This window comes from Taudactylus pleione, unplaced genomic scaffold (assembly GCF_031769625.1).
Source record: "Taudactylus pleione unplaced genomic scaffold, aTauple2 ptg000085l, whole genome shotgun sequence".
NCBI lineage: Eukaryota > Metazoa > Chordata > Amphibia > Anura > Myobatrachidae > Taudactylus > Taudactylus pleione.
The window spans coordinates 12225878-12514235 of NW_028284487.1; the positions used below are offsets into that span (position 1 = coordinate 12225878).

At 39.2% G+C, this 288358-nt stretch overlaps 57 non-coding genes across 57 annotated transcripts; all 57 read left to right on the top strand.

Moving 5' to 3' along the window:
• The first annotated feature begins 4108 nt into the window (after positions 1-4108).
• TRNAI-AAU (transfer RNA isoleucine (anticodon AAU)) lies at positions 4109-4182 on the top strand. Its single transcript has one exon. It is a non-coding gene; the product is annotated as a tRNA-Ile (tRNA).
• A 6056-nt stretch (positions 4183-10238) lies between these two features.
• Positions 10239-10312, top strand: TRNAN-AUU (transfer RNA asparagine (anticodon AUU)). Its single transcript has one exon. It is a non-coding gene; the product is annotated as a tRNA-Asn (tRNA).
• A 6057-nt stretch (positions 10313-16369) lies between these two features.
• TRNAN-AUU (transfer RNA asparagine (anticodon AUU)) lies at positions 16370-16443 on the top strand. Its single transcript has one exon. It is a non-coding gene; the product is annotated as a tRNA-Asn (tRNA).
• An 11378-nt stretch (positions 16444-27821) lies between these two features.
• TRNAI-AAU (transfer RNA isoleucine (anticodon AAU)) lies at positions 27822-27895 on the top strand. The gene has a single exon. It is a non-coding gene; the product is annotated as a tRNA-Ile (tRNA).
• Positions 27896-29571: 1676 nt separating this feature from the next.
• On the top strand, positions 29572-29645 carry TRNAI-AAU (transfer RNA isoleucine (anticodon AAU)). The gene has a single exon. It is a non-coding gene; the product is annotated as a tRNA-Ile (tRNA).
• Positions 29646-31319: 1674 nt separating this feature from the next.
• TRNAI-AAU (transfer RNA isoleucine (anticodon AAU)) lies at positions 31320-31393 on the top strand. Its single transcript has one exon. It is a non-coding gene; the product is annotated as a tRNA-Ile (tRNA).
• An 808-nt stretch (positions 31394-32201) lies between these two features.
• On the top strand, positions 32202-32275 carry TRNAI-AAU (transfer RNA isoleucine (anticodon AAU)). Its single transcript has one exon. It is a non-coding gene; the product is annotated as a tRNA-Ile (tRNA).
• Positions 32276-34818: 2543 nt separating this feature from the next.
• On the top strand, positions 34819-34892 carry TRNAI-AAU (transfer RNA isoleucine (anticodon AAU)). The gene has a single exon. It is a non-coding gene; the product is annotated as a tRNA-Ile (tRNA).
• Positions 34893-36568: 1676 nt separating this feature from the next.
• On the top strand, positions 36569-36642 carry TRNAI-AAU (transfer RNA isoleucine (anticodon AAU)). Its single transcript has one exon. It is a non-coding gene; the product is annotated as a tRNA-Ile (tRNA).
• A 1676-nt stretch (positions 36643-38318) lies between these two features.
• On the top strand, positions 38319-38392 carry TRNAI-AAU (transfer RNA isoleucine (anticodon AAU)). The gene has a single exon. It is a non-coding gene; the product is annotated as a tRNA-Ile (tRNA).
• Positions 38393-41832: 3440 nt separating this feature from the next.
• TRNAI-AAU (transfer RNA isoleucine (anticodon AAU)) lies at positions 41833-41906 on the top strand. The gene has a single exon. It is a non-coding gene; the product is annotated as a tRNA-Ile (tRNA).
• Positions 41907-46195: 4289 nt separating this feature from the next.
• Positions 46196-46269, top strand: TRNAI-AAU (transfer RNA isoleucine (anticodon AAU)). Its single transcript has one exon. It is a non-coding gene; the product is annotated as a tRNA-Ile (tRNA).
• An 801-nt stretch (positions 46270-47070) lies between these two features.
• TRNAI-AAU (transfer RNA isoleucine (anticodon AAU)) lies at positions 47071-47144 on the top strand. The gene has a single exon. It is a non-coding gene; the product is annotated as a tRNA-Ile (tRNA).
• A 1676-nt stretch (positions 47145-48820) lies between these two features.
• On the top strand, positions 48821-48894 carry TRNAI-AAU (transfer RNA isoleucine (anticodon AAU)). Its single transcript has one exon. It is a non-coding gene; the product is annotated as a tRNA-Ile (tRNA).
• Positions 48895-53215: 4321 nt separating this feature from the next.
• On the top strand, positions 53216-53289 carry TRNAI-AAU (transfer RNA isoleucine (anticodon AAU)). Its single transcript has one exon. It is a non-coding gene; the product is annotated as a tRNA-Ile (tRNA).
• Positions 53290-55847: 2558 nt separating this feature from the next.
• On the top strand, positions 55848-55921 carry TRNAI-AAU (transfer RNA isoleucine (anticodon AAU)). The gene has a single exon. It is a non-coding gene; the product is annotated as a tRNA-Ile (tRNA).
• Positions 55922-58473: 2552 nt separating this feature from the next.
• TRNAI-AAU (transfer RNA isoleucine (anticodon AAU)) lies at positions 58474-58547 on the top strand. Its single transcript has one exon. It is a non-coding gene; the product is annotated as a tRNA-Ile (tRNA).
• A 1670-nt stretch (positions 58548-60217) lies between these two features.
• Positions 60218-60291, top strand: TRNAI-AAU (transfer RNA isoleucine (anticodon AAU)). The gene has a single exon. It is a non-coding gene; the product is annotated as a tRNA-Ile (tRNA).
• An 801-nt stretch (positions 60292-61092) lies between these two features.
• Positions 61093-61166, top strand: TRNAI-AAU (transfer RNA isoleucine (anticodon AAU)). The gene has a single exon. It is a non-coding gene; the product is annotated as a tRNA-Ile (tRNA).
• A 1676-nt stretch (positions 61167-62842) lies between these two features.
• Positions 62843-62916, top strand: TRNAI-AAU (transfer RNA isoleucine (anticodon AAU)). Its single transcript has one exon. It is a non-coding gene; the product is annotated as a tRNA-Ile (tRNA).
• Positions 62917-65267: 2351 nt separating this feature from the next.
• Positions 65268-65341, top strand: TRNAI-AAU (transfer RNA isoleucine (anticodon AAU)). Its single transcript has one exon. It is a non-coding gene; the product is annotated as a tRNA-Ile (tRNA).
• A 2351-nt stretch (positions 65342-67692) lies between these two features.
• On the top strand, positions 67693-67766 carry TRNAI-AAU (transfer RNA isoleucine (anticodon AAU)). The gene has a single exon. It is a non-coding gene; the product is annotated as a tRNA-Ile (tRNA).
• Positions 67767-70323: 2557 nt separating this feature from the next.
• On the top strand, positions 70324-70397 carry TRNAI-AAU (transfer RNA isoleucine (anticodon AAU)). The gene has a single exon. It is a non-coding gene; the product is annotated as a tRNA-Ile (tRNA).
• Positions 70398-71205: 808 nt separating this feature from the next.
• TRNAI-AAU (transfer RNA isoleucine (anticodon AAU)) lies at positions 71206-71279 on the top strand. The gene has a single exon. It is a non-coding gene; the product is annotated as a tRNA-Ile (tRNA).
• Positions 71280-72969: 1690 nt separating this feature from the next.
• TRNAI-AAU (transfer RNA isoleucine (anticodon AAU)) lies at positions 72970-73043 on the top strand. Its single transcript has one exon. It is a non-coding gene; the product is annotated as a tRNA-Ile (tRNA).
• A 10483-nt stretch (positions 73044-83526) lies between these two features.
• Positions 83527-83600, top strand: TRNAI-AAU (transfer RNA isoleucine (anticodon AAU)). Its single transcript has one exon. It is a non-coding gene; the product is annotated as a tRNA-Ile (tRNA).
• Positions 83601-84408: 808 nt separating this feature from the next.
• Positions 84409-84482, top strand: TRNAI-AAU (transfer RNA isoleucine (anticodon AAU)). Its single transcript has one exon. It is a non-coding gene; the product is annotated as a tRNA-Ile (tRNA).
• A 10507-nt stretch (positions 84483-94989) lies between these two features.
• Positions 94990-95063, top strand: TRNAT-AGU (transfer RNA threonine (anticodon AGU)). Its single transcript has one exon. It is a non-coding gene; the product is annotated as a tRNA-Thr (tRNA).
• Positions 95064-95871: 808 nt separating this feature from the next.
• On the top strand, positions 95872-95945 carry TRNAI-AAU (transfer RNA isoleucine (anticodon AAU)). Its single transcript has one exon. It is a non-coding gene; the product is annotated as a tRNA-Ile (tRNA).
• A 1677-nt stretch (positions 95946-97622) lies between these two features.
• Positions 97623-97696, top strand: TRNAI-AAU (transfer RNA isoleucine (anticodon AAU)). Its single transcript has one exon. It is a non-coding gene; the product is annotated as a tRNA-Ile (tRNA).
• Positions 97697-99386: 1690 nt separating this feature from the next.
• Positions 99387-99460, top strand: TRNAT-AGU (transfer RNA threonine (anticodon AGU)). The gene has a single exon. It is a non-coding gene; the product is annotated as a tRNA-Thr (tRNA).
• An 808-nt stretch (positions 99461-100268) lies between these two features.
• On the top strand, positions 100269-100342 carry TRNAI-AAU (transfer RNA isoleucine (anticodon AAU)). Its single transcript has one exon. It is a non-coding gene; the product is annotated as a tRNA-Ile (tRNA).
• Positions 100343-102888: 2546 nt separating this feature from the next.
• TRNAI-AAU (transfer RNA isoleucine (anticodon AAU)) lies at positions 102889-102962 on the top strand. The gene has a single exon. It is a non-coding gene; the product is annotated as a tRNA-Ile (tRNA).
• Positions 102963-103770: 808 nt separating this feature from the next.
• Positions 103771-103844, top strand: TRNAI-AAU (transfer RNA isoleucine (anticodon AAU)). The gene has a single exon. It is a non-coding gene; the product is annotated as a tRNA-Ile (tRNA).
• Positions 103845-106390: 2546 nt separating this feature from the next.
• TRNAI-AAU (transfer RNA isoleucine (anticodon AAU)) lies at positions 106391-106464 on the top strand. The gene has a single exon. It is a non-coding gene; the product is annotated as a tRNA-Ile (tRNA).
• Positions 106465-107272: 808 nt separating this feature from the next.
• TRNAI-AAU (transfer RNA isoleucine (anticodon AAU)) lies at positions 107273-107346 on the top strand. Its single transcript has one exon. It is a non-coding gene; the product is annotated as a tRNA-Ile (tRNA).
• Positions 107347-109036: 1690 nt separating this feature from the next.
• TRNAI-AAU (transfer RNA isoleucine (anticodon AAU)) lies at positions 109037-109110 on the top strand. The gene has a single exon. It is a non-coding gene; the product is annotated as a tRNA-Ile (tRNA).
• Positions 109111-109918: 808 nt separating this feature from the next.
• Positions 109919-109992, top strand: TRNAI-AAU (transfer RNA isoleucine (anticodon AAU)). Its single transcript has one exon. It is a non-coding gene; the product is annotated as a tRNA-Ile (tRNA).
• An 807-nt stretch (positions 109993-110799) lies between these two features.
• Positions 110800-110873, top strand: TRNAI-AAU (transfer RNA isoleucine (anticodon AAU)). The gene has a single exon. It is a non-coding gene; the product is annotated as a tRNA-Ile (tRNA).
• An 808-nt stretch (positions 110874-111681) lies between these two features.
• On the top strand, positions 111682-111755 carry TRNAI-AAU (transfer RNA isoleucine (anticodon AAU)). Its single transcript has one exon. It is a non-coding gene; the product is annotated as a tRNA-Ile (tRNA).
• An 808-nt stretch (positions 111756-112563) lies between these two features.
• Positions 112564-112637, top strand: TRNAI-GAU (transfer RNA isoleucine (anticodon GAU)). The gene has a single exon. It is a non-coding gene; the product is annotated as a tRNA-Ile (tRNA).
• Positions 112638-113445: 808 nt separating this feature from the next.
• TRNAI-AAU (transfer RNA isoleucine (anticodon AAU)) lies at positions 113446-113519 on the top strand. The gene has a single exon. It is a non-coding gene; the product is annotated as a tRNA-Ile (tRNA).
• An 808-nt stretch (positions 113520-114327) lies between these two features.
• On the top strand, positions 114328-114401 carry TRNAI-GAU (transfer RNA isoleucine (anticodon GAU)). The gene has a single exon. It is a non-coding gene; the product is annotated as a tRNA-Ile (tRNA).
• A 1690-nt stretch (positions 114402-116091) lies between these two features.
• Positions 116092-116165, top strand: TRNAF-AAA (transfer RNA phenylalanine (anticodon AAA)). Its single transcript has one exon. It is a non-coding gene; the product is annotated as a tRNA-Phe (tRNA).
• An 807-nt stretch (positions 116166-116972) lies between these two features.
• Positions 116973-117046, top strand: TRNAI-AAU (transfer RNA isoleucine (anticodon AAU)). Its single transcript has one exon. It is a non-coding gene; the product is annotated as a tRNA-Ile (tRNA).
• Positions 117047-117854: 808 nt separating this feature from the next.
• TRNAI-GAU (transfer RNA isoleucine (anticodon GAU)) lies at positions 117855-117928 on the top strand. Its single transcript has one exon. It is a non-coding gene; the product is annotated as a tRNA-Ile (tRNA).
• Positions 117929-120491: 2563 nt separating this feature from the next.
• TRNAT-AGU (transfer RNA threonine (anticodon AGU)) lies at positions 120492-120565 on the top strand. Its single transcript has one exon. It is a non-coding gene; the product is annotated as a tRNA-Thr (tRNA).
• Positions 120566-121373: 808 nt separating this feature from the next.
• Positions 121374-121447, top strand: TRNAI-GAU (transfer RNA isoleucine (anticodon GAU)). Its single transcript has one exon. It is a non-coding gene; the product is annotated as a tRNA-Ile (tRNA).
• Positions 121448-124010: 2563 nt separating this feature from the next.
• On the top strand, positions 124011-124084 carry TRNAI-AAU (transfer RNA isoleucine (anticodon AAU)). The gene has a single exon. It is a non-coding gene; the product is annotated as a tRNA-Ile (tRNA).
• Positions 124085-124892: 808 nt separating this feature from the next.
• Positions 124893-124966, top strand: TRNAT-AGU (transfer RNA threonine (anticodon AGU)). The gene has a single exon. It is a non-coding gene; the product is annotated as a tRNA-Thr (tRNA).
• A 3441-nt stretch (positions 124967-128407) lies between these two features.
• Positions 128408-128481, top strand: TRNAI-AAU (transfer RNA isoleucine (anticodon AAU)). The gene has a single exon. It is a non-coding gene; the product is annotated as a tRNA-Ile (tRNA).
• Positions 128482-129289: 808 nt separating this feature from the next.
• On the top strand, positions 129290-129363 carry TRNAT-AGU (transfer RNA threonine (anticodon AGU)). Its single transcript has one exon. It is a non-coding gene; the product is annotated as a tRNA-Thr (tRNA).
• Positions 129364-131935: 2572 nt separating this feature from the next.
• On the top strand, positions 131936-132009 carry TRNAI-GAU (transfer RNA isoleucine (anticodon GAU)). The gene has a single exon. It is a non-coding gene; the product is annotated as a tRNA-Ile (tRNA).
• A 1690-nt stretch (positions 132010-133699) lies between these two features.
• Positions 133700-133773, top strand: TRNAI-AAU (transfer RNA isoleucine (anticodon AAU)). The gene has a single exon. It is a non-coding gene; the product is annotated as a tRNA-Ile (tRNA).
• Positions 133774-134581: 808 nt separating this feature from the next.
• TRNAT-AGU (transfer RNA threonine (anticodon AGU)) lies at positions 134582-134655 on the top strand. The gene has a single exon. It is a non-coding gene; the product is annotated as a tRNA-Thr (tRNA).
• A 3441-nt stretch (positions 134656-138096) lies between these two features.
• On the top strand, positions 138097-138170 carry TRNAT-AGU (transfer RNA threonine (anticodon AGU)). The gene has a single exon. It is a non-coding gene; the product is annotated as a tRNA-Thr (tRNA).
• Positions 138171-151123: 12953 nt separating this feature from the next.
• Positions 151124-151197, top strand: TRNAI-AAU (transfer RNA isoleucine (anticodon AAU)). Its single transcript has one exon. It is a non-coding gene; the product is annotated as a tRNA-Ile (tRNA).
• Positions 151198-288358: the final 137161 nt, after the last annotated feature.

Sequence of the window (288358 nt, forward strand, 5' to 3'; positions counted from 1 at the left end):
TGGCATACATAGAAAACTTTTTCTCAAATATAGCAATATGGCAAATCTAAGAAATGCTAAGGCAAATTAATCAATCAGGAAATTTATTTGGTGATTGAATCTACTATGGGGGACTAAGTTTTAAGAAGAGAAGAAGAACAGACCTTTACTCTCATTAGTGCACACTGAAGAAGAAAATTCTTAAAACCAGAATATCTTAAAACCATAGCACAAGTGATGGATCACTGCATTCTTATTGCAACTTTTCCTATTTCCAAATGTTTGACAAACATCTCTCCAGTTGAAAACTGATTTGAAACAGCTTCAAAATTAGTTTGGAGTAAAAAAACCACTGAAGATGATGGGATTTATACAAAGTTTAAATATAGATAAGCTATCCTAAAATTCAACTTTAAGGAAATTGAACAAAGTTTGGTCCCACCAAGATTTGAAATCAGATTACTGGATTCAAAGTTCAAAGGGCTCACCATTACACCATGGAACCCATTATTAGAGAGTCTTCCTCTACTCAATATTGCTGATCTTTGAAATACTGAATGTTCTCCTGTTTTAGGTACATTTGGCATTTTTGAGTTTGATGATGCTTTTATGTTTGGCCGGTTAGCTCAGTTGGTTAGAGTGTAGTGCTAATGGGTTCGATCCCCATACGGGCCATGTGCTTTTTGTTGTTGTCCTACAAGAAATGCCAAGAAGGGATTTTATCCAGCGGCAAAGTGCATGAAGTCTGGGATGAATGCATTGGCTACAGTTAGCAGCCCTTGAAACTTGCTAGAGAACATCATAGACACATACAAAACAGAGAATTTTTAAATCCATGTTAGGAATAAACAAAAATGTCATCCTTTGGCTGATGCAGCATTTCTCTATATGGCATACATAGAAAACTTTTTCTCAAATATAGCAATATGGCAAATCTAAGAAATGCTAAGGCAAATTAATCAATCAGGACATTTATTTGGTGATTGAATCTACTATGGGGGACTAAGTTTTAAGACGAGAAGAAGAACAGACCTTTACTCTCATTAGTGCACACTGAAGAAGAAAAGTCTTAAAACCAGAATATCTTAAAACCATAGCACAAGTGATGGATCACTGCATTCTTATTGCAACTTTTCCTATTTCCAAATGTTTGACAAACATCTCTCCAGTTGAAAACTGATTTGAAACAGCTTCAAAATTAGTTTGGAGTAAAAAAACCACTGAAGATGATGGGATTTATACAAAGTTTAAATATAGATAAGCTATCCTAAAATTCAACTTTAAGGAAATTGAACAAAGTTAGGTCCCACCAAGATTTGAAATCAGATTACTGGATTCAAAGTTCAAAGGGCTCACCATTACACCATGGAACCCATTATTAGAGAGTCTTCCTCTACTCAATATTGCTGATCTTTGAAATACTGAATGTTCTCCTGTTTTAGGTACATTTGGCATTTTTGTGTTTGCTGATGCTTTTATGTTTGGCCGGTTAGCTCAGTTGGTTAGAGCGTGGTGCTAATAATGCCAAGGTCATGTGTTCGATCCCCATATGGGCCAAGTGCTTTTTCTTGTTGTCCTACAAGAAATGCCAAGAAGGGATTTTATCCAGCGGCAAAGTGCATGAAGTGTGGGATGAATGCATTGGCTACAGTTAGCAGCCCTTGAAACTTGCTAGAGAACATCATAGACAAATACAAAACAGAGAATTTTTAAATCCATGTTAGGAAAAAACAAAAATGTCATCCTTTGGCTGATGCAGCATTTCTCTATATGGCATACATAGAAAACTTTTTCTCAAATATAGCAATATGGCAAATCTAAGAAATGCTAAGGCAAATTAATCAATCAGGACATTTATTTGGTGAATGAATCTACTATGGGGGACTAAATTTTAAGACGAGAAGAAGAACAGACCTTTACTCTCATTAGTGCACACTGAAGAAGAAAATTCTTAAAACCAGAATATCTTAAAACCATAGCACAAGTGATGGATCACTGCATTCTTATTGCAACTTTTCCTATTTCCAAATGTTTGACAAACATCAATCCAGTTGAAAACTGATTTGAAACAGCTTCAAAATTAGTTTGGAGTAAAAAAACCACTGAAGATGATGGGATTTATACAAAGTTTAAATATAGATAAGCTATCCTAAAATTCAACTTTAAGGAAATTGAACAAAGTTAGGTCCCACCAAGATTTGAAATCAGATTACTGGATTCAAAGTCCAAAGTGCTCACCATTACACCATGGAACCCATTGTTTGAGAGTCTTCCTCTACTCAATATTGCTGATCTTTGAAATACTGAATGTTCTCCTGTTTTAGGTACATTTGGCATTTATGAGTTTGCTGATGCTTTTATGTTTGGCCGGTTATCTCAGTTGGTTAGAGCGTGGTGCTAATAACGCCAAGGTCATGTGTTCGATCCCCATATGGGCCATGTGCTTTTTCTTGTTGTCCTACAAGAAATGCCAAGAAGGGATTTTATCCAGCGGCAAAGTGCATGAAGTGTGGGATGAATGCATTGGCTACAGTTAGCAGCCCTTGAAACTTGCAAGAGAATATCATAGACACATACAAAACTGAGAATTTTTAAATCCATGTTAGGAAAAAACAAAAATGTCATCCTTTGGCTGATACAGCATTTCTCTATATGGCATACATAGAAAACTTTTTCTCAAATATAGCAATATGGCAAATCTAAGAAATGCTAAGACAAATTAATTAATCAGGACATTTATTTGGTGAATGAATCTACTATGGGGGACTAAATTTTAAGACGAGAAGAAGAACAGACCTTTACTCTCATTAGTGCACACTGAAGAAGAAAATTCTTAAAACCAGAATATCTTAAAACCATAGCACAAGTGATGGATCACTGCATTCTTATTGCAACTTTTCCTATTTCCAAATGTTTGACAAACATCTCTCCAGTTGAAAACTGATTTGAAACAGCTTCAAAATTAGTTTGGAGTAAAAAAACCACTGAAGATGATGGGATTTATACAAAGTTTAAATATAGATAAGCTATCCTAAAATTCAACTTTAAGGAAATTGAACAAAGTTAGGTCCCACCAAGATTTGAAATCAGATTACTGGATTCAAAGTCCAAAGTGCTCACCATTACACCATGGAACCCATTATTAGAGAGTCTTCCTCTACTCAATATTGCTGATCTTTGAAATACTGAATGTTCTCCTGTTTTAGGTACATTTGGCATTTTTGAGTTTGATGATGCTTTTATGTTTGGCCGGTTAGCTCAGTTGGTTAGAGCGTGGTGCTAATAATGCCAAGGTCATGTGTTCGATCCCCATATGGGCCAAGTGCTTTTTCTTGTTGTCCTACAAGAAATGCCAAGAAGGGATTTTATCCAGCGGCAAAGTGCATGAAGTGTGGGATGAATGCATTGGCTACAGTTAGCAGCCCTTGAAACTTGCTAGAGAACATCATAGACAAATACAAAACAGAGAATTTTTAAATCCATGTTAGGAAAAAACAAAAATGTCATCCTTTGGCTGATGCAGCATTTCTCTATATGGCATACATAGAAAACTTTTTCTCAAATATAGCAATATGGCAAATCTAAGAAATGCTAAGGCAAATTAATCAATCAGGACATTTATTTGGTGAATGAATCTACTATGGGGGACTAAATTTTAAGACGAGAAGAAGAACAGACCTTTACTCTCATTAGTGCACACTGAAGAAGAAAATTCTTAAAACCAGAATATCTTAAAACCATAGCACAAGTGATGGATCACTGCATTCTTATTGCAACTTTTCCTATTTCCAAATGTTTGACAAACATCTCTCCAGTTGAAAACTGATTTGAAACAGCTTCAAAATTAGTTTGGAGTAAAAAAACCACTGAAGATGATGGGATTTATACAAAGTTTAAATATAGATAAGCTATCCTAAAATTCAACTTTAAGGAAATTGAACAAAGTTAGGTCCCACCAAGATTTGAAATCAGATTACTGGATTCAAAGTCCAAAGTGCTCACCATTACACCATGGAACCCATTGTTTGAGAGTCTTCCTCTACTCAATATTGCTGATCTTTGAAATACTGAATGTTCTCCTGTTTTAGGTACATTTGGCATTTATGAGTTTGCTGATGCTTTTATGTTTGGCCGGTTAGCTCAGTTGGTTAGAGCGTGGTGCTAATAACGCCAAGGTCATGTGTTCGATCCCCATATGGGCCATGTGCTTTTTCTTGTTGTCCTACAAGAAATGCCAAGAAGGGATTTTATCCAGCGGCAAAGTGCATGAAGTGTGGGATGAATGCATTGGCTACAGTTAGCAGCCCTTGAAACTTGCAAGAGAATATCATAGACACATACAAAACAGAGAATTTTTAAATCCATGTTAGGAAAAAACAAAAATGTCATCCTTTGGCTGATACAGCATTTCTCTATATGGCATACATAGAAAACTTTTTCTCAAATATAGCAATATGGCAAATCTAAGAAATGCTAAGACAAATTAATTAATCAGGACATTTATTTGGTGAATGAATCTACTATGGGGGACTAAATTTTAAGACGAGAAGAAGAACAGACCTTTACTCTCATTAGTGCACACTGAAGAAGAAAATTCTTAAAACCAGAATATCTTAAAACCATAGCACAAGTGATGGATCACTGCATTCTTATTGCAACTTTTCCTATTTCCAAATGTTTGACAAACATCTCTCCAGTTGAAAACTGATTTGAAACAGCTTCAAAATTAGTTTGGAGTAAAAAAACCACTGAAGATGATGGGATTTATACAAAGTTTAAATATAGATAAGCTATCCTAAAATTCAACTTTAAGGAAATTGAACAAAGTTAGGTCCCACCAAGATTTGAAATCAGATTACTGGATTCAAAGTCCAAAGTGCTCACCATTACACCATGGAACCCATTATTAGAGAGTCTTCCTCTACTCAATATTGCTGATCTTTGAAATACTGAATGTTCTCCTGTTTTAGGTACATTTGGCATTTTTGTGTTTGCTGATGTGTTTATGTTCGGCCGGTAAGCTCAGTTGGTTAGAGCGTGGTGCTAATAACGCCAAGGTCACGTGTTCGATCCCCATATGGGCCATGTGCTTTTTCTTGTTGTCCTACAAGAAATGCCAAGAAGGGATATTATCCAGCGGCAAAGTGCATGAAGTGTGGGATGAATGCATTGGCTACAGTTAGCAGCCCTTGAAACTTGCTAGAGAACATCATAGACACATACAAAACAGAGAATTTTTAAATCCATGTTAGGAATAAACAAAAATGTCATCCTTTGGCTGATGCAGCATTTCTCTATATGGCATACATAGAAAACTTTTTCTCAAATATAGCAATATGGCAAATCTAAGAAATGCTAAGGCAAATTAATCAATCAGGAAATTTATTTGGTGATTGAATCTACTATGGGGGACTAAGTTTTAAGAAGAGAAGAAGAACAGACCTTTACTCTCATTAGTGCACACTGAAGAAGAAAATTCTTAAAACCAGAATATCTTAAAACCATAGCACAAGTGATGGATCACTGCATTCTTATTGCAACTTTTCCTATTTCCAAATGTTTGACAAACATCTCTCCAGTTGAAAACTGATTTGAAACAGCTTCAAAATTAGTTTGGAGTAAAAAAACCACTGAAGATGATGGGATTTATACAAAGTTTAAATATAGATAAGCTATCCTAAAATTCAACTTTAAGGAAATTGAACAAAGTTAGGTCCCACCAAGATTTGAAATCAGATTACTGGATTCAAAGTTCAAAGGGCTCACCATTACACCATGGAACCCATTATTAGAGAGTCTTCCTCTACTCAATATTGCTGATCTTTGAAATACTGAATGTTCTCCTGTTTTAGGTACATTTGGCATTTTTGAGTTTGATGATGCTTTTATGTTTGGCCGGTTAGCTCAGTTGGTTAGAGTGTAGTGCTAATGGGTTCGATCCCCATACGGGCCATGTGCTTTTTGTTGTTGTCCTACAAGAAATGCCAAGAAGGGATTTTATCCAGCGGCAAAGTGCATGAAGTCTGGGATGAATGCATTGGCTACAGTTAGCAGCCCTTGAAACTTGCTGGAGAACATCATAGACACATACAAAACAGAGAATTTTTAAATCCATGTTAGGAATAAACAAAAATGTCATCCTTTGGCTGATGCAGCATTTCTCTATATGGCATACATAGAAAACTTTTTCTCAAATATAGCAATATGGCAAATCTAAGACATGCTAAGGCAAATTAATCAATCAAGACATTTATTTGGTGATTGAATCTACTATGGGGGACTAAGTTTTAAGAAGAGAAGAAGAACAGACCTTTACTCTCATTAGTGCACACTGAAGAAGAAAATTCTTAAAACCAGAATATCTTAAAACCATAGCACAAGTGATGGATCACTGCATTCTTATTGCAACTTTTCCTATTTCCAAATGTTTGACAAACATCTCTCCAGTTGAAAACTGATTTGAAACAGCTTCAAAATTAGTTTGGAGTAAAAAAACCACTGAAGATGATGGGATTTATACAAAGTTTAAATATAGATAAGCTATCCTAAAATTCAACTTTAAGGAAATTGAACAAAGTTAGGTCCCACCAAGATTTGAAATCAGATTACTGGATTCAAAGTTCAAAGGGCTCACCATTACACCATGGAACCCATTATTAGAGAGTCTTCCTCTACTCAATATTGCTGATCTTTGAAATACTGAATGTTCTCCTGTTTTCGGTACATTTGGCATTTTTGTGTTTGCTGATGCTTTTATGTTTGGCTGGTTATCTCAGTTGGTTAGAGTGTAGTGCTAATAACGCAAAGGTCTTGGGTTCGATCCCCATACGGGCCATGTGCTTTTTGTAGTTGTCCTACAAGAAATGCCAAGAAGGGATTTTATCCAGCGGCAAAGTGCATGAAGTCTGGGATGAATGCATTGGCTACAGTTAGCAGCCCTTGAAACTTGCTAGAGAACATCATAGACACATACAAAACAGAGAATTTTTAAATCCATGTTAGGAATAAACAAAAATGTCATCCTTTGGCTGATGCAGCATTTCTCTATATGGCATACATAGAAAACTTTTTCTCAAATATAGCAATATGGCAAATCTAAGAAATGCTAAGGCAAATTAATCAATCAGGACATTTATTTGGTGATTGAATCTACTATGGGGGACTAAGTTTTAAGACGAGAAGAAGAACAGACCTTTACTCTCATTAGTGCACACTGAAGAAGAAAATTCTTAAAACCAGAATATCTTAAAACCATAGCACAAGTGATGGATCACTGCATTCTTATTGCAACTTTTCCTATTTCCAAATGTTTGACAAACATCTCTCCAGTTGAAAACTGATTTGAAACAGCTTCAAAATTAGTTTGGAGTAAAAAAACCACTGAAGATGATGGGATTTATACAAAGTTTAAATATAGATAAGCTATCCTAAAATTCAACTTTAAGGAAATTGAACAAAGTTAGGTCCCACCAAGATTTGAAATCAGATTACTGGATTCAAAGTTCAAAGGGCTCACCATTACACCATGGAACCCATTATTAGAGAGTCTTCCTCTACTCAATATTGCTGATCTTTGAAATACTGAATGTTCTCCTGTTTTAGGTACATTTGGCATTTTTCAGTTTGATGATGCTTTTATGTTTGGCCGGTTAGCTCAGTTGGTTAGAGTGTAGTGCTAATGGGTTCGATCCCCATACGGGCCATGTGCTTTTTGTTGTTGTCCTACAAGAAATGCCAAGAAGGGATTTTATCCAGCGGCAAAGTGCATGAAGTCTGGGATGAATGCATTGGCTACAGTTAGCAGCCCTTGAAACTTGCTAGAGAACATCATAGACACATACAAAACAGAGAATTTTTAAATCCATGTTAGGAATAAACAAAAATGTCATCCTTTGGCTGATGCAGCATTTCTCTATATGGCATACATAGAAAACTTTTTCTCAAATATAGCAATATGGCAAATCTAAGAAATGCTAAGGCAAATTAATCAATCAGGACATTTATTTGGTGATTGAATCTACTATGGGGGACTAAGTTTTAAGACGAGAAGAAGAACAGACCTTTACTCTCATTAGTGCACACTGAAGAAGAAAATTCTTAAAACCAGAATATCTTAAAACCATAGCACAAGTGATGGATCACTGCATTCTTATTGCAACTTTTCCTATTTCCAAATGTTTGACAAACATCTCTCCAGTTGAAAACTGATTTGAAACAGCTTCAAAATTAGTTTGGAGTAAAAAAACCACTGAAGATGATGGGATATATACAAAGTTTAAATATAGATAAGCTATCCTAAAATTCAACTTTAAGGAAATTGAACAAAGTTAGGTCCCACTAAGATTTGAAATCAGATTACTGAATTCAAAGTCCAAAGTGCTCACCATTACACCATGGAACCCATTATTAGAGAGTCTTCCTCTACTCAATATTGCTGATCTTTGAAATACTGAATGTTCTCCTGTTTTAGGTACATTTGGCATTTTTGTGTTTGCTGATGCTTTTATGTTTGGCCGGTTAGCTCAGTTGGTTAGAGCGTGGTGCTAATAATGCCAAGGTCATGTGTTCGATCCCCATATGGGCCATGTGCTTTTTCTTGTTGTCCTACAAGAAATGCCAAGAAGGGATTTTATCCAGCGGCAAAGTGCATGAAGTCTGGGATGAATGCATTGGCTACAGTTAGCAGCCCTTGAAACTTGCTAGAGAACATCATAGACACATACAAAACAGAGAATTTTTAAATCCATGTTAGGAAAAAACAAAAATGTCATCCTTTGGCTGATGCAGCATTTCTCTATATGGCATACATAGAAAACTTTTTCTCAAATATAGCAATATGGCAAATCTAAGAAATGCTAAGGCAAATTAATCAATCAGGACATTTATTTGGTGATTGAATCTACTATGGGGGACTAAGTTTTAAGACGAGAAGAAGAACAGACCTTTACTCTCATTAGTGCACACTGAAGAAGAAAATTCTTAAAACCAGAATATCTTAAAACCATAGCACAAGTGATGGATCACTGCATTCTTATTGCAACTTTTCCTATTTCCAAATGTTTGACAAACATCTCTCCAGTTGAAAACTGATTTGAAACAGCTTCAAAATTAGTTTGGAGTAAAAAAACCACTGAAGATGATGGGATTTATACAAAGTTTAAATATAGATAAGCTATCCTAAAATTCAACTTTAAGGAAATTGAACAAAGTTAGGTCCCACCAAGATTTGAAATCAGATTACTGGATTCAAAGTTCAAAGGGCTCACCATTACACCATGGAACCCATTATTAGAGAGTCTTCCTCTACTCAATATTGCTGATCTTTGAAATACTGAATGTTCTCCTGTTTTAGGTACATTTGGCATTTTTGAGTTTGATGATGCTTTTATGTTTGGCCGGTTAGCTCAGTTGGTTAGAGTGTATTGCTAATGGGTTCGATCCCCATACGGGCCATGTGCTTTTTGTTGTTGTCCTACAAGAAATGCCAAGAAGGGATTTTATCCAGCGGCAAAGTGCATGAAGTCTGGGATGAATGCATTGGCTACAGTTAGCAGCCCTTGAAACTTGCTGGAGAACATCATAGACACATACAAAACAGAGAATTTTTAAATCCATGTTAGGAATAAACAAAAATGTCATCCTTTGGCTGATGCAGCATTTCTCTATATGGCATACATAGAAAACTTTTTCTCAAATATAGCAATATGGCAAATCTAAGACATGCTAAGGCAAATTAATCAATCAGGACATTTATTTGGTGATTGAATCTACTATGGGGAACTAAGTTTTAAGAAGAGAAGAACAGACCTTTACTCTCATTAGTGCACACTGAAGAAGAAAATTCTTAAAACCAGAATATCTTAAAACCATAGCACAAGTGATGGATCACTGCATTCTTATTGCAACTTTTCCTATTTCCAAATGTTTGACAAACATCTCTCCAGTTGAAAACTGATTTGAAACAGCTTCAAAATTAGTTTGGAGTAAAAAAACCACTGAAGATGATGGGATTTATACAAAGTTTAAATATAGATAAGCTATCCTAAAATTCAACTTTAAGGAAATTGAACAAAGTTAGGTCCCACCAAGATTTGAAATCAGATTACTGGATTCAAAGTTCAAAGGGCTCACCATTACACCATGGAACCCATTATTAGAGAGTCTTCCTCTACTCAATATTGCTGATCTTTGAAATACTGAAATGTTCTCCTGTTTTAGGTATATTTGGCATTTTTGTGTTTGCTGATGCTTTTATGTTTGGCCGGTTAGCTCAGTTGGTTAGAGCGTGGTGCTATTAACGCCAAGGTCATGTGTTCGATCCCCATATGGGCCATGTGCTTTTTATTGTTGTCCTACAAGAAATGCCAAGAAGGGATATTATCCAGCGGCAAAGTGCATGAAGTTTGGGATGAATGCATTGGCTACAGTTAGCAGCCCTTGAAACTTGCTAGAGAACATCATAGACACATACAAAACAGAGAATTTTTAAATCCATGTTAGGAATAAACAAAAATGTCATCCTTTGGCTGATGCAGCATTTCTCTATATGGCATACATAGAAAACTTTTTCTCAAATATAGCAATATGGCAAATCTAAGAAATGCTAAGGCAAATTAATCAATCAGGAAATTTATTTGGTGATTGAATCTACTATGGGGGACTAAGTTTTAAGAAGAGAAGAAGAACAGACCTTTACTCTCATTAGTGCACACTGAAGAATGAAAATTCTTAAAACCAGAATATCTTAAAACCATAGCACAAGTGATGGATCACTGCATTCTTATTGCAACTTTTCCTATTTCCAAATGTTTGACAAACATCTCTCCAGTTGAAAACTGATTTGAAACAGCTTCAAAATTAGTTTGGAGTAAAAAAACCACTGAAGATGATGGGATTTATACAAAGTTTAAATATAGATAAGCTATCCTAAAATTCAACTTTAAGGAAATTGAACAAAGTTAGGTCCCACCAAGATTTGAAATCAGATTACTGGATTCAAAGTTCAAAGGGCTCACCATTACACCATGGAACCCATTATTAGAGAGTCTTCCTCTACTCAATATTGCTGATCTTTGAAATACTGAATGTTCTCCTGTTTTAGGTACATTTGGCATTTTTGAGTTTGATGATGCTTTTATGTTTGGCCGGTTAGCTCAGTTGGTTAGAGTGTAGTGCTAATGGGTTCGATCCCCATACGGGCCATGTGCTTTTTGTTGTTGTCCTACAAGAAATGCCAAGAAGGGATTTTATCCAGCGGCAAAGTGCATGAAGTCTGGGATGAATGCATTGGCTACAGTTAGCAGCCCTTGAAACTTGCTGGAGAACATCATAGACACATACAAAACAGAGAATTTTTAAATCCATGTTAGGAATAAACAAAAATGTCATCCTTTGGCTGATGCAGCATTTCTCTATATGGCATACATAGAAAACTTTTTCTCAAATATAGCAATATGGCAAATCTAAGACATGCTAAGGCAAATTAATCAATCAGGAAATTTATTTGGTGATTGAATCTACTATGGGGGACTAAGTTTTAAGAAGAGAAGAAGAACAGACCTTTACTCTCATTAGTGCACACTGAAGAAGAAAATTCTTAAAACCAGAATATCTTAAAACCATAGCACAAGTGATGGATCACTGCATTCTTATTGCAACTTTTCCTATTTCCAAATGTTTGACAAACATCTCTCCAGTTGAAAACTGATTTGAAACAGCTTCAAAATTAGTTTGGAGTAAAAAAACCACTGAAGATGATGGGATTTATACAAAGTTTAAATATAGATAAGCTATCCTAAAATTCAACTTTAAGGAAATTGAACAAAGTTAGGTCCCACCAAGATTTGAAATCAGATTACTGGATTCAAAGTTCAAAGGGCTCACCATTACACCATGGAACCCATTATTAGAGAGTCTTCCTCTACTCAATATTGCTGATCTTTGAAATACTGAATGTTCTCCTGTTTTCGATACATTTGGCATTTTTGTGTTTGCTGATGCTTTTATGTTTGGCTGGTTAGCTCAGTTGGTTAGAGTGTAGTGCTAATAACGCAAAGGTCTTGGGTTCGATCCCCATACGGGCCATGTGCTTTTTGTAGTTGTCCTACAAGAAATGCCAAGAAGGGATTTTATCCAGCGGCAAAGTGCATGAAGTCTGGGATGAATGCATTGGCTACAGTTAGCAGCCCTTGAAACTTGCTAGAGAACATCATAGACACATACAAAACAGAGAATTTTTAAATCCATGTTAGGAATAAACAAAAATGTCATCCTTTGGCTGATGCAGCATTTCTCTATATGGCATACATAGAAAACTTTTTCTCAAATATAGCAATATGGCAAATCTAAGAAATGCTAAGGCAAATTAATCAATCAGGACATTTATTTGGTGATTGAATCTACTATGGGGGACTAAGTTTTAAGACGAGAAGAAGAACAGACCTTTACTCTCATTAGTGCACACTGAAGAAGAAAATTCTTAAAACCAGAATATCTTAAAACCATAGCACAAGTGATGGATCACTGCATTCTTATTGCAACTTTTCCTATTTCCAAATGTTTGACAAACATCTCTCCAGTTGAAAACTGATTTGAAACAGCTTCAAAATTAGTTTGGAGTAAAAAAACCACTGAAGATGATGGGATATATACAAAGTTTAAATATAGATAAGCTATCCTAAAATTCAACTTTAAGGAAATTGAACAAAGTTAGGTCCCACTAAGATTTGAAATCAGATTACTGGATTCAAAGTTCAAAGGGCTCACCATTACACCATGGAACCCATTATTAGAGAGTCTTCCTCTACTCAATATTGCTGATCTTTGAAATACTGAATGTTCTCCTGTTTTCGGTACATTTGGCATTTTTGTGTTTGCTGATGCTTTTATGTTTGGCTGGTTAGCTCAGTTGGTTAGAGTGTAGTGCTAATAACGCAAAGGTCTTGGGTTCGATCCCCATACGGGCCATGTGCTTTTTGTAGTTGTCCTACAAGAAATGCCAAGAAGGGATTTTATCCAGCGGCAAAGTGCATGAAGTCTGGGATGAATGCATTGGCTACAGTTAGCAGCCCTTGAAACTTGCTAGAGAACATCATAGACACATACAAAACAGAGAATTTTTAAATCCATGTTAGGAATAAACAAAAATGTCATCCTTTGGCTGATGCAGCATTTCTCTATATGGCATACATAGAAAACTTTTTCTCAAATATAGCAATATGGCAAATCTAAGAAATGCTAAGGCAAATTAATCAATCAGGACATTTATTTGGTGATTGAATCTACTATGGGGGACTAAGTTTTAAGACGAGAAGAAGAACAGACCTTTACTCTCATTAGTGCACACTGAAGAAGAAAATTCTTAAAACCAGAATATCTTAAAACCATAGCACAAGTGATGGATCACTGCATTCTTATTGCAACTTTTCCTATTTCCAAATGTTTGACAAACATCTCTCCAGTTGAAAACTGATTTGAAACAGCTTCAAAATTAGTTTGGAGTAAAAAAACCACTGAAGATGATGGGATTTATACAAAGTTTAAATATAGATAAGCTATCCTAAAATTCAACTTTAAGGAAATTGAACAAAGTTAGGTCCCACCAAGATTTGAAATCAGATTACTGGATTCAAAGTTCAAAGGGCTCACCATTACACCATGGAACCCATTATTAGAGAGTCTTCCTCTACTCAATATTGCTGATCTTTGAAATACTGAATGTTCTCCTGTTTTAGGTACATTTGGCATTTTTCAGTTTGATGATGCTTTTATGTTTGGCCGGTTAGCTCAGTTGGTTAGAGTGTAGTGCTAATGGGTTCGATCCCCATACGGGCCATGTGCTTTTTGTTGTTGTCCTACAAGAAATGCCAAGAAGGGATTTTATCCAGCGGCAAAGTGCATGAAGTCTGGGATGAATGCATTGGCTACAGTTAGCAGCCCTTGAAACTTGCTAGAGAACATCATAGACACATACAAAACAGAGAATTTTTAAATCCATGTTAGGAATAAACAAAAATGTCATCCTTTGGCTGATGCAGCATTTCTCTATATGGCATACATAGAAAACTTTTTCTCAAATATAGCAATATGGCAAATCTAAGAAATGCTAAGGCAAATTAATCAATCAGGACATTTATTTGGTGATTGAATCTACTATGGGGGACTAAGTTTTAAGACGAGAAGAAGAACAGACCTTTACTCTCATTAGTGCACACTGAAGAAGAAAATTCTTAAAACCAGAATATCTTAAAACCATAGCACAAGTGATGGATCACTGCATTCTTATTGCAACTTTTCCTATTTCCAAATGTTTGACAAACATCTCTCCAGTTGAAAACTGATTTGAAACAGCTTCAAAATTAGTTTGGAGTAAAAAAACCACTGAAGATGATGGGATATATACAAAGTTTAAATATAGATAAGCTATCCTAAAATTCAACTTTAAGGAAATTGAACAAAGTTAGGTCCCACTAAGATTTGAAATCAGATTACTGAATTCAAAGTCCAAAGTGCTCACCATTACACCATGGAACCCATTATTAGAGAGTCTTCCTCTACTCAATATTGCTGATCTTTGAAATACTGAATGTTCTCCTGTTTTAGGTACATTTGGCATTTTTGTGTTTGCTGATGCTTTTATGTTTGGCCGGTTAGCTCAGTTGGTTAGAGCGTGGTGCTAATAACGCCAAGGTCATGTGTTTGATCCCCATATGGGCCATGTGCTTTTTCTTGTTGTCCTACAAGAAATGCCAAGAAGGGATTTTATCCAGCGGCAAAGTGCATGAAGTCTGGGATGAATGCATTGGCTACAGTTAGCAGCCCTTGAAACTTGCTAGAGAACATCATAGACACATACAAAACAGAGAATTTTTAAATCCATGTTAGGAAAAAACAAAAATGTCATCCTTTGGCTGATGCAGCATTTCTCTATATGGCATACATAGAAAACTTTTTCTCAAATATAGCAATATGGCAAATCTAAGAAATGCTAAGGCAAATTACTCAATCAGGACATTTATTTGGTGATTGAATCTACTATGGGGGACTAAGTTTTAAGACGAGAAGAAGAACAGACCTTTACTCTCATTAGTGCACACTGAAGAAGAAAATTCTTAAAACCAGAATATCTTAAAACCATAGCACAAGTGATGGATCACTGCATTCTTATTGCAACTTTTCCTATTTCCAAATGTTTGACAAACATCTCTCCAGTTGAAAACTGATTTGAAACAGCTTCAAAATTAGTTTGGAGTAAAAAAACCACTGAAGATGATGGGATTTATACAAAGTTTAAATATAGATAAGCTATCCTAAAATTCAACTTTAAGGAAATTGAACAAAGTTAGGTCCCACCAAGATTTGAAATCAGATTACTGGATTCAAAGTTCAAAGGGCTCACCATTACACCATGGAACCCATTATTAGAGAGTCTTCCTCTACTCAATATTGCTGATCTTTGAAATACTGAATGTTCTCCTGTTTTAGGTACATTTGGCATTTTTGAGTTTGATGATGCTTTTATGTTTGGCCGGTTAGCTCAGTTGGTTAGAGTGTATTGCTAATGGGTTCGATCCCCATACGGGCCATGTGCTTTTTGTTGTTGTCCTACAAGAAATGCCAAGAAGGGATTTTATCCAGCGGCAAAGTGCATGAAGTCTGGGATGAATGCATTGGCTACAGTTAGCAGCCCTTGAAACTTGCTGGAGAACATCATAGACACATACAAAACAGAGAATTTTTAAATCCATGTTAGGAATAAACAAAAATGTCATCCTTTGGCTGATGCAGCATTTCTCTATATGGCATACATAGAAAACTTTTTCTCAAATATAGCAATATGGCAAATCTAAGACATGCTAAGGCAAATTAATCAATCAGGACATTTATTTGGTGATTGAATCTACTATGGGGGACTAAGTTTTAAGAAGAGAAGAACAGACCTTTACTCTCATTAGTGCACACTGAAGAAGAAAATTCTTAAAACCAGAATATCTTAAAACCATAGCACAAGTGATGGATCACTGCATTCTTATTGCAACTTTTCCTATTTCCAAATGTTTGACAAACATCTCTCCAGTTGAAAACTGATTTGAAACAGCTTCAAAATTAGTTTGGAGTAAAAAAACCACTGAAGATGATGGGATTTATACAAAGTTTAAATATAGATAAGCTATCCTAAAATTCAACTTTAAGGAAATTGAACAAAGTTAGGTCCCACCAAGATTTGAAATCAGATTACTGGATTCAAAGTTCAAAGGGCTCACCATTACACCATGGAACCCATTATTAGAGAGTCTTCCTCTACTCAATATTGCTGATCTTTGAAATACTGAAATGTTCTCCTGTTTTAGGTATATTTGGCATTTTTGTGTTTGCTGATGCTTTTATGTTTGGCCGGTTAGCTCAGTTGGTTAGAGCGTGGTGCTATTAACGCCAAGGTCATGTGTTCGATCCCCATATGGGCCATGTGCTTTTTATTGTTGTCCTACAAGAAATGCCAAGAAGGGATATTATCCAGCGGCAAAGTGCATGAAGTTTGGGATGAATGCATTGGCTACAGTTAGCAGCCCTTGAAACTTGCTAGAGAACATCATAGACACATACAAAACAGAGAATTTTTAAATCCATGTTAGGAATAAACAAAAATGTCATCCTTTGGCTGATGCAGCATTTCTCTATATGGCATACATAGAAAACTTTTTCTCAAATATAGCAATATGGCAAATCTAAGAAATGCTAAGGCAAATTAATCATTCAGGACATTTATTTGGTGAATGAATCTACTATGGGGGACTAAATTTTAAGACGAGAAGAAGAACAGACCTTTACTCTCATTAGTGCACACTGAAGAAGAAAATTCTTAAAACCAGAATATCTTAAAACCATAGCACAAGTGATGGATCACTGCATTCTTATTGCAACTTTTCCTATTTCCAAATGTTTGACAAACATCTCTCCAGTTGAAAACTGATTTGAAACAGTTTCAAAATTAGTTTGGAGTAAAGAAACCACTGAAGATGATGGGATTTATACAAAGTTTAAATATAGATAAGCTATCCTAAAATTCAACTTTAGGGAAATTGAACAAAGTTAGGTCCCACCAAGATTTGAAATCAGATTACTGGATTCAAAGTCCAAAGTGCTCACCATTACACCATGGAACCCATAATTAGAGAGTCTTCCTCTACTCAATATTGCTGATCATTGAAATACTGAATGTTCTCATGTTTTAGGTACATTTGGCATTTATGAGTTTGCTGATGCTTTTATGTTTGGCCGGTTAGCTCAGTTGGTTAGAGCGTGGTGCTAATAATGCCAAGGTCATGTGTTCGATCCCCATGTGGGCCATGTGCTTTTTCATGTTGTCCTACAAGAAATGCCAAGAAGGGATTTTATCCAGCGGCAAAGTGCATGAAGTGTGGGATGAATGCATTGGCTACAGTTAGCAGCCCTTGAAACTTGCTAGAGAACATCATAGACACATACAAAACAGAGAATTTTTAAATCCATGTTAGGAATAAACAAAAATGTCATCCTTTGGCTGATGCAGCATTTCTCTATATGGCATACATAGAAAACTTTTTCTCAAATATAGCAATATGGCAAATCTAAGAAATGCTAAGGCAAATTAATCAATCAGGACATTTATTTGGTGATTGAATCTACTATGGGGACTAAGTTTTAAGAAGAGAAGAAGAACAGACCTTTACTCTCATTAGTGCTCACTGAAGAAGAAAATTCTTAAAACCAGAATATCTTAAAACCATAGCACAAGTGATGGATCACTGCATTCTTATTGCAACTTTTCCTATTTCCAAATGTTTGACAAACATCTCTCCAGTTGAAAACTGAATTGAAACAGTTTCAAAATTAGTTTGGAGTAAAGAAACCACTGAAGATGATGCAATTTATACAAAGTTTAAATATAGATAAGCTATCCTAAAATTCAACTTTAAGGAAATTGAACAAAGTTAGGTCCCACCAAGATTTGAAATCAGATTACTGGATTTAAAGTCCAAAGTGCTCACCATTACACCATGGAACCCATTGTTTGAGAGTCTTCCTCTACTCAATATTGCTGATCTTTGAAATACTGAATGTTCTCCTGTTTTAGGTACATTTGGCATTTATCAGTTTGCTGATGCTTTTATGTTTGGCCGGTTAGCTCAGTTGGTTAGAGCGTGGTGCTAATAATGCCAAGGTCATGTGTTCGATCCCCATACGGGCCATGTGCTTTTTCTTGTTGTCATACAAGAAATGCCAAGAAGGGATTTTATCCAGTGGCAAAGTGCATGAAGTGTGGGATGAATGCATTGGCTACAGTTAGCAGCCCTTGAAACTTGCTAGAGAACATCATAGACACATACAAAACAGAGAATTTTTAAATCCATGTTAGGAATAAACAAAAATCTCATCCTTTGGCTGATGCAGCATTTCTCTATATGGCATACATAGAAAACTTTTTCTCAAATATAGCAATATGGCAAATCTAAGAAATGCTAAGGCAAATTAATCAATCAGGACATTTATTTGGTGATTGAATCTACTATGGGGGACTAAGTTTTAAGAAGAGAAGAAGAACAGACCTTTACTCTCATTAGTGCTCACTGAAGAAGAAAATTCTTAAAACCAGAATATCTTAAAACCATAGCACAAGTGATGGATCACTGCATTCTTATTGCAACTTTTCCTATTTCCAAATGTTTGACAAACATCTCTCCAGTTGAAAACTGAATTGAAACAGTTTCAAAATTAGTTTGGAGTAAAGAAACCACTGAAGATGATGGAATTTATACAAAGTTTAAATATAGATAAGCTATCCTAAAATTCAACTTTAAGGAAATTGAACAAAGTTAGGTCCCACCAACCTTTGAATTCAGATTACTGGATTCAAAGTCCAAAGTGCTCACCATTACACCATGGAACCCATTGTTTGAGAGTCTTCCTCTACTCAATATTGCTGATCTTTGAAATACTGAATGTTCTCCTGTTTTAGGTACATTTGGCATTTATCAGTTTGCTGATGCTTTTATGTTTGGCCGGTTACCTCAGTTGGTTAGAGCATGGTGCTAATAATGCCAAGGTCATGTGTTCGATCCCCATACGGGCCATGTGCTTTTTCTTGTTGTCCTACAAGAAATGCCAAGAAGGGATTTTATCCAGCTGCAAAGTGCATGAAGTGTGGGATGAATGCATTGGCTACAGTTAGCAGCCCTTGAAACTTGCTAGAGAACATCATAGACACATACAAAACAGAGAATTTTTAAATCCATGTTAGGAATAAACAAAAATGTCATCCTTTGGCTGATGCAGCATTTCTCTATATGGCATACATAGAAAACTTTTTCTCAAATATACCAATATGGCAAATCTAAGAAATGCTAAGGCAAATTAATCAATCAGGACATTTATTTGGTGATTGAATCTACTATGGGGGACTAAGTTTTAAGAAGAGAAGAAGAACAGACCTTTACTCTCATTAGTGCTCACTGAAGAAGAAAATTCTTAAAACCAGAATATCTTAAAACCATAGCACAAGTGATGGATCACTGCATTCTTATTGCAACTTTTCCTATTTCCAAATGTTTGACAAACATCTCTCCAGTTGAAAACTGAATTGAAACAGTTTCAAAATTAGTTTGGAGTAAAGAAACCACTGAAGATGATGGAATTTATACAAAGTTTAAATATAGATAAGCTATCCTAAAATTCAACTTTAAGGAAATTGAACAAAGTTAGGTCCCACCAACCTTTGAATTCAGATTACTGGATTCAAAGTCCAAAGTGCTCACCATTACACCATGGAACCCATTGTTTGAGAGTCTTCCTCTACTCAATATTGCTGATCTTTGAAATACTGAATGTTCTCCTGTTTTAGGTACATTTGGCATTTATCAGTTTGCTGATGCTTTTATGTTTGGCCGGTTACCTCAGTTGGTTAGAGCGTGGTGCTAATAATGCCAAGGTCATGTGTTCGATCCCCATACGGGCCATGTGCTTTTTCTTGTTGTCCTACAAGAAATGCCAAGAAGGGATTTTATCCAGCTGCAAAGTGCATGAAGTGTGGGATGAATGCATTGGCTACAGTTAGCAGCCCTTGAAACTTGCTAGAGAACATCATAGACACATACAAAACAGAGAATTTTTAAATCCATGTTAGGAATAAACAAAAATGTCATCCTTTGGCTGATGCAGCATTTCTCTATATGGCATACATAGAAAACTTTTTCTCAAATATACCAATATGGCAAATCTAAGAAATGCTAAGGCAAATTAATCAATCAGGACATTTATTTGGTGATTGAATCTACTATGGGGGACTAAGTTTTAAGAAGAGAAGAAGAACAGACCTTTACTCTCATTAGTGCTCACTGAAGAAGAAAATTCTTAAAACCAGAATATCTTAAAACCATAGCACAAGTGATGGATCACTGCATTCTTATTGCAACTTTTCCTATTTCCAAATGTTTGACAAACATCTCTCCAGTTGAAAACTGAATTGAAACAGTTTCAAAATTAGTTTGGAGTAAAGAAACCACTGAAGATGATGGAATTTATACAAAGTTTAAATATAGATAAGCTATCCTAAAATTCAACTTTAAGGAAATTGAACAAAGTTAGGTCCCACCAAGATTTGAAATCAGATTACTGGATTCAAAGTCCAAAGTGCTCACCATTACACCATGGAACCCATTGTTTGAGAGTCTTCCTCTACTCAATATTGCTGATCTTTGAAATACTGAATGTTCTCCTGTTTTAGGTACATTTGGCATTTATCAGTTTGCTGATGCTTTTATGTTTGGCCGGTTAGCTCAGTTGGTTAGAGCGTGGTGCTAATAATGCCAAGGTCATGTGTTCGATCCCCATACGGGCCATGTGCTTTTTCTTGTTGTCATACAAGAAATGCCAAGAAGGGATTTTATCCAGTGGCAAAGTGCATGAAGTGTGGGATGAATGCATTGGCTACAGTTAGCAGCCCTTGAAACTTGCTAGAGAACATCATAGACACATACAAAACAGAGAATTTTTAAATCCATGTTAGGAATAAACAAAAATGTCATCCTTTGGCTGATGCAGCATTTCTCTATATGGCATACATAGAAAACTTTTTCTCAAATATAGCAATATGGCAAATCTAAGAAATGCTAAGGCAAATTAATCAATCAGGACATTTATTTGGTGATTGAATCTACTATGGGGGACTAAGTTTTAAGAAGAGAAGAAGAACAGACCTTTACTCTCATTAGTGCTCACTGAAGAAGAAAATTCTTAAAACCAGAATATCTTAAAACCATAGCACAAGTGATGGATCACTGCATTCTTATTGCAACTTTTCCTATTTCCAAATGTTTGACAAACATCTCTCCAGTTGAAAACTGAATTGAAACAGTTTCAAAATTAGTTTGGAGTAAAGAAACCACTGAAGATGATGGAATTTATACAAAGTTTAAATATAGATAAGCTATCCTAAAATTCAACTTTAAGGAAATTGAACAAAGTTAGGTCCCACCAACCTTTGAATTCAGATTACTGGATTCAAAGTCCAAAGTGCTCACCATTACACCATGGAACCCATTGTTTGAGAGTCTTCCTCTACTCAATATTGCTGATCTTTGAAATACTGAATGTTCTCCTGTTTTAGGTACATTTGGCATTTATCAGTTTGCTGATGCTTTTATGTTTGGCCGGTTACCTCAGTTGGTTAGAGCGTGGTGCTAATAATGCCAAGGTCATGTGTTCGATCCCCATACGGGCCATGTGCTTTTTCTTGTTGTCCTACAAGAAATGCCAAGAAGGGATTTTATCCAGCTGCAAAGTGCATGAAGTGTGGGATGAATGCATTGGCTACAGTTAGCAGCCCTTGAAACTTGCTAGAGAACATCATAGACACATACAAAACAGAGAATTTTTAAATCCATGTTAGGAATAAACAAAAATGTCATCCTTTGGCTGATGCAGCATTTCTCTATATGGCATACATAGAAAACTTTTTCTCAAATATACCAATATGGCAAATCTAAGAAATGCTAAGGCAAATTAATCAATCAGGACATTTATTTGGTGATTGAATCTACTATGGGGGACTAAGTTTTAAGAAGAGAAGAAGAACAGACCTTTACTCTCATTAGTGCTCACTGAAGAAGAAAATTCTTAAAACCAGAATATCTTAAAACCATAGCACAAGTGATGGATCACTGCATTCTTATTGCAACTTTTCCTATTTCCAAATGTTTGACAAACATCTCTCCAGTTGAAAACTGAATTGAAACAGTTTCAAAATTAGTTTGGAGTAAAGAAACCACTGAAGATGATGGAATTTATACAAAGTTTAAATATAGATAAGCTATCCTAAAATTCAACTTTAAGGAAATTGAACAAAGTTAGGTCCCACCAACCTTTGAATTCAGATTACTGGATTCAAAGTCCAAAGTGCTCACCATTACACCATGGAACCCATTGTTTGAGAGTCTTCCTCTACTCAATATTGCTGATCTTTGAAATACTGAATGTTCTCCTGTTTTAGGTACATTTGGCATTTATCAGTTTGCTGATGCTTTTATGTTTGGCCGGTTACCTCAGTTGGTTAGAGCGTGGTGCTAATAATGCCAAGGTCATGTGTTCGATCCCCATACGGGCAATGTGCTTTTTCTTGTTGTCCTACAAGAAATGCCAAGAAGGGATTTTATCCAGCTGCAAAGTGCATGAAGTGTGGGATGAATGCATTGGCTACAGTTAGCAGCCCTTGAAACTTGCTAGAGAACATCATAGACACATACAAAACAGAGAATTTTTAAATCCATGTTAGGAATAAACAAAAATGTCATCCTTTGGCTGATGCAGCATTTCTCTATATGGCATACATAGAAAACTTTTTCTCAAATATACCAATATGGCAAATCTAAGAAATGCTAAGGCAAATTAATCAATCAGGACATTTATTTGGTGATTGAATCTACTATGGGGGACTAAGTTTTAAGAAGAGAAGAAGAACAGACCTTTACTCTCATTAGTGCTCACTGAAGAAGAAAATTCTTAAAACCAGAATATCTTAAAACCATAGCACAAGTGATGGATCACTGCATTCTTATTGCAACTTTTCCTATTTCCAAATGTTTGACAAACATCTCTCCAGTTGAAAACTGAATTGAAACAGTTTCAAAATTAGTTTGGAGTAAAGAAACCACTGAAGATGATGGAATTTATACAAAGTTTAAATATAGATAAGCTATCCTAAAATTCAACTTTAAGGAAATTGAACAAAGTTAGGTCCCACCAAGATTTGAAATCAGATTACTGGATTCAAAGTCCAAAGTGCTCACCATTACACCATGGAACCCATTGTTTGAGAGTCTTCCTCTACTCAATATTGCTGATCTTTGAAATACTGAATGTTCTCCTGTTTTAGGTACATTTGGCATTTATCAGTTTGCTGATGCTTTTATGTTTGGCCGGTTAGCTCAGTTGGTTAGAGCGTGGTGCTAATAATGCCAAGGTCATGTGTTCGATCCCCATACGGGCCATGTGCTTTTTCTTGTTGTCCTACAAGAAATGCCAAGAAGGGATTTTATCCAGCTGCAAAGTGCATGAAGTGTGGGATGAATGCATTGGCTACAGTTAGCAGCCCTTGAAACTTGCTAGAGAACATCATAGACACATACAAAACAGAGAATTTTTAAATCCATGTTAGGAATAAACAAAAATGTCATCCTTTGGCTGATGCAGCATTTCTCTATATGGCATACATAGAAAACTTTTTCTCAAATATACCAATATGGCAAATCTAAGAAATGCTAAGGCAAATTAATCAATCAGGACATTTATTTGGTGATTGAATCTACTATGGGGGACTAAGTTTTAAGAAGAGAAGAAGAACAGACCTTTACTCTCATTAGTGCTCACTGAAGAAGAAAATTCTTAAAACCAGAATATCTTAAAACCATAGCACAAGTGATGGATCACTGCATTCTTATTGCAACTTTTCCTATTTCCAAATGTTTGACAAACATCTCTCCAGTTGAAAACTGAATTGAAACAGTTTCAAAATTAGTTTGGAGTAAAGAAACCACTGAAGATGATGCAATTTATACAAAGTTTAAATATAGATAAGCTATCCTAAAATTCAACTTTAAGGAAATTGAACAAAGTTAGGTCCCACCAAGATTTGAAATCAGATTACTGGATTCAAAGTCCAAAGTGCTCACCATTACACCATGGAACCCATTGTTTGAGAGTCTTCCTCTACTCAATATTGCTGATCTTTGAAATACTGAATGTTCTCCTGTTTTAGGTACATTTGGCATTTATCAGTTTGCTGATGCTTTTATGTTTGGCCGGTTAGCTCAGTTGGTTAGAGCGCGGTGCTAATAATGCCAAGGTCATGTGTTCGATCCCCATACGGGCCTTGTGCTTTTTCTTGTTGTCCTACAAGAAATGCCAAGAAGGGATTTTATCCAGCGGCAAAGTGCATGAAGTTTGGGATGAATGCATTGGCTACAGTTAGCAGCCCTTGAAACTTGCTAGAGAACATCATAGACACATACAAAACAGAGAATTTTTAAATCCATGTTAGGAATAAACAAAAATGTCATCCTTTGGCTGATGCAGCATTTCTCTATATGGCATACATAGAAAACTTTTTCTCAAATATAGCAATATGGCAAATCTAAGAAATGCTAAGGCAAATTAATCAATCAGGACATTTATTTGGTGATTGAATCTACTATGGGGGACTAAGTTTTAAGAAGAGAAGAAGAACAGACCTTTACTCTCATTAGTGCTCACTGAAGAAGAAAATTCTTAAAACCAGAATATCTTAAAACCATAGCACAAGTGATGGATCACTGCATTCTTATTGCAACTTTTCCTATTTCCAAATGTTTGACAAACATCTCTCCAGTTGAAAACTGAATTGAAACAGTTTCAAAATTAGTTTGGAGTAAAGAAACCACTGAAGATGATGCAATTTATACAAAGTTTAAATATAGATAAGCTATCCTAAAATTCAACTTTAAGGAAATTGAACAAAGTTAGGTCCCACCAAGATTTGAAATCAGATTACTGGATTCAAAGTCCAAAGTGCTCACCATTACACCATGGAACCCATTGTTTGAGAGTCTTCCTCTACTCAATATTGCTGATCTTTGAAATACTGAATGTTCTCCTGTTTTAGGTACATTTGGCATTTATCAGTTTGCTGATGCTTTTATGTTTGGCCGGTTAGCTCAGTTGGTTAGAGCGTGGTGCTAATAATGCCAAGGTCATGTGTTCGATCCCCATACGGGCCATGTGCTTTTTCTTGTTGTCCTACAAGAAATGCCAAGAAGGGATTTTATCCAGCGGCAAAGTGCATGAAGTTTGGGATGAATACATTGGCTACAGTTAGCAGCCCTTGAAACTTGCTAGAGAACATCATAGACACATACAAAACAGAGAATTTTTAAATCCATGTTAGGAATAAACAAAAATGTCATCCTTTGGCTGATGCAGCATTTCTCTATATGGCATACATAGAAAACTTTTTCTCAAATATAGCAATATGGCAAATCTAAGAAATGCTAAGGCAAATTAATCAATCAGGACATTTATTTGGTGATTGAATCTACTATGGGGGACTAAGTTTTAAGAAGAGAAGAAGAACAGACCTTTACTCTCATTAGTGCTCACTGAAGAAGAAAATTCTTAAAACCAGAATATCTTAAAACCATAGCACAAGTGATGGATCACTGCATTCTTATTGCAACTTTTCCTATTTCCAAATGTTTGACAAACATCTCTCCAGTTGAAAACTGAATTGAAACAGTTTCAAAATTAGTTTGGAGTAAAGAAACCACTGAAGATGATGGAATTTATACGAAGTTTAAATATAGATAAGCTATCCTAAAATTCAACTTTAAGGAAATTGAACAAAGTTAGGTCCCACCAAGATTTGAAATCAGATTACTGGATTCAAAGTCCAAAGTGCTCACCATTACACCATGGAACCCATTGTTTGAGAGTCTTCCTCTACTCAATATTGCTGATCTTTGAAATACTGAATGTTCTCCTGTTTTAGGTACATTTGGCATTTATCAGTTTGCTGATGCTTTTATGTTTGGCCGGTTAGCTGAGTTGGTTAGAGCGTGGTGCTAATAACGCCAAGGTCATGTGTTCGATCCCCATACGGGCCTTGTGCTTTTTCTTGTTGTCCTACAAGAAATGCCAAGAAGGGATTTTATCCAGCGGCAAAGTGCATGAAGTTTGGGATGAATGCATTGGCTACAGTTAGCAGCCCTTGAAACTTGCTAGAGAACATCATAGACACATACAAAACAGAGAATTTTTAAATCCATGTTAGGAATAAACAAAAATGTCATCCTTTGGCTGATGCAGCATTTCTCTATATGGCATACATAGAAAACTTTTTCTCAAATATAGCAATATGGCAAATCTAAGAAATGCTAAGGCAAATTAATCAATCAGGACATTTATTTGGTGATTGAATCTACTATGGGGGACTAAGTTTTAAGAAGAGAAGAAGAACAGACCTTTACTCTCATTAGTGCTCACTGAAGAAGAAAATTCTTAAAACCAGAATATCTTAAAACCATAGCACAAGTGATGGATCACTGCATTCTTATTGCAACTTTTCCTATTTCCAAATGTTTGACAAACATCTCTCCAGTTGAAAACTGATTTGAAACAGCTTCAAAATTAGTTTGGAGTAAAAAAACCACTGAAGATGATGGGATTTATACAAAGTTTAAATATAGATAAGCTATCCTAAAATTCAACTTTAAGGAAATTGAACAAAGTTAGGTCCCACCAAGATTTGAAATCAGATTACTGGATTTAAAGTCCAAAGTGCTCACCATTACACCATGGAACCCATTATTAGAGAGTCTTCCTCTACTCAATATTGCTGATCTTTGAAATACTGAATGTTCTCCTGTTTTAGGTAAATTTGGCATTTATGAGTTTGCTGATGCTTTTATGTTTGGCCGGTTAGCTCAGTTGGTTAATAACGCCAAGGTCATGGGTTCGATCCCCATACGGGCCTTGTGCTTTTTCTTGTTGTCCTACAAGAAATGCCAAGAAGGGATTTTATCCAGCAGCAAAGTGCATGAAGTGTGGGATGAATGCATTGGCTACAGTTAGCAGCCCTTGAAACTTGCTCGAGAACATCATAGACACATACATAATAGAGAATTTTTAAATCCATGTTAGGAATAAACAAAAATGTCATCCATTGGCTGATGCAGCATTTCTCTATATGGCATACATAGAAAACTTTTTCTCAAATATAGCAATATGGCAAATCTAAGAAATGCTATGGCAAATTAATCAATCAGGACATTTATTTGGTGATTGAATCTACTATGGGGGACTAAGTTTTAAGACGAGAAGAAGAACAGACCTTTACTCTCATTAGTGCACACTGAAGAAGAAAATTCTTAAAACCAGAATATCTTAAAACCATAGCACAAGTGATGGATCACTGCATTCTTATTGCAACTATTCCTATTTCCAAATGTTTGACAAACATCTCTCCAGTTGAAAACTGATTTGAAACAGTTTCAAAATTAGTTTGGAGTAAAGAAACCACTGAAGATGATGGGATTTATACAAAGTTTAAATATAGATAAGCTATCCTAAAATTCAACTTTAAGGAAATTGAACAAAGTTAGGTCCCACCAAGAATTGAAATCAGATTACTGGATTCAAAGTCCAAAGCGCTCACCATTACACCATGGAACCCATTATTAGAGAGTCTTCCTCTACTCAATATTGCTGATCTTTGAAATACTGAATGTTCTCCTGTTTTAGGTACATTTGGCATTTATGAGTTTGCTGATGCTTTTATGTTTGGCCGGTTAGCTCAGTTGGTTAGAGCGTGGTGCTAATAACGCCAAGGTCATGTGTTCGATCCACATACGGGCCATGTGCTTTTTCTTGTTGTCCTACAAGAAATGCCAAGAAGGGATTTTATCCAGCGGCAAAGTGCATGAAGTGTGGGATGAATGCATTGGCTACAGTTAGCAGCCCTTGAAACTTGCTAGAGAACATCATAGACACATACAAAACAGAGAATTATTAAATCCATGTTAGGAATAAACAAAAATGTCATCCTTTGGCTGATGCAGCATTTCTCTATATGGCATACATAGAAAACTTTTTCTCAAATATAGCAATATGGCAAATCTAAGAAATGCTAAGGCAAATTAATCAATCAGGACATTTATTTGGTGATTGAATCTACTATGGGGGACTAAGTTTTAAGAAGAGAAGAAGAACAGACCTTTACTCTCATTAGTGCACACTGAAGAAGAAAATTCTTAAAACCAGAATATCTTAAAACCATAGCACAAGTGATGGATCACTGCATTCTTATTGCAACTTTTCCTATTTCCAAATGTTTGACAAACATCTCTCCAGTTGAAAACTGATTTGAAACAGCTTCAAAATTAGTTTGGAGTAAAGAAACCACTGAAGATGATGGGATTTATACAAAGTTTAAATATAGATAAGCTATCCTAAAATTCAACTTTAAGGAAATTGAACAAAGTTAGGTCCCACCAAGATTTGAAATCAGATTACTGGATTTAAAGTCCAAAGTGCTCACCATTACACCATGGAACCCATTATTAGAGAGTCTTCCTCTACTCAATATTGCTGATCTTTGAAATACTGAATGTTCTCCTGTTTTAGGTAAATTTGGCATTCATGAGTTTGCTGATGCTTTTATGTTTGGCCGGTTAGCTCAGTTGGTTAATAACGCCAAGGTCATGGGTTCGATCCCCATATGGGCCTTGTGCTTTTTCTTGTTGTCCTACAAGAAATGCCAAGAAGGGATTTTATCCAGCAGCAACGTGCATGAAGTGTGGGATGAATGCATTGGCTACAGTTAGCAGCCCTTGAAACTTGCTCGAGAACATCATAGACACATACATAATAGAGAATTTTTAAATCCATGTTAGGAATAAACAAAAATGTCATCCATTGGCTGATGCAGCATTTCTCTATATGGCATACATAGAAAACTTTTTCTCAAATATAGCAATATGGAAATCTAAGAAATGCTAAGGCAAATTATTCAATCAGGACATTTATTTGGTGATTGAATCTACTATGGGGGACTAAGTTTTAAGACGAGAAGAAGAACAGACCTTTACTCTCATTAGTGCACACTGAAGAAGAAAATTCTTAAAACCAGAATATCTTAAAACCATAGCACAAGTGATGGATCACTGCATTCTTATTGCAACTATTCCTATTTCCAAATGTTTGACAAACATCTCTCCAGTTGAAAACTGATTTGAAACAGCTTCAAAATTAGTTTGGAGTAAAAAAACCACTGAAGATGATGGGATTTATACAAAGTTTAAATATAGATAAGCTATCCTAAAATTCAACTTTAAGGAAATTGAACAAAGTTAGGTCCCACCAAGATTTGAAATCAGATTACTGGATTCAAAGTCCAAAGTGCTCACCATTACACCATGGAACCCATTATTAGAGAGTCTTCCTCTACTCAATATTGCTGATCTTTGAAATACTGAATGTTCTCATGTTTTAGGTAAATTTGGCATTTATGAGTTTGCTGATGCTTTTATGTTTGGCCGGTTAGCTCAGTTGGTTAGAGCATGGTGCTAATAACGCCAAGGTCATGTGTTCGATCCCCATATGGGCCATGTGCTTTTTCTTGTTGTCCTACAAGAAATGCCAAGAAGGGATTTTATCCAGCGGCAAAGTGCATGAAGTGTGGGATGAATGCATTGGCTACAGTTAGCAGCCCTTGAAACTTGCTAGAGAACATCATAGACACATACAAAACAGAGAATTTTTAAATCCATGTTAGGAATAAACAAAAATGTCATCCTTTGGCTGATGCAGCATTTCTCTATATGGCATACATAGAAAACTTTTTCTCAAATATAGCAATATGGAAATCTAAGAAATGCTAAGGCAAATTATTCAATCAGGACATTTATTTGGTGAATGAATCTACTATGGGGGACTAAGTTTTAAGAAGAGAAGAAGAACAGACCTTTACTCTCATTAGTGCACACTGAAGAAGAAAATTCTTAAAACCAGAATATCTTAAAACCATAGCACAAGTGATGGATCACTGCATTCTTATTGCAACTTTTCCTATTTCCAAATGTTTGACAAACATCTCTCCAGTTGAAAACTGATTTGAAACAGCTTCAAAATTAGTTTGGAGTAAAAAAACCACTGAAGATGATGGGATTTATACAAAGTTTAAATATAGATAAGCTATCCTAAAATTCAACTTTAAGGAAATTGAACAAAGTTAGGTCCCACCAAGATTTGAAATCAGATTACTGGATTTAAAGTCCAAAGTGCTCACCATTACACCATGGAACCCATTATTAGAGAGTCTTCCTCTACTCAATATTGCTGATCTTTGAAATACTGAATGTTCTCCTGTTTTAGGTAAATTTGGCATTTATGAGTTTGCTGATGCTTTTATGTTTGGCCGGTTAGCTCAGTTGGTTAATAACGCCAAGGTCATGGGTTCGATCCCCATACGGGCCTTGTGCTTTTTCTTGTTGTCCTACAAGAAATGCCAAGAAGGGATTTTATCCAGCAGCAAAGTGCATGAAGTGTGGGATGAATGCATTGGCTACAGTTAGCAGCCCTTGAAACTTGCTCGAGAACATCATAGACACATACATAATAGAGAATTTTTAAATCCATGTTAGGAATAAACAAAAATGTCATCCATTGGCTGATGCAGCATTTCTCTATATGGCATACATAGAAAACTTTTTCTCAAATATAGCAATATGGCAAATCTAAGAAATGCTATGGCAAATTAATCAATCAGGACATTTATTTGGTGATTGAATCTACTATGGGGGACTAAGTTTTAAGACGAGAAGAAGAACAGACCTTTACTCTCATTAGTGCACACTGAAGAAGAAAATTCTTAAAACCAGAATATCTTAAAACCATAGCACAAGTGATGGATCACTGCATTCTTATTGCAACTATTCCTATTTCCAAATGTTTGACAAACATCTCTCCAGTTGAAAACTGATTTGAAACAGTTTCAAATTAGTTTGGAGTAAAGAAACCACTGAAGATGATGGGATTTATACAAAGTTTAAATAGAGATAAGCTATCCTAAAATTCAACTTTAAGGAAATTGAACAAAGTTAGGTCCCACCAAGAATTGAAATCAGATTACTGGATTCAAAGTCCAAAGCGCTCACCATTACACCATGGAACCCATTATTAGAGAGTCTTCCTCTACTCAATATTGCTGATCTTTGAAATACTGAATGTTCTCCTGTTTTAGGTACATTTGGCATTTATGAGTTTGCTGATGCTTTATGTTTGGCCGGTTAGCTCAGTTGGTTAGAGCGTGGTGCTAATAACGCCAAGGTCATGTGTTCGATCCACATACGGGCCATGTGCTTTTTCTTGTTGTCCTACAAGAAATGCCAAGAAGGGATTTTATCCAGCGGCAAAGTGCATGAAGTGTGGGATGAATGCATTGGCTACAGTTAGCAGCCCTTGAAACTTGCTAGAGAACATCATAGACACATACAAAACAGAGAATTATTAAATCCATGTTAGGAATAAACAAAAATGTCATCCTTTGGCTGATGCAGCATTTCTCTATATGGCATACATAGAAAACTTTTTCTCAAATATAGCAATATGGCAAATCTAAGAAATGCTAAGGCAAATTAATCAATCAGGACATTTATTTGGTGATTGAATCTACTATGGGGGACTAAGTTTTAAGACGAGAAGAAGAACAGACCTTTACTCTCATTAGTGCACACTGAAGAAGAAAATTCTTAAAACCAGAATATCTTAAAACCATAGCACAAGTGATGGATCACTGCATTCTTATTGCAACTTTTCCTATTTCCAAATGTTTGACAAACATCTCTCCAGTTGAAAACTGATTTGAAACAGCTTCAAAATTAGTTTGGAGTAAAAAAACCACTGAAGATGATGGGATTTATACAAAGTTTAAATATAGATAAGCTATCCTAAAATTCAACTTTAAGGAAATTGAACAAAGTTAGGTCCCACCAAGATTTGAAATCAGATTACTGAATTCAAAGTCCAAAGTGCTCACCATTACACCATGGAACCCATTATTAGAGAGTCTTCCTCTACTCAATATTGCTGATCTTTGAAATACTGAATGTTCTCATGTTTTAGGTAAATTTGGCATTGATGAGTTTGCTGATGCTTTTATGTTTGGCCGGTTAGCTCAGTTGGTTAGAGCGTGGTGCTAATAACGCCAAGGTCATGTGTTCGATCCCCATATGGGCCATGTGCTTTTTCTTGTTGTCCTACAAGAAATGCCAAGAAGGGATTTTATCCAGCGGCAAAGTGCATGAAGTGTGGGATGAATGCATTGGCTACAGTTAGCAGCCCTTGAAACTTGCTAGAGAACATCATAGACACATACAAAACAGAGAATTTTTAAATCCATGTTAGGAATAAACAAAAATGTCATCCTTTGGCTGATGCAGCATTTCTCTATATGGCATACATAGAAAACTTTTTCTCAAATATAGCAATATGGAAATCTAAGAAATGCTAAGGCAAATTATTCAATCAAGACATTTATTTGGTGATTGAATCTACTATGGGGGACTAAGTTTTAAGAAGAGAAGAAGAACAGACCTTTACTCTCATTAGTGCACACTGAAGAAGAAAATTCTTAAAACCAGAATATCTTAAAACCATAGCACAAGTGATGGATCACTGCATTCTTATTGCAACTTTTCCTATTTCCAAATGTTTGACAAACATCTCTCCAGTTGAAAACTGATTTGAAACAGCTTCAAAATTAGTTTGGAGTAAAAAAACCACTGAAGATGATGGGATTTATACAAAGTTTAAATATAGATAAGCTATCCTAAAATTCAACTTTAAGGAAATTGAACAAAGTTAGGTCCCACCAAGATTTGAAATCAGATTACTGGATTTAAAGTCCAAAGTGCTCACCATTACACCATGGAACCCATTATTAGAGAGTCTTCCTCTACTCAATATTGCTGATCTTTGAAATACTGAATGTTCTCCTGTTTTAGGTAAATTTGGCATTTATGAGTTTGCTGATGCTTTTATGTTTGGCCGGTTAGCTCAGTTGGTTAATAACGCCAAGGTCATGGGTTCGATCCCCATACGGGCCTTGTGCTTTTTCTTGTTGTCCTACAAGAAATGCCAAGAAGGGATTTTATCCAGCGGCAAAGTGCATGAAGTGTGGGATGAATGCATTGGCTACAGTTAGCAGCCCTTGAAACTTGCTAGAGAACATCATAGACACATACAAAACAGAGAATTTTTAAATCCATGTTAGGAATAAACAAAAATGTCATCCTTTGGCTGATGCAGCATTTCTCTATATGGCATACATAGAAAACTTTTTCTCAAATATAGCAATATGGAAATCTAAGAAATGCTAAGGCAAATTATTCAATCAGGACATTTATTTGGTGATTGAATCTACTATGGGGGACTAAGTTTTAAGAAGAGAAGAAGAACAGACCTTTACTCTCATTAGTGCACACTGAAGAAGAAAATTCTTAAAACCAGAATATCTTAAAACCATAGCACAAGTGATGGATCACTGCATTCTTATTGCAACTTTTCCTATTTCCAAATGTTTGACAAACATCTCTCCAGTTGAAAACTGATTTGAAACAGCTTCAAAATTAGTTTGGAGTAAAAAAACCACTGAAGATGATGGGATTTATACAAAGTTTAAATATAGATAAGCTATCCTAAAATTCAACTTTAAGGAAATTGAACAAAGTTAGGTCCCACCAAGATTTGAAATCAGATTACTGGATTTAAAGTCCAAAGTGCTCACCATTACACCATGGAACCCATTATTAGAGAGTCTTCCTCTACTCAATATTGCTGATCTTTGAAATACTGAATGTTCTCCTGTTTTAGGTAAATTTGGCATTTATGAGTTTGCTGATGCTTTTATGTTTGGCCGGTTAGCTCAGTTGGTTAATAACGCCAAGGTCATGGGTTCGATCCCCATATGGGCCTTGTGCTTTTTCTTGTTGTCCTACAAGAAATGCCAAGAAGGGATTTTATCCAGCAGCAAAGTGCATGAAGTGTGGGATGAATGCATTGGCTACAGTTAGCAGCCCTTGAAACTTGCTCGAGAACATCATAGACACATACATAATAGAGAATTTTTAAATCCATGTTAGGAATAAACAAAAATGTCATCCATTGGCTGATGCAGCATTTCTCTATATGGCATACATAGAAAACTTTTTCTCAAATATAGCAATATGGCAAATCTAAGAAATGCTATGGCAAATTAATCAATCAGGACATTTATTTGGTGATTGAATCTACTATGGGGGACTAAGTTTTAAGACGAGAAGAAGAACAGACCTTTACTCTCATTAGTGCACACTGAAGAAGAAAATTCTTAAAACCAGAATATCTTAAAACCATAGCACAAGTGATGGATCACTGCATTCTTATTGCAACTATTCCTATTTCCAAATGTTTGACAAACATCTCTCCAGTTGAAAACTGATTTGAAACAGTTTCAAAATTAGTTTGGAGTAAAGAAACCACTGAAGATGATGGGATTTATACAAAGTTTAAATAGAGATAAGCTATCCTAAAATTCAACTTTAAGGAAATTGAACAAAGTTAGGTCCCACCAAGAATTGAAATCAGATTACTGGATTCAAAGTCCAAAGCGCTCACCATTACACCATGGAACCCATTATTAGAGAGTCTTCCTCTACTCAATATTGCTGATCTTTGAAATACTGAATGTTCTCCTGTTTTAGGTACATTTGGCATTTATGAGTTTGCTGATGCTTTATGTTTGGCCGGTTAGCTCAGTTGGTTAGAGCGTGGTGCTAATAACGCCAAGGTCATGTGTTCGATCCCCATACGGGCCATGTGCTTTTTCTTGTTGTCCTACAAGAAATGCCAAGAAGGGATTTTATCCAGCGGCAAAGTGCATGAAGTGTGGGATGAATGCATTGGCTACAGTTAGCAGCCCTTGAAACTTGCTAGAGAACATCATAGACACATACAAAACAGAGAATTTTTAAATCCATGTTAGGAATAAACAAAAATGTCATCCTTTGGCTGATGCAGCATTTCTCTATATGGCATACATAGAAAACTTTTTCTCAAATATAGCAATATGGAAATCTAAGAAATGCTAAGGCAAATTATTCAATCAAGACATTTATTTGGTGATTGAATCTACTATGGGGGACTAAGTTTTAAGAAGAGAAGAAGAACAGACCTTTACTCTCATTAGTGCACACTGAAGAAGAAAATTCTTAAAACCAGAATATCTTAAAACCATAGCACAAGTGATGGATCACTGCATTCTTATTGCAACTTTTCCTATTTCCAAATGTTTGACAAACATCTCTCCAGTTGAAAACTGATTTGAAACAGCTTCAAAATTAGTTTGGAGTAAAAAAACCACTGAAGATGATGGGATTTATACAAAGTTTAAATATAGATAAGCTATCCTAAAATTCAACTTTAAGGAAATTGAACAAAGTTAGGTCCCACCAAGATTTGAAATCAGATTACTGGATTTAAAGTCCAAAGTGCTCACCATTACACCATGGAACCCATTATTAGAGAGTCTTCCTCTACTCAATATTGCTGATCTTTGAAATACTGAATGTTCTCCTGTTTTAGGTAAATTTGGCATTTATGAGTTTGCTGATGCTTTTATGTTTGGCCGGTTAGCTCAGTTGGTTAATAACGCCAAGGTCATGGGTTCGATCCCCATACGGGCCTTGTGCTTTTTCTTGTTGTCCTACAAGAAATGCCAAGAAGGGATTTTATCCAGCAGCAAAGTGCATGAAGTGTGGGATGAATGCATTGGCTACAGTTAGCAGCCCTTGAAACTTGCTCGAGAACATCATAGACACATACAAAACAGAGAATTTTTAAATCCATGTTAGGAATAAACAAAAATGTCATCCTTTGGCTGATGCAGCATTTCTCTATATGGCATACATAGAAAACTTTTTCTCAAATATAGCAATATGGCAAATCTAAGAAATGCTATGGCAATTTAATCAATCAGGACATTTATTTGGTGATTGAATCTACTATGGGGGACTAAGTTTTAAGACGAGAAGAAGAACAGACCTTTACTCTCATTAGTGCACACTGAAGAAGAAAATTCTTAAAACCAGAATATCTTAAAACAATAGCACAAGTGATGGATCACTGCATTCTTATTGCAACTTTTCCTATTTCCAAATGTTTGACAAACATCTCTCCAGTTGAAAACTGATTTGAAACAGTTTCAAAATTAGTTTGGAGTAAAGAAACCACTGAAGATGATGGGATTTATACAAAGTTTAAATATAGATAAGCTATCCTAAAATTCAACTTTAAGGAAATTGAACAAAGTTAGGTCCCACCAAGATTTGAAATCAGATTACTGGATTCAAAGTCCAAAGTGCTCACCATTACACCATGGAACCCATTATTAGAGAGTCTTCCTCTACTCAATATTGCTGATCTTTGAAATACTGAATGTTCTCATGTTTTAGGTAAATTTGGCATTTATGAGTTTGCTGATGCTTTCATGTTTGGCCGGTTAGCTCAGTTGGTTAGAGCGTGGTGCTAATAACGCCAAGGTCATGTGTTCGATCCCCATATGGGCCATGTGCTTTTTCTTGTTGTCCTACAAGAAATGCCAAGAAGGGATTTTATCCAGCGGCAAAGTGCATGAAGTGTGGGATGAATGCATTGGCTACAGTTAGCAGCCCTTGAAACTTGCTAGAGAACATCATAGACACATACAAAACAGAGAATTTTTAAATCCATGTTAGGAATAAACAAAAATGTCATCCTTTGGCTGATGCAGCATTTCTCTATATGGCATACATAGAAAACTTTTTCTCAAATATAGCAATATGGAAATCTAAGAAATGCTAAGGCAAATTATTCAATCAGGACATTTATTTGGTGATTGAATCTACTATGGGGGACTAAGTTTTAAGAAGAGAAGAAGAACAGACCTTTACTCTCATTAGTGCACACTGAAGAAGAAAATTCTTAAAACCAGAATATCTTAAAACCATAGCACAAGTGATGGATCACTGCATTCTTATTGCAACTTTTCCTATTTCCAAATGTTTGACAAACATCTCTCCAGTTGAAAACTGATTTGAAACAGCTTCAAAATTAGTTTGGAGTAAAAAAACCACTGAAGATGATGGGATTTATACAAAGTTTAAATATAGATAAGCTATCCTAAAATTCAACTTTAAGGAAATTGAACAAAGTTAGGTCCCACCAAGATTTGAAATCAGATTACTGGATTTAAAGTCCAAAGTGCTCACCATTACACCATGGAACCCATTATTAGAGAGTCTTCCTCTACTCAATATTGCTGATCTTTGAAATACTGAATGTTCTCCTGTTTTAGGTAAATTTGGCATTTATGAGTTTGCTGATGCTTTTATGTTTGGCCGATTAGCTCAGTTGGTTAATAACGCCAAGGTCATGGGTTCGATCCCCATACGGGCCTTGTGCTTTTTCTTGTTGTCCTACAAGAAATGCCAAGAAGGGATTTTATCCAGCAGCAAAGTGCATGAAGTGTGGGATGAATGCATTGGCTACAGTTAGCAGCCCTTGAAACTTGCTCGAGAACATCATAGACACATACATAATAGAGAATTTTTAAATCCATGTTAGGAATAAACAAAAATGTCATCCATTGGCTGATGCAGCATTTCTCTATATGGCATACATAGAAAACTTTTTCTCAAATATAGCAATATGGCAAATCTAAGAAATGCTATGGCAAATTAATCAATCAGGACATTTATTTGGTGATTGAATCTACTATGGGGGACTAAGTTTTAAGACGAGAAGAAGAACAGACCTTTACTCTCATTAGTGCACACTGAAGAAGAAAATTCTTAAAACCAGAATATCTTAAAACCATAGCACAAGTGATGGATCACTGCATTCTTATTGCAACTATTTCTATTTCCAAATGTTTGACAAACATCTCTCCAGTTGAAAACTGATTTGAAACAGTTTCAAAATTAGTTTGGAGTAAAGAAACCACTGAAGATGATGGGATTTATACAAAGTTTAAATATAGATAAGCTATCCTAAAATTCAACTTTAAGGAAATTGAACAAAGTTAGGTCCCACCAAGAATTGAAATCAGATTACTGGATTCAAAGTCCAAAGCGCTCACCATTACACCATGGAACCCATTATTGGAGAGTCTTCCTCTACTCAATATTGCTGATCTTTGAAATACTGAATGTTCTCCTGTTTTAGGTACATTTGGCATTTATGAGTTTGCTGATGCTTTTATGTTTGGCCGGTTAGCTCAGTTGGTTAGAGCGTGGTGCTAATAACGCCAAGGTCATGTGTTCGATCCACATACGGGCCATGTGCTTTTTCTTGTTGTCCTACAAGAAATGCCAAGAAGGGATTTTATCCAGCGGCAAAGTGCATGAAGTGTGGGATGAATGCTTTGGCTACAGTTAGCAGCCCTTGAAACTTGCTAGAGAACATCATAGACACATACAAAACAGAGAATTATTAAATCCATGTTAGGAATAAACAAAAATGTCATCCTTTGGCTGATGCAGCATTTCTCTATATGGCATACATAGAAAACTTTTTCTCAAATATAGCAATATGGCAAATCTAAGAAATGCTAAGGCAAATTAATCAATCAGGACATTTATTTGGTGATTGAATCTACTATGGGGGACTAAGTTTTAAGACGAGAAGAAGAACAGACCTTTACTCTCATTAGTGCACACTGAAGAAGAAAATTCTTAAAACCAGAATATCTTAAAACCATAGCACAAGTGATGGATCACTGCATTCTTATTGCAACTTTTCCTATTTCCAAATGTTTGACAAACATCTCTCCAGTTGAAAACTGATTTGAAACAGCTTCAAAATTAGTTTGGAGTAAAAAAACCACTGAAGATGATGGGATTTATACAAAGTTTAAATATAGATAAGCTATCCTAAAATTCAACTTTAAGGAAATTGAACAAAGTTAGGTCCCACCAAGATTTGAAATCAGATTACTGAATTCAAAGTCCAAAGTGCTCACCATTACACCATGGAACCCATTATTTGAGAGTCTTCCTCTACTCACTATTGCTGATCTTTGAAATACTGAATGTTCTCCTGTTTTAGGTACATTTGGCATTCATCAGTTTGCTGATGCTTTTATGTTTGGCCGGTTAGCTCAGTTGGTTAGAGCGTGGTGCTAATAACGCAAAGGTCATGTGTTCGATCCCCATACGGGCCATGTGCTTTTTCTTGTTGTCCTACAAGAAATGCCAAGAAGGGATTTTATCCAGCGGCAAAGTGCATGAAGTGTGGGATGAATGCATTGGCTACAGTTAGCAGCCCTTGAAACTTGCTAGAGAACATCATAGACACATACAAAACAGAGAATTTTTAAATCCATGTTAGGAATAAACAAAAATGTCATCCTTTGGCTGATGCAGCATTTCTCTATATGGCATACATAGAAAACTTTTTCTCAAATATAGCAATATGGCAAATCTAAGAAATGCTATGGCAAATTAATCAATCAGGACATTTATTTGGTGATTGAATCTACTATGGGGGACTAAGTTTTAAGACGAGAAGAAGAACAGACCTTTACTCTCATTAGTGCACACTGAAGAAGAAAATTCTTAAAACCAGAATATCTTAAAACAATAGCACAAGTGATGGATCACTGCATTCTTATTGCAACTTTTCCTATTTCCAAATGTTTGACAAACATCTCTCCAGTTGAAAACTGATTTGAAACAGTTTCAAAATTAGTTTGGAGTAAAGAAACCACTGAAGATGATGGGATTTATACAAAGTTTAAATATAGATAAGCTATCCTAAAATTCAACTTTAAGGAAATTGAACAAAGTTAGGTCCCACCAAGATTTGAAATCAGATTACTGGATTCAAAGTCCAAAGTGCTCACCATTACACCATGGAACCCATTATTAGAGAGTCTTCCTCTACTCAATATTGCTGATCTTTGAAATACTGAATGTTCTCATGTTTTAGTTAAATTTGGCATTTATGAGTTTGCTGATGCTTTTATGTTTGGCCGGTTAGCTCAGTTGGTTAGAGCGTGGTGCTAATAACACCAAGGTCATGTGTTCGATCCCCATATGGGCCATGTGCTTTTTCTTGTTGTCCTACAAGAAATGCCAAGAAGGGATTTTATCCAGCGGCAAAGTGCATGAAGTGTGGGATGAATGCATTGGCTACAGTTAGCAGCCCTTGAAACTTGCTAGAGAACATCATAGACACATACAAAACAGAGAATTTTTAAATCCATGTTAGGAATAAACAAAAATGTCATCCTTTGGCTGATGCAGCATTTCTCTATATGGCATACATAGAAAACTTTTTCTCAAATATAGCAATATGGAAATCTAAGAAATGCTAAGGCAAATTATTCAATCAGGACATTTATTTGGTGATTGAATCTACTATGGGGGACTAAGTTTTAAGAAGAGAAGAAGAACAGACCTTTACTCTCATTAGTGCACACTGAAGAAGAAAATTCTTAAAACCAGAATATCTTAAAACCATAGCACAAGTGATGGATCACTGCATTCTTATTGCAACTTTTCCTATTTCCAAATGTTTGACAAACATCTCTCCAGTTGAAAACTGATTTGAAACAGCTTCAAAATTAGTTTGGAGTAAAAAAACCACTGAAGATGATGGGATTTATACAAAGTTTAAATATAGATAAGCTATCCTAAAATTCAACTTTAAGGAAATTGAACAAAGTTAGGTCCCACCAAGATTTGAAATCAGATTACTGGATTTAAAGTCCAAAGTGCTCACCATTACACCATGGAACCCATTATTAGAGAGTCTTCCTCTACTCAATATTGCTGATCTTTGAAATACTGAATGTTCTCCTGTTTTAGGTAAATTTGGCATTTATGAGTTTGCTGATGCTTTTATGTTTGGCCGGTTAGCTCAGTTGGTTAATAACGCCAAGGTCATGGGTTCGATCCCCATACGGGCCTTGTGCTTTTTCTTGTTGTCCTACAAGAAATGCCAAGAAGGGATTTTATCCAGCAGCAAAGTGCATGAAGTGTGGGATGAATGCATTGGCTACAGTTAGCAGCCCTTGAAACTTGCTCGAGAACATCATAGACACATACAAAACAGAGAATTTTTAAATCCATGTTAGGAATAAACAAAAATGTCATCCTTTGGCTGATGCAGCATTTCTCTATATGGCATACATAGAAAACTTTTTCTCAAATATAGCAATATGGCAAATCTAAGAAATGCTATGGCAAATTAATCAATCAGGACATTTATTTGGTGATTGAATCTACTATGGGGGACTAAGTTTTAAGACGAGAAGAAGAACAGACCTTTACTCTCATTAGTGCACACTGAAGAAGAAAATTCTTAAAACCAGAATATCTTAAAACAATAGCACAAGTGATGGATCACTGCATTCTTATTGCAACTTTTCCTATTTCCAAATGTTTGACAAACATCTCTCCAGTTGAAAACTGATTTGAAACAGTTTCAAAATTAGTTTGGAGTAAAGAAACCACTGAAGATGATGGGATTTATACAAAGTTTAAATATAGATAAGCTATCCTAAAATTCAACTTTAAGGAAATTGAACAAAGTTAGGTCCCACCAAGATTTGAAATCAGATTACTGGATTCAAAGTCCAAAGTGCTCACCATTACACCATGGAACCCATTATTAGAGAGTCTTCCTCTACTCAATATTGCTGATCTTTGAAATACTGAATGTTCTCATGTTTTAGGTAAATTTGGCATTTATGAGTTTGCTGATGCTTTTATGTTTGGCCGGTTAGCTCAGTTGGTTAGAGCGTGGTGCTAATAACGCCAAGGTCATGTGTTCGATCCCCATATGGGCCATGTGCTTTTTCTTGTTGTCCTACAAGAAATGCCAAGAAGGGATTTTATCCAGCGGCAAAGTGCATGAAGTGTGGGATGAATGCATTGGCTACAGTTAGCATCCCTTGAAACTTGCTAGAGAACATCATAGACACATACAAAACAGAGAATTTTTAAATCCATGTTAGGAATAAACAAAAATGTCATCCTTTGGCTGATGCAGCATTTCTCTATATGGCATACATAGAAAACTTTTTCTCAAATATAGCAATATGGAAATCTAAGAAATGCTAAGGCAAATTATTCAATCAGGACATTTATTTGGTGATTGAATCTACTATGGGGGACTAAGTTTTAAGAAGAGAAGAAGAACAGACCTTTACTCTCATTAGTGCACACTGAAGAAGAAAATTCTTAAAACCAGAATATCTTAAAACCATAGCACAAGTGATGGATCACTGCATTCTTATTGCAACTTTTCCTATTTCCAAATGTTTGACAAACATCTCTCCAGTTGAAAACTGATTTGAAACAGCTTCAAAATTAGTTTGGAGTAAAGAAACCACTGAAGATGATGGGATTTATACAAAGTTTAAATATAGATAAGCTATCCTAAAATTCAACTTTAAGGAAATTGAACAAAGTTAGGTCCCACCAAGATTTGAAATCAGATTACTGGATTTAAAGTCCAAAGTGCTCACCATTACACCATGGAACCCATTATTAGAGAGTCTTCCTCTACTCAATATTGCTGATCTTTGAAATACTGTATGTTCTCCTGTTTTAGGTAAATTTGGCATTTATGAGTTTGCTGATGCTTTTATGTTTGGCCGGTTAGCTCAGTTGGTTAATAACGCCAAGGTCATGGGTTCGATCCCCATACGGGCCTTGTGCTTTTTCTTGTTGTCCTACAAGAAATGCCAAGAAGGGATTTTATCCAGCAGCAAAGTGCATGAAGTGTGGGATGAATGCATTGGCTACAGTTAGCAGCCCTTGAAACTTGCTCGAGAACATCATAGACACATACATAATAGAGAATTTTTAAATCCAAGTTAGGAATAAACAAAAATGTCATCCATTGGCTGATGCAGCATTTCTCTATATGGCATACATAGAAAACTTTTTCTCAAATATAGCAATATGGCAAATCTAAGAAATGCTATGGCAAATTAATCAATCAGGACATTTATTTGGTGATTGAATCTACTATGGGGGACTAAGTTTTAAGACGAGAAGAAGAACAGACCTTTACTCTCATTAGTGCACACTGAAGAAGAAAATTCTTAAAACCAGAATATCTTAAAACCATAGAACAAGTGATGGATCACTGCATTCTTATTGCAACTATTCCTATTTCCAAATGTTTGACAAACATCTCTCCAGTTGAAAACTGATTTGAAACAGTTTCAAAATTAATTTGGAGTAAAGAAACCACTGAAGATGATGGGATTTATACAAAGTTTAAATATAGATAAGCTATCCTAAAATTCAACTTTAAGGAAATTGAACAAAGTTAGGTCCCACCAAGAATTGAAATCAGATTACTGGATTCAAAGTCCAAAGCGCTCACCATTACACCATGGAACCCATTATTAGAGAGTCTTCCTCTACTCAATATTGCTGATCTTTGAAATACTGAATGTTCTCCTGTTTTAGGTAAATTTGGCATTTATGAGTTTGCTGATGCTTTTATGTTTGGCCGGTTAGCTCAGTTGGTTAATAACGCCAAGGTCTTGGGTTCGATCCCCATACGGGCCTTGTGCTTTTTCTTGTTGTCCTACAAGAAATGCCAAGAAGGGATTTTATCCAGCAGCAAAGTGCATGAAGTGTGGGATGAATGCATTGGCTACAGTTAGCAGCCCTTGAAACTTGCTCGAGAACATCATAGACACATACATAATAGAGAATTTTTAAATCCATGTTAGGAATAAACAAAAATGTCATCCATTGGCTGATGCAGCATTTCTCTATATGGCATACATAGAAAACTTTTTCTCAAATATAGCAATATGGCAAATCTAAGAAATGCTATGGCAAATTAATCAATCAGGACATTTATTTGGTGATTGAATCTACTATGGGGGACTAAGTTTTAAGACGAGAAGAAGAACAGACCTTTACTCTCATTAGTGCACACTGAAGAAGAAAATTCTTAAAACCAGAATATCTTAAAACCATAGCACAAGTGATGGATCACTGCATTCTTATTGCAACTTTTCCTATTTCCAAATGTTTGACAAACATCTCTCCAGTTGAAAACTGATTTGAAACAGCTTCAAAATTAGTTTGGAGTAAAAAAACCACTGAAGATGATGGGATTTATACAAAGTTTAAATATAGATAAGCTATCCTAAAATTCAACTTTAAGGAAATTGAACAAAGTTAGGTCCCACCAAGATTTGAAATCAGATTACTGGATTCAAAGTCCAAAGTGCTCACCATTACACCATGGAACCCATTGTTTGAGAGTCTTCCTCTACTCAATATTGCTGATCTTTGAAATACTGAATGTTCTCCTGTTTTAGGTGCATTTGGCATTTATGAGTTTGCTGATGCTTTTATGTTTGGCCGGTTAGCTCAGTTGGTTAATAACGCCAAGGTCATGGGTTCGATCTCCATACGGGCCATGTGCTTTTTCTTGTTGTCCTACAAGAAATGCCAAGAAGGGATTTTATCCACTGGCAAAGTGCATGAAGTGTGGGATGAATGCATTGGCTACAGTTAGCAGCCCTTGAAACTTGCTCGAGAACATCATAGACACATACATAATAGAGAATTTTTAAATCCATGTTAGGAATAAACAAAAATGTCATCCTTTGGCTGATGCAGCATTTCTCTATATGGCATACATAGAAAACTTTTTCTCAAATATAGCAATATGGCAAATCTAAGAAATGCTATGGCAAATTAATCAATCAGGACATTTATTTGGTGATTGAATCTACTATGGGGGACTAAGTTTTTAGACGAGAAGAAGAACAGACCTTTACTCTCATTAGTGCACACTGAAGAAGAAAATTCTTAAAACCAGAATATCTTAAAACCATAGCACAAGTGATGGATCGCTGCATTCTTATTGCAACTATTCCTATTTCCAAATGTTTGACAAACATCTCTCCAGTTGAAAACTGATTTGAAACAGTTTCAAAATTAGTTTGGAGTAAAGAAACCACTGAAGATGATGGGATTTATACAAAGTTTAAATATAGATAAGCTATCCTAAAATTCAACTTTAAGAAAATTGAACAAAGTTAGGTCCCACCAAGAATTGAAATCAGATTACTGGATTCAAAGTCCAAAGCGCTCACCATTACACCATGGAACCCATTATTAGAGAGTCTTCCTCTACTCAATATTGCTGATCTTTGAAATACTTTATGTTCTCCTGTTTTAGGTACATTTGGCATTTATGAGTTTGCTGATGCTTTTATGTTTGGCCGGTTAGCTCAGTTGGTTAGAGCGTGGTGCTAATAACGTCAAGGTCATGTGTTCGATCCCCATACGGGCCATGTGCTTTTTCTTGTTGTCCTACAAGAAATGCCAAGAAGGGATTTTATCCAGCTGCAAAGTGCATGAAGTGTGGGATTGGCTACAGTTAGCAGCCCTTGAAACTTGCTAGAGAACATCATAGACACATACAAAACAGAGAATTTTTAAATCCATGTTAGGAATAAACAAAAATGTCATCCTTTGGCTGATGCAGCATTTCTCTATATGGCATACATAGAAAACTTTTTCTCAAATATAGCAATATGGCAAATCTAAGAAATGCTAAGGCAAATTAATCAATCAGGACATTTATTTGGTGATTGAATCTACTATGGGGGACTAAGTTTTAAGAAGAGAAGAAGAACAGACCTTTACTCTCATTAGTGCACACTGAAGAAGAAAATTCTTAAAACCAGAATATCTTAAAACCATAGCACAAGTGATGGATCACTGCATTCTTATTGCAACTTTTCCTATTTCCAAATGTTTGACAAACATCTCTCCAGTTGAAAACTGATTTGAAACAGCTTCAAAATTAGTTTGGAGTAAAAAAAACCACTGAAGATGATGGGATTTATACAAAGTTTAAATATAGATAAGCTATCCTAAAATTCAACTTTAAGGAAATTGAACAAAGTTAGGTCCCACCAAGATTTGAAATCAGATTACTGGATTCAAAGTCCAAAGTGCTCACTATTACACCATGGAACCCATTATTAGAGAGTCTTCCTCTACTCAATATTGCTGATCTTTGAAATACTGAATGTTCTCCTGTTTTAGGTACATTTGGCATTTTTGTGTTTGCTGATGCTTTTATGTTTGGCTGGTTAGCTCAGTTGGTTAGAGCGTGGTGCTAATAACGCCAAGGTCATGTGTTCGATCCCCATACGGGCCATGTGCTTTTTCTTGTTGTCCTACAAGAAATGCCAAGAAGGGATTTTATCCAGCTGCAAAGTGCATGAAGTGTGGGATTGGCTACAGTTAGCAGCCCTTGAAACTTGCTAGAGAACATCATAGACACATACAAAACAGAGAATTTTTAAATCCATGTTAGGAATAAACAAAAATGTCATCCTTTGGCTGATGCAGCATTTCTCTATATGGCATACATAGAAAACTTTTTCTCAAATATAGCAATATGGCAAATCTAAGAAATGCTAAGGCAAATTAATCAATCAGGACATTTATTTGGTGATTGAATCTACTATGGGGGACTAAGTTTTAAGAAGAGAAGAAGAACAGACCTTTACTCTCATTAGTGCACACTGAAGAAGAAAATTCTTAAAACCAGAATATCTTAAAACCATAGCACAAGTGATGGATCACTGCATTCTTATTGCAACTTTTCCTATTTCCAAATGTTTGACAAACATCTCTCCAGTTGAAAACTGATTTGAAACAGCTTCAAAATTAGTTTGGAGTAAAAAAAACCACTGAAGATGATGGGATTTATACAAAGTTTAAATATAGATAGGCTATCCTAAAATTCAACTTTAAGGAAATTGAACAAAGTTAGGTCCCACCAAGATTTGAAATCAGATTACTGGATTCAAAGTCCAAAGTGCTCACTATTACACCATGGAACCCATTATTAGAGAGTCTTCCTCTACTCAATATTGCTGATCTTTGAAATACTGAATGTTCTCCTGTTTTAGGTACATTTGGCATTTTTGTGTTTGCTGATGCTTTTATGTTTGGCTGGTTAGCTCAGTTGGTTAGAGCGTGGTGCTAATAACGCCAAGGTCATGTGTTCGATCCCCATATGGGCCATGTGCTTTTTCTTGTTGTCCTACAAGAAATGCCAAGAAGGGATTTTATCCAGCGGCAAAGTGCATGAAGTGTGGGATGAATGCATTGGCTACAGTTAGCAGCCCTTGAAACTTGCTAGAGAACATCATAGACACATACAAAACAGAGAATTTTTAAATCCATGTTAGGAATAAACAAAAATGTCATCCTTTGGCTGATGCAGCATTTCTCTATATGGCATACATAGAAAACTTTTTCTCAAATATAGCAATATGGCAAATCTAAGAAATGCTAAGGCAAATTAATCAATCAGGACATTTATTTGGTGATTGAATCTACTATGGGGGACTAAGTTTTAAGAAGAGAAGAAGAACAGACCTTTACTCTCATTAGTGCACACTGAAGAAGAAAATTCTTAAAACCAGAATATCTTAAAACCATAGCACAAGTGATGGATCACTGCATTCTTATTGCAACTTTTCCTATTTCCAAATGTTTGACAAACATCTCTCCAGTTGAAAACTGAATTGAAACAGTTTCAAAATTAGTTTGGAGTAAAGAAACCACTGAAGATGATGGAATTTATACAAAGTTTAAATATAGATAAGCTATCCTAAAATTCAACTTTAAGGAAATTGAACAAAGTTAGGTCCCACCAAGATTTGAAATCAGATTACTGGATTCAAAGTCCAAAGTGCTCACCATTACACCATGGAACCCATTGTTTGAGAGTCTTCCTCTACTCAATATTGCTGATCTTTGAAATACTGAATGTTCTCCTGTTTTAGGTACATTTGGCATTTATGAGTTTGCTGATGCTTTTGTGTTTGGCCGGTTAGCTCAGTTGGTTAATAACGCCAAGGTCATGGGTTCAATCCCCATACGGGCCATGTGCTTTTTCTTGTTGTCCTACAAGAAATGCCAAGAAGGGATTTTATCCAGCGGCAAAGTGCATGAAGTGTGGGATGAATGCATTGGCTACAGTTAGCAGCCCTTGAAACTTGCTCGAGAACATCATAGACACATACATAATAGAGAATTTTTAAATCCATGTTAGGAATAAACAAAAATGTCATCCTTTGGCTGATGCAGCATTTCTCTATATGGCATACATAGAAAACTTTTTCTCAAATATAGCAATATGGCAAATCTAAGAAATGCTATGGCAAATTAATCAATCAGGACATTTATTTGGTGATTGAATCTACTATGGGGGACTAAGTTTTAAGACGAGAAGAAGAACAGACCTTTACTCTCATTAGTGCACACTGAAGAAGAAAATTCTTAAAACCAGAATATCTTAAAACCATAGCACAAGTGATGGATCGCTGCATTCTTATTGCAACTATTCCTATTTCCAAATGTTTGACAAACATCTCTCCAGTTGAAAACTGATTTGAAACAGTTTCAAAATTAGTTTGGAGTAAAGAAACCACTGAAGATGATGGGATTTATACAAGTTTAAATATAGATAAGCTATCCTAAAATTCAACTTTAAGGAAATTGAACAAAGTTAGGTCCCACCAAGAATTGAAATCAGATTACTGGATTCAAAGTCCAAAGCGCTCACCATTACACCATGGAACCCATTATTAGAGAGTCTTCCTCTACTCAATATTGCTGATCTTTGAAATACTGAATGTTCTCCTGTTTTAGGTACATTTGGCATTTATGAGTTTGCTGATGCTTTTATGTTTGGCCGGTTAGCTCAGTTGGTTAGAGCGTGGTACTAATAATGCCAAGGTCATGTGTTCGATCCCCATACGGGCCATGTGCTTTTTCTTGTTGTCCTACAAGAAATGCCAAGAAGGGATTTTATCCAGCGGCAAAGTGCATGAAGTGTGGGATGAATGCATTGGCTACAGTTAGCAGCCCTTGAAACTTGCTAGAGAACATCATAGACACATACAAAACAGAGAATTTTTAAATCCATGTTAGGAATAAACAAAAATGTCATCCTTTGGCTGATGCAGCATTTCTCTATATGGCATACATAGAAAACTTTTTCTCAAATATAGCAATATGGCAAATCTAAGAAATGCTAAGGCAAATTAATCAATCAGGACATTTATTTGGTGATTGAATCTACTATGGGGGACTAAGTTTTAAGACGAGAAGAAGAACAGACCTTTACTCTCATTAGTGCACACTGAAGAAGAAAATTCTTAAAACCAGAATATCTTAAAACCATAGCACAAGTGATGGATCACTGCATTCTTATTGCAACTTTTCCTATTTCCAAATGTTTGACAAACATCTCTCCAGTTGAAAACTGATTTGAAACAGCTTCAAAATTAGTTTGGAGTAAAAAAACCACTGAAGATGATGGGATTTATACAAAGTTTAAATATAGATAAGCTATCCTAAAATTCAACTTTAAGATAAGTGAACAAAGTTAGGTCCCACCAAGATTTGAAATCAGATTACTGGATTCAAAGTCCAAAGTGCTCACTATTACACCATGGAACCCATTATTAGAGAGTCTTCCTCTACTCAATATTGCTGATCTTTGAAATACTGAATGTTCTCCTGTTTTAGGTACATTTGGCATTTTTGTGTTTGCTGATGCTTTTATGTTTGGCCGGTTAGCTCAGTTGGTTAGAGCATGGTGCTAATAATGCCAAGGTCATGTGTTCGATCCCCATACGGGCCATGTGGTTTTTCTTGTTGTCCTACAAGAAATGCCAAGAAGGGATTTTATCCAGCTGCAAAGTGCATGAAGTGTGGGATGAATGCATTGGCTACAGTTAGCAGCCCTTGAAACTTGCTAGAGAACATCATAGACACATACAAAACAGAGAATTTTTAAAACCATGTTAGGAATAAACAAAAATGTCATCCTTTGGCTGATGCAGCATTTCTCTATATGGCATACATAGAAAACTTTTTCTCAAATATAGCAATATGGCAAATCTAAGAAATGCTAAGGCAAATTAATCAATCAGGACATTTATTTGGTGATTGAATCTACTATGGGGGACTAAGTTTTAAGACGAGAAGAAGAACAGACCTTTACTCTCATTAGTGCACACTGAAGAAGAAAATTCTTAAAACCAGAATATCTTAAAACCATAGCACAAGTGATGGATCACTGCATTCTTATTGCAACTTTTCCTATTTCCAAATGTTTGACAAACATCTCTCCAGTTGAAAACTGATTTGAAACAGCTTCAAAATTAGTTTGGAGTAAAAAAACCACTGAAGATGATGGGATTTATACAAAGTTTAAATATAGATAAGCTATCCTAAAATTCAACTTTAAGATAAGTGAACAAAGTTAGGTCCCACCAAGATTTGAAATCAGATTACTGGATTCAAAGTCCAAAGTGCTCACTATTACACCATGGAACCCATTATTAGAGAGTCTTCCTCTACTCAATATTGCTGATCTTTGAAATACTGAATGTTCTCCTGTTTTAGGTACATTTGGCATTTTTGTGTTTGCTGATACTTTTATGTTTGGCCGGTTAGCTCAGTTGGTTAGAGCGTGGTGCTAATAATGCCAAGGTCATGTGTTCGATCCCCATACGGGCCATGTGGTTTTTCTTGTTGTCCTACAAGAAATGCCAAGAAGGGATTTTATCCAGCTGCAAAGTGCATGAAGTGTGGGATGAATGCATTGGCTACAGTTAGCAGCCCTTGAAACTTGCTAGAGAACATCATAGACACATACAAAACAGAGAATTTTTAAAACCATGTTAGGAATAAACAAAAATGTCATCCTTTGGCTGATGCAGCATTTCTCTATATGGCATACATAGAAAACTTTTTCTCAAATATAGCAATATGGCAAATCTAAGAAATGCTATGGCAAATTAATCAATCAGGACATTTATTTGGTGATTGAATCTACTATGGGAGACTAAGTTTTAAGAAGAGAAGAAGAACAGACCTTTACTCTCATTAGTGCACACTGAAGAAGAAAATTCTTAAAACCAGAATATCTTAAAACCATAGCACAAGTGATGGATCACTGCATTCTTATTGCAACTTTCCTATTTCCAAATGTTTGACAAACATCTCTCCAGTTGAAAACTGATTTGAAACAGTTTCAAAATTAGTTTGGAGTAAAGAAACCACTGAAGATGATGGGATTTATACAAAGTTTAAATATAGATAAGCTATCCTAAAATTCAACTTTAAGGAAATTGAACAAAGTTAGGTCCCACCAAGATTTGAAATCAGATTACTGGATTCAAAGTCCAAAGTGCTCACTATTACACCATGGAACCCATTATTAGAGAGTCTTCCTTTACTCAATATTGCTGATCTTTGAAATACTGAATGTTCTCCTGTTTTAGGTACATTTGGCATTTTTGTGTTTGCTGATGCTTTTATGTTTGGCCGGTTAGCTCAGTTGGTTAGAGTGTGGTGCTAATAACGCCAAGGTCATGTGTTCGATCCCCATATGGGCCATGTGCTTTTTCTTGTTGTCCTACAAGAAATGCCAAGAAGGGATTTTATCCAGCGGCAAAGTGCATGAAGTGTGGGATGAATGCATTGGCTAAAGTTAGCAGCCCTTGAAACTTGCTAGAGAACATCATAGACACATACAAAACAGAGAATTTTTAAATCCATGTTAGGAATAAACAAAAATGTCATCCTTTGGCTGATGCAGCATTTCTCTATATGGCATACATAGAAAACTTTTTCTCAAATATAGCAATATGGCAAATCTAAGAAATGCTAAGGCAAATTAATCAATCAGGACATTTATTTGGTGATTGAATCTACTATGGGGGACTAAGTTTTAAGAAGAGAAGAAGAACAGACCTTTACTCTCATTAGTGCACACTGAAGAAGAAAATTCTTAAAACCAGAATATCTTAAAACCATAGCACAAGTGATGGATCACTGCATTCTTATTGCAACTTTTCCTATTTCCAAATGTTTGACAAACATCTCTCCAGTTGAAAACTGAATTGAAACAGTTTCAAAATTAGTTTGGAGTAAAGAAACCACTGAAGATGATGGAATTTATACAAAGTTTAAATATAGATAAGCTATCCTAAAATTCAACTTTAAGGAAATTGAACAAAGTTAGGTCCCACCAAGATTTGAAATCAGATTACTGGATTCAAAGTCCAAAGTGCTCACCATTACACCATGGAACCCATTGTTTGAGAGTCTTCCTCTACTCAATATTGCTGATCTTTGAAATACTGAATGTTCTCCTGTTTTAGGTACATTTGGCATTTATCAGTTTGCTGATGCTTTTATGTTTGGCCGGTTAGCTCAGTTGGTTAATAACGCCAAGGTCATGGGTTCAATCCCCATACAGGCCATGTGCTTTTTCTTGTTGTCCTACAAGAAATGCCAAGAAGGGATTTTATCCAGCGGCAAAGTGCATGAAGTGTGGGATGAATGCATTGGCTACAGTTAGCAGCCCTTGAAACTTGCTCGAGAACATCATAGACACATACATAATAGAGAATTTTTAAATCCATGTTAGGAATAAACAAAAATGTCATCCTTTGGCTGATGCAGCATTTCTCTATATGGCATACATAGAAAACTTTTTCTCAAATATAGCAATATGGCAAATCTAAGAAATGCTATGGCAAATTAATCAATCAGGACATTTATTTGGTGATTGAATCTACTATGGGGGACTAAGTTTTAAGACGAGAAGAAGAACAGACCTTTACTCTCATTAGTGCACACTGAAGAAGAAAATTCTTAAAACCAGAATATCTTAAAACCATAGCACAAGTGATGGATCGCTGCATTCTTATTGCAACTATTCCTATTTCCAAATGTTTGACAAACATCTCTCCAGTTGAAAACTGATTTGAAACAGTTTCAAAATTAGTTTGGAGTAAAGAAACCACTGAAGATGATGGGATTTATACAAAGTTTAAATATAGATAAGCTATCCTAAAATTCAACTTTAAGGAAATTGAACAAAGTTAGGTCCCACCAAGAATTGAAATCAGATTACTGGATTCAAAGTCCAAAGCGCTCACCATTACACCATGGAACCCATTATTAGAGAGTCTTCCTCTACTCAATATTGCTGATCTTTGAAATACTGAATGTTCTCCTGTTTTAGGTACATTTGGCATTTATGAGTTTGCTGATGCTTTATGTTTGGCCGGTTAGCTCAGTTGGTTAGAGCGTGGTGCTAATAACGCCAAGGTCATGTGTTCGATCCCCATACGGGCCATGTGCTTTTTCTTGTTGTCCTACAAGAAATGCCAAGAAGGGATTTTATCCAGCGGCAAAGTGCATGAAGTGTGGGATGAATGCATTGGCTACAGTTAGCAGCCCTTGAAACTTGCTAGAGAACATCATAGACACATACAAAACAGAGAATTTTTAAATCCATGTTAGGAATAAACAAAAATGTCATCCTTTGGCTGATGCAGCATTTCTCTATATGGCATACATAGAAAACTTTTTCTCAAATATAGCAATATGGCAAATCTAAGAAATGCTAAGGCAAATTAATCAATCAGGACATTTATTTGGTGATTGAATCTACTATGGGGGACTAAGTTTTAAGACGAGAAGAAGAACAGACCTTTACTCTCATTAGTGCACACTGAAGAAGAAAATTCTTAAAACCAGAATATCTTAAAACCATAGCACAAGTGATGGATCACTGCATTCTTATTGCAACTTTTCCTATTTCCAAATGTTTGACAAACATCTCTCCAGTTGAAAACTGATTTGAAACAGCTTCAAAATTAGTTTGGAGTAAAAAAACCACTGAAGATGATGGGATTTATACAAAGTTTAAATATAGATAAGCTATCCTAAAATTCAACTTTAAGGAAATTGAACAAAGTTAGGTCCCACCAAGATTTGAAATCAGATTACTGAATTCAAAGTCCAAAGTGCTCACCATTACACCATGGAACCCATTATTTGAGAGTCTTCCTCTACTCACTATTGCTGATCTTTGAAATACTGAATGTTCTCCTGTTTTAGGTACATTTGGCATTTATCAGTTTGCTGATGCTTTTATCTTTGGCCGGTTAGCTCAGTTGGTTAGAGCGTGGTGCTAATAACGCAAAGGTCATGTGTTCGATCCCCATACGGGTCATGTGCTTTTTCTTGTTGTCCTACAAGAAATGCCAAGAAGGGATTTTATCCAGCGGCAAAGTGCATGAAGTGTGGGATGAATGCATTGGCTACAGTTAGCAGCCCTTGAAACTTGCTAGAGAACATCATAGACACATACAAAACAGAGAATTTTTAAATCCATGTTAGGAATAAACAAAAATGTCATCCTTTGGCTGATGCAGCATTTCTCTATATGGCATACATAGAAAACTTTTTCTCAAATATAGCAATATGGCAAATCTAAGAAATGCTATGGCAAATTAATCAATCAGGACATTTATTTGGTGATTGAATCTACTATGGGGGACTAAGTTTTAAGACGAGAAGAAGAACAGACCTTTACTCTCATTAGTGCACACTGAAGAAGAAAATTCTTAAAACCAGAATATCTTAAAACAATAGCACAAGTGATGGATCACTGCATTCTTATTGCAACTTTTCCTATTTCCAAATGTTTGACAAACATCTCTCCAGTTGAAAACTGATTTGAAACAGTTTTAAAATTAGTTTAGAGTAAAGAAACCACTGAAGATGATGGAATTTATACAAAGTTTAAATATAGATAAGCTATCCTAAAATTCAACTTTAAGGAAATTGAACAAAGTTAGGTCCCACCAAGATTTGAAATCAGATTACTGGATTCAAAGTCCAAAGTGCTCACCATTACACCATGGAACCCATTGTTTGAGAGTCTTCCTCTACTCAATATTGCTGATCTTTGAAATACTGAATGTTCTCCTGTTTTAGGTGCATTTGGCATTTATGAGTTTGCTGATGCTTTTATGTTTGGCCGGTTAGCTCAGTTGGTTAATAACGCCAAGGTCATGTGTTCGATCCCCATACGGGCCATGTGCTTTTTCTTGTTGTCCTACAAGAAATGCCAAGAAGGGATTTTATCCAGCGGCAAAGTGCATGAAGTGTGGGATGAATGCATTGGCTACAGTTAGCAGCCCTTGAAACTTGCTCGAGAACATCATAGACACATACATAATAGAGAATTTTTAAATCCATGTTAGGAATAAACAAAAATGTCATCCTTTGGCTGATGCAGCATTTCTCTATATGGCATACATAGAAAACTTTTTCTCAAATATAGCAATATGGCAAATCTAAGAAATGCTATGGCAAATTAATCAATCAGGACATTTATTTGGTGATTGAATCTACTATGGGGGACTAAGTTTTTAGACGAGAAGAAGAACAGACCTTTACTCTCATTAGTGCACACTGAAGAAGAAAATTCTTAAAACCAGAATATCTTAAAACCATAGCACAAGTGATGGATCGCTGAATTCTTATTGCAACTATTCCTATTTCCAAATGTTTGACAAACATCTCCCAGTTGAAAACTGATTTGAAACAGTTTCAAAATTAGTTTGGAGTAAAGAAACCACTGAAGATGATGGGATTTATACAAAGTTTAAATATAGATAAGCTATCCTAAAATTCAACTTTAAGGAAATTGAACAAAGTTAGGTCCCACCAAGATTTGAAATCAGATTACTGGATTCAAAGTCCAAAGTGCTCACTATTACACCATGGAACCCATTATTAGAGAGTCTTCCTCTACTCAATATTGCTGATCTTTGAAATACTGAATGTTCTCCTGTTTTAGGTACATTTGGCATTTTTGTGTTTGCTGATGCTTTTATGTTTGGCCGGTTAGCTCAGTTGGTTAGAGCGTGGTGCTAATAACGCCAAGGTCATGTGTTCGATCCCCATATGGGCCACGTGCTTTTTCTTGTTGTCCTACAAGAAATGCCAAGAAGGGATTTTATCCAGCTGCAAAGTGCATGAAGTGTGGGATTGGCTACAGTTAGCAGCCCTTGAAACTTGCTAGAGAACATCATAGACACATACAAAACAGAGAATTTTTAAATCCATGTTAGGAATAAACAAAAATGTCATCCTTTGGCTGATGCAGCATTTCTCTATATGGCATACATAGAAAACTTTTTCTCAAATATAGCAATATGGCAAATCTAAGAAATGCTAAGGCAAATTAATCAATCAGGACATTTATTTGGTGATTGAATCTACTATGGGGGACTAAGTTTTAAGACGAGAAGAAGAACAGACCTTTACTCTCATTAGTGCACACTGAAGAAGAAAATTCTTAAAACCAGAATATCTTAAAACCATAGCACAAGTGATGGATCACTGCATTCTTATTGCAACTTTTCCTATTTCCAAATGTTTGACAAACATCTCTCCAGTTGAAAACTGATTTGAAACAGCTTCAAAATTAGTTTGGAGTAAAAAAAACCACTGAAGATGATGGGATTTATACAAAGTTTAAATATAGATAAGCTATCCTAAAATTCAACTTTAAGGAAATTGAACAAAGTTAGGTCCCACCAAGATTTGAAATCAGATTACTGGATTCAAAGTCCAAAGTGCTCACTATTACACCATGGAACCCATTATTAGAGAGTCTTCCTCTACTCAATATTGCTGATCTTTGAAATACTGAATGTTCTCCTGTTTTAGGTACATTTGGCATTTTTGTGTTTGCTGATTCTTTTATGTTTGGCTGGTTAGCTCAGTTGGTTAGAGCGTGGTGCTAATAACGCCAAGGTCATGTGTTCGATCCCCATATGGGTCATGTGCTTTTTCTTGTTGTCCTACAAGAAATGCCAAGAAGGGATTTTATCCAGCGGCAAAGTGCATGAAGTGTGGGATGAATGCATTGGCTACAGTTAGTAGCCCTTGAAACTTGCTAGAGAACATCATAGACACATACAAAACAGAGAATTTTTAAATCCATGTTAGGAATAAACAAAAATGTCATCCTTTGGCTGATGCAGCATTTCTCTATATGGCATACATAGAAAACTTTTTCTCAAATATAGCAATATGGCAAATCTAAGAAATGCTATGGCAAATTAATCAATCAGGACATTTATTTGGTGATTGAATCTACTATGGGGGACTAAGTTTTAAGACGAGAAGAAGAACAGACCTTTACTCTCATTAGTGCACACTGAAGAAGAAAATTCTTAAAACCAGAATATCTTAAAAAAATAGCACAAGTGATGGATCACTGCATTCTTATTGCAACTTTTCCTATTTCCAAATGTTTGACAAACATCTCTCCAGTTGAAAACTGATTTGAAACAGTTTTAAAATTAGTTTAGAGTAAAGAAACCACTGAAGATGATGGAATTTATACAAAGTTTAAATATAGATAAGCTATCCTAAAATTCAACTTTAAGGAAATTGAACAAAGTTAGGTCCCACCAAGATTTGAAATCAGATTACTGGATTCAAAGTCCAAAGTGCTCACCATTACACCATGGAACCCATTGTTTGAGAGTCTTCCTCTACTCAATATTGCTGATCTTTGAAATACTGAATGTTCTCCTGTTTTAGGTGCATTTGGCATTCATGAGTTTGCTGATGCTTTTATGTTTGGCTGGTTAGCTCAGTTGGTTAATAACGCCAAGGTCATGGGTTCGATCCCCATACGGGCCATGTGCTTTTTCTTGTTGTCCTACAAGAAATGCCAAGAAGGGATTTTATCCAGCGGCAAAGTGCATGAAGTGTGGGATGAATGCATTGGCTACAGTTAGCAGCCCTTGAAACTTGCTCGAGAACATCATAGACACATACATAATAGAGAATTTTTAAATCCATGTTAGGAATAAACAAAAATGTCATCCTTTGGCTGATGCAGCATTTCTCTATATGGCATACATAGAAAACTTTTTCTCAAATATAGCAATATGGCAAATCTAAGAAATGCTATGGCAAATTAATTAATCAGGACATTTATTTGGTGATTGAATCTACTATGGGGGACTAAGTTTTTAGACGAGAAGAAGAACAGACCTTTACTCTCATTAGTGCACACTGAAGAAGAAAATTCTTAAAACCAGAATATCTTAAAACCATAGCACAAGTGATGGATCGCTGAATTCTTATTGCAACTATTCCTATTTCCAAATGTTTGACAAACATCTCTCCAGTTGAAAACTGATTTGAAACAGTTTCAAAATTAGTTTGGAGTAAAGAAACCACTGAAGATGATGGGATTTATACAAAGTTTAAATATAGATAAGCTATCCTAAAATTCAACTTTAAGGAAATTGAACAAAGTTAGGTCCCACCAAGATTTGAAATCAGATTACTGGATTCAAAGTCCAAAGTGCTCACTATTACACCATGGAACCCATTATTAGAGAGTCTTCCTCTACTCAATATTGCTGATCTTTGAAATACTGAATGTTCTCCTGTTTTAGGTACATTTGGCATTTTTGTGTTTGCTGATGCTTTTATGTTTGGCCGGTTAGCTCAGTTGGTTAGAGCGTGGTGCTAATAACGCCAAGGTCATGTGTTCGATCCCCATATGGGCCACGTGCTTTTTCTTGTTGTCCTACAAGAAATGCCAAGAAGGGATTTTATCCAGCTGCAAAGTGCATGAAGTGTGGGATTGGCTACAGTTAGCAGCCCTTGAAACTTGCTAGAGAACATCATAGACACATACAAAACAGAGAATTTTTAAATCCATGTTAGGAATAAACAAAAATGTCATCCTTTGGCTGATGCAGCATTTCTCTATATGGCATACATAGAAAACTTTTTCTCAAATATAGCAATATGGCAAATCTAAGAAATGCTAAGGCAAATTAATCAATCAGGACATTTATTTGGTGATTGAATCTACTATGGGGGACTAAGTTTTAAGACGAGAAGAAGAACAGACCTTTACTCTCATTAGTGCACACTGAAGAAGAAAATTCTTAAAACCAGAATATCTTAAAACCATAGCACAAGTGATGGATCACTGCATTCTTATTGCAACTTTTCCTATTTCCAAATGTTTGACAAACATCTCTCCAGTTGAAAACTGATTTGAAACAGCTTCAAAATTAGTTTGGAGTAAAAAAAACCACTGAAGATGATGGGATTTATACAAAGTTTAAATATAGATAAGCTATCCTAAAATTCAACTTTAAGGAAATTGAACAAAGTTAGGTCCCACCAAGATTTGAAATCAGATTACTGGATTCAAAGTCCAAAGTGCTCACTATTACACCATGGAACCCATTATTAGAGAGTCTTCCTCTACTCAATATTGCTGATCTTTGAAATACTGAATGTTCTCCTGTTTTAGGTACATTTGGCATTTTTGTGTTTGCTGATTCTTTTATGTTTGGCCGGTTAGCTCAGTTGGTTAATAACGCCAAGGTCATGGGTTCGATCCCCATACGGGCCATGTGCTTTTTCTTGTTGTCCTACAAGAAATGCCAAGAAGGGATTTTATCCAGCGGCAAAGTGCATGAAGTGTGGGATGAATGCATTGGCTACAGTTAGCAGCCCTTGAAACTTGCTCGAGAACATCATAGACACATACATAATAGAGAATTTTTAAATCCATGTTAGGAATAAACAAAAATGTCATCCTTTGGCTGATGCAGCATTTCTCTATATGGCATACATAGAAAACTTTTTCTCAAATATAGCAATATGGCAAATCTAAGAAATGCTATGGCAAATTAATTAATCAGGACATTTATTTGGTGATTGAATCTACTATGGGGGACTAAGTTTTTAGACGAGAAGAAGAACAGACCTTTACTCTCATTAGTGCACACTGAAGAAGAAAATTCTTAAAACCAGAATATCTTAAAACCATAGCACAAGTGATGGATCGCTGAATTCTTATTGCAACTATTCCTATTTCCAAATGTTTGACAAACATCTCTCCAGTTGAAAACTGATTTGAAACAGTTTCAAAATTAGTTTGGAGTAAAGAAACCACTGAAGATGATGGGATTTATACAAAGTTTAAATATAGATAAGCTATCCTAAAATTCAACTTTAAGGAAATTGAACAAAGTTAGGTCCCACCAAAATTTGAAATCAGATTACTGGATTCAAAGTCCAAAGTGCTCACTATTACACCATGGAACCCATTATTAGAGAGTCTTCCTCTACTCAATATTGCTGATCTTTGAAATACTGAATGTTCTCCTGTTTTAGGTACATTTGGCATTTTTGTGTTTGCTGATGCTTTTATGTTTGGCCGGTTAGCTCAGTTGGTTAGAGCGTGGTGCTAATAACGCCAAGGTCATGTGTTCGATCCCCATATGGGCCACGTGCTTTTTCTTGTTGTCCTACAAGAAATGCCAAGAAGGGATTTTATCCAGCTGCAAAGTGCATGAAGTGTGGGATTGGCTACAGTTAGCAGCCCTTGAAACTTGCTAGAGAACATCATAGACACATACAAAACAGAGAATTTTTAAATCCATGTTAGGAATAAACAAAAATGTCATCCTTTGGCTGATGCAGCATTTCTCTATATGGCATACATAGAAAACTTTTTCTCAAATATAGCAATATGGCAAATCTAAGAAATGCTAAGGCAAATTAATCAATCAGGACATTTATTTGGTGATTGAATCTACTATGGGGGACTAAGTTTTAAGACGAGAAGAAGAACAGACCTTTACTCTCATTAGTGCACACTGAAGAAGAAAATTCTTAAAACCAGAATATCTTAAAACCATAGCACAAGTGATGGATCACTGCATTCTTATTGCAACTTTTCCTATTTCCAAATGTTTGACAAACATCTCTCCAGTTGAAAACTGATTTGAAACAGCTTCAAAATTAGTTTGGAGTAAAAAAAAACACTGAAGATGATGGGATTTATACAAAGTTTAAATATAGATAAGCTATCCTAAAATTCAACTTTAAGGAAATTGAACAAAGTTAGGTCCCACCAAGATTTGAAATCAGATTACTGGATTCAAAGTCCAAAGTGCTCACTATTACACCATGGAACCCATTATTAGAGAGTCTTCCTCTACTCAATATTGCTGATCTTTGAAATACTGAATGTTCTCCTGTTTTAGGTACATTTGGCATTTTTGTGTTTGCTGATTCTTTTATGTTTGGCCGGTTAGCTCAGTTGGTTAGAGCGTGGTGCTAATAACGCCAAGGTCATGTGTTCGATCCCCATATGGGCCATGTGCTTTTTCTTGTTGTCCTACAAGAAATGCCAAGAAGGGATTTTATCCAGCAACAAAGTGCATGAAGTGTGGGATGAATGCATTGGCTACAGTTAGCAGCCCTTGAAACTTGCTAGAGAACATCATAGACACATACAAAACAGAGAATTTTTAAATCCATGTTAGGAATAAACAAAAATGTCATCCTTTGGCTGATGCAGCATTTCTCTATATGGCATACATAGAAAACTTTTTCTCAAATATAGCAATATGGCAAATCTAAGAAATGCTAAGGCAAATTAATCAATCAGGACATTTATTTGGTGATTGAATCTACTATGGGGGACTAAGTTTTAAGAAGAGAAGAAGAACAGACCTTTACTCTCATTAGTGCACACTGAAGAAGAAAATTCTTAAAACCAGAATATCTTAAAACCATAGCACAAGTGATGGATCACTGCATTCTTATTGCAACTTTTCCTATTTCCAAATGTTTGACAAACATCTCTCCAGTTGAAAACTGAATTGAAACAGTTTCAAAATTAGTTTGGAGTAAAGAAACCACTGAAGATGATGGAATTTATACAAAGTTTAAATATAGATAAGCTATCCTAAAATTCAACTTTAAGGAAATTGAACAAAGTTAGGTCCCACCAAGATTTGAAATCAGATTACTGGATTCAAAGTCCAAAGTGCTCACCATTACACCATGGAACCCATTGTTTGAGAGTCTTCCTCTACTCAATATTGCTGATCTTTGAAATACTGAATGTTCTCCTGTTTTAGGTACATTTGGCATTTATGAGTTTGCTGATGCTTTTATGTTTGGCCGGTTAGCTCAGTTGGTTAATAACAGCAAGGTCATGGGTTCAATCCCCATACGGGCCATGTGCTTTTTCTTGTTGTCCTACAAGAAATGCCAAGAAGGGATTTTATCCAGCGGCAAAGTGCATGAAGTGTGGGATGAATGCATTGGCTACAGTTAGCAGCCCTTGAAACTTGCTCGAGAACATCATAGACACATACATAATAGAGAATTTTTAAATCCATGTTAGGAATAAACAAAAATGTCATCCTTTGGCTGATGCAGCATTTCTCTATATGGCATACATAGAAAACTTTTTCTCAAATATAGCAATATGGCAAATCTAAGAAATGCTATGGCAAATTAATCAATCAGGACATTTATTTGGTGATTGAATCTACTATGGGGGACTAAGTTTTAAGACGAGAAGAAGAACAGACCTTTACTCTCATTAGTGCACACTGAAGAAGAAAATTCTTAAAACCAGAATATCTTAAAACCATAGCACAAGTGATGGATCGCTGCATTCTTATTGCAACTATTCCTATTTCCAAATGTTTGACAAACATCTCTCCAGTTGAAAACTGATTTGAAACAGTTTCAAAATTAGTTTGGAGTAAAGAAACCACTGAAGATGATGGGATTTATACAAGTTTAAATATAGATAAGCTATCCTAAAATTCAACTTTAAGGAAATTGAACAAAGTTAGGTCCCACCAAGAATTGAAATCAGATTACTGGATTCAAAGTCCAAAGCGCTCACCATTACACCATGGAACCCATTATTAGAGAGTCTTCCTCTACTCAATATTGCTGATCTTTGAAATACTGAATGTTCTCCTGTTTTAGGTACATTTGGCATTTATGAGTTTGTGAATACTTTTATGTTTGGCCGGTTAGCTCAGTTGGTTAGAGCGTGGTGCTAATAACGCCAAGGTCATGTGTTCGATCCCCATACGGGCCATGTGCTTTTTCTTGTTGTCCTACAAGAAATGCCAAGAAGGGATTTTATCCAGCGGCAAAGTGCATGAAGTGTGGGATGAATGCATTGGCTACAGTTAGCAGCCCTTGAAACTTGCTAGAGAACATCATAGACACATACAAAACAGAGAATTTTTAAATCCATGTTAGGAATAAACAAAAATGTCATCCTTTGGCTGATGCAGCATTTCTCTATATGGCATACATAGAAAACTTTTTCTCAAATATAGCAATATGGCAAATCTAAGAAATGCTAAGGCAAATTAATCAATCAGGACATTTATTTGGTGATTGAATCTACTATGGGGGACTAAGTTTTAAGACGAGAAGAAGAACAGACCTTTACTCTCATTAGTGCACACTGAAGAAGAAAATTCTTAAAACCAGAATATCTTAAAACCATAGCACAAGTGATGGATCACTGCATTCTTATTGCAACTTTTCCTATTTCCAAATGTTTGACAAACATCTCTCCAGTTGAAAACTGATTTGAAACAGCTTCAAAATTAGTTTGGAGTAAAAAAACCACTGAAGATGATGGGATTTATACAAAGTTTAAATATAGATAAGCTATCCTAAAATTCAACTTTAAGATAAGTGAACAAAGTTAGGTCCCACCAAGATTTGAAATCAGATTACTGGATTCAAAGTCCAAAGTGCTCACTATTACACCATGGAACCCATTATTAGAGAGTCTTCCTCTACTCAATATTGCTGATCTTTGAAATACTGAATGTTCTCCTGTTTTAGGTACATTTGGCATTTTTGTGTTTGCTGATGCTTTTATGTTTGGCCGGTTAGCTCAGTTGGTTAATAACGCCAAGGTCATGGGTTCAATCCCCATACGGGCCATGTGCTTTTTCTTGTTGTCCTACAAGAAATGCCAAGAAGGGATTTTATCCAGCGGCAAAGTGCATGAAGTGTGGGATGAATGCATTGGCTACAGTTAGCAGCCCTTGAAACTTGCTCGAGAACATCATAGACACATACATAATAGAGAATTTTTAAATCCATGTTAGGAATAAACAAAAATGTCATCCTTTGGCTGATGCAGCATTTCTCTATATGGCATACATAGAAAACTTTTTCTCAAATATAGCAATATGGCAAATCTAAGAAATGCTATGGCAAATTAATCAATCAGGACATTTATTTGGTGATTGAATCTACTATGGGGGACTAAGTTTTAAGACGAGAAGAAGAACAGACCTTTACTCTCATTAGTGCACACTGAAGAAGAAAATTCTTAAAACCAGAATATCTTAAAACCATAGCACAAGTGATGGATCGCTGCATTCTTATTGCAACTATTCCTATTTCCAAATGTTTGACAAACATCTCTCCAGTTGAAAACTGATTTGAAACAGTTTCAAAATTAGTTTGGAGTAAAGAAACCACTGAAGATGATGGGATTTATACAAAGTTTAAATATAGATAAGCTATCCTAAAATTCAACTTTAAGGAAATTGAACAAAGTTAGGTCCCACCAAGAATTGAAATCAGATTACTGGATTCAAAGTCCAAAGCGCTCACCATTACACCATGGAACCCATTATTAGAGAGTCTTCCTCTACTCAATATTGCTGATCTTTGAAATACTGAATGTTCTCCTGTTTTAGGTACATTTGGCATTTATGAGTTTGCTGATGCTTTATAGACACATACATAATAGAGAATTTTTAAATCCATGTTAGGAATAAACAAAAATGTCATCCTTTGGCTGATGCAGCATTTCTCTATATGGCATACATAGAAAACTTTTTCTCAAATATAGCAATATGGCAAATCTAAGAAATGCTATGGCAAATTAATCAATCAGGACATTTATTTGGTGATTGAATCTACTATGGGGGACTAAGTTTTAAGACGAGAAGAAGAACAGACCTTTACTCTCATTAGTGCACACTGAAGAAGAAAATTCTTAAAACCAGAATATCTTAAAACCATAGCACAAGTGATGGATCGCTGCATTCTTATTGCAACTATTCCTATTTCCAAATGTTTGACAAACATCTCTCCAGTTGAAAACTGATTTGAAACAGTTTCAAAATTAGTTTGGAGTAAAGAAACCACTGAAGATGATGGGATTTATACAAGTTTAAATATAGATAAGCTATCCTAAAATTCAACTTTAAGGAAATTGAACAAAGTTAGGTCCCACCAAGAATTGAAATCAGATTACTGGATTCAAAGTCCAAAGCGCTCACCATTACACCATGGAACCCATTATTAGAGAGTCTTCCTCTACTCAATATTGCTGATCTTTGAAATACTGAATGTTCTCCTGTTTTAGGTACATTTGGCATTTATGAGTTTGTGAATACTTTTATGTTTGGCCGGTTAGCTCAGTTGGTTAGAGCGTGGTGCTAATAACGCCAAGGTCATGTGTTCGATCCCCATACGGGCCATGTGCTTTTTCTTGTTGTCCTACAAGAAATGCCAAGAAGGGATTTTATCCAGCGGCAAAGTGCATGAAGTGTGGGATGAATGCATTGGCTACAGTTAGCAGCCCTTGAAACTTGCTAGAGAACATCATAGACACATACAAAACAGAGAATTTTTAAATCCATGTTAGGAATAAACAAAAATGTCATCCTTTGGCTGATGCAGCATTTCTCTATATGGCATACATAGAAAACTTTTTCTCAAATATAGCAATATGGCAAATCTAAGAAATGCTAAGGCAAATTAATCAATCAGGACATTTATTTGGTGATTGAATCTACTATGGGGGACTAAGTTTTAAGACGAGAAGAAGAACAGACCTTTACTCTCATTAGTGCACACTGAAGAAGAAAATTCTTAAAACCAGAATATCTTAAAACCATAGCACAAGTGATGGATCACTGCATTCTTATTGCAACTTTTCCTATTTCCAAATGTTTGACAAACATCTCTCCAGTTGAAAACTGATTTGAAACAGCTTCAAAATTAGTTTGGAGTAAAAAAACCACTGAAGATGATGGGATTTATACAAAGTTTAAATATAGATAAGCTATCCTAAAATTCAACTTTAAGATAAGTGAACAAAGTTAGGTCCCACCAAGATTTGAAATCAGATTACTGGATTCAAAGTCCAAAGTGCTCACTATTACACCATGGAACCCATTATTAGAGAGTCTTCCTCTACTCAATATTGCTGATCTTTGAAATACTGAATGTTCTCCTGTTTTAGGTACATTTGGCATTTTTGTGTTTGCTGATGCTTTTATGTTTGGCCGGTTAGCTCAGTTGGTTAATAACGCCAAGGTCATGGGTTCAATCCCCATACGGGCCATGTGCTTTTTCTTGTTGTCCTACAAGAAATGCCAAGAAGGGATTTTATCCAGCGGCAAAGTGCATGAAGTGTGGGATGAATGCATTGGCTACAGTTAGCAGCCCTTGAAACTTGCTCGAGAACATCATAGACACATACATAATAGAGAATTTTTAAATCCATGTTAGGAATAAACAAAAATGTCATCCTTTGGCTGATGCAGCATTTCTCTATATGGCATACATAGAAAACTTTTTCTCAAATATAGCAATATGGCAAATCTAAGAAATGCTATGGCAAATTAATCAATCAGGACATTTATTTGGTGATTGAATCTACTATGGGGGACTAAGTTTTAAGACGAGAAGAAGAACAGACCTTTACTCTCATTAGTGCACACTGAAGAAGAAAATTCTTAAAACCAGAATATCTTAAAACCATAGCACAAGTGATGGATCGCTGCATTCTTATTGCAACTATTCCTATTTCCAAATGTTTGACAAACATCTCTCCAGTTGAAAACTGATTTGAAACAGTTTCAAAATTAGTTTGGAGTAAAGAAACCACTGAAGATGATGGGATTTATACAAAGTTTAAATATAGATAAGCTATCCTAAAATTCAACTTTAAGGAAATTGAACAAAGTTAGGTCCCACCAAGAATTGAAATCAGATTACTGGATTCAAAGTCCAAAGCGCTCACCATTACACCATGGAACCCATTATTAGAGAGTCTTCCTCTACTCAATATTGCTGATCTTTGAAATACTGAATGTTCTCCTGTTTTAGGTACATTTGGCATTTATGAGTTTGCTGATGCTTTATAGACACATACATAATAGAGAATTTTTAAATCCATGTTAGGAATAAACAAAAATGTCATCCTTTGGCTGATGCAGCATTTCTCTATATGGCATACATAGAAAACTTTTTCTCAAATATAGCAATATGGCAAATCTAAGAAATGCTATGGCAAATTAATCAATCAGGACATTTATTTGGTGATTGAATCTACTATGGGGGACTAAGTTTTAAGACGAGAAGAAGAACAGACCTTTACTCTCATTAGTGCACACTGAAGAAGAAAATTCTTAAAACCAGAATATCTTAAAACCATAGCACAAGTGATGGATCGCTGCATTCTTATTGCAACTATTCCTATTTCCAAATGTTTGACAAACATCTCTCCAGTTGAAAACTGATTTGAAACAGTTTCAAAATTAGTTTGGAGTAAAGAAACCACTGAAGATGATGGGATTTATACAAGTTTAAATATAGATAAGCTATCCTAAAATTCAACTTTAAGGAAATTGAACAAAGTTAGGTCCCACCAAGAATTGAAATCAGTTTACTGGATTCAAAGTCCAAAGCGCTCACCATTACACCATGGAACCCATTATTAGAGAGTCTTCCTCTACTCAATATTGCTGATCTTTGAAATACTGAATGTTCTCCTGTTTTAGGTACATTTGGCATTTATGAGTTTGTGAATACTTTTATGTTTGGCCGGTTAGCTCAGTTGGTTAGAGCGTGGTGCTAATAACGCCAAGGTCATGTGTTCGATCCCCATACGGGCCATGTGCTTTTTCTTGTTGTCCTACAAGAAATGCCAAGAAGGGATTTTATCCAGCGGCAAAGTGCATGAAGTGTGGGATGAATGCATTGGCTACAGTTAGCAGCCCTTGAAACTTGCTAGAGAACATCATAGACACATACAAAACAGAGAATTTTTAAATCCATGTTAGGAATAAACAAAAATGTCATCCTTTGGCTGATGCAGCATTTCTCTATATGGCATACATAGAAAACTTTTTCTCAAATATAGCAATATGGCAAATCTAAGAAATGCTAAGGCAAATTAATCAATCAGGACATTTATTTGGTGATTGAATCTACTATGGGGGACTAAGTTTTAAGACGAGAAGAAGAACAGACCTTTACTCTCATTAGTGCACACTGAAGAAGAAAATTCTTAAAACCAGAATATCTTAAAACCATAGCACAAGTGATGGATCACTGCATTCTTATTGCAACTTTTCCTATTTCCAAATGTTTGACAAACATCTCTCCAGTTGAAAACTGATTTGAAACAGCTTCAAAATTAGTTTGGAGTAAAAAAACCACTGAAGATGATGGGATTTATACAAAGTTTAAATATAGATAAGCTATCCTAAAATTCAACTTTAAGATAAGTGAACAAAGTTAGGTCCCACCAAGATTTGAAATCAGATTACTGGATTCAAAGTCCAAAGTGCTCACTATTACACCATGGAACCCATTATTAGAGAGTCTTCCTCTACTCAATATTGCTGATCTTTGAAATACTGAATGTTCTCCTGTTTTAGGTACATTTGGCATTTTTGTGTTTGCTGATGCTTTTATGTTTGGCCGGTTAGCTCAGTTGGTTAGAGCGTGGTGCTAATAATGCCAAGGTCATGTGTTCAATCCCCATACGGGCCATGTGCTTTTTCTTGTTGTCCTACAAGAAATGCCAAGAAGGGATTTTATCCAGCTGCAAAGTGCATGAAGTGTGGGATGAATGCATTGGCTACAGTTAGCAGCCCTTGAAACTTGCTAGAGAACATCATAGACACATACAAAACAGAGAATTTTTAAATCCATGTTAGGAATAAACAAAAATGTCATCCTTTGGCTGATGCAGCATTTCTCTATATGGCATACATAGAAAACTTTTTCTCAAATATAGCAATATGGCAAATCTAAGAAATGCTATGGCAAATTAATCAATCAGGACATTTATTTGGTGATTGAATCTACTATGGGGGACTAAGTTTTAAGAAGAGAAGAAGAACAGACCTTTACTCTCATTAGTGCACACTGAAGAAGAAAATTCTTAAAACCAGAATATCTTAAAACCATAGCACAAGTGATGGATCACTGCATTCTTATTGCAACTTTCCTATTTCCAAATGTTTGACAAACATCTCTCCAGTTGAAAACTGATTTGAAACAGTTTCAAAATTAGTTTGGAGTAAAGAAACCACTGAAGATGATGGGATTTATACAAAGTTTAAATATAGATAAGCTATCCTAAAATTCAACTTTAAGGAAATTGAACAAAGTTAGGTCCCACCAAGATTTGAAATCAGATTACTGGATTCAAAGTCCAAAGTGCTCACTATTACACCATGGAACCCATTATTAGAGAGTCTTCCTTTACTCAATATTGCTGATCTTTGAAATACTGAATGTTCTCCTGTTTTAGGTACATTTGGCATTTTTGTGTTTGCTGATGCTTTTATGTTTGGCCGGTTAGCTCAGTTGGTTAATAACGCCAAGGTCATGGGTTCAATCCCCATACGGGCCATGTGCTTTTTCTTGTTGTCCTACAAGAAATGCCAAGAAGGGATTTTATCCAGCGGCAAAGTGCATGAAGTGTGGGATGAATGCATTGGCTACAGTTAGCAGCCCTTGAAACTTGCTCGAGAACATCATAGACACATACATAATAGAGAATTTTTAAATCCATGTTAGGAATAAACAAAAATGTCATCCTTTGGCTGATGCAGCATTTCTCTATATGGCATACATAGAAAACTTTTTCTCAAATATAGCAATATGGCAAATCTAAGAAATGCTATGGCAAATTAATCAATCAGGACATTTATTTGGTGATTGAATCTACTATGGGGGACTAAGTTTTAAGACGAGAAGAAGAACAGACCTTTACTCTCATTAGTGCACACTGAAGAAGAAAATTCTTAAAACCAGAATATCTTAAAACCATAGCACAAGTGATGGATCGCTGCATTCTTATTGCAACTATTCCTATTTCCAAATGTTTGACAAACATCTCTCCAGTTGAAAACTGATTTGAAACAGTTTCAAAATTAGTTTGGAGTAAAGAAACCACTGAAGATGATGGGATTTATACAAAGTTTAAATATAGATAAGCTATCCTAAAATTCAACTTTAAGGAAATTGAACAAAGTTAGGTCCCACCAAGAATTGAAATCAGATTACTGGATTCAAAGTCCAAAGCGCTCACCATTACACCATGGAACCCATTATTAGAGAGTTTTCCTCTACTCAATATTGCTGATCTTTGAAATACTGAATGTTCTCCTGTTTTAGGTACATTTGGCATTTATGAGTTTGCTGATGCTTTATGTTTGGCCGGTTAGCTCAGTTGGTTAGAGTGTGGTGCTAATAACGCCAAGGTCATGTGTTCGATCCCCATACGGGCCATGTGCTTTTTCTTGTTGTCCTACAAGAAATGCCAAGAAGGGATTTTATCCAGCGGCAAAGTGCATGAAGTGTGGGATGAATGCATTGGCTACAGTTAGCAGCCCTTGAAACTTGCTAGAGAACATCATAGACACATACAAAACAGAGAATTTTTAAATCCATGTTAGGAATAAACAAAAATGTCATCCTTTGGCTGATGCAGCATTTCTCTATATGGCATACATAGAAAACTTTTTCTCAAATATAGCAATATGGCAAATCTAAGAAATGCTAAGGCAAATTAATCAATCAGGACATTTATTTGGTGATTGAATCTACTATGGGGGACTAAGTTTTAAGACGAGAAGAAGAACAGACCTTTACTCTCATTAGTGCACACTGAAGAAGAAAATTCTTAAAACCAGAATATCTTAAAACCATAGCACAAGTGATGGATCACTGCATTCTTATTGCAACTTTTCCTATTTCCAAATGTTTGACAAACATCTCTCCAGTTGAAAACTGATTTGAAACAGCTTCAAAATTAGTTTGGAGTAAAAAAACCACTGAAGATGATGGGATTTATACAAAGTTTAAATATAGATAAGCTATCCTAAAATTCAACTTTAAGGAAATTGAACAAAGTTAGGTCCCACCAAGATTTGAAATCAGATTACTGGATTCAAAGTCCAAAGTGCTCACTATTACACCATGGAACCCATTATTAGTGAGTCTTCCTCTACTCAATATTGCTGATCTTTGAAATACTGAATGTTCTCCTGTTTAAGGTACATTTGGCATTTTTGTGTTTGGTGATGCTTTTATGTTTGGCCGGTTAGCTCAGTTGGTTAGAGCGTGGTGCTAATAACGCCAAGGTCATGTGTTCGATCCCCATACGGGCCATGTGCTTTTTCTTGTTGTCCTACAAGAAATGCCAAGAAGGGATTTTATCCAGCGGCAAAGTGCATGAAGTGTGGGATGAATGCATTGGCTACAGTTAGCAGCCCTTGAAACTTGCTAGAGAACATCATAGACACATAAAAAAAAGAGAATTTTTAAATCCATGTTAGGAATAAACAAAAATGTCATCCTTTGGCTGATTTAGCATTTCTCTATATGGCATACATAGAAAACTTTTTCTCAAATATAGCAATATGGCAAATCTAAGAAATGCTAAGGCAAATTAATCAATCAGGACATTTATTTGGTGATTGAATCTACTATGGGGGACTAAGTTTTAAGACGAGAAGAAGAACAGACCTTTACTCTCATTAGTGCACACTGAAGAAGAAAATTCTTAAAACCAGAATATCTTAAAACCATAGCACAAGTGATGGATCACTGCATTCTTATTGCAACTTTTCCTATTTCCAAATGTTTGACAAACATCTCTCCAGTTGAAAACTGATTTGAAACAGCTTCAAAATTAGTTTGGAGTAAAAAAACCACTGAAGATGATGGGATTTATACAAAGTTTAAATATAGATAAGCTATCCTAAAATTCAACTTTAAGGAAATTGAACAAAGTTAGGTCCCACCAAGAATTGAAATCAGATTACTGGATTCAAAGTCCAAAGCGCTCACCATTACACCATGGAACCCATTATTAGAGAGTCTTCCTCTACTCAATATTGCTGATCTTTGAAATACTGAATGTTCTCCTGTTTTAGGTACATTTGGCATTCATGAGTTTGCTAATGCTTTTATGTTTAGCCGGTTAGCTCAGTTGGTTAGAGCATGGTGCTAATAACGCCAATGTCATGTGTTCGATCCCCATACGGGCCATGTGCTTTTTCTTGTTGTCCTACAAGAAATGCCAAGAAGGGATTTTATCCAGCGGCAAAGTGCATGAAGTGTGGGATGAATGCATTGGCTACAGTTAGCAGCCCTTGAAACTTGCTAGAGAACATCATAGACACATACAAAACAGAGAATTTTTAAATCCATGTTAGGAATAAACAAAAATGTCATCCTTTGGCTGATGCAGCATTTCTCTATATGGCATACATAGAAAACTTTTTCTCAAATATAGCAATATGGCAAATCTAAGAAATGCTAAGGCAAATTAATCAATCAGGACATTTATTTGGTGATTGAATCTACTATGGGGGACTAAGTTTTAAGACGAGAAGAAGAACAGACCTTTACTCTCATTAGTGCACACTGAAGAAGAAAATTCTTAAAACCAGAATATCTTAAAACCATAGAACAAGTGATGGATCACTGCATTCTTATTGCAACTATTCCTATTTCCAAATGTTTGACAAACATCTCTCCAGTTGAAAACTGATTTGAAACAGTTTCAAAATTAGTTTGGAGTAAAGAAACCACTGAAGATGATGGGATTTATACAAAGTTTAAATATAGATAAGCTATCCTAAAATTCAACTTTAAGGAAATTGAACAAAGTTAGGTCCCACCAAGAATTGAAATCAGATTACTGGATTCAAAGTCCAAAGCGCTCCCCATTACACCATGGAACCCATTATTAGAGAGTCTTCCTCTACTCAATATTGCTGATATTTGAAATACTGAATGTTCTCCTGTTTTAGGTACATTTGGCATTTATGAGTTTGCTGATGCTTTTATGTTTGGCCGGTTAGCTCAGTTGGTTAGAGCGTGGTGCTAATAACGCCAAGGTCATGTGTTCGATCCCCATACGGGCCATGTGCTTTTTCTTGTTGTCCTACAAGAAATGCCAAGAAGGGATTTTATCCAGCGGCAAAGTGCATGAAGTGTGGGATGAATGCATTGGCTACAGTTAGCAGCCCTTGAAACTTGCTAGAGAACATCATAGACACATACAAAACAGAGAATTTTTAAATCCATGTTAGGAATAAACAAAAATGTCATCCTTTGGCTGATGCAGCATTTCTCTATATGGCATACATAGAAAACTTTTTCTCAAATATAGCAATATGGCAAATCTAAGAAATGCTAAGGCAAATTAATCAATCAGGACATTTATTTGGTGATTGAATCTACTATGGGGGACTAAGTTTTAAGAAGAGAAGAAGAACAGACCTTTACTCTCATTAGTGCACACTGAAGAAGAAAATTCTTAAAACCAGAATATCTTAAAACCATAGCACAAGTGATGGATCACTGCATTCTTATTGCAACTTTTCCTATTTCCAAATGTTTGACAAACATCTCTCCAGTTGAAAACTGAATTGAAACAGTTTCAAAATTAGTTTGGAGTAAAGAAACCACTGAAGATGATGGAATTTATACAAAGTTTAAATATAGATAAGCTATCCTAAAATTCAACTTTAAGGAAATTGAACAAAGTTAGGTCCCACCAAGATTTGAAATCAGATTACTGGATTCAAAGTCCAAAGTGCTCACCATTACACCATGGAACCCATTGTTTGAGAGTCTTCCTCTACTCAATATTGCTGATCTTTGAAATACTGAATGTTCTCCTGTTTTAGGTACATTTGGCATTCATGAGTTTGCTAATGCTTTTATGTTTGGCCGGTTAGCTCAGTTGGTTAGAGCATGGTGCTAATAACGCCAATGTCATGTGTTCGATCCCCATACGGGCCATGTGCTTTTTCTTGTTGTCCTACAAGAAATGCCAAGAAGGGATTTTATCCAGCGGCAAAGTGCATGAAGTGTGGGATGAATGCATTGGCTACAGTTAGCAGCCCTTGAAACTTGCTAGAGAACATCATAGACACATACAAAACAGAGAATTTTTAAATCCATGTTAGGAATAAACAAAAATGTCATCCTTTGGCTGATGCAGCATTTCTCTATATGGCATACATAGAAAACTTTTTCTCAAATATAGCAATATGGCAAATCTAAGAAATGCTAAGGCAAATTAATCAAACAGGACATTTATTTGGTGATTGAATCTACTATGGGGGACTAAGTTTTAAGACGAGAAGAAGAACAGACCTTTACTCTCATTAGTGCACACTGAAGAAGAAAATTCTTAAAACCAGAATATCTTAAAACCATAGCACAAGTGATGGATCACTGCATTCTTATTGCAACTTTTCCTATTTCCAAATGTTTGACAAACATCTCTCCAGTTGGAAACTGATTTGAAACAGCTTCAAAATTAGTTTGGAGTAAAAAAACCACTGAAGATGATGGGATTTATACAAAGTTTAAATATAGATAAGCTATCCTAAAATTCAACTTTAAGGAAATTGAACAAAGTTAGGTCCCACCAAGATTTGAAATCAGATTACTGGATTCAAAGTCCAAAGTGCTCACTATTACACCATGGAACCCATTATTAGAGAGTCTTCCTCTACTCAATATTGCTGATCTTTGAAATACTGAATGTTCTCCTGTTTTAGGTACATTTGGCATTTTTGTGTTTGCTGATGCTTTTATGTTTGGCCGGTTAGCTCAGTTGGTTAGAGTGTGGTGTTAATAACGCCAAGGTCATGTGTTCGATCCCCATATGGGCCACGTGCTTTTTCTTGTTGTCCTACAAGAAATGCCAAGAAGGGATTTTATCCAGCGGCAAAGTGCATGAAGTGTGGGATGAATGCATTGGCTACAGTTAGCAGCCCTTGAAACTTGCTAGAGAACATCATAGACACATACAAAACAGAGAATTTTTAAATCCATGTTAGGAATAAACAAAAATGTCATCCTTTGGCTGATGCAGCATTTCTCTATATGGCATACATAGAAAACTTTTTCTCAAATATAGCAATATGGCAAATCTAAGAAATGCTAAGGCAAATTAATCAATCAGGACATGTATTTGGTGATTGAATCTACTATGGGGGACTAAGTTTTAAGAAGAGAAGAAGAACAGACCTTTACTCTCATTAGTGCACACTGAAGAAGAAAATTCTTAAAACCAGAATATCTTAAAACCATAGCACAAGTGATGGATCACTGCATTCTTATTGCAACTTTTCCTATTTCCAAATGTTTGACAAACATCTCTCCAGTTGAAAACTGAATTGAAACAGTTTCAAAATTAGTTTGGAGTAAAGAAACCACTGAAGATGATGGAATTTATACAAAGTTTAAATATAGATAAGCTATCCTAAAATTCAACTTTAAGGAAATTGAACAAAGTTAGGTCCCACCAAGATTTGAAATCAGATTACTGGATTCAAAGTCGAAAGTGCTCACCATTACACCATGGAACCCATTGTTTGAGAGTCTTCCTCTACTCAATATTGCTGATCTTTGAAATACTGAATGTTCTCCTGTTTTAGGTACATTTGGCATTTATCAGTTTGCTGATGCTTTTATGTTTGGCTGGTTAGCTCAGTTGGTTAGAGCATGGTGCTAATAATGCCAAGGTCATGTGTTCGATCCCCATGTTCTTTTTCTTGTTGTCCTACAAGAAATGCCAAGAAGGGATTTTATCCAGCGGCAAAGTGCATGAAGTGTGGGATGAATGCATTGGCTACAGTTAGCAGCCCTTGAAACTTGCTAGAGAACATCATAGACACATACAAAACAGAGAATTTTTAAATCCATGTTAGGAATAAACAAAAATGTCATCCTTTGGCTGATGCAGCATTTCTCTATATGGCATACATAGAAAACTTTTTCTCAAATATAGCAATATGGCAAATCTAAGAAATGCTAAGGCAAATTAATCAATCAGGACATTTATTTGGTGATTGAATCTACTATGGGGGACTAAGTTTTAAGAAGAGAAGAAGAACAGACCTTTACTCTCATTAGTGCACACTGAAGAAGAAAATTCTTAAAACCAGAATATCTTAAAACCATAGCACAAGTGATGGATCACTGCATTCTTATTGCAACTTTTCCTATTTCCAAATGTTTGACAAACATCTCTCCAGTTGAAAACTGAATTGAAACAGTTTCAAAATTAGTTTGGAGTAAAGAAACCACTGAAGATGATGGAATTTATACAAAGTTTAAATATAGATAAGCTATCCTAAAATTCAACTTTAAGGAAATTGAACAAAGTTAGGTCCCACCAAGATTTGAAATCAGATTACTGGATTCAAAGTCCAAAGTGCTCACCATTACACCATGGAACCCATTGTTTGAGAGTCTTCCTCTACTCAATATTGCTGATCTTTGAAATACTGAATGTTCTCCTGTTTTAGGTACATTTGGCATTCATGAGTTTGCTAATGCTTTTATGTTTGGCCGGTTAGCTCAGTTGGTTAGAGCATGGTGCTAATAACACCAATGTCATGTGTTCGATCCCCATACGGGCCATGTGCTTTTTCTTGTTGTCCTACAAGAAATGCCAAGAAGGGATTTTATCCAGCGGCAAAGTGCATGAAGTGTGGGATGAATGCATTGGCTACAGTTAGCAGCCCTTGAAACTTGCTAGAGAACATCATAGACACATACAAAACAGAGAATTTTTAAATCCATGTTAGGAATAAACAAAAATGTCATCCTTTGGCTGATGCAGCATTTCTCTATATGGCATACATAGAAAACTTTTTCTCAAATATAGCAATATGGCAAATCTAAGAAATGCTAAGGCAAATTAATCAATCAGGACATTTATTTGGTGATTGAATCTACTATGGGGGACTAAGTTTTAAGAAGAGAAGAAGAACAGACCTTTACTCTCATTAGTGCACACTGAAGAAGAAAATTCTTAAAACCAGAATATCTTAAAACCATAGCACAAGTGATGGATCACTGCATTCTTATTGCAACTTTTCCTATTTCCAAATGTTTGACAAACATCTCTCCAGTTGGAAACTGATTTGAAACAGCTTCAAAATTAGTTTGGAGTAAAAAAACCACTGAAGATGATGGGATTTATACAAAGTTTAAATATAGATAAGCTATCCTAAAATTCAACTTTAAGGAAATTGAACAAAGTTAGGTCCCACCAAGATTTGAAATCAGATTACTGGATTCAAAGTCCAAAGTGCTCACTATTACACCATGGAACCCATTATTAGAGAGTCTTCCTCTACTCAATATTGCTGATCTTTGAAATACTGAATGTTCTCCTGTTTTAGGTACATTTGGCATTTTTGTGTTTGCTGATGCTTTTATGTTTGGCCGGTTAGCTCAGTTGGTTAGAGTGTGGTGTTAATAACGCCAAGGTCATGTGTTCGATCCCCATATGGGCCATGTGCTTTTTCTTGTTGTCCTACAAGAAATGCCAAGAAGGGATTTTATCCAGCGGCAAAGTGCATGAAGTGTGGGATGAATGCATTGGCTACAGTTAGCAGCCCTTGAAACTTGCTAGAGAACATCATAGACACATACAAAACAGAGAATTTTTAAATCCATGTTAGGAATAAACAAAAATGTCATCCTTTGGCTGATGCAGCATTTCTCTATATGGCATACATAGAAAACTTTTTCTCAAATATAGCAATATGGCAAATCTAAGAAATGCTAAGGCAAATTAATCAATCAGGACATTTATTTGGTGATTGAATCTACTATGGGGGACTAAGTTTTAAGAAGAGAAGAAGAACAGACCTTTACTCTCATTAGTGCACACTGAAGAAGAAAATTCTTAAAACCAGAATATCTTAAAACCATAGCACAAGTGATGGATCACTGCATTCTTATTGCAACTTTTCCTATTTCCAAATGTTTGACAAACATCTCTCCAGTTGAAAACTGAATTGAAACAGTTTCAAAATTAGTTTGGAGTAAAGAAACCACTGAAGATGATGGAATTTATACAAAGTTTAAATATAGATAAGCTATCCTAAAATTCAACTTTAAGGAAATTGAACAAAGTTAGGTCCCACCAAGATTTGAAATCAGATTACTGGATTCAAAGTCGAAAGTGCTCACCATTACACCATGGAACCCATTGTTTGAGAGTCTTCCTCTACTCAATATTGCTGATCTTTGAAATACTGAATGTTCTCCTGTTTTAGGTACATTTGGCATTTATCAGTTTGCTGATGCTTTTATGTTTGGCTGGTTAGCTCAGTTGGTTAGAGCATGGTGCTAATAATGCCAAGGTCATGTGTTCGATCCCCATGTTCTTTTTCTTGTTGTCCTACAAGAAATGCCAAGAAGGGATTTTATCCAGCGGCAAAGTGCATGAAGTGTGGGATGAATGCATTGGCTACAGTTAGCAGCCCTTGAAACTTGCTAGAGAACATCATAGACACATACAAAACAGAGAATTTTTAAATCCATGTTAGGAATAAACAAAAATGTCATCCTTTGGCTGATGCAGCATTTCTCTATATGGCATACATAGAAAACTTTTTCTCAAATATAGCAATATGGCAAATCTAAGAAATGCTAAGGCAAATTAATCAATCAGGACATTTATTTGGTGATTGAATCTACTATGGGGGACTAAGTTTTAAGAAGAGAAGAAGAACAGACCTTTACTCTCATTAGTGCACACTGAAGAAGAAAATTCTTAAAACCAGAATATCTTAAAACCATAGCACAAGTGATGGATCACTGCATTCTTATTGCAACTTTTCCTATTTCCAAATGTTTGACAAACATCTCTCCAGTTGAAAACTGAATTGAAACAGTTTCAAAATTAGTTTGGAGTAAAGAAACCACTGAAGATGATGGAATTTATACAAAGTTTAAATATAGATAAGCTATCCTAAAATTCAACTTTAAGGAAATTGAACAAAGTTAGGTCCCACCAAGATTTGAAATCAGATTACTGGATTCAAAGTCCAAAGTGCTCACCATTACACCATGGAACCCATTGTTTGAGAGTCTTCCTCTACTCAATATTGCTGATCTTTGAAATACTGAATGTTCTCCTGTTTTAGGTACATTTGGCATTCATGAGTTTGCTAATGCTTTTATGTTTGGCCGGTTAGCTCAGTTGGTTAGAGCATGGTGCTAATAACACCAATGTCATGTGTTCGATCCCCATATGGGCCATGTGCTTTTTCTTGTTGTCCTACAAGAAATGCCAAGAAGGGATTTTATCCAGCGGCAAAGTGCATGAAGTGTGGGATGAATGCATTGGCTACAGTTAGCAGCCCTTGAAACTTGCTAGAGAACATCATAGACACATACAAAACAGAGAATTTTTAAATCCATGTTAGGAATAAACAAAAATGTCATCCTTTGGCTGATGCAGCATTTCTCTATATGGCATACATAGAAAACTTTTTCTCAAATATAGCAATATGGCAAATCTAAGAAATGCTAAGGCAAATTAATCAATCAGGACATTTATTTGGTGATTGAATCTACTATGGGGGACTAAGTTTTAAGAAGAGAAGAAGAACAGACCTTTACTCTCATTAGTGCACACTGAAGAAGAAAATTCTTAAAACCAGAATATCTTAAAACCATAGCACAAGTGATGGATCACTGCATTCTTATTGCAACTTTTCCTATTTCCAAATGTTTGACAAACATCTCTCCAGTTGGAAACTGATTTGAAACAGCTTCAAAATTAGTTTGGAGTAAAAAAACCACTGAAGATGATGGGATTTATACAAAGTTTAAATATAGATAAGCTATCCTAAAATTCAACTTTAAGGAAATTGAACAAAGTTAGGTCCCACCAAGATTTGAAATCAGATTACTGGATTCAAAGTCCAAAGTGCTCACTATTACACCATGGAACCCATTATTAGAGAGTCTTCCTCTACTCAATATTGCTGATCTTTGAAATACTGAATGTTCTCCTGTTTTAGGTACATTTGGCATTTTTGTGTTTGCTGATGCTTTTATGTTTGGCCGGTTAGCTCAGTTGGTTAGAGTGTGGTGTTAATAACGCCAAGGTCATGTGTTCGATCCCCATATGGGCCATGTGCTTTTTCTTGTTGTCCTACAAGAAATGCCAAGAAGGGATTTTATCCAGCGGCAAAGTGCATGAAGTGTGGGATGAATGCATTGGCTACAGTTAGCAGCCCTTGAAACTTGCTAGAGAACATCATAGACACATACAAAACAGAGAATTTTTAAATCCATGTTAGGAATAAACAAAAATGTCATCCTTTGGCTGATGCAGCATTTCTCTATATGGCATACATAGAAAACTTTTTCTCAAATATAGCAATATGGCAAATCTAAGAAATGCTAAGGCAAATTAATCAATCAGGACATTTATTTGGTGATTGAATCTACTATGGGGGACTAAGTTTTAAGAAGAGAAGAAGAACAGACCTTTACTCTCATTAGTGCACACTGAAGAAGAAAATTCTTAAAACCAGAATATCTTAAAACCATAGCACAAGTGATGGATCACTGCATTCTTATTGCAACTTTTCCTATTTCCAAATGTTTGACAAACATCTCTCCAGTTGAAAACTGAATTGAAACAGTTTCAAAATTAGTTTGGAGTAAAGAAACCACTGAAGATGATGGAATTTATACAAAGTTTAAATATAGATAAGCTATCCTAAAATTCAACTTTAAGGAAATTGAACAAAGTTAGGTCCCACCAAGATTTGAAATCAGATTACTGGATTCAAAGTCGAAAGTGCTCACCATTACACCATGGAACCCATTGTTTGAGAGTCTTCCTCTACTCAATATTGCTGATCTTTGAAATACTGAATGTTCTCCTGTTTTAGGTACATTTGGCATTTATCAGTTTGCTGATGCTTTTATGTTTGGCTGGTTAGCTCAGTTGGTTAGAGCATGGTGCTAATAATGCCAAGGTCATGTGTTCGATCCCCATGTTCTTTTTCTTGTTGTCCTACAAGAAATGCCAAGAAGGGATTTTATCCAGCGGCAAAGTGCATGAAGTGTGGGATGAATGCATTGGCTACAGTTAGCAGCCCTTGAAACTTGCTAGAGAACATCATAGACACATACAAAACAGAGAATTTTTAAATCCATGTTAGGAATAAACAAAAATGTCATCCTTTGGCTGATGCAGCATTTCTCTATATGGCATACATAGAAAACTTTTTCTCAAATATAGCAATATGGCAAATCTAAGAAATGCTAAGGCAAATTAATCAATCAGGACATTTATTTGGTGATTGAATCTACTATGGGGGACTAAGTTTTAAGAAGAGAAGAAGAACAGACCTTTACTCTCATTAGTGCACACTGAAGAAGAAAATTCTTAAAACCAGAATATCTTAAAACCATAGCACAAGTGATGGATCACTGCATTCTTATTGCAACTTTTCCTATTTCCAAATGTTTGACAAACATCTCTCCAGTTGAAAACTGAATTGAAACAGTTTCAAAATTAGTTTGGAGTAAAGAAACCACTGAAGATGATGGAATTTATACAAAGTTTAAATATAGATAAGCTATCCTAAAATTCAACTTTAAGGAAATTGAACAAAGTTAGGTCCCACCAAGATTTGAAATCAGATTACTGGATTCAAAGTCCAAAGTGCTCACCATTACACCATGGAACCCATTGTTTGAGAGTCTTCCTCTACTCAATATTGCTGATCTTTGAAATACTGAATGTTCTCCTGTTTTAGGTACATTTGGCATTTATCAGTTTGCTGATGCTTTTATGTTTGGCCGGTTAGCTCAGTTGGTTAGAGCGTGGTGCTAATAATGCCAAGGTCATGTGTTCGATCCCCATATGGGCTATGTGCTTTTTCTTGTTGTCCTACAAGAAATGCCAAGAAGGGATTTTATCCAGCTGCAAAGTGCATGAAGTGTGGGATGAATGCATTGGCTACAGTTAGCAGCCCTTGAAACTTGCTAGAGAACATCATAGACACATACAAAACAGAGAATTTTTAAATCCATGTTAGGAATAAACAAAAATGTCATCCTTTGGCTGATGCAGCATTTCTCTATATGGCATACATAGAAAACTTTTTCTCAAATATAGCAATATGGCAAATCTAAGAAATGCTATGGCAAATTAATCAATCAGGACATTTATTTGGTGATTGAATCTACTATGGGGGACTAAGTTTTAAGAAGAGAAGAAGAACAGACCTTTACTCTCATTAGTGCACACTGAAGAAGAAAATTGTTAAAACCAGAATATCTTAAAACCATAGCACAAGTGATGGATCACTGCATTCTTATTGCAACTTTTCCTATTTCCAAATGTTTGACAAACATCTCTCCAGTTGAAAACTGATTTGAAACAGCTTCAAAATTAGTTTGGAGTAAAAAAACCACTGAAGATGATGGGATTTATACAAAGTTTAAATATAGATAAGCTATCCTAAAATTCAACTTTAAGGAAATTGAACAAAGTTAGGTCCCACCAAGAATTGAAATCAGATTACTGGATTCAAAGTCCAAAGCGCTCACCATTACACCATGGAACCCATTATTAGAGAGTCTTCCTCTACTCAATATTGCTGATCTTTGAAATACTGAATGTTCTCCTGTTTTAGGTACATTTGGCATTCATGAGTTTGCTAATGCTTTTATGTTTGGCCGGTTAGCTCAGTTGGTTAGAGCATGGTGCTAATAACGCCAATGTCATGTGTTCGATCCCCATACAGGCCATGTGCTTTTTCTTGTTGTCCTACAAGAAATGCCAAGAAGGGATTTTATCCAGCGGCAAAGTGCATGAAGTGTGGGATGAATGCATTGGCTACAGTTAGCAGCCCTTGAAACTTGCTAGAGAACATCATAGACACATACAAAACAGAGAATTTTTAAATCCATGTTAGGAATAAACAAAAATGTCATCCTTTGGCTGATGCAGCATTTCTCTATATGGCATACATAGAAAACTTTTTCTCAAATATAGCAATATGGCAAATCTAAGAAATGCTATGGCAAATTAATCAATCAGGACATTTATTTGGTGATTGAATCTACTATGGGGGACTAAGTTTTAAGAAGAGAAGAAGAACAGACCTTTACTCTCATTAGTGCACACTGAAGAAGAAAATTCTTAAAACCAGAATATCTTAAAACCATAGCACAAGTGATTTATCACTGCATTCTTATTGCAACTTTTCCTATTTCCAAATGTTTGACAAACATCTCTCCAGTTGAAAACTGATTTGAAACAGTTTCAAAATTAGTTTGGAGTAAAGAAACCACTGAAGATGATGGGATTTATACAAAGTTTAAATATAGATAAGCTATCCTAAAATTCAACTTTAAGGAAATTGAACAAAGTTAGGTCCCACCAAGATTTGAAATCAGATTACTGGATTCAAAGTCCAAAGTGCTCACTATTACACCATGGAACCCATTATTAGAGAGTCTTCCTCTACTCAATATTGCTGATCTTTGAAATACTGAATGTTCTCCTGCTTTAGGTACATTTGGCATTTTTGTGTTTGCTGATGCTTTTATGTTTGGCCGGTTAGCTCAGTTGGTTAGAGCGTGGTGCTAATAACGCCAAGGTCATGTGTTCGATCCCCATATGGGCCACGTGCTTTTTCTTGTTGTCCTACAAGAAATGCCAAGAAGGGATTTTATCCAGCGGCAAAGTGCATGAAGTGTGGGATGAATGCATTGGCTACAGTTAGCAGCCCTTGAAACTTGCTAGAGAACATCATAGACACATACAAAACAGAGAATTTTTAAATCCATGTTAGGAATAAACAAAAATGTCATCCTTTGGCTGATGCAGCATTTCTCTATATGGCATACATAGAAAACTTTTTCTCAAATATAGCAATATGGCAAATCTAAGAAATGCTAAGGCAAATTAATCAATCAGGACATTTATTTGGTGATTGAATCTACTATGGGGGACTAAGTTTTAAGAAGAGAAGAAGAACAGACCTTTACTCTCATTAGTGCACACTGAAGAAGAAAATTCTTAAAACCAGAATATCTTAAAACCATAGCACAAGTGATGGATCACTGCATTCTTATTGCAACTTTTCCTATTTCCAAATGTTTGACAAACATCTCTCCAGTTGAAAACTGAATTGAAACAGTTTCAAAATTAGTTTGGAGTAAAGAAACCACTGAAGATGATGGAATTTATACAAAGTTTAAATATAGATAAGCTATCCTAAAATTCAACTTTAAGGAAATTGAACAAAGTTAGGTCCCACCAAGATTTGAAATCAGATTACTGGATTCAAAGTCGAAAGTGCTCACCATTACACCATGGAACCCATTGTTTGAGAGTCTTCCTCTACTCAATATTGCTGATCTTTGAAATACTGAATGTTCTCCTGCTTTAGGTACATTTGGCATTTATCAGTTTGCTGATGCTTTTATGTTTGGCCGGTTAGCTCAGTTGGTTAGAGCGTGGTGCTAATAACGCCAAGGTCATGTGTTCGATCCCCATATGGGCCACGTGCTTTTTCTTGTTGTCCTACAAGAAATGCCAAGAAGGGATTTTATCCAGCGGCAAAGTGCATGAAGTGTGGGATGAATGCATTGGCTACAGTTAGCAGCCCTTGAAACTTGCTAGAGAACATCATAGACACATACAAAACAGAGAATTTTTAAATCCATGTTAGGAATAAACAAAAATGTCATCCTTTGGCTGATGCAGCATTTCTCTATATGGCATACATAGAAAACTTTTTCTCAAATATAGCAATATGGCAAATCTAAGAAATGCTAAGGCAAATTAATCAATCAGGACATTTATTTGGTGATTGAATCTACTATGGGGGACTAAGTTTTAAGAAGAGAAGAAGAACAGACCTTTACTCTCATTAGTGCACACTGAAGAAGAAAATTCTTAAAACCAGAATATCTTAAAACCATAGCACAAGTGATGGATCACTGCATTCTTATTGCAACTTTTCCTATTTCCAAATGTTTGACAAACATCTCTCCAGTTGAAAACTGAATTGAAACAGTTTCAAAATTAGTTTGGAGTAAAGAAACCACTGAAGATGATGGAATTTATACAAAGTTTAAATATAGATAAGCTATCCTAAAATTCAACTTTAAGGAAATTGAACAAAGTTAGGTCCCACCAAGATTTGAAATCAGATTACTGGATTCAAAGTCGAAAGTGCTCACCATTACACCATGGAACCCATTGTTTGAGAGTCTTCCTCTACTCAATATTGCTGATCTTTGAAATACTGAATGTTCTCCTGTTTTAGGTACATTTGGCATTTATGAGTTTGCTGATGCTTTTATGTTTGGCCGGTTAGCTCAGTTGGTTAATAACGCCAAGGTCATGGGTTCGATCCCCATACGGGCCTTGTGCTTTTTCTTGTTGTCCTACAAGAAATGCCAAGAAGGGATTTTATCCAGCAGCAAAGTGCATGAAGTGTGGGATGAATGCATTGGCTACAGTTAGCAGCCCTTGAAACTTGCTCGAGAACATCATAGACACATACATAATAGAGAATTTTTAAATCCATGTTAGGAATAAACAAAAATGTCATTCATTGGCTGATGCAGCATTTCTCTATATGGCATACATAGAAAACTTTTTCTCAAATATAGCAATATGGCAAATCTAAGAAATGCTATGGCAAATTAATCAATCAGGACATTTATTTGGTGATTGAATCTACTATGGGGGACTAAGTTTTAAGACGAGAAGAAGAACAGACCTTTACTCTCATTAGTGCACACTGAAGAAGAAAATTCTTAAAACCAGAATATCTTAAAACCATAGCACAAGTGATGGATCACTGCATTCTTATTGCAACTATTCCTATTTCCAAATGTTTGACAAACATCTCTCCAGTTGAAAACAGATTTGAAACAGTTTCAAAATTAGTTTGGAGTAAAGAAACCACTGAAGATGATGGGATTTATACAAAGTTTAAATATAGATAAGCTATCCTAAAATTCAACTTTAAGGAAATTGAACAAAGTTAGGTCCCACCAAGAATTGAAATCAGATTACTGGATTCAAAGTCCAAAGCGCTCACCATTACACCATGGAACCCATTATTAGAGAGTCTTCCTCTACTCAATATTGCTGATCTTTGAAATACTGAATGTTCTCCTGTTTTAGGTACATTTGACATTTTTGTGTTTGCTGATGCTTTTATGTTTGGCCGGTTAGCTCAGTTGGTTAGAGCGTGGTGCTAATAACACCAAGGTCATGTGTTCGATCCCCATATGGGCCACGTGCTTTTTCTTGTTGTCCTACAAGAAATGCCAAGATGGGATTTTATCCAGCGGCAAAGTGCATGAAGTGTGGGATGAATGCATTGGCTACAGTTAGCAGCCCTTGAAACTTGCTAGAGAACATCATAGACACATACAAAACAGAGAATTTTTAAATCCATGTTAGGAATAAACAAAAATGTCATCCTTTGGCTGATGCAGCATTTCTCTATATGGCATACATAGAAAACTTTTTCTCAAATATAGCAATATGGCAAATCTAAGAAATGCTAAGGCAAATTAATCAATCAGGACATTTATTTGGTGATTGAATCTACTATGGGGGACTAAGTTTTAAGAAGAGAAGAAGAACAGACCTTTACTCTCATTAGTGCACACTGAAGAAGAAAATTCTTAAAACCAGAATATCTTAAAACCATAGCACAAGTGATGGATCACTGCATTCTTATTGCAACTTTTCCTATTTCCAAATGTTTGACAAACATCTCTCCAGTTGAAAACTGAATTGAAACAGTTTCAAAATTAGTTTGGAGTAAAGAAACCACTGAAGATGATGGAATTTATAAAAAGTTTAAATATAGATAAGCTATCCTAAAATTCAACTTTAAGGAAATTGAACAAAGTTAGGTCCCACCACGATTTGAAATCAGATTACTGGATTCAAAGTCGAAAGTGCTCACCATTACACCATGGAACCCATTATTAGAGAGTCTTCCTCTACTCAATATTGCTGATCTTTGAAATACTGAATGTTCTCCTGTTTTAGGTACATTTGGCATTTATCAGTTTGCTGATGCTTTTATGTTTGGCCGGTTAGCTCAGTTGGTTAGAGCGTGGTGCTAATAATGCCAAGGTCATGTGTTCTGCCAAGGTCATGTGTTCGATCCCCATACGGGCCATGTGCTTTTTCTTGTTGTCCTACAAGAAATGCCAAGAAGGGATTTTATCCAGCGGCAAAGTGCATGAAGTGTGGGATGAATGCATTGGCTACAGTTAGCAGCCCTTGAAACTTGCTAGAGAACATCATAGACACATACAAAACAGAGAATTTTTAAATCCATGTTAGGAATAAACAAAAATGTCATCCTTTGGCTGATGCAGCATTTCTCTATATGGCATACATAGAAAACTTTTTCTCAAATATAGCAATATGGCAAATCTAAGAAATGCTATGGCAAATTAATCAATCAGGACATTTATTTGGTGATTGAATCTACTATGGGGGACTAAGTTTTAAGAAGAGAAGAAGAACAGACCTTTACTCTCATTAGTGCACACTGAAGAAGAAAATTCTTAAAACCAGAATATCTTAAAACCATAGCACAAGTGATGGATCACTGCATTCTTATTGCAACTTTTCCTATTTCCAAATGTTTGACAAACATCTCTCCAGTTGAAAACTGATTTGAAACAGTTTCAAAATTAGTTTGGAGTAAAGAAACCACTGAAGATGATGGGATTTATACAAAGTTTAAATATAGATAAGCTATCCTAAAATTCAACTTTAAGGAAATTGAACAAAGTTAGGTCCCACCAAGATTTGAAATCAGATTACTGGATTCAAAGTCGAAAGTGCTCACCATTACACCATGGAACCCATTGTTTGAGAGTCTTCCTCTACTCAATATTGCTGATCTTTGAAATACTGAATGTTCTCCTGTTTTAGGTACATTTGGCATTTATCAGTTTGCTGATGCTTTTATGTTTGGCCGGTTAGCTCAGTTGGTTAGAGCGTGGTGCTAATAATGCCAAGGTCATGTGTTCTGCCAAGGTCATGTGTTCGATCCCCATACGGGCCATGTGCTTTTTCTTGTTGTCCTACAAGAAATGCCAAGAAGGGATTTTATCCAGCGGCAAAGTGCATGAAGTGTGGGATGAATGCATTGGCTACAGTTAGCAGCCCTTGAAACTTGCTAGAGAACATCATAGACACATACAAAACAGAGAATTTTTAAATCCATGTTAGGAATAAACAAAAATGTCATCCTTTGGCTGATGCAGCATTTCTCTATATGGCATACATAGAAAACTTTTTCTCAAATATAGCAATATGGCAAATCTAAGAAATGCTATGGCAAATTAATCAATCAGGACATTTATTTGGTGATTGAATCTACTATGGGGGACTAAGTTTTAAGAAGAGAAGAAGAACAGACCTTTACTCTCATTAGTGCACACTGAAGAAGAAAATTCTTAAAACCAGAATATCTTAAAACCATAGCACAAGTGATGGATCACTGCATTCTTATTGCAACTTTTCCTATTTCCAAATGTTTGACAAACATCTCTCCAGTTGAAAACTGATTTGAAACAGTTTCAAAATTAGTTTGGAGTAAAGAAACCACTGAAGATGATGGGATTTATACAAAGTTTAAATATAGATAAGCTATCCTAAAATTCAACTTTAAGGAAATTGAACAAAGTTAGGTCCCACCAAGATTTGAAATCAGATTACTGGATTCAAAGTCCAAAGTGCTCACCATTACACCATGGAACCCATTATTAGAGAGTCTTCCTCTACTCAATATTGCTGATCTTTGAAATACTGAATGTTCTCCTGTTTTAGGTAAATTTGGCATTTATGAGTTTGCTGATGCTTTTATGTTTGGCCGGTTAGCTCAGTTGGTTAATAACGCCAAGGTCATGGGTTCGATCCCCATACGGGCCTTGTGCTTTTTCTTGTTGTCCTACAAGAAATGCCAAGAAGGGATTTTATCCAGCAGCAAAGTGCATGAAGTGTGGGATGAATGCATTGGCTACAGTTAGCAGCCCTTGAAACTTGCTCGAGAACATCATAGACACATACATAATAGAGAATTTTTAAATCCATGTTAGGAATAAACAAAAATGTCATTCATTGGCTGATGCAGCATTTCTCTATATGGCATACATAGAAAACTTTTTCTCAAATATAGCAATATGGCAAATCTAAGAAATGCTATGGCAAATTAATCAATCAGGACATTTATTTGGTGATTGAATCTACTATGGGGGACTAAGTTTTAAGACGAGAAGAAGAACAGACCTTTACTCTCATTAGTGCACACTGAAGAAGAAAATTCTTAAAACCAGAATATCTTAAAACCATAGCACAAGTGATGGATCACTGCATTCTTATTGCAACTATTCCTATTTCCAAATGTTTGACAAACATCTCTCCAGTTGAAAACAGATTTGAAACAGTTTCAAAATTAGTTTGGAGTAAAGAAACCACTGAAGATGATGGGATTTATACAAAGTTTAAATATAGATAAGCTATCCTAAAATTCAACCTTAAGGAAATTGAACAAAGTTAGGTCCCACCAAGAATTGAAATCAGATTACTGGATTCAAAGTCCAAAGCGCTCACCATTACACCATGGAACCCATTATTAGAGAGTCTTCCTCTACTCAATATTGCTGATCTTTGAAATACTGAATGTTCTCCTGTTTTAGGTACATTTGGCATTTATGAGTTTGCTGATGCTTTTATGTTTGGCCGGTTAGCTCAGTTGGTTAGAGCGTGGTGCTAATAATGCCAAGGTCATGTGTTCGATCCCCATACGGGCCATGTGCTTTTTCTTGTTGTCCTACAAGAAATGCCAAGAAGGGATTTTATCCAGCGGCAAAGTGCATGAAGTGTGGGATGAATGCATTGGCTACAGTTAGCAGCCCTTGAAACTTGCTCGAGAACATCATAGACACATACAAAATAGAGAATTTTTAAATCCATGTTAGGAATAAACAAAAATGTCATCCTTTGGCTGATGCAGCATTTCTCTATATGGCATACATAGAAAACTTTTTCTCAAATATAGCAATATGGCAAATCTAAGAAATGCTATGGCAAATTAATCAATCAGGACATTTATTTGGTGATTGAATCTACTATGGGGGACTAAGTTTTAAGAAGAGAAGAAGAACAGACCTTTACTCTCATTAGTGCACACTGAAGAAGAAAATTCTTAAAACCAGAATATCTTAAAACCATAGCACAAGTGATGGATCACTGCATTCTTATTGCAACTATTCCTATTTCCAAATGTTTGACAAACATCTCTCCAGTTGAAAACTGATTTGAAACAGTTTCAAAATTAGTTTGGAGTAAAGAAACCACTGAAGATGATGGGATTTATACAAAGTTTAAATATAGATAAGCTATCCTAAAATTCAACTTTAAGGAAATTGAACAAAGTTAGGTCCCACCAAGAATTGAAATCAGATTACTGGATTCAAAGTCCAAAGTGCTCACCATTACACCATGGAACCCATTATTAGAGAGTCTTCCTCTACTCAATATTGCTGATCTTTGAAATACTGAATGTTCTCCTGTTTTAGGTAAATTTGGCATTTATGAGTTTGCTGATGCTTTTATGTTTGGCCGGTTAGCTCAGTTGGTTAATAACGCCAAGGTCATGGGTTCGATCCCCATACGGGCCTTGTGCTTTTTCTTGTTGTCCTACAAGAAATGCCAAGAAGGGATTTTATCCAGCAGCAAAGTGCATGAAGTGTGGGATGAATGCATTGGCTACAGTTAGCAGCCCTTGAAACTTGCTCGAGAACATCATAGACACATACATAATAGAGAATTTTTAAATCCATGTTAGGAATAAACAAAAATGTCATTCATTGGCTGATGCAGCATTTCTCTATATGGCATACATAGAAAACTTTTTCTCAAATATAGCAATATGGCAAATCTAAGAAATGCTATGGCAAATTAATCAATCAGGACATTTATTTGGTGATTGAATCTACTATGGGGGACTAAGTTTTAAGACGAGAAGAAGAACAGACCTTTACTCTCATTAGTGCACACTGAAGAAGAAAATTCTTAAAACCAGAATATCTTAAAACCATAGCACAAGTGATGGATCACTGCATTCTTATTGCAACTATTCCTATTTCCAAATGTTTGACAAACATCTCTCCAGTTGAAAACTGATTTGAAACAGTTTCAAAATTAGTTTGGAGTAAAGAAACCACTGAAGATGATGGGATTTATACAAAGTTTAAATATAGATAAGCTATCCTAAAATTCAACTTTAAGGAAATTGAACAAAGTTAGGTCCCACCAAGAATTGAAATCAGATTACTGGATTCAAAGTCCAAAGCGCTCACCATTACACCATGGAACCCATTATTAGAGAGTCTTCCTCTACTCAATATTGCTGATCTTTGAAATACTGAATGTTCTCCTGTTTTAGGTACATTTGACATTTTTGTGTTTGCTGTTGCTTTTATGTTTGGCCGGTTAGCTCAGTTGGTTAGAGCGTGGTGCTAATAACACCAAGGTCATGTGTTCGATCCCCATATGGGCCACGTGCTTTTTCTTGTTGTCCTACAAGAAATGCCAAGATGGGATTTTATCCAGCGGCAAAGTGCATGAAGTGTGGGATGAATGCATTGGCTACAGTTAGCAGCCCTTGAAACTTGCTAGAGAACATCATAGACACATACAAAACAGAGAATTTTTAAATCCATGTTAGGAATAAACAAAAATGTCATCCTTTGGCTGATGCAGCATTTCTCTATATGGCATACATAGAAAACTTTTTCTCAAATATAGCAATATGGCAAATCTAAGAAATGCTAAGGCAAATTAATCAATCAGGACATTTATTTGGTGATTGAATCTACTATGGGGGACTAAGTTTGAAGAAGAGAAGAAGAACAGACCTTTACTCTCATTAGTGCACACTGAAGAAGAAAATTCTTAAAACCAGAATATCTTAAAACAATAGCACAAGTGATGGATCACTGCATTCTTATTGCAACTTTTCCTATTTCCAAATGTTTGACAAACATCTCTCCAGTTGAAAACTGATTTGAAACAGCTTCAAAATTAGTTTGGAGTAAAGAAACCACTGAAGATGATGGGATTTATACAAAGTTTAAATATAGATAAGCTATCCTAAAATTCAACTTTAAGGAAATTGAACAAAGTTAGGTCCCACCAAGATTTGAAATCAGATTACTGGATTCAAAGTCCAAAGTGCTCACCATTACACCATGGAACCCATTATTAGAGAGTCTTCCTCTACTCAATATTGCTGATCTTTGAAATACTGAATGTTCTCCTGTTTTAGGTAAATTTGGCATTTATGAGTTTGCTGATGCTTTTATGTTTGGCCGGTTAGCTCAGTTGGTTAGAGCGTGGTGCTAATAATGCCAAGGTCATGTGTTCGATCCCCATACGGGCCATGTGCTTTTTCTTGTTGTCCTACAAGAAATGCCAAGAAGGGATTTTATCCAGCTGCAAAGTGCATGAAGTGTGGGATGAATGCATTGGCTACAGTTAGCAGCCCTTGAAACTTGCTAGAGAACATCATAGACACATACAAAACAGAGAATTTTTAAATCCATGTTAGGAATAAACAAAAATGTCATCCTTTGGCTGATGCAGCATTTCTCTATATGGCATACATAGAAAACTTTTTCTCAAATATAGCAATATGGCAAATCTAAGAAATGCTAAGGCAAATTAATCAATCAGGACATTTATTTGGTGATTGAATCTACTATGGGGGACTAAGTTTTAAGAAGAGAAGAAGAACAGACCTTTACTCTCATTAGTGCACACTGAAGAAGAAAATTCTTAAAACCAGAATATCTTAAAACCATAGCACAAGTGATGGATCACTGCATTCTTATTGCAACTTTTCCTATTTCCAAATGTTTGACAAACATCTCTCCAGTTGAAAACTGAATTGAAACAGTTTCAAAATTAGTTTGGAGTAAAGAAACCACTGAAGATGATGGAATTTATACAATGTTTAAATATAGATAAGCTATCCTAAAATTCAACTTTAAGGAAATTGAACAAAGTTAGGTCCCACCAAGATTTGAAAACAGATTACTGGATTCAAAGTCCAAAGTGCTCACCATTACACCATGGAACCCATTGTTTGAGAGTCTTCCTCTACTCAATATTGCTGATCTTTGAAATACTGAATGTTCTCCTGTTTTAGGTACATTTGGCATTTATCAGTTTGCTGATGCTTTTATGTTTGGCCGGTTTGCTCAGTTGGTTAGAGCGTGGTGCTAATAACACCAAGGTCATGGGTTTGATCCCCATACGGGCCATGTGCTTTTTCTTGTTGTCCTACAAGAAATGCCAAGAAGGGATTTTATCCAGCGGCAAAGTGCATGAAGTGTGGGATGAATGCATTGGCTACAGTTAGCAGCCCTTGAAACTTGCTAGAGAACATCATAGACACATACAAAACAGAGAATTTTTAAATCCATGTTAGGAATAAACAAAAATGTCATCCTTTGGCTGATGCAGCATTTCTCTATATGGCATACATAGAAAACTTTTTCTCAAATATAGCAATATGGCAAATCTAAGAAATGCTATGGCAAATTAATCAATCAGGACATTTATTTGGTGATTGAATCTACTATGGGGGACTAAGTTTTAAGACGAGAAGAAGAACAGACCTTTACTCTCATTAGTGCACACTGAAGAAGAAAATTCTTAAAACCAGAATATCTTAAAACCATAGCACAAGTGATGGATCACTGCATTCTTATTGCAACTATTCCTATTTCCAAATGTTTGACAAACATCTCTCCAGTTGAAAACTGATTTGAAACAGTTTCAAAATTAGTTTGGAGTAAAGAAACCACTGAAGATGATGGGATTTATACAAAGTTTAAATATAGATAAGCTATCCTAAAATTCAACTTTAAGGAAATTGAACAAAGTTAGGTCCCACCAAGATTTCAAATCAGATTACTGGATTCAAAGTCCAAAGTGCTCACCATTACACCATGGAACCCATTATTAGAGAGTCTTCCTCTACTCAATATTGCTGATCTTTGAAATACTGAATGTTCTCCTGTTTTAGGTACATTTGGCATTTATCAGTTTGCTGATGCTTTTATGTTTGGCCGGTTAGCTCAGTTGGTTAGAGCGTGGTGCTAATAATGCCAAGGTCATGTGTTCGATCCCCATATGGGCCATGTGCTTTTTCTTGTTGTCCTACAAGAAATGCCAAGAAGGGATTTTATCCAGCTGCAAAGTGCATGAAGTGTGGGATGAATGCATTGGCTACAGTTAGCAGCCCTTGAAACTTGCTAGAGAACATCATAGACACATACAAAACAGAGAATTTTTAAATCCATGTTAGGAATAAACAAAAATGTCATCCTTTGGCTGATGCAGCATTTCTCTATATGGCATACATAGAAAACTTTTTCTCAAATATAGCAATATGGCAAATCTAAGAAATGCTAAGGCAAATTAATCAATCAGGACATTTATTTGGTGATTGAATCTACTATGGGGGACTAAGTTTTAAGAAGAGAAGAAGAACAGACCTTTACTCTCATTAGTGCACACTGAAGAAGAAAATTCTTAAAACCAGAATATCTTAAAACCATAGCACAAGTGATGGATCACTGCATTCTTATTGCAACTTTTCCTATTTCCAAATGTTTGACAAACATCTCTCCAGTTGAAAACTGATTTGAAACAGCTTCAAAATTAGTTTGGAGTAAAAAAACCACTGAAGATGATGGGATTTATACAAAGTTTAAATATAGATAAGCTATCCTAAAATTCAACTTTAAGGAAATTGAACAAAGTTAGGTCCCACCAAGATTTGAAATCAGATTACTGGATTCAAAGTTCAAAGGGCTCACCATTACACCATGGAACCCATTATTAGAGAGTCTTCCTCTACTCAATATTGCTGATCTTTGAATTACTGAATGTTCTCCTGTTTTAGGTACATTTGGCATTTTTGAGTTTGATTATGCTTTTATGTTTGGCCGGTTAGCTCAGTTGGTTAGAGTGTGGTGCTAGTATCGCCAAGGTCATGGGTTTGATCCCCATATGGGCAATGTGATTTTTCTTGTTGTCCTACAAGAAATGCCAAGAAGGGATTTTATCCAGCTGCAAAGTGCATGAAGTGTGGGATGAATGCATTGGCTACAGTTAGCAGCCCTTGAAACTTGCTCGAGAACATCATAGACACATACAAAATAGAGAATTTTTAAATCCATGTTAGGAATAAACAAAAATGTCATCCATTGGCTGATGCAGCATTTCTCTATATGGCATACATAGAAAACTTTTTCTCAAATATAGCAATATGGCAAATCTAAGAAATGCTATGGCAAATTAATCAATCAGGACATTTATTTGGTGATTGAATCTACTATGGGGGACTAAGTTTTAAGAAGAGAAGAAGAACAGACCTTTACTCTCATTAGTGCACACTGAAGAAGAAAATTCTTAAAACCAGAATATCTTAAAACCATAGCACAAGTGATGGATCACTGCATTCTTATTGCAACTATTCCTATTTCCAAATGTTTGACAAACATCTCTCCAGTTGAAAACTGATTTGAAACAGTTTCAAAATTAGTTTGGAGTAAAGAAACCACTGAAGATGATGGGATTTATACAAAGTTTAAATATAGATAAGCTATCCTAAAATTCAACTTTAAGGAAATTGAACAAAGTTAGGTCCCACCAAGAATTGAAATCAGATTACTGGATTCAAAGTCCAAAGCGCTCACCATTACACCATGGAACCCATTATTAGAGAGTCTTCCTCTACTCAATATTGCTGATCTTTGAAATACTGAATGTTCTCCTGTTTTAGGTACATTTGGCATTTATGAGTTTGCTGATGCTTTTATGTTTGGCCGGTTAGCTCAGTTGGTTAGAGCGTGGTGCTAATAACGCCAAGGTCATGTGTTCGATCCCCATACGGGCCATGTGCTTTTTCTTGTTGTCCTACAAGAAAGGCCAAGAAGGGATTTTATCCAGCGGCAAATTGCATGAAGTGTGGGATGAATGCATTGGCTACAGTTAGCAGCCCTTGAAACGTGCTAGAGAACATCATAGACACATACAAAACAGATAATTTTTAAATCCATGTTAGGAATAAACAAAAATGTCATCCTTTGGCTGATGCAGCATTTCTCTATATGGCATACATAGAAAACTTTTTCTCAAATATAGCAATATGGCAAATCTAAGAAATGCTAAGGCAAATTAATCAATCAGGACATTTATTTGGTGATTGAATCTACTATGGGGGACTAAGTTTTAAGAAGAGAAGAAGAACAGACCTTTACTCTCATTAGTGCACACTGAAGAAGAAAATTCTTAAAACCAGAATATCTTAAAACCATAGCACAAGTGATGGATCACTGCATTCTTATTGCAACTTTTCCTATTTCCAAATGTTTGACAAACATCTCTCCAGTTGAAAACTGAATTGAAACAGTTTCAAAATTAGTTTGGAGTAAAAAAAACACTGAAGATGATGGGATTTATACAAAGTTTAAATATAGATAAGCTATCCTAAAATTCAACTTTAAGGAAATTGAACAAAGTTAGGTCCCACCAAGATTTGAAATCAGATTACTGGATTCAAAGTCCAAAGTGCTCACCATTACACCATGGAACCCAATATTAGAGAGTCTTCCTCTACTCAATATTGCTGATCTTTGAAATACTGAATGTTCTCCTGTTTTAGGTAAATTTGGCATTTATGAGTTTGCTGATGCTTTTATGTTTGGCCGGTTAGCTCAGTTGGTTAATAACGCCAAGGTCATGGGTTCGATCCCCATACGGGCCATGTGCTTTTTCTTGTTGTCCTACAAGAAATGCCAAGAAGGGATTTTATCCAGCGGCAAAGTGCATGAAGTGTGGGATGAATGCATTGGCTACAGTTAGCAGCCCTTGAAACTTGCTCGAGAACATCATAGACACATACAAAATAGAGAATTTTTAAATCCATGTTAGGAATAAACAAAAATGTCATCCATTGGCTGATGCAGCATTTCTCTATATGGCATACATAGAAAACTTTTTCTCAAATATAGCAATATGGCAAATCTAAGAAATGCTATGGCAAATTAATCAATCAGGACATTTATTTGGTGATTGAATCTACTATGGGGGACTAAGTTTTAAGAAGAGAAGAAGAACAGACCTTTACTCTCATTAGTGCACACTGAAGAAGAAAATTCTTAAAACCAGAATATCTTAAAACCATAGCACAAGTGATGGATCACTGCATTCTTATTGCAACTATTCCTATTTCCAAATGTTTGACAAACATCTCTCCAGTTGAAAACTGATTTGAAACAGTTTCAAAATTAGTTTGGAGTAAAGAAACCACTGAAGATGATGGGATTTATACAAAGTTTAAATATAGATAAGCTATCCTAAAATTCAACTTTAAGGAAATTGAACAAAGTTAGGTCCCACCAAGAATTGAAATCAGATTACTGGATTCAAAGTCCAAAGCGCTCACCATTACACCATGGAACCCATTATTAGAGAGTCTTCCTCTACTCAATATTGCTGATCTTTGAAATACTGAATGTTCTCCTGTTTTAGGTACATTTGGCATTTATGAGTTTGCTGATGCTTTTATGTTTGGCCGGTTAGCTCAGTTGGTTAGAGCGTGGTGCTAATAACGCCAAGGTCATGTGTTCGATCCCCATACGGGCCATGTGCTTTTTCTTGTTGTGCTACAAGAAAGGCCAAGAAGGGATTTTATCCAGCGGCAAAGTGCATGAAGTGTGGGATGAATGCATTGGCTACAGTTAGCAGCCCTTGAAACTTGCTCGAGAACATCATAGACACATACATAATAGAGAATTTTTAAATCCATGTTAGGAATAAACAAAAATGTCATCCATTGGCTGATGCAGCATTTCTCTATATGGCATACATAGAAAACTTTTTCTCAAATATAGCAATATGGCAAATCTAAGAAATGCTATGGCAAATTAATCAATCAGGACATTTATTTGGTGATTGAATCTACTATGGGGGACTAAGTTTTAAGAAGAGAAGAAGAACAGACCTTTACTCTCATTAGTGCACACTGAAGAAGAAAATTCTTAAAACCAGAATATCTTAAAACCATAGCACAAGTGATGGATCACTGCATTCTTATTGCAACTATTCCTATTTCCAAATGTTTGACAAACATCTCTCCAGTTGAAAACTGATTTGAAACAGTTTCAAAATTAGTTTGGAGTAAAGAAACCACTGAAGATGATGGGATTTATACAAAGTTTAAATATAGATAAGCTATCCTAAAATTCAACTTTAAGGAAATTGAACAAAGTTAGGTCCCACCAAGAATTGAAATCAGATTACTGGATTCAAAGTCCAAAGTGCTCACCATTACACCATGGAACCCATTATTAGAGAGTCTTCCTCTACTCAATATTGCTGATCTTTGAAATACTGAATGTTCTCCTGTTTTAGGTACATTTGGCATTTATCAGTTTGCTGATGCTTTTATGTTTGGCCGGTTAGCTCAGTTGGTTAGAGCGTGGTGCTAATAATGCCAAGGTCATGTGTTCGATCCCCATATGGGCCATGTGCTTTTTCTTGTTGTCCTACAAGAAATGCCAAGAAGGGATTTTATCCAGCTGCAAAGTGCATGAAGTGTGGGATGAATGCATTGGCTACAGTTAGCAGCCCTTGAAACTTGCTAGAGAACATCATAGACACATACAAAACAGAGAATTTTTAAATCCATGTTAGGAATAAACAAAAATGTCATCCTTTGGCTGATGCAGCATTTCTCTATATGGCATACATAGAAAACTTTTTCTCAAATATAGCAATATGGCAAATCTAAGAAATGCTAAGGCAAATTAATCAATCAGGACATTTATTTGGTGATTGAATCTACTATGGGGGACTAAGTTTTAAGAAGAGAAGAAGAACAGACCTTTACTCTCATTAGTGCACACTGAAGAAGAAAATTCTTAAAACCAGAATATCTTAAAACCATAGCACAAGTGATGGATCACTGCATTCTTATTGCAACTTTTCCTATTTCCAAATGTTTGACAAACATCTCTCCAGTTGAAAACTGATTTGAAACAGCTTCAAAATTAGTTTGGAGTAAAAAAACCACTGAAGATGATGGGATTTATACAAAGTTTAAATATAGATAAGCTATCCTAAAATTCAACTTTAAGGAAATTGAACAAAGTTAGGTCCCACCAAGATTTGAAATCAGATTACTGGATTCAAAGTTCAAAGGGCTCACCATTACACCATGGAACCCATTATTAGAGAGTCTTCCTCTACTCAATATTGCTGATCTTTGAATTACTGAATGTTCTCCTGTTTTAGGTACATTTGGCATTTTTGAGTTTGATTATGCTTTTATGTTTGGCCGGTTAGCTCAGTTGGTTAGAGTGTGGTGCTAGTATCGCCAAGGTCATGGGTTTGATCCCCATATGGGCAATGTGATTTTTCTTGTTGTCCTACAAGAAATGCCAAGAAGGGATTTTATCCAGCTGCAAAGTGCATGAAGTGTGGGATGAATGCATTGGCTACAGTTAGCAGCCCTTGAAACTTGCTCGAGAACATCATAGACACATACAAAATAGAGAATTTTTAAATCCATGTTAGGAATAAACAAAAATGTCATCCATTGGCTGATGCAGCATTTCTCTATATGGCATACATAGAAAACTTTTTCTCAAATATAGCAATATGGCAAATCTAAGAAATGCTATGGCAAATTAATCAATCAGGACATTTATTTGGTGATTGAATCTACTATGGGGGACTAAGTTTTAAGAAGAGAAGAAGAACAGACCTTTACTCTCATTAGTGCACACTGAAGAAGAAAATTCTTAAAACCAGAATATCTTAAAACCATAGCACAAGTGATGGATCACTGCATTCTTATTGCAACTATTCCTATTTCCAAATGTTTGACAAACATCTCTCCAGTTGAAAACTGATTTGAAACAGTTTCAAAATTAGTTTGGAGTAAAGAAACCACTGAAGATGATGGGATTTATACAAAGTTTAAATATAGATAAGCTATCCTAAAATTCAACTTTAAGGAAATTGAACAAAGTTAGGTCCCACCAAGAATTGAAATCAGATTACTGGATTCAAAGTCCAAAGCGCTCACCATTACACCATGGAACCCATTATTAGAGAGTCTTCCTCTACTCAATATTGCTGATCTTTGAAATACTGAATGTTCTCCTGTTTTAGGTACATTTGGCATTTATGAGTTTGCTGATGCTTTTATGTTTGGCCGGTTAGCTCAGTTGGTTAGAGCGTGGTGCTAATAACGCCAAGGTCATGTGTTCGATCCCCATACGGGCCATGTGCTTTTTCTTGTTGTCCTACAAGAAAGGCCAAGAAGGGATTTTATCCAGCGGCAAATTGCATGAAGTGTGGGATGAATGCATTGGCTACAGTTAGCAGCCCTTGAAACGTGCTAGAGAACATCATAGACACATACAAAACAGATAATTTTTAAATCCATGTTAGGAATAAACAAAAATGTCATCCTTTGGCTGATGCAGCATTTCTCTATATGGCATACATAGAAAACTTTTTCTCAAATATAGCAATATGGCAAATCTAAGAAATGCTAAGGCAAATTAATCAATCAGGACATTTATTTGGTGATTGAATCTACTATGGGGGACTAAGTTTTAAGAAGAGAAGAAGAACAGACCTTTACTCTCATTAGTGCACACTGAAGAAGAAAATTCTTAAAACCAGAATATCTTAAAACCATAGCACAAGTGATGGATCACTGCATTCTTATTGCAACTTTTCCTATTTCCAAATGTTTGACAAACATCTCTCCAGTTGAAAACTGAATTGAAACAGTTTCAAAATTAGTTTGGAGTAAAAAAAACACTGAAGATGATGGGATTTATACAAAGTTTAAATATAGATAAGCTATCCTAAAATTCAACTTTAAGGAAATTGAACAAAGTTAGGTCCCACCAAGATTTGAAATCAGATTACTGGATTCAAAGTCCAAAGTGCTCACCATTACACCATGGAACCCAATATTAGAGAGTCTTCCTCTACTCAATATTGCTGATCTTTGAAATACTGAATGTTCTCCTGTTTTAGGTAAATTTGGCATTTATGAGTTTGCTGATGCTTTTATGTTTGGCCGGTTAGCTCAGTTGGTTAATAACGCCAAGGTCATGGGTTCGATCCCCATACGGGCCATGTGCTTTTTCTTGTTGTCCTACAAGAAATGCCAAGAAGGGATTTTATCCAGCGGCAAAGTGCATGAAGTGTGGGATGAATGCATTGGCTACAGTTAGCAGCCCTTGAAACTTGCTCGAGAACATCATAGACACATACAAAATAGAGAATTTTTAAATCCATGTTAGGAATAAACAAAAATGTCATCCATTGGCTGATGCAGCATTTCTCTATATGGCATACATAGAAAACTTTTTCTCAAATATAGCAATATGGCAAATCTAAGAAATGCTATGGCAAATTAATCAATCAGGACATTTATTTGGTGATTGAATCTACTATGGGGGACTAAGTTTTAAGAAGAGAAGAAGAACAGACCTTTACTCTCATTAGTGCACACTGAAGAAGAAAATTCTTAAAACCAGAATATCTTAAAACCATAGCACAAGTGATGGATCACTGCATTCTTATTGCAACTATTCCTATTTCCAAATGTTTGACAAACATCTCTCCAGTTGAAAACTGATTTGAAACAGTTTCAAAATTAGTTTGGAGTAAAAAAACCACTGAAGATGATGGGATTTATACAAAGTTTAAATATAGATAAGCTATCCTAAAATTCAACTTTAAGGAAATTGAACAAAGTTAGGTCCCACCAAGATTTGAAATCAGATTACTGGATTCAAAGTCCAAAGTGCTCACCATTACACCATGGAACCCAATATTAGAGAGTCTTCCTCTACTCAATATTGCTGATCTTTGAAATACTGAATGTTCTCCTGTTTTAGGTAAATTTGGCATTTATGAGTTTGCTGATGCTTTTATGTTTGGCCGGTTAGCTCAGTTGGTTAATAACGCCAAGGTCATGGGTTCGATCCCCATACGGGCCATGTGCTTTTTCTTGTTGTCCTACAAGAAATGCCAAGAAGGGATTTTATCCAGCGGCAAAGTGCATGAAGTGTGGGATGAATGCATTGGCTACAGTTAGCAGCCCTTGAAACTTGCTCGAGAACATCATAGACACATACAAAATAGAGAATTTTTAAATCCATGTTAGGAATAAACAAAAATGTCATCCATTGGCTGATGCAGCATTTCTCTATATGGCATACATAGAAAACTTTTTCTCAAATATAGCAATATGGCAAATCTAAGAAATGCTATGGCAAATTAATCAATCAGGACATTTATTTGGTGATTGAATCTACTATGGGGGACTAAGTTTTAAGAAGAGAAGAAGAACAGACCTTTACTCTCATTAGTGCACACTGAAGAAGAAAATTCTTAAAACCAGAATATCTTAAAACCATAGCACAAGTGATGGATCACTGCATTCTTATTGCAACTATTCCTATTTCCAAATGTTTGACAAACATCTCTCCAGTTGAAAACTGATTTGAAACAGTTTCAAAATTAGTTTGGAGTAAAGAAACCACTGAAGATGATGGGATTTATACAAAGTTTAAATATAGATAAGCTATCCTAAAATTCAACTTTAAGGAAATTGAACAAAGTTAGGTCCCACCAAGAATTGAAATCAGATTACTGGATTCAAAGTCCAAAGCGCTCACCATTACACCATGGAACCCATTATTAGAGAGTCTTCCTCTACTCAATATTGCTGATCTTTGAAATACTGAATGTTCTCCTGTTTTAGGTACATTTGGCATTTATGAGTTTGCTGATGCTTTTATGTTTGGCCGGTTAGCTCAGTTGGTTAGAGCGTGGTGCTAATAACGCCAAGGTCATGTGTTCGATCCCCATACGGGCCATGTGCTTTTTCTTGTTGTCCTACAAGAAAGGCCAAGAAGGGATTTTATCCAGCGGCAAAGTGCATGAAGTGTGGGATGAATGCATTGGCTACAGTTAGCAGCCCTTGAAACTTGCTCGAGAACATCATAGACACATACAAAATAGAGAATTTTTAAATCCATGTTAGGAATAAACAAAAATGTCATCCATTGGCTGATGCAGCATTTCTCTATATGGCATACATAGAAAACTTTTTCTCAAATATAGCAATATGGCAAATCTAAGAAATGCTATGGCAAATTAATCAATCAGGACATTTATTTGGTGATTGAATCTACTATGGGGGACTAAGTTTTAAGAAGAGAAGAAGAACAGACCTTTACTCTCATTAGTGCACACTGAAGAAGAAAATTCTTAAAACCAGAATATCTTAAAACCATAGCACAAGTGATGGATCACTGCATTCTTATTGCAACTATTCCTATTTCCAAATGTTTGACAAACATCTCTCCAGTTGAAAACTGATTTGAAACAGTTTCAAAATTAGTTTGGAGTAAAGAAACCACTGAAGATGATGGGATTTATACAAAGTTTAAATATAGATAAGCTATCCTAAAATTCAACTTTAAGGAAATTGAACAAAGTTAGGTCCCACCAAGAATTGAAATCAGATTACTGGATTCAAAGTCCAAAGCGCTCACCATTACACCATGGAACCCATTATTAGAGAGTCTTCCTCTACTCAATATTGCTGATCTTTGAAATACTGAATGTTCTCCTGTTTTAGGTACATTTGGCATTTATGAGTTTGCTGATGCTTTTATGTTTGGCCGGTTAGCTCAGTTGGTTAGAGCGTGGTGCTAATAACGCCAAGGTCATGTGTTCGATCCCCATACGGGCCATGTGCTTTTTCTTGTTGTCCTACAAGAAAGGCCAAGAAGGGATTTTATCCAGCGGCAAAGTGCATGAAGTGTGGGATGAATGCATTGGCTACAGTTAGCAGCCCTTGAAACGTGCTAGAGAACATCATAGACACATACAAAACAGATAATTTTTAAATCCATGTTAGGAATAAACAAAAATGTCATCCTTTGGCTGATGCAGCATTTCTCTATATGGCATACATAGAAAACTTTTTCTCAAATATAGCAATATGGCAAATCTAAGAAATGCTAAGGCAAATTAATCAATCAGGACATTTATTTGGTGATTGAATCTACTATGGGGGACTAAGTTTTAAGAAGAGAAGAAGAACAGACCTTTACTCTCTTTAGTGCACACTGAAGAAGAAAATTCTTAAAACCAGAATATCTTAAAACCATAGCACAAGTGATGGATCACTGCATTCTTATTGCAACTTTTCCTATTTCCAAATGTTTGACAAACATCTCTCCAGTTGAAAACTGAATTGAAACAGTTTCAAAATTAGTTTGGAGTAAAAAAACCACTGAAGATGATGGGATTTATACAAAGTTTAAATATAGATAAGCTATCCTAAAATTCAACTTTAAGGAAATTGAACAAAGTTAGGTCCCACCAAGATTTGAAATCAGATTACTGGATTCAAAGTCCAAAGTGCTCACCATTACACCATGGAACCCAATATTAGAGAGTCTTCCTCTACTCAATATTGCTGATCTTTGAAATACTGAATGTTCTCCTGTTTTAGGTAAATTTGGCATTTATGAGTTTGCTGATGCTTTTATGTTTGGCCGGTTAGCTCAGTTGGTTAATAACGCCAAGGTCATGGGTTCGATCCCCATACGGGCCATGTGCTTTTTCTTGTTGTCCTACAAGAAATGCCAAGAAGGGATTTTATCCAGCGGCAAAGTGCATGAAGTGTGGGATGAATGCATTGGCTACAGTTAGCAGCCCTTGAAACTTGCTCGAGAACATCATAGACACATACAAAATAGAGAATTTTTAAATCCATGTTAGGAATAAACAAAAATGTCATCCATTGGCTGATGCAGCATTTCTCTATATGGCATACATAGAAAACTTTTTCTCAAATATAGCAATATGGCAAATCTAAGAAATGCTATGGCAAATTAATCAATCAGGACATTTATTTGGTGATTGAATCTACTATGGGGGACTAAGTTTTAAGAAGAGAAGAAGAACAGACCTTTACTCTCATTAGTGCACACTGAAGAAGAAAATTCTTAAAACCAGAATATCTTAAAACCATAGCACAAGTGATGGATCACTGCATTCTTATTGCAACTATTCCTATTTCCAAATGTTTGACAAACATCTCTCCAGTTGAAAACTGATTTGAAACAGTTTCAAAATTAGTTTGGAGTAAAAAAACCACTGAAGATGATGGGATTTATACAAAGTTTAAATATAGATAAGCTATCCTAAAATTCAACTTTAAGGAAATTGAACAAAGTTAGGTCCCACCAAGATTTGAAATCAGATTACTGGATTCAAAGTCCAAAGTGCTCACCATTACACCATGGAACCCAATATTAGAGAGTCTTCCTCTACTCAATATTGCTGATCTTTGAAATACTGAATGTTCTCCTGTTTTAGGTAAATTTGGCATTTATGAGTTTGCTGATGCTTTTATGTTTGGCCGGTTAGCTCAGTTGGTTAATAACGCCAAGGTCATGGGTTCGATCCCCATACGGGCCATGTGCTTTTTCTTGTTGTCCTACAAGAAATGCCAAGAAGGGATTTTATCCAGCGGCAAAGTGCATGAAGTGTGGGATGAATGCATTGGCTACAGTTAGCAGCCCTTGAAACTTGCTCGAGAACATCATAGACACATACAAAATAGAGAATTTTTAAATCCATGTTAGGAATAAACAAAAATGTCATCCATTGGCTGATGCAGCATTTCTCTATATGGCATACATAGAAAACTTTTTCTCAAATATAGCAATATGGCAAATCTAAGAAATGCTATGGCAAATTAATCAATCAGGACATTTATTTGGTGATTGAATCTACTATGGGGGACTAAGTTTTAAGAAGAGAAGAAGAACAGACCTTTACTCTCATTAGTGCACACTGAAGAAGAAAATTCTTAAAACCAGAATATCTTAAAACCATAGCACAAGTGATGGATCACTGCATTCTTATTGCAACTATTCCTATTTCCAAATGTTTGACAAACATCTCTCCAGTTGAAAACTGATTTGAAACAGTTTCAAAATTAGTTTGGAGTAAAGAAACCACTGAAGATGATGGGATTTATACAAAGTTTAAATATAGATAAGCTATCCTAAAATTCAACTTTAAGGAAATTGAACAAAGTTAGGTCCCACCAAGAATTGAAATCAGATTACTGGATTCAAAGTCCAAAGCGCTCACCATTACACCATGGAACCCATTATTAGAGAGTCTTCCTCTACTCAATATTGCTGATCTTTGAAATACTGAATGTTCTCCTGTTTTAGGTACATTTGGCATTTATGAGTTTGCTGATGCTTTTATGTTTGGCCGGTTAGCTCAGTTGGTTAGAGCGTGGTGCTAATAACGCCAAGGTCATGTGTTCGATCCCCATACGGGCCATGTGCTTTTTCTTGTTGTCCTACAAGAAAGGCCAAGAAGGGATTTTATCCAGCGGCAAAGTGCATGAAGTGTGGGATGAATGCATTGGCTACAGTTAGCAGCCCTTGAAACTTGCTCGAGAACATCATAGACACATACATAATAGAGAATTTTTAAATCCATGTTAGGAATAAACAAAAATGTCATCCATTGGCTGATGCAGCATTTCTCTATATGGCATACATAGAAAACTTTTTCTCAAATATAGCAATATGGCAAATCTAAGAAATGCTATGGCAAATTAATCAATCAGGACATTTATTTGGTGATTGAATCTACTATGGGGGACTAAGTTTTAAGAAGAGAAGAAGAACAGACCTTTACTCTCATTAGTGCACACTGAAGAAGAAAATTCTTAAAACCAGAATATCTTAAAACCATAGCACAAGTGATGGATCACTGCATTCTTATTGCAACTTTTCCTATTTCCAAATGTTTGACAAACATCTCTCCAGTTGAAAACTGATTTGAAACAGTTTCAAAATTAGTTTGGAGTAAAGAAACCACTGAAGATGATGGGATTTATACAAAGTTTAAATATAGATAAGCTATCCTAAAATTCAACTTTAAGGAAATTGAACAAAGTTAGGTCCCACCAAGATTTGAAATCAGATTACTGGATTCAAAGTCCAAAGCGCTCACCATTACACCATGGAACCCATTATTAGAGAGTCTTCCTCTACTCAATATTGCTGATCTTTGAAATACTGAATGTTCTCCTGTTTTAGGTACATTTGGCATTTATGAGTTTGCTGATGCTTTTATGTTTGGCCGGTTAGCTCAGTTGGTTAGAGTGTGGTGCTAATAACGCCAAGGTCATGTGTTCGATCCCCATACGGGCCATGTGCTTTTTCTTGTTGTCCTACAAGAAATGCCAAGAAGGGATTTTATCCAGCGGCAAAGTGCATGAAGTGTGGGATGAATGCATTGGCTACAGTTAGCAGCCCTTGAAACTTGCTAGAGAACATCATAGACACATACAAAACAGAGAATTTTTAAATCCATGTTAGGAATAAACAAAAATGTCATCCTTTGGCTGATGCAGCATTTCTCTATATGGCATACATAGAAAACTTTTTCTCAAATATAGCAATATGGCAAATCTAAGAAATGCTAAGGCAAATTAATCAATCAGGACATTTATTTGGTGATTGAATCTACTATGGGGGACTAAGTTTTAAGACGAGAAGAAGAACAGACCTTTACTCTCATTAGTGCACACTGAAGAAGAAAATTCTTAAAACCAGAATATCTTAAAACCATAGCACAAGTGATGGATCACTGCATTCTTATTGCAACTTTTCCTATTTCCAAATGTTTGACAAACATCTCTCCAGTTGAAAACTGATTTGAAACAGCTTCAAAATTAGTTTGGAGTAAAAAAACCACTGAAGATGATGGGATTTATACAAAGTTTAAATATAGATAAGCTATCCTAAAATTCAACTTTAAGGAAATTGAACAAAGTTAGGTCCCACCAAGATTTGAAATCAGATTACTGGATTCAAAGTCCAAAGTGCTCACCATTACACCATGGAACCCATTATTAGAGAGTCTTCCTCTACTCAATATTGCTGATCTTTGAAATACTGAATGTTCTCCTGTTTTAGGTACATTTGGCATTTATGAGTTTGCTGATGCTTTTATGTTTGGCCGGTTAGCTCAGTTGGTTAGAGTGTGGTGCTAATAACACCAAGGTCATGTGTTCGATCCCCATACGGGCCATGTGCTTTTTCTTGTTGTCCTACAAGAAATGCCAAGAAGGGATTTTATCCAGCGGCAAAGTGCATGAAGTGTGGGATGAATGCATTGGCTACAGTTAGCAGCCCTTGAAACTTGCTAGAGAACATCATAGACACATACAAAACAGAGAATTTTTAAATCCATGTTAGGAATAAACAAAAATGTCATCCTTTGGCTGATGCAGCATTTCTCTATATGGCATACATAGAAAACTTTTTCTCAAATATAGCAATATGGCAAATCTAAGAAATGCTAAGGCAAATTAATCAATCAGGACATTTATTTGGTGATTGAATCTACTATGGGGGACTAAGTTTTAAGACGAGAAGAAGAACAGACCTTTACTCTCATTAGTGCACACTGAAGAAGAAAATTCTTAAAACCAGAATATCTTAAAACCATAGCACAAGTGATGGATCACTGCATTCTTATTGCAACTTTTCCTATTTCCAAATGTTTGACAAACATCTCTCCAGTTGAAAACTGATTTGAAACAGCTTCAAAATTAGTTTGGAGTAAAAAAACCACTGAAGATGATGGAATTTATACAAAGTTTAAATATAGATAAGCTATCCTAAAATTCAACTTTAAGGAAATTGAACAAAGTTAGGTCCCACCAAGATTTGAAATCAGATTACTGGATTCAAAGTCCAAAGTGCTCACCATTACACCATGGAACCCATTATTAGAGAGTCTTCCTCTACTCAATATTGCTGATCTTTGAAATACTGAATGTTCTCCTGTTTTAGGTACATTTGGCATTTTTGTGTTTGCTGATGCTTTTATGTTTGGCCGGTTAGCTCAGTTGGTTAGAGCGTGGTGCTAATAACGCCAAGGTCATGTGTTCGATCCCCATATGGGCCATGTGCTTTTTCTTGTTGTCCTACAAGAAATGCCAAGAAGGGATTTTATCCAGCGGCAAAGTGCATGAAGTGTGGGATGAATGCATTGGCTACAGTTAGCAGCCCTTGAAACTTGCAAGAGAACATCATAGACACATACAAAACAGAGAATTTTTAAATCCATGTTAGGAATAAACAAAAATGTCATCCTTTGGCTGATGCAGCATTTCTCTATAAGGCATACATAGAAAACTTTTTCTCAAATATAGCAATATGGCAAATCTAAGAAATGCTAAGGCAAATTAATCAATCAGGACATTTATTTGGTGAATGAATCTACTATGGGGGACTAAGTTTTAAGAAGAGAAGAAGAACAGACCTTTACTCTCATTAGTGCACACTGAAGAAGAAAATTCTTAAAACCAGAATATCTTAAAACCATAGCACAAGTGATGGATCACTGCATTCTTATTGCAACTTTTCCTATTTCCAAATGTTTGACAAACATCTCTCCAGTTGAAAACTGATTTGAAACAGCTTCAAAATTAGTTTGGAGTAAAAAAACCACTGAAGATGATGGGATTTATACAAAGTTTAAATATAGATAAGCTATCCTAAAACTCAACTTTAAGGAAATTGAACAAAGTTAGGTCCCACCAAGATTTGAAATCAGATTACTGGATTCAAAGTCCAAAGTGCTCACCATTACACCATGGAACCCATTATTAGAGAGCCTTCCTCTACTCAATATTGCTGATCTTTGAAATACTGAATGTTCTCCTGTTTTAGGTACATTTGGCATTTATCAGTTTGCTGATGTTTTTATGTTTGGCCGGTTAGCTCAGTTGGTTAGAGCGTGGTGCTAATAACGCCAAGGTCATGTGTTCGATCCCCATACAGGCCATGAGCTTTTTCTTGTTGTCCTACAAGAAATGCCAAGAAGGGATTTTATCCAGCGGCAAAGTGCATGAAGTGTGGGATGAATGCATTGGCTACAGTTAGCAGCCCTTGAAACTTGCTAGAGAACATCATAGACACATACAAAACAGAGAATTTTTAATCCATGTTAGGAATAAACAAAAATGTCATCCATTGGCTGATGCAGCATTTCTCTATATGGCATACATAGAAAACTTTTTCTCAAATATAGCAATATGGCAAATCTAAGAAATGCTAAGGCAAATTAATCAATCAGGACATTTATTTGGTGATTGAATCTACTATGGGGGACTAAGTTTTAAGACGAGAAGAAGAACAGACCTTTACTCTCATTAGTGCACACTGAAGAAGAAAATTCTTAAAACCAGAATATCTTAAAACCATAGCACAAGTGATGGATCACTGCATTCTTATTGCAACTTTTCCTATTTCCAAATGTTTGACAAACATCTCTCCAGTTGAAAACTGATTTGAAACAGCTTCAAAATTAGTTTGGAGTAAAAAAACCACTGAAGATGATGGAATTTATACAAAGTTTAAATATAGATAAGCTATCCTAAAATTAAACTTTAAGGAAATTGAACAAAGTTAGGTCCCACCAATATTTGAAGTCAGATTACTGGATTCAAAGTCCAAAGTGCTCACCATTACACCATGGAACCCATTATTAGAGAATCTTCCTCTACTCAATATTGCTGATCTTTGAAATACTGAATGTTCTCCTGTTTTAGGTACATTTGGCATTTTTGTGTTTGCTGATGCTTTTATGTTTGGCCGGTTAGCTCAGTTGGTTAGAGCGTGGTGCTAATAACGCCAAGGTCATGTGTTCGATCCCCATATGGGCCATGTGCTTTTTCTTGTTGTCCTACAAGAAATGCCAAGAAGGGATTTTATCCAGCGGCAAAGTGCATGAAGTGTGGGATGAATGCATTGGCTACAGTTAGCAGCCCTTGAAACTTGCTAGAGAACATCATAGACACATACAAAACAGAGAATTTTTAAATCCATGTTAGGAATAAACAAAAATGTCATCCTTTGGCTGATGCAGCATTTCTCTATATGGCATACATAGAAAACTTTTTCTCAAATATAGCAATATGGCAAATCTAAGAAATACTAAGGCAAATTAATCAATCAGGACATTTATTTGGTGAATGAATCTACTATGGGGGACTAAGTTTTAAGAAGAGAAAAAGAACAGAACTTTACTCTCATTAGTGCACACTGAAGAAGAAAATTCTTAAAACCAGAATATCTTAAAACCATAGCACAAGTGATGGATCACTGCATTCTTATTGCAACTTTTCCTATTTCCAAATGTTTGACTAACATCTCTCCAGTTGAAAACTGATTTGAAACAGCTTCAAAATTAGTTTGGAGTAAAAAAACCACTGAAGATGATGGGATTTATACAAAGTTTAAATATAGATAAGCTATCCTAAAATTCAACTTTAAGGAAATTGAACAAAGTTAGGTCCCACCAAGATTTGAAATCAGATTACTGGATTCAAAGTCCAAAGCGCTCACCATTACACCATGGAACCCATTGTTTGAGAGTCTTCCTCTACTCAATATTGCTGATCTTTGAAATACTGAATGTTCTCCTGTTTTAGGTACATTTGGCATTTTTGTGTTTGCTGATGCTTTTATGTTTGGCCGGTTAGCTCAGTTGGTTAGAGCGTGGTGCTAATAACGCCAAGGTCATGTGTTCGATCCCCATATGGGCCATGTGCTTTTTCTTGTTGTCCTACAAGAAATGCCAAGAAGGGATTTTATCCAGCGGCAAAGTGCATGAAGTGTGGGATGAATGCATTGGCTACAGTTAGCAGCCCTTGAAACTTGCTAGAGAACATCATAGACACATACAAAACAGAGAATTTTTAAATCCATGTTAGGAATAAACAAAAATGTCATCCTTTGGCTGATGCAGCATTTCTCTATATGGCATACATAGAAAACTTTTTCTCAAATATAGCAATATGGCAAATCTAAGAAATACTAAGGCAAATTAATCAATCAGGACATTTATTTGGTGAATGAATCTACTATGGGGGACTAAGTTTTAAGAAGAGAAAAAGAACAGAACTTTACTCTCATTAGTGCACACTGAAGAAGAAAATTCTTAAAACCAGAATATCTTAAAACCATAGCACAAGTGATGGATCACTGCATTCTTATTGCAACTTTTCCTATTTCCAAATGTTTGACTAACATCTCTCCAGTTGAAAACTGATTTGAAACAGCTTCAAAATTAGTTTGGAGTAAAAAAACCACTGAAGATGATGGGATTTATACAAAGTTTAAATATAGATAAGCTATCCTAAAATTCAACTTTAAGGAAATTGAACAAAGTTAGGTCCCACCAAGATTTGAAATCAGATTACTGGATTCAAAGTCCAAAGCGCTCACCATTACACCATGGAACCCATTGTTTGAGAGTCTTCCTCTACTCAATATTGCTGATCTTTGAAATACTGAATGTTCTCCTGTTTTAGGTACATTTGGCATTTATCAGTTTGCTGATGCTTTTATGTTTGGCCGGTTAGCTCAGTTGGTTAGAGTGTGGTGCTGATAATGCCAAGGTCATGTGTTCGATCCCCATACGGGCCATGTGCTTTTTCTTGTTGTCCTACAAGAAATGCCAAGAAGGGATTTTATCCAGCTGCAAAGTGCATGAAGTGTGGGATGAATGCATTGGCTACAGTTAGCAGCCCTTGAAACTTGCTAGAGAACATCATAGACACATACAAAACAGAGAATTTTTAAATCCATGTTAGGAATAAACAAAAATGTCATCCTTTGGCGGATGCAGCATTTCTCTATGTGGCATACGTAGAAAACTTTTTCTCAAATATAGCAATATGGCAAATCTAAGAAATGCTTAGGCAAATTAATCAATCAGGACATTTATTTGGTGATTGAATCTACTATGGGGGACTAAGTTTTAAGAAGAGAAGAAGAACAGACCTTTACTCTCATTAGTGCACACTGAAGAAGAAAATTCTTAAAACCAGAATATCTTAAAACCATAGCACAAGTGATGGATCACTGCATTCTTATTGCAACTTTTCCTATTTCCAAATGTTTGACTAACATCTCTCCAGTTGAAAACTGATTTGAAACAGCTTCAAAATTAGTTTGGAGTAAAAAAACCACTGAAGATGATGGGATTTATACAAAGTTTAAATATAGATAAGCTATCCTAAAATTCAACTTTAAGGAAATTGAACAAAGTTAGGTCCCACCAAGATTTGAAATCAGATTACTGGATTCAAAGTCCAAAGCGCTCACCATTACACCATGGAACCCATTGTTTGAGAGTCTTCCTCTACTCAATATTGCTGATCTTTGAAATACTGAATGTTCTCCTGTTTTAGGTACATTTGGCATTTTTGTGTTTGCTGATGCTTTTATGTTTGGCCGGTTAGCTCAGTTGGTTAGAGCGTGGTGCTAATAACGCCAAGGTCATGTGTTCGATCCCCATATGGGCCATGTGCTTTTTCTTGTTGTCCTACAAGAAATGCCAAGAAGGGATTTTATCCAGCGGCAAAGTGCATGAAGTGTGGGATGAATGCATTGGCTACAGTTAGCAGCCCTTGAAACTTGCTAGAGAACATCATAGACACATACAAAACAGAGAATTTTTAAATCCATGTTAGGAATAAACAAAAATGTCATCCTTTGGCTGATGCAGCATTTCTCTATATGGCATACATAGAAAACTTTTTCTCAAATATAGCAATATGGCAAATCTAAGAAATACTAAGGCAAATTAATCAATCAGGACATTTATTTGGTGAATGAATCTACTATGGGGGACTAAGTTTTAAGAAGAGAAAAAGAACAGAACTTTACTCTCATTAGTGCACACTGAAGAAGAAAATTCTTAAAACCAGAATATCTTAAAACCATAGCACAAGTGATGGATCACTGCATTCTTATTGCAACTTTTCCTATTTCCAAATGTTTGACTAACATCTCTCCAGTTGAAAACTGATTTGAAACAGCTTCAAAATTAGTTTGGAGTAAAAAAACCACTGAAGATGATGGGATTTATACAAAGTTTAAATATAGATAAGCTATCCTAAAATTCAACTTTAAGGAAATTGAACAAAGTTAGGTCCCACCAAGATTTGAAATCAGATTACTGGATTCAAAGTCCAAAGCGCTCACCATTACACCATGGAACCCATTGTTTGAGAGTCTTCCTCTACTCAATATTGCTGATCTTTGAAATACTGAATGTTCTCCTGTTTTAGGTACATTTGGCATTTATCAGTTTGCTGATGCTTTTATGTTTGGCCGGTTAGCTCAGTTGGTTAGAGTGTGGTGCTGATAATGCCAAGGTCATGTGTTCGATCCCCATACGGGCCATGTGCTTTTTCTTGTTGTCCTACAAGAAATGCCAAGAAGGGATTTTATCCAGCTGCAAAGTGCATGAAGTGTGGGATGAATGCATTGGCTACAGTTAGCAGCCCTTGAAACTTGCTAGAGAACATCATAGACACATACAAAACAGAGAATTTTTAAATCCATGTTAGGAATAAACAAAAATGTCATCCTTTGGCGGATGCAGCATTTCTCTATGTGGCATACGTAGAAAACTTTTTCTCAAATATAGCAATATGGCAAATCTAAGAAATGCTTAGGCAAATTAATCAATCAGGACATTTATTTGGTGATTGAATCTACTATGGGGGACTAAGTTTTAAGAAGAGAAGAAGAACAGACCTTTACTCTCATTAGTGCACACTGAAGAAGAAAATTCTTAAAACCAGAATATCTTAAAACCATAGCACAAGTGATGGATCACTGCATTCTTATTGCAACTTTTCCTATTTCCAAATGTTTGACAAACATCTCTCCAGTTGAAAACTGATTTGAAACAGCTTCAAAATTAGTTTGGAGTAAAAAAACCACTGAAGATGATGGAATTTATACAAAGTTTAAATATAGATAAGCTATCCTAAAATTCAACTTTAAGGAAATTGAACAAAGTTAGGTCCCACCAAGATTTGAAATCAGATTACTGGATTCAAAGTCCAAAGTGCTCACCATTACACCATGGAACCCATTATTAGAGAGTCTTCCTCTACTCAATATTGCTGATCTTTGAAATACTGAATGTTCTCCTGTTTTAGGTACATTTGGCATTTTTGTGTTTGCTGATGCTTTTATGTTTGGCCGGTTAGCTCAGTTGGTTAGAGCGTGGTGCTAATAACGCCAAGGTCATGTGTTCTATCCCCATATGGGCCATGTGCTTTTTCTTGTTGTCCTACAAGAAATGCCAAGAAGGGATTTTATCCAGCGGCAAAGTGCATGAAGTGTGGGATGAATGCATTGGCTACAGTTAGCAGCCCTTGAAACTTGCAAGAGAACATCATAGACACATACAAAACAGAGAATTTTTAAATCCATGTTAGGAATAAACAAAAATGTCATCCTTTGGCTGATGCAGCATTTCTCTATAAGGCATACATAGAAAACTTTTTCTCAAATATAGCAATATGGCAAATCTAAGAAATGCTAAGGCAAATTAATCAATCAGGACATTTATTTGGTGAATGAATCTACTATGGGGGACTAAGTTTTAAGAAGAGAAGAAGAACAGACCTTTACTCTCATTAGTGCACACTGAAGAAGAAAATTCTTAAAACCAGAATATCTTAAAACCATAGCACAAGTGATGGATCACTGCATTCTTATTGCAACTTTTCCTATTTCCAAATGTTTGACAAACATCTCTCCAGTTGAAAACTGATTTGAAACAGCTTCAAAATTAGTTTGGAGTAAAAAAACCACTGAAGATGATGGGATTTATACAAAGTTTAAATATAGATAAGCTATCCTAAAATTCAACTTTAAGGAAATTGAACAAAGTTAGGTCCCACCAAGATTTGAAATCAGATTACTGGATTCAAAGTCCAAAGTGCTCACCATTACACCATGGAACCCATTATTAGAGAGCCTTCCTCTACTCAATATTGCTGATCTTTGAAATACTGAATGTTCTCCTGTTTTAGGTACATTTGGCATTTATCAGTTTGCTGATGCTTTTATGTTTGGCCGGTTAGCTCAGTTGGTTAGAGCGTGGTGCTAAAAACGCCAAGGTCATGTGTTCGATCCCCATACAGGCCATGAGCTTTTTCTTGTTGTCCTACAAGAAATGCCAAGAAGGGATTTTATCCAGCGGCAAAGTGCATGAAGTGTGGGATGAATGCATTGGCTACAGTTAGCAGCCCTTGAAACTTGCTAGAGAACATCATAGACACATACAAAACAGAGAATTTTTAATCCATGTTAGGAATAAACAAAAATGTCATCCATTGGCTGATGCAGCATTTCTCTATATGGCATACATAGAAAACTTTTTCTCAAATATAGCAATATGGCAAATCTAAGAAATGCTAAGGCAAATTAATCAATCAGGACATTTATTTGGTGATTGAATCTACTATGGGGGACTAAGTTTTAAGACGAGAAGAAGAACAGACCTTTACTCTCATTAGTGCACACTGAAGAAGAAAATTCTTAAAACCAGAATATCTTAAAACCATAGCACAAGTGATGGATCACTGCATTCTTATTGCAACTTTTCCTATTTCCAAATGTTTGACAAACATCTCTCCAGTTGAAAACTGATTTGAAACAGCTTCAAAATTAGTTTGGAGTAAAAAAACCACTGAAGATGATGGAATTTATACAAAGTTTAAATATAGATAAGCTATCCTAAAATTAAACTTTAAGGAAATTGAACAAAGTTAGGTCCCACCAAGATTTGAAGTCAGATTACTGGATTCAAAGTCCAAAGTGCTCACCATTACACCATGGAACCCATTATTAGAGAATCTTCCTCTACTCAATATTGCTGATCTTTGAAATACTGAATGTTCTCCTGTTTTAGGTACATTTGGCATTTTTGTGTTTGCTGATGCTTTTATGTTTGGCCGGTTAGCTCAGTTGGTTAGAGCGTGGTGCTAATAACGCCAAGGTCATGTGTTCGATCCCCATATGGGCCATGTGCTTTTTCTTGTTGTCCTACAAGAAATGCCAAGAAGGGATTTTATCCAGCGGCAAAGTGCATGAAGTGTGGGATGAATGCATTGGCTACAGTTAGCAGCCCTTGAAACTTGCTAGAGAACATCATAGACACATACAAAACAGAGAATTTTTAAATCCATGTTAGGAATAAACAAAAATGTCATCCTTTGGCTGATGCAGCATTTCTCTATATGGCATACATAGAAAACTTTTTCTCAAATATAGCAATATGGCAAATCTAAGAAATACTAAGGCAAATTAATCAATCAGGACATTTATTTGGTGAATGAATCTACTATGGGGGACTAAGTTTTAAGAAGAGAAAAAGAACAGAACTTTACTCTCATTAGTGCACACTGAAGAAGAAAATTCTTAAAACCAGAATATCTTAAAACCATAGCACAAGTGATGGATCACTGCATTCTTATTGCAACTTTTCCTATTTCCAAATGTTTGACTAACATCTCTCCAGTTGAAAACTGATTTGAAACAGCTTCAAAATTAGTTTGGAGTAAAAAAACCACTGAAGATGATGGGATTTATACAAAGTTTAAATATAGATAAGCTATCCTAAAATTCAACTTTAAGGAAATTGAACAAAGTTAGGTCCCACCAAGATTTGAAATCAGATTACTGGATTCAAAGTCCAAAGCGCTCACCATTACACCATGGAACCCATTGTTTGAGAGTCTTCCTCTACTCAATATTGCTGATCTTTGAAATACTGAATGTTCTCCTGTTTTAGGTACATTTGGCATTTATCAGTTTGCTGATGCTTTTATGTTTGGCCGGTTAGCTCAGTTGGTTAGAGTGTGGTGCTGATAATGCCAAGGTCATGTGTTCGATCCCCATACGGGCCATGTGCTTTTTCTTGTTGTCCTACAAGAAATGCCAAGAAGGGATTTTATCCAGCGGCAAAGTGCATGAAGTGTGGGATGAATGCATTGGCTACAGTTAGCAGCCCTTGAAACTTGCTAGAGAACATCATAGACACATACAAAACAGAGAATTTTTAAATCCATGTTAGGAATAAACAAAAATGTCATCCTTTGGCGGATGCAGCATTTCTCTATGTGGCATACGTAGAAAACTTTTTCTCAAATATAGCAATATGGCAAATCTAAGAAATGCTTAGGCAAATTAATCAATCAGGACATTTATTTGGTGATTGAATCTACTATGGGGGACTAAGTTTTAAGAAGAGAAGAAGAACAGACCTTTACTCTCATTAGTGCACACTGAAGAAGAAAATTCTTAAAACCAGAATATCTTAAAACCATAGCACAAGTGATGGATCACTGCATTCTTATTGCAACTTTTCCTATTTCCAAATGTTTGACAAACATCTCTCCAGTTGAAAACTGATTTGAAACAGCTTCAAAATTAGTTTGGAGTAAAAAAACCACTGAAGATGATGGGATTTATACAAAGTTTAAATATAGATAAGCTATCCTAAAATTCAACTTTAAGGAAATTGAACAAAGTTAGGTCCCACCAAGATTTGAAATCAGATTACTGGATTCAAAGTCCAAAGTGCTCACCATTACACCATGGAACCCAATATTAGAGAGTCTTCCTCTACTCAATATTGCTGATCTTTGAAATACTGAATGTTCTCCTGTTTTAGGTAAATTTGGCATTTATGAGTTTGCTGATGCTTTTATGTTTGGCCGGTTAGCTCAGTTGGTTAATAACGCCAAGGTCATGGGTTCGATCCCCATACGGGCCATGTGCTTTTTCTTGTTGTCCTACAAGAAATGCCAAGAAGGGATTTTATCCAGCGGCAAAGTGCATGAAGTGTGGGATGAATGCATTGGCTACAGTTAGCAGCCCTTGAAACTTGCTCGAGAACATCATAGACACATACATAATAGAGAATTTTTAAATCCATGTTAGGAATAAACAAAAATGTCATCCATTGGCTGATGCAGCATTTCTCTATATGGCATACATAGAAAACTTTTTCTCAAATATAGCAATATGGCAAATCTATCTAAGAAATGCTATGGCAAATTAATCAATCAGGACATTTATTTGGTGATTGAATCTACTATGGGGGACTAAGTTTTAAGAAGAGAAGAAGAACAGACCTTTACTCTCATTAGTGCACACTGAAGAAGAAAATTCTTAAAACCAGAATATCTTAAAACCATAGCACAAGTGATGGATCACTGCATTCTTATTGCAACTATTCCTATTTCCAAATGTTTGACAAACATCTCTCCAGTTGAAAACTGATTTGAAACAGTTTCAAAATTAGTTTGGAGTAAAGAAACCACTGAAGATGATGGGATTTATACAAAGTTTAAATATAGATAAGCTATCCTAAAATTCAACTTTAAGGAAATTGAACAAAGTTAGGTCCCACCAAGATTTGAAATCAGATTACTGGATTCAAAGTCCAAAGCGCTCACCATTACACCATGGAACCCATTATTAGAGAGTCTTCCTCTACTCAATATTGCTGATCTTTGAAATACTGAATGTTCTCCTGTTTTAGGTACATTTGGCATTTATGAGTTTGCTGATGCTTTTATGTTTGGCCGGTTAGCTCAGTTGGTTAGAGCGTGGTGCTAATAATGCCAAGGTCATGTGTTTTATCCCCATACGGGCCATGTGCTTTTTCTTGTTGTCCTACAAGAAATGCCAAGAAGGGATTTTATCCAGCGGCAAAGTGCATGAAGTGTGGGATGAATGCATTGGCTACAGTTAGCAGCCCTTGAAACTTGCTAGAGAACATCATAGACACATACAAAACAGAGAATTTTTAAATCCATGTTAGGAATAAACAAAAATGTCATCCTTTGGCTGATGCAGCATTTCTCTATATGGCATACATAGAAAACTTTTTCTCAAATATAGCAATATGGCAAATCTAAGAAATGCTAAGGCAAATTAATCAATCAGGACATTTATTTGGTGAATGAATCTACTATGGGGGACTAAGTTTTAAGAAGAGAAGAAGAACAGACCTTTACTCTCATTAGTGCACACTGAAGAAGAAAATTCTTAAAACCAGAATATCTTAAAACCATAGCACAAGTGATGGATCACTGCATTCTTATTGCAACTTTTCCTATTTCCAAATGTTTGACAAACATCTCTCCAGTTGAAAACTGATTTGAAACAGCTTCAAAATTAGTTTGGAGTAAAAAAACCACTGAAGATGATGGGATTTATACAAAGTTTAAATATAGATAAGCTATCCTAAAATTCAACTTTAAGGAAATTGAACAAAGTTAGGTCCCACCAAGATTTGAAATCAGATTACTGGATTCAAAGTCCAAAGTGCTCACCATTACACCATGGAACCCATTGTTTGAGAGTCTTCCTCTACTCAATATTGCTGATCTTTGAAATACTGAATGTTCTCCTGTTTTACGTACATTTGGCATTTATCAGTTTGCTGATACTTTTATGTTTGGCTGGTTAGCTCAGTTGGTTAGAGTGTGGTGCTAGTATCGCCAAGGTCATGGGTTTGATCCCCATATGGGCCATGTGCTTTTTCTTGTTGTCCTACAAGAAATGCCAAGAAGGGATTTTATCCAGCTGCAAAGTGCATGAAGTGTGGGATGAATGCATTGGCTACAGTTAGCAGCCCTTGAAACTTGCTAGAGAACATCATAGACACATACAAAACAGAGAATTTTTAAATCCATGTTAGGAATAAACAAAAATGTCATCCTTTGGCGGATGCAGCATTTCTCTATGTGGCATACGTAGAAAACTTTTTCTCAAATATAGCAATATGGCAAATCTAAGAAATGCTTAGGCAAATTAATCAATCAGGACATTTATTTGGTGATTGAATCTACTATGGGGGACTAAGTTTTAAGAAGAGAAGAAGAACAGACCTTTACTCTCATTAGTGCACACTGAAGAAGAAAATTCTTAAAACCAGAATATCTTAAAACCATAGCACAAGTGATGGATCACTGCATTCTTATTGCAACTTTTCCTATTTCCAAATGTTTGACAAACATCTCTCCAGTTGAAAACTGATTTGAAACAGCTTCAAAATTAGTTTGGAGTAAAAAAACCACTGAAGATGATGGGATTTATACAAAGTTTAAATATAGATAAGCTATCCTAAAATTCAACTTTAAGGAAATTGAACAAAGTTAGGTCCCACCAAGATTTGAAATCAGATTACTGGATTCAAAGTCCAAAGCGCTCACCATTACACCATGGAACCCATTGTTTGAGAGTCTTCCTCTACTCAATATTGCTGATCTTTGAAATACTGAATGTTCTCCTGTTTTAGGTACATTTGGCATTTATCAGTTTGCTGATGCTTTTATGTTTGGCCGGTTAGCTCAGTTGGTTAGAGTGTGGTGCTGATAATGCCAAGGTCATGTGTTCGATCCCCATACGGGCCATGTGCTTTTTCTTGTTGTCCTACAAGAAATGCCAAGAAGGGATTTTATCCAGCTGCAAAGTGCATGAAGTGTGGGATGAATGCATTGGCTACAGTTAGCAGCCCTTGAAACTTGCTAGAGAACATCATAGACACATACAAAACAGAGAATTTTTAAATCCATGTTAGGAATAAACAAAAATGTCATCCTTTGGTGGATGCAGCATTTCTCTATGTGGCATACGTAGAAAACTTTTTCTCAAATATAGCAATATGGCAAATCTAAGAAATGCTTAGGCAAATTAATCAATCAGGACATTTATTTGGTGATTGAATCTACTATGGGGGACTAAGTTTTAAGAAGAGAAGAAGAACAGACCTTTACTCTCATTAGTGCACACTGAAGAAGAAAATTCTTAAAACCAGAATATCTTAAAACCATAGCACAAGTGATGGATCACTGCATTCTTATTGCAACTTTTCCTATTTCCAAATGTTTGACAAACATCTCTCCAGTTGAAAACTGATTTGAAACAGCTTCAAAATTAGTTTGGAGTAAAAAAACCACTGAAGATGATGGGATTTATACAAAGTTTAAATATAGATAAGCTATCCTAAAATTCAACTTTAAGGAAATTGAACAAAGTTAGGTCCCACCAAGATTTGAAATCAGATTACTGGATTCAAAGTCCAAAGTGCTCACCATTACACCATGGAACCCAATATTAGAGAGTCTTCCTCTACTCAATATTGCTGATCTTTGAAATACTGAATGTTCTCCTGTTTTAGGTAAATTTGGCATTTATGAGTTTGCTGATGCTTTTATGTTTGGCCGGTTAGCTCAGTTGGTTAATAACGCCAAGGTCATGGGTTCGATCCCCATACGGGCCATGTGCTTTTTCTTGTTGTCCTACAAGAAATGCCAAGAAGGGATTTTATCCAGCGGCAAAGTGCATGAAGTGTGGGATGAATGCATTGGCTACAGTTAGCAGCCCTTGAAACTTGCTCGAGAACATCATAGACACATACATAATAGAGAATTTTTAAATCCATGTTAGGAATAAACAAAAATGTCATCCATTGGCTGATGCAGCATTTCTCTATATGGCATACATAGAAAACTTTTTCTCAAATATAGCAATATGGCAAATCTATCTAAGAAATGCTATGGCAAATTAATCAATCAGGACATTTATTTGGTGATTGAATCTACTATGGGGGACTAAGTTTTAAGAAGAGAAGAAGAACAGACCTTTACTCTCATTAGTGCACACTGAAGAAGAAAATTCTTAAAACCAGAATATCTTAAAACCATAGCACAAGTGATGGATCACTGCATTCTTATTGCAACTATTCCTATTTCCAAATGTTTGACAAACATCTCTCCAGTTGAAAACTGATTTGAAACAGTTTCAAAATTAGTTTGGAGTAAAGAAACCACTGAAGATGATGGGATTTATACAAAGTTTAAATATAGATAAGCTATCCTAAAATTCAACTTTAAGGAAATTGAACAAAGTTAGGTCCCACCAAGATTTGAAATCAGATTACTGGATTCAAAGTCCAAAGCGCTCACCATTACACCATGGAACCCATTATTAGAGAGTCTTCCTCTACTCAATATTGCTGATCTTTGAAATACTGAATGTTCTCCTGTTTTAGGTACATTTGGCATTTATGAGTTTGCTGATGCTTTTATGTTTGGCCGGTTAGCTCAGTTGGTTAGAGCGTGGTGCTAATAATGCCAAGGTCATGTGTTTTATCCCCATACGGGCCATGTGCTTTTTCTTGTTGTCCTACAAGAAATGCCAAGAAGGGATTTTATCCAGCGGCAAAGTGCATGAAGTGTGGGATGAATGCATTGGCTACAGTTAGCAGCCCTTGAAACTTGCTAGAGAACATCATAGACACATACAAAACAGAGAATTTTTAAATCCATGTTAGGAATAAACAAAAATGTCATCCTTTGGCTGATGCAGCATTTCTCTATATGGCATACATAGAAAACATTTTCTCAAATATAGCAATATGGCAAATCTAAGAAATGCTAAGGCAAATTAATCAATCAGGACATTTATTTGGTGATTGAATCTACTATGGGGGACTAAGTTTTAAGACGAGAAGAAGAACAGACCTTTACTCTCATTAGTGCACACTGAAGAAGAAAATTCTTAAAACCAGAATATCTTAAAACCATAGCACAAGTGATGGATCACTGCATTCTTATTGCAACTTTTCCTATTTCCAAATGTTTGACAAACATCTCTCCAGTTGAAAACTGATTTGAAACAGCTTCAAAATTAGTTTGGAGTAAAAAAACCACTGAAGATGATGGAATTTATACAAAGTTTAAATATAGATAAGCTATCCTAAAATTCAACTTTAAGGAAATTGAACAAAGTTAGGTCCCACCAAGATTTGAAATTAGATTACTGGATTCAAAGTCCAAAGTGCTCACCATTACACCATGGAACCCATTATTAGAGAATCTTCCTCTACTCAATATTGCTGATCTTTGAAATACTGAATGTTCTCCTGTTTTAGGTACATTTGGCATTTTTGTGTTTGCTGATGCTTTTATGTTTGGCCGGTTAGCTCAGTTGGTTAGAGCGTGGTGCTAATAACGCCAAGGTCATGTGTTCGATCCCCATATGGGCCATGTGCTTTTTCTTGTTGTCCTACAAGAAATGCCAAGAAGGGATTTTATCCAGCGGCAAAGTGCATGAAGTGTGGGATGAATGCATTGGCTACAGTTAGCAGCCCTTGAAACTTGCTAGAGAACATCATAGACACATACAAAACAGAGAATTTTTAAATCCATGTTAGGAATAAACAAAAATGTCATCCTTTGGCTGATGCAGCATTTCTCTATATGGCATACATAGAAAACTTTTTCTCAAATATAGCAATATGGCAAATCTAAGAAATGCTAAGGCAAATTAATCAATCAGGACATTTATTTGGTGAATGAATCTACTATGGGGGACTAAGTTTTAAGAAGAGAAGAAGAACAGACCTTTACTCTCATTAGTGCACACTGAAGAAGAAAATTCTTAAAACCAGAATATCTTAAAACCATAGCACAAGTGATGGATCACTGCATTCTTATTGCAACTTTTCCTATTTCCAAATGTTTGACAAACATCTCTCCAGTTGAAAACTGATTTGAAACAGCTTCAAAATTAGTTTGGAGTAAAAAAACCACTGAAGATGATGGGATTTATACAAAGTTTAAATATAGATAAGCTATCCTAAAATTCAACTTTAAGGAAATTGAACAAAGTTAGGTCCCACCAAGATTTGAAATCAGATTACTGGATTCAAAGTCCAAAGTGCTCACCATTACACCATGGAACCCATTGTTTGAGAGTCTTCCTCTACTCAATATTGCTGATCTTTGAAATACTGAATGTTCTCCTGTTTTACGTACATTTGGCATTTATCAGTTTGCTGATGCTTTTATGTTTGGCTGGTTAGCTCAGTTGGTTAGAGTGTGGTGCTAGTATCGCCAAGGTCATGGGTTTGATCCCCATATGGGCCATGTGCTTTTTCTTGTTGTCCTACAAGAAATGCCAAGAAGGGATTTTATCCAGCGGCAAAGTGCATGAAGTGTGGGATGAATGCATTGGCTACAGTTAGCAGCCCTTGAAACTTGCTAGAGAACATCATAGACACATACAAAACAGAGAATTTTTAAATCCATGTTAGGAATAAACAAAAATGTCATCCTTTGGCGGATGCAGCATTTCTCTATGTGGCATACGTAGAAAACTTTTTCTCAAATATAGCAATATGGCAAATCTAAGAAATGCTTAGGCAAATTAATCAATCAGGACATTTATTTGGTGATTGAATCTACTATGGGGGACTAAGTTTTAAGAAGAGAAGAAGAACAGACCTTTACTCTCATTAGTGCACACTGAAGAAGAAAATTCTTAAAACCAGAATATCTTAAAACCATAGCACAAGTGATGGATCACTGCATTCTTATTGCAACTTTTCCTATTTCCAAATGTTTGACAAACATCTCTCCAGTTGAAAACTGATTTGAAACAGCTTCAAAATTAGTTTGGAGTAAAAAAACCACTGAAGATGATGGGATTTATACAAAGTTTAAATATAGATAAGCTATCCTAAAATTCAACTTTAAGGAAATTGAACAAAGTTAGGTCCCACCAAGATTTGAAATCAGATTACTGGATTCAAAGTCCAAAGTGCTCACCATTACACCATGGAACCCAATATTAGAGAGTCTTCCTCTACTCAATATTGCTGATCTTTGAAATACTGAATGTTCTCCTGTTTTAGGTAAATTTGGCATTTATGAGTTTGCTGATGCTTTTATGTTTGGCCGGTTAGCTCAGTTGGTTAATAACGCCAAGGTCATGGGTTCGATCCCCATACGGGCCATGTGCTTTTTCTTGTTGTCCTACAAGAAATGCCAAGAAGGGATTTTATCCAGCGGCAAAGTGCATGAAGTGTGGGATGAATGCATTGGCTACAGTTAGCAGCCCTTGAAACTTGCTCGAGAACATCATAGACACATACATAATAGAGAATTTTTAAATCCATGTTAGGAATAAACAAAAATGTCATCCATTGGCTGATGCAGCATTTCTCTATATGGCATACATAGAAAACTTTTTCTCAAATATAGCAATATGGCAAATCTAAGAAATGCTATGGCAAATTAATCAATCAGGACATTTATTTGGTGATTGAATCTACTATGGGGGACTAAGTTTTAAGAAGAGAAGAAGAACAGACCTTTACTCTCATTAGTGCACACTGAAGAAGAAAATTCTTAAAACCAGAATATCTTAAAACCATAGCACAAGTGATGGATCACTGCATTCTTATTGCAACTATTCCTATTTCCAAATGTTTGACAAACATCTCTCCAGTTGAAAACTGATTTGAAACAGTTTCAAAATTAGTTTTGAGTAAAGAAACCACTGAAGATGATGGGATTTATACAAAGTTTAAATATAGATAAGCTATCCTAAAATTCAACTTTAAGGAAATTGAACAAAGTTAGGTCCCACCAAGATTTGAAATCAGATTACTGGATTCAAAGTCCAAAGCGCTCACCATTACACCATGGAACCCATTATTAGAGAGTCTTCCTCTACTCAATATTGCTGATCTTTGAAATACTGAATGTTCTCCTGTTTTAGGTACATTTGGCATTTATGAGTTTGCTGATGCTTTTATGTTTGGCCGGTTAGCTCAGTTGGTTAGAGCATGGTGCTAATAATGCCAAGGTCATGTGTTTTATCCTCATACGGGCCATGTGCTTTTTCTTGTTGTCCTACAAGAAATGCCAAGAAGGGATTTTATCCAGCGGCAAAGTGCATGAAGTGTGGGATGAATGCATTGGCTACAGTTAGCAGCCCTTGAAACTTGCTAGAGAACATCATAGACACATACAAAACAGAGAATTTTTAAATCCATGTTAGGAATAAACAAAAATGTCATCCTTTGGCTGATGCAGCATTTCTCTATATGGCATACATAGAAAACTTTTTCTCAAATATAGCAATATGGCAAATCTAAGAAATGCTAAGGCAAATTAATCAATCAGGACATTTATTTGGTGATTGAATCTACTATGGGGGACTAAGTTTTAAGACGAGAAGAAGAACAGACCTTTACTCTCATTAGTGCACACTGAAGAAGAAAATTCTTAAAACCAGAATATCTTAAAACCATAGCACAAGTGATGGATCACTGCATTCTTATTGCAACTTTTCCTATTTCCAAATGTTTGACAAACATCTCTCCAGTTGAAAACTGATTTGAAACAGCTTCAAAATTAGTTTGGAGTAAAAAAACCACTGAAGATGATGGGATTTATACAAAGTTTAAATATAGATAAGCTATCCTAAAATTAAACTTTAAGGAAATTGAACAAAGTTAGGTCCCACCAAGATTTGAAGTCAGATTACTGGATTCAAAGTCCAAAGTGCTCACCATTACACCATGGAACCCATTATTAGAGAATCTTCCTCTACTCAATATTGCTGATCTTTGAAATACTGAATGTTCTCCTGTTTTAGGTACATTTGGCATTTTTGTGTTTGCTGATGCTTTTATGTTTGGCCGGTTAGCTCAGTTGGTTAGAGCGTGGTGCTAATAACGCCAAGGTCATGTGTTTGATCCCCATATGGGCCATGTGCTTTTTCTTGTTGTCCTACAAGAAATGCCAAGAAGGGATTTTATCCAGCGGCAAAGTGCATGAAGTGTGGGATGAATGCATTGGCTACAGTTAGCAGCCCTTGAAACTTGCTAGAGAACATCATAGACACATACAAAACAGAGAATTTTTAAATCCATGTTAGGAATAAACAAAAATGTCATCCTTTGGCTGATGCAGCATTTCTCTATATGGCATACATAGAAAACTTTTTCTCAAATATAGCAATATGGCAAATCTAAGAAATGCTAAGGCAAATTAATCAATCAGGACATTTATTTGGTGATTGAATCTACTATGGGGGACTAAGTTTTAAGACGAGAAGAAGAACAGACCTTTACTCTCATTAGTGCACACTGAAGAAGAAAATTCTTAAAACCAGAATATCTTAAAACCATAGCACAAGTGATGGATCACTGCATTCTTATTGCAACTTTTCCTATTTCCAAATGTTTGACAAACATCTCTCCAGTTGAAAACTGATTTGAAACAGCTTCAAAATTAGTTTGGAGTAAAAAAACCACTGAAGATGATGGAATTTATACAAAGTTTAAATATAGATAAGCTATCCTAAAATTCAACTTTAAGGAAATTGAACAAAGTTAGGTCCCACCAAGATTTGAAATTAGATTACTGGATTCAAAGTCCAAAGTGCTCACCATTACACCATGGAACCCATTATTAGAGAATCTTCCTCTACTCAATATTGCTGATCTTTGAAATACTGAATGTTCTCCTGTTTTAGGTACATTTGGCATTTTTGTGTTTGCTGATGCTTTTATGTTTGGCCGGTTAGCTCAGTTGGTTAGAGCGTGGTGCTAATAACGCCAAGGTCATGTGTTCGATCCCCATATGGGCCATGTGCTTTTTCTTGTTGTCCTACAAGAAATGCCAAGAAGGGATTTTATCCAGCGGCAAAGTGCATGAAGTCTGGGATGAATGCATTGGCTACAGTTAGCAGCCCTTGAAACTTGCTAGAGAACATCATAGACACATACAAAACAGAGAATTTTTAAATCCATGTTAGGAATAAACAAAAATGTCATCCTTTGGCTGATGCAGCATTTCTCTATATGGCATACATAGAAAACTTTTTCTCAAATATAGCAATATGGCAAATCTAAGAAATGCTAAGGCAAATTAATCAATCAGGACATTTATTTGGTGAATGAATCTACTATGGGGGACTAAGTTTTAAGAAGAGAAGAAGAACAGACCTTTACTCTCATTAGTGCACACTGAAGAAGAAAATTCTTAAAACCAGAATATCTTAAAACCATAGCACAAGTGATGGATCACTGCATTCTTATTGCAACTTTTCCTATTTCCAAATGTTTGACAAACATCTCTCCAGTTGAAAACTGATTTGAAACAGCTTCAAAATTAGTTTGGAGTAAAAAAACCACTGAAGATGATGGGATTTATACAAAGTTTAAATATAGATAAGCTATCCTAAAATTCAACTTTAAGGAAATTGAACAAAGTTAGGTCCCACCAAGATTTGAAATCAGATTACTGGATTCAAAGTCCAAAGTGCTCACCATTACACCATGGAACCCATTGTTTGAGAGTCTTCCTCTACTCAATATTGCTGATCTTTGAAATACTGAATGTTCTCCTGTTTTACGTACATTTGGCATTTATCAGTTTGCTGATGCTTTTATGTTTGGCTGGTTAGCTCAGTTGGTTAGAGTGTGGTGCTAGTATCGCCAAGGTTATGGGTTTGATCCCCATATGGGCCATGTGCTTTTTCTTGTTGTCCTACAAGAAATGCCAAGAAGGGATTTTATCCAGCGGCAAAGTGCATGAAGTGTGGGATGAATGCATTGGCTACAGTTAGCAGCCCTTGAAACTTGCTCGAGAACATCATAGACACATACATAATAGAGAATTTTTAAATCCATGTTAGGAATAAACAAAAATGTCATCCATTGGCTGATGCAGCATTTCTCTATATGGCATACATAGAAAACTTTTTCTCAAATATAGCAATATGGCAAATCTAAGAAATGCTATGGCAAATTAATCAATCAGGACATTTATTTGGTGATTGAATCTACTATGGGGGACTAAGTTTTAAGAAGAGAAGAAGAACAGACCTTTACTCTCATTAGTGCACACTGAAGAAGAAAATTCTTAAAACCAGAATATCTTAAAACCATAGCACAAGTGATGGATCACTGCATTCTTATTGCAACTATTCCTATTTCCAAATGTTTGACAAACATCTCTTCAGTTGAAAACTGATTTGAAACAGTTTCAAAATTAGTTTGGAGTAAAGAAACCACTGAAGATGATGGGATTTATACAAAGTTTAAATATAGATAAGCTATCCTAAAATTCAACTTTAAGGAAATTGAACAAAGTTAGGTCCCACCAAGATTTGAAATCAGATTACTGGATTCAAAGTCCAAAGCGCTCACCATTACACCATGGAACCCATTATTAGAGAGTCTTCCTCTACTCAATATTGCTGATCTTTGAAATACTGAATGTTCTCCTGTTTTAGGTACATTTGGCATTTATGAGTTTGCTGATGCTTTTATGTTTGGCCGGTTAGCTCAGTTGGTTAGAGCATGGTGCTAATAATGCCAAGGTCATGTGTTTTATCCTCATACGGGCCATGTGCTTTTTCTTGTTGTCCTACAAGAAATGCCAAGAAGGGATTTTATCCAGCGGCAAAGTGCATGAAGTGTGGGATGAATGCATTGGCTACAGTTAGCAGCCCTTGAAACTTGCTAGAGAACATCATAGACACATACAAAACAGAGAATTTTTAAATCCATGTTAGGAATAAACAAAAATGTCATCCTTTGGCTGATGCAGCATTTCTCTATATGGCATACATATAAAACTTTTTCTCAAATATAGCAATATGGCAAATCTAAGAAATGCTAAGGCAAATTAATCAATCAGGACATTTATTTGGTGATTGAATCTACTATGGGGGACTAAGTTTTAAGACGAGAAGAAGAACAGACCTTTACTCTCATTAGTGCACACTGAAGAAGAAAATTCTTAAAACCAGAATATCTTAAAACCATAGCACAAGTGATGGATCACTGCATTCTTATTGCAACTTTTCCTATTTCCAAATGTTTGACAAACATTTCTCCAGTTGAAAACTGATTTGAAACAGCTTCAAAATTAGTTTGGAGTAAAAAAACCACTGAAGATGATGGAATTTATACAAAGTTTAAATATAGATAAGCTATCCTAAAATTAAACTTTAAGGAAATTGAACAAAGTTAGGTCCCACCAAGATTTGAAGTCAGATTACTGGATTCAAAGTCCAAAGTGCTCACCATTACACCATGGAACCCATTATTAGAGAATCTTCCTCTACTCAATATTGCTGATCTTTGAAATACTGAATGTTCTCCTGTTTTAGGTACATTTGGCATTTTTGTGTTTGCTGATGCTTTTATGTTTGGCCGGTTAGCTCAGTTGGTTAGAGCGTGGTGCTAATAATGCCAAGGTCATGTGTTCGATCCCCATATGGGCCATGTGCTTTTTCTTGTTGTCCTACAAGAAATGCCAAGAAGGGATTTTATCCAGCGGCAAAGTGCATGAAGTGTGGGATGAATGCATTGGCTACAGTTAGCAGCCCTTGAAACTTGCTAGAGAACATCATAGACACATACAAAACAGAGAATTTTTAAATCCATGTTAGGAATAAACAAAAATGTCATCCTTTGGCTGATGCAGCATTTCTCTATATGGCATACATATAAAACTTTTTCTCAAATATAGCAATATGGCAAATCTAAGAAATGCTAAGGCAAATTAATCAATCAGGACATTTATTTGGTGAATGAATCTACTATGGGGGACTAAGTTTTAGGAAGAGAAGAAGAACAGACCTTTACTCTCATTAGTGCACACTGAAGAAGAAAATTCTTAAAACCAGAATATCTTAAAACCATAGCACAAGTGATGGATCACTGCATTCTTATTGCAACTTTTCCTATTTCCAAATGTTTGACAAACATCTCTCCAGTTGAAAACTGATTTGAAACAGCTTCAAAATTAGTTTGGAGTAAAAAAACCACTGAAGATGATGGGATTTATACAAAGTTTAAATATAGATAAGCTATCCTAAAATTCAACTTTAAGGAAATTGAACAAAGTTAGGTCCCACCAAGATTTGAAATCAGATTACTGGATTCAAAGTCCAAAGTGCTCACCATTACACCATGGAACCCATTGTTTGAGAGTCTTCCTCTACTCAATATTGCTGATCTTTGAAATACTGAATGTTCTCCTGTTTTATGTACATTTGGCATTTATCAGTTTGCTGATGCTTTTATGTTTGGCCGGTTAGCTCAGTTGGTTAGAGCGTGGTGCTGATAATGCCAAGGTCATGTGTTCGATCCCCATACGGGCCATGTGCTTTTTCTTGTTGTCCTACAAGAAATGCCAAGAAGGGATTTTATCCAGCTGCAAAGTGCATGAAGTGTGGGATGAATGCATTGGCTACAGTTAGCAGCCCTTGAAACTTGCTCGAGAACATCATAGACACATACATAATAGAGAATTTTTAAATCCATGTTAGGAATAAACAAAAATGTCATCCATTGGCTAATGCAGCATTTCTCTATATGGCATACATAGAAAACTTTTTCTCAAATATAGCAATATGGCAAATCTAAGAAATGCTATGGCAAATTAATCAATCAGGACATTTATTTGGTGATTGAATCTACTATGGGGGACTAAGTTTTAAGAAGAGAAGAAGAACAGACCTTTACTCTCATTAGTGCACACTGAAGAAGAAAATTCTTAAAACCAGAATATCCTAAAACCATAGCACAAGTGATGGATCACTGCATTCTTATTGCAACTATTCCTATTTCCAAATGTTTGACAAACATCTCTCCAGTTGAAAACTGATTTGAAACAGTTTCAAAATTAGTTTGGAGTAAAGAAACCACTGAAGATGATGGGATTTATACAAAGTTTAAATATAGATAAGCTATCCTAAAATTCAACTTTAAGGAAATTGAACAAAGTTAGGTCCCACCAAGATTTGAAATCAGATTACTGGATTCAAAGGCCAAAGCGCTCACCATTACACCATGGAACCCATTATTAGAGAGTCTTCCTCTACTCAATATTGCTGATCTTTGAAATACTGAATGTTCTCCTGTTTTAGGTACATTTGGCATTTATGAGTTTGCTGATGCTTTTATGTTTGGCTGGTTAGCTCAGTTGGTTAGAGCGTGGTGCTAATAATGCCAAGGTCATGTGTTTTATCCCCATACGGGCCATGTGCTTTTTCTTGTTGTCCTACAAGAAATGCCAAGAAGGGATTTTATCCAGCGGCAAAGTGCATGAAGTGTGGGATGAATGCATTGGCTACAGTTAGCAGCCCTTGAAACTTGCTAGAGAACATCATAGACACATACAAAACAGAGAATTTTTAGATCCATGTTAGGAATAAACAAAAATGTCATCCTTTGGCTGATGCAGCATTTCTCTATATGGCATACATAGAAAACATTTTCTCAAATATAGCAATATGGCAAATCTAAGAAATGCTAAGGCAAATTAATCAATCAGGACATTTATTTGGTGATTGAATCTACTATGGGGGACTAAGTTTTAAGACGAGAAGAAGAACAGACCTTTACTCTCATTAGTGCACACTGAAGAAGAAAATTCTTAAAACCAGAATATCTTAAAACCATAGCACAAGTGATGGATCACTGCATTCTTATTGCAACTTTTCCTATTTCCAAATGTTTGACAAACATCTCTCCAGTTGAAAACTGATTTGAAACAGCTTCAAAATTAGTTTGGAGTAAAAAAACCACTGAAGATGATGGAATTTATACAAAGTTTAAATATAGATAAGCTATCCTAAAATTCAACTTTAAGGAAATTGAACAAAGTTAGGTCCCACCAAGATTTGAAATTAGATTACTGGATTCAAAGTCCAAAGTGCTCACCATTACACCATGGAACCCATTATTAGAGAATCTTCCTCTACTCAATATTGCTGATCTTTGAAATACTGAATGTTCTCCTGTTTTAGGTACATTTGGCATTTTTGTGTTTGCTGATGCTTTTATGTTTGGCCGGTTAGCTCAGTTGGTTAGAGCGTGGTGCTAATAACGCCAAGGTCATGTGTTCGATCCCCATATGGGCCATGTGCTTTTTCTTGTTGTCCTACAAGAAATGCCAAGAAGGGATTTTATCCAGCGGCAAAGTGCATGAAGTGTGGGATGAATGCATTGGCTACAGTTAGCAGCCCTTGAAACTTGCTAGAGAACATCATAGACACATACAAAACAGAGAATTTTTAAATCCATGTTAGGAATAAACAAAAATGTCATCCTTTGGCTGATGCAGCATTTCTCTATATGGCATACATAGAAAACTTTTTCTCAAATATAGCAATATGGCAAATCTAAGAAATGCTAAGGCAAATTAATCAATCAGGACATTTATTTGGTGAATGAATCTACTATGGGGGACTAAGTTTTAAGAAGAGAAGAAGAACAGACCTTTACTCTCATTAGTGCACACTGAAGAAGAAAATTCTTAAAACCAGAATATCTTAAAACCATAGCACAAGTGATGGATCACTGCATTCTTATTGCAACTTTTCCTATTTCCAAATGTTTGACAAACATCTCTCCAGTTGAAAACTGATTTGAAACAGCTTCAAAATTAGTTTGGAGTAAAAAAACCACTGAAGATGATGGGATTTATACAAAGTTTAAATATAGATAAGCTATCCTAAAATTCAACTTTAAGGAAATTGAACAAAGTTAGGTCCCACCAAGATTTGAAATCAGATTACTGGATTCAAAGTCCAAAGTGCTCACCATTACACCATGGAACCCATTGTTTGAGAGTCTTCCTCTACTCAATATTGCTGATCTTTGAAATACTGAATGTTCTCCTGTTTTACGTACATTTGGCATTTATCAGTTTGCTGATGCTTTTATGTTTGGCCGGTTAGCTCAGTTGGTTAGAGTGTGGTGCTAGTATCGCCAAGGTCATGGGTTTGATCCCCATATGGGCCATGTGCTTTTTCTTGTTGTCCTACAAGAAATGCCAAGAAGGGATTTTATCCAGCGGCAAAGTGCATGAAGTGTGGGATGAATGCATTGGCTACAGTTAGCAGCCCTTGAAACTTGCTAGAGAACATCATGGACACATACAAAACAGAGAATTTTTAAATCCATGTTAGGAATAAACAAAAATGTCATCCTTTGGCGGATGCAGCATTTCTCTATGTGGCATACGTAGAAAACTTTTTCTCAAATATAGCAATATGGCAAATCTAAGAAATGCTTAGGCAAATTAATCAATCAGGACATTTATTTGGTGATTGAATCTACTATGGGGGACTAAGTTTTAAGAAGAGAAGAAGAACAGACCTTTACTCTCATTAGTGCACACTGAAGAAGAAAATTCTTAAAACCAGAATATCTTAAAACCATAGCACAAGTGATGGATCACTGCATTCTTATTGCAACTTTTCCTATTTCCAAATGTTTGACAAACATCTCTCCAGTTGAAAACTGATTTGAAACAGCTTCAAAATTAGTTTGGAGTAAAAAAACCACTGAAGATGATGGGATTTATACAAAGTTTAAATATAGATAAGCTATCCTAAAATTCAACTTTAAGGAAATTGAACAAAGTTAGGTCCCACCAAGATTTGAAATCAGATTACTGGATTCAAAGTCCAAAGTGCTCACCATTACACCATGGAACCCAATATTAGAGAGTCTTCCTCTACTCAATATTGCTGATCTTTGAAATACTGAATGTTCTCCTGTTTTAGGTAAATTTGGCATTTATGAGTTTGCTGATGCTTTTATGTTTGGCCGGTTAGCTCAGTTGGTTAATAACGCCAAGGTCATGGGTTCGATCCCCATACGGGCCATGTGCTTTTTCTTGTTGTCCTACAAGAAATGCCAAGAAGGGATTTTATCCAGCGGCAAAGTGCATGAAGTGTGGGATGAATGCATTGGCTACAGTTAGCAGCCCTTGAAACTTGCTCGAGAACATCATAGACACATACATAATAGAGAATTTTTAAATCCATGTTAGGAATAAACAAAAATGTCATCCATTGGCTGATGCAGCATTTCTCTATATGGCATACATAGAAAACTTTTTCTCAAATATAGCAATATGGCAAATCTAAGAAATGCTATGGCAAATTAATCAATCAGGACATTTATTTGGTGATTGAATCTACTATGGGGGACTAAGTTTTAAGAAGAGAAGAAGAACAGACCTTTACTCTCATTAGTGCACACTGAAGAAGAAAATTCTTAAAACCAGAATATCTTAAAACCATAGCACAAGTGATGGATCACTGCATTCTTATTGCAACTATTCCTATTTCCAAATGTTTGACAAACATCTCTCCAGTTGAAAACTGATTTGAAACAGTTTCAAAATTAGTTTGGAGTAAAGAAACCACTGAAGATGATGGGATTTATACAAAGTTTAAATATAGATAAGCTATCCTAAAATTCAACTTTAAGGAAATTGAACAAAGTTAGGTCCCACCAAGATTTGAAATCAGATTACTGGATTCAAAGTCCAAAGCGCTCACCATTACACCATGGAACCCATTATTAGAGAGTCTTCCTCTACTCAATATTGCTGATCTTTGAAATACTGAATGTTCTCCTGTTTTAGGTACATTTGGCATTTATGAGTTTGCTGATGCTTTTATGTTTGGCCGGTTAGCTCAGTTGGTTAGAGCGTGGTGCTAATAATGCCAAGGTCATGTGTTTTATCCTCATACGGGCCATGTGCTTTTTCTTGTTGTCCTACAAGAAATGCCAAGAAGGGATTTTATCCAGCGGCAAAGTGCATGAAGTGTGGGATGAATGCATTGGCTACAGTTAGCAGCCCTTGAAACTTGCTAGAGAACATCATAGACACATACAAAACAGAGAATTTTTAAATCCATGTTAGGAATAAACAAAAATGTCATCCTTTGGCTGATGCAGCATTTCTCTATATGGCATACATAGAAAACATTTTCTCAAATATAGCAATATGGCAAATCTAAGAAATGCTAAGGCAAATTAATCAATCAGGACATTTATTTGGTGATTGAATCTACTATGGGGGACTAAGTTTTAAGACGAGAAGAAGAACAGACCTTTACTCTCATTAGTGCACACTGAAGAAGAAAATTCTTAAAACCAGAATATCTTAAAACCATAGCACAAGTGATGGATCACTGCATTCTTATTGCAACTTTTCCTATTTCCAAATGTTTGACAAACATCTCTCCAGTTGAAAACTGATTTGAAACAGCTTCAAAATTAGTTTGGAGTAAAAAAACCACTGAAGATGATGGAATTTATACAAAGTTTAAATATAGATAAGCTATCCTAAAATTCAACTTTAAGGAAATTGAACAAAGTTAGGTCCCACCAAGATTTGAAATCAGATTACTGGATTCAAAGTCCAAAGTGCTCACCATTACACCATGGAACCCATTATTAGAGAGTCTTCCTCTACTCAATATTGCTGATCTTTGAAATACTGAATGTTCTCCTGTTTTAGGTACATTTGGCATTTTTGTGTTTGCTGATGCTTTTATGTTTGGCTGGTTAGCTCAGTTGGTTAGAGCGTGGTGCTAATAATGCCAAGGTCATGTGTTCAATCCCCATATGGGCCATGTGCTTTTTCTTGTTGTCCTACAAGAAATGCCAAGCAGGGATTTTATCCAGCGGCAAAGTGCATGAAGTGTGGGATGAATGCATTGGCTACAGTTAGCAGCCCTTGAAACTTGCTAGAGAACATCATAGACACATACAAAACAGAGAATTTTTAAATCCATGTTAGGAATAAACAAAAATGTCATCCTTTGGCTGATGCAGCATTTCTCTATATGGCATACATAGAAAACTTTTTCTCAAATATAGCAATATGGCAAATCTAAGAAATGCTAAGGCAAATTAATCAATCAGGACATTTATTTGGTGATTGAATCTACTATGGGGGACTAAGTTTTAAGAAGAGAAGAAGAACAGACCTTTACTCTCATTAGTGCACACTGAAGAAGAAAATTCTTAAAACCAGAATATCTTAAAACCATAGCACAAGTGATGGATCACTGCATTCTTATTGCAACTTTTCCTATTTCCAAATGTTTGACAAACATCTCTCCAGTTGAAAACTGATTTGAAACAGCTTCAAAATTAGTTTGGAGTAAAAAAACCACTGAAGATGATGGGATTTATACAAAGTTTAAATATAGATAAGCTATCCTAAAATTCAACTTTAAGGAAATTGAACAAAGTTAGGTCCCACCAAGATTTGAAATCAGATTACTGGATTCAAAGTTCAAAGGGCTCACCATTACACCATGGAACCCATTATTAGAGAGTCTTCCTCTACTCAATATTGCTGATCTTTGAAATACTGAATGTTCTCCTGTTTTAGGTACATTTGGCATTTTTGAGTTTGATTATGCTTTTATGTTTGGCCGGTTAGCTCAGTTGGTTAGAGTGTGGTGCTAGTATCGCCAAGGTCATGGGTTTGATCCCCATATGGGCCATGTGATTTTTCTTGTTGTCCTACAAGAAATGCCAAGAAGGGATTTTATCCAGCTGCAAAGTGCATGAAGTGTGGGATGAATGCATTGGCTACAGTTAGCAGCCCTTGAAACTTGCTAGAGAACATCATAGACACATACAAAACAGAGAATTTTTAAATCCATGTTAGGAATAAACAAAAATGTCATCCTTTGGCTGATGCAGCATTTCTCTATATGGCATACATAGAAAACTTTTTCTCAAATATAGCAATATGGCAAATCTAAGAAATGCTAAGGCAAATTAATCAATCAGGACATTTATTTGGTGATTGAATCTACTATGGGGGACTAAGTTTTAAGAAGAGAAGAAGAACAGACCTTTACTCTCATTAGTGCACACTGAAGAAGAAAATTCTTAAAACCAGAATATCTTAAAACCATAGCACAAGTGACGGATCACTGCATTCTTATTGCAACTTTTCCTATTTCCAAATGTTTGACAAACATCTCTCCAGTTGAAAACTGATTTGAAACAGCTTCAAAATTAGTTTGGAGTAAAAAAACCACTGAAGATGATGGGATTTATACAAAGTTTAAATATAGATAAGCTATCCTAAAATTCAACTTTAAGGAAATTGAACAAAGTTAGGTCCCACCAAGATTTGAAATCAGATTACTGGATTCAAATTTCAAAGTGCTCACCATTACACCATGGAACCCATTATTAGAGAGTCTTCCTCTACTCAATATTGCTGATCTTTGAAATACTGAATCTTCTCTTGTTTTAGGTACATTTGGCATTTTTGTATTTGCTGATGCTTTTTTGTTTGGCCGGTTAGCTCAGTTGGTTAGAGCATGGTGCTAATAACGCCAAGGTCGTGGGATCGATCCCCATAAGGGCCTTGTGCTATTTCTTGTTGTCCTACAAGAAATGCCAAGAAGGGATTTTATCCAGCGGCAAAGTGCATGAATTCAGGGATGAATGCATTGGCTACAGTTAGCAGCCCTTGAAACTTGCTAGAGAACATCATAGACACATACAAAACAGAGAATTCCATGTTAGGAATAAACAAAATGTCATCCTTTGGCTGATGCAGCATTTCTCTATATGGCATACATAGAAAACTTTTACTCAAATATAGCAATATGGCAAATCTAAGAAATGCAAAGGCAAATTAATCAATCCGGACATTTATTTGGTGATTGAATCTACTGGGGACTAAGTTTTAAGAAGAGAAGAAGACCAGATCTTTACTCTCATTAGTGCACACTGAAGAAGCAAATTCTAAATACCAGAATATCTAAAAACCATAGCACAAGTGATGGATCACTGCATTCTTATTGCAACTTTTCTTATTTCCAAATGTTTGACAAACATCTCTCCAGTTGAAAAGTGATTTGAAACAATTTCAAAATTAGTTTGGAGTAAAGAAACCACTGAAGTTGATGGGATTTATACAAAGTTTAAATATAGATAAGCTATCAAAAAACCTTGAAAATTAAACTTTAACGAAATTGAACAAAGTTAGGTCCCACCAAGATTTGAAATCAGATTACTGGATTCAAAGTCCAAAGTGCTCACCATTACACCATGGAACCCATTATTAGAGAGTCTTCCTCTACTCAATATTGCTGATCTTTGAAATACTGAATCTTCTCTTGTTTTAGGTACATTTTGCATTTTTGTGTTTGCAGATGCTTTTATGTTTGGCTGGTTAGCTCAGTTAGTTAGAGCGTGGTGCTAATAATGCCAAGGTTGTGGGTTCGATACCCATACGGGCCTTGTGCTATTTTTTGTTGTCCTACAAGAAATGCCAAGAAGGGATTTTATCCAGCGGCAAAGTGCATGAAGTCTGGGATGAATACAAGGCATTGGCTACAGTTAGCAGCCCTTGAAACTTGCGAGAGAACATCATAGACACATACAAAACAGAGAAATCCATGTTAGGAATAAACAAAAATGTCATCCTTTGGCTGATGCAGCATTTCTCTATATGGCATACATAGAAAACTTTTTCTCAAATATAGCAATATGGCAAATCTAAGAAATGCAAACGCAAATTAATCAATCAGGACATTTATTTGGTGATTGAATCTACTGGGGACTAAGTTTTAAGAAGAGAAGAAGACCAGACCTTTACTCTCATTAGTGCACACTGAAGAAGCAAATTCTAAATACCAGAATATCTAAAAACCATAGCACAAGTGATGGATCACTACATTCTTATTGCAACTTTTCTTATTTCCAAATGTTTGACAAACATCTCTCCAGTTGAAAACTGATTTGAAACAGTTTCAAAATTAGTTTGGAGTAAAGAAACCACTGAAGTTGATGGGATTTATACAAAGTTTAAATATAGATAAGCTATCCTAAAACTTTGAAAATTAAACTTTAAGGAAATTGAACAAAGTTAGGTCCCACCAAGATTTGAAATCAGATTACTGGATTCAAATTTCAAAGTGCTCACCATTACACCATGGAACCCATTATTAGAGAGTCTTCCTCTACTCAATATTGCTGATCTTTGAAATACTGAATCTTCTCTTGTTTTAGGTACATTTTGCATTTTTGTGTTTACAGATGCTTTTATGTTTGGCTGGTTAGCTCAGTTAGTTAGAGCGTGGTGCTAATAATGCCAAGGTTGTGGGTTCGATACCCATATGGGCCTTGTGCTATTTCTTGTTGTCCTACAAGAAATGCCAAGAAGGGATTTTATCCAGCGGCAAAGTGCATGAAGTCTGGGAAGAATACAAGGCTACAGTTAGCAGCCCTTGAAACTTGCTAGAGAACGTCATAGACACATACAAAACAGAGAAATCTATGTTAGGAATAAACAAAAATGTCATCCTTTGGCTGATGCAGCATTTCTCTATATGGCATACATAGAAAACTTTTTCTCAATTATAGCAATATGGCAAATCTAAGAAATGCAAAGGCAAATTAATTAATCAGGACATTTATTTGGTGATTGAATCTACTGGGGACTAAGTTTTAAGAAGAGAAGAAGACCAGACCTTTACTCTCATTAGTGCACACTGAAGTAGCAAATTCTAAATACCAGAATATCTAAAAACCATAGCACAAGTGATGGATCACTGCATTCTTATTGCAACTTTTCTTATTTCCAAATGTTTGACAAACATCTCTCCAGTTGAAAACAGATTTGAAACAGTTTCAAAATTAGTTTGGAGTAAATAAACCACTGAAGTTGATGGGATTTATACAAAGTTTAAATATAGATAAGCTATCCTAAAACTTTGAAAATTAAACTTTAAGGAAATTGAACAAAGTTAGGTCCCACCAAGATTTGAAATCAGATTACTGGATTCAAAGTCCAAAGTGCTCACCATTACACCATGGAACCCATTATTAGAGAGTCTTCCTCTACTCAATATTGCTGATCTTTGAAATACTGAATCTTCTCCTGTTTTAGGTACATTTGGCATTTTTGTGTTTGCTGATGCTTTTGTGTTTGGCCGGTTAGCTCAGTTGGTTAGAGCGTGGTGCTAATAACGCCAAGGTCATAGCTTCAATCTCCATAAGGGCCATGTGCTATTTCTTGTTGTCCTACAAGAAATGCCAAGAAGGGATTTTATCCAGCGGCAAAGTGCATGAATTCAGGGATGAATGCATTGGCTACAGTTAGCAGCCCTTGAAACTTGCTAGAGAACATCATAGACACATACAAAACAGAGAATTTTTAAAATGCATGTTAGGAATAAACAAAAATGTCATCCTTTGGCTGATGCAGCATTTCTCTATATGGCATACATAGGAAAACTTTTTCTCAAATATAGCAATATGGCAAATCTAAGAAATGCAAAGGCAAATTAATCAATCAGGACATTTATTTGGTGATTGAATCTACTGGGGACTAAGGCCCTCATTCAGAGCCGCACGTTAACAACAGTACGCTCGTTGCGTTCCGATGTTGACTAACCGCGCATGCGTCGGTGTTACACTGCGCATGTGCGTACGGCAGATTGCGTTTTTTTTTTCTCTCGTTCCTAAAATAGCGTACAGGAAGTGACATGTCAAATGTGATTGACAGAACAGGGCGTTTTTGGGTGTTGACGGGGGTGGAGATGAAAAAACGCAGGCGTGGCGAGGCGTTTTTGGGGCGTACATACATTAGCAGATGCAAACGTCAAATGTGTTCGGACCGTCTCATACGTCACTGGAACATCCGCTTTCCCTTCAAAATGCTCGCACAGCTTAGGGTCAGGATTACTCGACCACATTGGCGATGGCCTTCTCCTCCGTCCCGGGACTCAACGATGGTGCTGCGATTAATCGCGGCTGGTCAGTAAAGTAATTAGTGTTGGATTGAAAACCGGCTTGGTATGTGTTTGGAAAGCAGTTTATTGGGATAGCACAAAAGCGTACGCAGGTGGAAATCAGAGCTGCTAATGTCATGATTACACAATCAATTAGCGTACATTTTGGGTGTTTTATTTTGGCCACAATTTGTTGGTTATGGCCTATTGTAACAATAATGTCATCATGTTTTAATTAGCTCCCCTTTTTTTTGGTTTACTGTGGAATTTGCATCGCTATGTGATTTTTTAAACGTTCCTTAAAGAGGCCTTTTTTTTTTTTTAAGAGGGTCAGTTTTTGCCTTTAGGGCCAGGATTAAATGTAACCCATTTGTACAATAATGTCACAATACAATATCAGTTTTTTGTTTTAAATTTATTGTTTAAACACAAACAAATTGGCCTAATATTTTTTGTCCTTTTTATTGTGGCAAAGATATTTGTTAAAAAAAAAAAAAAGCCATAACTGGTAACATAAACGTAAATACTAAATTTTAAAAAATTTCACAAGAAAGGAGAGGGAAGTTTTGACCAGAAAGGAATATGAGCCAAGCACAGAAGGAGTGTGGGAAAAGTCGCCATTGCTGTCACCGTTTTCTCGCCCGTTTGGCTGGGTGAGGGTGGGTGCCAGACCGGGTCCGGGATGCCATCGGGCTGGCCTGTCCAGAGGCAGATGTTGTGGCCTCTGGACTAGGCACAGGGCTAGGCACATTTGGAGGATTGGCTGATGTTGTGCCAGAGGTGGAGGATCCGGATGTTCCGGCAGGAAGGGAGGTCGGCTCCACCATGTGCTGGCGAACGAGCTGCTCCAGGGCATCGGCGATGCGGATGTTGGCCCTGGTATTTTCCGCCAGGGCCTGAGCAATGGTCACGTTGGCCGCAGCATTTTGCTCCAGGGCCTCAGCCACCCGTATCAGACTGGCGTCCATCCTCTGCAGAATCTCCGTATGGAAATCCGATTTAAAATTGAGTTCTGTGAGGAGGCCCACTGCCTGCGAGGGGGCACGCCCTGGACTGGCTTCTGCAGGGTCCTCAGCCGGATGTACTGGTTCCTCCCCTGCAGAGCCAGCAGAAATTCTGTGGCCAAGGCTCCCCTCTGGAGCAGACCCATCCGCCTCTGTCTCTGTTTGGAAAAATGCGCAAAGGCTCACATTAGAATCTACATATTGGCACAATAGCATTTCAGAGTTGGTGACATCACAAGACTTACCTTGGCCAACATGAGGAGCCGCAAAGTCTGGCATGTCCGTATCCATGTTGGACACGCCAAACACCTCCACAGCCTGCACACACCCCTGTGCCAGCTCTTCTAAGTCTGTCAACTCCAATGACACAGGGGTGGGACCCCCACCTGTCCCCCTTGCATGCCTAGCCCTGTCGGCAAGTTTTTGCTTGAGACGATATTTGAAGTCTGCCCATCTGTGGAATGAAATTGGAACCATTATCCTTTGTTTTACAATGGGGTTTGTTTATAGGATGGGAAAGTGTTTACTTACCGCCGTTTGACATCCCGGGCTAGACGGACATAATCACCCACCCTATTGACAGCAACGGCGACCTCCTCCCACATTCTCCACTTCTGGCTTTGGCTCATATTCCTGGCTGCCTGGGGCAGGATGTCAACGCACTTCTGGATCAAAACCTCCATCTCCTTGCTTGTGAAATGTGGCTGCCTTTTTTTTTTGGCAGCTTTGGCGGGTTGACTGGGGCCAGCAGTCTCTTCCATGTCATCCTCCTCACCTATTTGGGTAAATATGCAGATTTAGCCACTTCACAACTTGCACAATATTATGTTTTAAAAGAATCATTGAGACAAAATGCATGAAGGCCTTACCGCCGGATTTTTGGCCATTGTTTCCCTGGTCTGAAGCCATGTCTCAGCTTCCAGAATGAAATCAACCAGAAATTAAATGTGATTTCGTGACTTATTTATACATGCGTCCTTAGTTTGCGGCTGCATCATTGATTGTGCGTCCCTATGATTCATCCTTAATTTGTGCGGGAAAATAAACACTATTTATGGCTTGGTGTGTGTGGAGTCGAGGTTGCGTTGTTGGATTGTTGGCGGTTAAGTTGGTTGGATTTGGTTGTTTGCGGTTGGAGGATTTGGCGGAGTTTTTTTTTTTTTTGTTTTGCTACAGTTGTTTTGGTTTTCTTGCATTTGCGAACTAATTAACGCATTTTTGACTGTTGGTGTAGTGACTTGCATTTGCGAACTAATTAACGCATTTTTGACTGTTGGTGTAGTGACTTGCATTTGCGAACTAATTAACGCATTTTTGACTGTTGGTGTAGTGACTTGCATTTGCGAACTAATTAACGCATTTTTGACTGTTGGTGTAGTGACTTGCATTTGCGAACTAATTAACGCATTTTTGACTGTTGGTGTAGTGACTTGCATTTGCGAACTAATTAACGCATTTTTGACTGTTGGTGTAGTGACTTGCATTTGCGAACTAATTAACGCATTTTTGACTGTTGGTGTAGTGACTTGCATTTGCGAACTAATTAACGCATTTTTGACTGTTGGTGTAGTGACTTGCATTTGCGAACTAATTAACGCATTTTTGACTGTTGGTGTAGTGACTTGCATTTGCGAACTAATTAATGCATTTTTGACTGTTGGTGTAGTGACTTGCATTTGCGAACTAATTAACGCATTTTTGACTGTTGGTGTAGTGACTTGCATTTGCGAACTAATTAACGCATTTTTGACTGTTGGTGTAGTGACTTGCATTTGCGAACTAATTAACGCATTTTTGACTGTTGGTGTAGTGACTTGCATTTGCGAACTAATTAACGCATTTTTGACTGTTGGTGTAGTGACTTGCATTTGCGAACTAATTAATGCATTTTTGACTGTTGGTGTAGTGACTTGCATTTGCGAACTAATTAACGCATTTTTGACTGTTGGTGTAGTGACTTGCATTTGCGAACTAATTAACGCATTTTTGACTGTTGGTGTAGTGACTTGCATTTGCGAACTAATTAACGCATTTTTGACTGTTGGTGTAGTGACTTGCATTTGCGAACTAATTAATGCATTTTTGACTGTTGGTGTAGTGACTTGCATTTGCGAACTAATTAACGCATTTTTGACTGTTGGTGTAGTGACTTGCATTTGCGAACTAATTAACGCATTTTTGACTGTTGGTGTAGTGACTTGCATTTGCGAACTAATTAACGCATTTTTGACTGTTGGTGTAGTGACTTGCATTTGCGAACTAATTAACGCATTTTTGACTGTTGGTGTAGTGACTTGCATTTGCGAACTAATTAACGCATTTTTGACTGTTGGTGTAGTGACTTGCATTTGCGAACTAATTAACGCATTTTTGACTGTTGGTGTAGTGACTTGCATTTGCGAACTAATTAACGCATTTTTGACTGTTGGTGTAGTGACTTGCATTTGCGAACTAATTAACGCATTTTTGACTGTTGGTGTAGTGACTTGCATTTGCGAACTAATTAATGCATTTTTGACTGTTGGTGTAGTGACTTGCATTTGCGAACTAATTAACGCATTTTTGACTGTTGGTGTAGTGACTTGCATTTGCGAACTAATTAACGCATTTTTGACTGTTGGTGTAGTGACTTGCATTTGCGAACTAATTAACGCATTTTTCGAGGCTTATTCATCATGTAAACCAGTTTTGCTTTTCCCTTTTCCATTTTTGGGGTCCATTTGACCCCTATTTGACGTACGGTGTGCAATGTCGTTTTCATCGATGGCCAAATGTGTGTTTCGCCTATTTTATGTGTTGGCTTGCATCAATTTGACAAACATAAAATCACCCTCTAAATTTTTGATGTCTCATTTTTGGCTTTTTTACAGTTTATACGTATCATGACAATACCCCGGCATGTAAGCAGCTATGGATGGTATCAGAAAGCTAAGTTGTTTTATGTTACTTTTGGGGTGGCTCAAAAGCCTTACATTGTAAACTTTGAATTTCAGGTAGATCTGGGGCGAATTATTCTGGCCCTGCTCCCGGAAGACGACCAACCTCAAACTCGTCCCAGGCGTAGGCATCGTAGGCATGCAAGGCCCCAGATATTTCGAACACGTGTCACCCTTTTTGGAATGCCCGATGATGAGGTTTTAAGACGCTACCGTCTACCTCCCAAAATCATCATAGACACTCTCTCATTAATAGAAAGTGATCTGGAGCGGCAAATTGACAGTCCAACAGCAATACCACCACTGACGCAATTTATGGCGGTGTTACATTTCTGTGCCTCAGGATCGTTTCAAACAACGGTGGGAATAGTGGCGGGCATCTCCCAATCCTCCTTTTCCCGGATCCTGAGGGCAGTGATGGAGGCACTTTTCAAGCACCTCCATCATTTTATTAAAATGCCTTTGGATATGGGTGCCCTTAGTGTGGCCAAGGCCAATTTTTACCAAATAGCTGGCTTCCCACACATCATAGGGGTTGTGGATGGTACTCACATACCACTTCAGCCTCCAGCACGGCTGGAGGCAATATTTAGAAACAGGAAACACTATCACTCCCTGAATGTAATGGTGGTATGTGATGCCTCGCTCCAGATCCTGTCCCTGAATGCTAAATTACCAGGAAGTGCTCATGACTCCTTCGTCATCCAGCAATCAGGGATATGGCAGAAATTAACCAACCTACAAGCTGGTGATGCGTGGCTTCTGGGTAAGTGGAGACCTTTAGTACATAACAATGTTAAGCTTGATACACAGTGTTCCTGATGTTGTCTATTTTTTTTCACAGGAGACAGTGGATACCCTTGCATGTCCTGGCTGCTCACTCCTTATTTGGCTCCCACACCAGGGCCACAAAGTGCGTATAATTCCGCACTTACAGCCACCAGGCAAATGGTGGAGCGCTGTATTGGCCTTTTAAAAGGCCGATTCAGATGCCTCCACCGCTCTGGTGGCGAGCTCATGTATGTGCCGGATATGGTGTCTAAAATTGTGGTCCTGTGTGGGATATTTCACAACATTGCCATAAGGAGTGGTGTCCCAATGCAGCCAGAGGATGCCTTACCTGAGGATGGCCCCCCCGAGGTTGGTCGGAGGTCAGTATGTGGGGGGGCCATACGCGATGATGTGGTGGCCAGATTTTTTAGGTAAGTTGTAACAAAACTACAGTGTTTATACCTAATGTGTTTGTGTTTGTTTGCGAACATCTAATTTTGTGTTTTTTTTCTCACCATCTTCTGTTTGTTCACATAATCTTTGGCACTCCAACGCTCACTACTTCCTGCTACCCTTACCAAACCTGGATCTGGTCCTTTTGGGCATATATTCTGGAACCCATATCGCAACGCCATGTTTGTGGAATCATGTTGCCATGGTCCTTCGTCAACCAGTTCTTGATTTTTAGTTTTTATTTAATTATTTCTTGGTATGTGTTGTATTTGAATTTATCACTGTGTTCTTTTTTTGGGAGTGACCACTTTGTTTTCTCTGTTATGTTGTGAATAAATGTTTGGAGAGTGAAATGGTCTTCCTTTTTTGGGACGTTAACAGCAAGTGTAACCAGGTTAACACAAGTTACATTTGACTAAGGGGTAATCCAGTACTGACGCCAGTTGAGCTAAACTGAAATATGTTTTCAGCTTCCCAAACTACACCAAAAGGAAGCCTGGCCCAACCTTGGGATTTGTAAGATTGGCCTAAGCAGCTTGCGCACCAACTAGGAACCTGTAAAATGTAGAAATATGTAATTGACACTACACCCAAAAAGGGAAATGACATTGTTACTGTTATGTGTTTCTTGTGTCTGTTTGACATACAAAGACAAAACACAATCTAACTTTTAAAAAAGGGAAATCCTTGCAGGAACAGTCTACTTATGTCATGCTAAACTATCTTGGTTTTGGATGTAAAAAATGAGCCAGAACGTATATTTGTCTGAAAAAATTTATTTGGAAACGTTAACAAAAATAAAAAAACTACTGGCGAAGGAGGCCAGACAGCCGGTCGAGGCCCACCAGAATGCCAATTACATGTTGGCGCATCTGGCCCACACAATCCGCCACCTCTTGCCGACGCCTCTGTTCCTCTGTGGGTGAGAAAAGTGTGTGGGTTAATACAACAATAGGGAATCCACATTAAAAAAAAAAAAAAAACAAAGAAATCACTCCTAAACCTAAAAAAAAAAAAAAAAAAAAGGGGGGGGCTGCCAAAAATACAAGGCCTATGTACAAATTCCCACAGGTGTGATATGTGTATGTTGAAATCACCAGGAAGAGGTAAAGGCAAACTGCAAAATCACCAAAAGTCAAGCCACAAAAACACGAAGAAAGGCACGACACATGATTACATACAAACAGTTTGTGCTTTAAAAAAAAACAAAATAAAAACATACCGGGAGCCAAAACGGGAGCTCCGGAAATGCCTCCATGATCCTCCTCGGAGGATCCGTCATTCCCCAAAGAATAGGGAGGAGTTATGATGGACTCCGGGAAGGGGTTAATTGGAAGAGGGGTGGGTGGAGGAGAGGGGGAAGTGGGACGGAGGGGAAGGAGGCCCGACATTTCCGGGAGAGGGTCTGGGAAGGATGGGGAGGAGTGGGGAATAGGGGAAAGATTTGGGGTGGAGTGTTGGCTGGGGGTTGGGGATAGTGTCCGGGAACGCCATCTGGACGGACGGTGATGGCGGAGTCTTGGCTGTCCCCCTAAAATATGTCAACGAAATTGCGGTTAGTTTATGGACAAATCCGGGGACCAAAGCTAAAAAAAAAAAAAAAAAAATAAGCCAAATAGGAGTAGAATGAATAAATCAGAAAGAGAGGGAAAACATGCACATGCAGATATGAGTACAAATAATAAATAGGACAGACAGGAAAACATGCACACGCAGATATGAGTACAAATAAGAAATAGGACAGACAGGAAAACATGCACACGCAGATATGAGTGCAAATAAGAAATAGGACAGACAGGAAAACATGCACACGCAGATATGAGTACAAATAATAAATAGGACAGACAGGAAAACATGCACACGCAGATATGAGTACAAATAAGAAATAGGACAGACAGGAAAACATGCACACGCAGATATGAGTACAAATAAGAAATAGGACAGACAGGAAAACATGCACACGCAGATATGAGTACAAATAATAAATAGGACAGACAGGAAAACATGCACACGCAGATATGAGTACAAATAAGAAATAGGACAGACAGGAAAACATGCACACGCAGATATGAGTACAAATAAGAAATAGGACAGAGAGGAAAACATGCACACGCAGTTTGACCCACAAACACAAACATTAAAACCACAATACATAACACTTACTTTCCAGGATCTGCATGCGAAAGCATGCCAGCAAGCGGGGCGTTCGCCATTGCAGGTCGGACCACCTGCGCTCCAGCTGCCCGATGTTGCGGCGTGAGCCGAAGGACCGCAGGCGGGACCGTGCCTCCGCATACGCGGAGCGCTTCTGCCGGTTGGTCATGGGTTGAGGTTGGCTGGTGATCCGGCAATCCATGACCTCCGTAAGCACCAGCAGCTCGCGCCTGGTGAATGCGGAGGCTCTCATGATGGCAATGGTGTTTTTCTTAAAAAACATTTTTTGATAAAGTGTGTAAAAATTTTCTGATTGGCTAATGTATTTTGGAAATTGTTCGGCAGGGCCAGAAATCTCTGGAGAGTTATGATATGCTTGATGCAGTGACATGCGTAAGCAAATTTAAATAAAGAAATGAACCCAGAGAAATATGCGGGGATCCACAGCAATAGAACAATTGTTTAATTGTGGTTCACATGTTTTTTGAACAATAAAAGCGAATGTTTCATCCGTACGTATTCTGCGGGTAAACACAAACACGGACAAGAGTAAAGTTTCTTGCATTGTGTTGAAAAAAAACAAACAATTAAGCTAATTGATACATTGATTGGCATGATACGATTGATGGAGGTAGGCAGAATAAAGGAGCAGGTAATCGACATCTGACAAGGCCACTTCCTGTTTATACTTGTGCGTGCGTTCCTTTCAAGCCATTTCGGGGATGTACGCTCGCTATTTCGTACGCTCGTTAGTTAGAAGAGGGGTCGTCAGAGTTTAGGGAGGAATTTTAGATGCGAACGAAAATACGAGCGAGCCATTGAATTTAAATATTTTTGTACGTACGCCTAACGTACGTGCGCCCGCTTGCGAGTGGGTCTGAATGAGGGCCTAAGTTTTAGGAAGAGAAGAAGACCAGACCTTTACTCTCATTAGTGCACACTGAAGAAGCAAATTCTAAAAACCAGAATATCTAAAAACCATAGCACAAGTGATGGATCACTACATTCTTATTGCAACTTTTCTTATTTCCAAATGTTTGACAAACATCTCTCCAGTTGAAAACTGATTTGAAACAGTTTCAAAATTAGTTTGGAGTAAAGAAACCACTGAAGTTGATGGGATTTATACAAAGTTTAAATATAGATAAGCTATCCTAAAACTTTGAAAATTAAACTTTAAGGAAATTGAACAAAGTTAGGTCCCACCAAGATTTGAAATCAGATTACTGGATTCAAAGTCCAAAGTGCTCACCATTACACCATGGAACACATTATTAGAGAGTCTTCCTCTACTCAATATTGCTGATCTTTGAAATACTGAATCTTCTCTTGTTTTAGGTACATTTGGCATTTTTGTGTTTGTTGATGCTTTTTTTTGGGCCAGTTAGCTCAGTTGGTTAGAGCGTGGTGCTAATAACGCCAAGGTCGTGGGTTCGATCCCCATACGGGCTATGTGCTATTTCATGTTGTCCTACAAGAAATGCCAAGAAGGGATTTTATCCAGCGGCAAAGTGCATGAAGTCTGGGATGAATACAATGCATTGGCTACATTTAGCAGCCCCTGAAACTTGCTAGAGAACATCATAGACACATACAAAACAGAGAAATCCATGTTAGGAATAAACAAAAATGTCATCCTTTGGCTGATGCAGCATTTCTCTGTATGGCATACATAGAAAACTTTTTCTCAAATATAGCAATATGGCAAATCTAAGAAATGCAAAGGCAAATTAATCAATCAGGACATTTATTTGGTGATTGAATCTACTATGGGGGACTAAGTTTTAAGAAGAGAAGAATACCAGACCTTTACTCTCATTAATGCACACTGAAGAAGCAAATTCTAAATACCAGAATATCTAAAAACCATAGCACAAGTGATGGATCACTGCATTCTTATTGCAACTTTTCTTATTTCCAAATGTTTGACAAACATCTCTCCAGTTGAAAACAGATTTGAAACAGTTTCAAAATTAGTTTGGAGTAAATAAACCACTGAAGTTGATGGGATTTATACAAAGTTTAAATATACATAAGCTATCCTAAAACTTTGAAAATTAAACTTTAAGGAAATTGAACAAAGTTAGGTCCCACCAAGATTTGAAATCAAATTACTGGATTCAAAGTCCAAAGTGCTCACCATTACACCATGGAACCCATTATTAGAGAGTCTTCCTCTACTCAATATTGCTGATCTTTGAAATACTGAATCTTCTCCTGTTTTAAGTACATTTGGCATTTTTGTGTTTGCTGATGCTTTTATGTTTGGCCGGTTAGCTCAGTTGGTTAGAGCGTGGTGCTAATAACGCCAAGGTCATAGCTTCAATCCCCATAAGGGCCATGTGCTATTTCTTGTTGTCCTACAAGAAATGCCAAGAAGGGATTTTATCCAGCGGCAAAGTGCATGAAGTCTGGGATGAATGCATTGGCTACAGTTAGCAGCCCTTGAAACTTGCTAGAGAACATCATAGACACATACAAAACAGAGAATTTTTAAATCCATGTTAGGAATAAACAAAAATGTCATCCTTTGGCTGATGCAGCATTTCTCTATATGGCATCAATAGAAAACTTTTTCTCAAATATAGCAATATGGCAAATCTAAGAAATGCAAACGCAAATTAATCAATCAGGACATTTATTTGGTGATTGAATCTACTGGGGACTAAGTTTTAAGAAGAGAAGAAGACCAGACCTTTACTCTCATTAGTGCACACTGAAGAAGCAAATTCTAAATACCAGAATATCTAAAAACCATAGCACAAGTGATGGATCACTGCATTCTTATTGCAACTTTTCTTATTTCCAAATGTTTGACAAACATCTCTCCAGTTGAAAACAGATTTGAAACAGTTTCAAAATTAGTTTGGAGTAAATAAACCACTGAAGTTGATGGGATTTATTCAAAGGTTAAATATAGATAAGCTATCCTAAAACTTTGAAAATTAAACTTTAAGGAAATTGAACAAAGTTAGGTCCCACCAAGATTTGAAATCGGATTACTGGATACAAAGAACAAAGTGCTCACCATTACACCATGGAACCCATTATTAGAGAGTCTTCCTCTACTCAATGTTGCTGATCTTTGAAATACTGAATCTTCTCCTGTTTTAGGTACATTTGGCATTTTTGTGTTTGCTGATGCTTTTATGTTTGGCCGGTTAGCTCAGTTGGTTAGAGCGTGGTGCTAATAATGCCAAGGTCATAGCTTCAATCCCCATAAGGGCCATGTGCTATTTCTTGTTGTCCTACAAGAAATGCCAAGAAGGGATTTTATCCAGCGGCAAACTTCATGAAGTCGGGGATGAATGCATTGGCTACAGTTAGCAGCCCTTGAAACTTGCTAGAGAACATCATAGACACATACAAAACAGAGAAATCCATGTTAGGAATAAACAAAAATGTCATCCTTTGGCTGATGCAGCATTTCTCTATATGGCATACAGAGAAAACTTTTTCTCAAATATAGCAATATGGCAAATCTAAGAAATTCAAAGGCAAATTAATAAATCAGGACATTTTTTTGGTTATTGAATCTACTGGGGACTAAGTTTTAAGAAGAGAAGAAGACCAGACCTTTACTCTCATTAGTGCACACTGAAGAGGCAAATTCTAAAAACCAGAATATCTAAAAACCATAGCTCAAGTGTTGGATCACTGCATTCTTATTTCAACTTTTCTTATTTCCAAATGATTGACAAACATCTCTCCAGTTGAAAACTGATTTGAAACAGTTTCAAAATTAGTTTGGAGTAAAGAAACCACTGAAGTTGATGGGATTTATACAAAGTTTAAATATAGATAGGCTATCCTAACACTTTGAAAATTAAACATTAAGGAAATTGAACAAAGTAAGGTCCCACCAATATTTGAAATCAGATTACTGGATTCAAAGTCCAAAGTGCTCACCATTACACCATGGAACCCATTATTAGAGAGTCTTCCTCTACTCGATATTGCTGATCTTTGAAATACTGAATGTTCTCCAGTTTTAGGTACATTTGGCATTTTTGTGTTTGCTGATGCTTTTATGTTTGGCCGGTTAGCTCAGTTGGTTAGAGCGTGGTGCTAATAACGCCAAAGTCATGGGTTCCCCATACTGGCCATGTGCTTTTTCTTGTTGTCCTACAAGAAATACCAAGAAGGGAAGACAGGGATGAATGGCTACAGTTAGCAGCCCTTGAAACTTGCTAGAGAACATCATAGACACATACAAAACATAGAATTTTTAAATCCATGTTAGGAATAAACAAAAATGTCATCCTTTGGCTGATGCAGCATTTCTCTATATGGCACACAGAGAAAACTTTTCTCAAATATAGCAATATGGCAAATCTAAGAAATGCAAAGGCAAATTAATCAATCAGGACATTTATTTGGTCATTGAATCTACTGGGGACTAAGTTTTAAGAAGAGTAGAAGAACAGACCTCTACTCTCATTAGTGCACACAGAAGATGCAAATTCTAAAAACCAGAATATCTAAAAACCGTAGCACAAGTGATGGATCACTGCATTCTTATTGCAACTTTTCTTATTTCCAAATGTTTTACAAACATCTCTCCAGTTGAAAACTGATTTGAAACAGTTTCAAAATTAGTTTGGAGTAAAGAAACCACTGAAGTTGATGGGATTTATACAAAGTTTAAATATAGATAGGCTATCCTAACACTTTGAAAATTAAACATTAAGGAAATTGAACAAAGTTAGGTCCCACCAATATTTGAAATCAGATTACTGGATTCAAAGTCCAAAGTGCTCACCATTACACCATGGAACCCATTTTTAGAGAGTCTTCCTCTACTCAATATAGCTTATCTTTGAAATACTGAATGTTCTCCTGTTTTAGGTACACTTTGCATTTTTGTGTTTGCTGACACTTTAATATTTGGGCGGTTAGCTCAGTTGGTTAGAGCATGATGCTAATAATGCCAAGGTCATGGTTTGATCCCCATACAAGCCATGTGCTTTTTTTTGTTGTCCTACAAGAAATGCCAAGAAGGGATTTTATCCAGCAGCAAAGTTCCTGAAGACTGGGATGAATACATGGCATTGGCTAGAGTTAGCAGCCCTTAAAACTTGCTAGAGAACATCATAGACACATACAAAATAGATAATTTTCAAATCCATTTTAGGAATAAACAAAAATGTTATCCTTTGGCTGATGCAGCATTTCTCCATATGGCATACATAGAAAACTTTTTCTCAAATATAGCAATATGGCAAATCTAAGAAATGCAAAGGCAAATTAATCAATCAGGACATTTATTTGATGATTGAATCTACTGGGGACTAAGGGCCTGATTCAGAGCCGCTCGTTAACAGCAGTACGCTCATTGCGTTCCGATGTTGAGAAAGCGCGCATGCATCGGTGTAACACTGCGCATGTGCGTACGGCATATTGCAAGCTTTTTTGTCTCGTTCGTCAAATAGCGTACAGGAAGTGACATGTCAAATGTGATTGACAGAACAGGGCATTTTTTGGCATTGACGGGGGTGGAGATGGAAAATCGCAGGCGTTTTTGGGGCGTACATACATTATCAGATGCGTCAAATGAACGTCAAATGTGTTCGTACCAACTCATACGTCACTGGATGATCCTCTTTCCATTCAAAATGCTCGCACAGCTTAGGGTCTGGATTACTCGACCACATTGGCGATGGCCTTCTCCTCCGTCCCGGCCCTCCACGATGTTGCATCGATTAATCACGGCTTGTCAGAAAAACAATTAGTGTTTTATTGAAAACCGGCTTGGAATGTGTTTTGAAATCAGTTTTTTGGGTTATCACAAAACCGTACGCAGGTGGAAATCATAGCTGCTAATGTCAGGATTACACAATCAATTAGCGTACAATTGTTGGTGGGGTTTTTTGGGTTGATATTTGGTTTTTGGGCTATTGTAACAATAATGTCATCATGTTTGAGTTATTTTTTCCATTTTGCTTTTGCCTGGAGAATTTGCATCCTTATGTAAATTTTAAAACGTTCCTTAAAGAGCCCTTTTTTTTTTTTTCTCGGTTAAATTTTGGGGGAGCTCGTTTTTGCCTTGTGGGCCAGGATTAAATGTAAACCATTTCTACAATAATGTCAGAATACAATGTCGAACATTTTTAAAAAATTTATTGGAAAATAAAAACATTTTCATGCACATTTTTGGCCCAAACATTTTTTGCAGTGTTATTTCCAAAAAAATTTGTAATTGTGCAAACATAAAAGGTATGGAAACTTAAAGCTAGAAATTAAAAACAATTCACAAGAAAGGAGAGGGAAGTTTTGGCCAGAAAGGAATATGGGGCAAGCACAGAAGGATTGTGGGAAAAGTAGCCAGTGCTGTCAACGTTTTTTCCCCCATTTGGCTGGGGGAGGGAGGGCGCCAGACCGGGTCCGGGATGTCATTGGGCTGGCCCGTCCAGAGGCAGATGTTGTGGCCTCTGGACTAGGCACAGGGCTAGGCACATTTGGAGGATTGGCTGATGTTGTGCCAGAGGTGGAGGATCCTGATGTTCCAGCAGGAAGGGAGGTCGGCTCCACCATGTGCTGGCGAATGAGCTGCTCCAGGGCATTGGCGATGCGGATGTTGGCCCTGGTATTTTCTGCCAGGGCCTGACCAATGGTCACGTTGGCCGCAGCATTTTGCTTCAGGGCCTCAGCCACCCATACCAGACTGGCGTCCATCCTCTGCAGAATCTCCGTATGGAAATCCGATTTAAAATTGAGTTCTGTGAGGAGGGACACTGCCTGCGAGGGGGATTGCCCTGGACTGGCTTCTGCAGGGTCCTCAGCCAGATGTACTGGTTCCTCCCCTGCAGAGCCAGCAGAAATTCTGCGGCCAAGGCTCCCCTCTGGAGCAGACTCATCCGCCTGTGTCTCTGTTGGAAAAATGAGAAAAGAGTCACATTAGAATCTACATATTGGCACAATAACATTTCAGAGTTGGTGACATCACAATATTTACCTTGGACAACATGAGGAGCCGCAAAGTCTGGCATGTCCGTATCCATGTTGGACACGCCAAACACCTCCACAGCCTGCACACACCCCTGTGCCAGCTCTTCTAAATCATTCAACTCCAATGACACAGGGGTGGGTCCCCCACCTGTACCCCTTGCATGCCTAGCCCTGTCCGCCAGTTTTTGCTTCAGGTGATATTTGAAGTCGGCCCATCTGTGGGTGAAATTGGAACCATTACCTTTTGTTTTAAATGGGTTTTGGTTTTAGGGGGGTCAAGTTTTTACTTACCGCCGTATGACATCCCGGGCTAGATGGACATAATCACCCACCCTATTGACAGCAACGGCTACCTCCTCCCACATTCTCCACTTCTGGCTTGCACTCATATTCCTGTCTGCCTGTGGCAGGATGTCCACACACTTCTGAACCAAAACCTCCATCTCCTTTCTTGTGAATTGTGGCTGCCTTTTCTTTTTGCCAGCTTTGGCCGGAATACTGGGCCCAGCAGCCTCTTCCATGTCATCCTCCTCACCTATTTGTTTAAATGTTGAGAATTTTAAGTTTCACAACTTGCACTATATCATGTTTCAAATTAATCATTGTTTTGAAATGCCTGAAATACTTACCGGCAGACTGTTGGCCATTTTTTTCCCTGGTCTGTAGCCATGTCTTATCTCCAAACAAGAAATACACCAGAACGTTTTTTTTTGGCTCGTGACGTATTTATACATGCGTCCTTATTTTTCGGCAGCATCATTGATTGTGCGTTCCTATGATCCCTCCTTAATTTGTGCGGGAAACTAAACACTATTTATGGCTTGGGGCGTCTCGAGTCGAGGTGGCGGTTGTTGGTTGTTGGAGGTTACATTGGTCGGAGTGGATTGTTGGCGGGTTTTGGATTTGGCGTTGTTGGGAGTTGTTTTTGGTTTGTCTTTTTCTTAAATTTTTTTCCGTTCGCTTTTTTTCTGGTGTTTTTTTTTTTTGGCGTGTATTTAAGTTTTTCGGCTGTCTAACTTTTGTTCAATTTGTGTCTCCCTCTTTTTGTGAATTTTGGCTCGTTAATGTTTCCAATTTTCGCCTTTGTTAGGTTTCTTTTGGCTCTGCCCCAACGACCTTTTGATCCGGAGACTTATATATTCTCTATTGGTAAGTTTTTTTTTTCACTTGTTTATTAAATGTTCATGTTTGTATTTACGCAACTTTGTTTAACCTTACACTTTTAACCTTTGGTTTTGTTAGTCAGAAATGTATGAAATAGTTTGTGTTTTTATATCTGCGTATTTTTGGACTTGTATTTGCGAACTAATTAGCGCATTTTTATCTGTTTCTATTGTGACTTGTATTTGCGAACTAATTAGCGCATTTTTATCTGTTTCTATTGTGACTTGTATTTGCGAACTAATTAGCGCATTTTTATCTGTTTCTATTGTGACTTGTATTTGTGAACTAATTAGCGCATTTTTAAATGCTTATTTAGACCCATGAAATTGGTTGTGTTTTCCCTTTAGCATTTGTTTAATACATTTGGTCCCAAATTGAGGTAGTCTGCGCACTGTCGTTTTGCTCTCTGCCCAAATGTGTGTTTCTCCCCTTTTATGTTTTGTCTTGCACCCAATTTTGATTCCTAAATGCCCACCCTAAATTGTTGCATTTTTAAATTGTGATTATTTATAGGTTTGGCCAATCATGACAATACCCTGGCATGTAAGCATGATTGGATTGTATCATCAAGCTAAGTAAAATTTCATTTTTTGGGAGGGGAAAAAAGCCTTACATTCAAATCTTGCCATTTCAGGTTGATCTTGGTCGGATTGTTCTGGCCATGCTCCCGGAAGCCGACCAACCTCAATCTCGTCCCAGGCGTAGGCATCATAGGCGTGCAAGGCCCCAGATATATCGAACACGTGTCACCCTTTTTGGAATGCCCGATGATGAGGTGTTAAGACGCTACCGTCTTCCGCCCAAAATCATCATAGACACTCTCTCATTAATAGAGAGTGATCTTGAGCGGCAAATTGACAGTCCTACAGCAATACCACCACTTACGCAATTTATGGCGGTGTTACATTTCTGTGCCTCAGGATCATTTCAAACATCGGTGGGAATAGTGGCGGGCATCTCCCAATCCTCCTTTTCCTGGGTCCTGAGGGCAGTGATGGAGGCACTTTTCAAGCACCTCCATCATTTTATTAAAATGCCTTTGGATATGGGTGCCCTTAGTGTGGCCAAGGCCAATTTTTACCAAATAGCTGGCTTCCCACACATCATAGGGGTTGTGGATGGTACTCACATACCACTTCAGCCTCCAGCACGGCTGGAGGCCATATTTCGCACCTGTAAACACTATCACTCCCTGAATGTAATGGTGGTATGTGATTCCTCTCTCCAGATCCTGTCCCTGAATGCAAAATTATCTGGAAGTGCACATGACTCATTCGTCATCCGGCAATCAGGGATATGGCACAAAATAAACAACCTACAAGCTGGTGATGCGTGGCTTCTGGGTAAGTGGAGACCTTTAGTACATAACAATGTTAAGCTTGATACACAGTGATCCTGATGTTGTCACTTCTTTTTCACAGTGGCTACCCTTGCACGCCCTGGCTGCTCACTCCTTATTTGGCTCCCACACCAGGGCCACAAAGTAATTTTAATGCCACACTTACAGCCACCAGGCAAGTGGTGGAGCACTGTATCGGCCTTTTAAAAGGCCGATTCAGATGCCTCCACTGCTCTGGTGGCGAGCTCATGTATTTGCCGGATATGGTTTTGAAAATTGTGGTCCAGTGTGGGATATTTCACAACATCGCCATAAGGAGTGGTGTCCCAATGCAGCCAGAGGATGCCTTACCTGAGGATGGCCCCCCGAGGTTGGTCGGAGGTCAGTATGTGGGGGGGCCATACGCAATGATGTGGTGGCCAGATATTTTAGGTAATTATTGGCAACACAACAGTGTTTAGACACAATGTGGTAAGGATTTTTGGAGAACATCTAATTATTTTAATTTTTTTTCCACATCTTCTGATTGATTTCATAATCTTTGGGACTCCAACGATGACTACTTCCTGCTACCCTAAAAAATCCTTCATGGGGCCACATTGGATATATATTCTGGAACCCATATTGCAACGCAACATTTGTGGAATCATGTTGGCATGGTCCTTCGTCAACCAGTTCTTGATTTTTCATTTTTTTTATCAAATGTTGTTTTATGGGTTGTATTTTTTGTTTATCACTGTGTGTATTGTTTGTGAGTGAACACTTTGTTATTTTAGTTATGTTGTGAATAAATGTTTTGAGAGTGTAATTTTGGTCATTTTATTGCCCATTACAAGCAAGTGTAACCAGGTTCACCCACATTAAAATTTAATAAGGGGTAATCCTGTAATGACGCAAGTTGAGCTAAATTTAAAGATGTTTTCTGGGTCAAAACCAACACCAAAAGGAATCCTATACAATCAGTTGGCTTTCTAATCTCGGCCTAAGCAGGTTGACCCCCAAATTGGAACCTGTAAAATGTAGTAATATATAAATTGTCAAACACAAAAAAAGGCCAAACAGATTGTTACTGTTAGGTGTTTCTTGTGCCTGTTTTCCTACAAAATACAACACACAATCTTAGTGACAATAATTGCAAATACTTGCTGGAAGAGTCTACTTATGTCAGTGTAAACAATCTCAGATTTGGAGACAAGGAATGAGACAGAACGTTAAGATTAAATTTTTATTGTAGAAAACAATTTTTAAAGGATAAAAAAAAATTAGGGACACAGGATGACAGACATATGGTCAAGGACCACCAGCAGCCCAATGACGTAGGCACGCATCCATTCTACACATCCGGCTAAGTCCGCCATATGCCTCTGTTCCTCTGTGGGTTAGAAAAGTGTGGGGCTTAATACATAAATAATGAAACCACATTAAAAAACAAGCCAAACAAAGCTAACCAAAAATGCAATATTGTGACCAAAAGCAGAATTACCCCAAAAATACCAAGGCCCCAAAAATTGGACCCCCCAAAAATTGCAAGAAAAAAAATCAGATTCTGACAGGTGTGATATGTGTATGGGGAAATCAGCAGTAAAAGGTAAAGACAAACAGAAATCTACACCAAATTCTCACAAACCACACAAAAAAAGGTACAGACACAGGATTACATACAAACAGTTTTTTCTAAAAACTTAAAAAAAAAAAAACATACCGTTCAAAATAACGCCCGCTACAGAAGCCACTCCCTCGTCCTCCTCATAGGTGCCAACATTCCCCAACGAGGTTGGCGGGGTGATTTGGGATTCAGGGGAGGGGGTAGTTACGAGAGGTGTGGTTGGAGGAGAGGGGGAATTGGGATGGAGGGGAAGGAGCCCCGAAACATCCTCAACAGGGTCTGTGCAGGCTGGGGAGGAGGGGGAAATACGGGAATTTTGGGGTGTGGATGTTTGGCTTGGGGAGAGGGGCCAAGAGCGCCGTCTTTGACGCCGATGACGCCGTAGTCGTCGCTCTGCCCCTAAAAGATGGGTAACAAATTGTGGTTATTTTCAACCCAGACCTAGTTAAACACTAATTTTTGACAACACAAATATGTAAACATGGCCATGCAGATATGAGTACAATGAATAAATAGGACATACATGAAAACATGGCCATGCAGATATGAATACAAAGAATAAAGAGGACATACATGAAAACATGGCCATGCAGATATGAATACAAAGAATAAAGAGGACATACATGAAAACATGGCCATGCAGATATGAATACAAAGAATAAAGAGGACATACATGAAAACATGGAGATGCAGATATGAATACAAAGAATAAAGAGGACATACATGAAAACATGGTCATGCAGATATGAATACAAAGAATAAAGAGGACATACATGAAAACATGGCCATGCAGATATGAATACAAAGAATAAAGAGGACATAAATGAAAACATGGCCAAGCACATATGAGTACAATGAATAAATAGGACATACATGAAAACATGGCCATGCACATATGAGTACAAAGATAAACATGAAAACCACAGTCACAAAAACTTACTTTCCGCGATCTGCATGTGAAAGCATGCAAGCAAGTGGGGCGTCCGCCGTTGCAGGTCGGACCACCTGCGCTCCAGCTGGCCGATCTGGCGACGTGAGCCGAAGGAATGCAGGCGGCCACGTACCTCCGCATATGCGGAACACTTTTCTCTATTGGTGATGGGGGGAGGCTGGCTGGTGATCCGCCTGTCCATCACCTCGGTTAACACCAGCAGCTCGCGCCTGGTGAACGCCGAGGCTCTCATGATGGCAATGGTGTATTTTCTAAAAATCATTTTTAATAAAGACCCGAAAATAAATTTGATTGGCTAATGTATTTGGGTAATTAACAGGACCAATTCTATTGGTTAGTGTATGAGTCATGTGTTCGACAGGGCCACAAATCTCTTGAGAGTTATGATAGGCTTGATGCAGTGACATGCATAAGCAAATTTAAATAAAGAAATGAACCCAGGAAAATATGCGTGGTTAAAAACAAAAAAAACAAATGTTTAATTGGCTCAAACATGTATTTTGACAAAGAAAAGCGAATTTTTAAGCCGTACATATTCTGCGGGTAAATACAAACACGGACTAGAGTAAAGTTTATTACATTGTCCAAAAAAAAATAAAAACAGTTAAGATAATTGATATATTGATTGGCATGATACGATTGAGGGAGGTAGGCAGAATAAAGGAGCAGGTAATCGGAATCTGACAGACCCACTTCCGGTTTGTACTTGTGCGTGCGTTCCCTTCAAGCCACTTTGGGGATGTACGCTCGCTATTTGGCACGCTCGATAGTTAGAGGAGGGGTCGGTAGAGTTTGGGGAGGATGTTTAGATGCGTTCGAAAATACGAGCGAGTGCTTGAATTAACATATTTGTATACGCACGCCAAACGTACTAACGGCCACATTTGCCCCGGGTCTGAATGAGGGCCTAATTTTTAAGAAGAGAAGAAGACCAGACCTTTACTTTCATTAGTGCACACTGAAGAAGCAAATTCTAAAAACCAGAATATCTAAAAACCATAGCACAAGTGATGGATCACTGCATTCTTATTGCAACTTCTCTTATTTCAAAATGTTTGATAAACATCTCTCCAGTTGAAAACTGATTTGGAACAGTTTCAAAATTAGTTAGGAGTAAAGAAACCACTGAAGTTGATGGGATTTATACAAAGTTTTAATATAGATAAGCTATCCTAAAACTTTGAAAATTAAACTTTAAGGAAAATGAACAAAGTTAGGTCCCACCAAGAATTGAAATCGGATCACTGGATTCAAAGTCCACAGTGCTCACCATTACACCATGGAACCCATTGTTAGAGTGTCTTCCTCTACTCAATATAGCTGATCTTTGAAATACTGAATGTTCTCCTGTTTTAGGTACATTTGGCATTTTTGTGTTTGCTGATGCTTTTATGTATGGACGGTTAGATCAGTTGGTTAGAGCGGGATGTTAATACGGCTAAGGTCACAGGTTCGATCCCCATACAAGCCATGTGTTTTTTTTGTTGTCCTGCAAGAAATGCCAAGAAGGGATTTTATCCAGCAGCTAAGTGCATGAAGACTGGGATGAATACATGGCATTGGCTACAGTTAGCAGCCCTTGAAACTTGCTAGAGAACATCATAGACACATACAAAACAGAGAATTTTTAAATCCATGTTAGGAATAAACAAAAATGTCATCCTTTGGCTGATGCAGCATTTCTCTATATGGCATACATAGAAAACTTTTTTCAAATATAGCAATATGGCAAATCTAAGAAAAGCAAAGGCAAATTAATCAATCAGGACATTTATTTGGTGATTGAATCTACTGGGGACTAAGTTTTAAGAAGAGAAGAAGACCAAACCTTTACTCTCATTAGTGCACACTGAAGAAGCAAATTCTAAAAACCAGAATATCTAAAAACCATAGCACAAGTGATGGATCACTGCATTCTTATTGCAACTTTTCTTATTTCTAAATGTTTGACAAACATCTCTCGAGTTGAAAACTGATTTGAAACAGTTTCAAAATTAGTTTGTAGTAAAGAAACCACTGAAGTTGTTGGGATTTATACAAAGTTTAAATATAGATAAGCTATCCTAAAACAATGAACAAAGTTAGGTCCCACTAAGATTTGAAATCAGATTACTGGATTCAAAGTCCAAAGTGCTCACCATTACACCATGGAACGCATTATTAGAGTATTTTCCTCTACTCAATATAGTTGATCTTTGAAATAATGAATGTTCTCCCATTTTAGCTACATCTGGCATTTTTGTGTTGGCTGATGCTTTCATGTATGTCCGGTGAGCTCAGTTGGTTAGAGAGTGGTGCTAACAATGCCAAGGTCATGGGTTTGATCCCAATGTGCTTTTTCTTATTGACCTACAAGAACTGCCAAAAAGGGATTTTATCCAGCGGCAAAGTGCATGAAGACTGGGATCAATACATGGCATTGGCTAGAGTTAGCATGCCTTGAAACTTGCTAGAGAACATCATAGACACATAGAAAACAGAGAATTTTTAAATCCATGTCAGGTATAAGCAACAATGTCATCCTTTGGCTGATGCAGCATTTCTCTATATGGCATATAGAGAAAACTTTTTCTCAAATATAGCAATATGGCAAATCTAAGAAATGCAAAGGCAAATTAATCAATCAGGACATATTTTTGGTGATTGAATCTACTGGGTACTAAGTTTTAAGAAGAGAAGAAGACCAGACCTTTACTCTCATTAGTGCACACTGAAGAAGCAAATTCTAAAAACCAGAATATCTTAAAACCATAGCACAAGTGATGGATCACTGCATTCTTATTGCAACTTTTCTTATTTCCAAATGTTTGACAAACATCTCTCCAGTTGTAAACTGATTTGAAGCAGTTTCAAAATTAGTTTGGAGTAAAGAAACCTCTGAAGTTGATGGGATTTATACAAAGTTTAAATATGGATAAGCTATCCTAAAACTTTGAAAATTAAACTTTAAGGAAAATTAATAAAGTTAGGTCCCACTAAGTTTTGAAATCAGATTACTAGATTCAAAGTCCAAAGTGCTCACCATTACACCATGGAACCCATTATTAGAGAGTATTCCTCTACTCAATAAAGCTGATCTTTTAAATACTGAATCTTCTAATGTTTTAGGTACATTTGGCATTTTTGTGTTTGCTGATGCTTTTATGTATGGCTGGATAGCTCAGTTGGTTAGAGCGTGGTGCTAATAACGCGAAGGTCACGGTTTTGATCCCCGTAAGGGCCATGTGCTTTTTCTTGTTGTCATACAAGAAATGCCAAGAAGGGATTTTATCCAGCGGCAAAGTGCATGAAGACTGGGATCAATACATTGCATTGGCTAGAGTTAGCAGCCCTTAAAACTTGCTAGAGAACATCATAGACACATAGAAAACATAGAATTTTTAAATCCATGTAAGGTATAAGCAAAAATGTCATCCTTTGGCTGATGCAGCATTTCTCTATATGGCATACAGAGAAAACTTTTTCTCAAATATAGCAATATGGCAAATCTAAGAAATGCAAAGGCAAATTAATCAATCAGGAATTTTTTTGGGTGATTGAATCTTCTGGGGACTAAGTTTTAAGAAGAGAAAAAGACCAGACCTTTACTCTCATTAGTGCACACTGATGAAGCAAATTCTAAAAACCAGAATATCAAAAAACCATAGCATAAGTGATGGATCACAGCAATCTAATTGCATCTTTTCTTATCTCCAAATGTTTGACATACATCTCTCTAGTTGAAAACTGATTTGAATAATTTTCAAAATTAGTTTGGAGTACAGAAACCACTGAAGTTGATGGGACTTATACAAAGTTTAAATATAGATAAACTATCCTAAAACTTTGAAAATTCAACTTTAATGAAAATGAACAAAGATAGGTCCCACCTAGATTTGATCTCGGATCACTGGATTCAAAGTCCATAGTGCTCACCATTACACCATAGAACCCATTATTAGAGTATTTTCCTCTACTCAATATAGTTGATCTTTGAAATAATGAATGTTCTCCCATTTTAGCTACATTTGGCATTTTTGTGTTGGCTGATGCTTTCATGTATGTCCGGTGAGCTCAGTTGGTTAGAGAGTGGTGCTAACAATGCCAAGGTCATGGGTTTGATCCCTATGTGCTTTTTCTTGTTGACCTACAAGAACTGCCAAAAATGGATTTTATCCAGCGGCAAAGTGCATGAAGACTGGGATCAATACATGGCATTGGCTAGAGTTAGCAGCCCTTGAAACTTGCTAGAGAACATCATAGACACATACAAAACAGAGAATATTTAAATCCATGTTAGGAATAAACAAAATGTCATCCTTTGGCTGATGCAGCATTTCTCTATATGGCATACATAGAAAACTTTTTCTCAAATATAGCAATATGGCAAATCTAAGAAATGCAAAGGCAAATTAATCAATCAGGACATTTATTTGGTGATTGAATCTACTGGGGACTAAGTTTTAAGAAGAGAAGAAGACCAGACCTTTACTCTCATTAGTGCACACTGAAGAAGCAAATTCTAAAAACCAGAATATCTAAAAACCATAGCACAAGTGATGGATCACTGCATTCTTATTGCAAATTTTCTTATTTCCAAATGTTTGACAAACATCTCTCCAGTTGAAAACTGATTTGTAACAGTTTCAAAATTAGTTTGGAGTAAAGAAACCACTGAAGTTGATGGGATTTATACAAAGTTTAAATATAGATAAGCTATCCTAAAACTTTGATAATTAAACTTTAATGAAAATGAACAAAGTTAGGTCCCTCCTAGATTTAAACTCGGATCACTAGATTCAAAGTCTACAGTGCTCACCATTACACCATGGAACCCATTAATAGAGTGTCTTCCTCTACTCAATATAGCTGATTTTTGAAATACTGAATGTTCTCCTGTTTTAGGTACATTTGGCATTTTTGTGTTTGCTGATGCTTTTATGTATGGCCGGTTAGCTCAGTTGGTTAGAGCGTGGTGCTAATAATACCAAGTTCACAGTTTTGTCCCCATATGGGCCATGTGCTTTTTCTTGTTGTCCTACAAGAAATGCCAAGAAGGTATTTTCTCCAGCGGCAAAGTGCATGAAGTCTGGGATCAATACATGGCATTGGCTAGAGTTAGCAGCCCTCGCAACATTGTATCATTGATGTAACCACAAGATTAACCTCAATTAATCTTGCGGCTATGATGTAACGGTTCCCACCATAGACTTCTATTGGGAATTCTCCCCATAGAAGTTTATGGGAGACACAGGCTGGCCGCATTCAGCTAATCAGGGAGCTGGTCCGACGGAGATGCTTCCTGATTTGCTGGTGGCCCCTTCACTGACGAGGCACACATGTGCCCCGGTCATTTACGTGGAGCAATGGTATGTGTACATACATATCTTTGCTCAGTCCTACATGGATCGGGTTTTTTGCATTTTTTTATTTTAACCGCTGGATTGCCTACTTGGACAAGTGGACGTGATCTGCACATAGGAGAGGTGAGTATGTTTTTTTTTTCCAGGTACACCCCTATGGATTACTTCGGATACTAGTTGAGTATGTGTGAGTGTGAGTGTGCTTGTATGTTTTATTAAAATTTTACTTTCACGGTGTATGTTTGTTTATGTATTTCTTTAGTTGTGGAACTACAAGTGCCAGCGGGCCCGTAATGCCCCGCATGCTGGTATTTGTGGTTCTCCAAATACCAGCATGCAGGGAAGGCTTGCAGGTACTTGTGGTTCTACAACTAAAGACAATATGCAAACTTTATTTTTACACTTTACACTATCAACCCGGCACCCACCAACCTAGGGTGCCGGGGATAGCCCCGGGCTATCAGTCTAGGCCTGGGGTGCCCTTGAGTTGGGTACCCCTTTATTGGGGGGGTACCCAACTCCCCAGGGATCCCCGGCCTGGACTGACTAGCGGTCAGGGCTAATGCTTTGGCCGGGGAAACTGGTGAAAGGTTTTCCCTGGCTGTGGCATTATCCCCCCGCTAGAAAGAGTTTGGTGCTGGTTCTGGAATTATCAGGGGACCCCTACTCATTTTGTCCCCTGATTTTCCAGAACCAGGACCAGCTCAACAAAGCCTTGTGCTGGTTCTTAATATACAGGGGCCCCCTATGCATTTTGGCCCTTGTATTTTTAGAACCAGAACAGGCTTTATAAAGCCCGGGGCTGGTTATGCTTTTGGGGAGGGGGTGCACTTTTTTTTTTTTTACACACACAGAAGCCATCACGGCTCTCACTGATCTGTGATGGCTACTCGCATTAATGCTACTCGCATTAAAAGGTGTCAGTTTTCATAGTCCTAAACTCACCTAAACTCACAAATGCAGTAGCCTCGAGCTGAAAAGTTTGCAGGCTTTTGAACTTGCGAGTTTCAGTACAAGCTCGCACTTTTTAAAAGTGCAAGAAAGTGCAAGTTTGTACTGTTACTAAAACAGACTACCTATTACATTTGGCCCTAAATGTTCTCCTGTTTTAGGTACATTTGGCATTTTTGTGTTTGCTAACATTTTTATGTAGGGCTGGTTAGCTCAGTTGGTTAGATCGTGGTGCTAATAACGCCAAGGTCACGGGTCTGATCCCTGTACAGGCCATGTGCACTTTCTTATTGCCCTAGAAGAAATGCCAAGAAGGGATTTTATCCAGTGGCAAAGTGCTTGAAGACTGAGATCAATTCATGGCATTGGCTAGAGTTAGCAGCCCTTGAAACTTGATGTGCCCCTGCCTCATCTATGGCCCCCTGTCTTCTGTACCCCTGCACCCCCTATCCTCTGTGCCACTGCTCCCATTACCCCCTCTACGCTGCCACAACCCCCTCTCCTCTGTGCCCTGCTTCATCTATTGCCCCCTCTTCTCTATGCCCCTGACCCACTACCTCCTCTTTATTCCAGCACCTGTCTTCTATGCCCCTGACCCCACTACTCCATCTAAACCCCTACACCTGTCTCCTCTGTGCCCCTGCTCCCATTAGCTCCTCTATAACCATACACACACCCTCCTCTGTGACCCTGGCCCCCCCACTACCCCCTCTATATCCCTACACCTTTCTTCTTTGCCCGTGCACCTCTCCTCTGTGCACCTGCTCCCATTACCTTTTAGATACCACCACACCTCCCTCTCCTCTGTGTCCTTGCCCTCACTACCCCCTCTATACCCCTGCCAGCATGTGGGGGAGGCTTGTTGGAACCTATAGTTCACCTGAAAAAGAAAATAGTTTTTAAAATGCACCACATTACACAATGAATCCGGCACCTCCCACACAGGAGTGCTGAGGATAGCTTTGGGCTATCAGCCTTTGCCTGGGGTGCCCTGGAGATTGGGACCCCTAGTTGGTGGGGTCCCCAGCTCCCCAGAAATCCCTGGCATGGGCTGACTAGTGGTCAGGTTTAATGCTTAGGCTGGGGGGGCCCAGTGAAAGGGCTCCCCTGGCTGTGGCATAAGCCCCCTGCTATAAGAAGTACAGTGCTGGTTCTGGAAATACAGGGGGCTCCCTACTCATTTTTCCCCCTGTATTTATGGAACCAGGACTGGATCGGAGCCTAGTGCTGGTTGTGTTTAAGCACAGGCAACCTCTACATCATTTGTTGACTGTATTTATGCACAACCAAGACTGGCTGTTAAAAGTCCGGGTCTGGTTGTGTGGAGGGTGTCACTTCACAAAATCAACCCAGCACCCACAGCTCAGGGGTGCTGGGAATAGCCCTGGGCTATCAGCCTAGCCCTGGGGTGCCCTGGAGAGGGGGACTTCTTTATTGGGGGGTCCCCAGCCATTAAAAGCCCAGTGTTAGTTTTGTTTTGGGGGGAACCTTTTTTTATATTTTACACATTCACTTTTTAACATAGATGCATAGATGGATCTCACTGCTGCTTTTGTGCATCTGTAACCTATTGATTTTATTTTCTCAGGTGCATGTGCAGTACCAGTGAGCCCTCTGTCACCCGCAGATGCCCCTTTGTACTGCACCACTGCTACTGCTCTGCACCACCAATGCTGCCGCTACCCTGCATGCCTATAGCCTGCCCCCACAGCTGTCTCTCACTCTGCACCTGCCAAACCACCTCCTATGTGTGCTGACCTCTCTTCCACCTACGCTAGTGTACCATTATGTTGGCCCCTGCAGATGGCCCGGTTTGCTCATTCAAACCCTGATAGTTAATACATTTTAAAAAAGCTATGAAATGTCATAGACATAGACAGTAGGTTTTGTGAAATTTCAGATCTTGTGTAAGAAACCTTAATGGGACATGTGAAACCGTGAGTTTTTTTTTTATAATTTCTATGGAATATATATATATATATATAATATATATATATAAAATATCATAGACACTCAGCACTCACTTACTTTTCAAACTGTAATTTCTTTGAATACAGGTAATGTGTGCAAGCTTGAGCCAAATATGGCAGATCAAACATCATATATCTGAGTCAGTGTAGTGACTAGCCAGATTGGAAGACCGTGAAGTGGTTGGTCAGCTTGACAAATTATTGCAATATTTTGGAACTAACATTCCCTGTATGCAAAGAAATAACAGTTTGAAAAGTAATTGAGTGCCGAGTTTGCATTATACTTTTTATGTAGATGGTGTGGTCACATAGCAAAGGGCACCCCAGATGGTTGAGTGCCATGGACTAAGCCTGTCATTTATAATATATATATATATATATATATATATATATTGTAATAGAAGCACTGGAGAAGTGTGGAATGTCTTCTATATCTGTCCCAGATTCCTGTCCTACGTGTTTTAAAACCCCCAGGAGAAGTCTGTTGGACAAAGCAGACTAGAAATGTCAGCTTTTGAGAAAAGCTGGAACAGGTCCTAGTCGTGTGGATGTGAGGAGAGGGAGGGCTCCATCCACAGGCCTCTCCGGGTGTTGGGCCTTTCAGCCTGGTAGCAGATCATTAGGGCTTGCACCTAGAAATGGCTGTGATAAGCTAGGTTTACTTGTGGCTAAGTGTCTCATACCTCAGAGAGCAGGCCCACAGGTTAGCTTGCTGTGAGACACTGTTTGCTACAAACCAGAAGGTACTGTGGATGTGAACTTAGTTTAGTGTTCAGTTAGTGAGGGAACTTACTGTCTAGTTAGAGCCCAGACGGGTTAGGATATATTTTATGTTTGTTTATTTGATTATGTATGTTGTACGAAAATCCATGTCTGGAGTGCTATTTCCTGGCTGCCGTGTGTAAGGAGGTGTCCATCTACCCCTGGAGAGGGACCCCCTACCACAATCATATCACAAATGGTGGAGAATGCAGGCAAGCACACACTAAAGTTGCAGCAATGAAAAATTTGTCCTTTAAAATTTAAAAGGACAGGCATGAATTGTGGAATCCATGAAGGTGGCATTAGCAGATGCTCCGAGAGGCCAGGTTCTGCTTCCAGCCTAACCCTAAGGACAACATGGAGGACATTGTAAAGTCCTTGCTTCAGGCTATATCCACCCAGCAAGAAGCTACCAGAGCTCTGCAGGAATCCACCCAGGTGCATAGCCATGGAGGCAGCACAGAGGCAACAGCAAGTAACCATTGAGGAAACCTGCCAGGCCTTAGCGGAGAATGGCCAGGCCATAAAAGAGGTGGTACAACACCTAGTAGCCCAGACTGGAGATGCTTCCACTGACCCTCCAACCTACACTCACTCCATACATGCCAGTCATTTTTTGCAGAAGATAACTCTGAGTGATGACATGGAGGCATATCTTACGGCCTTTGAGAGAACCAAAGAAAGGGAGAGTTGGCCCAAGGAACAGTGGGCAAGTTTTGTGGCACCCTACCTGTCTGGAGAACCACAAAAGGCCTACAATGATTTGTGCCTGGCAGATGCCAAGGACTATGCAAAACTAAAACGGGAGATCCTATCTCGCTTGGGAGTCACCTCATTTGTTCGGGCCCAAGGAGTCCACCGCTGGGAGTTCCAAATGGAAAAGCCTCCACACTCACAGATGCATGACCTCGTCCATCTAACCACAAAATGGCTACAGCCTGAGATGCTAATGGGACCGCAGATCATGAAAAGAGTCATGATGGACTGGCATCTGTGATCACTACCTGCATCTCTGCGCAAATGGGTGAGCCATGCAGACCCTAAGTCCACAGACCAGTTAGTTGTACTAGTGGAGAGGTACGTGGCGGCTGAGGAGCTGTTGAGTCACAATGGTGAACTCCCATCGACACTGGTAAGACTGTTCCAGGGGAAAAGGGTACTGGGCATTGGAATGTACCTAAGACTGAGGGTGTGGAACCTGGAGACAGGCCAGCCAGGCCAGGAAGGTTCCTACCCCATAAAAGACTAGATAATAATATGATTCAGTGTTTCCAATGTGGTGGCTTTGGCCATATTGCAGCTCATTGTTCACTTACCTCTGAACCTATGCAATGTGATGCTGCTCATGTCCACCACAGGGGGTCTTTCTTTGCACAGCCAGCCTGACCGGCAGGCTGAGACTGATAAGCACATGTGTGTACTCACTGTAGAAGGCAACCAAGTAGATTCTCTATTAGATTCTGGTAGCCTCGTGACACTTATGAAAGCTGAGCTGGTGAATCCCTTGAAGCATAAGGGGAAAACTGTTGGTTTGACCTGCATACATGGGGATACTCAGTATTATATTACTGCAGAAGTGAACATCGAGACACCATGTGGTTCCACGATAGTCTCTGTGGGTTTGGTACATGGCTTAATGTATGATGCAATATTTGGAAGAGACTTTGCTTACTTTTGGAAGTTGTGGGAAAGCCGATTTTGCACAGAGGTAAATCACCCTGACCCATTTGAGAAGGTTACTTGTGTAGTAGCAGAGGAAATTTCTTCAAAGTCAGAGATGTTCCCTGTTTCTAGTATGATTGGTGAACTAGAGAATGCGGAGCGTGATGGTGGCTCGCCAAGTGATGTGCCTCCCACTGAGGTGGGAAGTGTTATTGAGCCAGTTGATCATATGCCTGATTAGAGGTCAGAAGAGAGGTCTTTGCTGTGGAGCAGTTAAATGACCCTACTCTGGTAAAAGCCAGGGAGAATGTCAAAGTGATCGATGGTAAACCCATAGACCCCGATAGTCCTTTGTCATATCCTCACATGGCAGTATGTTGGGATTTTTGTATCAGGTGACTAAGAAAGGGGAAGATATTGTGTAACAAGTAATAGTTCCCAAAGCATACAGAAGAACAGTGTTAGATCTGGCTCATTTTCATATAATGGCAGGCCACCTGGGGGTAGAGAAAACCACTGAGCATATTTTTCAGAGGTTTTTATGGCCTGGGGTCCATATAGAGGTATCTGACTTTGTGCGTCCTGCCCTTAATGTCAGTATTATGCTCCCAGACCACATTTGAAAGTCCTCTAGTCCCATTACCTATTATAGAGGTGCCATTTGAAAGAATCTATGGATTTGGTTGGGCCATTAATTAAGTCTGTCATCAATATATTCTGGTGATAATGGATTACGCTATCAGGTACCCTGAAGTGATACCATTGCATCAACCGTCCTTTGCTAGAGAGTTAGTCCATGTCTTTAGCAGGTTGGGAATACCTAAGGAAATACTGACTGACCAGGGTACCCCATTTACGTAAAAAGTCATGAAAGAGTTGTGCCGCCTGTTCAAAATTGAACAGTTAAGGACTTTGGTCTATCACCACCAAACTGATGGGTTGGTGGAGAGGTTTAACAAGACATTAAAACATATGCTAAGAAAAGTAGTCAAAAAGTATGGTAGAGATTGGGATTACTTGTTGCCTTATCTGTTGTTGGCCATAAGAGAGTTTCCCCAGTCCTCCACCTGGTTTTCACCTTTCGATTTGTTATATGGGAGACACCCAAGGGGGTTACTAGACATTGCCAAAGAGACATGGGAGGGGCAGTCCAGTCTGTATAAAACAGTTATTGAGCATGTTTTCCAAATGCAAAAAAGAATTGCTGCAGTGGTGCCGATAGTAAGAGAGCACTTGGAACAGGGCCAACAGGCGCATCAGAGGGTATACAACCGCAATGTTCGGTTACGCAACTTTGCTCCTGGGGACAGAGTCTTGGTGTTGGTTTCCACAGTAGAAAGTAAACTTTTGGCTACATGGCAAGGACCCTTTGAAATCTTAGAAAAAGTGGGGCAGGTCAATTATAAGGTTAACTAGCCGGGGAAAAGAAAACCAGAACAGATATACCATGTAAATCTTATAAAACCCTGGAATGATAGAGCAGCACTGTCAGCCATCTGAGTCCCTCCAGTAAACCCAGGGCCCGTGGTTCCCAAAGTGACAATAGCAAACACCCTCTCAGCAAGTCAACAGCAGGAAGTTAAGGAACTTCTTATCAGAAATAGGGTGCTGTTTTCTGACATACCAGGAAAAACCACGGTCATTAAACATGACATAATCACTGACCCAGGGGTTAAGGTTAACCTAAAGCCCTATAGGTTACCAGAGCCCATAGTGAATCAGTATCGAAAGAAATTAAACAACTGTTAGAGTTGGGTGTAATTGAGGAATCGCATAGTGAGTGGTCAAGTCCCATTGTGCTCATTCCAAAGCCCAATGGGAGTGTGCATTTCTGCAATGACTTCCGGAAATTGAACAGTGTGTCAAAGTTCGATGCCTACCCAATGCCTAGGGTCAATGAACTAATTGAAAGGCTAGGGACAGCCAGATATTAAACGCTCTTGACTTAACCAAAGGGTATTGGCAAGTGCCGTTAACTGAGAACATCAAAGACAGCTTTTTCTGCACCTAAGGGGTTGTTTCAATACAAGATGTTGCCCTTTGGGATACATGGGGCACCTGCTACCTTTCAAACAATAATGGATAGGATTCTAAGGCCCCATAGACAGTATGCTGCTGCTTATCTGGATGATGTGGTGATTCATAGTACTGACTGGCAGTCTCTCTTGCCCAGAGTACAAGCAGTGTTGGACTCCATCTATAAGGGAGATTTCACAGCCAACCCAAAAAAGTGTTGTGTAGGGATGGAACAAGTAAAGTATCTTGGATACACCATTGGCAAAGGTTTGATAAAGCCACAGCTCAATAAGATTGAGGCAATACAAAACTGGCCATGACCCCTGAATAAGAAGCAGGTGAGAGCCTTCTTAGGGATCACTGGGTATTATAGGAAGTTTATACCCAATTTTGCCACCATTGCAGTCCCACTGACTGACCTTACCAAAGGCAAACAGAAAGCCATGGTGGAATGGAGTCCTGAAGCAGAGCCTTTTTAGGAGTTAAAAATAGCATTATGTACCCAGCCAGTTCTGATGACCCCTGATTTTGACAGAGAGTTTGTTGTGCAAACTGATGCATCAGATGTATGCATAGGAGTGATCCTGTCCCAAAGCAAAGAGGGTGAAGAACACCTGATATTTTTCTTAAGCCGAAAAGTAAATGTACATGAGAGAAACTATGCTATGGTCGAGAAAAGAGCATTGGCCATATAGTGGGCATTAGAAACTCTCAGGTACTACTTGGTGGGAAGGAAGTTCAGATTGATCACTGACCATGCCCCTTTGAAGTGGATGTCAGAAAACAGTTAGTGAGGGAATTTACTGTCTAGTTAGAGCCCAGAGGGGTTAGGATTTATTTTATGTTTGTTTATTTGATTACTGATGTTGCACAATAAAGACTGGTACCGACCAGCTTGTATGAAAATCCATGACTGGAGTGCTATTTCCTGGCTGCTGTGTGTAAGGAAGTGTCCATCTACCCCAGGAGAGGGACCCCCTAACCCGATCATGTCAATATATATATATATATATATATATATACACATATATATATATATATATACATTCACACACATATATATATCTACATTATACATATACATATATATACCTTATGAACTCACTTCCACACCCCACTCCCGGCTGCCCGCATACATAGCAGCAGCTATGGCTTTGTACCCAGTTGCTGCTTCTAGTCGCTAGTGTGATCACTGCTGCTTAGCAGCCACAGTGGAAGGGTGTCCCACCAAGTGTCCATGGATACAGCAGGAGCCAAAACTACCAGAGCTGCGGCTACTGCTTCTAGTGAAGGGGGTGATGATGACTACCTGATGACTGGAGGCCACAGTGATCGGGACACTGCAGCAGCCACAGCTACAGAAACCACACCTGCTGCTTCTATGGAAGGAGAAGGATGCTATCAGGTGCCAGATCACTGTTGCCAGTAGTGATCAGGACATAAAGGAGGGGAAGTCAAAGGTGTAAAGCAGGGGTGGGGAACCTTTTTTCTACCAAGGGTTATTTTGATATATATAACATTATTTGTGGGCCTGGTGCAGGCCACGTCCCCTCCAAGTGACATCACACGAAGGCAGGGCCACAATTGCCAGTAATTACAGCAATGCCTGGAGGGTAGCTATAAGAGCTGCAGTGTGACCATCTGAAGCATCCTAAGGACAGTCCAATTGGCACTGTTGCATAGATTCTGGCTGCAGGGTGCCATTCTGGGCACCCTGCTAGCCAGGTGAGGCTAGTATAAAAAAGCTCAGAGGGACAGATCAATTGATTCCATAGGCCTTATATGGCCCCCAGGTGGTAGGTCCCCCATCCCTTGTGCAAAGGGACCAGCAGGTCCCTCTGAAATAGGCAGCTATGGGAAGCTAATCTTCCCACAGCCTCCTAGTGGTCTTTTCTGACTGGTCGCATCAGATGTGACCATGTCATTGAAAGACCAGTCTAGTGTAGTCACATCTGATGTGACCATGCCAGGCAAGTGGTTAAATAATTTTAATTTAATTATAACAAAAAAAGAAAGTTTTTTAAAATGTACAGTATGTAAAATGTACAGTATGTAAAAAATCTCTAAAAGTTATACATTTTATATTTAAATAATGGAATTGAAATTTCAAATCTGGTCTTTCAAATCATTATCCATAGTGGAAATAGCAAGTTGGAACAATGAAGATCCACTCTGAGAAGTAATTCACTCTTACCAGTCCAGACTAAAGAAGCAAATTCTAAAAAACAGAATTTCTAAAACCCATAGCACAAGTGATGGAATACTACATTCTTATTACATATTTTCTTATTTCCAAATGTTTGACAAACATCTTTCCAGTTGCAAACTGATTTGAAAAAGTTTCAAAATTAGTTTGCAGTAAAGAAACCACTAAAGGTGATGGGATTTGTATGAGGTGTACATATAGGTATACTATCCTAATACTTTGAAAATTACATTTTGAAGAAAATGAGCAAAGGTAGGTCCCACTGATATATGAAATCAGATCACTGGATTCAAAGTTCAGAGTGCTCACCATTACAACATGGAACCCATAAAAGTGCTTCTTCCTCTACTCAATACAGCTCATGTATGTTTTGCTCTTTTAGATACATTTGCCATTTTTGTGTTTGCACATGCCATCATGTATAGCCAGTTTGCTCAGTTGGTTAGAGCGTGGTGCTAATATCAAGGTTGTTGGTTCGATCCATGTAGGGGCCATATGCTATTTCTTGTTGTCCAACAATAAATTCCAAGAAGGGATTTTATCCAGCGGCAATGTGCATGAAGTGTGGGATGAATGCATTGGCTACAGTTAGCAGCCCTTGAAACTTGCTAGAGAACATCATAGACACATACAAAACAGAGAAATCCATGTTAGGAATAAACAAAAATGTCATCCTTTGGCTGATGCAGCATTTCTCTATATGGCATACATAGAAAACTTTTTCTCAATTATAGCAATATGGCAAATCTAAGAAATGCAAAGGCAAATTAATTAATCAGGACATTTATTTGGTGATTGAATCTACTGGGGACTAAGTTTTAAGAAGAGAAGAAGACCAGACCTTTATTCAGTGGTAGAGTGCATGAAGTCTGGGTTCTGTACAAGCAATGGCCATAGTTAGCAGATCTTGAAACTGCCTAGAGACCATCATAGACTTATATGTAACATAATTTCTACTTTTTCCAACTTTTCATTTAGGACAGTCTCATTAATTTTATATTCTTCATTTTTTTGTTACTTTTTAATTAGGGTCTCCTTACTTTTTAGCTTTCCCTCTATATCTAAAAGCATTTGTTTTTTCTCCTGTACAATCAATTTCATGAATTTGGTAGAACATTTATGTAAAATGTCATCCCATTGTTCCATGAATTTGGTGTTCTCTAGACCAAAAGTTGTATTTTTTATGATTCTGAGTTCTATGAGATGGTAAAGAAAGATGTCAAAGACACAACAGAATTGGTTACTATTCAAAGTAATTGGAATAACTCTGAAACACATGCTCTTAAAACCTTTAGAGAAAACAGTGATCCTGTTTTTAAACCAGCAGACAAAAGGGGGGGGGCTGATGATACAAGACAGGGCGAATTATGTCAAGGAAGCCCTTAGATTACTAAGTGATGTGAACTCTTATAAAACTCAAACTAAAGACCCAACTGAGACATACTGTATGTAGAAGAGCTGCACAAACCTCTACTGAAAGGTTTGCAATCTGCACTACTCACAAAAGATGATAACCAATATTTAATTATCAGTAATCCAGTTATCCCTATATTTTACAACCTGCCCTCAATGCACAAACAGTTAATAGATCCATAGAGAAGACCCATTATAGCAGGTATTGATTGCTTGACATCCCATTGCTCAGAGTATGTCAATATATTTCTGAAAGAGAATGTGAAAGAACTTCCATCTTATCTAAAAAATACATCTAGTGTTTTAAGACTTATTAAAGAAATAGAATGGAAAGACTAATTTGTCTGGACAACTATAGTTGTTACCTCTTTATAAACCTCTATTAAACATGAACAGGCCTGTAGAGATAAACTGGAAAATGACCCAGAACCTTCAGCACTACATGTGAATTTTTTTTGTAATGTTATTAATTTTATACTGACGCATAACTATTTTAAATTCTTGGATCAATTTTATGGAACATGTGGAACTGCTATGGGCACTATATTCGCACCTAGTTATGCAAATTTATTAATGGGCAAGTGTGAGGATCTATATATTTATATATATATATATAATTCCCACCCTCCCACATAACCTCATTTCCCACTCTTTACTTATTAATAGATGGCATAACTATCTGATCTAGTCCCAAAGTGTGTTGTCTTGGAGTTATCCTGGACTCTTCTCTCTCCATCAAACCTCAAATTCAGAACCTCTCACAGTCCTGTCATTTCCATCCCAGGAATATTTCCAAGATCAGTCCCTTTCTCACACAGGATGCCACCAAAATCCTCATACATTCACTAGTCATCTCCAGATTGGATTTAAAGATTCTGCCTTTGAACCTCTATATACCCCTGCCTATACCTTCTAATATCCTGCCTATAAACCTCTAAGGATGATGCAAATTTGCATATGTAGTCATACAGTAAATAAAGACTCCAGACCTTGAACCTGTGGTTCCAAAGCACAAAGTATTATTCAAGTAAAAGTACAGCAGTTACATGCTATGATCCTCATATAATCTTAGCGCAAAGAGATTATACAGACCCAAGTACAATTATACATATGCAGTGCTCTCTGGTCCAGATGTTAGGCATCAGCAAGAAACCCCTCATCGATCAGCATTCAGCATGAAGACTAGGAACCCAGGGTCAGAGCACACATATTTATACCCCCCAGAAATAAACAACACAATAGAGAAGTTTTATGCTAATACCATTAGTCCTAAAGGAGAAGGCATATGTTACAAGGAATTTAACAGGTTGGTTCAAATAGACACGATCCAGCCTCTAAAAACTGGTGGTCTCTGGTTTCCCGCCCCATGCAAATCCTAACAGTTGTTCATATAATGTACATTTTGTTGCTTGAAGTCTCTGCGGTCCATAAGTTGAGAATGCATGTTGCGATCTCTCCATCGATATTACCGGAATACTGATGAGAGAGTACGCATCAGTACAATACCAAGCATGGCTTACTTATCACGTATAAAACCTTAGTTACGAAATAACCTTTATTTCCTAGCAATGATAATAAATGTGTATACTCGAATCATACACCTTAAAGCGTATGGAACCTTGTATGTGAATATGTAATGTGTGAATATGTGGGGTTTGATGTAAAGACGCTAGTTAACTTGGGGCAGATGCGTGTGCATGAAGCTAATATTCAGCGTTTTCATACAGGGTCTTATGCATTCGCTAATATGCGACTAGTTAACAGCACAATTGTGTGTATTATTGTGTGTATGAGAACACCTAGCAGTGTGGAATGCTGAGCATTATAGTTCATGACTTGCTCATGCCCCAGCAGACCCCACCCTTTCCAGGCTCCAAAATACTGGTCTTCGTTCTCCCAGGGCCTGTGTGGATGCAAATTAGCACAGCTACAAGACCCAAACCTCAGATAACACTCTTGGCTTTGAAGGTATTTTATTGTAGGAAGCCTGCTAATGTAAGGTGCTACAAATGACCCTCTTGCTGTATTCGAGCAGGGCCACCTGGAGTGAGAGCAGACGTTATGTCCATGAAGCTTGTCTTCACAGGTTAGTTGTCACATGGCCATTTGCTCTGTTTAGCTAATGCAATCCAATTTTGACATACTGTACAGCCATTTCTGAAATATATCCTTTAGGGGAATTATAATAATACACACACTTTATCCAGAGCACCCAAACTACGTAAAGTCATGAAATGGGCTTTTGATGAATCGCCGTAACTTATGACGATGGTCACAGATGCAATCGCATGATGCTAATAGTAATATCGCCACATGTACTAAAGTGTGAGTTTATCTAAAATGGCGCTTAGGTGGCCATTCGCAAAATGATGTCTTGCAATCTCATTTCCAAGATGGTGTCTTGTGGCCAGTCGCAAGGTGGCATCGGTGCAATCCAATTTTAAACTGATCTTGTCTCAGTCAATAATCCAGCTTCGACAGTCCACCCTTTGATAGCGAACAACATGCTATCACAATCTGATTTTAAAATATAATTTAGGCTTACATTTATATACTATTTAGTGTTATTATGGGATGGGACAAGGTGGTTCTTAATCCATCAATAATGTGTCTCTGAGTGGGGACATAAAACTACTATTATACACACACCGCGGATCTTGGAAGATCATGTGAAAGGTGTGGGGATACACCAGTCCTATAAAGGCATTCTTGAAGGGGAAAATTGAGACTTTACATTATCTGAGGTGTTTCAAAATAACATTTCAATAATACATTCTATGCATGTCTAAATATAATACATTAAATGATGGTATTTCCTAGTTCAGGGTTGTAATGCAGTTCTGTATTTACCTCAGTATTAATACTGACCACCATCATAATTTCGTTCTTTCGTTTTACTCTATTTTTACATTTTCCACACTTCAACACAATAGGAACACACTGGACACATATGCCAATTATTAAGATGACAATCAGTATAAGGATTAAGAATTTGCCGATGCTGACGATCACTTCCTGGACCCATTCCCCTAGACCTGAGAACCATTTCACTGGGTTCATCCATGAAACCCATCCTTCTATCTTCTCCCCTACTTCAGCCACTGAAGCATTATGGTTCTTACGAAATTCCCATTTTAGCTGCAGAATTTCATCCATCTTCCGGCCTATCACTTCCTTAGGGTCGCTGGTATCATTGGTGACATAGGTGCAACATTTTACTCCAGATTCGGTGGCCAACATTACGCAATACCCTCCAGTAACAGCAGTTAAATAATTTAACACTAGCCTGTGTTGCACCAGTTCTTTCTTGTACGCTTGCAATTCTCTCCCTGTACACCTGAATGTGTCATCATACATCTCGGTGATATTATCTATCAATTTAGCAAGTTCCTGAATATATCTAAAGTTTAATGTACCCCGAGCGATCCTGGTGGGATCCAATGCGACTAAAACTTGAAAGCCAGTTGTCTCACTAATTAACTAAGTGGCTTTGTGCACATCACCAGGTATCATATTTCGTTTGCCTCTGTGTTCATATTGTGTGTGAAGATATGGTGACGGTGTGTTTTTATGTATACCAAGCATTTCAACATGTGTGAGGGTCATAACTTCTGGGACTACTCTACCCAGGTAACACAAACCTTCGGAACTCGGGGAGAGCCACTTATACGCTTTTCTTCCATATATAAATATACATTATCCGGGAGAACATAAGGAATGGTATGCATCATTAGCACATTTCCCTTGCAAACAATCCTATTTCTGGGTCTTCCATCTGGTACATGCAAGTTTCTGCCTGTATTATTTTAGCACAATAACCATCTGGCACCTTACCAATAATTTTTTTGGTGGAACTCAATGCATACCGGTACCTAAAAGGTCTCCCACTAGATTTAATTGAGCATAACGGATCATGGTTTATGGACTCATTATCAGCTCTTTGTGAGAAGGTCATCGTCTGCTTAGTCCCTGTCACTTCCCAACTCCCGTGTTTATTGGGGTTGGTTATATTTAAACACAAAAGTGATCTATCTACTTGGAATTGATAGAGTTTGAAATGAGGTGGTTTGGATGAGAGGAATTTTCCATCCAAGGTTTTCACTTTCTGTAATTCAAAAATTTCCATGATATTCAGCGGAAATGGCACCAACCCTACATTATGCTGTCTTGTGGCACATGTGAACACACCCAGCAATCAGTCTGATTTAACACTTTGCCTACCATGCTATGATAATCCTAGAAAGGATACCCACCCCAGTACGGGTTATATTTAGGCTGGCACCGCTGGATACAATTCTCATCAACTAGGGACCCACAAAGCTCACAAATACAGGAATCATCAGATGATAAACGTCCACACCGTCCCTGAGTATCCGGAATAACAGCTCTCTTAATAATAACAGTGCTAAGATTGGTCAGACACTCCCCTGATTGGCATTGCACTCCTTCTGACTCCACTCCATCAGCGCTGCCATCAGCTCCCATCTCCTCTATCGGTCCTCCATCACAGAAACTGGGTATCCCCAAACAGATCATCACGACAAAAACTCTGGAAGAAAGAACTAGTATGACCACAGCAGACCACTCCATTGCTGGGAGCACTGATCTACACATTTCTTTAGCGCAGGTATCTCACCGTCACCTTTTTAATCCTTCCGGCACAAGCTCACAATTGACAGGTCCATGTTATCGGCCTCGTCTCCGCCTTGTATCTCCACCGGTTGGTTAACCTCCTTATAGTGAGAGGAATGGACCCACGTATCTTCCCCGGCCACCCTTTGAGGATGTGGTACTTTGTCAATAATCATCAGATACGGACCTTTCCACCAATCAGTCAAACGAGCTGAGCAAAAAAAAATTTGGATCATAACAAATTCCCCAGGTTTGACATCATGACAGTTTGCATTAGACATGTTAGTTAATAACAGTTTACATTTCTGTTATTCTAATTCACCATCATATCTGAAAGGGGGGACAGATAAAAGAAATGACAGTCTGGAATGATCTTGGTTTTATTACCCATCACCTTACACATGTTATGTGAAACGTCACCTGTAAAATGAGTCCCCCTATCACTTTGAATAATTCTAGGGATATAGTATCTGCATACGGGTTCCTGCAATTAAATCTTGTTATTAATAACTACTGCTCTAAATAATGCCTGGGCCCCTGGGTTGGATAGTATTCCGAGTATTTGACCTTAGCCTGGCATGGCTGCCCTCTATCCTTAGCAACCTTGTGTCCTGTGTGTGAGAGATAAAGCACAACAGTTAAATAGCATTTAAACATGACCTAAATACAACAATAAATCATCCACATTTTACATTAGAACAGATCCATTGGCAGGTTGAAAAGATTGTAAACAGTCATATAAGGCCTGGGAGAAGATAGTGGGGTTGCCTATGAACCCATGGGAAACCCGTGTTCATGTGTGGTGTTCTTCACTTTGCAATACTTACTTATGTGTCCAACTTGGTGACAGTTAAAACATCTTTTTGAACGGGGTGGATGAAAGGACTGTTGTGGGAGTTGAGCAAGAGGGAAAGATGGTGTGTGGGTAGGAATATGGAGGATAAGGGTATGGTGGGAGGTATGAAATTTGTGGGTAGCATTGGACCTGTGGTTGTGAATGATATGTGGGGTAAGGATGTGTTTGCTGTGGTGTGGGATTGGTGAGGACGTGTAACTGTTCAGGTGCAAGCGTGTGTATAGTGCAGGTGTGTCTACTGGCTGTGATGTTACAGTCATTCCTTCCAGAGCTTGGATACTGACAGCCATTAGTTTTTCACTCTGGGTCTCTCTCTTCTTTGAGATGTTTTTATCATGTTCTATGGCAGATTCTGTGAGGGTATCTATTGTGACTCCCCTCCAGCCAGGCTGTGAGGTCTGAACCCGGGTAATATTATATTTGTTTATTTGGTCTGTTCAGGGAACATCACCATCCAATACACAATCCATGACAAATTTTGTCACGTCGGTATTGCGTGATAGACAGGCCCTTAACACCACACGCCAATCTTTATTAGTTGGCTCGTGAGAACTACCCAAATTCCTCAAAAATCTCTGACATTTGGTTAGTTCCTTTTTGGGATCAGGGAAATCATTTCTGATGGAATTTAGTTCTGCTCTTGTCCAAGGACAATGCATTACCACTTCCCTCGTGTGCACTACACCGTTCGCATCTGCATTTCCATTCGGAACAGTTATTGTCCGAATGGGATGCAGACCGGTAGCGCTGCTACCTTTGACCTTGTTACCTGGCTGGGGGTTTAATCTGTTGCTGCTATGTATGGTATTAACAACTTCCTCTACGGGTGCAGAGGGTGTTAGCACTTCCCTTACTGTTACTGATGGAGATGATGGCACCACTCGTGATTGTTGTGATGCAGTATCTATCATCTGTATAGCATGGGAAATGGCAGACATTACAATAGGCTCATCATCCACATCATGAACATTTTCTATATAGTTGCTTAAGAGAGGATACAATTGCTTGTTACATTTTTATGGGTATTTTTAATAACTGTACTTGCACCTCCATCCACATAAGGTGGTGGTGGTGTGCGTGAACTGCTGGCAATACCTTCTACAATGCTACCTTGCCGCATGCGTGCGCCATTTTGCGGCTCACCCGCATTGCAATTCAGCATTGCGGATGTATTCTCTGGCAATGCGCTCGCAATGCTAGTTTGCGTTGCTTGTGCATTTTTAAGCCACGCATCCCCTTCATGCTGCCACAACTTTAAACATTCAGAATGTTTGACCTTTTTCTCTCGGGAGCGCATCAGACTGATGTGATCCCGGACATTATATAATACATCTTTATCAAAAGTACCAATTCTGGGAAACGGTCTAACACTCTTCATCGTCATTTTAAACCATACATCACAGTACCTTATTGCATAAGTACTGTACTTAGTATGCATAATATGACAGGCCGATCCAAACAGCGCATCCTTTAGCAGCACATCATTGACTAACATCTCTATTGTTTGCATGGCCCCCATTCTGAGACAACTCCTATGTTTTTCAATAAAGATTTAAACTGGTGAAAGACAGTCAAGATATTTTCACTTACCTGTGGATGATTTAAGAGCAGCACCCACACACCTGTGAAGATTTGAAGAAGGCTATTCCACCCACCCGGTTAAGATTTAAGAAGGCAACTTCCACACCTATGCTAGTTTAAGTCGGCTACTTCCACGCACCTCTCTACAACAAAGATAACATGTACACCTGCTACTGTGTATAGAACGGTAAGCTGCTTACCGAGCGGCTAGCACTTAGCCCTTAAAGGTCATATGGTACCTCTAACTTTAGGGAACAAGTTACCCCTACCAACAAATACTCACTGTTACACACTTTTTTTCCTGCGCAGAAAAATACACGTTAACCCAGATATTGACAACAATTGAAAAGAATGTAAACTTCAACGGCTTCTTTAAACACGTGGCAGCACAACCGGAAGTACGTATACGCTATTGTGCGACCAGTCGCATACACAATAATGCGACTACCGCACAACCGTATGACAACCTTTAGCTGCGTACACAAAAGTGCGTCTTTACTGTGCGCAAAACTGCGACTCAGCCAAGTGTTCAATACTGCGGCACCCCTTTAAATGTTAGGTTCTATCAACAAAGGAAAACAAACTTTGTCCTCTCTTGTCCTTGGATTCTAGTCAGCGTCCCTGGCTCACACGAAAATGGGTAGCAATCTCTCAGCACCGAGCGGTTGCAGATAAACCCTGCATGTGGTCACTCCACCCTTTGGTAACTGTAAGTGCCGTGTGAGTGGGTAAGTGACTTCACTATGAGCCCCCAACTAAGGATTCTGCCTTTGAACCTCTATATACCCCTGCCTATACCTTCTAATATCCTGCCTATAAACCTCTAAGGATGATGCTAATTTGCATAAGTATTATTCAAGTAAAAGTACAGCAGTTACATGCTATGATCCTCATATAATCTTAGCGCAAAAAGATTATACAGACCTAAGTACAATTAGACATACGCAGCGCTCTCTGGTCCAGATGTTAGGCATCAGCAAGAAACCCCTCATCAATCAGCATTCAGCAAGAAGACTAGGCACCCAGGGTCAGAGCACACATATTTATATCCCCCAGAAATAAACAACACAATAGAGAAGTTTGTTGCTAATACCATTGGTCATAAAGGAGAGGGCATATGTTACAAAGCATTTAATAGGTTGGTTCAAATAGACACGAGCCAGCCTCTAACAACTGGTGGTCTCTGGCTTCCCGCCCCATGCAAATCCTAACAGTTGTTCATATAATGTACATTTTGTTGCTTGAAGTCTCTGCGGTCCATAAGTTGAGAATGCATGTTGCGATCTCTTCATCGATATTACCGGAATACTGTTGAGAGAGTACGTATCAGTACAATACCAAGCATGGCTTACTTATCACGTATAAAACCTTAGTTAAGAAATAACCTTTATTTCCTAGCACTGATAATAAATGTGTATACTCTAATCTTATACCTTAAAGCTTATGGAACCTTGTATGTGAATATGTAATGTGTGAGTATGTGGGGTTTGATGTAAAGACGCTAGTTAACTTGGGGCAGATGCATGTGCGTGAAGCTAATATTCAGCGTTTTCATACAGGGTCTTATGCATTCGCTAATATGCGACTAGTTAACAGCACAATTGTGCGTATTAATGTTTGTATGAGAACACCTAGCAGTGTGGAATGCTGAGCATTATAGTTCCATGACTTGCTCATGCCCCAGCAGCCCCCATCCTTGTCAGGCTCCAAAATACTGGTCTTCGTTCTCCCAGGGCCTGTGTGGATGCAAATTAGCACAGCTACAAGACCCAAACCTCAGATAACACTCTTGGCTTTGAAGGTATTTTATTGTAGGAAGCCTGCTAATGTAAGGTGCTACAATCGACCCTCTTGCTGTATTCGAGCAGGGCCACCTGGAGTGAGAGCAGACTTTATGTCCATGAAGCTTGTCTTCACAGGCTAGTTGTCACGTGGCCATTTGCTCTGTTTAGCTAATGCAATCCAATTTTGACATACTGTACAGCCATTTCTGAAATATATCCTTTAGGGGAATTATAATAATACACACACTTTATCCAGAGCACCCAAACTACGTAAAGTCATGAAATGGGCTTTTGATGAATCGCCGTAACTTATGACGATGGTCACAGATGCAATCACATTATGCTAATAGTAATATCGCCACATGAACTAAAGTGTGAGTTTATCTAAAATGGCGCTTTGGCGGCCATTCGCAAAATGGCGTCTTGCGATCTCATTTCCAAGATGACGTCTTGCGGCCAGTCGCAAAATGGCATAGCTGTGATCCAATTTTAAACTGATCTTGTCTCAGTCAATAATCCAGCTCGACAGACTACTGTAACCTCCTCCTATCTGGCCTCCCCAAATCCCATCTCTCTCCTCTCCATTCTGTCCTCAATACTGCTGTTTGGCTCATTTTCCTCTCCAAATGCTCTAGATATGCCTCCCCTCTCCTACAAGCCCTCCACTGGCTCCCCTTCACTTTTAGAATCCAATTCAAGGTTCTCACACTCACTTACAAAGCCCTCACCCATTCCTTTCCCATTTACGTCTCTGATCTCATCTCCCTTCACTCTTATGTCTGCCCTCTTTGTTCAGTTAATACATGCCACATTTCATGCTAATTGATTACTTCCTCCCACTCCTGCCTCCAAGATTTTACCCTGCTGCTCCCCACCTTTGGAACTCCCTCCCTCTCCCCATCAGACTCTGCACCTCTCTACAATCATTCAAACAAGCTCTTAAGACCCACTACTTCATTAAAGCCTTCCAGCTCTCACCCTAACTTGCTACAACATCTTCCTTCCTCCCCGCCTTCCCCATCTGTGTCACTGCTGTTTCTCTGCCCCTCCCTTTTAGAATGTAAGCTCTTTCACCAGGGCCCTCTACCCTCTTGTGCTTCTCCCTACTGTATTTCTATTTATCTCTCACTTCCCACTAGGGCAACTAACACTTGGCTGCTTATATGGGTGTAAAGGTCGCTAATATATAGTATGTTTATGATCCATGTCCATGCCCACCATTGTATTGTATTGTAAGTTGCTCAGTACTTATTTGTTTATGCACTTTGTAAGGCACTGTGGAAGTCTTGTGGTGCCATATAAATAATTATATATATATATATATATATATATATAAAAATACAAGGAGCTGGTATAGAGCGCCTACTGTGCTTATATAGCTTATTATAAAGTGCTAACAATATAAAGTGATATCGTGCAATAAAAGTGCTAATGCAAGGATAGTAATATCAAATTATCATTATCCTCAAATATTTATGCAATTTGTTATATATAGAGTATAACTTATAAAATAACAACGGTCTATATGACTAAAGTGCTATTGCAGAGATCCTTCAAGGATCATAAACTGAATTAACAATCATAACATTCCATAAACGTGTGCAAAAAATGCATAAATAATTTAAAATGTGAATCAATAAAAGTGCAAAAATTAATTTAAAATAACAAATTAATTTTAATCAGACACAACAATAGATATCCTCCTACATGAAGGATAAATGACATAAAAACACATAAAAACCATGGACACAAATGTGTATATATAAAAAAGGACTATAAATTTATCAGAATAAATAGGAATAAAAATCGTAGCTTATCTGATAAAAATGGCAAGTTCATGAATGGAAAGATAATAGCAGCCTCCAACGCGTTTCGTCCGTATCCTGGACTTCTTCAAGGGATGGGGTTTATATATATATATATAAACACTCTGCCAGTAAACAAGCTGACAGCCTGTAGTGTAAAAAAAAACCAGCAGTCACGTTTAGATGAATAATCCACCAGTTTATTCACATGTACAAGAACATGCAGCATCAGCTAACAGTAGCCCGATGATCGTTTCAACTGTCTCCCCTTTTTCCTCAGGGGCTAACACATGCTGAGCCCTGTAGCGCTGATATACACAGAAAAGGCACCATAATCAGTAAAGCACAGATTGTGCTGTGTAGCCTTGGCCACGCCCCTTGGTGCTGGAATGGCTGCAAGGTGTCATGTGGGTGGATGGGGTTACAATAGTAAACAAACCACCTCCATTTTCAGTACGTGCTGAGCTGTCAGTATATGTACTGTAGCAAGCGCTGTGGATCAAACATATCACTACAACACTAATAAAGTATGCACACGTGATCACATGCAAAAATAGCATGTATTGCTCTAGGGCAGCAAGCAAATAGCTGCTGGTGTCAACCTCTTAAACACCAATAGTCAACATGTAAATGAATTAGCCAGACTATAGACCAGCACCGGTAGCTCCACCAATCAATCACTAACATATCTTGAAAGAAAACATAATTAACATGATTAACATGGGCTATGTAAAATACTAGTCACATCTGACATTATGAGAAACAATCTCCAAGGCCACATATGTGATACCATGTAGACAATAAGAGTGATGATGTTAATCAAGTATATATACAGCAAATCGTGTATTGATGATATTTTTGGATGACTTCAAAAGCTCAAAACTTGAGTTGATTCTATAAAACACCTACAGTCATACTAGGCTGGATATACCCGATCCTGTCTGTTATTGAAAGCTATGTAGAGCTGGGTTGGGTCAGTATTTGGATAGGGCACCTCTTAGGAATACCCGGTACAGTAAGTGTTTCTTAGGATGGGTTTAATATTAGAGCTGGGAAATCCAAAAATGATGCAGAAAAGTTACAGATAACTCGATTAAGAAAACATATCTATTGCACAATATAGAAATAAGGATATATAATTTTAGTGTTATTTATGAGGATGTTGTATATTCATGGTATGCATATAATTTATCTGAATACTGTATGCACTTTATATATATGCACTGTTTTTATGTGGTTGTTCCTAATGATTTCTCTAATGGTTTTCCATATTTTTATTCACTTCCGTTTTTATTGAAATGATGCTCATAGACAAAGCAAAAGACTAAAGTTCCAGTGGTTCTCAAACTCTGTCCTCAGGACCCCACACAGTTCACATTTTCCAGGTCAACCAGCAGGTGCACATGTGTATTCACTACTCACTGACACATTTTAAAAGATTCACAGATGGAGCTAATTATTTAATTTGTGATTCTGTGCAGAGATCTGGAAAACATGCACTGTTTGGGGTCCTGATGACCGAGTTTGAGAACCTGTGGACTAAACTAATGGATATTGGAAGCTATATACATTAAGTAAAAGCTGGAACCATCTATTTGCACAAAATACTCTACAAGTAACCAGAAGACACTGGCCAGTGCGGATTGAGACAGCTCACTACAATTCAGGGGTCCATCACTAAAAGCCTTTGGACCACGTGCTTTGTATGGTACATGCTACTTCGGGTCAAATCAAGCTGGCCTGATGTCACTTCCGGATATGCAATCCAAGTACACTCCACTGCTGAATAAGCATCGGGAAATGATGAGCACAGGATAAATGAAGTAAGAATATATGCATTAGTGGGGCCACCATCTTTGGACAGACGTACATATAACAGGAACAGGAACTTCCATGTGATCATTTCTGGATACGGGTTTTTTGGCACCCAATTGTCCAATCATTTATACAATTAACTATCTATCTCTTTAGTATGTATAGATGCACAGTCAGATGCATGTCTCTATCTTCCTGCTCCACTTGAAGGATAAAGGATAAAATGCGTCCTCCTCCTTCATTTACAATTGATACATAGACTGAGACTTTTCCTTTTTTCTTTTTGGACTCTCCAAACATTTTCTAGCACCAAAATTGGTGCTAGTTTATGGCCAAGTTAAGTGTTTTTTTACCTTTTTTTAAGATATTTATTATCTATTAGATGGAGAGAAGTAATATAGACCAAACCAACATGAGCTATAGTCACATCTTTTTATATTTTATTTTTACTCACTCATATTATATTCACAAAGAACTGCTTCAAATCACAGAATTCTTCATGGAAACTTATTGAGATCACCACCTGGAATATTACAGTCTTACACTACCTTACACTGGTACACATATATGTGGCACAATTTGAGTTTGTTTTAGCTGCATTTGGATAATCTACACTATAAGGTGCTCCTTTTTCTCTTTTATTTCAGATTTTTCATGGCAGGTTTGCCAAACCTGCCCTCAGAAGAAAGAGCTGCCACCCAAAAAACCTAAAAACCTATGAGCTATCGCATGGACACATTTAAGTATTTTTATATATATATATATATATATGCAGCAGAAGATCACAGCGCCAGTTGGGTGCAAATCCCTCAATGTGGTATTTTTATCAGTTGTGTGTCTATTGTCTCACACTAAAATTTGTAATAATGTGACACTATTAAAATGCACCCCCAAAAATGTGTGAGTGTCAGCTCAACCAGCAAAATAATGTAACAGTGGTGATCTATTACATATACAAACAAATAGAAAATACAAGGAGCTGGTATAGAGCGCCTACTGTGCTTATATAACTTATTATAAAGTGCTAACAATATAAAGTGATATCGTGCAATAAAAGTGCTAATGCCAGGATAGTAATATCAAATTATCATTATCCTCAAATATTTATGCAATTTATTATATATAAAGTATAACTTATAAAATAACAACGGTCTATATGACTAAAGTGCTATTGCAGAGATCCTTCAAGGATCATAAACTAAATTAACAATCATAACATTCCATAAACATGTGCAAAAAATGCATAAATAATTTAAAATGTGAATCAATAAAAGTGCAAAAATTCATTTAAAATAACATGAATTAGTTTTAATCAGACACAACAATAGATATCCTCCTACATGAAGGATAAATGACATAAAAACACATAAAACCAAGGACAAAAATGTGTATATATAAAAAAGGACTATAGATTTATCAGAATAAATAGGAATAAAAATCGTAGCTTATCTGATAAAAATGGCAAGTTCATGAATGGAAAGATAATAGCAGCCTCCAACGCGTTTTGTCCGTATCCTGGACTTCTTCAAGGGATATATATATATTGTGCTGAAGGTAGTGCCAGTATCCTGGACTTTTGTTCTCAAATATATAATATATATATATATATATATATAGCAGGGGAGGCGGTGTCACTCTTTGGACTTGAAAACAAACGCTCAGAATGTCACAGCATAGCAGTCAACATTTCGAGTTTAGTGAACCAAACTCATCATCAGGACAAAGAAAACCCAATGTGTTCCTACCTTATATACCTCCTACATCCCTCGGTATGTCCAGTGTCCACTGGCTCGGCTTCCCGCTCCATCGCGCCACTCGGCCGTGGCCGATGACGTCAGCAGAACAGTCGCGTTGCCCTGGCAACATAGACAAGCCGCTAACACCAGAACTCCTAAGTGCTCACTACTTACAATACAAAAAATATATAAACAATTTAAAAACACTGTAGCTAATTCGATAAACATACTCAAAGTCACTATGCATTCTAGTATTCTTATTTTGTTTAAATATTTAGCTTTATTACAATTAGTTGTTAATAATAACAAAAACACACTAAACTCATAAATCCAACAGTAAAGTCACATGATATTATGCTGATCCAAATAGTACCATCAATGTACTGTAAAGTGTTCTTCCACATAATAGAGGTCTGTTCACTGGTTCCCCAGTAGTCCACACCACAACTAAATTGATAGGTAATAGTCAAGACCTGACACAGATACATTAGGATGGTATATATATATTAACAGTAATACATTATTATGCAACAAATGGCAATTTACACATAAGCCGAAAAGGACAAGTGATCATTCAATCCCTTTGGTTTTGCCGTGTCCAATAAATAGCTCCACTTGGTCTCTAATCTAAGCAATGCTCTGTGTCTATCACCCCCCCATGGATTATCCAGAACATGATCTATGATCATATGTATAAGGTTGGCCATATTGTGTTTCATTTCAGCGAAATGTCTGGCCACTGGTAGTTCCGAAATTTTACCACTCAGTGCCGAGTGTATTGCGGATCTAGGTAGGGCCATCCTCTCCTTAAAGGTTTGGTCCATAGCATAGTCCACAAGGACATTTAATTAAATATATCATGTAAGAGCTCGAACATGTCAATGGGTATCTTATGTTATACCTGCGTGCTGTACGAGGATGCAGAAAACATTTACCTGTGATCATATGGCTGCACGTAATGCAGCCCATGCATTTATAACACCCCCCTCTTTTTTTCTGAACATTTGTTGAATTAGACACTTAGGGCCTGATTCAGAGCCGTTCGCTATTTGTGGTCGTTCGTTCAAAAACAAGGGGTGGCTATTCAAATGATCCGTTCGCAAATTGCAGTCTGTTCCCACCTCTAAGTCTGAACAAGCGAGCAAAACATACGCTCGTTTATTTGATAAAAACGCCCCCTGGCGGCACGCACCATATGTCATGTCCGCTATTTATTAGATTAATCGAGTACATCGTACAGCGTATGAACTGCTCGCTATTCTGTGGTTGGTGTTTTCAACCGCTATTTTGCGAGCAGTTCTGAGTTAAAAAAAACCAAGTGACGTGGTCAATGACGCTGCTGTATTAATTATGCACTCCCTTAAAACGCCCGTTTTGACCTTTAAGCACGCCTGAGTTCGGATCTCCACTCCCCGTTTTCAAGCACCTTCCCCTGTTACCACCCACATACGCCTCATTCTGTCACTCAAAATAGCAGGCCCTCGCTATATTGCGTACCAACGATTTTCGGCCGCACTGACTGGTTCGCGCATGCGTACTAAAAACCGTACGCATGCGCAGATGTGCGAACATCGCTCGGAACGAGCGTACTGCCGCTAGCGAGTGGCTCTGAATGAGGGCCTTAATCTGTAATGTCTGATTTTACTAGCATATCTCTCAAGTTCCAACATCTTTTGAGGCATTATCTAATTTCAGCATGTTTGAAGCATTTCAAATCTTTATCTTGTTGGATAACTAGCCACAAAGAGTATGTTGTTTTATTTTTTATATCATTTGCTGTAATATATCGATGGGGCCAGTTGATTTTATTGTCAGCCTGATGTTTTGGCTTAGTCTTGAGTAAATCGCTTCTCGATATCAAGAATAGAGTCCAGTTGTTCCTTGAATTTACAAGTGGGATTGAAATCAAGTCAAGGAACAACTAGACTCTATTAGATAATGCCTCAAAAGAGGTAGGAACTTGAGAGATATGCTAGTAAGATCAGACATTACAGATGTAGTGTCTAATTCAACAAATGTTCAGAAAAAAAGTGTGGGGTGTTATAAATGCATGTGCTGCATTACATGCAGCTATATTATCACAGGTAAATATTTTCTGCATCCTCATACAGCATGCAGGTATAACAAAGATACCCATTGACATGTTCAAGCTCTTACGTGATCTATTTAATTAAATGTCCTTGTGGACTATGCTATGTAGGTAAGACCATCCGAACCTTTAAGGAGAGGATGGCCCTACATAGATCTGCAATACGCTCGGCACTGGGTGGTAACATTTCGGAACAACCAGTGGCCAGACATTTCATTTAGCTGAAATGAAACACAATATGGCAATCTTAAACATATGATCATAGATCATGTTCTGGATAATCCACGGGGGGGTGATAGACACAGAGCATTGCTTAGATTGGAGACCAAGTGGATCTATTTATTGGACACGGCAAAACCAAAGGGATTGAATGATCACTTGTCCTTTTCGGCTTATATGCAAATTGCCATTTGTTGCATAATAATGTATTACTGTTAATATATATAGCATCCTAATGTATCTGTGTCAGGTCTTGACTATTACCTATCAATTTAGTTGTTGTGATGTAGACCACTGAGGAACCAGTGAACAGTCCTCTATTATGTTGAAGAACACTTTACAGTACATTGATGGTACTTATTGGATCAGCATAATATCATGTGACTTTACTGTTGGATTTATGAGTTTAGTGTGTTTTTGTTATTATTAACAACTAATTGTAATAAAGCTAAATATTTAAACAAAATAAGAATACTAGAATGCATAGTGACTTTGAGTATGTTTAGCAAATTAGCTACAGTGTTTTTAAATTGTTTATATATTTTTTGTATTGTAAGTAGTGAACACTTAGTAGTTCTGGTGTTACCGGCTTGTCTACGTTGCCAGGGCAACGCGACTGCTCCGCTGATGTCATCGGCCATGGCCGAGTGGCTCGGGGGAGTGGGAAGCCGAGCCAGTGGACACTGGACATACCGAGGGATGTAGGAGGTATATAAGGTAGGAACACATTGGGTTTTCTTTGTCCTGATGACAAGTTTGGTTCACTAAACTCGAAACGTTGACTGCTATGCTGTGACATTCTGAGTCTTTATTTTCAAGTCCGGAGAGTGACACCGCATCCCCCTGCTATTTCAACTACTGGGCAAGCACCACGGCATAAGAAATATTTGAATGGGTGTGCCTGCACTACAGAACTGTATATATATATATATATATATGCAACAATATAGCTGACCGCAAGCGCCACCTAGTGCATATACAGTGAACCAATTAAACATGTGCAAATCTCGCAACCTGTGCAAAAAAATTTATCTATATCCTTGTCCTTATCCAGGACCGTGACATACAAGTGGCTTAGTGCAATAAATACAAACGTGTAATATATATGGATAAATATATTTAGAACTACATAATCAATGTGCATAAAAAATATTTAATTAGATAAAACAATTCATAGACAACACACAATGACATAAATACACAGAAATAATGGATAAAAAGCTAGTACTAAAAGATAATAAATAATGATTTTTAGTTTAAAAAATATAAATATATTTAATATAAATATATTTTTAAATAAATCGGATTTATAGCTTATCTTTTCCAAATGTTTTTTTGGGAAGAGTTCATAAAGTGCAAGGTCAGGGTCCCAACGCGTTTCGTCCTCTGGACTTCATCCCCTTGATGAAGTCCAGATAAATAGCAGTATACAATGGTGTTTAGAGCTAAAACTTTTTCTTTAGCTGTTTTCAATGTCTTGGGGTTAAAACCCCTAGCCAAAAATTTATTGAATACCAGATCAATTTGTTTGAGAGCATCACTAGGGTCACTACATATTCGATACACCCTTAAAAATTGAGAAAAGGGCAAGTTTCGTTTTAGCGGTTCCGGATGATGGCTGTTGGCATCCAAGAAAGTATTACGATCAGTAGGCTTTACGTATACTGATGTGTTGAAGTTGTTGTCATTTTTGACTACCAAGACATCCAAGAAATGCACTGAGGAGTCACTGATGTCAAAAGTAAACTTGATGGGTGAGTCCAAAGAATTAATCTCATCCATCATATAAATAAATTCTTGCTTGGTGCCTGCACAGAGTAAAAAAATGTCGTCTATGAATGTTGTGTAACCACTGATGTGAACAGCTCTATTAGGGGTTGACAAAAAGAGGTCCCTCTCAACCTGGAACATATAGGCGTTCGCAAAGCTGGGGGCCACACAAGAGCCCATTGCACACCCCAGCTTCTGGATGTAAAATGACCCATCAAATAAGAAGTAATTCCGGGTAAGTGTGAGCTGAAGGAGTTGCACAAAGAATTCAATATCCAGACCTTGGTATTTGGGATTGTGGGTTATCAACTGTCTGGTTGCTTCTAAGCCAGCTTGATGTGGAAAGCTGGTATACAAGCTTACCACATCAACTGTACACAATACATGGTTACTTAGAATCTTGTTCCAATCTTCAAATTTTAATAAGACAGCAGTCGTATCTTTAAGAAATGTCCCTTCAGCTTGTATAACTAGTTGCAAATAGTGATCCAGAAATTGAGAAACGCCATAATAAAGTGAGTCTCTGGCCAAAATTATTGGACGTCCTGGTGGGTTGGATAAAGATTTATGGATCTTGGGTAAGGTGTAAAGTAATGGTACCACGGGGGTGTCTTGCTTCAATCCTTCAGCAATTTTTTTGCTGATGATTCCTTCGGCAAGAGCTTCTGTTAAAATGGAGTCCAATTTTTTTTTAAATGCAATTGTGGGATCTTGGGGTAACTTCTCATATACCTGTGTATTACGAAGTTGGAGATAGATTTCTGCTTTGTAGCAACTCAAGTTCTCTAATACTATTCCCCCTCCCTTATCCGCCGAATGGATGATTATGTCTGTGTAGCCTTTTAAATTCTGTAATGCTTTAAATTCTGCCGAAGATAAATTCTGTTGAGCAGAATGTGTTTCAGATTGAACTTCTTCAATGACGTGGGTAAGGCGGCGAGAAAAGTTCTTAATTGAAGGGTTCGAGGAGCTAGGGTCAAAAGTGGATGCTTTTAAGAACAGGAGTGCCTGGCATTCACCACTATTATCTCCGAAATCTTCTTTAAGATGCCTATTTAATCTATACATATCAATTTTGTTCCTAAATACATCTGGTTTATTGGTTGGAACAAAAGATAAACCGAGGTTAAGAACTTTTACCTCCTCGGTGGTAAGATTGAAGACTAAGTCTTCTTTTTTGTTGCACTTATTCCTTTCCCGTGCCCACTACCCTCCCTTCCTGGTTGGGTTTCTGGGGGTCTCCTTTTGCACGGGTGACTACCCCTAAAGGGGGTTTCTGGCTTGATATCAAGGAGGTTACCTCTGCACATTCTCATTCACTAGATGTGGCTGCTGCACTGGATGACTCTGTTTCAAACCTAGGTTCAAACCTACTCCTGTTAGCAGGTGCTCTATAGGGACCTGATTGTCTAGGATTTTTTATATTAACCCATGAGTATACTCTGTGCTAATCATAGTCTCTGTATATATATATATATATATATATATATATATATATAGCAGTCCAAGATACTCAGCACTAATACCTAAAAAATACACCAGTGGTCGGTGCCTTCCTCCAAATCAATAGCAGTATACAATGGTGTTTAGGCGGCACTCAGACAGTTAATGTAAAGTAAAGACATGGAAGCTCTGCAAGTCTCAATCAACATTTCAAATCTATAAGAATTTTCATCAGGACATAAAGTACACGTAAAACATTCTCTTACCTATATACCCCTCACCACCACCCAAATGTGCAGGGCAATAATGGTGAACGGTATATAGGTAAGTGAATGTTTTACGGAGACTTGCGGAGCTTACGTGTCTTTACTTTACATTAACTGTCTGAGTGCTGCCTAAACACCATTGTATACTGCTATATATATATATATATATATATATATAAAGAAGCGAAGGAAGGCGGCACTGCAGGTCTTAATCAATCGTCTTATTTATAGGCAATAAATAAGACGATTGATTAAGACCTGCAGTGCCACCTTCCTTCGCTTCTTTATACTTTACACTGAGGAGGGCACGCAGGCGTCTGCATTTGTGTACACGGGAGTGCCGGACCGATTGGACCTATATATATATATATATATATATATACACACGCATGCAAATATATACATTATACATATATATATATATATATATATTTATAAATATATACTGTATATACACATATGACCTTATGAACACACTGTCAAACCCCACTGCCGGCTGCCCGAGTGCATGGCAGGAGCCATGGCTTTGTACCCAGCTGCTGCTTCTAGTCACTAGTGTGATCACTGCTGCTTAGCAGCTGCAGTGGAAGGGTGTCCCGCCATCTAATAGAGCTGCGGCTATTGCTTTTAGTGAAGGAGGTGATGCTGACTGAATGATGACTGGAGGCCACAGTGATCAGGACACTGCAGCAGCTACACCTACAGGAACCACAGCTGCTGCTTCTAAGGAGGGGGTTGCTGCCAGGTGCCCAATCACTGTTGCCAGCAGTGATCAGGACATAAAGGAGGGGAAGCTGAGGGTGCAAAGCAGGGGTGGGGAAGCTATTTTCTGCTGTGGGTCATTTTGATATATATAACATTATTGGTGGGCCTAGTGCAGGCCATGCTCCCTCCATGTGACATCACATGGGGGCGGGGCCACAATTGCCGGTAATTACAGCAATGCCCGGAGCCTCTTGAGGATGCTCTGGGTAGCTATAAGGGCAGCGGTGTGACCGTCTGAAGCATCCTAAGGACGCTCCAAGCAGCACTGCTGCATAGATTCTGGCTGCAGGGGTCCATTCTAGACACCCTGCTAACCAGATGAGGATAGCAGAAAAAAGTTCAGAGGGCAGACCAATTGAATCCGTGGGCCTTATATGGCCCCTGGGCCTGAGTGTAAAGGGACCAGCAGGTCCCTCTGACATAGACAGCTGCGGGAAGATAATCTTCCCACAGCCGCCTAGTGGGCTTTTCTGACTGGTCGCATCAGATGCGACCATGTCAGGGAAAGCCCAGTCTAGTGTGGTCACATCTGATGTGACCATGCCAGGCAGGTGGTTAATTAATTTTAATTTAATTACAAAAAAATAATAAAAGAAAGTTTTTCAATGTACAGTATGTAAAAAATCTCTAGAAGTTATACATTTTAGATTTAAATAATGGAATTGAAATTTCAAATCTGGTCTTACAGTTCATTGTCCTTACTGGAACTAGCAAGTTAGCAAGTTGGAACAATGAAGATGCGCTCCGAGAAGTAATTAAAGCTAGCGACAATTGGCACAATTTGTCTGCAGGTGGAAGGTACCGATATCTGTGGTACGCACTAAACAATTTTTTAAAAAGCTGCCAATTTTCTGGCTTGTGGATCGATAATTTGCTCCCAGAGGGAGGATGAAGTAATCATGAAAATTCATGGTCTGATTATTTTGTATCCCAAAACACTATATAAAATCGGGAATTTTTGGTCTGACTTATTTGATTGAAGAAGAGCGTTTGTGACCATTTTTGACCATTTTATTGCAGAAACGCAGAAATGCTCATGCCTACACACTACACAATAAAACAGGCCGATCACCAGATTATTGCCAATTCAGCCCAATAAGTGCAGTGTGTACCTAGCTAAAATTATTTTATCTAGCCAGGCAATTATTTCTTTATGCAGCTAGGCAATTATTTTTTTCATAAATGGAGCTGATGATTGATTTTTTATAGTTTTTTTTTCTTAATTGCACTATTAACATCATTAGAAAAATAAGACTTATCACCTCGACAGGGAAATATTCATATACATGCCACCTAATTTTAACTTTATTAATGGGACATTTGTGAATTTAAAAATGTCCAATATAAAGAAAAGTAATCTGTATTCATGTACACATATTACATATAGTCTGCAAATTGTTGCATTTATACATTTGCCTGTTAGATTTAGCAAACATTGAATTATTTGGTATCTCATATTTCATGTACTTTCTAGACATGAAATATGAGATACCAAATAACTGTGTTTACTGCAGAGCCAAAGTTACATTTGACAATGGTATAAAAAACAAACAAACACTGTTTATTGAAAAGTAGTGGCAACATAATTGGGTTTTCATAACAGTTGTTGAAACTCTAAATGAACTTTCCCGTACATAAAAAATAGAATGTCGAGAAACAACTCATACAGTACACATGGGACTTTGCTAAACTCCAGATGCCTGATTGTGTTAGCATAACATGTATTATGAACTGGATGTTTTGTAAGTTGGTAATTTCAAGGTACAATTTTTTTTCCATCTGACTTTGCTCTGTTGTTTTATGACAAAAGCTGCTGTGTTCGTCATAAATACTGGGCACAGAATGTACTCAAGACTTGAAAATATATATTAATAATATGTAAGAGGACAAAGGTAACCTGAACATTGGAAAACTAAATATAAATTGCTTCCATCACTTATCCTTGCATAAAGTCTGCATATAATATTTAAATAAGTAAAAAATAATTGAACATGATTTTTTATTTTTTTTTCTTATTTCTAAAACGTTTTACATACTAGATATGATTATAAACTTTTAAATTACATTATGTGGCCTTATTCTGAGATGGGAGTAAAGTAAGAAAGAACAAATAACTTTGCACCTTGGTAACACCATGCTGCTCTGCAGGTGGAACAGATGTAAAATGTGCAGAGAGATTAGATTTGGGAGGAGGGTGTCCAACCTGAAATCTAAACTGCAATGTAAAAATAAAGCTGGCCAGCATTTGTGGGCTACATGAAAAAGCAGCCAGTATTTACCCCACATGCAAAAACAAATAGTATTAGTACCTCTTGCATTGCAACATGGTTTGTCCAGGTGCACAGTTACTTGCACTTTTTTGCTTTGCTCTCACAATTGCTTGAACTTACCTAGAAACTCCCTGACAGCTTTTTGTATCACCTGAGTACTGGGTCTGAAGACGCAGGATTGGATCATTATTGTGCAGCCATAGGCCACCTGAGTAAGCCTAAGCCAGGGGTAGCCAACCCGATCCTCGAGAGCTACTGACAGTTCATGTTTTCCAGACCACCTAGCTGGTGCACACGTGTAGTCATTACATAGGTGTAGTCATTACTATCACATTTTCAAACATGTGGTACATTCATTCCTAACTGACACATTCTACAGATCCACAGGTGGCCTAGAAAACATGAAGTGTTGGTAGCTCTCAAGGACCAGGGTTTTGTAAAGTGCTCTCTGTTGCTGCCCCCAAATGGCTGGAGCATGTCTATCACAGATACTGCACATGTGCCATTCCTAAAACATTGAAGTTGTGCGTAAATCATTGGGTTTACATACAACTCTGAATGAGGCCCCACTACTGCATGCTTTTATGTATTGAGTTGCTGCCACATCATAGGATGATCAGGTATTTGTATCAACAAACAGGTGTACAGATGTACCTAATAAAGTGACCACTGAGTATATATTGTTTGCTCCCAATTAATGTCACAGTGCAGCTGAACCCGATGATCACTTACCAGATCCGGCGGTGCTGGGGTCCTGGCCAGTAAAGGACAGCAGGTGGGAAGTCCCAAGCACCCATTGTCAGAGTCTCTCTCTCCTCTCCTCTGGTGGCTACTGCATACAGGTGGCCGTGGCTCCCATAGGACGCGCGCGCAGCTCTGTTTAAGATTTAATGTGCTTGTGATTGTGGAAAATTGATTGGCACCTGAACCTTGACCTATGTAAGGAAGTTCCTGGGAGCACTCCAGTGCCAGAGTATAGGCTCATACCTTGCTCCAGCGTACCTTAATCTTGTGCTATTGTCTACCTGTTCTTGATCTCGGCTATACCTTGTGACCCGTTTCCATCTGATCCCCTGGTACTGTGTTTGGTGATTCCTGGTTTGACTTTGGCTTCCGTGTGACCTGATTCTGCCTTCTCCCTGGTACTTTGCTGTCCATTTGATTCTGACCAGGCTTGTCGACTTCGCCTCAATAGGTACTCCCAGCAGCTCTCTCAAGCACGCCAGCACCTATATGAGGGAACATGGGCAGAGGGGCACGACCTGCGTGTCTGGTGCAGCCAAGTCCATGCCTCCTTGTGGGGGTCCCTGGTGAATACCACTTGCATGTTACACTCTGCACCTCTGTTCTGGGTCTTTTCTAATCCCAAGTATGGGCCAACATTCAATACCCATCCGTGAGTTGTGACAGTTCATATCTTTCACTTAAATTAAAATTATCCTGCCCCGTCCTTCTTCCCATTATATATAAATGGGAACTATAGACATCTAGAGAATCAATAGATACCTCTAGACCTGAAATCCACATAATAGAACAAAGCCACTCCACTGCACAAGGGGGCACCATGTGCCCTCAGCCAGATTCAGATCCATGGGGGGAGGGGCCAATCAGCGTGACCGCTCTACCATGCACATCATGGAGAGGACCAGCACACAGCTGGGGTGAGAGACTGCTGCCGTTAACAACTAAGAAAGAGGGGTGAGAAGTAGAACTGGCCCCTCAAACAGGCACAGGCCTGGGTAATTAGTACCTACCCCTCCCCCTCTCAGTACCCCTGCGTACCCCTGTGTGCTAGACAAATTATTAGAACCAGATTATATGAAGTCTCCAACTCTAGTAACCCTTATTCCTTAGAATACTGTGTGATTTGCATTACTTTGTTGTCCTACAGGTTGAGTCTCCCATATCCGTTATTCCAAAAACCGAAATATTCCAAAAAACTGAATATTTTGGTGCATATGTGATGTCATGACGTGACCTGATGTCATGACATCACTAGTATCAGCGGCCAGTGACTAGCTACGTGGGCATGGTCCACACACCAGGCCACCACCCGCATCATCCGCTGGACCCCAGCGGCAGCTGCCGGACCCCTCATGACAGCTGCAGCACCCATAGGACCCTTCCGCCTTACCTGCTGGACCCTTCCGCCCCAGTCGCCAGACCCCTCACTACACCCGCCTAACACCTCTAGCACCCCCCGGACCGCCGGACCAAGGCAACACCCGCTCGACACCCCCACTGGACACCTGTAGCACCCACTGGGCCACCGCAACACCTTCCGGACCCACCCGCAGCACATGCCGGGGCCTCTTGTGACACCCCAGGTATTCCGTAAACCGGAATAATCCAAAATCCGAAATTCTCCTGGTCCCGAGCATTTCGGATATAGGAGTCTCAACCTGTATTAGATTTATCTCAGTGATACACAGACTAACTCTGTGTATATTATATGTATTAGGTCCTCTAACTGGAAATCAAGGGATTCATTTGTAGTAGGACATTTTATTAGTTGACAAAGGAAACACTTGTTTGTGGGAGAAATAGGATGTTATTCTAAATTTAAATGCAGCAAGGTCACTTTCACACAAAAGATGTGTTCTTGCCAAAAGATAACTAAGGGCCTGATTCATTACGGATCACTATTGCGATTACAGCTGCGATTACGCATGCAGAACAACTGTGAAAATATGCTAATGTTTACAATTGCAATGCCGTTACAGCCCAACATAAGGAGACCACTTCCTCTTACTCATATCCGTAATACCTTGCAAGTTTGCGAAACCATTGGTACCATCAAGTACCATCGGAGCCTCACTCCCAATTACAAGAGGTCTGACCTGACTCAGAATTTGCTAACTACATCACACGCAGTGAAATCTCAAGCTGCATTTGGCATTGCACTGGCTAATTTAGTCATGCCCCTGTAATGGCGTTTGAACTGACTGGCATGCTTGCATTTCTCAACCCCCCCCCTCTCCCATCAACACCACAAATGCTCACTTCCTGTCAATCACTCTGTAAAGGGTTTGCATGGTCTCTGCAATTGCAGCATGATCAAAGTGGAGCTTTTGAGCAGGTGAACTGCGATGCATACGCATTCGCAGTACGCAACAATCTGTAATGAATCAGGCGCTAAAATTGTCACGATTTTGGTCACAATTGTCCATGAATTGTGAGGCATTCATTTTTTTTTGCTTTTTGAGGATCAGAACACTTCCTTCCAGTTTAAGTTGGCAGATCTTTGTTGGTCGTTGTTGTGACCCTCATTAAAAAAGCCATTATGGTAATGGTAATACTGTGTTACTTCTACAATTATATGGTGAATGCTGAACTATGTGACCAACTTTATTTTGATAGGAGAGCTACCCTCCCTGATTTTGAGAAGGGGGTTGAACACTCCTCTATTCTATTTAATTATGCCATGGTGCCCTCCTCATTAAACGACTGTATAATGTACAAAACATCAGACAGCACTCATTGGTCTTTTTATCTGGATACAAAAAGGCATAATTTTTATGTATTTTGAGAAACAACAGTGAAGCTGATTCATTTAAAAGAAATGGAGAAATGTTTTCCGGATCGGGGCTACTCACAAAAAGTGGTCAGCACTTGTTTGAAGAAAGCAAGGAGTAAATTTTAACAGATAGCTCCTATACAGAAGAACCATTCAAAATTGGACAAATATATTTATTTCTATTTTATATGACACTCATGCCACCAGTATCCAAAGTGAGATTCATAAAAATTGGCACATATTAAGCTCTGATGGTACTCTGCCTTTACAAGACAAGAAGCCACTTATGCAAGGGACAAAGGCCCTCATTCAGACCCACTCGCAAGCGGGCGCACGTACGTTAGGCGTACGTACAAAAATATTTAAATTCAATGGCTCGCTCGTATTTTCGTTCGCATCTAAAATTCCTCCCAGAACTCTGACGACCCCTCCTCTAACTAACGAGCGTACGAAATAGCGAGCGTACATCCCCGAAATGGCTTGAAAGGAACGCATGCACAAGTATAAACAGGAAGTGGCCTTGTCAGATGTCGATTACCTGCTCCTTTATTCTGCCTACCTCCATCAATCGTATCATGCCAATCAATGTATCAATTAGCTTAATTGTTTGTTTTTTTTCAACACAATGAAAGAAACTTTACTCTTGTCTGTGTTTGTGTTTACCCGCAGAATACGTACGGATGAAACATTCGCTTGTATTGTTTAAAAAACATGTGAACCACAATTAAACAATTGTACTATTGCTGTGTATCCCCGCATATTTCCCTGGGTTCATTTCTTTATTTAAATTTGCTTACGCATGTCACTGCATCAAGCCTATCCTAACTCTCCAGAGATTTCTGGCCCTGTCGAACACATGACTCATACACTAACCAATAAAATTGCTCCTGTTAATTTCCAAAATACATTAGCCAATCAGAAAATTTTTACACACTTTATCAAAAATGATTTTTAAGAAAAACACCATTGCCATCATGAGAGCCTCCGCATTCACCAGGCGTGAGCTGCTGGTGCTTACGGAGGTCATGGATCGCCGGATCACCAGCCAGCCAGAAACCATGACCAACCGGCAGAAGCGCTCCGCGTATGCGGAGGTACGGTCCCGCCTGCGGTCCTTTGGATCACGCCGCAACATCGGCCAGCTGGAGCGCAGGTGGTCCGACCTGCAACGGCGAACGCCCCGCTTGCTGGCATGCTTTCGCATGCAGATCCTGGCAAGTAAGTGTTATGTATTGTGGTTTTAATGTTTGTGTTTGTGGGGCAAACTGCGTGTGCATGTTTTCCTGTCTGTTCAATTTATTATTTGTACTCATATCTGCGTCTGCATGTTTTCCTGTCTGTTCAATTTATTATTTGTACTCATATCTGCGTCTGCATGTTTTCCTGTCTGTTCAATGTATTATTTGTACTCATATCTGCGTCTGCATGTTTTCCTGTCTGTTCTATTTTTTTTTTGTACTCATATCTGCGTCTGCATGTTTTCCTGTCTGTTCAATTTATTATTTGTACTCATATCTGCGTCTGCATGTTTTCCTGTCTGTTCAATTTATTATTTGTACTCATATCTGCGTCTGCATGTTTTCCTGTCTGTTCAATTTATTATTTGTACTCATATCTGCGTCTGCATGTTTTCCTGTCTGTTCTATTTTTTTTTTGTACTCATATCTGCGTCTGCATGTTTTCCTGTCTGTTCAATTTATTATTTGTACTCATATCTGCGTCTGCATGTTTTCCTGTCTGTTCAATTTATTATTTGTACTCATATCTGCGTCTGCATGTTTTCCTGTCTGTTCAATTTATTATTTGTACTCATATCTGCGTCTGCATGTTTTCCTGTCTGTTCTATTTTTTTTTTGTACTCATATCTGCGTCTGCATGTTTTCCTGTCTGTTCTATTTATTATTTGTACTCATATCTGCGTCTGCATGTTTTCCTGTCTGTTCTATTTTTTTTTTGTACTCATATCTGCGTCTGCATGTTTTCCTGTCTGTTCAATTTATTATTTGTACTCATATCTGCGTCTGCATGTTTTCCTGTCTGTTCTATTTTTTTTTTGTACTCATATCTGCGTCTGCATGTTTTCCCTCTTTTTATGAATTTTTAATTCTACTGCTATTTTTTTTTTTTGTTTGTTTGTTTGTTTGGCCGGATTTGTCCATAAACTAAACGCAATTTATTTGACATATTTTAGGGGGACAGCCAAGACTCCGCCGTCAACGTCGGCGTTCCCGCCCACTCTCCCCAACCCCCAGCCAACACTCCACCCCAAATCTTTCCCCTATTCCCCACTCCTCCCCATCCTTCCCAGACCCTCTCCCGGAAATGTCGGGACTCCTTCCCCTCCGTCCCACTTCCCCCTCTCCTCCACCCACCCCTCTTCCAATTACCCCCTCCCCGGAGTCCAGCATAACTCCGCCCCATTCTTTGGGGAATGACGGATCCTCCGAGGAGGATCATGGAGGTTTTGTCGGAGCTTCAGATTTGTTTCCCGGTATGTTTTTTAATATTTTTTTTTAAAGCACAAACTGTTTGTATGTAATCATGTGTCGTGCCTTTCTTCGTGTTTTTGTGGCTTGACTTTTGTTGATTGTGAAGGTTTGCATTTACCTCTTCCTGGTGATTTAAGCATACACATATCATACCTGTGGGAATTTGTACCTAGGCCTTGTATTTTTGCCAGCCCACACTTTTTATTTATGTTTTTGGGTTTAGGAGTGATTTGTTTTTTAAATAATGTTTTTCTGTGGAGTCCCTATTGTTGTATTAACCCACACACTTTTCTCACCCACAGAGGAACAGAGGCGTCGCCAAGAGGTGGCGGATGTTGTGGGGCAGATGCGCCACCATGTAATCGGCCTTCTGGTGGCCCTCGACCGACTGTCTGGCCTCCTTCGGCATTAGATTTTTTTTTTTGGTTGTATTTTCCCAATAAAATTTTAATGACAAATATACGTTGTGGATCATTTTTTAAAACCAAAACCAAGATAGTTTAGCCTGACATAAGTTCCTGCAAGGATTTCCCTTTTGTAAAAGTTAGATTGTGTTTTGTCTTTGTATGTCAAACAGACACCAGAAACACATAACAGTAACAATGTAATTTCCCTTTTTGGGTGTAGTGTCAATTTCAGATTTCTACATTTTCCAGGTTCCTACTTGGTGCGCAAGCTGCTTAGGCCAATCTTACAAATCCCAAGGTTGGGCCAGGCTTCCTTTTGGTGTGGATTTGAAAGCTGAAAACATATTTCAGTTTTGCTCATCTGGCGTCAGTACTGGTTTACCCCTTAGTCAAATGTAACTTGTGTTAACCTGGTTACACTTGCTGTTAACGTCCCAAAAAAGGAAGACCATTTCACTCTTCAAACATTTATTCACCACATAACAGAGCAAACAAAGTGGTCACTCCCCAAAAAAATACACAGTGATAAATTCAAATACAACACATACCAAGAAAAAAATAAATAAAAACACAAAATCAAGAACTGGTTGACGAAGGACCATGCCAACATGATTCCACAAACATGGCGTTGCGATATGGGTTCCAGAATATATGCCCAAAAGGACCAGATCCAGGTTTGGTAAGGGTAGCAGGAAGTAGTGAGCGTTGGAGTGCCAAAGATTATGTGAACAAACAGAAGATGGTGCGAAAAAAAAAAATTAATTAGATGTTTGCCCAAAAAAAAAAACACATTAGGTATAAACACTGGAGTTTTGAACAAACTTACCTAAAAAATCTGGCCACCACATCATCGCGTATGGCCCCCCCACATACTGACCTTCGACCAACCTCGGGGGGGCCATCCTCAGGTAAGGCATCCTCTGGCTGCATTGGGACACCACTCCTTATGGCAATGTTGTGAAATATCCCACACAGGACCACAATTTTAGACACCATATCCGGCACATACATGAGCTTGCCACCAGAGCGGTGGAGGCATCTGAATCGGCCTTTTAAAAGGCCGATACAGCGCTCCACCACTTGCCTGGTGGCTGTAAGTGCGGAATTATACGCACTTTGTGGCCCTGGTGTGGGAGCCAAATAAGGAGTGAGCAGCCAGGACATGCAAGGGTATCCACTGTCTCCTGTGAACAAAAATAGACCACATCAGGAACACTGTGTATCAAGCTTAACATTGTTATGTACTAAAGGTCTCCACTTACCCAGAAGCCACGCATCACCAGCTTGTAGGTTGGTTAATTTCTGCCATATCCCTGATTGCCGGATGACGAAGGAGTCATGAGCACTTCCGGGTAATTTAGCATTCAGGGACAGGATCTGGAGGGAGGCATCACATACCACCATTACATTCAGGGAGTGATAGTGTTTCCTGTTTCTAAATATGGCCTCCAGCCGTGCTGGAGGCTGAAGTGGTATGTGAGTACCATCCACAACCCCTATGATGTGTGGGAAGCCAGCTATTTGGTAAAAATTGGCCTTGGCCACACTAAGGGCACCCATATCCAAAGGCATTTGAATAAAATGATGGAGGTGCTTGAAAAGTGCCTCCATCACTGCCCTCAGGATCCGGGAAAAGGAGGATTGGGAGATGCCCGCCACTATTCCGACCGTTGTTTGAAACGATCCTGAGGCACAGAAATGTAACACCGCCATAAATTGCGTCAGTGGTGGTATTGCTGTTGGACTGTCAATTTGCCGCTCAAGATCACTTTCTATTAATGAGAGAGTGTCTATGATGATTTTGGGAGGTAGACGGTAGCGTCTTAAAACCTCATCATCGGGCATTCCAAAAAGGGTGACACGTGTTCGAAATATCTGGGGCCTTGCATGCCTACGATGCCTACGCCTGGGACGAGTTTGAGGTTGGTCGTCTTCCGGGAGCAGGGCCAGAACAATTCGCCCCAGATCTATCTGAAATTCAAAGTTCACTATGTAAGGCTTTTGACCCACCCCAAAAGTAAGAAAAAAAAACTTAGCTTTCTGATACCATCCATAGCTGCTTACATGCCGGGGTATTGTCATGATATGTATAAACTGTAAAAAAGGCAACAATGAGACGTCAAAAATGTAAAGGGTTTTTTTTTAGGTAAAAAATTGTTGCAAGCCAACACAGAAAATAACGGAAAAACACATTTGGCCATCGCTGAAAACTACATTGCACACCGTACGTCAATTAGGGTTCAAATGGACCCAAAAAATGGAAAAGGGAAAAGCAAAACTGGATTATATGATGAATAAGCCGTCCAAAATGCGGTAAATTATTCGCAAATGCAAGTCACTACACCAACAGTCCAAAATGCGGTAAATTATTCGCAAATGCAAGTCACTACACCAACAGTCCAAAATGTGGTAAATTATTCGCAAATGCAAGTCACTACACCAACAGTCCAAAATGCGGTAAATTATTCGCAAATGCAAGTCACTACACCAACAGTCCAAAATGCGGTAAATTATTCGCAAATGCAAGTCACTACACCAACAGTCCAAAATGCGGTAATTCATTCGCAAATGCAAGACAAAAAATGGACTTACCCAACTCGAATATATAAGATGTCCTCAAAAAACTTCTTTGGGTCCGAAAACAAAAAAAAACTAACAAATATGAAATGAGTGTTAAACAAATTAACTAACCACAAAACAGAAGAATACAACAATTGGCCACAAATTTGAATGCACAAAACTTACCAAATCAGGAAAGGATGTTGAAAAAATGAAAAAAATGCGAACGGAAAAACAAAAGAAATGTAGCAAAAACAAACAAAAAAACAACTCTCCAAATTCCTCCAAACGCAACCAACCAACCAAATCCAAACCACTTCAGCGACAACACTCCAACAACCCCACCTCGAATCCACACACACCAAGCCATAAATAGTGTTTATTTTCCCGCACAAATTAAGGATGAATCATAGGGACGCACAATCAATGATGCGGCCGCAATCTAACGACGCATGTATAAATACGTCACAAAATCACATAGAATTTCTGGATGATTTCATGCTGGAAGCAGAGACATGGCTTCAAACCAGGGAAACAATGGTCAAAATTGCGGCGGTAAGGCCTTCATGCATTTTGTGTCAATGAGTATTTTAAAACATAATATTGTGCAAGTTGTGAAGTGGCTAAATCTGCATATTTACCCAAATAGGTGAGGAGGATGACATGGAAGAGACTGCTGGCCCCAGTCAACCCGCCAAAGCTGCAAAAAAAAAAAGGCAGCCACATTTCACAAGCAAGGAGATGGAGGTTTTGATCCAGAAGTGCGTTGACATCCTGCCCCAGGCAGCCAGGAATATGAGCCAAAGCCAGAAGTGGAGAATGTGGGAGGAGGTCGCCGTTGCTGTCAATAGGGTGGGTGATTATGTCCGTCTAGCCCGGGATGTCAAACGGCGGTAAGTAAACACTTTCGCATCCTATAAACAAACCCCATTGTTAAAAAAAGGATAATGGTTCCAAATTCATTCCACAGATGGGCAGACTTCAAATATCGTCTAAAGCAAAAACTTGCCGACAGGGCTAGGCATGCAAGGGGGACAGGTGGGGGTCCCACCCCTGTGTCATTGGAGTTGACAGACTTAGAAGAGATGGCACAGGGGTGTGTGCAGGCTGTGGAGGTGTTTGGCGTGTCCAACATGGATACGGACATGCCAGACTTTGCGGCTCCTCATGTTGGCCAAGGTAAGTCTTGTGATGTCACCATCTCAGAAATGCTATTGTGCCAATATGTAGATTCTAATGTGAGTCTTTTCTCCAATTTCCTAACAGAGACAGAGGCGGATGAGTCTGCTCCAGAGGGGAGCCTTGGCCGCAGAATTTCTGCTGACTCTGCAGGGGAGGAACCAGTACATCCGGCTGAGGACCCTGCAGAAGCCAGTCCAGGGCGTGCCCCCTCGCAGGCAGTGGGCCTCCTCACAGAACTCAATTTTAAATCGGATTGCCATACGGAGATTCTGCAGAGGATGGACGCCAGTCTGATACGGGTGGCTGAGGCCCTGGAGCAAAATGCTGCGGCCAACGTGACCATTGCTCAGGCCCTGGCGGAAAATACCAGGGCCAACATCCGCATCGCCGATGCCCTGGAGCAGCTCGTTCGCCAGCACATGGTGGAGCCGACCTCCCTTCCTGCCGGAACATCCAGATCCTCCACCTCTGGCACAACATCAGCCAATCCTCCAAATGTGCCTAGCCCTGTGCCTAGTCCAGAGGCCACAACATCTGCCTCTGGACAGGCCAGCCCGATGGCATCCCGGACCCGGTCTGGCGCCCACCCTCACCCATCCAAACGGCCGAGAAAACGGTGACAGCAATGGCGACTTTTCCCACTTTCCTTCTGTGCTTGGCTCATATTCCTTTCTGGTCAAAACTTCCCTCTCCTTTCTTGTGAAATGTTTTTAAATTTTGTATTTACGATTATGTTAGTAGTTATGTTTTTTTTTTTTTTAGTTCAAATATCTTGGCCACAAAAAAAGGCAATACAATATTATGCCAATTTGTTTGTGTGTAAACAATAAATTTTACAAAAAAAACAGACATTGTATTGTGACATTATTGTACAAATGGGTTACATTTAATCCTGGCCTTAAACGCAAAAACTGACCCTCTTATGTTAAAAAAAAGGCCTCTTTAAGGAACGTTTAAAAAAACACATAGCGATGCAAATTCCACAGTAAACCAAAAAAAAGGGGAGCTAATTAAAAGATGATGACATTATTTTTACAATAGGCCATAACCAACAAATTGTAGTAAAAAAAAAAACACAAAAATGTACGCTAATTGATTATGTAATCATGACATTAGCAGCTCTGATTTCCACCTGCGTACGCTTTTGTGCTATCCCAATAAACTGCTTTCCAAACACATACCAAGCCGGATTTCAATCCAACACTAATTACTTTACTGACCAGCCACGATTAATCGCAGCACCATCGTGGAGTCCCGGGACGGAGGAGAAGGCCATCGCCAATGTGGTCGAGTAATCCTGACCCTAAGCTGTGCGAGCATTTTGAAGGGAAAGCGGATGTTTCAGTGACGTATGAGACGGTCCGAACACATTTGACGTTCGCATCTGCTAATGTATGTACGCCCCAAAAACGCTTCGCCACGCCTGCGTTTTGTCATCTCCACCCCCGTCAACACCCAAAAACGCCCTGTTCTGTCAATCACATTTGACATGTCACTTCCTGTACGCTATTTTAGGAACGAGAGAAAAAAAGCTCGCAATTTGCCGTACGCGCATGCGCGGTGTAACCCCGACGCATGCGCGGTTAGTCAACATCGGAACGCAACGAGCGTACTGTTGTTAACGTGCGGCTCTGAATGAGGGCCAAAGGCCCTCATTCAGAGGCGGTCGCAAGAAGCGACCGCTCGCTCTGAATGAGGGCGGGTGCTTGTCTAATCAAGTGCAGCCTCCTGGTCGCTAGCTAAGCTGCGGGTTACCACCCACAGCTTTAGCGACCGACCAGGTTGATGGTCGCGATGGTCAAGACCATCGCGACCATCGGGGCTTGCGACGAGACCCTAAGGTTGGGTCTCGGAAACCGCAAGCCCCAGGGAGCTTCCTGCTCGATCGAGCAGGAAGCTCCCCACTGACATCACTGCTGATGTCAGTGCGGCCGCCCACAAAATGGCAGGCATTCCTTAAGGAACGCCTCCGTTTGTGAAACCACCCCCCCGTCAAGCCTACAAAATGGGGTGAGCTGTCGATCAACATCGACAGCTGCCCCTATTGTAATGAGCTCCAGAGCGAGAGAAATTCTCTTTTGCTCCTGGGCTTGCGCACGCGCAGTGCAGCCACTGCGCGTGCGCAGGGCATAAACATCGACCCGGTTGCAAGCGCTCAGTGCTTGCGACTGGGTCTGAATGAGGGCCAAATCTCTCGAGCAGTTGTTGATGGAACCTATAATGTGGCAGACACTTAGGGCCAAATGTAATAGGTAGTCTGTTTTAGTAACTGTACAAACTCGCACTTTCTCGCACTTTTAGAAAGTGCGAGTTTGTACTGAAACTCGCAAATTCAATAGCCTGCGAACTTTTCAGCTCGAGGCTACTGCATTTGCGAGTTTAGGCGAGTTTAGGACTTTGTAAACTGACACCTTTTAATGCGAGTAGCATTAAAAGGTGCGAGTTTTAGAGAAGTCATCACAGATCAGTGAGATCCGTGATGGCTTCTGTGTGTGTGTAAAAAAAAAAAATGTGCACCCCCTCCCCAAAAGCATAAGCAGCCCCGGGCTTTATAAAGCCTGTTCTGGTTCTAAAAATACAGGGGCCAAAATGCATAGGGCCCCCTGTATATTAAGAACCAGCACAGGGCTTTGTTGAGCTGGTCCTGGTTCTGGAAAATCAGGGGACAAAATGAGTAGGGGTCCCCTGAAAATTCCAGAACCAGCACTGAACTCTGTCTAGCGGGGGGATAATGCCACAGCCAGGGAAAAACTTTCACCGGTTTCCCCGGCCAAAGCATTACCCCTGACCGTTAGTCAGTCCAGGCCGGGGATCCCTGGGGAGTTGGGTACCCCCCCAATAAATGGGTACCCCTCTCCAGGGCACCCCAGGCCTAGACTGATAGGCCGGGGCTATCCCCGGCACCCTAGGGCGGTGGGTGGCGGGTTGATAGTGTAAAGTGTGAAGTGTAAAATTAAGTTTTCAATATTGTCTTTATTTGTAGAACCACAAGTACCAGCAAGCCTCCCCTGCATGCTGGTATTTGGAGAACCACAAATACCAGCATGTGGGGCATTACGGGCCCGCTGGCACTTGTAGTTCCACAACTAAAGAAATACGTAAATAAACAAACTGACACCGTGAAAGTATAATTTTAATAAAACATACATGCACACTCACACTCACATTCACACATACTCACCTAGTATCCGAAGTAATCCATAGGGGTGTACCTGAAAAACAAATCCATACTCACCTCTCCTATGCGTAGATCACGTCCACTTGTCCGAGTAGGCAATCCAGGGGTTAAAATAAAAAAACGGAAAAAAAACGAACCATACGGACTGAGCAAAGGTATGTGTGTACACATACCTTTGCTCCGCGTAAATGACTGGGGCACACGTGTGCCCCGTCAGTGAAGGGGCCGCCAGCCAATCAGGGAGCATCTCGATCAGAGCAGCTCCCTGATTAGCTGAATGCGGCCAGCCTGTGTGTTCCATAGAAGTCTATGGTGAGAAATCCCCATAGACGTCTATTGTGGGAACCGCTACATCGTAGCCGCAAGATTAATTGAGGTTAATCTTGTGGTTACATCACTGATACAATGTTGCGACACATGTACACACATACCTTTGCTCAGTCCGTATGGTTCGTTTTTTTTTCGTTTTTTTATTTTAACCTCTGGATTGCCTATTCGAACAAGTGGACGTGATCTACGCATAGGAGAGGTGAGTATGGATTTTTTTTTCAGGTACACCCATATGGATTTCTTCGGATACTAGGTGAGTATGTGTGAGTGTGAGTGTGCATGTATGTTTTATTAAAATTATACTTTCACGGTGTATGTTTATTTACGTATTTCTTTAGTTGTGGAACTACAAGTGCCAGCGGGTCCGTAATGCCCCGCATGCTGGTATTTGTGGTTCTCCAAATACCAGCATGCAGGGGAGGCTTGCTGGTACTTGTGGTTCTACAACGAAAGACAATATGGAAAATTTAATTTTACACTTTACACTTTACACTATCAACCCGGCACCCACCGCCCTAGGGTGCCGGGGATAGCCCCGGGTTATCAGTCTAGGCCTGGGGTGCCCTGGAGAGGGGTACCCCTTTATTGGGGGGGTACCCAACTCCCCAGGGATCCCCGGCCTGGACTGACTAGCGGTCAGGGGTAATGCTTTGGCCGGGGAAACCGCTGAAAGGTTTTCCCTGGCTGTGGTATTATCCCCCCGCTAGACAGAGTTCGTGCTGGTTCTGGAATTTTCAGGGGACCCCTACTCATTTTGTCCCCTGATTTTCCAGAACCAGGACCAGCTCAACAAAGCCCTGTGTTGGTTCTTAATATACAGGGGCTCCCTATGCATTTTGGCCCCTGTATTTTTAGAACCAGAACAGGCTTTATAAAGCCCGGGGCTGGTTATGCTTTTGGGGAGGGGGTGCACGTCATTTTTTTTTTATTAAAAACATTTAACATAAGTACACACAGAAACATGTACATATCTCATGGATATGTGCATGTTTCTGTGTTAATCTGACCTGCTCAGGATGTACTCGCTAGCCTGAAGCAGGTCTATTATTTGGGGACTTTGGTAATTTTTTTTTTGCGAGTCTGAAACAGACACTCTATTACATTGGGCGAGTTGATTGTTTTCAATGTGAAAACGTCTGGATGCGAGTTTGAGAATGGAGAGTTTTAGTAACTCTGAAAAATGCGAGTTTTAGTGAACAGACACCCTATTACATTGGAGAGTTGTGAAAAATTGCGAGTTTAGCACCAAACTCGCAATTTACCAAAACAGACTACCTATTACATTTGGCCCTTAGTGTTTTTCTTCAATAATTTTTTTTGGATATATGTTGCTTTAATTTTTTGGAGGTATATGTTGCCTTAAATTTATTTTGGTATTTTCCTTCAATTGTTATAATGTTTTCTGGTTTGGGTGTGCTGGCTTTTTTAACTGTTTATTGTAATTCTTTAAACATGTATATGTATCTAGATGACAGAAATGTAGACGAAATTCTGAATGGAATTGAGGATAAAAAAGACTGATGGTTTTTTGCTGAAGGTGGTGTGTATGACAGCCTTGTTGCTGGGTAAGATTCTATAGTCAGCTGGTGTGATTAGCCAATTACATGTTTTGGAGGAGGAGTTTGAATGTGGTATATATTGGCCAGTTAGTTCTATCCAACCTCTTTTGCTGGATCTTCCCAAGGGACTGAGGACCTCATTCAGAGTCGGTCGTTGCAGCCGCACGGTCGTAAGGTAAAAGGGTCCGGATATGCAAATGAAGCGCTCGCAAGTTGCGTCGTTAAGATGGGATCGTTAGCTGGATGAGCGAGGGGAGGATGCGGCCATAAGACTAAAAATACGCCCCCTTCTCGTTCCCATTACACGTCATCTCCGGGCATATAAGTATTAAGCGAGACCATCGGGAACCAAAGGAGCTGTTCGTAGACCTTAAGGTTGACCATACCCTCTCTTAAGCACTACGATAAAGTCAGTGTAAAAACCTCCCATGTCACATGTGCCATGACACTACTTAGTTAATTATGCACTCCCATAAAACGCTGTTTGCATAGTCAGGCACGCCTGCATTCGGATCTCCACTCCCCCGTTCACAAGCACCTTCCCCTGTTACCACCCACAAACGCCTCATCCTGTCACTCAAACTAACGACCTGGCCAAGTTGAAGGAGAGAGCAATTTCTGATCGTAATAGCTAGTTTGCGCACGCGCATTGCAAATTTTACGTATGCGCAGTTTAGCGAACATCAGTGGCGTACGACCGTGCGGCCACAACGACCGACTCTGAATGAGGTCCTGAGGCCCTGATTCAGAGCCGGATGCTCTGACAGAGCGCTCGCTCTGAATCAGGGCCGTCCCTCTTACTTTTTGGAGCGGCCTCCGGGCCGCTCGCATAGCTGTGGGTCCTGACCCACAGCTATAGCAAGCGGCCAAAATGATGGTCGTGATGGTCAAGACCATCGCGACCATCGGGCTTGCGATGAGACCCTTGCGATAGGGTCTTGCTGCCGCAAGCCCTGGAGTGCTTTTGGCTCTATCAGAGCCATAAGCACTCCCACTGACATCACTAGTGATGTCAGTGGGGCCGGCCCCAGACAGTAAGCGTTCCCATGGGAAGGCCTCCGTCTGGGCAGCCACACCCCCGGCACACCCACCAAAGGGGGCGTGCTGTCAATCACCATCGACAGCACGCCCCCTTTGGTGCGAGACCCATAACGATGCCTTGGTCATCGTTATTTGGGTCTCGCGCATGTGCACGACGGAGCTGCCTCCGTAGTGTGCATGCGCACTTGGGCAGCATCGACCCGCTTGCAAGCACTCAGCGCTCGCGAGCGGGTCTGAATCAGTCCCTGAGTATCTGTATAGATTTGTGATTTTACTTACAGTTCTATTTCTGTGTGCTTAGTTCATTTCTGTTATATCTCCTCATTACATTTGCATTGTGGTTATTTGCAGCACCATGTCACGTCCTCGGTGCTCCGCCCCACCCCCCAGCTGGCTGGCTGATTTTTCTTACCCCCTGCTAGTGGCTCCATCCAGGCCCTCTTCCCTCTGCCTCACTGCTGGGTGTTCTCCCTGCCGTGTTTCCCCTCTTCCCCCTCTCTGCTGCAGGTTCAGTGTTGGGGGATGGTTCCGCACCCATTGTGGCTGCCACGGGTGTGGTTCCAACTTATGTCTCCCCTTTAACCCCCACTTCACCTCCGGTCTTGGTGCATTCGGTGCCTTCCACTCCTGCCCCTCCCCCTGGCTTCATTCCTCTGCCCCGCGCTCACAGCACCCCCCTCATCAAATCCCAGCCCTTTGCTGGGTCTCACCCATCCAGCGCCATTTACACCAGCGTTGCATCGGGCGTGGCCCACGGCGTGCATCTTATCATCCGCGGGGGGCATTCAGGCCTCAGAGTCAGGGGTTACACAGGTTTCCCCACATAGCGGTCACTCTGCCTAGCGGCCCCTGGGTGGTCCATCCGTCCTGGCCTTCGCGGCAGGCCCGGCAGCCATCTTGCCTTCAACATCCATTTTGGGGCCAGATTCTTATTATGGAACTGGTTCCCACAGCTCCTTTCAGAGCCCGGCTCCCTCGCTTTTGGACCCCACCAGCTGGCACCCTGCTCCAAGCATAGGCACATCCAGTACATTTATAACTGCTGACCGCTCACAGCCCCTTTGGTACATGGCCGCCAGTGGGCAGACACCCGCTTACAGTTCCCAAGCCCCCTTTTTGGCTGTGGGCCCATCCTGGGGCCAGGTTTCATGGAGCTCGGGTATCGCACCCCCAGTTTTTTCTTCCTCTGCAGTACTTTCTTCTGCCCCCTATTTTGCCACTCAGGTTCCGTCCTCCGCTATGGCCTATTCACCATACTTTCAGCAGCCCCATCTTTCCTACCCAAATTTACCACCCTGGCAGGGTTACTCCCATACCACGGTACCTCCGCCTATCCCGCCCCTTTTTCCCCCTCATAGGGATTACTCTTATCCCGTGATACTGGCGGTGTCCAGTAATGCACAGGCATCAGCCATCCTGGCAGCTTACTCCTTCCCCACCTCTGGAGGCAACCAACCCTCCCCCCCCCACACCCGGGGTTACTCTAACTTAGTCAGGGCCTCACCCATCTCCTACAGTTGCAGGTTCAGAGATTGCAGGAGGTCACAATGTTGAACAGGCTGCGGTTCAGGTGTTTCCCATAACAGGTCCAAATGAAGTGCTTGCAGTCGTTGAGACAGTTAGGACTCCTCAGGTGGCAGAAGACGAGGCGACTCCGGGACCCTCTGGTTCTGGTGAGTATGATGTGGTTTCTTCATCCTCTGATTCTTCTTCTGATTCTTCTCACTCTTCTAATTCACCTGCACGCCCGCATAAGATTGCCAGAATGGTGGCACGTTGCTTAGCCAGGAAATCTAGTAGTGCTGCTAGAACAGAAAAAGAGATAGGGGGTAAAGAGCAGGAAGCCGGAGCGGATTCAGTACATTGCGCGAATACCGCGGTGCTTCGTGGTTTACGCAAAAGTGTGCGAGGCAGGATTAAGTAAGGGAAGTTTGTAGATTTTTTTTTCTCCCTCACTGATGACATAGAAAAAAGTTTTACACAGGCTAAAAAGACTGGGGGTGTTGGGGAAGATGCTTTTTGTGGTTATCATAACTGGTTGAAGGGTATGCTCGTATTCGCTACATGCTATCTAGAGACACAAGCTCAGGAGCATGTGAATATTATCAGATGTCTATTTTTGGTATTGGACATGTTCGTGAGGTCTCGTAATTTAGCATGGTGGGAATATGACACGCAGTTCAGAAAGAAACATGATGGTTGTATGATCATACCATTTGGTGTAAAGGAGGTTGAAGTATGGGTAGAGGTGTCACAGAATCGTAGGTCTCCCATGGATACGGTGCAGCACCGTAGGAGCTTGGCGACTGGTAAATCAGGGACTACGGGGTGGGCGCAAGGAAAATGTTTTGCCTTAAATGACTCCCGCTGTACATTTGGGTCGGGCTGTCATGTTCGCCACTCCTGTCGTCTCTGCGGGGGTGAGCATCTGGCCAAGGACTGTCGACACAGGGCGGGAGGGGCTCCACAAGACCGTGGGGATGGCTCCAAGGGATCTGGTTAAGGTTAGCTCTCCTGTCTGTTTAGTTTCGCTGGATAGATGGCTTCAGTTATATCCCGGAAGGGAAGACGCCTTGTTCTTATTGAATGGTTTTAAGCTTGGTTTTAAATTACCTATTCAGGGTCCGCTGATATTTTCTGTAGAGTTGTGTATCAGTCGTTTGATGAGACTTTGGATTTGGTGCGCAGTTTTGGTTATGGCGCTTTGTTAGCAAACTTGGATATAGAATCAGCATTCCGTTTATTGCCAATGCATCCGGTTACTATGAAGTTTATGGGTTTTCATTTAGATTCAGGTTATTTTATTGATAAATGTTTGCCAATGGGCTGCGCTGTTTCCTGTGCCTATTTTGAGAACTTAATTTCCTTTTTACAATGGTGTGTCCAGGCCGCAACAGGATAAAGGGGTGTGGCTCACTATTTGGATGATTTTCTCTTTATAGGTCCAGGAAATAGTGAGATCTGTTCTGATCTTTTTTTTTTCTGCTCAAGCTTTGTTTCAGGTCCTGGGGGTACCAGTTGGGCATGACAAGATGGAAGGTCCTGTTTCTTGCTTAGCTATTTAGGAATTGAGATAGATACAACCACAGGTTGTTGAGGGCTGCCTCGCGACAAGGTTGATAAGTTACTAGATCAAATTGCTGGTTGTTTAGCGGTAACATCAGTTAAGCTAAGTAAGGTTCAGTCACTGCTAGGTTCCTTCAACTTTGCTTGTCGAATAATTCCAATGGGTAGATTATTTTGCAGGAAATTGGAAAGGGCAACAGCCGGAGTGGTCAGGCCGCATCAGCATGTTTGCTTATCAAAGGAGATAAAAGATGATCTTCGTATTTGGATCAGATTTTTGTTCATTTCAATGGTGAGCGTATTTGGCCCTCACCACCGGTAGCTAACAGCATGTTGCAACTGTATACTGATGCGGCAGGATCATCTGGTTTTGGGGCCTTTTTCAATGGGGAATGGTGTGCTGCTCCATGGCCGCTAAATTGGCTCCAAGAAGGTTTGACAAGTAATTTGTTGCTGTTAGAGCTGTTCCCGATTGTTATAGCGGTGGAACTTTGGTCTGCGCGACTTAGTAACCACCACGTAGTTTTTTGGTGTGACAATCTGGGTGTGGTTCATGCCATCAGCAATCAGCACTCTTCTTCTCCTTTAGTTTTGTGTTTACTTAGGCATTTAATTTTGTGCTGCTTGGAGTCTAATATCAAATTTAGAGCCAGACACGTGCCGGGGGTGGTGAATGAAATTGCCGATGCTCTCTCTCGCTTTCAATTTGCACGGTTTAGAGCGCTTGTACCATCGGCTTCTAATGTTGGTTTGGTGTGCCCATCGTTTGTGTGGCAGATAATCAGGCCGGATTAGAAAGACTGGCTCTACAATCGTTGGCTCCATCCACTCTACGGACGTACTCTGCCACCTGGCATGATTGGTGCGCCTATGGTGCGCCTATGGTGCGCTCCCGAGCATATTAGGTAAGTCCACAAGAAAGGTGCTTTCCTCCTTTGTTTGGGAAAAATACCGGCAGGGTAGAAAAAGGGCCTCCATGGGGTCGACTCTGGCGGGTGTCTCCTTCTTCTGTAAATTGAAGGGTTTGTACGATCCAACCAAATCTTTCATTGTTGTTAAAACTTTAAAAGGATGGGCGAAGGATTTCTCCGCTCGAGCCGACTCCCGTTGACCTATTGATGTTCAGTTGTTGTCAAATCTGTTAGCATTTATGGAGAAGGTGGCCTCTAATGATTTTGAGGTTTCCCTTTGTTGGCTTGCTTTTTCTGTAGCATTTTTTGGGGCTTTCAGAGTGAGCGAATTGGTGGCAGTCAATAAGATATCCACGTCATCTGGGCTGTTGTATAAAGACATTGTTTTTAGGGATGCGTCAGTATTATGCAAACTACATTACTCTAAAATGGACCAAACAGGTAGGGGTAAATGGGTAACGCTGGAACAACATAGGGATGTGACGATCTGTCCAGTACATTTAGCTTCGAGTTATATGGCGTTTAGTCTAGAAGGAGGGTCACAGCGGTTGTTACATTCGGACCTTAAACCCCTCACTAAATTCCAGTTTGCCGCTGTCTTTAAACAGGGTTAGTAGAGTTAGGTGTCAATCCGACAGAGTAAGGTACACATTCGTTTCGGATTGGTGCAGCTACAAACGCAGCGATAGCGGGAGCATCTCCTGCTTCCATTCAGTTGGTAGGGCGTTGGCGTTCATCGGCATACAAGAAGTACGTGCGTTGCGATAGGCTTTAGGTGCACACCTGGCGACAACCTGAAAATGTAGTTTACCTGCCAATCGTTGAACAGCTAGTGTTCAATAATTGGGGGTGTGAGGGAATTTTTTAGTTTTTCCTCCCGGTAGCCATGAACTGGCCCACTTTGATTCCAGGGTAGGTTTTTTAGTTTTTCTCCTTCACTCGGGTTACTGTTTTTCCTCATTTGCTTCCCTGATAGTTAGTTGCTATGTGTTGCTTAAGTTGTGTTGTTTTGATATTGGGTTTGGTGTGGGTCTCACGGTCAGGGTTTCTCTTTTTCCACAGCCAGGACAACAGAAAATGGTCAGGTGTGGTTTGTGGGCCACTCCTTTATATTTTGGGCTGAAAGGCATGTGAGAACTCATAGTGTAAATTTGCCGGTAGATAGACGTCAGATGCGTTGGTTTGGTGTTAGAGGTTTGCGTGTGGAGTAGGTGATGGCTTTGATTGCTTCCTCTGTAGCCAAATGGAGAGTACCAGAATTTATGGTGTTGCATGTTGGAGGGAATGATTTAGGTAAAATGAATGGTGTGTCATTGATTGTTCGTTTGCGTGAGGTTTGTGATGAGGTGCGATTGCGTTGGCCATCGGTGCGAATCGTATGGTCTGAAATGATGCCTCGTTTGACTTGGAGAGGAGTGCGGAAGCATGGTGCTTTGGAAAGGGCACATAAGAAAGCAAATGTGGCGGTGGCTAAGCACATTGAGTCCATAGGAGGATTGGTGGTGAGTCATAGGTTTTTGGTAGGGGATATTGGGCGTTTCTTTAGGCATGATGGTGTGCATTTGAATGAGTTAGGTACTGGTTTCTTTGTGAGGGATTTGTTTTCTTTTTTGGGCTAGTTGTTTGGGTGGCGGGCCAGTCTTCTTAGGGACTGGCTTTGGGGAGAGTACGCTGCAGCTCAGTAGCTTTAAGTGGCTTAAGAAAACTTTGTGGGGGCACTTGCCCTCAATGCCAATGGCTAATTTGTCCTTCTCTGCGCGGGGGGACCTGGGCGCTTTTGTGTGCGTAAGCGCCTCAGATTGGCCCAGGAGGGAAGTGAGACTCTCTCTTCGTTAGTATGTTTTGAGGGGGAACGTTTAGTCATTCCTCAAAGATTTTTTGGTTGAGCAAGATCAAAGCTAGAACTGAGCTTGCAGCGTCTCTTTTCCACCCTGTTTAGGTTGATTAATTCTGATTTATAAATAAAAGCTGTGACCTTTTTAGCTATGGTTGTCCGTGTCTTTATTTATAGTTAAGTTAAGTAAGCCAATAAGGTGTATGGTTTAAAGCAATAAACATATGCAGATCTTATTGTTAAAATACAGGCATGTCAGTGGAGGTTGCACTTGATACTATGGGCCATATGCAATTAGACAATTAGAGGTGAAAAGTCCATTATCGGCGATAATTTATAAAAAAAAGTGCATAATAATAAAAAATAGCCTGCAGCTTTTGGAATGTCTCCATAAAGTAATCTGTGTAAAAAATTGTAAAAAAAAAGTTCCTCAGGACACCCCGAAAAGGTCCTTTAATTTTGGGGGCGAAAAAAATAAATATTGGGGGACAAACTTCTAAACTAGCAAAATCGCCTCAGGTGGTGTCCCCATGTATGCGGCAGGTGTTTTCTAGAATGCAGGTGGTAGCGGCAAGTGAATCACTTTAGGGACTTAAAATTATGCTTGCAACCATTTTCATGTACCCCAAATTTTACGGGACTAGTTTTTTTTCTCCCCAAAAAAAGCTGAATGCTATTCTTCACCACTTCTTCCAAGACGCATTTAAGCACCTGCCACGACTATTTAAAAACCCCAATTACCTTCAGCAGGCCAAATCGGGGGTACCCAATAAAGAAGCTCCATGTCAGACCATGTACTTACCTTTCTGTTGGGTCCCATTTTCGCTGATTCCTAATTGAATATGGGGATAAGCGGGCAAGCACCTGATACTTTATCCCAGTAAAAAATGGTAATGAATATGGCCCTAAATATAGGCTGTTGTATGACTCTAACCTTGATGATATATGCCCTTGCCCTCCTCATGTCTGTGGAGGTTGCATTTGATATTATATGTAGGCTGTTGTATGACTCTAACATTGATGATATAGGCTTCTATCCTCCACATGTTTGTGGAGGTTGCATTTGATAATCACGGCTGTGCTGTCAACTGTCAAGTGATCTTGTGTCCACTATGGAGACTTGTTGATTGGATGTTCTAGAATGAGGCTTGGAATGCATGGTAGAGATGGGGCAGGGCTGGCTCTAGGGGTGTTCGACCTGAGCGGTCGCACAGGGGCACCACCCATAGAGTGTGCACCCCTCCCCAACATCCTGATTACTGTCCCACTGTTCCACCCGTGGGCCGAAGTGGGCCGCGGGTTGTTAAATCGGGAGGTTGGGGACCCCCCACTGCTGCAGCAGTGGCGCGGGGCCGGACCCCGGAGACTCTGAATGGATGCTGCGCGCATGTGCGTGGCATCCATTCAGTGACGGGAGAGGGCTGGGTGGAAGAACAGCTACTGAGGCTCCCCCCAGCCTGACATTATTTGGAGGCGGACACGCCTCCTAATAACTTCACATAGGGGGCGGGGCCTATGGTAATTAGGCCATGCCCCCATTTTTGGTCCACTGCTCTGAATTAACTGCATGAACATTGGACATCGGGTTACTCAGGATGTCCAGCAAAATCATGCTGTCTGGGCCAGTGAAGCTGTGTCCAAGGACTCAGCCACTGGCTTCGGCACACCCCTGCTTTTTTTAATGCTTTCCGTAGCCACCCCTAAATGCCAGCAGCATGTCAATCATGACCAATGTCGCAAGACTAGATCTGCACATGTGCATTGTGGCTCCATGCACAAATTTACAGAAATATCTAACTTCCGTGAACCTCTGGATAAGGGCCATTTATTTGGAATAGGAGAATAAGAGAATGCACAGCGTTTCTGTTAGAACACTTTATTTAATTTCTTAATTCTCAGTTTATTTACCTATCCTTTTAGCAATATATTGCTTAAAAATTTATACAACAAGGGGAAACCTCTCCTTTATTATAAACACTTAATAAAACACATTGTTTGAACAAACACGCTGGGGTGGGACTTAAATTAGGTTCCAATGCAGATATTCTAGCCCCAGATGGCCGACAGCTGCGACCATCGTGAGTGGTGATCCAAGTGCTGAGTCTGTGGACACAGCACTTGGATCTGCAATGCCGACAGGAGGCGTCTTTTGTCCTCAGATATCTCCTGCAGCATTAGCTCTGATAACTTTATTGATTATAAAGAATTTCTTGATAAACATTGCTTTTATCATATTTGAAGTATGAGATCTGAATGCACCCTCTTTAAATGACTCCCTTTGTCTTTTTCCCCCATACATCTATGTTTAGAGTCAGTGGTAAGCACCACCATTGGAAAAGTATTGCAGAATACCTTTCAGCAGAATCTGTATTTTAGAGATATAGGGGTAAAAGTAACAAGCTGCGGCTTTGAGACATCTAGTCCCATGTTTTAAAGTTGCGGTCTTTTAATAGGCAATATCAACCTGGTTTTGCCTACTAAAAGACTGCTACATTAAAACATCAGGCAGTCTTATACGGGACTCGTCGATGTCTCAAAGCCACAGCCTATTACATTTACCCCATAGAGATCGTATTCATATGGTTGGTCTCACTCAGTAACTTATCTTCCTACCGGATTAATTCCTTTTGCAGGATTCTCTTTCCTTTTCCATTTCAATATTTTACTTTTATATTATCATTTACAGGACCATATCTCCAACTTAAATGGCAATTACAACAATATGATTGTTACAAATCGTCGGCATGGTTTCTCACTTTCCAACAGGCCAGTGATTGTTCCTACCACTTCCACCTGCCATGTGAGTACTGCTCCATTGGTTGCTATGCGATCTGCATGTCGGATTACGTCTTGCATCGCTGGGAGCATGAGATGATTCTCCATTCATCTGATTGGTGCGTCACCTCTTTTATGCCTGGCAGCGTCCTCCCAGCCTTGACAGCAATAGCGTCCCAGTACATGCCCTTCTGGTTCCTGTTTCTGGACTCTGGGCCTGATTCAGAGCCGGGCGCTCTGACCAGAGCGCTCGCTCTGAATCAGGGTCCTCCTACCTCATTTTGGAGCGGCCTCATGGACGCTCGCATAGCTGTGGGTTACCACCCACAGCTATAGCGAGCGTCCATGATGATGGTCGCGATGGTCAAGACCATTGCGACCATCGGGCTTGCGACGAGACCCTGCGGTAGGGTCTCGCTGCCGCAAGCCCAGGAGTGATTTTGGCTCTATCAGAGCCAAAATCACTCCCACTGACATCACTACTGATGTTAGTGGGGCCGGACTCAGACGGTAGGCGTTCCCATGGGAACGCCTCCATCTGGCAGCCACACCCCCGGCACGCCCACCAAAGGGGGCGTGCTGTCAGTCACCATCGACAGCACGCCCCCTTTGGTGCGAGACAAGGAGCGACAGCTTGGCTGTCGCTCTCCGGGTCTCGCGCATGCGCACGACGGAGCTCCCTCCGTCGTACGCATGCGCATTAGGGCACCATTGACCCGCTTGCGAGCGTCCTATGCTCGCGAGCGGGTCTGAATTAGGCCCTCTGTTCCTGCATCTTTCCTAGCTTCACCACAGTCTCTCCAAAGCCGCATCAACTCGTCAATTCCTTTGGCTGTTATAGCCACACCACAGCTAACCAAGCCACACCAAGGTCTCACCAAGGCCTCATCAACTTGTTATTTCCTACAGTGGTTATAGCCGCACCACCGCTAACTAAGCCACACCACGGTCTTCACAAGGCCGCAGCAATTCATCAATCCCTCCAGCAGTTATAGCCACACCACGGTCTTCACAAGGCCACAGCTATTCATTAAATATCTCCGACTACATTAGCCGCATCAATACCACAAGCGGTGCATACCACCAGCAGAACTTGCCGCATCAAACCACCGGCTACATCAGCCTCATCAAATATATACGGCTACATTAGCCACATCAATACCACCAGCGGTGCATACCTCTAGCGGAACTTGACGCATCAAACCACTGGCTACATCAGCCTCATCAAATATCTCCAGCTACATTAGCCACATCAATACCACCAGCAGTGCATACCACCAGTGGAACTTGCTGCATCGAACCACAAGCTAAATTAGCCTCACCAAATATCTCCGGCTACATTAGCCGCTTCAATACCACCAGCGGTACTTGCCGCATCACCAGCTGAGCTAGTCTCCTCTCTGCCACAGGCTCTCGTTTGTCACATTTAATTTGGGTCTTCTTAGGAGATCTGTGTAAACCGCTACTACTCCGAGTTTAAGTCCAGATGGCTACCTAAGTACCGGTGAACGTACTCTGTTCTTAGGGAACAGCGGGTGGCTGTTATTGGTGAAAGGCTTCGTCTATTGGATTCAGAATAATTTAGCTATACAGAAAAAAACTCTAATGTTGAACAATGGTGCATAGAGTAAACATAAATATTAGTTCCCTTGGGTAGTAAATGTGGATGTTTCCCCCCTCTTTCAGCCTCAATCTTAGGAGATGTGGAGGTTTATGTAAAACAAAAGGGGAGACAATACGCCACGATGTGTAACACAGTTAAAAATTATTGTGCTCAGTATTTTTTGGAGATTCGCAGTCACAGCACCCCAAATTATATATGTGTTTCTGGGAATGCCCCCAAATCAATGCACTCACAAGTAAATGGTGTTTATAAAGCCCATCACAAGCAGAAGTCACACCTGTACAGTTCTATCACCATCACCTTAAATGGATATTCTCAGGGTTACAAATCTGCAATTTAATGCAGACACATCAGGTGGGTCTTTTGTTCTCCTGGAACTGTTCTCTCCCCCTCTCCTACTTAGATGTGTAACACCCCACTGAGGGTACTGTTCTACGAGTGGTGTGTTAGGGTGATTCCTTAATGAGTAACACTGTCTCAGAATCTTATTGGGTTTTTCCAGAATGTTACCAAATAGATACAGGCAATAATGGTAATAAGATTATGTATTTATTCAACAAGATCAGTTCAATATAGTCACAACTTGTACATTAGCAATACAGAACAACAATTCACAAGCAATTTGTTATTCTTACTTTTAGACTGAAAAACACACTGATATCCGGAAATGTTATTATGCAGGAACACTGGGCTTGTGATCCAACTGCAGAGATGAAGTTTAACAGCAAACATATATATAATGTCACAGTTATGTATAACAGCATAAATAAAGTAGCTATTCCCACATTTACCTGGTGCACCAAAAAAACAGAATACAATAGTCTTAGGGCCTAATTCAGACCCGCTCGCGAGCGCAGGACGCTTGCAAGCGGGTCGATGGTGCCCTAATGCGCATGCGCACGACGGAGGGAGCTCCGACATGCCCATGCGCAAGACCCACATAGCGACAGCCAAGCTGTCGCTATGGGTCTCGTACCAAAGGGGGCGTGCTGTCGATGGTGACTGACAGCACGCCCCCTTTGGTGGGTGTGCCGGGGGCGTTGCTGCCCAGACGGAGGCATTCCCATGGGAACGCCTTCCGTCTGGAGCCGGCCCCACTGACATCACTAGTGATGTCAGTGGGAGTGCTTTTGGCTCTGATAGAGCCAAAAGCACTCCAGGGCTTGTGGCAGCGAGACCCTACCACAGGGTCTCGTCGCAAGCCCGATGGTCGCGATGGTCTTGACCATCGCGACCATCATCATGGATGCTCGCATAAGCTGTGGGTGGTAACCCACAGCTATGCGAGCGTCCAAGAGGCCGCTCCATTTTTAGGTAGGAGGGCCCTGATTCAGAGCGAGCGCTCTGGTCAGAGCGTCCGGCTCTGAATCAGGCCCTTAGTTTCTCACCGCATGCAAGAGATTATCTCAATAGTATTCAGTGTTTGCAAACATTGCCTGGTTTATTGTTGAACTTGTATGTTGCAAATCCGGGTTTGAGGATATCTTTAGTTGTCTATAGCTGATGCTAATTATCTTGGTCTAAAACTGGTGTTTGATTAAACTTCAGACATCACTATGATGTACTGAGTTCTGTAGTATTTTGTATTGCTAATTAATACACCTTCCCTTTTTAGCAAATGGGCAGGACCTGCACTCTGGCCCTGATTCAGAGCCGGATGCTCTGACAGAGCACTCGCTCTGAATCAGGGCCGTCCCTCTGAATTTAAGAGCAGCCTCCTGGCCGCTCGCATAGCTGTGGATGACTACCCACAGCTATAGCGAGCAGCCAAAAAGATGGTGACAATGGTCAAGACCATTGCGACCATCGGGCTTGCGACGAGACCCTTGTGGTTGGGTCTCGTCTGCCGCAAGCTCTGGAGTGCTTTTGGCTCTATCAGAGCCAAAAGCACTCCCACTGACATCACTTGTGATGTCAGTGGGGCCGGCCCCAGATGGTATGCATTCCCATGGGAACGCCTCCGTCTGGCCAGCCACGCCCCAGCACGCCCACCAAAGGGGGCATGCTGTCACTCACCATCGACAGCAAGCCCCCTTTGTAGCAAGACCCATAGCAACGGAGTGCCCGTCGCTATCCAGGTCTCGATCATGCGCACGACGGAGCAGGGTCCATTGTGCGCATGCGCACTGGCCCAACATCGACCCGCTTGCGAGCGCTCAGCGATTGCGAGCGGGTCTGAATCAGGCCCCCTGTTTGTACTCTAACGTCTCACCAGCTAAGTAAGTCTGACTTCTGTACTCGCATGGCTATATTGACTGAGAGGATCCTTTTCTCTCTCTATTTTTACTTTTGGTTAACAGCAGAAAATTGCTTCGCTATCAGTCTGCCTTACAATAATGTTTCCTTTAATAATTGCTGTCCACTTTCTGTGTGAGTACAACTACTCTGGGTGCAAAGTAGACTGACGTGTAGGGAGGGGTACTGCAGCTTCACTTTCACTGGCCAGTATAGGTGATATAAGTATCTGACAGCTGAGAGAGCAGACAATAAGGAAGAGCTGTACACTGTATTTTACAGACCTCTCCCGATGTTGGTTCTTTTCTCCTGAGAGGGATGTCTTTTACTATGGAAGCCTCCGCCCCTTCCAACTAGTGCTGACCCTGGGATCAGGCGCACCTTCCAGCCTGCCTCCGCACAGATGGGCTCCACCTCCTGTGACACGGTCCTCTTCTGGATCACAGCCTCTTACCAGCGGGAGTGTGCCACACAACTCTGTCCCGCTCACAGCCTCTGGTTACTGCCTGGACCACCCTGCAGCTCCACTGAACAGAGCTATCCATCCCTTGCACTTGGCTCCGGTCAGTGCAGTCCTGGCCTGCTCCCATGGCCGCTACCTCAGGACGGCGGCAGCTCTTTACAGTGCTGCCTGGTAAGTCCCTCTCTCCCTTCACCTCAGGGACCGCTCCTCTCTCGGCAACCTCTGACCGACTCTCCTCATAGTCGCAGTCTCGTGCAGGTCCCTCCTGCTCACTGCTCGCACTGCTCTCCCTAGCGCTCCCCTTATCTTTTATGGGGACCGTTTTCCCCTATACAGTGGCCGCACTCAAACATCTCTGCCGCGTGCCCGTTATTAGCTATAGGGGCAGTCTGTTCCAAGTTCCCCTTGGTAAGGGGTCAAAACATACCTATATATGTGGGCAGCTCTCTGCCCTACCAAATGTGTAAATACATAAATTAGCACTTTTTTATTATTTATACATCATTACTGTATAAACAAATGAACCATCTCTGTTCAAACTGTACAGAACATATACAGTCACAAACCACACACCAACACCCTAGGGGTAACACAGATGTGACTCCCTTGAAACACTCCCATTACTTGTATGGAGCAAAATAGCCAAAGAAAAGGTTTAACAGTAATTTTATTCCCATTCAAAATATACATAAAACAATTAAAATCGAAGTATTGAAAGGCTCCTACCCAAGTTTCTAGGAGAATCATAAGTTTGAAAACAAATGGGCCCCATTCTTAATATTCTCCATCTCTGGCAGGATCTCCTTCCCTTCCAATACTTGATTGCCCCCACCAACGCATTTCTATCCAAACTGATATTATCGATTTTGACTTTAGCAATTCTCTGGTTAAAAAATCAACTGTAAATTGACCAAAAACTGACTTGTAGTAAATTTACCCCTAACTGCATAGGTTTGATGACTGGCAAGTAAGCTATGATATACAAATATGTAGAAGTGGTTATGTTATGGGTGTGGGTGTCTGGTGTTGATGACTGTGTAGTATGTGGAAATAAAACATTATGTAATAAAAAATAATTAAAATATGATATAATATATAAATGTTGAAAGTGGAAGAATGTTTAAATATGTTAAAAGATCAAAAAATTAGAATGAGTGTAAATTAGGGGTGTGCACCGGCCACTTTTCGTGTTTTGTGTTTTGGTTTTGGATCTGGATCTTTCTTCGTGTTTTGGATCTGGATTGGTTTTGCCAAAACCACCCTTCCGTGTTTTGGGTTCTGGGTTTTGTGTTTTGGATCTGTATTTTTTTTTTAAAAAAAGCATAAAAACAGCTAAAATCACAGAATTTGTGTGTTTTTCTGCTCCTATGCAATTATTAACCTCAATAACCTTAATTTCCACTCATTTCCAGTCTATTCTGAACACCTCACACCTCACAATAGTGTTTTTATATCCAAAAGGTTGCACCGAGGTAGCTGGATGACTCTGCTAAGAGATACGAGTGGGCGGCACAAACACGTGGTCCATCTAGGAGTGACACTGCAGTGGCAGACAGGATGGCAGTTTGAAAAACTAGGCCCCAAACAGTACATCATTCAAAGAAAAAAAAGAGGTGCAAGATGGGCCCTCCCACCCACCCTTATGTTGTATAAACAGGACATGCACACTTTAACAAACCAAACATTTCAGCGCCTTGGTCTGCCACATGACTGTGGCTGAAATGATTGGTTCGTTTGGGCCCCCACAAAACAAGCTGGCAATTAATCTGTCCCTGCACAAACTGGCTATACGGAGGCAAGATGTCGTCCTCATCCTCCTCATCCACCGATTCCTCACCCTCTTCAGTGTTGTGTACATCCTCATCCTCACAGAGTATTAATTCGTCCCCGCTGGAATCCACAACCACAGGTCCCTCTGTACGTTCAGGAGGCTGGTCTCCCTGGAAGAGTTGATAATTCATTTTATGAACATCATCTTCTCCACATTTTGTGGAAGCAACCTCCTACGCCTTTCGCTGACAAGGTTCCCGGCTGCACTAAACACTCTTTCGGAGTACACACTGGAGGGGGGGCAACTCAGGTAAAATAGAGCCAGTTTGTACAGGGACCTCCAAATTGCTTCTTTTTCCTGCCAGTACAGGTATGGACTGTCTGACATGCCTACTTGGATGTTGTCACCAATGTAATCCTTTAACAGACAGACGCACGCTTGTCGCTGCTGCTTTAAGGATGCAGGTGCGGCTACAGCCCACACATTTCACAAAGACAGAAAATAAAATAAGAATTTTTTTATTGTTTGTGGAGCGCACTTTGAGGGTTACACCACCCTTTAACAGACAGACGCACGCTTGTCGCTGCTGCTTTGAGGATGCAGGTGGAATCTAGACGGGATTTGGAACCGGGGACACACTACCTCCATCAATTGTCTAAATCCCACTGCACTAATGGCGGATACCAGACGCACATCTAACACCAACATAGCAGTCAAGGCCTCAGTTATACGTTTTGCTTCAGAATGACTGCTGTCGTACTTCATCCTCATCGCTAGGGACTGTTGGAGGGTCAATTGTTTAGTAAAAGTAGTGGTGTTCCTACTTCCTCTCTGGGATGATGAACAACTCCCAGCAGCAGCAACAGCACTAGGAGGAAGTGGTTCTTGATCTTTCCCTATTTTATTTTTATCGGAGAAAGTTTGGTCCTCCATTTATGTTATATTGATTTATACGTGTGGCTAAGGCGCACACAAACACAGAAAATATTTTTTTATTTTTGCTGGAGAGTAGTGCACTTTGTGGGTTACACCACCCTTTAAGAAATGAGCCAGCCGGCTCTTTACTTATGGGACACAGGCGCACGCTTGGCACTGCTCCTTTGTTGATGCACGTGTGGCAACTGCGCACACAATTCACAAACACAGAAAAAAAATTTTTATTTGGTTTGGAGTGTACTTTGGGGGTTACAGCACCCTTTAACGGTCAAGCCAGCTGGCCCTTTACTTACGACACAGGCGCACGCTTGGCACTACTTTGTTGATGCACGTGCGGCTACTGCGCACACAATTCACAAACACAGAAAATATATATTTTTTTGGTTTGGACTGGAGTGTACTTTGGGGGTTACAGCACCCTTTAACGGTCAAGCCAGCCGGCCCTTTACTTATGACACAGGCGCACGCTTGGCACTACTTTGTTGATGCACGTGCGGCTACTGCGCACACAATTCACAAACACAGAAAATATATATTTTTTTGGTTTGGACTGGAGTGTACTTTGGGGGTTACAGCACCCTTTAACGGTCAAGCCAGCCGGCCCTTTACTTATGACACAGGCGCACGCTTGGCACTACTTTGTTGATGCACGTGCGGCTACTGCGCACACAATTCACAAACACGGAAAATATATATTTTTTTGGTTTGGAGTGTACTTTGGGGATTACAGCACCCTTTAACGGTCAAGCCAGCCGGCCCTTTACTTATGACACAGGCGCACGCTTGGCACTACTTTGTTGATGCACGTGCGGCTACTGCGCACACAATTCACAAACACCGAAAAAATATTTTGTTATTTGGTTTGGAGTGTACTTTGGGGGTTACAGCACCCTTTAACGGTCAAGCCAGCCGGCCCTTTACTTATGACACAGGCGCACGCTTGGCACTACTTTGTTGATGCACGTGCGGCTACTGCGCACACAATTCACAAACACAGAAAAAATATTATTTTTTTAGCACTTGGGGGGAGCACCCCTGATGGACAGAGCACCCCCTGGACAACACTACAGCACCCCTTTAGGACTGGGACACTGCACAGGACTTTGGAGTGGACACAGCCCCTATGGAGAACTGACTGCACAACACAGTCCAGCCAGCCCCTATGGACTTTGAAGTAGTGGACACAGCCCCTATTAACAACAGCAGCACAGCACAACACAGCCAGCCCCTATGGACTTTGAAGTAGTGGACACAGCCCCTATGGACAACAGCAGCACAGCACAGCACAACACTACTCTGCACTACACTACACTACACTACACAGCCCAGCCAGCCCTAACTCCCACCCTCCCTCTTCACTGTCCACAGCTGAGTGAGAAAATGGCGCCGACGCAGGTACCTTATATAGGATCGAAAACCCGCGAGACCCGGAAGGCGGGATGATGACGTTTTGCCTCGATTTCAGATCCGAGTCAGGCAGGAAAAGTCGAGCCTGACTCGGAACGGCCTCAGATCGGGGGGGCTCGGGGGGGTTCGGATTTCAGAAATCCGAACCCGCTCACCCCTAGTGTAAATATAAAAAATTTAAAATAATAAATATAAATGTTTCAGTGAGCAGGGGTGTAACTAGGTATTTAAAGGCCCGATAGTTTGTAAGGGCCCCATAGTAGCTGCACCCCTTGTAGATATGGTAGTTACGCCCAAGTGAGTGAGGAGTGTGGAATGGCTGGGTGGTCTGACGTGAACTATAAATATATCAAATGGATAATGATAGATGAGGACAAACTGATAGATACAGTATATTGGCCGATCAATTGACCAGTGGACCTATTCATCCTATCAGCATATTCTTTTCTTCTACAACATTACCACTCGCATCATACAACCCAGCAATTGCACATACTTCAATCATTATTCATTTTAACTACACTTTCACACACCCTTATTGGAATTTACACGCAAATAGGTGTATGATTTAAGATACAGTACATATTTATATACAAACACGGGGCACCAAGAGGAGGGGGTGCAGGTACTAAGTACCCAGCCTGGGCATGTTGGAGGGGCCTGGGTCCATACCTCCCTTCTTGTCAGCAGCCTCTATCCCCAATGCTGGGCTTCAGTGGGGCTAGGGAGGCTGCTGACGCTAAACAACAGCAGCAGTCTGCTCTGCCACACTAAACGCCCCCCCCCCCCCTTGGATTTGCAGCACGGCAATTATTGGTCAAGCCCCCATCCCAAAAATTACTGGGGCTCAGACTGGCTCTCTACTGGCATGTATATACACAATTAATTAAATTTGCATTATGCATACATATTATATTTGCCCTTTATTCCTATTTTACATTTTCTATTTTATTTTTCATTTATTTATTTTTTTATCTTTTTTTAATATTTATTTATTCTATTCATCAGAAGCTGGAGTCCTGTCATCCAGCAAAACGCGTTAAGAAATCATCTAATCTCTCTATGGACGTTGGTACTATCCCTCTGTGGATCTGAGGAGCCTTGTGAACACACCAGGTTCTATTTTCACCTAAAGGAGACCACTGTTTCTACATCTTCACCTATGACCAGCAGCACGGTGCTCTGCTAAGCAGACTGAATCCTGAGGGACCATCCTTGTGGACTGACGATTAAATACCAGTCTCACCAACAACACCATCGATATCAATCTTGCAGTTATCTGCTAATTGGACTGCTATCCCGAAGGACCTCAAGCTGGTAATTATTTGTGGTTAATTGAACCTTCATAACATTGTCTCCTGACTTTATCATCTGGATACTATTTCAAGACTTATACCGAGGATGTCCATAGATAAAGATTAATCATTTGACTCACCATCGATGCTCCATAATTAGTGATTTTATATCGATTATTTATTTTTTTCATTCATTTATAATTTTCTTTTATTGAATATGTTATTCATATGTCTAATTGTTAATAAATGTGCATAAATATGTTTTATTAGACTTCCGCTTCATATCACCTTTATTATTTTATTATAAATTGTTTATAGCGCCAGTCATTTTATTTCTTTATTTCCATATTGATGTAGAGGCTGACTACCTCTGTCTGGCTGCCATAGTGACAGCGCACCGGAATACTTTGCTACTTTACATAACTATTGATGCAGTTTACGAAATAAAATATAGTTAGAAGGACAGTGACAAAATAAAGTCATTCAACAAACTGCAACATTCTAGATCTAACATGTACACGAGAGCCAAGCCTGAACCATTGTGTAGACTGCCCTTTCTCCAAACACAAATAACCAAACTATTCTTATGCCTTGAAAAAGTCTCCACACTGTAAGTCAATGGCATATAGAGATTGTAATCATCCTGATAAGGACTATTTCAGCTAATTATCATGAGTCAATGGTACATCCTGTGTATGTGATCTCAGCCTTCCATAATAATTCTCCACCATTTAATCTAAACTTCTCAGCAGGCTAGTTCTGCATCTACAGGAACAGACAAATCACAGGTGCACAACTCCAAATTACTGATTACTGTATATATAAATACATTATGCAATAACATTTTGCAATCAATAGAGGTATTTAGCATAATCATGGCAAAGGTTATGGTCCTAGTCCTAGCCACCATATCAAGGTAACCTCTTTAGGGTAGGTCCCTAACAACATACTAGGGTTCAAATCCAGAGCACAGGACACCTCTAAATCGGCACAGCCAAGCCACCGCAGGGCATCGCCATAATGAGAAACGTGAAGTAAGAAAGGTAAGAGCAGCTATTGCTGCATGGAAGGTGAAAATACAAATATAATAAAAACAAACAGTAAAGTGTTAAAATAGTTTAAAAAAAAAGAATGTGTTATAATGCGATGCCCCTGTTCTGCATCTATATGGAAAATAAGGTCTCACTGTTTTGAATTTGGAAATAACCTGTTTTGCCTGATCATCAACCATTTACAAGGCATCAATGTCCAGAAAAATATTACCTCAATTAGATTGCTAAACCATTTTGATCTTAGGGTTGGTTGGAGCACTAAGATTGCATTTCTGGTCACTAACAGTATTAACAGGGTCAGCTCATCCTATATTCAGAGTACTCTGGTGCATAGGGAACAAGCCATTAGGGGCACCATGAGTAACAGGAATGATTCCTCTGCCCATAATTACCCCAGTTGGAAGAAGGATTACAAGCGGCTCCCACTTAACTCTGCCTCAACCTCAGCCCACACTTGTGGCAAGCAGACAAACAGCTTCTCCCACCACCACCCAGAGATTGAGGGATGTCCCTCGACCATCGATAGTTAACAACCATCACTGGTTAACCACTCTTGTACGATGGTCTTACCATCGCTGGCAGAGAGAAAATGGTACTCCCCCATTGATGGCACAGAGCCCCGTAGCATTTTTTTTCTCTATCTAGTGCTTGGACACAGAGCATAGCTCCGCCCATGATGTGACCTATGAAACCTCACCCCCAAATTTGATTGGTCCACTGCCTTGTGAGTAAAAGAGCAGGGATGACCATCAGTGGGAAAAAAACATTGATAGTTCCCTGCCGATGGTTTCATACCAAACGCCAATCGTACCATCAATGGTTACCCACCGATGTCCTGGAGCCTGCCAAACAGTGAGTGAGATAGGCAGGCATGGGGAGGACACTTTCTGTACTCCTCCTGTGGTGGGTGTAGCAAAATCCGAATTTTGATGTCCGCATGGGCATAATTGCGCAGGATATGTTAATGGTATAATCATGTAACTTGCCCTTTTTTGACTTGGTTGTAATGTTTAGTCATGTGTGAAGGGTGACAAGCCTTTGAACATAGATTGAAAAGAGATTAGGAAGTTCTGCATTCCTGCTTCAGTTATAATTGTGTCAACTTGTATATCCCACATAAGAAGGATGTCCAGGAAAATTACCTGACAGCTGGCCAGATCCTCGCTAACATCAGTCATAAAAAGTCCTGTTTGGGGATGGAGATCAAAGAATTGTTTATACCAACAGACAGTCAGGCTCCAGAGGTGTATGTTTCAATTCTTAATCCGTGTGCACGTTTATTGACCTAAGCCCCCTTCTCAAACTTCAGAAAGAGCTGAAATAATAATTAAGAACACCTGCACAAATGACAGGAAAACCCTGAGGCTTTAGCCAGCTGGGCAATCCTCTCTGAGATGACAAGGGTTAAAATCACCTCAGGGAGGGGGGTCGGGTTGTGCCTGGAAGACAGGCATAAAAATGTGATGCAACTATAGTTTATTGTTTATTTCTAAGGGGCTCTCATGAGGTACAGATTGAATCGGAGTTCGTCATTAGGGACTGCCTCGTCCCCCAAATCACTTAAGACAACGGTGTGGTTTGTTTCTTCCCTTTTATTTTATTTCTGAAATTGTAAGCAATTTCTGTGCAACCTTTTATTTAATATTATTATAATCTTGTAACTTTCTGTAACTACGCTTTGAAGGTATTATTGAATTAAAACATTAATATTAGTTCTGGAACTGTGTTTTTATGACCCAAGGCCTCAGCTGGCTCATGTTACCTATTTTTACTTATACCCCTTTTCCACCTAAATTCTGGGTCTGACCCAGAGTTGGAACAAAGTTCCTATCCAGATCAGACCTGGAATTTTGCCGGCGCCAACTCGGGATATTCCCGAGTCAGCGCCGCTCACACCGGAGTCGGGTCGGCATAGACCCGGCTTTTCCGGAGTGGAAGTGGTCGCTTGGAGATGATGTCATCTCAAAGCGCCACTGAAGCCGGTCCAATCGGCCGGCTAGCAGCGCACTCCAGGTCATCGTGACCCGGAGTGTGCTGTTCTCACAGCAGGGTTTCACGGGCTGTGCCGTGTTAAACCCTGCTAGTTACCTGGGTTGGATTGCCAGGTCACTCGACCCAGCGATCCAACCCTCTCCCCTTTTACACCAGGGAGCTGCCCGGGTTAACCCTTAAAAAACCCAGGTTTTAGCTCCGGTGTAAAAGGGGGATAAGTGTGCATAATTGTTTAGCAGGTAAGAGCAAAGGCTTGCCCTGTATTTACAACTAAAGTTCCCCTTTGCTGGTGGCAGCTATCAGGTTTATTTAACCACGTGTGCTGAGTTAACTTATAAAAGTCACGGGCGGGGATTCTCAGATTGGCGTATCTGGAGAGATCACCCGGTGGTCCGTGACAGTGGGGCCTGAATATTAAAGCTACAATGGGTAGAGGTAGCCTGTCCTGACACTTCCCCTTGGTCACTTTTACCAGCAGGAAAGGTTCTGGGTCCATAGAAAGCCTAATGAATACAACTGTGGAAAGAAAGGTAGTTGAGCACCTTACTTCAGAAGTAATTAATATTTCTAGTCCCAGAAAAAAAAACACCTAATTTGCTCTCAGATATTAGCATTTATGAAGGATGCACTACAGTACACATTTAACATCCTGCACAGCAAAAAAAGATATGGATCCTACTAATAATCCTAAATTGCATATCTCTAAATGATAAGTATGAGTTTCTATACTGCTTAGAGCACCTCTCTTCATCACTACTCTAAGGGGTATATTTACTAAAGTGCGAGTTTACAGAAGTCGAGGTGTTGCCCATAGCAACATGATTTCATTATATGGTCAATTCAATTGCGGGCAATACCCGCAAAATGTCATGACAATGGCATTGGCATGCCAGCATGAGCATATCACATTATCCCGACTTTGTCCCGAGATTGCATATTTTTGTTTGCAGCCCCGTATTCTGAATGCAGAATACTCGCACACTAAATCATGGCAATCTATCACAATTGAATGGCCCACTATGAGTTTAAATGGGCAAGGCACCCAGGCATGTAGGGAAAGATGGGGGGTTCCTAGAACAGCTGCTGACATGGGACCTAATTCCGAGCTGCTCGCAAGCACACAGTGCTCACAAGTGGCTCGATGGTTCCCTACTGCGCACGCACCGTGTCTGGCATGCTCGAGCTCCGCCGAGCAACTGAACTTCAGTTGCTGCAGGGCTCGCTACAAGACAGGGTGGCTGTTGATGGTGAGTGACAGCTCGCCCCGTTTTGTAGGTGGGGTGGCTGCACAAATGCAGGCATTCCCTTAGGAGCAGGGAGTCCACTCAGGCTATCCCAGGGTCTCGTCCCAAGCCCGATGGTCGCAATAATTGCAATGGTCTCCAGCCCGCTCACACAAGTGGTGGAGACCCACAGTTTTGCGAGCGGCTTGGAGTACAAAAAAAATGCCCACAGACCCTGCGAGCTGCCTTCAGCAGCAAGCGTGTCTGAATCAGGGCCATGGTCCACTGCAAGGCAATGTGAGCATCGGGGAGGGGGGATTGTTGCATGTGGCTATCTAAGCAAAGGTGCTGAGTCTGACAAATATATATACATATAATATTTTAAAAAACAATCCATCAGTAAAAATCATTGATATTTATTATGATTGGTATAATTGCTATTTTATTTATATATATATATATATATATATATATATATATGTATATTCTGTGTCTTTAAAATAACTTTAGTCTATGAGACCAGTATAGCAGGGGTGGCCAACCAGTCAGAGGCAAAGAGCCCAAAAATATATGTAGTCAAGCAAAAGAGCTAATAGTATGCGTGTGGGAAAAAATGGGGCATGGCCTAGCTGTCACAAGGCCACACCCCATTTTTGTGCGCACGCCTTTGGTATGACATTTGCAGGAGCATGACCTTGCATCACACCCCCATTTTTAGTCATGCTGGGGGCGAGCCCAGGACATTGAAAATACACATTTTATGTAATCTTCCCAATATATATTTTCACTGTTGAAGTGAAAGAAAAAGCCAGAGCAATATAGAAAACCTTGAACTAGCCACATTCACATAAAATACACAGAAACAAACCAGATCCTGATAAAATACATATTGAAATCCAGAACCACTTTAAAATACATTGAGAATCCCAGTGCCCATTATGCTGTCCCCCCTGTAGTTGTGCCCCATATGCAGTACCCTCCTATAGTTGTGCCCATTAAGTAATGCCCCCAGTAGTTGTGGCCATTATGCAATGCCCCTGTAGCTGTGCCCATTAAGCAATTGCCCCAGTAGTTATGGCCCTTAAGCAATGCCCACATGGAGCTGTGCCCATTAAGCAATGCCTTGAGCAGTTGTACCCCTTCTGCATTGTTCCTTGTAGCTGGGCTCCCTAAGGAAGTGCCCCCAGCACTAGCTCCCCCTCCACGCCCACCCCACTATGAAGAAACTTACCTTCATGCTGGCACCGCTCCATACCGTCAGGGCTCCCGAGTCCCACAGTCGCTGCTGTTGCTTACGCCGCCTGCTGGATCTAACTGGATCCAGCAGAAGCGCGGGCTCTTCACATCGCGGGTGACATCATGACGTCACCCATGCACTGAATTACTGGGAACGCTGGCCTCTGAAGTGATCAGAGGCTTCTTTAGTATGAGTTTAAAAAGGTATGAGTTTAAAAAAAGTCACTGCTTTGCTATTAAAGTAATGGCGGTGTTCCCAGGCATGAATGGGCTTTTCCGCAAGCTTAGTATGCGGTGTCACTTTCAGCACATTTGCCTCAGTTGCAAGGGACAGCATTCAGCAAAAGATTGCAGCAGGGCCAGTGAAGCAACCCCTTCCAGCAGACCAACAGATGGGGGTGGAGCTAAGTACGTCATTACCCCTGATTTGCATTGCACCATTGTTAATATGGCTGGCCATGTACCAGATAGAAGCGAGGTGGAATTTCTGTGTGCTGGGTTTTTGGAAGGGTTTAGTCTTCCCATTAGAAGTCAGGTATCGTTGGGTAGCCTTCAGAATTCACAGTTTGCTTTTGAATTGCGTCACGAAGTTCATGAAAAAGTTTTAAAGGAGGTTGAGTTAGGATGGATGGCCAGCCCTTTAAATTTGCCTCATTTGGTGGACTTTGTGCTTTCTCCGGACGGTGTGGGTACAAAGAAGGCACAGGGTAAATACCAGCTGATTCAGCACCTTTCTTTCCCCTATGGCAGCTCCTGTCCATAACACTATTTGAAAGGAATTGGCTATTGTAAAGTATCAGTCTTTTGAAGGTGTAGTTGACATTGTACGTTCTTTCAGGGGTACAGCTTTGATTGCGAATATAGATGTTGAGTCAGCTCTACGTCTTTTGCCCTACATTCTACATGCTAGTTTTCCTCATTGTGCATAACAAGATGGATCATCCAGTTATGCGGCTTTCCTTTTTGGGTATAGAAATAGACACCGAAGAGGGTTCCTGTCGGCTTCCAGCTGATAAAGTGGAAAAATTGAGGGTGGTCATTGCATCAGGGCTGCAGATGGGGAAGGTGACGTTGCATTAGACACAATCTCTTATAGGGCTATTTGCACTTGTAGAGTAATTCCTATGGGTAGAGTTTTCTGTTGCAAATTGGAAAAAGTCACATCGGGTGTGCGTAAACCACATAATCTCCTCCACCTGTTTACAGAAATAAAACACGACCTGAGTGGCTGGTCCGTATTTCTATCTGATTTTAATGGGGTTAGTATGTGGCCGCAGCCACTGTGCAGCAATAGGGACTTACAGCTTTTTACAGATGCCACCAGGTCATCTGGTTTCAGGGCTTAGACGGGTTCATGGTGTGCTGCTCCTTAGCCGTTGGCATGGGTTGGGGAAGGTTTGACCAAGAACTTTTGTTTGAGCTTTTCCTGATCATAGTGGCTATGGAGCTTTGTGCTAAGAGTTTCAGTAACACAGTCACAGTATTTTAGTGCAACAACCTTGGCATAGCTCAGGCTGCAACAACAGAAAGAAGGGAAAATGAAATGTCATAAGATGGTGCACTGGACTAATATATTAAAATATAACTTTTATTAAATAAATAGTAAAATACTAATATCCTCAGATTTTAACGCACAAAAAAGAGATAGCGAAAATAAGTTAAAATGCAGTAGATAGTGTCAAAAGAAATAGAAAATTTGTGATATAAGATTTTGTTCAGACTACTATACCCCATATGATTTCTTATAAGATTACTGTAAAGACATCATATCATGTCTTTAACATATGCCATTGATCAGATCTATTGTTACACACTTAGTTAGTATTCAGTATCCCCATAGTAGTTCTTTGGAAAAGCTTGTGTTATTAGGGTCACTTAAGTATTAATGAGATAATGGTATTCCTATTATATATAAGTAATCCTTATATAAAAACAGATTTAATCATATATAATCAAATGGTGAATTCTCTAATATTCTCTAATATTACATATTCATATAAGTATTCAGTTTGCCAGAGTGCCCCTGGGAGCAATATGCAGATCAGTGAGCTGGTTGGTGTCACATGCACCACCAGGGTTTTAACTGTATTACTCTCACATATGGTGTAGCTCACCACTCGGTGAAGCTAATTCACACTATTGTGAGGGATCTGTCCACATAGTCAATATGCATATTGCGTTTAAGCAGAGATATTAAAAATAACAACACATTAATATAACAAGTGAATGGAGGCAGCGCCGCATGACCGATACAGTGTTTCGCTATAAAGCTTTGTCAAGGTAAGCCGAGCTGACTCATAGACCTCCCTTAAATATTCACATACATACTGTAACACCAATCAGATATCCAATGCACTTGCATCCACCAATCACTCCGGACCCCAAACTACTAGCTCCGCCTCTCCCTCTAGACCTACAGAACATCCAAGTCTCCCCAGGCTAATGACATCATCATCAGGAATCTCAATGGATCCCTAATACATGAATATAGACTAAGTCAGGAGTAATCAAACTCCGATTCTCATCCGTAATGTGTCACTTATGAGTGAAGCCCTGTGATAGATAAATGATAGTTATAGGATTATGACATATATAGATACAGCGATGATCTCCTAAATTGATAGATAATAGGGTAAGGTAATTAGTATTGATTTTATGAATCACGTGATCGTCATCATTATTATAGGACCTTTTCAGGATGCTTAATCGATAAAAGATAAGATGATGGGCTCCAAACTCAGTAATAATAGTCAAATGACTAGCAAAAATTATTATTAAATCATAATAATACTCTATTGATATAAAAAGAAATATTAATATTTAACAATATAAATCGAAATATGGACCATAACCTTACAGTATAAATCCTACAAACATTAAACAATAATTGTATAAATATAAAAATAATTATGGTACACATACAAAAATTATCTACCATGAAATAAACAGTGATACGTGTAATTATTATAGTGTGTATATATATTTAATTATTATATACATAAATTTTGATGTAGAAATAAAGTAATGTAAAGGGGTAATTGATAAAAAATATAATGAATGCTAATAAACCATAACACTCTAAAGCTCATAATTGAGCCAGTGAAGGAAACACCTAATTGTTTAAAAAAAAATATTACTATTGAAAAATAAAATAATACAGTAAAATACAGTGAAATAAAAATAATATCCAGAAAATAAAATATGATCTGCTCAAATATTATGCAGATCATGAAAAATTAGATAAAATGAAATGAAAAATATGTTACATTGTGCATTGAGTTGTATATAAACCATAAAATAACATAAAATAAAAATATATATAATAGTGTTGCAATATAATTATAATATATAAATAAATCATAAATAAACCAGTGAGATGAACATATATATATATATATAAATATATATATATATATATATATGTGTGTGTGAATATATTAATAAAAAAGAATAAAATAATGTGAAATATATGTACTCATATTATGTGAATCATAAATTGTAACAAAAAATGTAACAGAAAAAGTGAGAATGTGATTTACTGTGTATTGATTCATATCATACATACATATATATGTATATACATATACACATATACACACACATACATATATATATATATATATACACACACACAAACAGTGAGGTGATGTAAATATAATAGAAAAGTGACAAAATATATATTAAGACAGTATAACATGACCATAGTTAGAAATTATTATTGTACAATGAACATGTGCAAATATAAATATAAATTATCTGTTAATGTAGATATTATGGCTTAATTGTTCTACAAAATTTTACGTACTGTCATACCAGAAATAGAGTATATTTATTAATATATAAACTACATGAAGGTTACCCTCTGAATATTATATAGGAGAAAATTCTATGATTAACCTAAAAAGGACACAGCTATTTTCTTTATTTAGGCCTTTTGGTGTCACCGTGTCCATAAAAAATTGAATTTAGTCTCTCGTTTCAAGAGCTCACGATCCACATCGCCACCTCTAATATTCAAGTTGATTATTTTCATCCCAAAGGCTATTAGACCCTTAGGGTTACTCCCATGATACTTGAAAAATGTCTAGCTACTGGTTTTAGAGATCTAAACATCTGTCTGTCCTGTTCTGTGTTTCTTATACTCCCAATATGTTCTAGGAGTCTTTCCTTAAGGGGTCTCCTGGTCTTCCCAATGTAGCTTTTACCACATGGGCACTGTAAGTTGTAAATGCTTCCTGTTGAATCACAATTGATATGCTCCTTAATGTACCAGGTTTTGTTATATCTATCTCAGAAGCTGTTAGTGGTGACCATAATAGAGCAAGCTTTACAGTTTCCACATTTTCTTGATCCTTTTTTCAAAAATAATTGTTTTCTTGGGGATTCTAGATGGCTATGGACTAAAATATCTTTAAGATTTCTAGATCGTTTCCAGCTCATCTGAATCCTATCTCCTATTATTTCCGCTAGGTCTGGATCAGTGTGTAACACAGGTAGAGGTTTATGTAGAATTCCTTGAATGTTTTTCCATTCATGACAAAAGGTCCCAATGAATCTTATACATTCTTGTTCTTTCTCTTTCTTCTTTGGAATTAGGAGTTGTTCTCTAGTGTACATTTTTGTGTCCTTATATGCTTTTCTGATTGTTCTCCCACTGTATCCTCGAGCTTTCAAACTGGTACTTAGTTGTTGTGATTGTGCTTGAAAGGTATGTTCTTTAGAGCAATTACGTTTTATGTGTAGGAATTCCCCTTTTGGTAATCTTCTCAACACAGGTGGGAAATGTGAACTCTTAGTGTGTAAAATGCTATTTGTAGAGTTTTTTTGTGGAATAGATCTGAAGAGATGTGTCCATCCTTTTCAATTGTGAGTGAGACATCAAGAAAATTAATTCTCTCTTTACTCGCTTCAGAAGTGAGTTTCAGATTTAGATTATTGGAGTTAAATTGAGACAAGAATTTTTCAGAGTCGTATATCACCTTCCCAAATTATCAGGAGGTCGACAATATATCTCAACCATAATAAAATATGGTTAGTGTAGAGATCATTCTGGTCATTAAAAATGTATTCCCTCTCCTACCACCCCAGGTAGAGGTTAGCATACGTGGGGGCACATGTGGTCCCCATTGCAGTCTCTCGTACCTGGAGATAAAAGTTGTTATTACACACAAAGTAATTTTAAGTGAGAACAAAACGTAAAAGTGAGATAAGGAAGTTATTAAATTCACTATTGCAATCCATACTCAAAAAGTACTCTACCGCCTTAATTCCATATTCATGGTTGATGCTCATATAGAGACTTTCTACATCACAAGTGATGAGCCAGGTATCATTGTTCAAAAATATATCCTGGATTTTGCTTAATACATCAGGAGTGTCTCTTATATAAGATGGTAGTTGCAGGACATGTTTCCTAAAATGGTAATCCAAATATTTACTTGCATTTTCAGTCAGACTGCCCATCCCAGAGACAATAGGTTTACCGGGTGGGTTAGTCTCATCTTTATGGATCTTAGGTAGTAAATACAGAGTAGGGATTTTGGGGTTCTCTGTTTTAAGGAAATAATAGTCCCTTTTGGTTATAATTCCACTTCATTTAGCCTCTTCAATGGTGTTTTTATATAATTCCAGAAAATCTCTGGTGGGATTGAAAATCAGTCTTTTGTAACAGGATTTATCTTCCAATTGTCGGTTAAGTTCTTTTAAATATTTATCCCGAGACCATAGGATGATATTTCCCCCTTTGTCTGAAGGTTTTATGATTGTATCGCTCCATTCTTGCATCTCTTTCAAAGCTTTTCTCTACTCTATTTAGATTATTCTCCTAATCCTTGATTTTTGTTTTGTTATTTTATAGATGGTCTAAATCTTTGCTCACTAACTCAGTGAAAACTTTCACTGGAGGACAGATGGAGACATCTGGTAAAAAAGAGGATTTTTTCTTTAGAGGATTTGATGGAACATCCAAGAATTCATGTACAATGGAAATTGGATCCAGGTTTATAGGTTGGTATAAGGATTCATTCTCTAATTCTTCCAAAATGGAGATAGTCCGTAGATCTTCTTGTGAAAAGGCTTTGATGTCAGATTCCATATACTTCCCTTTAATCATAAAGAATTTTTTCAATAATAATTTTCTAGCAAAAAGATTAACATCTTTTTCAAATTCAAACCTGTTGAAAGATGTCATAGGTGAGAAGGATAATCCTTTGTTGAGGATCTCAATTTGTGATGTTGTTAAAGTTCTATTTGTGGGAAAAGACACTTACATCCTGCTCACTGAATTTAACAAATATTTTGATAAAGCATGATGAAATACTCTTGAATAAATATTCTCACGAAATCTCTCTGTATATATATATATATATGTGTGTGTATGTGTATATGTATATACATATATATTTATGTATGATATGAATCAATACACAGTGAATCACATTCTCACTTATTCTGTTACATTGTTTGTTACAATTTATGATTCACATAATATGAGTACATATATTTCACATTATTTTATTATTTTTTATTAATATATTCACATATATATATATATATATATATATATATATATGTTCATCCCACTGGTTTATTTATGAGTTTTATATGGATATGATTTATGAGCACCCATTTCATTGACACTGATTACACATTTCCTTCACAGTACAACTTTATATATAAAACTTATATAATAGATAAGTAGACATATATACAACTATTGAATCACTATTTTAATTGTGAATATTATATTATATATATATATCTATATATTATAATTATGTTGCAACACTCATATATATTTTTATTTTATATTATGTTATGGTTTATATACAACTCAATGCACAATGTAACATATTTTTTCATTTCATTTTATCTCATTTTTCACGATCTGTATAATATTTGAGCAGATCACATTTTATTTTCTGAATATTATTTTTATTTCACTTTATTTTACTGTATTATTTTATTTTTCAATATTAATATTTTTTTTACACAATTAGGTGTTTCCTTCCATGGCTCAATTATGAGCTTTAGAGTGTTATGGTTTATTAGCATTCATTATATTTTTTATCAATTACCCCTTTACATTACTTTATTTCTACATCAAAATTTATGTATATAATAATTAAATATATATACACACTATAATAATCACACATATCACTGTTTATTTCATGGTAGATGATTGTTGTGCGTACCATAATTATTTTTATTTTTATATTTATACAATTATTGTTTAATGTTTTATATCCGAACACTACTGTAGGATTTATACTGTAAAGTTATGGTCCATATTTCGATTTACATTGTTAAATATGAATATTTCTTCTAATATCAATAGAGTATTATTATGATTTAATAATAATTTTTGATAAATAGTCATTTGACTATTATTACTGAGTTATATATTATAATATATTATATATTATTATACTTTTATCGATTAAGCATCCTGAAAAGGCCTTATAATCATGACGATCATGTGATTCATAAAATCAATACTAATTACCTTACCCTATTATCTATTAATATAGGAGATCATTGCTGTCTCTATATATGTCATAATCCTATAACTATCATTATCTATCACAGGGCTTCACTCATTATAAGTGACACACTACAGATGAGAATTGGAGTTTGATTACTCCTGACTTAGGCTATATCCATGTATTAGGGATCCATTGAGATTCCTGATGATGATGTCATTAGCCCGGGGAGACGTGGATGTACTGTCGGTCTAGAGGGAGAGGTGGAGCTAGTAGTTTTGGGGTCCGGAGTGATTGGTGGATGCAAGCGCATTGGATATCTGATTGGTGTTACAGTATGTATGTGGATATTTAAGGGAGGTCTATGAGTCAGCTCGGCTTACCTTGCTAAAGCTTTATAGCGAAATACCGCATTGGTCTTATGGCGCTGCCTCCATTCACTTGTTATATTAATGTGTTGTTATTTTTAATATTCCTGCTTAAATGCAATATGCGTATTGACTATGTGGACAGATCCCTCACAACAGTGTGAATTAGCTTCACCGAGTCGTGAGCTACACCATATGTGAGAGTAATACAGTTAAAACCCTGGTGGTGTATGCGACACCAACCAGCTCACTGATCTGCATATTGCTCCCAGGAGCACTCTACTTAAATGAATATGTAATATTAGAGCATATTAGAAAATTCACCATATGATTATATGATTATATATGATTACATCTGTTTTGATATAAGGATTACTTAAATTTAATAGGAATACCATTATCTCACTAATACTTATGTAGCCCTAACAACACAAGCATTTCCAAAGAACTACTATGGGGATACTGAATACTAACTGAGTGTGTAACAATAGATCTGATCAATGGCATATGTACAGACATGATATGATGTCTTTACAGTAATCCTATGAGAAATTATATGGGATATTTTCAGATGGATAGAATTTTCTGAAAATCTTGAGGTACTAACTGCCAGAGTACTATATACTGAGCAAACACTATTAGCAGGGATAACTATTTTTGTATGGTGTTATTTGAAAGTGTGAGAACACTATATTTATATATCAAATAAAATATACACCATGAATATTATTAACAATACAAAATATTGTATGAATATGTAGGCGCGCTGCTTTTGATGTTCTTTTTAGAACAAAATCTTAAATCACAATTTTTCTGTTTCTTTTGACACTATCTACTGCATTTTAACTTATTTTCGCTATCTCTTTTTTGTGTGTTATAATCTGAGGATATTAGTATTTAACTATTTATTTAATAAAAGCTATATTTTAATATATTAGTCCAGTGCACCATCTTAGGACATTTCATTTTCCTTTCTTTCTGTTGTTATAACTTTAACAATGTGTCCATGGTAGCACCCCCTTGATTACATTACCAACCAAAGGGGGTTATTTACTGTTCCCAAATTTGGGAGACATATATATCCTGTGCAACTGGAATACCAGTATCCATAGCTCAGGCTGTTAACCATCAGCGAGCATCCTCCTTGGCAGTTCTGCGGTTTCTTGCTAGACTAGTTTTGCATTATTTGGTCTGCAATGTCAGCTTTCAGGCTAAGCATGTCACTGGAGTTGATAATACCATTGTGGGTGCGGTTTCCAAGTTTCCCTGTGTCAAATTTAGAGTTGGCGCCGTAGGCAGCACTGGAATTGTCCTGCTTATGTCTGGCTGGTTATCAGTCTAGACTTTAGGAATTAGCAAGGCAATCTGTTGTTCCTGGGACTTTAGGCTTATATAAAGTTGCTTGGCATGAGTGGGAACAGTATTGCTTTTCACCTGGGAACACAGGTAGGAGTCAGCATCAATTGAAGCACTCTTTTATCCGGTCCTACTTTGTTGCACGTTGTTCCTTGTCAGCCGTGCGTAAATGGTTTGTGGGGGTGGCATTCTTCTCTAGCCTGCTTGGTTGGCCTGATCCCACACAGTTTTCTAGTAGCTAGGGTGCTAAAGGGATGGGCAAGGGCCGGTTCAAGAAGATCATCAGCACCCCATTGATATTAATTTGTTGCCACATCTATTGACAGCAGTCGAAGGTGTGTGCTACTTGACATTTGAGGTTTCTTTGTTTAAATTGGCCTTTGCATGGCTTTTTACCGCACATTTTGGGTTAGTGGCACCAGCACGTGATGCTGGGTTGGCTCTTCTACATCGGGACATATTGTGTGATGCTGATGCCCTGTTGTGCAAAATATATTGTTCCAAGACTGACCAGATGGGGCAGAGTCCTTGAATATCCTTGAGATAATGTCTGGATAGCTGGATCTGCCCTGTGTAGTAACGAATGCACATTTGGAGTGACGTCCTGTGTATAGGGTAGCATGGTTTGTGCATGCAGATGGATCCCCAGTTACTAGGTACCAATTTGGTCAGGTCTTCAAACAGTGTATTGCAGCTCTCGACCTCCCTTTGCATGACTATGGCACTCATTCATTTCAAATTAGGGCTGCCAATTCTGACATGGCCTCTGGGTTTTTACCATCGGAGATTCGAGGTCGGTGGTAATCAAGGGCTTTTCGTTGTTATGTGCAACCAGGTAAGGTGATTGTTAGTGCTTTTTCAGCATGCTAATCAGAGGTTTAGACTACTCACTTTTTAGGACCAGATTAACTGTATATGACCTGCGCTGAAGGACCTAAGAATGGCAGGAAAAATAACAAAATAAGGCAGCAGTAAATTGCATACACAAACACAATACTAATATCACAATAATTGTTTAATCAAATGGATCAATAGCATATATAGATACACTGGTGTTACAGTTTCAAGACAAAAACACATGAAAAAATTAAAATTTATAAAACAATGTTTTTATTTTAATGTTGCAATATGAGGCATCAGGGTTCTGGACTAAAAATCCTTCCTTATATGCAGATAATGATTTCATAGAGTGTTCACTAGAACAACATGCAACCACAGTATAAATAATTGATATATCAAAGAGAGTGGCCAAGGAAATGCAAATGAACACAGGAGAAGTGTGAAATGGAAACCTGAAGTCTTATATTCCAATATGGTAAGGAAAAACTATTTTCTGGTATATAGTATATCCTATAATCAGGTTTATAAACTCACACATAAATATTGTCCACAGTCTAAGCCAGGCGCATACTCCTGCTTCCAATAAATCAACTGTATATATTGAAAGGCAGGCTGCCCGTCTAAGTTGGCATGAGCCGTGTGCTTACTCACACTTGTGGGGGATGCTTAGTAACCGTCGGTACTCGGACCCTCCGTCCGAGCGTTCTCGGAATATTCAAGGAGTAGTCTTCCTTATGTGGCTATATACAGTAATCCCGGCCAGGGAAGTGCAAAGTTTAGGAGACAGGTAGCACTATGAAATACAACAAAGTGATGGAGTCCTTAACGCATTTTGTCATACCCACGTGACTTTCTCAAAAGGTATGACTCCATAGTCTCCAATGAGCCTATTTAAGCTCAGTGGGAATCAGTATCTCAGGTGAAATTAATAGTTGCATCTTAATTAGGTACATAGGGAAAAAACCTTGGCCAACCACATTACTTCACTCTTAATCACTACCTGTATTTTTGCAAGAAATAAACGCTTCCCACTGAAAGCGAACTTTCATACAATATACAGTCCATAAAAAGGAAGGTTAATCATGCATACACAAATGCAGAACGTATAAGAAAACACAAGAAATATAAAAAAATATATATTAAATATTAGTAACACACAACCATGTGTATTTTAAACAGACATGCGTGCAGAATATACAATAGATTCTTATATGCCTGACATCTATCCACAAGGAAAATAAAAATGATTATCATATAGCACATAAATAAGTGATTAGCAATGCCACCAACATGCATTTAGTACAAAAACAAACAAATATAAAGTATGTAAAGAATATATGATCTAATATACCAGCAAACCATTTATGCACAGTACTCCACATACATATATCCAAGAACCTACAAAAAATAAATCTGTGGAAGTATTGATATAGCACTTATAGAAATAGTAATAATATATATTGTGTTATAGGAATGAATGTGTGTGGCAGCACCTTCACTGAGCCAAGAGGAGACAATGCATCTAATAAAAAACCCTATACATCTGATAATCAGTACCATACCAAAGGAATAACCAAAACATCTAACAGTACCCGTCCTATTCACAATAATCTCCATGTCGTATATATACTATAGTCATAATATCTGATGCAATATGTGTAAAGTTGTTCAGGTAAACTAGCTTATAATGATAGATCCACTAGTGCAGAGGTTCCCAAAGTCTGCCATTACAGTCCACGTTTTAGGGATATCCATGCTTGAGCACAGGTAACTTCATTAGTACCTCAATCCATTTGATTTAACCATCTGGACTCAAGCTTGGATATCCCTAAAACATGGACTGTAATGGTGGACTTTGGGAACCTCTGCACTAGTGGTATGATGTGTATGCTATTGTATCATTTCAAATTCAGTTAGACAAAATGTGTAGACTCCTCACAGAAAAGTTAATTACCCTATTCATGAATAAATAAACATACTGAAACACAGGATTAATGAATAAGTAACATCAGAACTAACTCATGGTAGGAAGTGATATAAATGCTAGGGGTCAAATTCAATACATTCGTTGAGTCCATGGGGACTGAGGGTCCTCAGTTTGTGTATCCAGTAGTTTTCCCTAATACAAAGCTTCCTGTACTTATCTCCCCCTCTTAGGGTTGGTTTCACCCATTCTATCCCAAAGAGAGTGCATGTGGATCTCTCTTATGTTGTTCCAAAAAGTGTCTGGAGAGTCCATGCATAGAGTAGCCTTTCAGGATATTCCTCCTATATTCAAGGAATCTCACCTTTTAGACTGCAAGAGGTCCTCCCCACATACATGAAATTACAATCACAAGTAATTAGATAAATTACATGTGTTGCTTTACAATTAATAAAAGATTGAATCTCAAAAGATTCATTACCACAAGATGGCGTAAAAAAATGTACTGTACATTGTTTTTAATAAAAGAACATGTAATGCAGGATGAGGAGCCACATTTATAGCATCCCTTAGGTTTTACTGGGAGTCAAGAGAGGGAGGAACTAACGGGGTCCATATCCTCTTTACTCTTATCTATAAAAAGACTCGGTGCTAACCGGTCTTTCAAAGTGTCCAATTTCTTAAAGATCACTGTTGGTTTACTCGAGATGCAAGGTTTAAGAGGGTTATCAGTCTGAAGAATGCTATAATTTCGGTTAATGATATTCCTAATTTTCTCGGAGGCTACATCATATTTAGAAATGAAACGGGGTTGATCCGGAGGAGTATTAACCTTCGTTTTGTAGGCTAGAAGGTCTTCCCTATTTAGACCTAGTCTCTGCAAGAGCTGCTTCTAAAAGGGGTCTGGAGGAATTTTTAATTTTTCCTACGGAGGCATCAAGTAGATTTAATATAGAAAAGATCCTAGTAGGTTTTTTTGTTACATCCAATCTGGTTTCCATGCTTGTGTTTGTCACTAACATTGTCATTGTTGTCTTCACGTTCGTTGTGAATGTGGTTCATGTATGCGGATAGTGTGGAAGGGTGTGATGCCGGTTTCCAACAACTTTATTAACAACATTTTTATTCTTAATTTTTCAGGATTGTACGATGAAAGGCCTATATGGATTGCCCACTTATTCATTTATTGGGCTGCAAAATCAGCTGCAGCACATGACTCTCGCTCTTTTGCTTCTGTACATTGCGTCAGGTGGTTAGGTTTTCAGGGGATGCTGTGGCATGAATTGAAGGGGCACCTGTTGTCTGCTGTACAAATGTTTGGTCAGCCTAAGGTGTTGATTGTGCACCTGGGTGGCATTGATCTGGGGAAATGTATATCCTTTGGACCCCCAGGTGAGCTATTGTGCATGATTTTGAATTGCTACATGGGGATTGGCCTTTTTGTACTTTGGTCTGCAATAATCCTCCCTGTAATTGGCATCCCAGCAAACCAGGTATGGTGATGGAGGAGGCAATGTGGAAAGTGAATGCTGCAGTGGCCCGGTTTTTGTTGTCAGTGAGTGGCAAAGTCATGGTCCATAGCACGATTCAGTTTAAGGACGTGCATTTGTTTAGGCCAGACATACATTTGATGGACATCTGTCTGTTCTTATTTGTAGAGGCTTTATTTGGGATGCTGGTGGAGATGGTTTAGTTTGTTTTGGTGGTGGGCAGCGGCATTAGTGGCCTTGCTTTGGCAGAAAGAACAAGTCTTTAAGGTGCAATGCAGATAACAACCATTAGGAAGTTTATTGCCAGTGTTTGTGTACAACAAAAAGAAATTATTGCAAAAAAAATTGCATAGTGCAGAGGTCCCTAAATGCAGTCATTAAGGCTCCCCAACAGTTCAGGTGACTTAATTAGTACCTCAGTCAATTTGATTTATCCACCTGTGCTGTACCATGAATATCTCTAACACCTGAACTGTTGGGGAGCCTTGAGGACCATGTTTGGGAACCTCTGGCATAGTGTTTCCCTTTTAGTTTAAAAGACTGTGTTTGGTGGTATCCCCCCATCATCTGCACCCCAAAACAATTCTTAGGTGTAAAAAAATAATTTATTGGCTGGTGTCAAAAATAAATCCTTACATGGTTCGGTCAATAGAAGAGCAGTACAGAAACCCAGTATTAGTGTTGTTTCTGCTGCCATTCATAGTACTTCAAAATCTACTAAAGGTGGTCAAGGGGAAAGAAGGTTTAAGAAAGGGCACCTAAAATCTAAACATTATTTCACAATGTTAAAGAAAAAAATATTATCTCTAACAATACAGGGAAGATTTACAGCCCAAAAATTTAAAATTGCCAACATGCCATACACCACACACAGTGGCAAGGAAAGCCTCAGACTATGGCCTTTTTTTCAAGTGGTGGTCCTGCTACTGCTGAATCATGCTCTATAATGCCTATTGTCGGAAGTTGAGGCAAAACAGTCAGGCATCTTCTGTAACCTTGCATGCAACACTTTCATCACATAAGGGGACCAAGAAGACTAGTAGTTCCAAACCACAATTGATTGTGAAACAGAAAGCAAGTATGAAAGCAGCCATCCAGTTGCACAGCAGATCAATGCAGCCATGACGGCTATGCTAGTCTTAGATTGGCATCCAATATCCACCATTAATTCATCTGGTTTTTGGCAGTTAATTGAGGTCCTTTGTCTCCACTACCAAATCCCATCTCAAATCCATTTTACCAGAACAACAATTCCTCACCTGTACCAGGAAGTTAAAAAAAAAATATTCTTGGCCTAGAAAATTCCATTGTACTAAGTATCCACTTAACTACAGATATGTGGATAAGTGGTATTGGTCAAACTAAAGATCACATGACAGTAACAGCAAACTGGGTGTGTGTATCACCATCAGCAGCAGTAGGTTTCTGGGCATTTTGGCATTCAGTAACCACATATAAAAGATTGCAGCAGCTGCAAAAGCAGTTCAATTTGCCATTCCACAAACTGAAGCAAGAGGTAGTAACCAGGTGGAATTCCACCCTTTATATGCTTCAGAGACTGGAGGAATAGCAATAATCCATCTAAACCTACATAACAAACCATGACATAAGGACTGAGAGAAGGGAGGACTGTACCTTAGTCCAGCACAGTGCTGAATAATTTCCATTTTATTCAAAATACTGACACCATTTTGAAATGGTAACCAATAAAGTGAGTTCAGACACTGCTAGCCTCAGTCAGGTAATTGTTAATGAAATTACTGGAAAAGCAGCTAGAGAAACTGAAGGAGAAGAAGAAACAAAGCAATTCCACTTAGTATGTTGGACTTGTAGATTAAGGGGGTGATTCAGTATAGGATGGAATTGCAAAGCTGCGCACAAGAAGTTTTGCAATTCCATCCTTGCATTTATGCAAATGCAGCAGGTGTCTGACACCCCATACTGCATTTGGGATCCCAGCACTGCAACTAATGTTTTAGGCTGGGATAACCATTGTAGGCTGGCAGGCTTGCAAGGCTAGGAAACTGCATCTGTGGATACAGACCTTGGCCTTGCCACTCCAGGAAAACAGGGGTAGCATGCCCCCATTTCCAGAAACACTGTCCATCCCCACCCCATACTGCACCATAATTCCTCTGCCTGTTAATTTAGGCAGATGCATAGCAAAGGCTGTGTGCAATCACACAGCACCTGTTCTGCACATGCACAGATGCACAGAATGGGTCCTGAGTAAATGCAGATTTTTGATAATCAGGAATTTGCATTCAGCATTGCACTTAGGACCTCAATCAGAGCCACTCACAAAAATCGAGTGCTCACTCTGAATGAAGGCAGCCACCTTTTTTTTTAGCCAGCCTCCTGGCCACTCATTAAGCTGTGGGTGACCATCCAAAGCTTTTGCGAGCAGCCAGGTGATGGTCGCAATGGTTGTGACCATCGGGCTTGCGACGAGACCCTTGTGGTGGCATCTTGTCTGCTGCAAGCCCCAGTGAGCTTGCTGCTCAAATAGAGCAGGAAGCTCACTACTGACATCACAAGTAATGTCATTAGGGCTGCCCACAAATGGCATGTGTTCCTTCAGGAACACCTCCATTTGTCCAGCCACTCCCCCTCCCCGCCTACAAAATGAGGCGAGCTGTTGATCAACATTGACAGCCACCCAGTTTGTAGCGAGCCCCGGAATGAGTGAGTGAATTTCTCACTCGCTTCAGGCTTGTGCATGCGTGCTGCAAGCACGGCGTGTGTGCAGTGCCCCACCATCGACCCGCTTGCAAGCACATAGCGCTTGCAAGCTGGTCTGAATGATGGCCTTAATGCAATACTGAATCAGCCCTATGTTCTTTATTCGCTTCACCAGGACCAAAAGGTTTTCAACATCTTGCAATTGGATTTTCCATTCTATCAACTAAAGCAAGAGGTAGTAACCAGGTGACATTCCACCCTTTTAAAAGCTTCAGCAAGTATAGAGACAGGAACAGCAATAAGCCATCCAAACCACCACAACAAGCCATTACATAGGGATTGGGAGAGGGGCATTGTACCTTACTCCAGCACAATAAAGCCTGAGCAGGTGATTCCCTTAATTAAACTACTTGAAAAGCTGCTAGAGAAACTGAAGGGGGAGATGGAACAAAGTGATTATGCTAAGTATGTTGGACTTGAAGATCAGGTTCTTTATTTGCTTCACTAAGATCAAAGGGTTTGCAACATCTTGCAATTTGATCAGTACATTTTGGAAAACATGCTTGGTCCTAGGTTTAAGTCATGTTTAATGTCTTTCTTTCCAACTGACACAGATCTTAAGAAATGTGAAGAACTCCTTGCAAGCAAGTTGTCAGCTAATGACATGACATCTACTGCTTCAGTTTCATCTGCAAATGCTACTGTCAGAAAATAAAACTTTTGCAAGAGACCCACTAGTAATGAGGATAAACTCATTGCACCACAGTGAAACATCATTTATGACATCTGGTAAGGCTTAAAATAATTGCTAAAATATATTGATACCTCCAGAATGACTTAATCTGATACAGTAGACATCAATAGAATGATGGAGGGTTATTTTAATTATAATGAACAAATTAGCATGCCACATGGTCTTTTTGAATACTGGGAGAAAAAAAGGCAATTTGAAGCCTGTTGTACAAAGTAGCGTTACTTTACTTAAGCTACCCATCCTCCAGTGTGTACTCAGAAAGAGTGTATAGCACAGCCGGGAACCTTGTGAGCAATCGGCGTAGGAGGCTATTTCCTAAAAATGTGGAAAAACTGATGTTCATAAAATTGAATTACAAATGATATGAGGAAGACCTTTGTGCCAATTACAACAAATTACAGAGACTTCTGTAATTGATTCCAGTGGGGATGAGCTAATATTGTGTAATGATGATATTACTAACACGGAGATTGATAAGGATGAATTTGACATCTTCCAACTGTAGACCTGATTAACAACACTGTTAGCTGCCTTAAGCCCATTGGTAGCTTGTTTTGTGGAGGACCAAAAAAACAAGCACTTTCAGAAAAATGGCAGTCCCTGTCATTGAAGTGCTTGGTTTGTTAAAACTAAGCATGTCCTTTTTAATATACAACATAAGGGTGGGTGTGTGGGCCCAAGAACAATTACATTGTCCACCACTTTTCATTATGGGCTTTGCCAGGATTGTGTGTGTTTAACAGGCAGTGTATATTACTGTACACTACACTGACGTTCATGTTTTGTATCACCAGCTTCTCATCTAGGCATATAGGCCCTGTTTCCTATAGCTTCTCAGTAGTTCCAGAGTAGTATCGTCAACTCATATAATCATATAATTGATTATTCAATTCAACTAGGCTGTTACTCTGCCTTGAATACTGAGGCATGTGATTTGCAGTTTGGATTCAGATTCCACTTTAAAAATCTCATTGGGATTTTGGATGCATGTTTTTAATAGTTTGTTCCATGTATGAGATTTGTTTTTATTTACAGTACTAATGTAATATAACTATAATCAATCAATCTCATTGGGATTTTGGATGCTTGTTTTGTAATTGTATTTTCCATGTCTCGGATTTGTTTTATTGATATTAACACTGTAATCAACTGATTAACAAACAATCAATCAATCCTTTACCTGGCTTTCACTAATACTACAACCTCCATTTACCTGTGCTGGCCTCGGACCTTAGATCTAGTTCTTGATTAATGAAAACATTCTATATCATACAGTTTATATTAAACTGCCATCCTGTCTGCCACTGCAGGTAAAGTGAACGGAGATAAAGTACCAGCCAATCAGCTCCTAACTGCCATGTCACAGGCTGTTTGAAAAATGACAGGATCTGATTGGTTGGGACTTTATCTCCACCCAAGGCTTAGTAAATAGACCCCATTGTTTCCTACATGGGCTATATTCTTTTCTTAAACTGCCATGTGTTTGTGTCGCTGCTCTGTTGCTTAATTTAGCCAGATTATTTATCCTGTATATGAAGGTACCTGGCAAGGCAACCATCTTAGGTGCACTACATAGGTTGCAATGGGCAGAATGGTCAATGACTGGAAGATATTACACCTAATGAAGGAGATAAAAATAGTATGGGGTCTATTCATTATGTCAATTATCAGGTTCCGAGTGGACCCCAATAATTAAAATTTTTACTCGCGGCGAGCACTGGAGCAATTCATCATTGCTCCAGCTGATCTGAAAATCAGCTGTCTCCTTTCGGAGCAGTGAGACTTGGCACTGCTGAGCCTTACTGTGTAACCTCTGTATATATTAATATATGTGCACCCTGCAATTGTTATTTGTGCCCATTATAATATGTATACATATTAGTAAAACATTATAATTTAGTAAGAGGTGTGGTACCCCTAAGTTAGAGGCACCATGTTTTAGCCAGTCTGTGGGCAGAGAAGGGGGTAGGATAGAAGGAGTTTAGCCCCATAGCACCCGCTGTTTTTTTAGATTGGGTCCAATAGCTGCCCCATTTAATCTACTATTGGAATTAATGAACTTTCATTGACTCCCTTCTCCCTGGAGGCTGCTGAGTCTGCACAGCTCCAGGGGAGATTTTGTACTAGGGATGACCATTGGCGGATTGGCCATCGATGGTTACCATTCATGACACACAAACCATCTATAGTGAACCATCGATGGTTTGCACTCCCTCGATGGTTACCTCTGCTAGTAGCACGCTGGGCCGCAGGCCAATAAAAAATGGTGGCGGGGCTTAGCAGCCGCCGGGGGCTCCGTCATGCCACAAAAAAAAAAAATCGGCTCCTGCTCATCCATTGATGCAAAAATGGTGGTAGGTTTGTTATGTGAACTTCTTATCTACTTGCATAAAGGGATGTGATATATATGCTTATTTGTTGAAAAATGCTCAAAGGCTGATGCTGGTAAATGTTTAGGTCAGAAGTTTCCAAACGCTGTCCTCAAGGCTGCCCAACAGTTAAGGTTTTTGAGAGATCCATAGTTTAGCACAGGTGGTTAAATCATATTGACTGAGGTCAGTGGCTTCACAAGGGGGGTGCAAGGGGTGCAGTCCACACCCGGGTGTCACCCGCCGAGGGGTGACACCAAGGTGCAGACTCCCCCTCACTGACAGAAGCCGGGTACTGCACTGTATCATTAAGTCCAGCACTGCTCACAGGTACCTCCTGAACCCCCTGCTTACCCCCCAAGTAATAGGCATGGGGGTTTGGGCCATGAGGCCATGCCCTCTTTTCAGAGGCACACTGCTTTGCCACACACAGAGCGGGTGACACCGCATGGTGGGACGCCACTGACTGAGGTACTAATTAAATCACCTTTGCTCAACCATGGATTTCTCTAAAACCTGAACTTTTGCGGAGCCTTGAAGACTGCGTTTGGGAACTTTAGATTCTGGTTTTACTTTAAATGTACTGCATGCTCTTATGCTGTTGAATATTTAAATATTGTTTCCTCTAAATGTGTTACATGTTCACTTACTGGTGACACTTAAATGCTAGTTTTCCGGAATGCATGTATATTGCTGTAAGGAGGAGAGGCCAACCTGCCTGCGTCCCGCTACCCAGCTAACACCCATAAAGTAGACTCGGAGACAAGGTTTTGGGATACCAATCTGGCCACAGCTTTATTTTACAACCTTATTCGCATACATTGCAGGGCACCAAAATAAGTAGTGGGCATACAGTGCAGGGTACCAAAGTAAGCAGTGGGCAAGGCTGTCTTAACTTCACCGGATTATTTACTGGGGCGTGTCCCGTCTACCCAGTAGGCACCCTGGCTATGCCCATTTTGGAAACCTGCCCCTGTGGCGCATATCACACTATCATGGCACGTGGCCCACCCATCCCAGGCTGGATCCAAGTGTGTGGCCATTCGCCGAGGGTGAATCTGCAAACCTCGGCTGGCTACTCCCTTACCTCTGCCTTATGCACTGCTTCTTTCTGCCACCCGAAGTTCTGCAGCCAGCCTCAAAACCAAAGCCTCTACCTTGCAACTACTGCCATGTGACCACCTCCAGTGCTTCCTAAAATACATTGTTAAATAGGTCAATGCAGACTTTTGACAGATGCACCTTGTTCCTCCTGTACATGCCCTCTCTATAGTTAGCTATGTCCCCATGTAGTATGACACCACCCCCCCACAGCGGTGACCAGCTTTCTGACTGCTGCATTTACCTTCTGCCTGGCTCTCTCCTCCCCTGCCCCACACCATGCTCCATACCATGTCAGCCTGGGGATGGTAGTAGACCAGATAATGTGCACCGCACTCCAGTGGTCTCTAATCCATGCAAGCTCCCCCTGCATGGCTTCCAGCAGGTAGAGGGACCTCTCCTTGCCCAGGTCATTGCCCCACAGGTGCAGCATTATCACGTCTGGCCAACCAGCCACATTTGCCACGAGTAATAAAACCCTTCTTAGTTCATACCATCTCATTCCCCTCTTCCAAAACCAGAATACCTTCCCGACCTTGAATGGCAGCCCCAATTGCCTCCCATAGGGTCTGGTGGTGGTCCTGGTTACCGCCCATTAAATAAAGGAGTGCCTGACAATCCATATCCGCCTCCCTCTATTGCGCTCTGCAGGAAAAAAGGGGGGGTAACGGAGCTATTTGGTTATTCATTTCGCTGCTGTGCTGCCTTCTGCAGGTATGATAGAAGCCTTGTAGCTGTTAGACCTCCAGCTGGCCAATGCCTTGATATTGCTGTCTGCTGAGGTTGCCGCCCCTATCCTAACAGAGTGGGTACCAAATCTGCACACATCCCAACCCAATTTTCTCACACATTTTTTTTTAATATGGCTGAGAACTGAAACTTAATGGATGAGCAAGTTGTCGCCCTCCCTCGGTATACTGACTAAAAATTCCCTGACCTCCGTCACTGCACACAGTCATGTCCAGCTGCATCCTTAACTGGACCCATCTGCCCCAGCCAACTTGGTTGGTCTTTGACCTCTGTATCTTGCACAGCACTGTGTCATCAGCTAACATCACATTCATGCTCTGCAGACCTTAGTTGTGGGAATGCTTGGACTCTGCTATCAGCTCACTCACCTTGAAATCTCCCCTGAATGCCATGATGAAAGCTGTCTTAAACAATGTAGTCTCGTCTGTGTCTCTGTTGTTGAAGCCGGATGATTGGCTGAGACCAAATCTTAAATTAATATCTGGCGATGACATTTTGTGTTGCCCCTGACGACGCCATCTTGTGTTGCGATTATTAGCATTGTGCGTCTGCGTTGCTACCGCATATTGTTGAAAGTCCTTCCATAACCCATACGCACATTAATAAAACATAAAATATACAAGACGCATAGCGCACAGTTGCGGTGTTTACCAAAGCATAAAACACACAGACGTACCACGCATACTAGCAACTTTACACAATATTCTCACACTTACACATACAAAAACTTACAAAAAGGTTCCTCCACATTAAAAGCTTAATATCAGAGGTTTTATTAGCGAATACTTACGTTGTGAAGTGTAATGTATACAATATTTAAGGTACATAAGCTAGTAGACATATTATATTTGGTACCATTCTAAATCACTGTTTATTTGCAGATTTCCGGTTCTACCAGCAAGCAAATCGCATCATGCTTTCGCAAGATATGAACTATATGAAATTAATGGTTAGAATGAAAAGCTGTATGTAGTGTATTTTACTAGTTTAAACCAGTTCTTCGGTGGGAAAACCACACAAAGCAACATCTGAGGAACTGGGACATACCCCCAGTGATGCTATATGAACTGAATGTCCAGTAGCAAGACCCAATGGAAACATGTTAACTAGTTTCTTTGTTCTGTAAGGTATATAGCCTACTTACTGGTTATATAGAGCCATTCTTTTTGGATGACCACAGGCTTCTGGAGTGGTGAACTGTTTACTGGGACCAATGCGCATGCGTATGTATCGGCTTGTACCTTTTGTATTTAATTGTACTAGATCAAAGCGTGTAACTTTCTTTTATTGCAATAAGAACTTTTGTGCTTTGGAACCACAATATAAGTGTGGAAAGCAATTATTTCTTATACCACTTGTAATGCAAAACAGCGGTATTTAGGGTGTATAGATTAAGGGCTATCGATACTGCATACCCATGGCACTATGCTCACCAGCTTCACTAGCCTCTCAATTGTCACTGGTTCCCTACTGTCCAGCCACTGCACTTATGCTCTGGCCCACCCTTTCATTACTGTCCTTGGTCACATCCCTTTCCCCCATCAACTTTGCAAAAAATTATATGCCGGCCAGTGTCGTATTAGCCCTGGAAAACTGTTCCATTCTCAGCTTGCCTATAAAAACCAACAAATTTTGGTGTGGGTACTTACCCTCCAGTCCTCCCACACTTGAAAACCGCTGCCATTTTTCCCAGACGGCTTTGTATGCACTCCATGTCTTAGGCGCCAGGGACCGCTCAATGAGGGCACTTCGATCATGATTGGCTCAACTATCTGCCAAAGATTGGAGGGGCATGTTAAGCCTATCAATAGCGCCTGTGGCTGCCCTAAATGCTTCCCACTTTTCCCTAGACAATGCATCTGCTATCAAGCTGTGTTCCAAAGGCACTTGCCTGGCTTAGAATGTGATGTTGTGCCATAGGCAGGCCGCCACTAACCTGATAACCAGTGGGGATGATATGCGTTGATTGTTTACAACCTGCACCACCCCCATGTTGTCGCACCAAATTATATACGTTTGTTGGCCAGCCTGTGGCCCCAGATGACCAATGCTACCACTACTGGGATAAATGCCAACACTGTCAGGTTTCTGGTCAGCCCTGTGACCACCCATCTGGCCAGCCACTGCTGGGCACACCATTCTCCTTGCAAGTAGGCCCCAAAACCTGTTGCACCAGCCGCATCTGTGAATAACCAACACCTGGTTGCAAGCAGTTGGTGCCTGCCAGATACAAACACCATTGAAATGCTGGATGAATTCCTCCCACATTCACAGGTCATCCTTAAGGTTGTTTGAGATGCTTTTTCTTAACACTTGCTGCGGCCTGGTCCAACCGCCTTTTAAAAATCCTGCCCATGGGTATTACCCAGCATGCAAAATTGAGCCTAGCGTGACCTTTTTTACCTCCATGCAAAAACTGATCTCGTGACCTAGCCTTTCAATCTTCTCTGCTGGGAGTCTGCACTCTAGCCTCTGTCAATCAATCTCTATGCCCAAATATGCCATTATAGTCCCTCTGTTTCCTTGTGTGATGGGGACGCCAAATTTCTCTAGCATGCTCTGGAGTTCCAGCGGAAGCTGGCCGCAATGACTTGACCATGGGAGGCCTGCTAGCAGGAAGTCATCTAAGTAATGCACTATGGCCTTTGAACCTGTGCATTCTTGCAAACGCCACTGTCAGAAGGAGCTGAAGACCTCAGGATGCAGGGGCAGCAATCTAAAAGCGGATTCAATGTCCAGCTTCACCATGAGTGCTCCCTTGCCCTGGCTTTTCACCAGCTGCATCACTCTGTCAAATGACTGGTACTGCACTGATCCCTTTCCAGGGCATTGTTCACCAATGCCTCCTTTAAGCAAGAAGGTGCTGAATGAGCCTAAATTTCCCAGGCACCTTCTTCGGGACCAGCCCGAGAGGGGAAATCACTAGTTCTGGTATCGGTGGGGCGCTGAACGGTCCTGCCATCCTGGTTAATGCCAGTTCCTTTACAATCTTGTCTTGCACCACCAGCAGTTGCTCCGCAATGGATTTCAAATTCCTGCTGTTAACTGTGAATGGGACGTCTCTCGCAACTGAATCCTGAACCTGTCCCTAAACCCCGCCCTTAACAGCTCGGCTTTGTCTGGCTTTGGGTACCTGGACAGCCACTCCAGGATCCTACCTAATTTCACTGTACAAATTCTGGATAAATCACTGCACATAGGGCGAGGTCCTAATGGGCGGTGTGTGCTGCGTCTATGAAGAATGGTGTCTGACCTTCTGATATTAAATTAATTATGGTATAGATGCACTCAAAAAAAACCTTTTGTTCTGGTGTGCAAATGAAAATGATAAAAGAAACAAGGTATCTAAAGGTTTAAACTAATATTTACTATTCAAAACTGCAAGTAAACATGCAAAGAAAAATAGTATACAATAACAAAACGTAGCTCTGATCAATGTCAATGATGCAACTAAAAAATGTCCTTACTAAGTAGCAGAAATAGATAAAACAGTAACACAGTAACAATGGTGGTAAACGCCTGAATAAGGTGTGGGGGGAGGGGGGGTTAGATCCTCCACAATGTTAAAGAGAAAAAAAAGTGGGGATGAAAAAATGGGTAACTGAAATAACTTGTCGCATAATTTAGGTCTTATAAGGAATAGACCCGATTGGTCGGTGTAAAGTTGAGGGGGTATGGAGACCACAATAGGAAGTCTTGGGGGGGTTGGGTTATGTCAGGGGCGTATCTACCCATTGGCCAGGATGGCACTCGCCAGGGGAACCAGCCGAGTTAGGGGCGCCACCCAGTGGTGCCACACATGGCCAAGGGGTAGAATCACATAGTAGTTTGCCGATCCGCCATGTTTTTTAATGTAATCATTGCCCGCCCAGTCAGGAACACGTTACCTCTGCCTGACCGGGGGACCTGCATCTTGTTCCCCAGCTCCACCTCCCCTGCTATACTACTGTACCAATAGGATCAGAGCGTGGCGGTGACGTCATGATGTCGGGCCGTGCATGAGCATACAGTGTGGAGAGAAGCAGTTTCCCCGCCAGCGCGCCATCTAAATAGACGCACAATGCTCCCGCCAGCCATCTGAGACCACCGCGGCGGTGGAGTCATGATGGCCACTCCTTCTCCCACCCACTGCCTCCCGAGTCCCAGAATGTCGTTGCGGCACTCTCCATGATGTCAATGCTGCCGCGCAATGAGCTGGGGGGAAGAGAAGACCCGGGACATGGGGGAGCGGCCTGAACCTGGAGGTACAGCAGCAGGTGAGTCACTGGAGAGGGCGAGAGGAAGGAGAAGGGAGTCACTGGAGGGGGGAGAGGCAGTACAAATTATGGCTATGTGTAAAGGAATTACAATATTTGGCATTATGTGTAAAGGCATTACTGCATGACATAATGTGTAAGGGGAATTACTGCATGGCATAATGTGTTATAAGGGGCACTACTACAGTTTGACATAATGTATATAAGGAGCACTACGTGAATGGATTAGTTTAAACCTTTAGATACCTTGTCTCTTTTATCATTTCATTTGCACACCAGAACGCATCTATACCATCATTATTTAGTTTCACTGAATTAATTGTCTTTGCTAAGCCCTGCTGCTGCGGGTGGCATCTGTGGGTGACTAGCCCTTTTCTTCCTGCAGTCCCTAACAGGGTGTTCAGCTCTGCAGAATGTGCAGGTTTGTTTAACCTTGCACGGAGCCCGCGTGCCCTGCGACTCATTGAATGCCCAGCAATTTAAATCCTGTTTCTGCATGCTAGGCCTCCCTCCTCCGAACTTCTGCACTGACTGGCCCTTTTCAGCTAAACTGCTAGCATGTGCCCTGAGCCACTCATCTGTACATCTCTGACTCCAATATCAATGGGCATTCCACCTGCACCTTCTGCCTAAATGCCTCATCATACCTGCGCCATACAGATCCTCTGTATTCCTTGTACACGGAATAGATAAAATCTGTATACGTCAGCAAGACCGCTCCTACCTCCGGGTAGGCCTCCTATAACAGCCTGTGTAAGCAAACATACCGCTGAGACAGTGCTCCATGGTCTTGTAGGTCTCAGTCTGTCCTCCCTTAACTGCAGCTCTTTCCTTGTCTCTTAAGCCTGCCTGCATTAATGAATAAATGTCCACAAACACGCCCTTTACGATCTCCTTCTTAGTTTACTTTGGCAAGTGCCTTGCCACTGACCCTAGGACACAACCTACTGCCACCTCTTCCTGCAGGAAGCCCCCTACCTTATTTTGCTGCACCTGTCCCATCTGGTCTCTTACTGCATCAACCCTTGGGATTGCAGCTTTTTCCTTCTTACTATTTGCCCTTGCTAGCCTAAGTTGCTCCCTCAACACCCTACATGCCTCATCCTCATCTGACTCTGATGAACTACTTTCCTGTGCATTGATTCGTACCGCTGCCTTACTGCTGACCATAAATATTACAATAGCGGTGCTAACATCCTGCACAATCCCTGCCTTAATATTTACAGTATGAGAATTGCAAGCATTATTGATGCTCTCATCGTTCCTTTGTGGAGCTGGATCATTTGCCCCACTGGAATTGGCAGTGGCTGGTGGATTCATCATGCTTGCCGTGGCATGTTTGGCCTGCGGTGCTGGTACTGGAGTCCCGCAGAATGAGGCACGGACCATGTCGATATTCCATTGCACTGTCCCGCTGGGCATGTCGCAGGTTGCAGCACACTGAGAAACCACCTGGGTGGGCCCGACATTGCACGCCTGGCCTGATGCTGTAGGAGCCCCATCAGGTGCATTGTGGGCCGTGCTGCAATTGTGTTGAGATGCTGATTCTCCCTGCTGCTTCTCAACTTGCGCTGGCTCAGCACTGCGATGTTGCTGCAGACTGCATCGGTGGTTGCTCCTGCTGCTTTGTAAAAACTGCTGAACGTCCTTCTGCATGTCCTGCAGTAAACTCTTGTCTGAATGCCTGCAGCACCAGCCCAGGTATTGCGCGCTGCTCCCTTGAGGTGATGCGAACTGCTGACAGGCCGACCTTGCAGGCGATAACTATGTCCTTAGGCTCCCATGGGGGGATGGGTAATGGTGTATGCGCCTGGGTTGGGAGAGGTATTGTGGGAAGCTATGATAGTGATATTGGGTCCTGCTCAATTGGCTAACCTGCTGGTTGTGCTGGTTCAAACTTTGCGGCCCCTCTCCTCGGGGTGAAAAAAGGTGGCTGCACTGCCCTTTTAAATAGCTGCTGTCATGCTTGACCCAGGAGGGTATCCTACTAAGGAGCTGAAAGCTGAGGTCTGGGGTTGTGGAAGGAATCTAAGGGGAGGGGCCTGGATGTATGACCTCCTCAACCACAAGTATCGGACGTTGGTGAGACCTGACCAAAAGGGTGGAGTCTAACCTGCTGGGAGGTGTTCACCAGTGACCCCGCCAAGTGGGATATGGGTTTAAGCTGCACCCAGCAAGCAGGTCATGGCCCTTTGATCAGGTATCTGATACAAGTGGGAAATGGAGATTAGAACACTGATGTGGCCCAGGAGGTTCGTACAGTGAGGTCACTGTACGAGGATGCAGAACAAGTATACTGGCAAGGTATCAGATGACCGCTGGCACATGAGATATACATGGTAGTTGTACTTGTAGAAAGTACAGATTACGTGGGCTAGGTGTTCAGGTGCACCGCTGGCACAGGAGGATGTCGCTGTGTTTGTACTCATAGGATGTACTGAGTACATGGGCAAGGTGTTTCAGAGGCACCGCTGTCACTGGATGAACTTAGAATAGACTCGAGAGTAGAACAACAAAGGAACCTAGAATGTATAGACGACAAGTAAACATTACTAGTAATGACGTTGTAGAGGCAACTTCCTGTTGTCCAGAACCTGTGAAATACCCAAAGGTAGCTGTCAATAGGAAGGCAATGTCAGCTGACAAAGATCATGCTACCATTGGACAGAGGGTCAGTCAGGTGATGAATACTGTCATGGCTGCACCCATGATGGCAACCTTGAAAAAAAAATCATGGTGCAGCAACTGGAAGCCAAGTGCATCTAAGGCATAATCCTCAGAGTGTAACTTGCCACTGCAACTGACTTCTGATGGCGTGAGAAGTCAGGGGAAGTCGCCGCTGAGGTGAGTAATGGCCGATCCTGGGCCGGAACTTGACAACTGCATGTTGGAGAGATATACCCATGCTCTCTGTGAGCCTGCTGCAGTGTCTTGCTCACCATCTACATCCTCTAACCCCAGGGGTTGCTATTCTGACCCCCTTTGTTAATTGTCTCTGCAGGCTGGATATACTGGGGGGATTTGTCTTGCCAGCACTATGGGAGAACTGGGGATGATCCAAGGCTGTGGGCGCAAGGAACAGTCCTGCTCTTCCTCTCCTGACTCAGGGCCATCTAACTCTGTAGCTACAGGAACATCATCAAACATTTCCAGCCTTCCACTCACCCTCTGTGGATGCTCCTCGCTGGGAAGTACTCATGGAAGCCCCTGCTAACTGCTTGGTGCTCAGTCTCCTTCTTTTATTATCCTGCACCTGCTTTGCTACTCTCTGGCCACCAGAGGGAGCTCCAGCCACGTGTGTCCTAGAAGAGTTCTGCTGCTGCCTGTTTCTTCCTCTCAGAGCTGTTCTGGGCTGCATGTCTCCCTTCTCGAATGCCTCCTGAAAATTCTAGGGCAAGGCTGTCTTCCTCACTGCCTATGCCTGGACTTCCATGCTGTTTTAGGTAAGGCAAATGCTCTGCTGGAGGCCCCAAATACTTTGTACGCTGCTTCCCCGTGAAACGCATTGGACCCCTCCCTCCTTATGATTTAAACTCCTGTGCGCTGTCCCGGCCACCACTGGCCCCTACTGGCTGCCCTGTCACCTCAGGTGTGAAAAAGGGAAGGATAGGCATACCTGCCCATCCCCTCGTTTTGCTGCTGCTGGCCCGCGGGACGCCCCTCCTTAAAACACTTCGGTGCCATCTTTGCGGCACCTCGGCTACCCTTTTCTCTAATTGTATTAATGCCGGTTTTCTGTAAATGCGCTGCCCGTTCATTTGCTGGTGAATACTTAAAGTACTTCATTAATTTAATTACCAGAATGCTTAGTATGTGTATTCAATCCTGTAAATGGGTTCCCTACCCTTGCATGACCTCAGCTGGCAACCCCCACTTGTAATGAATTGTGCCTTTAACCCTCCCTGGATTTGCATATTTTTCTGTGACAAAGCAAAGCAAAATAGACTTTTTTTTTCTGCTACTGTATACAAGGGCCTGTTATTTTGCAGCTCCACCTGTGTAAAAGTGCATGCTTACCTGTGACTTTTCTTCAGTAACAAAGCAAAGCAAAATAACCTTTTTCTCACTACTGTATACAAGGGCCTTTTATTAAGCAGCTACACCTGTGTAAACACTAGTTTGCAGGAATCTATGATCTGCAAACTCTTTGTTCTAGGGAATGGGATTACCACCTAGCAACAGCTGGTGGGTTAGGTGCAAGCCTCCCGACAATCGCAGAGAAGGAATGTAATAGAAACTTTCACTTACCTCCTCAACATCCGGGGGAGCAGGGGCAGCTGCGGAGTCTGTGGGTCACGAGCACATGGCTCGGCTAAGCACATACGACTCACGCGCAAAAGTTGGTCACATGCATGCATAGAAGCACCCTGGCCCCGTCCCTGCCAGATTTTATGGAAGCTTACAGATGACAACCCTAACTTGAAGAAGAGAGCTAAGCAGATTCCAACACCATAGTTTGTCTAGCATACAAAGAAGGGACTCAAGACATTTTAATGCAGAAGGAACAAGTTTACTATAACCTTTGTAAATATCAAACAACAGAATTATGCCCAAACCTCGACTGGGAAGGAGGTAAAACGGCAAACACTGGTTGCTTAGGAACAGACAACAAAGTATAATTGGTAGGGTGAACTGAAGTTGTCAGTAGATCTTAACTCAGATGAACTAGTGGGTACTGAAGACAGGATTCCTCAACTCATTTCTGGTGTTTAGGTTGCTGCACTTGCTGCTGCTTCTGAACATTTGGAGTGCCTAGAAGCATCGGAGAGATCAGATATTACTTGTCAGAGTCTGTGTTTGTTGTGGACCTGGGGTGGAAACAGGAGCAGACACAGGTTTAAACTGAAAGGTGGGTTGTTTAATGTGACTGTTTGTTGACATGAATAATAAAATAAAGTCCAGTAATAAACAAACTGTTATATGTGGCTGAGGGGAGCTGTAGTGAATGGGAGTAAACAAATGTCCAGATCAGTGACAGAGATGAATCCAGATAGACTGTGAGAGTGAAGTGGATATCCTGGTTTGCTGAATAGTGGCTGAAGTGGATATCTGGTAATGCTGTGATGCTGGCTGAAAATGGAAATCCGGGAATGCTGTGATGTGTTAACTGAGGAGACAGGTTCAGGCAAGAGTGGGTTAACTGAGGAGACGGGCGCAGGTAGGAGTGGGTCTGGTGGAAGGTGCAGGGCTGATCTCAGCAGGGAGCAAGGCAGAGTGGTGCAGGTTATGCAGGAAGCCAGAGGCCGACAAGGAGCTAGGGCAAGCACCGGAGCACAAGTCTGGGTTACAGGAGTGCAGATAACTCTCTCACAGCTACGCTGTGAACACATTGCACTGGCAACTACAAGGAGCTCCAAACACCCTTAAGTACCCAGTAGCGGAACATGATAGGCCAGAGAGAGCAGGTGACCTACAGACAATTGGCCTGCTATGACACATGGCCACAGACAATATGGTGGCGTCCAGACACCTGTGACGCAGAGATGCCGCTAGATTAACCCTTGCCAGGATGGCCCAATGCTGGCAGACCTCTGCGTACAGCCAATGCCAGTCTCCACATGCCAGGACCGTGCCACAGCACAGTCACTGGTAAGGACCGCAAGCCTCCACGCCGTGAAACTCTGGTCATGACATTACTGATAACTGACCCTCATAGATTACAACTGACAGACCTAGCAAGGTGTAGGGTGGGAGCTGTTGCTAGGTGGAAATCCTATTCCCTTGAACAAAGACCATTTGCAGATTATAGATTCCTGCAACAAGAGTTTGTTTGCAGAGAAGCTTGCCACCTAGCAACAGCTGGTGGGTAGACTACCACATACCTGGTGGTTGCTCTAAGAGACACTTGGGCCTGATTCAGCAAGGGAGAGAATGCACACACTCGGCCGCTGCATGTATATGCTAATCAATGCATACACACGGCAACCGCAGCACAAGGATGCAGACACCCAGCAATACATAGTGCCGCCCATCTCCCTTTACTCAATGTTCAATCTGTATGCAGGATAGCACAAACATCAGTAACATCAAGAACCATCGGACCCAGATGCACAATAGAGGCACTTCCTGCGTGCATCAAGTCGTCTGGCTGCGTATGCCACCACAATGCCTTAATTATGCACTCCCCTATAATGGCATCCCAACACACAGGCACACCTTGCGTTTGCCCAACCACCCTGCCCCCCTGTCACCACCCACTAATGGCACTTCCTGTCAATCAATATCAGAAGGGTCTGCGTACACACTGCATCTAATCTGCATACCCTTACCTGATTGCACTTTATAGTTCGCGCACTCGCAGTGCGATGCATGCGCAATGTGAATACATTGCCGAGTGCGTGCATTCTCTCCCTTGCATCCCTTACTGAATCAGGCCCTTTATCCTTTGAGCATCAGAAGACCTCCAATAATGCTTAATGAATGTGCACGTGGATGACCAACGTGCAGCCTGCATTATATACTATAGGGTTAAGCATCTAGCGGCTGCAGAAGTAACAGCCTCCCCTTTGGCATGGAAAATTTGGAAATAGACACTTCCCTCTTCAAAACTATCCATACTTTGATCATGGAAGGTCTGGAAGATCGAAATAGCTTCCGACCGGTAATGAAAAGGTTGGAGATGTCCCATCTGAGGGGTGCTGTGAGTGCAAGGTATGCTAATAAATAATCTACTATGCAGAGATCTGGATCAGACTGGTTTCTGGCCAGATCAAATTCTACTATGAGTGTTTTAAAAGATTTGATCTGTGTGTGGCCTTTGAGAGCAACATAGAAACCTGCTGGAGTAGAAGTCACCCAGGGTGCGGATATGTGTATTAGCAAAAGCTTGGCACCCCTGGATGCAAAGGCCAGGGCCAGTAATGAAGGCAGTTTTTTTTGTAAGATGAAAGATATCAGCAGTGGAAGGGATGGTTGCAAAAAAATTTAGAAATGGGTTAATATCCCATGTGGAAGTAGTGTGGACCCCATGGTCTGGACAGGACGATGCCCTTCAGCAAACAAAGATAGAGTTTGCTTTCTGTAATACCTGGAACTAAGAGGGATAGAGAAGAGCCATAGGAACATATTGTGGTGAAAGCTAGCCCCTCCTCAAACTTAGTGGCCAGGAAATTGATGGCTAAGTTGAGGTCTGAGCAGTGACTGGTGGGAGAAATTTGTGTGGCCCACCAGGATAAGAATTCATCTAAAATGGACTGGTATTTAGACCTTGTTCTGGATCTTAGGGAAGCATTGAGTAAGGCCATTGAAGAGACCGAGAGGTGTCAGTCAACAGTTGAGTAATTTTTCTATCCACATGCATTGTGGCAGCTTCTGTAGCAGATCTGGAGGTCAATGGAAGCAGCCCTGGGATATCCCCAGAGGGAGCTTGGTTCCCTTGCGGAGTTAAGAGATCAAGGGAAACCAAACTCTGGAAGATGAGAATGAGCTGGATCTAGGTAGACGTAAGGAAGGTCAGTCCATGGAAATTACATTGCAAACAAGTCTATTTGTGGCAGTCTGAAGGTCTTTACTATGTTGAGAAAGATCTCTGGATGCAGAGTTGTATGATGCAGAGTGAGATTCTTCCTGAATAGAGAGTCGGCCAGCTCGTTCAGTTCTCCTGGAACATATGTGGTGGATAGGGGCATGGATTGGTGTATGGCCTAATTCCAGATATCTAGCACCTACTGACAGAGGGTGAGAGAATGAGTGCCTCCTTGTTGAGATAAGAAACTGCCGTCCTGTTGTCAAGGTATAGTTAGACTGATATTCCTTGGGCCTGTGGGGACACTAAGGAAGGCAGGGCTAGTTTGACCCCCCTCAACTCCAAGAGGTTGATGTGGGCTCTGTACTCTTGAGTGGACCATCTCCCTCATACTGCCTTGGCTCTTGTGAAAGATCCCCAGCCTGTGAGCGAAGCATCGGAGGTTATGATGTCTGGGGAAGGGGGTAAAAGTGATCTGGGAGGGGACAATGGGAGGGTTGTCCAGTCACAAATCTCCATGTGAACTGTAGAGATCAGGAGAATCTTGTCTGACCAGCCAAACCCCTGATGGTGGAGAGCTGACAGAAGGTTCTAGGAATATCTGCATAGAAGGGGAGCATGGAGAAACACTGGATCCAATGCTCATTTTTCATATGACTGTAGCTAAGTCTCTCAATGAGAACTGGCGAAGAAGAACTTGCACAACAAAATGCTGAATCTCTCTCCATTCAGCTGCAGGAATAGCTATGGAGAAAGGGAATTGAAGAGGAACCCCAAAAAGACAATTGACTGGCAGGGAGTCAGCATTGATTTGGGGAGGTTTACGGTAAAACCGAGGCTCTGGAGAAGAGATAAAATTAGGTCCCTTTGAGATATAAGTACCTCCTGGTCCAAATGAACCACCAGGAGGTCATCTAAATAGATAAAGCACCGTACACCTTTCTGTGGTGTGTGACTACCGCCTTCATGAGATAGGTGAATGTGTAAGGAGCATTGAACAGGCCAAACACCAGGACAGTCCATTGGTAGAGGGTGTCATTCCACAGGAATCTCAGGAGACTCCTGTGATTTAGATGAACCTGGATCGCATGAAAGGCTTCTTTGTGGTCAATTTTGATACAGAATCGTTCTTTGCCAGCAGGAAAGGTACATTTTTCAGACCATCCCTACTGAAAGAACGAGGCTTTATGTACTGGTTGAGGGATCTGACATGTAAAACCGGCCTGTATGAACCATCTTGTTTCTTTCTTTCTTTCTTTTTTTTTTTATTTTTTTATTGAGACAATGTGTATATAAAAATAAGAAACACATTTTTGTTTCAAACATCCGATATAAAATCATACATAGGTAGATGTAATACAGAAACAAATTCTATTCATATAAAACATTCAACTTTACAATCTAAACTATATCTTGCAAACTTGAGAACAAATCTGCAGTCTTGTCTTTTGCATTTATCTATTCAACAACATAAGTCAGTACAAGATTCCAGCCTGTTTTGGATATACAGTATCTGTCTGCTCTATTTTGCCCTGATGTAGAGCACGAAACAAAACATTCTTTGAGCAGGGGAATATCTGTAGAGGAAATATGTAGAGAGGAAGGGACAGGCCTTTTTCTACAATCTTTAATAACCACCTGGATGTGGTAATCTGCCTCCAGGAAGCAATTGCATCGGAAAGACATTGAGAAGATGGTGCATAAAAGACACCTTTGTCTTTCCTGGAGGGGTTGGTATTGCCGGACACAGCACCTCTTGCAACTCATGTCCAATAGAAGCCTCCCTTGGGTGCTCTGTGGTTGCCTCACTGCTCTCCGGTCGAACTGCTGGCTGAGATAGAATGATCCTCCTGTCAAAAGGGGCACTTGTTAGGCAGGTGGTCCCTCAGATCTGCAAAGGATTTGCGGGGCCTTATAATGGACCTTGACCTCATCGATAAAGTCAGGCCCAAAGAGGTCAGTCAGATTAGGGACATGTACTGGCCTGGGAGCTAGATTAGTGAGACCTGTTGTAGCTAGCCAATGAGTTCTGCGGGAGTTAGACATAAAGTCAAAGGCCTGGCTGATCATTAATGCAGCCTTGCTAATAAATTTCAAAAGGGCCATTTTAGAAGCTACAAGGGAGTCTAGGGAGGAGCTAGTGACTCCTTCTAACTCTGCTTTGTCTAAAACAAACTGCAGTGGACTAGCAGCTTCTGAGACTATATTTTTCTCAGTAACTTATCAATAGTATCACTATGGGTCTTATCCCCCATGAGTGAAGAGAGAGCTGGATCAATATCTTGGGCAAAAAGGGCAGGAATGTCCGGAATGGCAGTATGGTTACGGAGAATCATTTTGTCCTCCTTAATGAGGGATGTTCGGAAGGCCCAACGTGAAGTATATAATTTAGAAAGGGGCATTCTGCCTGCAAGAGCCACTCAGCCAATTTGCAGGTTGCAATACTCAGCCCTGCGGGAAGACACACTAGTTCTAGTCACCTCCTCTGACACCCAGTCCACAGAGGGGTAAATGTCCTCTTTGTATGAGTGGGATAGGGGCAGTGCATGCTGCTGACTAGCCCCCTTATGAGAACTCTGTTGCGTATGGTGCCGGTCAGAGGCAGGAAAGGTATGTCGGCCGTGGGCAGGAGAATTTGGTCTGCTGCAGACCACTGAGGTACTCCAGCTACAGGCAATACCTGGGAAAGATGTTTTGTCCTGAATGGGCATCTCTGGAAGAAACTTTGGTGAAATGTTTCTTTTTTGAAGTGTGTTTTCTCACCACTTTATGAAGATATGCTGCTGGGAAGGAGACTGTGCTGCGAAGCGGTCATCTGCATATTTATGTTTTTTTGTTTGCCAAGCCCGTGGATGCCTACTAAGGATACTGAATTTAAACCTCTATACACTCCTGCCTATACCTTCTAAAACCTGCCTATACCATTATAAAATGATGCTATTTGCATACGCAGTCATACAGTAAAATAAAAACCTTCAGACCTTAAAAATGTGTTTCCACAGCACAATGAATATTATTCAACATAAAAACAATAGGTTACACGCTGTGATCTAAAGACAATTTAGTGCAAAGAAATTATACAGACCCAAGGTACAGTTATACATACACACACGCACTGGGACCAGTTACCGGCATCCTTAAGAAACCTCCATCAACAGCAGTGCGGGTGCATCTGTTACAGGATATTTAACAGGTTGATTCAAATGGACACAGGTCAGCCTCCGACAGCCTATTGTCTCCTCTATCCCCCCTGCATTCAAATCTAAGCTGTTAATTTTACAAAGTACATTTTAGTGTTTTAACTCTCTACTGTTCATAAGTTGAGAATGCAGGTTGCGATCTTCTCACCGATGATACCGGAAAGCTGTTGAGAGAGAGGCGATCAGTACAACACCAAACACTGTTTGCTTATCATGTACTAAACCTTAAATACCAAATAATCTTTTATTTCACAACATTAGCAATAAATGAATAAACCCTGGATATTACACTTTGAAGCCATGGAACCTTTTACGTGAGTGTGCAGTGTGTAAGTATTATGGGTTTGGGAAAAGATGCTAGTTAACTTGTGGCAGATGCGTACGTATGAAGCTAATAAACAGCGTTCACATGCAGGATTTCATGCATTCGCTAATGTGCATCATGTTAACAGCGCAACTGTGCGTAATGTGTGGTGTTTATGCATGTGAGTTTATGATGAATTTAATATATATTTATCATCCCTTAACTAACATTTTTAAACTGCAATGCAATGTGTTATGGGCAGTGAGCTTCACTCTCAAACAGGGTGGAGACCCCCCGCCGATTGCTGGTGCCATCCTGTCTGACAGTGAGTTGTAACTTAAAATGGCACTGGGAGATCAGTCGCAAAATGGCGTCTTGCAGATTCCGATTGTATAATGTAAGGGAAGGGGAACACACGGGAATGATGACGCACAGGCAAATAAACAGATTAAATAGTAATACATAGTATTAACCACTGTTCCTAAGAATAATGAGGGAAAAAATTCAAAAGTATATGTTGGCAGTGGTGGTGCTCACTAGAGTTAGATACAGATTGAGTTGTGTCTGTTTATATATGAATTATTTTTCTTATTTTAAAATATTTATTAAAAGTTAAGATTTAATTATTTGATTAGTCATCCTAAAAAAAGAGTGCTCACCAAACAGAGTTCTTTCTTTTTTTCTTTTTGAGATTCCGATTGTAAACAGATTCTGCCTCAGCCAATCATCCGGCTTCGACAGTCCACGCTTTGATAGCAAACAACATGCTATCATACTCTGTTCTGAATCTGTTTAGCATGCATGAGAATATACCGTTTAATGTTATATATTGTATGACACGGTTTAGTCATTTGAACCATTTAGACAATGCATCTCCAGGAGGGTAAAACAACCCTTATACGCCATCTGCGGATCCTCAAGGGACCATTGGCAGGATGTGGGAACTCATCTCACCTATATAAAGGAAGTTTGGAAAAGGGGGGATTGGGACTGCGTTATCTAAGATGACTTAAAATAACATAAATGATATATTTATGCACAACCACACAAATTCAGGTTACATTGTTGTACAGTACACTCTAACTCAGGATTGGAATGCAGTTCTTCCTTTACCTCAGTATTCATATTGTCACTACTGACCACCATCATAATTTTGTTCTTGCGGTTTACCTTATTTTTACATTTTCCACACTTCAACACAGTAGGAACACACTTGACACATATGCCAATTACTATGATGACAACCAGTATAAGGATCAGGAGTTTACCTATGCTTGCGATCATTTCCTGGACCCATTTCCCTAGACCTGAGAACTATTTCACTGGGTTCAACCATGAAACCCATTCCTCAACCTTGTCCTCTACTTCAGCCACTGAAGCATTATGGTTCTTCCGAAATTCCCATTTTAGCTGCAGAATTTCATCCATCTTCCGGTCTATCACCTCCTTGGGGTCACTGGTGTTATTAGTAATATATGTGCAGCACTTTACTCCAAACTGGGTGGCCAATGTTACACAATACCCTCCCGTGACATCTGTTAAATAATTCAGCACTAGTCTGTGTTGCACCAGTTCTTTCTTGTACGCTTACAATTCCCTACCTGTATACCTGAAGGTGTCATCATACATCTCGGTGATATTATCTATTAATTTAGCAAGATCTTGGATATATCTAAAATTTAGTGTTCCCCGAGCAATCCTGGTGGGATCCAATGCGACTAAAACTTGAAAGCCAGTTGTCTCACTAATTAACTGAGTGGCTTTATGCACATCACCAGGTATCATATTTCTTTGGTCTCTGTGTTCATACTGTGTGTAAAGATATGGTGATGGTGTGTTTTTATGAATACCAAGCATTTCACCATGTGTTAGGGTCATAATTTCTGGAAGTATTCTTCCCAAATAACATAACAATTACGGTACTAAGATTGGTCAGACACTCCCCTGATTTTGCATAGTACTCCTCCTCTCAACTCCACTTCATTGATATCACTATCAGCTCCCCTCTCCGTCCTCTGTCCTCCATCACAGAAACTGGATATCCCCAAACAGATCATCACGACAGAAACTCTGAAAGAAAGAACTAGGATGACCACAGCAGACCACTCCATTGCTGAAAGCACTGATCTACGCATTTCTTTAGCTCAGGTATCTCACCGCACCTTTTAACCCTCCCGAACAGGCTCGCAATCGACAGGTTCACGTTATCCACCTCGACTCCACCCTGTATCTCCACTGGTTGGTTGACCTTTCTACAGTGAGTGGAATGGACCCAGGTATCTTTCTCGGCCACCTTCAGCAACACCTGATACGGACCTTCCCACCGATCTACCGGACAACCTGAGCGTAAGAAATTTTGGATCATAACAAATTCTCTAGATTTGACATCATGACAGTTTGCTTCTGGCATATCAGTTGAAAACAATTTCGTTTTCTGCTGCTGCTGTTTTAACTGCTTACTCATTGATATAAGATACTTTTCAGTTACCTCGTTGTTACCTTTTGAATCTTCCTGCGGACTTATAATCAAATGAGGTTGTCTACCAAACAGTATTTCAAAGGGGGACAGATAAAAAAAGAGATGGTCTGGGGTGATCTTGATATTATTAATACCCACCAACTTACACGTTTGTTTTTAAAGACATCACCTGTGAAATGAGTATCCCTATACTCTAGGGATACCGTATTTGCATAAAACCTTCTGTACAATTAAACCCTGTTATTAATAGCTACTGCTCTAGGTAGTGTCTCAGCCCCTGGGTTTGGACAGTTTCCCAAGTACTTGACCTTAGCCTGCCATGGCTGCAATTTGTCCTTAGCATTCTTGTGTCCTGTGTGTGAGAGATGAAGCACAACAGTTTAGTATCATTTAAACATGGTATAAATGAAACAGGGCATAAAAATAAATTGTCCACATATTGTATCAGAGCACAGATCCATTGGCAGGTTGAAAAGATTGTAAACAATCATATAAGGCCTGGGAGAAAATACTGGGGTTGTCTATGAACCCATGGGACACCAGTGTCCATGTGTAGTGTACACCTCCCCCTATGTGAAAACAAAAAGATACTGACAGTCAGGGTGTTAGGACACAGGGAAGAAAGCAGAACAGAGATTGGGTATCAGTTACATCAATTACCATTACTGGTTTTTCCCTAGTACTTCCCGTCAACCTGTCTATCTGTAGACCACAGGTATGACCCGACTCCTAGCGTTGGCACTCTGCAATAAAGCATGAACGGCCATAATCGGAGCTGGTGCCTGTTGGAGGTTTCCTGTATTCTGTGTAAATCCCTTACGAGGGTATACAGGTACTGTCTGGTTTGGGAGTCCTACATTCTTCACTTTGCAGTACTTACTTAGGTGTCCCACTTGGTTGCAGTTAAAACATTTTTGTGAGCGGGGTGGATGAAAGGATTGTTGTGGGGGTTGAGCAGGAGGGAAAGGTGGTGGGTATGGGTAAGGATATTGAGGGAAAGGATATTATGGAAGATATGGGGTTTGTGGGTAGTATGGGACCTGTGGCTGTGTTGGATAAGTCTGGTAGGGCTGTGTTTGTAGTGTTGTGGGATTAGTGAGGACGTGTAACTGTTCAGGTGTAGATGTGGGTGCAGGTGTGTCTGCTGGCTGTTATGTTACTATCATTCCTTCTAGAGCTTGAATACTGACAGCCATTAGCTTCTTGCTCTGGGTCTCTCTCTTTTTAGAGATGTTTTTGTCATGTTCAATGGTGGATTCTATGAGGGTATCTATTGTGACTCCCCTCCAGCCAGGCTGTGAGGTCTGAACCCAGGTCTTTAGGTCTTCTTTAAGACCATACATGAGTACAGTGACAATCATTCCCCTGTGGTGAGTGCTATCTTTAATATCTTCTAACCCAGAGTACTGGGTGATAGCCTGCAGAGCCCGGTCACAATAATCTTGTGCAGATTCACTCTCTTTTTGTTTTATGGTGAAGATTTTATTCCAGTTAATCACTACTGGAAAATATACACCCAATTGAGTTATAATACGGTAAATGTTACCTTGGTTTACTTCGTCTGTTAAGGGAACGTCACCATCCAATACACAATCTGTGATAAATTTTGAAACGTCGATATTGCGTGGTAGACAGGCCTGTAACACCACTCGACAATCTTTATTGGTTGGCTCGTGAGAACTACCCAAATTTCTCAAAAATCTTTGACATTTGGCTAATTCCTTTTTGGGATCGGTGAAATTCATTATGGAATTTAGCTCCGCTCTTGTCCAAGGACAATGCATTACTACTTCCCTTGTGGGCACTACTCCATTCGCATCCGCATTCCCATTCGGAACAGTTATTGTCCGGATGTGATGCAGACCGGCCACATTGCTACTTTTGACCTTATTACCTGGCTGGAGGTTTGAAATGGCAGACATGACAATAGGCTCATCATCCACATCATAAACATTTTCCTTATGGTTACTTAAGAGAGGGTATAAATTACTTGTTACATTTTTATGGGTTTTTTCAATAACTGTATCTGCACCCCCATCCACATAAGGTGTCGGTGGTGCGCGTGAACCACTGGCAATACTTTCCACAATGCTACCTTGCTGTACGTGCGCACTATTTCGTGGCTCGCACGCATTGCAATTTAGCGCTGCGGGTGTACTTTCTGGTAATGCATTCGCAACGCTAGATTGCGTCGCTTGCACATTGTTAAACCATGCATCCCCTTCATGCTGCCACAATTTTAAACATTCGTTATGTTTTACCTTTTTCACTTGAGAACGCATCAGGCTGATGTGATCTCGGACATTGTTCAATACATCTTTATCAAAACTACTAATTCTGGGAAATGGCCTAACACTCTTCATCGTTATCTTAAACCATACATCACAATACCTTATTGCATAAGCACCGTACTTAGGCCCTCATTCAGAGCCGCACATTAACAACAGTACGCTCGTTGCGTTCCGATGTTGACTAACCGCGCATGCGTCGGTGTTACACTGCGCATGTGCGTACGGCAGATTGCGAGCTTTTTTTCTCTCGTTCCTAAAATAGCGTACAGGAAGTGACATGTCAAATGTGATTGACAGAACAGGGCGTTTTTGGGTGTTGACGGGGGTGGAGATGAAAAAACGCAGGCGTGGCGAGGCGTTTTTGGGGCGTACATACATTAGCAGATGCGAACGTCAAATGTGTTCGGACCGTCTCATACGTCACTGAAACATCCGCTTTCCCTTCAAAATGCTCGCACAGCTTAGGGTCAGGATTACTCGACCACATTGGCGATGGCCTTCTCCTCCGTCCCGGGACTCCACGATGGTGCAGCGATTAATCGCGGCTGGTCAGTAAAGTAATTAGTGTTGGATTGAAATCCGGCTTGGTATGTGTTTGGAAAGCAGTTTATTGGGATAGCACAAAAGCGTACGCAGGTGGAAATCAGAGCTGCTAATGTCATGATTACACAATCAATTAGCGTACATTTTTGGGGTTTTATTTTGGCCACAATTTGTTGGTTATGGCCTATTGTAACAATAATGTCATCATCTTTTAATTAGCTCCCCTTTTTTTTGGTTTACTGTGGAATTTGCATCGCTATGTGATTTTTGAAACGTTCCTTAAAGAGGCCTTTTTTTTTTTTTTAAGAGGGTCAGTTTTTGCCTTTAGGGCCAGGATTAAATGTAACCCATTTGTACAATAATGTCACAATACAATGTCAGTGTTTTGTTTTTAATTTATTGTTTAAACACAAACAAATTGGCCTAATATTTTGTTGCCTTTTTTTGTGGCCAAGATATTTGATCCAAAAAAAAAAAAACCATAACTACTAACATAAGCGTAAATACAAAATTTAAAAACATTTCACAAGAAAGGAGAGGGAAGTTTTGACCAGAAAGGAATATGAGCCAAGCACAGAAGGAGTGTGGGAAAAGTCGCCATTGCTGTCACCGTTTTCTCGCCCATTTGGCTGGGTGAGGGTGGGCGCCAGACCGGGTCCGGGATGCCATCGGGCTGGCCTGTCCAGAGGCAGATGTTGTGGCCTCTGGACTAGGCACAGGGCTAGGCACATTTGGAGGATTGGCTGATGTTGTGCCAGAGGTGGAGGATCCGGATGTTCCGGCAGGAAGGGAGGTCGGCTCCACCATGTGCTGGCGAACGAGCTGCTCCAGGGCATCGGTGATGCGGATGTTGGCCCTGGTATTTTCCGCCAGGGCCTGAGCAATGGTCACGTTGGCCGCAGCATTTTGCTCCAGAGCCTCAGCCACCCGTATCAGACTGGCGTCCATCCTCTGCAGAATCTCCGTATGGCAATCCGATTTAAAATTGAGTTCTGTGAGGAGGCCCACTGCCTGCGAGGGGGCACGCCCTGGACTGGCTTCTGCAGGGTCCTCAGCCGGATGTACTGGTTCCTCCCCTGCAGAGCCAGCAGAAATTCTGCGGCCAAGGCTCCCCTCTGGAGCAGACTCATCCGCCTCTGTCTCTGTTAGGAAATTGGAGAAAAGACTCACATTAGAATCTACATATTGGCACAATAGCATTTCAGAGTTGGTGACATCACAAGACTTACCTTGGCCAACATGAGGAGCCGCAAAGTCTGGCATGTCCGTATCCATGTTGGACACGCCAAACACCTCCACAGCCTGCACACACCCCTGTGCCATCTCTTCTAAGTCTGTCAACTCCAATGACACAGGGGTGGGACCCCCACCTGTCCCCCTTGCATGCCTAGCCCTGTCGGCAAGTTTTTGTTTGAGACGATATTTGAAGTCTGCCCATCTGTGGAATGAATTTGGAACCATTATCCTTTTTTTTACAATGGGGTTTGTTTATAGGATGGGAAAGTGTTTACTTACCGCCGTTTGACATCCCGGGCTAGACGGACATAATCACCCACCCTATTGACAGCAACGGCGACCTCCTCCCACATTCTCCACTTCTGGCTTTGGCTCATATTCCTGGCTGCCTGGGGCAGGATGTCAACGCACTTCTGGATCAAAACCTCCATCTCCTTGCTTGTGAAATGTGGCTGCCTTTTTTTTTTGGCAGCTTTGGCGGGTTGACTGGGGCCAGCAGTCTCTTCCATGTCATCCTCCTCACCTATTTGGGTAAATATGCAGATTTAGCCACTTCACAACTTGCACAATATTATGTTTTAAAAGAATCATTGACACAAAATGCATGAAGGCCTTACCGCCGGAATTTTGACCATTGTTTCCCTGGTTTGAAGCCATGTCTCTGCTTCCAGCATGAAATCATCCAGAAATTCTATGTGATTTCGTGACGTATTTATACATGCGTCCTTAGTTTGCGGCCGCATCATTGATTGTGCGTCCCTATGATTCATCCTTAATTTGTGCGGGAAAATAAACACTATTTATGGCTTGGTGTGTGTGGAGTCGAGGTGGGGTTGTTGGAGTGTTGGCGGTTAAGTTGTTTGGATTTGGTTGTTTGCGGTTGGAGGATTTGGCAGAGTTGGTTTTTTGTTTGTTTTTGCTACATTTCTTTTGTTTTTCCGTTTGCATTTTTTTCATTTTTTCCACATCCTTTCCTGATTTGGTAAGTTTTGTGCAGTCAAATTTGTGGCCAATTGGTGTATTCTTCTGTTTAGTGGTTAGTTAATTTTTTTAACACTCATTTCATCTTTTTTAGTTTTTTTTGGTTTTCGGACCCAAAGAAGTTTTTTTGGGAAATCTTATATATTCGAGTTGGGTAAGTCCATTTTTTGTCTTGCATTTGCGAATTAATTACCGCATTTTTGACTGTTGGTGTAGTGACTTGCATTTGCGAATTAATTACCGCATTTTTGACTGTTGGTGTAGTGACTTGCATTTGCGAATTAATTACCGCATTTTTGACTGTTGGTGTAGTGACTTGCATTTGCGAATTAATTACTGCATTTTTGACTGTTGGTGTAGTGACTTGCATTTGCGAATTAATTACCGCATTTTTGACTGTTGGTGTAGTGACTTGCATTTGCGAATTAATTACCGCATTTTTGACTGTTGGTGTAGTGACTTGCATTTGCGAATTAATTACCGCATTTTTGACGGCTTATTCATCATGTAATCCAGTTTTGCTTTTCCTTTTTCCATTTTTTGGGTCCATTTGAACCCTATTTGACGTACGGTGTGCAATGTCGTTTTCATCGATGGCCAAATGTGTGTTTCCACTATTTTCTGTGTTGGCTTGCAACAATTTGAATAAAAAAAAAACACCCTCTAAATTTTTGAAGTCTCATTGTTGGCTTTTTTACAGTTTATACGTATCATGACAATACCCCGGCATGTAAGCAGCTATGGATGGTATCAGAAAGCTAAGTTGTTTTTTGTTACTTTTGGGGTGGGTCAAAAGCCTTACATTGTAAACTTTGAATTTCAGGTAGATCTGGGGCGAATTGTTCTGGCCCTGCTCCCGGAAGACGACCAACCTCTAACTCGTCCCAGGCGTAGGCATCGTAGGCATGCAAGGCCCCAGATATTTCGAACACGTGTCACCCTTTTTGGAATGCCCGATGATGAGGTTTTAAGACGCTACCGTCTACCTCCCAAAATCATCATAGACACTCTCTCATTAATAGAAAGTGATCTTGAGCGGCAAATTGACAGTCCAACAGCAATACCACCACTGACGCAATTTATGGCGGTGTTACATTTCTGTGCCTCAGGATCGTTTCAAACAACGGTGGGAATAGTGGCGGGCATCTCCCAATCCTCCTTTTCCCGGATCCTGAGGGCAGTGATGGAGGCACTTTTCAAGCACCTCCATCATTTTATTAAAATGCCTTTGGATATGGGTGCCCTTAGTGTGGCCAAGGCCAATTTTTACCAAATAGCTGGCTTCCCACACATCATAGGGGTTGTGGATGGTACTCACATACCACTTCAGCCTCCAGCACGGCTGGAGGCAATATTTAGAAACAGGAAACACTATCACTCCCTGAATGTAATGGTGGTATGTGATGCCTCCCTCCAGATCCTGTCCCTGAATGCTAAATTACCCGGAAGTGCTCATGACTCCTTCGTCATCCGGCAATCAGGGATATGGCAGAAATTAACCAACCTACAAGCTGGTGATGCATGGCTTCTGGGTAAGTGGAGACCTTTAGTACATAACAATGTTAAGCTTGATACACAGTGTTCCTGATGTGGTCTATTTTTGTTCACAGGAGACAGTGGATACCCTTGCATGTCCTGGCTGCTCACTCCTTATTTGGCTCCCACACCAGGGCCACAAAGTGCGTATAATTCCGCACTTACAGCCACCAGGCAAGTGGTGGAGCGCTGTATCGGCCTTTTAAAAGGCCGATTCAGATGCCTCCACCGCTCTGGTGGCGAGCTCATGTATGTGCCGGATATGGTGTCGAAAATTGTGGTCCTGTGTGGGATATTTCACAACATTGCCATAAGGAGTGGTGTCCCAATGCAGCCAGAGGATGCCTTACCTGAGGATGGCCCCCCCGAGGTTGGTCGAAGGTCAGTATGTGGGGGGGCCATACGCGATGATGTGGTGGCCAGATTTTTTAGGTAAGTTTGAACAAAACTCCAGTGTTTATACCTAATGTGTTTGTGTTTTTTGGCGAACATCTAATTTATTTTTATTTTTCTCACCATCTTCTGTTTGTTCACATAATCTTTGGCACTCCAACGCTCACTACTTCCTGCTACCCTTACCAAACCTGGATCTGGTCCTTTTGGGCATATATTCTGGAACCCATATCGCAACGCCATGTTTGTGGAATCATGTTGGCATGGTCCTTCGTCAACCAGTTCTTGATTTTGTGATTTTATTTAATTATTTCTTGGTATGTGTTGTATTTGAATTTATCACTGTGTATTTTTTTTGGGAGTGACCACTTTGTTTTCTCTGTTATGTTGTGAATAAATGTTTGAAGAGTGAAATGGTCTTCCTTTTTTGGGACGTTAACAGCAAGTGTAACCAGGTTAACACAAGTTACATTTGACTAAGGGGTAAACCAGTACTGACGCCAGTTGAGCAAAACTGAAATATGTTTTCAGCTTCCCAATCCACACCAAAAGGAAGCCTGGCCCAACCTTGGGATTTGTAAGATTGGCCTAAGCAGCTTGCGCACCAAGTAGGAACCTGGAAAATGTAGAAATCTGTAATTGACACTACACCCAAAAAGGGAAATGACATTGTTACTGTTATGTGTTTCTGGTGTCTGTTTGACATACAAAGACAAAACACAATCTAACTTTTAAAAAAGGGAAATCCTTGCAGGAACAGTCTACTTATGTCAGGCTAAACTATCTTGGTTTTGGTTTTTAAAAATGAGCCACAACGTATATTTGTCTTAATAAATTTAATTGGAAAATAGAACCAAAATAAAAAAACTAATGCCGAAGGAGGCCAGACAGCCGGTCGAGGGCCACCAGAATGCCGATGACATGTTGGCGCATCTGCCCCACAACATCCGCCACCTCTTGCCGACGCCTCTGTTCCTCTGTGGGTGAGAAAAGTGTGTGGGTTAATACAACAATAGGGAATCCACAGAAAAATTTAAAAAAAGAACCAAATCACTCCTAAACCCAAAAACAAAAATAAAAAGGGTGGGCTGGCAAAAATACAAGGCCTAGGTACAAATTCCCACAGGTATGATATGTGTATGTTTAAATCACCAGGAAGAGGTAAAGGCAAACCTTCACAATCAACAAAAGTCAAGCCACAAAAACACGAAGAAAGGCACGACACATGATTACATACAAACAGTTTGTGCTTTAAAAAAAAAAATTAAAAAACATACCGGGAGACAAAACGGGAGCTCCGGCCAAACCTCCATGATCCTCCTCGGAGGATCCGTCATTCCCCAAAGAATGGGGCGGAGTTATGCTGG